This window comes from Lepisosteus oculatus, chromosome 25 (assembly GCF_040954835.1).
Source record: "Lepisosteus oculatus isolate fLepOcu1 chromosome 25, fLepOcu1.hap2, whole genome shotgun sequence".
NCBI lineage: Eukaryota > Metazoa > Chordata > Actinopteri > Semionotiformes > Lepisosteidae > Lepisosteus > Lepisosteus oculatus.
This window is the reverse complement of record NC_090720.1, coordinates 617,864-820,993: the sequence shown is the minus strand read 5'-3', so window position 1 is coordinate 820,993 and position 203,130 is coordinate 617,864. Positions and strand designations below refer to the sequence as shown.

Below are 203,130 nucleotides of genomic sequence, written 5' to 3'. Positions count from 1 at the left end.
CACTACCATTGAGTGTGACAGACTGGGAAAGGTAGTCAAAATAAGTCATCAATTATTTGGGGCGAGTCAGATCGCCTTTAGATACTTAATATTCTCTACAAACAGAGGGTGGCAAACAGAGCAGGGTGTATTATGGACTGCGTCTCTCAGCCCCTCCACAGCAAGTTCACACTTCGCCCGTGTGGGAGACGCCACTGTGTCCCCAGGTGTGATAGTAACAGACACAGGAAATCTTTCATCCCCTCTGCAATATCCCTTCCAAACAGTGCATCCTTCCCCTCCTCCTGCTGCAACACTGTTGCCCGGGCGTCTTGGTTGGCAAAAAGCCGCCTGTGCCGGTGTCGGTAACGTTGGGAATGCGCTGTAAAGCGAATTTCCCCAAACGGGCCGGAAAAACCGAAACTGAACGGCGAGCCCGGGGCGGACCTGACGGGCCGCCGTAGAGAGAGACGCGTCCGTGCGCCGCGCCCTGTGGGCTCATCCCGCCCGGGACGGGGAGACCCGGTGGGACGGGGTTCGGCTCAGAAAGGGCGGGCAGACCAGCTGCTCTGGGAGTCAGGACTGTTTCTGGACCCCTCCAGTCCCGATCCCTGAATGCCGGACCCCCCAAGAGAACGTGACCTTCGGCCCTGAAACGTCCAGTTCACCTCTGTTCAAGACCCCCCCCGGCCCGAGCACGTCGTGTGGGTCCGACACAACACCACCCGCAGTCGGGACACTGCGGAGGAGCCGGGTGCGGGCGGAGACCGGCGCGCAGGTGAGAACCCTCGTCAGTATGCGCTCCCGATCCTGGAGGTAGAGGCTACACCGCCTTTTACAGGCAGCCGGCAGCCCCCAGCGACAGACGTCCTGGGCACCGCCGGCCACCGGCCGATCAGCGAACTGAGTCAGGGCCAGTCCGGCCTGGTTGGAGCCAAAACCCGGTGCACACAACACCTGGATCCAATCCGCTTCGACACCCTGAACCTTGATTCGGACGCGGCTCACACAGAGCAACGGCCAATGTTCTGAATGCGAGTCGAGGAAGAAACAAAAGGAAGAGCTGAATTAAAGTACTTCCTACTAATGCGCCTCTGCAGAAGCGGCCCCCAGTACCGCAGCCACCCGTGCGTGTCCGGGTTTCTAGCCACGGGATTGAAATTCCAGATTTAGTCCGATGTTGGTTTGTTGTTGTTTTTTCTCATTACGCCCCGGCAGATGATTATGACCGCAGTGTGCTGGAGTGGAGAGGCTCGGGCGGCCGGGGGGTCGCTGTGTGTTTAAGAGCGCTGTGCGCCGGGAGCCGGGGGCGTGGTCTGGTCAGCGCCGGGGCTCCGGCAGGACTGCGCCGCCTCACTCGGGGGTCCGGCGGTCCTGGAGAGAAGCCCCTCTTGCGGTCGGACTCGGACAGCCTGCGGAGACCGGTCATGACTTCTCGCAGGTGAGGCGAAAGGCTGCTGCTGCCGCCGGTGCCACGGGGGTGCGGGGAGTTCGGTGTCGGGACCGGGCGGGATACATTTGTGGGCTCCGGGACTCCGAGCCGCCCGTGTCGCCTCGGCTCGGGCTTGATCTCGCGTCCGACACCGCGGCGTCGCGGACACGGGCTCCGGTGCCGTTCCAGATACGGGTGTCCCGCCGGGCCGGGCCGGGCCGGGCCGGACCGGACCGTCGGCGGAAACCGAAATGCTGAGCCCCCCACCTGCGCTCAGGGGGCCGTGATTGAGGTCCCATCTCCCGCAGGGTCGTGGGATTGAGACAGGAAGTCCGGCTTCCCTGCGGCGGCTCTCTCGGTGACAGGCGTGTGTGGAAGGGGACGGGTGCTGCGTTGTTTCTGCGGTTTGTTTTGGTGTCGGCTCTGGGGCTTTGCGCTGATATGTTCTCTGCTCCCTCCGGCCGGCTGCACCGCGACGATGGCCGCTGCTCCTGTGTCGCTGCGATGGGACGACTTGGAGATGATAAATAATCTTGCGAGCTGTGGTTCCACGTCCGTGTGAGGGACCGAGAGAGTTGGGTCTCATCAGCGCTGTATGTAGCAAGAAATAGGACGGACGCAGGGGCACAGCGCGACCTGGCCGGGTACCGGATCACAGTATGAGGCGGCCGTTCCCCTCTTCAGCCGGGGCACCCCGGGATGTCTGGAGTTGATCCTTTATTCCGAGTGACGTCAGTTTGTCCGAAGTGTACTGTAGGGGTTCGGTGTGTTTGCAGACTCAAAGGAAGTGTCCCTCTAACGTGGGCTTCCCGTGTCCAAGGCAGTGCCGGGTCAGTGCGAGGCCGATTTACTCTGAAGATTGAGAGGTTGACAGCTCTTCTGTGCCCAGATAATGGCGCAGTTTTGTCTTACTTCGTACCTAAACCCTTTTAAGGCCAACCAAACCACGAGAACAACGGGCGCGTTGGAGTGAGGAGAGGTGTTGCTGTAAACCACTCGAGTGTGTTTCTCACCCTGGAGTTAAAACCGGATTATGATTCCTTCGTTTTCCGGTTTTAAAGAGAAACTCCTTAGCTCGAGAAACATCGCTTCCTAGCCAGTTTAATGGGGTGCTTTAGGTGCTCCCTTTTGTGTTCTGCACAGCTGTCATCGTGTCGGAGCAGGCTGGCGTGGCGTGACGGTGTTGTGGATAGTCTGTCTTTCCTGCGCCAGGGTTGCGTGTCCTGCGTCACTGGCGCAACTTTCTCCTGAAACTTTGTGGCCCTGGGGATGCGGCAACATGAGTGATATCATTTATTCTCTCCTGGGGGACTTTACTGGATAATTCTTGTATTTTATTAACTGGCAACCAAGCGTATTCGGCAGAGATTAAAGGATTAGCCCTTCTGTGGAGAATATTAGGGCTGGGCGTCTCAGCGATTTTCATTTCGCGGGGCTTTGAGTGGTCTGTGCGCGTCAGACATTTTATTTATAGGAGCTACCGGGAAGTGTTTGGGCACGACTAGGATTAAGAACTGATTCTGGGGTTCGGTACGAAGACGAATGCGTCTGTAAGTGCCTTCCTATCGGTCAGTGCGCACTGTCTACCTGGGACCCTGGACAAAGGCCCGATGCCCAGTCAGTGGCCCTCTCGCATCCCAATTTCCCATTTGCCACATGGTGGTCTCATACAGGCTGTCCAGGTCACTGGAGGGGAGAGTCTCTGCCTGCCTGCTGCAGCACCCGGAGGAGCCTCTGCTCTCCCACCAGGTGTGTGACAGAGCTGAGGGCCTCTGCTGTCCCACCAGGTGTGTGACAGAGCTGAGGGCCTCTGGTGTCCCACCAGGTGTGTGACAGAGCTGAGAGCCTCTGCTGTCCCACCAGGTGTGTGACAGAGCTGAGAGCCTCTGCTGTCCCACCAGGTGTGTGACAGAGCTGAGAGCCTCTGCTGTCCCACCAGGTGTGTGCCAGAGCTGAGGGCCTCTGCTGTCCCACCAGGTGTGTGACAGAGCTGAGGGCCTCTGCTGTCCTTTCAGGTGTGTGACAGAGCTGAGAGCCTCTGCTGTCCTTTCAGGTGTGTGACAGAGCTGAGGGCCTCTGCTGTCCTTTCAGGTGTGTGACAGAGCTGAGGGCCTCTGCTGTCCTTTCAGGTGTGTGACAGAGCTGAGAGCCTCTGGTGTCCCACCAGGTGTGTGACAGAGCTGAGGGCCTCTGCTGTCCTTTCAGGTGTGTGACAGAGCTGAGAGCCTCTGGTGTCCCACCAGGTGTGTGACAGAGCTGAGGGCCTCTGGTGTCCCACTAGGTGTGTGACAGAGCTGAGAGCCTCTGGTGTCCCACTAGGTGTGTGACAGAGCTGAGGGCCTCTGCTGTCCTTTCAGGTGTGTGACAGAGCTGAGAGCCTCTTCATTGCCTTCCTGTGTCTAAAGAGTATTTACAAGTTCTCCCAAAAATGTGTATCTCCTTCTTAGCTTCCCGGGACTTCCCTGTGTGGCACCAAAACAGGAACCTGGAATAACGGGGGTTTTCCATCTAGGGGAATTATCATGGCCGGTCGCCCACAAGCCAGCGTTTCGTTCCCAGAGCCAGGAAAAGTCCAGGAAGTGTGGGGCTGGGGGGGTCTCGGAATGTTGGAATGTTGGCTGGAGAAATCCCCGGTGTTCGAGAGCAGAGAGCGGTCTTCCATGTGCCCTCTGGGTCGTCATTGCCAGGGTTCGAGGATCTTGTACCTTCGCATTTTAAAACATGGAAGGCTCAAACATCTAGGCTCATGTGATCCACTGTGATCACGCCTGGTGCTCTTGTCCCAGTGATCCACTGTGATCACGCCTGCTGCTCTTGTCCCAGTGATCCACTGTGATCACGCCTGCTGCTCTTGTCCCAGTGATCCACTGTGATCACGCCTGCTGCTCTTGTCCCAGTGATCCACTGTGATCACGCCTGCTGCTCTTGTCCCAGTGATCCACTGTGATCACGCCTGCTGCTCTTGTCCCAGTGATCCACTGTGATCACGCCTGCTGCTCTTGTTCGAGCAGAGCCTGTGTCAGTCTGAAAGAGCCGATTTTTTTAGCACACACTGGAGGATGTAGGATTACCGTGTTTTTATTCCCGACGGCAGCAGTAGATTTTTTTTTATTGTTCGGCTTATCCTGTAATCCCCTTGAATAGTAATTTTGTGGTATGTGTGGCTGTAATCTTGTGCACATTTTGTAACTCCTTTTTGTTTCCTTGTTAATACTGCATTTCTGTGAAATTAATAAGACCTGCGTCCTGGACAGAGAGAAGTAGTGGGCAGCCCTGGTTTGTTGGTGTGGGTCTGTGTTGGGGTGGAGAGTTGTGCTTCCTGTGGGGTCAGTGGGGCGACAGAGACACTCGGGGATGTACCCAGTGTGCTCAGGCACTTTCCCTCAAAAATCCCCAGAAACAGGCCCTTTCTGACCTTGAGCTGAGCTTCACCTCTTCATGCCTGACCTGCGTCTCACCTGCGTTCAGTCTGGACCGGTTTTTTTTTAAGTTTGGAAACACAGCAAGGATGAAACTTTTTTTTAAAAATTGCTAGCATCTATTTTTTTTTTTATCTGAAGCACATTCTGTACTCCGCAGCGAGACGTTTGTGTTGGAGAGAGCCCAGCTGGAGGAGCTCTGGGCAGCCAGAATCCGAGTCACACAGTAACAAAAACAAGTCTGTTACTTAGGAACCCCCCCACCCCCTGGGGTGGACTGGTCACCTGCCACAGTGGGCGGGGTGCCCAGGGCAGGAGCTGCTGCGGCCCAGGCTGGCCCAGGGCAGGAGCTGCTGCGGCCCAGGCTGGCCCAGGGCAGGAGCTGCTGCGGCCCAGGCTGGCCCAGGGCAGGAGCTGCTGCGGCCCAGGTTGGCCCGGGTTCCTGACAAGCCTCTTGTGTGAGGGGGAAGGGGGACTGGGTTTTCCTTTCCTCACACTGGAGCACATTTATCCTCCCCACTAAATTTTCCTTGCTGTGCTGTGTTGTGGGCACGGCGGCGGACAGTGAGCCAGCGCTCTGCAGTGGAGTGCGTGTTGTGGGCATGGCGGGCAGTGGGCTGGACAGTGAGCCAGCGCTCTGCAGTGGAGTGTGTGTTGTGGGCATGGCGGGCAGCGGGCTGGACAGTGAGCCAGCGCTCTGCAGTGGAGTGCGTGTTGTGGGCATGGCGAGCAGCGGCCTGGACAGTGAGCCAGCGCTCTGCAGTGGAGTGCGTGTTGTGGGCATGGCGAGCAGCGGCCTGGACAGTGAGCCAGCGCTCTGCAGTGGAGTGCGTGTTGTGGGCATGGCGGGCAGCGGCCTGGACAGTGAGCCAGCGCTCTGCAGTGGAGTGCGTGTTGTGGGCATGGCGGGCAGCGGGCTGGACAGTGAGCCAGCGCTCTGCAGTGGAGTGCGTGTTGTGGGCATGGCGGGCAGCGGGCTGGACAGTGAGCCAGCGCTCTGCAGTGGAGTGCGTGTTGTGGGCATGGCGAGCAGCGGCCTGGACAGTGAGCCAGCGCTCTGCAGTGGAGTGCGTGTTGTGGGCATGGCGGGCAGCGGCCTGGACAGTGAGCCAGCGCTCTGCAGTGGAGTGCGTGTTGTGGGCATGGCGGGCAGCGGCCTGGACAGTGAGCCAGCGCTCTGCAGTGGAGTGCGTGTTGTGGGCATGGCGGGCAGCGGCCTGGACAGTGAGCCAGCGCTCTGCAGTGGAGTGCGTGTTGTGGGCATGGCGGGCAGCGGCCTGGACAGTGAGCCAGCGCTCTGCAGTGGAGTGCGTGTTGTGGGCATGGCGGGCAGCGGCCTGGACAGTGAGCCAGCGCTCTGCAGTGGAGTGCGTGTTGTGGGCATGGCGGGCAGCGGCCTGGACAGTGAGCCAGCGCTCTGCAGTGGAGTGCGTGTTGTGGGCATGGCGGGCAGCGGCCTGGACAGTGAGCCAGCGCTCTGCAGTGGAGTGCGTGTTGTGGGCATGGCGGGCAGCGGCCTGGACAGTGAGCCAGCGCTCTGCAGTGGAGTGCGTGTTGTGGGCACGGCGGCGGACAGTGAGCCAGCGCTCTGCAGTGGAGTGCGTGTTGTGGGCATGGCGAGCAGCGGCCTGGACAGTGAGCCAGCGCTCTGCAGTGGAGTGCGTGTTGTGGGCATGGCGAGCAGCGGCCTGGACAGTGAGCCAGCGCTCTGCAGTGGAGTGCGTGTTGTGGGCATGGCGAGCAGCGGGCTGGACAGTGAGCCAGCGCTCTGCAGTGGAGTGCGTGTTGTGGGCATGGCGGGCAGCGGGCTGGACAGTGAGCCAGCGCTCTGCAGTGGAGTGCGTGTTGTGGGCATGGCGGGCAGCGGGCTGGACAGTGAGCCAGCGCTCTGCAGTGGAGTGCGTGTTGTGGGCATGGCGGGCAGCGGCCTGGACAGTGAGCCAGCGCTCTGCAGTGGAGTGCGTGTTGTGGGCATGGCGGGCAGCGGGCTGGACAGTGAGCCAGCGCTCTGCAGTGGAGTGCGTGTTGTGGGCATGGCGGGCAGCGGGCTGGACAGTGAGCCAGCGCTCTGCAGTGGAGTGCGTGTTGTGGGCATGGCGGGCAGCGGGCTGGACAGTGAGCCAGCGCTCTGCAGTGGAGTGCGTGTTGTGGGCATGGCGGGCAGCGGCCTGGACAGTGAGCCAGCGCTCTGCAGTGGAGTGCGTGTTGTGGTCATGGCGGGCAGCGGCCTGGACAGTGAGCCAGCGCTCTGCAGTGGAGTGCGTGTTGTGGGCATGGCGGGCAGCGGCCTGGACAGTGAGCCAGCGCTCTGCAGTGGAGTGCGTGTTGTGGGCATGGCGGGCAGCGGCCTGGACAGTGAGCCAGCGCTCTGCAGTGGAGTGCGTGTTGTGGGCATGGCGGGCAGCGGGCTGGACAGTGAGCCAGCGCTCTGCAGTGGAGTGCGTGTTGTGGGCATGGCGGGCAGCGGCCTGGACAGTGAGCCAGCGCTCTGCAGTGGAGTGCGTGTTGTGGGCATGGCGGGCAGCGGCCTGGACAGTGAGCCAGCGCTCTGCAGTGGAGTGCGTGTTGTGGGCATGGCGGGCAGCGGGCTGGACAGTGAGCCAGCGCTCTGCAGTGGAGTGCGTGTTGTGGGCATGGCGGGCAGCGGGCTGGACAGTGAGCCAGCGCTCTGCAGTGGAGTGCGTGTTGTGGGCATGGCGAGCAGCGGCCTGGACAGTGAGCCAGCGCTCTGCAGTGGAGTGCGTGTTGTGGGCATGGCGGGCAGCGGGCTGGACAGTGAGCCAGCGCTCTGCAGTGGAGTGCGTGTTGTGGGCATGGCGAGCAGCGGGCTGGACAGTGAGCCAGCGCTCTGCAGTGGAGTGTGTGTTGTGGGCATGGCGAGCAGCGGCCTGGACAGTGAGCCAGCGCTCTGCAGTGGAGTGTGTGTTTTGCAGACAATGCAGGTGTTGAGATTGTTGGAGGGAAGGACTGGGGTGGTACACTGGTACGGGGGCTTCTTTTCTAGCAGCTCAGTCAGGGATGCCTCTGAAACTTTTGACTCCCCCTCTCTGAAGAGTCTGAGGTTCTTCACATGACTGTGGACGAGACAGCAAACAAGCAGCAAGGGGTCTCTGACCTCGGGGGTCCTGGCTCCTCCACTGTAGTTGGTCTTATAAGGACGCATAAATCACCTGTTTCTAATGAACTGGTAGGTTCATCAATTTAGCAGGTGATTTGTTTGTTAAGGGCTGGTCCTTGAGGCTGATGGGCTTTGTCACGATCCCTGCAGGGCGCACACTCCGCAATCTGCTCGTTCCTGGTCAGGGCCCTGGGAGCCGGGAGCGCAGCAGGCACCTGGCCAGCCTGGCGCCAGGAAGGCGATGGACACCAAGGCACCTGGCCTCGCCCACACGAACTAAGGGAGAACGCGCACACTCCACACAGAAGGCCCTCAAGCCCAGGACCTAAGAGCAGAAGCACCACAAACCACCATGCTGCTCGGTTATTTCCCATGTGCTCCAGTGTTCTTGTATTTCTTACCCTGGGAGTGGGGTGCCCTCAGCTCTCAGAGTGGGGGGCGGCTTTGGGAAGGTGTGAGCAGAACAAGCGGGTAAGACCCAGCTGTTTCAATCTTCTAAAAATACTGAGGGCATCTCTGAAATGTGTCCGACACAGCCTGGCTGTGGCAAATATAGGACTGGCAGGCCTTCAAAGCAGGCGAGCAGATTATCCTTTGTCACTGCGCCCAGATTTTTAAATAGCCCAGCGCTAATGAATGGGGCATTACGTAAGAACGAGAGACTGCTTGGTCTGGAGAGGAGGCCCATCTGCCCTCTCCATGGCAGACATGGAAACAACAGAGTGCGCTCGCCTGGGGCACTTCCTGTCTGCCCCCGGCGCTCACCTGGGGCACTTCCTGTCTGCCCCCGGCGCTCACCTGGGGCTCTTCCTGTCTGCCCCCGGCGCTCACCTGGGGCTCTTCCTGTCTGCCCCCCCCCGGCACTCACCTGGGGCCCTTCCTGTCTGCCCCCGGCGCTCACCTGGGGCCCTTCCTGTCTGCCCCCGGCGCTCACCTGGGGCCCTTCCTGTCTGCCCCCGGCGCTCACCTGGGGCCCTTCCTGTCTGCCCCCGGCGCTCACCTGGGGCCCTTCCTGTCTGCCCCCGGCGCTCACCTGGGGCACTTCCTGTCTGCCCCCCCCGGCGCTCACCTGGGGCTCTTCCTGTCTGCCCCCCCCCGGCACTCACCTGGGGCTCTTCCTGTCTGCCCCCGGCGCTCACCTGGGGCTCTTCCTGTCTGCCCCCGGCGCTCACCTGGGGCACTTCCTGTCTGCCCCCGGCGCTCACCTGGGGCCCTTCCTGTCTTCCTCACCTTCATCTACTGAGCTCCTGAAAAGACCCGCAGCCGAAACGTTTTTTAGCTTTTGGCGTGAAATTAACCCCTGCTTGGAGGAGGAGGTCACATAGGAGAAGCAGAGATGGAGAATAGATCTGCTGTCGATACTGCGGAGCTGCACGAGACGGAGGCAGAGCTCCAGGACGGTTCTCGTGCGAGTCGAGTTTTTCGGGTTTGGCGGGCGTGAAAAAAACACGCAGACGCACAGAGCTCCGTGTTTCACCGCCACCGGCTGCTGGCGGGATAAGGCAGCTGTGTGGCCCCGGGCCAAGGGTGGGAAGAGTTTTGCTTCTAATGTTAATAAGGAGGCTCGAGTGGGGAGCCGCGTCAGCAGGCGCAGGTGAAGCTTTATTCCTGCTGAAGGGAAGGAGACGCCACGTTTCAAGCGTGTGGATATCAGTAATCTCTTGGTCATTTTAATAATAACTGGATCGGGCCGACGGCGTGTGCGAGTGAGTGAGAGAGAGGAGGAGGAATCCGTTCAAATATTGTATATATTAAATGTCAACGGTCAGTGTGCCGTGAGAGGCAAGAGGCGGCATGATGTCGTTTTCGAGGCCAGAGACGTTGACGCCGCGCCGGGTCTCGTCACCGCAGCCTGCGGGACCCAGGCGCCCGCCTGCCGTGCTGGGGTGGACACGCGTGCTCGCGGGCGGGTGGGGGGTGGCGTCGCGCGTGTCGCGTTGGCAGGCCCGCAGGTGTGGGGCCGAGCCCGGTGCGCTCTTCCCGTCGTTCCGCCGGCCCGTGTCCGGGTGTGCGCTCTGGAGCGGCCGGGACTCCTGGTCTGGCGAGGGCGTGTTCCTGCAGCAGCTCCGTGAGCGAGGGTTTCGTGGGGGTGGACTGGGACACCTGGGAGGTGCCAACTCTCGTGGGCTCTGCGTGTCGTGGGGGTTAACAGGGAAGGCTTTTGAGAAAGCTAACTGCTGCTGTTTTAGCCAAGCCAATCCCGATGGCAGGAAATTGCACTTTCTTTTGAAACGAGTCAGGAAGGAAGTGACTGGTGTGTTTTGTGAAATCTAATACCAAGAAGGGAAAAGAAAGAGAGCAGGTGTCTAGCTCTTTGTAACAATTGTATTGTTTTGGGGGCAGCATGGTGGCGCAGTTCACATTGTTGCCCCACAGCACTGGGGACCCTGGGGTCAATTCCAGCCCTGGGGTGCTGTCTGTGTGGAGTCTGCATGTTCTCCCTGTGTGTGTGTGTGTGGGTTTCCTCCGGGTGCTCCGGTGTCTTCCCACAATCCAAAGACATGCTGGTAGGTTTACTGGTTTATTGGGAACTTGCTCCTGGTTTGAGCGTGTGTGTGTCTGTGTGTGTCCTGTGATGGACAGGCCCTGGTGTGAGTGTGTGTGTGTCTGTGCGTGTCCTGTGATGGACTGGCGTCCCGTCCAGGGTGTATCCTGCCCTGAGAGAGCCTCTGTTTCCCCTGTGACCCTGAAGCGGTCAGAAGATGGGTGGGTGGGTGGAATACTGTTTTGAAAGGACGAGCATTCCTCTCTGGTAATCATGAACCCATCACCCAGGCCCTCTTTCATCTGGGTCTTTTGGGAGTGACCTGTGGAAAATGCCAGAGAGTACGTTCCAGCATTCCTAGTGAGCTTACTGCTCCAGCGGGCGAGGACTGGTGTCTGTCGGCTGGTGGAACGACAGCAGGGGGAAAGGTTTACACGCTGAGTGCCAGGACGGGTGTTCCTCTGGGACAGCGCCTGGCTGTCCGGAAGACCCTGCGAGCGCGATTTACCGTGTCTCCCCCAAGCGCCTGCGGCAGCCAGGTCAGTCCTGCTAAGACAGGCTCGCTGTGCAGCTGGACAGCCTCCCTCGGCCATTTCGAACGGGCTGTGCCGTCTGCGGGCCACAGAGCCAGGGAGCGATCTGCGGCACCTTGCGGATGATTCTCTTGTTTTATTTTTAAATGAAATCGGCTGGTGGCTTGAGCCAGCCGAGCTGACTTCCTCTTCCGACGAGATGAGCGGCGTTTTGCAGCCAGCTGTCACTCCTCCTCCTCCTCCATTTATAGACCAAAAAGAGTAGAAAAAACCCAGCAGTGAGGCGATGTGTGTGTGCGCGCCTCTCTCTCTCTCTCTGACGCTTCGTCACGTTCGCCTCGCAGAATCCACAGTTGTTAGAGGGCTGATTGCACACTCTCCGCTATCGGGCAGCTCACACTCGTCCAAATCCCAGATTAAATAACCCCCCCCACCCCCGTCTGCGGTCCGCCCCCCTCCCTCCTTCTCCCCCTCCCTCCCACCGTCTTCCCTCTTTAACTGTCCTGTATTTTCCTGGATTACTGGTGTGGCTGTGAGGCAGCTGGGGAGCGACTGTCTGTGATCAGCATGGTGAGGTAAGGAAAGGGTTTCTCACTCTCATCCGCCTGCCTGCCTGGTCTCTCTTCCCCGTGCGCGCGCTCGCCTGCTCTCTGCTGTCCGGAGGTGCGCCGGCTCCCTCTCGGATGCGTTTCAGGGCGCCAGGCGGGCACTTGTCCTGGCGCTGCCCCTGCGTGGCCATGGGGACGCGGACCTGCCCCAGGTGGGCTGCGCGGGTCGGGGAGGGAGCCCCTGGCCGGTTCTGCAGGGCGATGGGACAGACCAGTTCGAGCTCGGCTGCTTGGCTGCTGGCTCCTGCCTCCTCAGATATTTGATCAGCTGTGTTAGGACTGTTTGGTGCTCGTTTATGTGAATCAGGGTGTTTTTCGAGCACTCCTTGGTGGTCTAGGAAATGCTGTTTCGGTCGCTCCTGTGTTAAAAGGTGTGCGTCTTTTCTCGCTGCCTGAAGCGCTCGGTACAGGACAGTCCTGCCTGCTCGGTCTGCACAGGCCTGGATCGCTGCACAGCTGTCTTGCTGCTGTTGTTTTTAAATGACTGTTGTGTGCGAAAAAGAATGAATCAGGTCTGTTTTAAAAAAATGACCAAAAACATCTTGTCATTTCTTGACCAATAATAATATTCTTGATCAATAATAATTGCAGTGAAATTCCTTGTACTGTAATGTACAAACTGGAAAATCGCAGCTTAGCTTGCACAAGTCCTCATTTTAATATTACTATACCCTGGAGTCTAATGTAATAAGGGAGAATGTGTCCAGTTAATGTCTCTTGAAAACCTCAATGTAAGTAAATTCAGGGGTTGAATTTCACTGAAATGTGTTTTTTCTCAGATCCCCGTGGATGGGAGTTGAATTTAAAAAGAAAGTGAGAGCAAGCAGTGGCTGGGAGGTTTATCAGGACAGGAGAGAGACAGCACTGCACGTTGTGCATCATTTCTGATACAAAAATAAATGCATTTCCATGACTCACTGTTGCTCGAGCTGCTGGGGAAACGGGCGCCCGGAGTGTGTGATCACACGCCGAGAGAGAGAGGCTTCGGGCCGGGCCCAGCGCCTGGGCCGCCCGCTGCCACAGATGGGCTTTTCGGCTGTGAGTGGGCAGGGCTCGTCCCAGAGGTGTCCTCCCTGTAGGGGTCACGTCCTCACGGGGTTTAATGACCGTGAAGACTTCATCCTGGTGCACCGCTGTCCAGGTGAGAGGCAGGCTCCTTCTGGCTCATTTTTGCGTTAACATGAAGAATAACGCAGAGGAGCTGCGAGTGAGCGAGTGAGAGAGGGAGACGGGTCACTGAAGTGTCAGTTCTCCACCAGCGTGCGCCTGCAGATTCCTGACCCTGGCTGTTGGGAATGTGTCAATGAAATGTGTTGTTTTCCTGGGACCTCACTGTTGGTGGCCAGCGTCCGGTGACAGACAGGCTCGATGGATTTAGACGGGCTCGCTCCCAACCCGTCCGAACCCAGAGCCCTGTCTAATCCCCTCTGTCAGCCACACAGAGGCGGACCCCTCTGCCTGGACGGACCAGGGGCTGTATCATGGCATCGCCTCCTGTTTCAGACGGGGGGTGAAATTTCAATAACTGAACTGGGGGAAGAGGGCAAAAGAGGAAAAAGGGATGTGGAAGTACAGCCGAAGTGTGCCGAACAGCCGTACCGCGCCACGTTTACTGTGGGCAAGAGTTGCCAACCCAGCGGCTGTAGATTCTTTGGTTTTCCTGCGTGGGCTGTTCCTTTTCAGAATCTTCTCTTGACTTCTTCGGCGGGATTTAAAGCTCGTCGTGCTCGTGGGCCGACCTCCAAGCGCGAGAGTGCAAGAATGGCCTCTCAGTTGCACCCTTCCGGTGCGCGTGTCTCGTTCGGTAGTCCGGGTCGAAGTGAATCCCATCCAAGGATCACGTCCATCCTGTTCTTGAAAGCAGCCAGGATACGAGCCCCGTATTCAACCACAGCCAGCTGCTGTCTTATGAACCCCGCGGGTCTTGGGGTGGCCAGTCAGATGGAGGGCCCTGTCTCTGGGTCCTGCCCGGCCCAGGTCTCGGTGGAGGAGCTGTATCGCACAGGCGCAGCCCGGCTCATGTGGTGGCCCTTGGGATTCTGACCTCCCTTGTGGTCCGCCTGGAGTGTTCTGGGATGTGTGTGGCACAAAGCTGTGTGGCGGAAGTGTTCAGGTGCTTCTCCTGCGTGTGTACCTCCCTGGAACACCACAGCTGCGGAATCCTGTTGAGCTGGGAGTTTTATTTCCCTACCCAAAGTTACGATTTCCTTAAAAAGCTTGAATTGATCTGGGGAAAGAAGTGTTTTATTGGGGCGCGGGCTGTGTTTTTCTTAACCACTGAAAGTGTTTTGGAAATTTAGGCTCTGCTCGTCTTTTTTCTCACATCGTTAGGCTTTTGCGCTCGTGGAGTAACGAGGGTGAGAGGGTTTGAAGTTGTCAGAGTACCCAGCACTCGCTTGAGCTTCAGAGAGAACAGAAGACAGTGAAAGGTCAAACGTGCAGAGGCACGCTGCAGAGCTGGTACAACTGATGTTAAAATTTCTCAGGAAGGTTGTGGAGAGACGTTGACGGCGTGAGACCAGCACTGCGCCAGCGCCACTTTCCGAAAGGATCTCACCCGATTTCTGCAGTTCTGAGTGGTTCTGAAGTACAGCGAAGGGTGTTCGGACTCTGGCGCGGGTTGTGATCCAGGTTTCAGCTCTTTGCTGTGTGCGCGGGATTCCTGGGGCTCAGGCGCCTGTCTCCCCAGGTGGTGAACCGTGGTCCACACGAGCTCGGCGCGGCCCATAAAAACCGAAACCCTTTTCACACCACAGCGTGGATTCGAGTCCGCAGCCGCCTGGCTGTAGGAATAGGCCTGCGTTCGGAGGGGTTGAATGAGGTGTCTTTTAAAGACCCCCCCCCCCCGCCCCAGCTTCATGTTCCCGTGTCTAATTGCTCTTCTATAAGCTCGTGGTAAGATGCGCCAGAACCCGTCCCCTGAACGCTGACGCTCTGGAGAGCGAGGCAGCTTTGATCTGCGCTCTGGTTGGACCCCGGTGTGAACAGAGAGGCGCAGCCTGGCCGCGTTGCAGGCGATTGCATCACCTGGGCCAGTTCTGAGCGAATTCACTGGAGCGTCCTCCCTGTTCGTCTCGAACGGTTTTGTCATCTTGTCAGCTGGCTGATAACGCTTCTCTGCTGCTGAAGTGTTCAGAATGCGGCGCTAGTTGCGAGGGCGATCTGCTGTTTCCCAGAAACGTACCTTACTTTTTTAAAAAGGGCAACACGACTCGAGAGTGTGCTAAGCTGTTGTGGTGTTGGGGCGCTGTGTTCAGCAGAGTGTTCCCGGCTCTATATAATGTAATGTGCTTCCGATAAGCAGATAACAGGTAGTGAATATTACCACAGGTAGAGGGGGTGTAAAAAAATGTTAGGAGAAAGAACTGCACGTTGTTAGTGGCTGAATTTGGTTTATTCTGGATTTAACTTCTGTGGGCATGATGTGTAGGCATTCTGCTCCAACTCCCCTTCACCTCCCAGTAATAATACAGGGATTGTTGGTATGAAGAATTGCTGGCTGTCGTAATACTGTCACTGCTTGCGTCTTCAAATCCGAATGATTAGCGACTGGAATAATCTGCCTCGGAGTCCGTGTTCGTAAATTATCCTCTGGATTTAATCTCTTGGGGGGGAATTAGAAACGGCTCTACAGTGGGTCAGGTGCAATCCGTGTTGAGGCCTATACCCTGCCCAGATGTTCAAAATTCATGTCTGGTTCTGTTGTTACATTTCCGACTGCATTTGTATATAGTGTTTTATTTAGTTTGTTGTAATACCGATTTTTCATACCGCAGTATTAGTCTTCACTCCAGCATGGGTAAGTGGTTTGGGCTCTGAAATCCATCAGCAAGCCCTGCTGTAGAAATGGCAGCCAAATCTTGTGTATAATCAATACTAGATGTAATTGTTAGCTCTGTAAATTGTCAGTCAGTCTGTGATTGTCAGTGACTTTTATTAATAATGATGCATGAAGGATTTTTTAATTCAAGGCTGTGGATCTGATGTGTGATGGAGACGGTAGTTAAACTGATTTTAGTTTTTTTATTTTCTTGCATCTAGCAACCGACTTCTCCAACTGGTGTCTTAGCCGCCAGTCTGCATCTAAGATGTGTAGAATCAGATTACTCCACAGTGGTTTTTTATGAGGGGCGCAGGATGCTGTCTTGTACCTCCTTGCAGGTTTCAATCTGCAGACGCAGCAAAACCACCTGTAGCCCCATGACTCCTGATGTATGAGCAGATGCCTCTAGCTCGCCCACTTCAACTCTCATGAGCCCGGTGTGACTTCAGTACTTGTCTGTTAAGATCAGATGCATTCATGGAACTTGATTTGCAGTGTATTTGCCTAATTGTTTCAGACCCTGCAGAGGAAGTCTTGCGAGTTATTGTAATTAAACAACAAAGCTTTAATGATGGAGTTTTCGAAATGCCCGGTGTTTCGAGTTTTGCTCGTTCTGAAATGTGAACGCAGGCCTTGCTTGTCCCGAATCTTGGTTTCCAGTGGGTCACGCGCCCAGGTGCTGCTCTGTCGAGGGTCTCCTTGCTATGTGCCGATGATGCCAGGCCTGTGAGGGGCCCTGCTGAGCACCTGCTCGGCGTTCAGGGTGTGTGTTGCTGCTGCTAACATCCAGAGAAGGGCATGTGAGCAGGGCATGACTCACAGCTCCTTTTTCACTCTCATGTTCTGCTCTATTCTTCCCCTTTGGATGAATCATCCACACTAACAAGAATTCTGCTCTGTTACCAGAACTGTCTGCGTAACCTCAGTTTCTGCCCAGTATCGGGGGACACGGCTGGCCATCACCAAATCGTGTTTTGTAGAAGAGTGCTAAACGTTTCGATGTAAAGAACAAAGCAGAAGCCGACACCGTGCGTCAGTCTGTTCTGTTTCAAGATCAGTCTTGCATCGTTTTCCTCGTGTCTTTGGCTGAGCTTGGATGTCTGCCGTTCAGGGTGCTTACAGGATCGCTGCAAGCGTGTCGACAGCACCAGGAGCTGTGGCTGCCTGCACTTCGCTGTCCTGCGTCTGTTCTGAAGCACGGTGATGCACATACCCTGTGAGACAGCCACGGAAAGAGCTCTCTGTGCTTGCAGGTCTTCCTTAGTACAGTGACACCTGACCGAGAGCCCCTTTCAAATCCCTTAAAAGCCCATGTCCCTGGGTTCTTCCCTTCCCCGACGAGCAGCAGGGCAGCAGGCGCTTACTGCTGGCGTTTAGTACTGGTGCTCTTTATGGTGAATCTTTCTTCATAAGCGTCATCAAACTGGAACAAACCAGATCGTTGAGAGCCAGTCTAGCAAAAAGCAGACATGGACTGGACCAGACGTTACAGACTGCACTGATGGTGTGTAAATGGAAGTGTGTTTAAAACCGCAAACAGGAGCCAGTTCTTTACACAGAGGGTGGTGGGGGTCTACAACAGGCTTCCCAGCTACATCATTGAAGCCGATTCCCTGGGTTCTTTCAGGAAATGGATGGATGAGATCCGTGGGTTAATGATTAATGATCTGCTCACCACCAAGACAGGACGAAGGCGCAGCTGACCGGCAGGCTTGGAGTGGTTTGTCCTCGCTTGGCGCGGGTGCGAGGGAGCGAGGAGTGGAACGAGAGGGCGGCAGGAGCTCCGCTCCACGGCTCCCTCCTCGCCCTTTCTCCTCATTTGCATGTTGGCCTCGGTTCAGCGCTTGTTTGTCTTGCCTTCCTCAGCAGGGGAAACCTTTTTTTTAAAGAATATCTTTATTTTCACTTCTGTGTGTGTGTCACATTTTCCACTGCCTGAATCATCCTTACTGGAATAGCGGTTCAGAGTAGTGCTGTCTCTCGCGGGTTTTTTAGAGCTCCTTCTGCCTGCTGATCCGGAGATGAGCTCGAGGCCCCCGCTCCTGGGGCGCCCCGACAGAGAGCCCCCCCGTCCCACTGCCCGCACGGGGCTCCGTTCACTACCGAACAAGGAACCACTATTGCTGGTCATCAGGGTTTTGCTTGAACAGAGGTTCTTCCACTGAATGAGGTTGCAGGTGTGAATGCAGATTTTAATGTGCTGATCATTGGAAATGCTGCCTGCTGGAGCCACCTTCCTGTGCGACAAACGTCTGCACTTCTAGCGTGTACAACATTCAGCCTCTGAGCATCCCAGGGAAACATCCTTCAAGGCAGGACCGGGAAGTGGGAGCATGCCGAGCTCAGCGGTAACGGAGACCGAGCGAGGCACAGGCCAGCCTGACGTCGTGAGACGTGTCTGAGGGTTTGTGTCTGACTGGGCCGTGCCATCGGCGCGCAGAGGGATTCACGCACAGCTGGCCCAGCGGCGGCGATGTTCGGCCAGCCCAGCTGGCGCTGTGAGGCCCGGCTGTTGTTTCCCCGCGCGGACGGGCAAGGAATGGAGAAGCGCCTGGCATTCCCAGAGCCGGCGGTCACGGGATCGAGAGCCCCCTGCTCTCCCGCCGGCGCTAGCGCTCAGAGCCACGGGCGCGATTGTTCCTGGTGAATGGGTCTCGCTCACGCTGACATTTTGTTTTCACTTCCAACTTGTTTTACTTTGAACTTTTTTTTTTTTTTAGCACTAAGACTAAGTTCATCACCAGTCTGAATTGCTTCCCTGCCGTCTGCTCCCATGTAGATCCTCCGAAAGGATCTGTTTGAAGGACAGGCCGTTTAGAGGCCGGCTGGCGAGGGGAAGGTGTGCGTGAGCGTGCGGGCGAGCGTGTGTGTCAGTGTGAACCAGCCTCCCCCCACACACACTCCCACACACCCCTGGCAGCACACCGCGGCCACGCTCTGTTCTCATCGCGGAGCCAAAAGCGAAGAACAGTACAAATAGGCTGAAAAACCTGCAGATAAATATACATCAGCGTGTTCTTTAGCAGCGCGTGGGATGCGGGTTCGAACAGGTCGTTCAAACGTTTGATCAACTGTGGAAAGGGAGGCACATGAAGTCAGTAAAGAGCTTTTCTTGAGGCTGATCAGCCTTTACTATGTCATGATACAATTGTTTGGTTCATTGTTGTCAAAGGGTGTGTGGTTTTCGAAGGGGAAATGTGAAAACGCAGTAATTCACACGTGTTGCAGATTATTCATTATCTGTGAAATTCCTCGCCTGAACCTTGTGTTTGTGCACCTTGGCGCTTTCTCTGTGCCTCCTGGAGCCCCAGTGGCTCCTCTCTCTGCTCGTCTGCTTCTGCTCCAGCTGGACGCGGAGGAGAGTGTGACCCGGCAGCAGTGGGGGTGGCTGGAATTAATAAACCGGGCATCAGCACCTCGAACCGCAGTTCGCGCTGTGAAATGAAACCGCCAGAGTGGTCACACGAGGCTTGCAGAAATTCTTCATTTATGAAACATGTCTTAAATAAATCATCATCATTACGGTAAAACAAAGAGCAGTAAAGTAAAACAATCAGATACGGGTGGAAGTTGTTTTATCTTCAACACGTAGTTTATCTAGTTTCCACAGGTTTTCTGTATCAGTGCAGTAAAACCCCAGGTTTATAAGATCCCTCTGATTTGTTTCGCACAATTGAACTGATGAATTTTAGTGTAGAAACTGTTTCTGTCAGTAACATTTCTTCGTACCGTTTTCTGCAGTTGTTAGTCTCTCTTCCTTTTAATTGCGGTGCCTTTCTGTAAGCAGGCTTGCCTCTTGCTAACAGAATTGCACTAATTGGTTTACAATATGAATGAGTCACTCTTTTCACTGCCTGTCTCTGCTGTTTCTTACTCACTGAACTCTTTATGCTGGAAATTCTTTTCTTCACAGTGAGACTTGAATACAGAGTGCTCTCTGTGACCGGTCTTGATCAATTCAATAGCTGTCAGTATGTGATCACCGCTGGCCGGTGTTGGTGGGCTGTCCTGGACCTGGACCTTCGCTGGGCTGGTGGTCAGGGGGCGCTGGACCACAGGAAGCCTGGCAGGAGCTGTGGGTTCGGGTTCGAGCGAGTTGAGTCCCGGGGAGATGAAAAGCGCAGGCAGCCGGCCACCCGCGTCACCCTGGAGTGAGCTGTGTTAAAAATGTGCAAAGGGAAAATGAACTTAAACATGCACACCCTTTCAGTTTTATTTATTGCTTGATCTAAAACTCAGCCCATGGAGAAAAGCGCATGGAGGGGGCTGTAAGAGGGCTTCGGCGGGGTGGCAGGCGGGTCGTGGTCAGAGAGTAGTGCTGCTGTCGCGGGCCCTGGCAGTCCAGAGGTGTGGAAAGGGACGGGCGTGCCCACAGCGCAGCTTGAGGCAGCAGAGCGCCGCTCCTGAGCTCCTGGGCTCCTGAGCTCCTGAGCTCCTGAGCGAATCCCAGCCCTCCCTTCCGGCCGCTCCTGATCTCTCTGTCTCTGTTCCCTGTCTTTCCAGGTGGTTCCACCCCAACATCACTGGGATCGAGGCGGAGCAGCTGCTCTTAACCAGAGGGGTCCATGGCAGCTTCCTCGCCCGCCCCAGCAAAAGCAACCCTGGGGACTTCACCCTGTCCGTCAGGTACTGCCCCGCGCCTCGCTGCCGCCCGGCCCGCCGGTACCCTCTGCCTGCGCCGGGCTGGACAGCAGCCCCTCCCTCCTGCCCATGAGTTATGGCGCTGTTCTTGTTCATGAAGTCACTCGCGCCAACCCTGCACTCCTGAGCAGCTCAAGCGTTAGGGGCCTCCAACCAAACTGGGGGTGTGTGGTCACGGGGCCCGAGCGTGTGTAGTGGGGCCCTGGGCTCGGGTGCGGGTGTCCACAGGATGGCCGACCAGTGCTTCCAGCCCAGCATGGAGGGTCAGCTGCCCCGAGGCCAGCAGCGGGTCCAGCTGGGAGGGGCTGCTCAGCTCAGCTCCAGCCAGGGACTGGGGGGTAAGACAGGAGGGGGGGTTAGTCCAGTCGGGCTGTTGCCCTGCGTGGTGCTGTCTAGACTCAGCTGTGCTGTCGGGCCGGGCTGACAGCGCTCAACGAGCCTCACCCTGCCTGCCAGGAGTCTTATCTCCCTGGCCCAGTGCTTCATCTCCATTCCTAGCAGTGAAGTCTGGGGGTTGGGCATGGGGGTGAGGAATGGCCTGACGAGGCCGTTACTGTACAGAGTAGAGGCCACCGTCGGCAGACTAGGGCAGGCTAGGGCAGTCTGCACAGGCTCTTCACGCACAAACAGGAATCCTGGATATATCAGGTTACATTTGTTAAAATGTAACTGCAGTCATCACCATCAACCTCTGGGTTTTTTACTCTTTCACTTGATTTTAGCAGCGTTGTGCTGTCCGAGCTCTGCCGCCTCTGTGTAGTTACACAGTGAACAGTGTACTAGTCTGGTTGTATGAAGGTGTTTTCTCCTGTGGCAGTGGCTGCCGGTAACTTGCAGGCCAGTCTGTGCAGGATGAGTAAATGACCTGAATCATGTGTCTTCTTCAAACGCCAGAGACAGGACAGCTCACTGTGAGATCATCTAGCGAAACCGAGCTGTGCCGGAAATGGTCGGTTATGTGGCAGCTAGCTCCGATGAGTTTTTGCTCTTTTTGAAGAGGGAGCGCGTACGTGATTCGCTGGTCTGTGCGGTTTCGGGGCAGAGGCGTATCGCGGTGGCGGGCAGGACACTTCCCCCTGTCATTTTCCATTCGGAAACCTGCCTGAGACAGACTCCGGGCCGGATCTGCAGAGCTCAGACGGGCCCACCTGTGCTGGAGTGCAGTCAGATGTGGCCGGAATGAGAGCTTGCTCTCTGTAGAGTTTCCGTTCTGGAAATTTTGTGGGGTTCGCTCCCAGTTGATCGGATTGACACACTTTTTGTTCTCGGCTGCACGTTTGTGTGGGAAAGAGCTTTGCTTCATTGAAGTGTAGAAATGTTAGAGGCTGGTGCAGTTTGTACGTGAAACATTATCCTGGGAACGGCCCCTATTCTCCGGCAGCCCCTAGCAACATGTTTCCAGCGTGTCACAGAACGAGGCTGCATGTCTGCGTGGGCAGACCTGTGTTAGGATCCCATTGCGCAGCAGTCTGATCCACTCCTGGCTTTAAGAGCTGCAGGCTCTTGTGTATGAGATTTGCCGAGCGCTGTTATCTGGAGTACAGAAGCACGAACAGAGGTTTAGCAGAGCGAATTGTTCAGCAGTCCTCAGCTTGTGGAACATGGAGCTGCTTCCTTGTTCCCGGAAGTTCGCACACACTCTGAACGGTGGCATCTTTGCCGTTTCGACTGGAGTGGACGTGCTCTCAGCTCGTGCCCCCCCAGAGACCGCAAACCTGTCACAGCTTCCTCGCGGGGTCCAGAAGCCCCAAGAATAGCGCTCCGGGCTGTCACACAGGAAGCGCTGCGAACACAAGAGAGAGACTCGGAGCAGCGGAAGAGTCCGTCACGCAGTATTCCGTCTCCGCGGAGCGCCCGGCGAGCTCGCAGGAGGAGATTCCGCTGGTTGGGGTTCAGGTTTCCAGACATTTAGAAACACACAGAAGTTGCGGGACACGTTCTTCTGCTGCAGGGGCTGTTCATTTGTGCAGTTTGAGCTGTTTCCACAGGGAGGGGGGTAATACCAGACTAATTGTCCTATAATTAATAAATATTCAATAATTATTTTAATTGTTTTTCTGCTGTAATTCAGGGTGTTCCTCTAAAAGGGGCCGTTGAGCTGCTGATTTTTCAGTAGCTGTGACCTATGATGCGTCTGTCTGTCTCTCGTGTACTCCTGAGAGAGCCAGGGCCAGCGTCCCCGATCGGTTAGCAATCGCTGCGGTGCGCGCGCCGAACTCGGAACGGTCGAAGAAAAGGGAAACGGAGGGGGGGCTCGGCTTCCGCCAGGTCGCGGGGAGCCACTCGCAGTAGGAGTGTGTTGGGGAGGGGCTCTCGGCATGCTGGGAGACGGGGGGGCGGGATGATGTGAGCAGCTCGTGCTGTCTGAGAATGAGTGGAACTCGGCAGATTTAGTAGCTTATCATGCCTCAATATTGGCTTTCAGGCAGGCCGCGACAGGGCCGCGCAGGGCGGGCGGCGAGCTGTAACCCCACACCCCGACAGCGCCGCGGGGGTCCGGAGGGGGCGCGCAGGCGGTTCGGGCGCTGCTGATCCAGTGGAACTCGTGACATCGCCGGGCTGGCGCGGAGGGAAGGGGCTGGCAGCTATGCCAGAGGTTTCAGGAATGCTGGGAGGAGGGCGGGCGGATCGGGTTTCGTTCTGCTCTTGTTGCCCCCGGGTGAAGCCGCGCGGGCCCATGACAGCTGGGCCCTGCAGCGGGCCTGACGGACCGCCGCTCGAAACGCACTGGGAATTTCGCTTTTGCTTTTTCACGGCAGCCACCCCCCCAGCTTGCCTCTGGAGCATTTCCAGAGATTTTTGTTTCCGGAAGCTGTGGTGGCGTTCACACTGAAGGTTGGCTGCCAGAGACACAGGTGTGAGGAATGTCTGATCCTCCACTGGCTAAAAAGGACAGGTCACCTTGCCTGATCCTTACACCACAGTATTACTTGTGCACACCTGCATACCTGGGACTAAATTAGAAGTCCGTGAAACTTCCCAACGACTTTGGACATAGATGAGTCCCACTCATCTCCTGTGTGACAGAGCAGCCCCACTGCACGAAGGTCCGAGGGAGGAGAGATTTATCGCCTCTCTAGTTGAATTCAATGAGAACGTTAGGGAGTCGCATCATTCAAGCCCACAATAGAACTTGGCTGGGGCAGGAGGGTTAACACCCCTGATCTTGTGAGCAGTGCCATGGCGTGTTCAGTGTCCGGGCAATCGGGTGTTTAGGGTCTTACCCAGAGGGCAGCACCTCCTGCATTACAGTGTCTCCAGTCACGCTACTGGGGAACTGGGTTGGAAATTCTGCTGTGAAGGGAAGACCGCCCCCTGCTGGTCTGCGAACACTATTCACAGTCACCATCGGCTAGTCCTTAGTGAGCCCCCGTCCGGCCGTGCTTGGATTCTGATGTGCGACCAGACACGGCCAGGAGCTGGTCTCCAGAGCGTCGCTGAGCGCGAGGAGTGGGAAGGCTACAGGGAGAGAGGACTGTCAGTGGTCACTGGAGGTGGCGGCTGCCTGGCGGTGTGTCTGCGATGTGCCTTGTGCAGGAAGGAAGCCCTGGATGGTCGCGCGCCACGCATTGTTCTGTGTGACCCCTGTTTCAGCCCCGTTTTCCGCAGATCCACACAGATCCTTCCTCCTGCTCGCCTGTCAGCCCGCAGCGCAGCGAGCTGGGGCGTCTCGGACTCCCCGTCTGTCTCTCCCGCGGCCGGAGGGAGCACTGGGCAGCTCCAGGGGAGCTCAGGATTTGTGCCTCTGTCCCTGTGGCCTGGGACTGGCCAGACTGGACCCAGCCTGCAGCCTTAGTCGTGGTTGTGAGAGTTGTTGTGAATAAAAAGTGGTAAAAAAGGCAAGTTTCTTTTTGGACGTCGTGACGGTAACGGTACCAGTAGAAAAACCCATCTCCAGCTCCCCCCAGTCCCGGGATATGACCTGCCTCCGTTACCCAGAGAGAGAGCCCGAAATTCAGATCAGACAGCTCCGTCCGTCTTCGTTTTTCTTGCTGTTTTCGTCTCGTCCGTGAGATCTGGTATTTTTAGCAGTGGCAGCCTGGTGATGATTGATTATTCCCTACCGTGACGAAGCCATTCCCCTGTCTAAGATGGAAGGGGGGGAGCTGGGGGTGGAGGAGATCAGGCTGTGGCTGGGCTGGGGGGGTCTTCATCGGCCTCGTGCAGCTTTCTTTGAGCTCAGCAGGTAGAATAACCCCTCAACCACCCCGGTGCCCCCTCTCCAAGGTGCCCCCCCCCCGGATAGCTCAGGGCAGCTGTCTGAGTCACCAGCGGGCAGTGCCGGTCCCTCTCTATAAGGAAGCCTGCACTGGGAGAAGTCCGCTCCGACTCCATCTGGCGATGACAGGAAGGGGATATCTGTATTTTAAAAAGATGGTGTAGCTTTTCAGGAAATGTGTTTCCAAGAACAGTGGCCCTGCTGCGTTATCGGAGAACTCAAAGCCCATTAGACATTAAATCATGTTGACAGCTTCAGCACAGCAGTGGTGAGAATTTGCAAGCACACAACCCCCCCCCGCCAGCACCACCCCCACACCCAGCAGGCAGGATGTGGGGTTCTGCGCGTCCGTCACTGGCTGCATTTAACATTGCCCACCTATCCGCACAAGCGCTGTCAATCAGCTTTTTAAAAGCCTCTGAAAGCAGCGAAGATTCCTCCGCGCCGTGTAATGGCAGCAAAATAGCAGGGCTGTGATTCAGTTCTTCCTGTTTTTGTCCTACCTTCTTTTCAAATCGAAAACTACAGCCAGTGCTTTTAAACTGTAGCAGAGTCCGCGCCCTGTGTTCCAGTCACTCAATGCCAGGGATGCCCACAGAGGGATTGGTACTGATTTTTCCCTGAAGGCTGCTTCGTTTTGGGGAGGGTGGCCTGGGCTGGGAGACGGCGCCCCCTGTGGGCTCCCAGGCTCCTGCAGGCATGCGGAGCTCCCAGGCTGTGACGCGCCTCTCCCCCAGCTGGTGCTGAACCTGCTGGTACAGCGCTGCGCCGCCTGTTCCGCTTCCCAAAACGGCACAACTGGAATTTGTGTAATGGGCTGGAAAGCTCTACCAGTTAAAATCTCTGGGGTGGGTGGTCACCGAGGGCAGGGGGGGCTGTGGGAGTGAGCGAGCAGGGAGGGGTGGGGACATGAGGACTGGCTCGGGCGGACGAGACCACGCAGCTCTGCGGCTCGCGAGAAAGCGGCGGGGTTTTTTTTTGCCCCCTTGTGTAATTTTATCCAGACCTCGAAAACCAGCCCGCAGAAATGATGTCCACGCGCCTGGGATGGACCACAGGAATGCAGGAAACCGCTCGTGAGGCCCGAGGCCGCAGGAGTGCAGCAGGCTGAGCCCGAGGGAAGGTCTGCTTCCTGGTGGCGATGCCGCGCACAAGAAAGTGGTTTGGCAGATCTCACCCAGCCGGGATCCTGGCTCTGCCAGCGCTGCGGTCAAGGGAGGCCATGAGCGCTGGTCAGCTGGTACAGGCTGTACAGCGTAGCGAGCTGCCAGGCGGCCGCCAGTGAGGGTCCTGGTGGGTTTTCCTCCGGGCTGCTGTCTCGCCCCTCACGCCGTCGTGCAACCTACAGAATCTCCCCGTCCCCTCTGGGTTTCCTGGCGCACGGCCGTCAACGCGCCCACAGCGGGCGGCGCGCGGGTAGAGGAGACGAGCCGCTGCGCGCTTCAATGTCTGTATCTCGCCAGCAATCCCTGCATCAAGCAGAAAGCTGCGGGCCAGCTCTCTCGGCGCTCGTGGTTTGTGGCCGGCTGCTGTTGGCCGTGTTTTTTGGGAGGGGTCTCTTCCTCCCCCGCTGTGTGTGTGTCAGCGGTCAGGGTCAGCAGCGAGGGGGCAGCCACACTGACCTGCCCGTCCGGCGTCAGGGCCCGCGGAGTGCTGATGGAAGCCAGGAGGAGCACACTTAGGGCTGAGAGTAGGAGGATCTTCATAGAAAGAGCAGTGGGAGTACGGAACAGGTCACCCAGACATGTTGTTTAGGTGCCCTGGCTTCTTTCTAGAGATCCTGGAATCAATTGGCTGCAAACTACAAGGTCTGAATGGGCTCTTCGCTGACCGGAGACTCTCGTAGGGGAAACAGAGCTTGGACTAGCAGTAGCAATTATGAAGCCATTAGAGAGTGGTGCTTCTCCCCCGGGTCATCAGATAAAGCTGCATTTTCTCATCTATTGGAACCGTGCTCCGGTCTAATAGACGTACCAGGGCTCCATCATTGCCTCTCTCCCTCTCTCGCTTTCACAGGCAGAGCGCCAGGCCAGAATTACAGAAACGTTTCTTTGCTTCTAATGAGCCATTACACAACAGATAAACCCTAGGAGCCGAAAAAGAAAAAAAAACCCACAGCCGCTCTGTTCTGAGGAAGCACATTATATTCTGCCAGGCTTGACAGCAGTAGAAGCTCTCACTGAGAAGAGAGCAGGGCAGATAATTTCTCTTTCCTTTCTTTAGGGAACTACAGCCTGGGACTGGAGGTATTAGCCGTTGTGATAAGGAGTCTGAAGTGTCAGATTAACCTGGTTTTATTTCAGCCCAGAAAAGGGCAGCCTTTCTTCTTTATTGTCATGCTTCTCTCCCTTTGTACTCCTTTCACCGTTTAAAGCGTGCATTATCAGGCCCGCTGTCAGGCAGTGGTCATTTTCAGGCTCTAATGAGACTCCGTGTGTTGCTCCGCACAAATGCAACACGTAGCAGAAACTCCGAGGGCAAGCCAGGGGAGCGAGGGAAATGCGGACAGGAGGCTGTGTCGTCGGAACAGCGAGCACAGGGCGCGGCTCTCCCCACCACAGGCGGGTCCAGAGGGATCGGAGCAGGGGCGGTCCGGGAATGAGGGGACGAAGCCTTTTCTTTACCCTAAATGCGTGCTCGATGGGTGTCATCACGTGGCCGGCCCTGCTGGGGGCGCACGTCAGGACCTGGGCTCTTCCCTTACTAATGCCGACGTCGGAGACACTCCGGGACAGTGGCTGCCTGCTGGAAAGCCGCTGTGCAGAATGGTTTCAATGACGTGATTGTGTAGGCCTCTGCCCCCCCTCCCCTGTTCCTTCTGAAAGAGCATCGCTTTGGCAGTGACATTCGTAATGAACTAATGCTCTGTAGATCAAATTAGCAAGCGGGGCTCATCAGGTCGAGCAGTGCTGGCGGGCAGCACGGCTGTAACCTCAGACCCCCATTGTGTTCACACAGAGGCGCGAGTATGGTGCTGGTGTGATCACACTGCCGGACAATGCTGAGCAGGAAGGGTTCCCTCTCTGGGCCTTCAGCCTCTGCAACAGAAGCCCCGGGCTCAGACTCGGCCGAGGGGGCACGGAGGGAGTCTCTGGAGCAGCAGGAGGGTGCTCGGGCCAGTCCAGTGCAGAGCTGAGGAGGGGGGGGTGGTGGCGGCGGCTCCGCCCCGGCTGGGCTCGTACCGGTGATGTCACCCGGCCAGCAGCAGGGCAGGGATGAAGCAGTGGCTGTAGGCTGTGCGCCGGGAAGGCATCACAGAGTTGCGCGCCCTTTACAGGACAGCCAAGGGCATGAGAGCAAGCCGTTCTGTTCAGCACTGTACACAGGGATGCGATGTCGGTGCACTCCGTCTTTCTTGAGGTGCTGTCAGCTCCCTCGTCGCCATGTTCAAAGCCAGTTTGTGACTCCCGAGCGGATTGGACAAGGAGAGTAGCACCGCTGCTACCAGCGGTCATTTAGGAATGATTATCCGAATGATTGTTAGACTTGACTTCAGTCTTGCCTTTCTCCAAGACGGTTGACATACCTTACAGATTCCAGTCTCTGTGTTCAGGAGCGATGAGGTGTGTGAGGCCTTCAGGGCCCGCGGTTCTGGTCTGCTCAGACTTCAGCAGGTCCCTGGTGTCCGATACGCCTTGCAGGCCCCGGAGCCCCGACATTCCCAAGTCTGCTGTTCTCTGCCCAGTCCCGAAAGTGTTGTTTTGTCGAGACGTAAGCAGTTTCCGCTACAGTGGCAATGCATTCAGTCACCTGTGGATTGTACCGGGTAAAGTGATTTCAAGAGCAGTAGAGGGCTGTTCTCCTGAAACAGTATACAGTGGTGATGTTAGATAAGGTTTTCTAGCAAGTTAAGTATCTCGGCAGACAGCACGTCAGTTCCTCTGGCTTAGGTTGCAGAATATTGAATGTCCATGCAATATACATTTTCGGACTATTCTAATATTTACAGGACGTGACCTAGCTGTTAGAAACTAACAGAACAAGTTTAGCCATGGGAAGGTTTACACCTCAGTGGAAAACTTTCTGCCGTTTTGTTTGTGTGTTGAAGTTTGACGGTTGACGGCTGCCGAGGCGCTCCTGCTGCAGATCTCTATCTGTCTCGCTGGCGGGGGAACCGCGGCCTTGTGGAGGCCGAGAGGCTGAACGCTGGGGTGGATGAACATGGTTTCTCAGTGAAGGCGTTCAGAAATCTGACACCCCCCCACTCCCCTCTCCCACCTCGCCCCCCCGCCTCCGAAAGCTCCTTGTGTGAGGCGTGTACTGAGAGCGCAACCACCCGGGTAGCCGATCAGAGATCTTGTTCGCTTTCAGCGCGGCTGGAATCGCTTCAGCAATTTGCCTGCGGTGTGAAGGATTGACTTCTCTTCTGAGCCTTTGTCTCGAAGGTGCGAATTTGACTCATTTATAGAAGCAGAGCCTTTTATACTTGTATGACGTTCAGGCCCCCAGCCCCTTCAGTCTGTATAATGCAGACCTCAGACGGACGGCAGCTGTGCTTTGCTGGGTTTAAAAACAAGTGCAGCAGACGAGGTGTTTTTCAACAAAGCCCTCTGAGATCAGTAGCGTAACTGCTCCAGCGTTATTCCACTAATGCAGTGAGCTACAGGGTGTGTTGTGTGACCTGTGGTTCTGTCCCTGTGAAAGTTCCTTTTCTGAGACGCAAACTTTGACTTTTTTCCCCACTGAATGAAATTGGTCAAAAACGCCAGTGTCCGCATGGTCCTTCGGTTCCGCTCGAGAAACGGCCCTGATTGTTTTCCCCTCTCAGAAGGGATTGGCTCGGCACATCCGGGAGCTCTGTTGTTGCGGCTGTGCCCGGCGCCCGGCCCTCGTCAGAAGCAGTTCTTCTGTGAAACCAGTGCCGCTCTCCAGCCGTGTCTCAGTGATGACAGCACAGTCGTGCTGGGGCCTGGGGTTTAATGGGTGCTGTCTGTGTGTCCTCCCTTATTCACCTGGGTTTGCTCTGAGCGCTCCGGCTTCCTCCACGGCCTACAGGCATGCTCACAGGTGGACGGGCTTCTGGGAAAAGTGGCCCAGGTGTGAGTGTGCGTGTGTCCGTCTCTGGCGTCCCGGGATTGGCTGGGGGTCCCACGCGACCCTGTATGGGCTGGAGCAGCTGGAACGTGGCCGGATGGTTATTTCTGGGACCGACAGGCTGTCAGCTCTGCGTCCAACACGCTGCTCTTGTCCCCCTTTGTTCTAGGCGGAACGATGAGGTCACCCACATCAAGATCCAGAACTCGGGGGACTACTACGACCTGTACGGGGGCGAGAAGTTCGCCACGCTGGCCGAGCTGGTGCAGTACTACACCGAGCAGCACGACCTGCTGCGCGAGAAGAGTGGCGACATCATCGAGCTCAAGTACCCCCTGAACTGCAAGGACCCCACGTCCGAGAGGTACGGGCCTGCCGAGTGGCTGGTTTTGACATTCCTTTTGACAGCTTCTGATGGGGCTCCTGCTGACCTCCTGATTCCAGCTGACCGTCCTGAAAGCCGAGGGGGCTGAGCTCTGGCACATCAGTGCGAGTGTGACTCACAACTGCGGCCCACGGAGCCAGAGGAGGAGGAGGAGAGAAAGAGTCGTGGCTCGTTTGATAACGCCTCTCCTACGTCGCGCCGCCCACCCTGTTCGGAGGGATCGGCGGAGGAAAGGGGTGTGGGGGAGCTTATGATGAAAGGTCCAGTCGGAGGTGTTTTTCAATCTTGGTTCGAATAGACAATAGCACTTTTCCACAAGGACCAGTGGGTTTTGCCTGTAATATATTTTATATCAGAGTGCTGTGCAGAGATGTAGCCACGCACACTCTTTACTAGAATGTTTTACCAGCTGCGAGTTGTGTCGATTCCTCCTGACCGGATATTTGTCATCTCTTCTGTTCTAAATTCACGATAAGGGTTTTGCAGGTGTAAAGAGCCTAACAAGAAATTAAACGTTCAAGAAGTTTATTTCTGTCCGCTGGGTTCGAGGAGTTAGAATTTTGCCATGGTTTTGTTCCAGAGAAGATGAGCAAATATAATGGAGCTTAAAGATTTGGTCGCTGCTGTAGACGCCCTAAAAAAATGAGCCCCTCGATATTGCGTGTAGGTGCAGTCGCATGCTGTATGGTATGTGGGTGACAGTGTGGGCTCATTTGTCCACTGTGTGATAATTGCACAGCCAGTTCCAGGACGAGAGGCCTGGGGTTGCTTTGCTTGAACGCTTGGACTGTAGATCACAGTATCCCTGCAGGAAAACAGAGCCAAGTCTGGTAAAACTGTCAGATGAAGGTAGGGGCACACAAAAGTGCTGTAAATGGCAGTGAAATCAGGCTCGTGTAGCTCAACTTGTCACATCACTAGTGGCCGGCAGAAGCCAGTTCGGCACCCTCACCAGTTTAGCGCCCGCGGGTGAGCCCTGAGGTGATATGTCACCTGTTTCTGGAGCACGACAGCCGCCCTGGTCTCTGTGTTTGCTTGGCCGTCTCTCCAAATGGTAATAATTACCCTCTGACGCAGAGCGGTGTATTTAAGAGGTGATCAGTTTCGTTAGGAGCGCCTGTGGCCGTTCTTCTCCGTCAGAACAGTTTGGTAAAGTCGTTTCCTTGGTAACTCGCCTTCAGTTGCCAGTTAATGACAGTGAGACCCTCCTGGACTCATTATTTATAGGGCCCAGCGCAGCTTCCTTGCCACGCAGCTACCTCAGATCGATATATATAGACACGAGCAGCGATAGGGCGCCAACGGCTCAAAGTGAATTCAGCTCTCAGGTCTAATTTCTAACTAAGGGGATGCTGATGTCAGCTTATCCACGACTCTGTGGTTTTTTGGTAGAATTTGAACCCGTTTTGAAAAAATTCTCCCACCACCCACATGCACTCGCACGCCCGCACAGACACATCGGCTCGGTTTCCTAAAACAAATCACGTGCAAAAAAAAAAAACAACCTGCTGCTTGTCAGCGCTGCGCTTCATGTTCTTGGGCACCGAGCAGATGTCATCTCCAGCGGAGCAATTATTTGCTCAAAGAAACGGTAACGAAGTAAGTGTTCTTGTAAGAAACAGTGTCTCCCTGGTCTGGGCTGTGCAGATTGGCCCCTGTTGGAGCGCTGTGCTGCGCCAGTGTGCCCTCAGGGCCGGGGCTCCAGTGTGCTCCCCAGCCTCTTCAGTCCGCTGTGCTCAGAAACAGCAGCAAGCGCTTTTGCCCCTGTCGTGTGGAGCTAAGAGCCCGCCTGTACCAGGCACAGGGCTTTGATGTCAGTGCCTCTCTCTCTCTCCTGCCGGTCTCTGACACAGGCCGTGGGTTTTCGGCAGTTGGTTGACGGAGCAGTTCTGAAAGCGCTGGTTTCCAGAGAGCAGTTTCACAGCTATGAGGTTTTCTTGAGTGACTTACAGTGTCTGTCAGTAATGAACCACACACCTCAATCTGCCAGGAGACTTTTATTCTGCGCTTCGTGCTGCCGGTTTTCTCTGCGGTCCGGAAGTCTTCGGGAGTCCAGGCGGGGACGGAAGAGACACGGGACGCCCTCTGGGTCTGATAAAGAGCATCAGGTACCAAGAGGGCGTCTCTGTCACTTCCTCACCTCACCAGCATTGAGACACGGCCAAACAACTTCAGAGAATTCACAGCCTGTAAAGCCTGTGTTAACTGACATGGGGAAACACCCCCTTTTTAACTGGCAGCTCCCGCCCAGCGTTCCCTCTGATTTGGGGGAAATGGGTACTGGCGTCTAAAGAAGCCAAGCATGTTGTCTAACGCTGTAAAGCCTGGAACAGCTCAGGCTGCTGTGTCTGAAACCCCACTGATGCGCCCACTGTGTACCTTCCTCTTCCTGTGCCTCAGGTGGTACCACGGGCACCTGTCGGGGAGAGATGCGGAGAAGCTGCTGACCGAGAAGGGCAAGCCGGGCAGCTTCCTGGTGAGGGAGAGCCAGAGCAAGCCGGGCGACTTCGTCCTGTCCGTCCTGACCCACGAGGAGAAGCACGAGTACGTGGAGCGCAAGACCAAGGTCACCCACGTCATGATCCGCTGCCAGGTGGGTGGGGGCGGCACCCCGGGTCGCTCTGCGCCCGCCGCGGGTTCTGTCCGGAACAGGGGCACGAGGGGGAGAGCTCGCACCTTGCACACGCCTTGCGTTTCCGGGTCGCGCCGAGGGGCAGAGGCCGAGGGGGGTCTTGCGGCGCTTGACGCTAAGCCCTTCCGCCTGCCAGTGGAGGTTATCTCTTCCCCAGCGGCAGCGGCCCTTTCCTGTTCCCCTGGGGGCGCCGGGGGGCGGGTTGGCAGCTCGCCTTCCTGCTGGAGACTCCCGTGTTTCTGCTCCCGCTCGCCCTCCGGCTCTGTCGGAGCAGCTCTCCCTGGCGGACGCCACGCGCTGAATCACTTTCATTTCCTTTCAAGTCACCGTTTGCCAGGGTTCTTGCAAAAAAGCACTCCCACGACCTCACGAGTCTCTTTCTCTGACTGAGATACTGGACGTCTCTCTTTAGACGCGTGTCCAGTCTGTTTAGCTGACATGGTGTTAGTGTGGTTTGGCAGCAGCTCGATGTCTGACCGAAAGGCGTTACAGGGGGTTATCAGGAAGCCCAGTCCATTCCTGGAGTACAGCTCCCCTGTACTGTGGACATTTCTACAACTCGCTGTCTTCCCACAGGCTGTCAGATTACTGAATTCCACTTCTACCACTGTCTCACGCTGAGGGGTTCCCTTTTGCACACAGCTTGTGCTGACTTTTATTTCAGTTGAGTGTTATTTAACTTGATTGTTGTTGCTGCTCCTGTTCTGTGTTTAAGTCTGGTGTTTTCTTGATGTCTTTATATTTGAGCATACATGCAAATGAGCATTTCATTGCACTTGTGCATGTGGCGAAGAAGCTGAACGGACACTTTCACCCACAGTCCCCTCGCAGAGCGAGCCCAGTGACCTGGCTCAGGCCCTGTGTTGCTGATAAACTCTCAGAAGCCCGGCAGAAAGCTGCTCGGGATTAATCCATCAGCAGGGGAAAACCGCGCCTCCCGTCAGGCACGTTTAGAGTGGCTGATCTCGGGGGCTTCTGCTGTCTGTTGGGAGGCGGTGCTCGGAGAGCGGCGGCACAGAGCCGGTCTGCTGGGGCTCCAGCTCCCTCCCTGTGTCCGGTGGGAACGGAGCAGCCGGCTCCATCTGGGATCATCGCGCTGCTTCCTGCCGGCCCCGCCCTGCCAGGCTGCGCCTGAGAGCCTCTCTCTCTGGGGTCTCACTGGCTGCTCTCCTCTGTGCGCCGCAGGCTGGGAAGTACGACGTGGGGGGCGGGGAGCGCTTCGACACCCTCGCCGACCTGGTGGAGCACTACAAGAAGAACCCGATGGTGGAGAAGAACGGCATCGTGGTCCACCTCAAACAGGCAAGTTCTCCGGTGCAGCGGACTGCTGGAGCGCCACCTTCTGGACCCCGTGGCTCGGCTCCTCACTGTCAGCACCCCGGCCAGGCGTGACAGGTCCAGGACTAATTCTCCGGAGGTTTCGCATACATTCTATTTGAAATATCTCCTACAAGACATCTGGCTTCCAAACACGTAAGCTGTAAGGGGATCCAGGTCTCTGCTGGAGTCTGATTTTCGGTTTCCCCCCCCCTCCCTCTTGCAGCCCTTCAACGCCACGAGGATAAACGCAGCCAACATCGAAAACCGCGTGAGGGAGCTGAACAAGGTGGCAGACAACTCGGAGAAACCCAAGCAGGGGTTCTGGGAGGAGTTTGAGGTACAGTGCGCCCCCACGGGCTGAACAGAACCGGCTGGGGTCAGGTGTGTCGGAGTGTGTAACTCCGCGACCGTTTCCTCCCTCCGGACGCCCCCAAGTTCCCCGGGTAGGACTTAATCTGGGGGTTCAGGCTGGGACGCAGGGGAGGTTCTGGAGTCCGGAGTCAGTCCCTGTCAGTTTGTCTGTGCCTGCCCTGGATCAGGCGACAGCATCGTTCTCAGGAGAGCTGCTCGCTGCTCGCAGGCCTGCGAGTGGGCCAGTGTTTGTTCGGACCAATTAGGCGATTTCCTCTCTGCGCTGGCAGGGGTACCGCAGGAAGCCAGACCACATGTGGGTTTTGATTGACCCTTCCATTAGGGGTGCCCTGTCAGACAGCTTGTGTCCCCGCAACCATAAGGCACCGAGCATGTGAGGGGCGCACAGCAGGGAGCTGGCGCTGAGGAAGGCGGAGGAGACGAACCAGGCCAGCCAGCTCGTTATGGATGCCTCATTAACGCTTGCTCATCTGCAGCCAGCAGGAGGGCGCAGCGCTGAGACCTGGGGTTGGGAGTTTATACAGCCTCACGCCAGGCTGAGATCTGTGCTCTCCGCTGCTGTGGATCGACGCTCACTGTGTGTTTACTCATCTTTCTCTCCTTGAAGACAAGAGTGTCGCTGTTTAAAGCAGTGTCAGTTCCCAGAGTCTCCTCTGTGTTTGTAAGTCACGTAGGAGAGGCGCTGGGTAAATCTGGGTTTCCTCCGTCTGCAGTTTCCTAGTGACGTCAATCCAAGAGGATTAGAAAGAGGGCAGCTAGGCTCAGCCCTTAAAGGAACACAGTCCAGGTCCTGTGGCACCGGTGGTGCTGGTACTAGGGCTGGGGGAGTTACAGTCAGACCTGCCTGACGGTGTAGCCCTGCCAGAGACACTCGGACCTCACTGGATTTTGTGCCCGGCTGTGACCCTTTTGACGTACCGGGCGGCCGTGAGGTCAGAGTGTCTCTGGCGGGGCTGTCCTGAGACAGACGCTCGGTTCAGAGACCGGCGCAGCTCGGGGGGAGGCACCACAGCCCTTATCCCACCTGTGCGACCTGAATGGTTCGAGCCGGAGTTATGAGCAAGTAGCTCTTGCAGATTGTCAGGGGGCCTGGTAAAAAAAAGAGTCACCGACTCCAGACTGTGGAAGAGAAATTGATCTTGATGAGTGAGAAGGAGGGTGTCGAGGAATCGGGGTGCGGGGTGCTCGGCCAGTCTGTGCGCGGTCTACACCTGTGTCTGTCGCCCGTCCAGATGCTGCAGCAGCAGGAGTGCAAGCTGCTGTACCCCCGGAAAGAGGGGCAAAGGCCAGCGAACAAGAGCAAGAACAGATACAAGAACATCCTGCCGTGTAAGTGAGCGTCGCGCCGTGCTTCAGGTTTGCATTGCTGCGTGGCAGAAAGTGAGGGTCCCAGAGAGCGCACGTTTGTGTGTGTGTGTGTGCGCGCACGTATCTGCACGTGCACGGGAATGAGTGTGGGCATGTATGTGTGAATGTGTGTGTGCACATGCGGATGAGCATGTGAGTTAGTGTGTGTGAATGAGTGTGGGATTGCGGACCCTGCGGTGGACTGGCACACAGTTGAGGTGCGCTCCCACCTCGTGCCCTGTGCTTCTGGGATAGGCTGTGGTTTCAGCTTCTCCACGGCGAGGGACTGTGGGCCCTGTACAGGGACTAAAGCAGAAATCCCTGTTCCCTGAGCTCCTGCGGAGGACTGGACGGCCGCAGGCTCGGAGCAGGGACAGAGCAAGGGGCTGGGCTTGGAGGAACTCTGTCATGCTGCAAGTCCAGCCCCAGCATCCTCTTGCTCGGGTTGATAATGGACAATCACCTGATTAAGAAAGCCTTTAATTGATCTAAATCTGTTAGAGTGTGTACTTAGAGTTTGAGACATTTTTTGTGAAATAGTTTATTAAAATTTATTTTGATAGAAAAAAAATAGGCTCTGTTTTCCCGGGATGCTCCCAGGAGTTACTCGCCAGAAGTGGTTCCTTCAATCCCGTCTAATCAAAGCCATCCTTTTGATCTCCTAGTTGATACTACCCGTGTGATTCTGAAGGAGGTAGATCCAGAAGTCCCTGGCTCCGACTACATCAACGCCAACTACATCCAGGTCAGAACCCAGCCCAGCTTTCCTTCTCTCATTCTCTCATTCTGTCTGTCCTCTCCCAGCCCCTGCCTCTTCGCCTCCTGCCTCTGCCTGTCCTGCCCCTGCCCCTCCTGCCTGTCCTGACCCTGCCTGTCTTGCCCCTGCCCCTCTCTGGCCTCACCCTGCCCCTGCCCCTGCCCCTGCCTCAGCCTGTCCTGCCCCTGCCCCTCCCTGCCCTCACCCTGTACCTGCCCCTGCCCCTCCTGCCTGTCCTGACCCTGCCTGTCTTGCCCCTGCCCCTCTCTGGCCTCACCCTTCCCCTGCCTGTCCTGCCTCTGCCTGTCTTGTCTCTGCCCTTCCTGCCCTCTGCCCGTCCTGGCCCTGCCTGTCTTGCCCCTGCCCCTCTCTGGCCTCACCCTGCCCCTGCCCCTGCCCCTGCCTGTCCTGCCTCTGCCTGTCTTGTCTCTGCCCTTCCTGCCCTCTGCCTGCCCCTGCCCCTGTCTGTCCTGGCCCTGCCCGTCAGGCTGTGCCCCTGACTGTCCGTCCTGCCCACAGAGCGTGCAGGACGATGGCCGGCTGGTGGGTGTGAGTAAGATGTACATCGCCACGCAGGGCTGCCTGCAGAACACCGTCGAGGACTTCTGGAAGATGGTGTACCAGGAGAACACCCATGTGATCGTCATGACAACCAAGGAACTGGAGAGAGGCCGGGTAGGCTAACTGGTCGCTGACGGGTGGTGGTGGTGGTGTTTTTAAAACGAGAAAAATGCGCTCCAGAGCTTCTGCGTTGGTCCGCCACCCGTGAGGAATGCGGAGGAACCTGGGTGGGTGTAGAAACTCTGTCCTGGGAGACTCCAGCTCTCTGAACAAAAAACCGGCAATGGCGTCTAGCTCCTGACCGGAAGGTCCCGGGTTCAGGCCCAGGCAGGGGCAGACGCTGTCGCTCTCATTCCTTCCAGCTGGCCCCCAGGTCCACTCAGCCTGCTTTCCAGGTGAGTACCGGGGGTTAATCCTTCCGGGGGTAACAGGCTGGCCGGAGCTACCTGTAGACGCACACTCACACAGGTCCAAAGACTGAAAGGAAACACAGAAAATATTAAAATGGCACCACAGACCGGTTTCACTACCCTGGTCCGGACGGGCAAGACTTGCCCCAGGCGCGGGTACTGTTAGTCAGGGTGGTGAAATGGCACTGCTGCAGATTCATTCAGGTTTTTCATTGAGGCATAAAAAGTGGTTTCAGGTGATTCCTTTAATGCCCCTGTGGATGCAATTATTCGTCCTGCGACCCTGGAGCGCGCTGCGGCGCTGCGGCGCTGACAAGTCTCCGGGCTGGGCAGACTCACGGGGCTCCTCTCTCCCCGCCCCTGCAGAACAAGTGCGTGCGGTACTGGCCGGACTGCGACTGCTCCCAGGACTTCGGCCGGGTGTGCGTGCGGAACGTGGAGGAGCGGCCGGCGCAGGACTACATCCTGCGGATCCTGAACGTCACGCATCTGGACCGGGTGAGCTGGGGGGGGCCAGAGCATTAGGGTCTCCCGCGCCGTCGGGCAGCGGGAGCAGTTTGTACAAGGCGTGCCGGGGCTCTGGATTGCACGCGGCCTGATCCCGTCCTGTGCTGATCCCGGCAGGTCAGCTCTGGACAGGGGAGGTGGCCCCAGTCGGTCTCCCGTACCTCAGGCCTGGCCCTGAGAGAGTGGGCCGGCTCGGGTTCGTTTGGCAGGAGCTCAGATTTGCCCCAGCTTAGTTAAAAACACAACAGTTACGGACAAGTGGAGGCCCCATCTGGTCCAGCTGGGTTTTCGACAGGAGTTGGTGTTTCTTGGGAGAAGCCGGGGTTATCTACTTCAGCAACATGGATTGGTAGGGTGTTCCAGAATCCCACAGATGTGCCTCCTGCTTCACTTTTAAATGCACTTCTGCGTAAACAATAAGGTGCAGGATTGAAGAGGCCAAAGGATGGCCAGTGTGTCGCTCTCTGGACGTGGGGAGTGTCCCAGGACGTCCCAGCATCCTGCCTGCAAGGATGGGGTCAAGCCGACATCTGTTTCAGCTGATTCAGCTGTGTTTCCTGTTGTCAGCCTGCGGTGGGGCATTGGCTCCCTATCCTGGCCTGCCCCTTTCCTGGGGTAGCCAGCTCGGTGCGCTCTGTGTCCGGCCTGTCCAGTAACACACAGGCCTGTGCCTCGCGCTCGGGCACACTGTGTGATTCTGTTTGTAGTCTAGTATACAGCAGGCTATGCCTCTACTGGTGTAGTCACTCCTGTTGTTATGTTTTATTGCCCATCAAAGATGGCTCACCAGGGTAAGTTGTCATTTCAGTACACAAGCAAAGCCTTCCTAAATACAAAACAGGATGTTCTAAAGCCCAGGACGCTTTTGTTTCTCTTGCAGAATGAACCACCCAGGTACATCTGGCACTACCAGTACCTGAGCTGGCCCGACCATGGGGTACCTAACGAGCCGGGTGGGGTTCTGAGCTTCCTGGACCAGGTCAACCGAGCCCAGAACAGCGTTCAAGACACTGGGCCCATCGTGGTGCACTGCAGGTAAGAGAGACAGCAGCCCGGTCTGTCTTCATTCGGGTAACCCAGCAAAGAGCTCGGTGGCAAACTGCTGTGAAGAGCACTGTAGCAGAGACCAGACTGATTGAGACAGAAAATAAACCTCCCCCACAGCCAGTCTCGGCCGGTGAGAGCACAGACCTGGTCTCGGGTTCGAGGCCTTGTCCGTGCAGCTTTTGAGTCTGGGTGGCACTGGTGATATAAAACTGTCTGTGCGCTCATGATTTATAATTGGCTGTGCTTCTCATGCTAAGGAGAAGAAAAATGTGATAGAGAGAGCAAATAGCTTTCAGTTGTAATTCAGTTTGGCTCAGACAAAATCGATACAGGGCAGTAAAGTAAACCGGTCAGGAATGTAGAACAGAATTCAGTTTCCCATTCTGCCCACGAAAATGAAAAGTAATGCTATTTGTTTTCGACTTGAGTGTGCAGCAGTCAGTGTGCTGCTAACCATTCCCTGCAAGTTTGGCAAGACTGAAGTTTAAATGTCACACACTGAATATAGACTTTATTTTTCTCTTTCAGTGCAGGAATAGGCAGAACAGGAACAATAATTGTCATCGACATTCTCATCGACATCATTAACAGACAAGGTAAGAGGCTGCTGTGTTATCAGCTGCAGGGCATCAGTGTGGTTGATGAGGCCCTCTTGTGGGCACTGTTGAAAGTACACGTTCCTGAACTAAACACTGGGGTGCCGATAAGCCAGAGTAAGGAGCAGGGTTGCCTGTCCAGAATGGACGTTCTTATTGTTGAGCTGGAGTTGTGGAGGTCTGCAGAAACCCAGCTGTTCTCACAAAGAGTTGTTTCTTACCAAAGTGCTGATTGACCCGGAAGTGTTTTGTGCTGCCATGTGTTTCCTGTTTCCCGTGCCTTGCCGCAGGGCTGGACTGCGACATAGACATCCCCAAAACCATCCAGATGGTGCGGTGCCAACGATCGGGGATGGTCCAGACTGAAGCGCAGTACAAGTTCATTTACATGGCTGTGCAGCAGTACATAGACACCGTTCAGAAGAGACTGGAGGAGGAACAGGTGAGGTCACCCCACTGCACGCTGCTGCTTCCAGAGGTTTTATCGGAAGTTTAACGGTTTAAACGGCAGCTGCCACCGGGAATTGAGAGAATTGATATATTGAATTTATTTGAGACCTTTGGTTTTAGTCTTTGAGAAAATGGCAGATGTGGAAGTAGGAACAGTATAGTCTGCTGTGACTGTGACCTTGTAACCTTTGACCTTTCTGACTTGTGTCCTCGGGGATTGGTCAGTAGAGTGACCTCTAGAGAGGTCAGTGCTGGCCGAACACCTGAATAGGATCAGTCGGTGTCGCTTGTGTTTTGGGGGAAGGAGGGGGACAGTTTGAGGACTCATGGACTGGTCACTCTCCTTTTCGCAGAGGAATAAGACGAAGGAGAGGGAGTATTCCAACATCCGCTACCCGCCCACGGAGAACGCCAAGCAGAAGCCCGGCGTGCCCGCCTCCCAGACGCCCCCAATGTGAGTGGGGCCGCTGCCCGCCCGCCCTGCTCTCGAACCTGCAGCTTCACACCCCGGAGCTTGATATGAAAGGAACAACGCTTATCATACAGCACAAACACAAGCCGACGACACCGTGTCTTCCTAATTCGGGGTTTGTGAAGTAGCGTACAGGTAGAAAGACTGGAGAAGTGTCCGACTGGCGTTGATCTGCCAGCTGGGCGCGAGCTACTGTTGGCGTCCGTCACAATGACGCTGGGCTGCGTCTCCGTGCTTGCTGGATCGCGTGCTGTGCTTTTTAGACTCTACGCAGAGGTGGATGAGCTCTGCCAGCAGTGTGACTGCTAGATCAGACCTGGCAGGGACCTGTTTTTACCCAGTCGATAAGGCTTCCCACTGGTCTATTCTTTACTGCTGCTGGGCGGTTTTCTTGTGATGGATAATATAGGAGGGCTGAGAATGCCCCAAGATTTCACACATGTGACTCACGTGTATAAAATGTAAGGTTATACGCTGTGCTGAAAAAAAGATGGGCTCTGACCCATCTCATCCATAGCTCAGGACAGTGGCTCCCCCTGTTGGAAGTCAAGGGGAAAGCCACCTCTGAGGCTCTGCTACTTCCCCTGCTCTGAAAGGAGAAGAGTCTGTGTTCAGCCTGCCTGTTCAGAGCCTGTGGTTATACGCAGAGATGTGATCAGATGCGTTTCCGAGCTTGTCTTTCTGCTGAATGTTTCTCCTGGTGAGAATCTCACTGTGGTCCTTTGTCTTGTTTCCAGGGTTTATGATGATTCAGCAAGCGTGTATGAGAATTTAAACATTAAAAAACCCAAGGCTTCAGGGATCAGCAACGCCAGGAGATAAAGCAGGGTGCTTGTGAGTATGCCACACCTGTGTCTGTGCAGCCGTTGGCTCAGAAAGGCCTTCTGCAGGCTTGGATTAGTGTGTGCGTGTCGTCTTTCACTTCTGAAGGCCGTTAAGACACATTTTCCGGATGCGTTAATGTCCTTCTTGATGCCTTGCCAGATTTTATGTTTTATAAAAAACATGTTTTATGATTTTATGTTGTGCTTGAGCACCCTCTCTTATTCTTACACGCAGGCGTCAAGCGATTTGTCAGCAGGACGCTGCCCTTGTCTCTGCAGGAGATACCATAAAGAGCCACAAGGTTCTAGCACAAGCCCGGGTTGTTCTTACCAGAGCCTGCGATTCTGTTTTTTTCGACAAAAGATTTATAGTTTATCCGCTTGATGTGACACCCATTCGTACGGCTGGGGGTGCTGAAGTCACATGGATACAGCCCGTTTCTCACCTGGGGTTCGAACCCCCACACCAGGGGGTCCGCGCCTCTCCTCCACGCTGCCACCCGGCTGACATCACTGGCTCTCCAGCTCTTGTTCAGAGCTAGCTGTTCTTGAAGCCGGCGTAGTTTGTGCTTCCTTTGTGCTTTGGCTTGTCCTTGTGCAGAGTCATTTTTCTGCGCTCTGTGCAGCTGACCTCTCGCTTTTGCTGCAGGTGCCCAGTGTGCTTTTAGCCCTTTTTTTTTTGCCCCATAAAGTCCACACACCTTGTCCTTTTTTTCCCTCAGGACATGTGGAGTTCCTAAACACAACGATGGGTTTTAAGCCGAGCTGATCGGGTGGACCCCTCAGACAGGCAGCAAGGCGAAGTTGAAGCCCCTGAGGTGGAAGCCGCGAAGCCTGGCTTCAGTCACCTGCTATGAGGATGGAAAGACTTTGGCTAATCAGCGTGACTTTTGTCCCCTCCTCCCCTCCTCCTCCTCGTCTCGTTCCTCTTCTGTTCCTGAAATAAGTGCCTCCTCTGCAGGATTGCTCTTGAATGCACCCCAACCCGTCCTCCTTCTCAGCCCCCAAACAGCGAACTATGGGAACAAAACTGTGTTTGGGATCTGCATTCATCGGGGAGATGGGTCGACATGTTCAGGCTCCGAGAGATGGGAAAAGAGCTCGGATAATCTTTCTCCTACTGATTGTTCTGAAATTTTCATTGTTTTTAAATAATATATACACAGATCTATAAATATATTTTAAAGTATTTAAAGTGTACAATATATACGGGAAGTAAAAGGTGAAGCAGCTTTTCTTCTCCTGGATCTGTTGTGCAAACTGGATGTGTCGGAGGACACTGGGCGGCCCTGTGAGCTGGAGAGACGGGGGGACCTCGGCCTTGTCGCTGCGCCACTGCAGGCTGCCCAGAGCGAGTTAGTGCACCCCCCCGTTCCCCGTCCTTCAGGGGCAGCAGCTGACCGCGGTCCTGGCGCCGGGTGCTCGTCTCCCCTCCCCCCTGTGTCTTGAAGTGTGCTTTGGCTTGTTGTTGTTAGCTACTTTATCTACTGTAACCAAAGACCACTGACGTGATCAGGCTCAAAGAACTTTCTCTGGAGTGTTTGGAGTCGAGCAGAAATTGCACTCTTTTAAAAGTGGAAAAAGAACGGTAAAAATAAAAGGATTCTTCCGTCTTTGAAACTCACGACAGTTGTGTCAACGAGATGTGTCCCAGAACCTTACCTCTTCTGTACCCAGAGCAACACAAAGGGCTGTGCTGTGGGACTCTTCCTACAGTCTCCCCAAGCACACCCTGTTTTCAAGATGCACATTTGCTGGCTTAGGGAGTTGTTAACTGGATGTGAAGCACTCTGTTCAGTGAGCCCTCCCTCGTTCCCGCGAGCTGCAGTCCTGGGGTTGTGCAAACACAATGTCCAGTGGTGCTCTGTGGTCTCACTTACTAGTTACTCCTTGTGAAACCAGCAGCTCCCACATCTCCGCTAGCGTTTGACACAATTCGGGAGTCTGCGCCCTTCCCTTTCCGTATTGGTTGGACGTAGATCACTCTCAGCACAGCGCTTTACTGTCTCGAGCTAGTTGCACAGGAGCCCAACGTTCCCGTGAATCGAAGTACAATTGTTTTTTTAATATATAAAATGGACCTGTGTCCAGCAGTCTTCGACATGCCCTTTGCAGTATTTTGTGAAGGATTCTAATGGAAAGTGGGGGCTGATACTTAAGTAAATAAGACAAACACACTTGGGGTGGGGGGTGTTGAGTTTTGAAGCATATTGAGTCTTAGCTGTGGTGTGGTGATGGTCACTTTAAAGACCACTAGAATAAGAGCCGAACGTGGTGACCGGCAGTAAGGAATGAAGGTGATTGAAGGAGTGAGTATGTGTGTAATTCTGTGCTGCTGTAAGGAGAGTTGGGACTTGCTGGCATGCCGCCTGCAAACACCCCTGTTGTCATGATTCTGCGTTTGGCCGAGTGTGTGAACTCCTGGTGCTCCCCTTGGGGCTCTGTCTCCACGGGTCTTTCTCGGTCTTTAAAAGATCAGCCCCGGAAGACCGGAAACTGAAATTGGCCTAATTATGCGATGAGTCAGCTTGGCCAGGTCACCAACAGCAGCTGCGGAGCCCTGGGCCTGGTCCAGAGGCACGGAGTGAGGTACAGGGGCGTCAGTGCCCACCTCAGGCAGCATCTGAGCTGAACAGAGCCTGCGGCTGAACCATATAGTGCTCTCAGAAGTGCTGAGTTCCTGTTCCTTCGGAGACCTTTGGGTTCAGTCAGTTGCATGTGAGCTGACCAGACAGTTCCCAGCTCAGTGAAATTGACAGGGTGTGTTGATTTACTGACTGCATCTAGTGCACTTTATTATTCCTCATGAGCGTGTTTCAGATATGATGTAATACATTGTGGCCACAGCAAACAACCGCAGTGCTCAGCCACATATGTACAGGGGCAGCTGTGTTACAAACTCCCGCACTGTCTGTTGGGTGGCTGATAACCTGCTCTGTTGTCGGAGAAAGTGTGTGCAGACATTAACCATCCGCAGACCTTGGACCTGTAGTGTTTAAGAGCACAACGCTGTCCGTCGCAGAGATTTCTGAGTTACCTGCAGAGCTGCTGGGGTGCGTGGAGGTGCTGTAGCCAGTCTGTCCGTTCCAGGTGAGCAGCAGAGCTGAACTGGTCTAATCCCAGGACACAGCGAGGATGCCATGTGCCCTGGTGATCCCCCTTATACCAAGGCAGGTATGTGAAAAACTTGTAGACCCCCACCTGGCTGGCCGCTGGCCCCACTGTGGGCGTACAGGTGCGCTAGAAACATCTCCCTCCCTCTCGCTGCTCTGGCAACTGGAGAAGCTACTTGCTTGTCAGCTCATTCCGAGCTGCGTGGGGCAGGAAGGGCAGAGTCCGGCTGGGACAGGAACAGTGCTGCTCTGGAGGAAGCCCAGTTGGTCGTCTCGCTCAGGAAGTAGCTGGAATGTTGCACTGTTTCGAAAACCTCTTCGAGGTTTCAAAACATCTTCCCGTGTCAAAGCTCGGGCATCTCGTGCAACAAGCGACTTACCGACCTGGACTTGTGCCCCATTACTTCCGGAACAGTCCAGATGTATTTCTGGTGCTGCTGCCTTTGAAGGGTGAATTAGAACTAGAGAGTCAGGTTCGAGGTACACTTGGTCACTCTGTGTACACTTGGTCACTCTGATTGTCATGTCAGAGGCCACATCATTTATTTTTTTGATGGGGTGATTTGTCAAACAAAGTGTTTCCACCTGTGTATGGATTTACATGGACTGCGTGCACACAGGACGTGTTGGTGCGTTTACACTGTAGGCCAGGATACTCAGTCTGCGGCCCTTCCGGTCTACCGCAGTGCTGGCTTTCTCTGGAGCCAGCTTCTCCTGCTTGTTCCCCTGACGGCTGGCCCTGAAGGGGCTGGCTGTATTGAAACATGGCAGTGGAGTGGAGGGTTTCCCCCGTACCTGAGTGGAGAAGCGATGATGGTCGATGTGCTGGGAGAGTCTCCCTGCCCAGGTGCTCTGTCAGGGGCGGCGCCTCTGTGTGACTGACAGTGCACTGTGAGCACTGCCGGGCTGTATCCCAGCTGAGTTGAGGCTCTAAGAATGTTTTTCCGTGTCTCTGCACCCAAGCGGTTGGTGGGAAACTTCTGTCCCACTTCCGATACTCGAAAGGTGATTGTGGAGTGTGCAGCCAATGCGCTGAGCTTTGAATTCTGGGAGGGACCTCCAGGCCACAAGCAGTACTCTGGGTATCGAGCTGTAGGCTGTTCATGTAAATGTAAGTGTATTTTCGTAGGATGTGTTTTTTCTCAATATGTGTGTGTAAGCTGTTTATTGTATGTCGTACAGTGTAATGACTTCTGTATTCTGAAGGATGGTTTTGACCACAATCTTATTATTATTATAATCCTGAAACCGTTATTATGAGGAGAATTTCAAAAGCAAGTGTTTCTTAATCTGATTTTTTTTTGTTACTTGAATTTTTCAACCTTTTCTCAGATGGGGCGCACTACGCACCTCGTGTTGCGTTTCTGTGAAGTCGTGGTTCCAGGCGTGAGGGGCACTGTCTGCCCCAACCCCCTCCCCCCCCCCCTCAATAAAAAGAATGGAAAGCAAAGCCCGTCGCTGTGTTTGTATCAGTCGGAGGAGCTCTCCGGCTCTTTCCCTGCTCTGCGGGCGGAGGTCACACTGGAACAGCAGGCATCACGGCCGGCTGGACTGGCACAGTGGGGTGCCCGGCGCCGGTTACATCGTCATGGTGATCGATTGGGTTGAAACGGCAATCTGCTCATTTTGTATTGGATAATGCAGCAAACCAGAATAACGAGGGCGAGATTGTGCCACAACTCTTGGGCACTGGTGTGCTTGTCTGGCTGGGGATGGTCAGTGTGCATTACTTGCCTTCACCTCCCAGAGGTTATGTAATCTGCAGGTCTGTATAAATACAGGAGTGGGAAAGCAGGTCTGCACTGTAGGCCCTTTCGAACAGGTCAGAAACCCTCCTGGCCTGGCTGAATCAGGCTGCAAGGGGCTGACTTGGCACACTTCCGAAATGCTTAGATGTGAATAACAGGGTCCCTGTGTATTTCAGTTTTTTATCTCAAGACCGGCTTTAAGTAGTTTAAACTTACCTTTTGGAAAGCAATTGTAAAACTTAAAAGTGTTGCAGACATCTCGGTTTAGACTTTGAAGAGGATTCCTTGTGCTTTCCCGATGGTCTGAGCAACGCTGCAGGGAGTGATGGTCTGGGTTTGTCTTTCTGTAGGGGGTCCTCATGTAAATACTCGTTATAAAGCTGTTTTCAATCAGTATGTGCTCATGAAGATGCCATGGGTCTACAGAGTTTGTAGCTGCCATGTAACTGCTGAAATGCACATTAAAAGGAGGTCTGTCAGCAGGTGTTGATACATGTGTATGAAATCCATTTAATTTGATTTTGCATTTTAATTTCCATTTGCACCCAACAATAATGGGGCGAAAATGTTCTCCTGTTTGTCTGGCTCCAGTTTTCCTTTTTCTAAGAGAGTACCAGGCGCCTGAATGAAGGTCTTGTTGGGCTGTTCCCCAGGAATGGGGGGTGACAGCTGGGTTTGTGCTGTAGTTTGGTGTCCTGCTTATGGGCCTAACTCTCTCTCATGGGGAAACCAGTAAACTCAGACCTCGGTCCTCTGACAGCCGGACAGCTGTCTCTTCCCTCTACGGTGGACAGCTCCTTGTCTCTGTCTCTCCACAGCCGCGGTGGCTGGGCTGGATGCTGGGAAGGTGTAAATCAGGCCGCCCGGCCTCTTCTTTCGGAAACGGCGACCGGGACGCCCCGTGATAATCTGGCTCGATCCAGTTGGCAGTGTTCCGAGAACTACAGGTGTGGCTTAAGGGATTCCAGGAGTTTGAAGGTCACAAACGAGGCCTGCTGACCCCTTCTCACTTGTGACTCGTCTTCACTACCACCCTGGGAGAAATTCCGGGCTCCCTCCTGCACCCGGATTCCGGACTTCTCCGGTAACCTCACCTGCGCAGCTCAGGCGAAGAAGAGGTTTCGAAATACAAACCTCATTTGGTATTTGTTTGGATTGTTGTCTCCCTGAAAGATCCTTTTTACCTGGTTGCCGTAATCTTTCTGCTCTGAGACCTGCTCGGTTTGCTTGCGGAAGAGGATCGCGGCGGAGAGCTTGTCGTTTTGGTGTTCATCACTGGAGTAGAAAGTCGGGCCGTGGTGACTGACTTGTAAAACACTAACCGAGAGCCGCCCTCTCTGTGGGCACTGTAGTGGGCACTAACTGCCCGGTCAGAACACCTCCTGGGAAGATGACGCTCAGAGTGTTAGTTACAGATTGACCCGGCTTCCGCTCCGACTCCCAGAAGAACGCTGCCCTTTCGCGCTTCTTGGAATCGCTCTGGAATTTCCCATCAGCCCTTCCTTCTTTTTCTGCTCCCTGGTGTTTCCTCACCTCTGCCGTCGTGTCCCCGTCTTTGTCTTTGTCTTCCTTCCTGCTCTGGCCCGGGGCCCTGGTGTTTCTCGGAGTGAATAGCGGTCAGCTCCTCTGTGGTCTGGCGCGGGACAGTGAGCAGGGCAAGCACAGGACCCCACGGCTGGGGTCTAGAACGGGCCGTGTGGGGTCTCGAGTCCCAGAACAGCGTTCCTCGTCTGTTCCACGGGGAGCCGTTTGTCTGTGGAACCCCGTCTCCCCCAGGAAACTCCTACACCCAGGTCACTGGAACAGCGCAGGAATGGTGGAAATCCAAAGGAAATCCAGTCGGACCCAGGGCAGCCCGGGTCCCATTCTCGCCAGTGATCATCTCCCCGATCTCCCCAGAAGCCCTTGGTGGAGCTGTTGCCAATGTCCGCTCTGGGCAGACCGGCACAGAAATGAACTTGGTTTGTTTTATCAAATGGTCAGATTTAAATTAGTTTCCCGGTTATCTCAAATCGGACTATAAACCACAGAGAGGCGCATTATTTTCTCGGCTCTTGCTGACCTGTCCCAGCCTGCTGTGTGATGGCCGGCCCTGCGCACGCAGCAGGAGCTGGTGCTCCGGGAACAAAGGGCGATTCTCTCGATCACCTGGGGCTCTGCTCTTGTAGATCACGGCGGCGAGTCGGAGCGAGTCAGGACTTGTCTGCGCCAGCTGCCTGTAACCAGAGCTCGTTTTTTATCAGGTGCCGTTTCACGCCAGTTAGTTGTGCAACCGGGCCAACCAGCCCATCCAGTTCCTGAGCCACTATTCTCTGACCTGTCTCGCGTACACAAGCCACAGCAGGAGTGAGAAGAGGGCTTCAGGCCACTGTGTCCTCTTCCTCTGCGCCCCTCCCACCCTTCAGTGTCAGAAACACCACCGACCTCCCCGCGGCCGTGCGGCCAGCTGACGGGTCAGCGAGGAAGGAAGGTGCCCCAACGGAGGCCCAGGGACCTCTGGCCTGACGCCTCCCCTGACCACCTTGTCAAACAACAGCACTTGAAACGCGTCACCAACGTCAAAACTTCACCTTTTTAAATTTTATTGCACTTTTGTGTGTACAAAAAAAGAAGCATGATAAAAAATGCAGTAACAGAAATTGACAGTCTACAAAATATCCAGGTTGTCCTTGAGCAGCTCCCCTGTTCTGCTGCTCGCCGCGCACAGTCCCGGGGTGTCTGGGGGCATCAGTGAGGAGAGGTTTCCCCGCAGCAGCCCTCTGGCGTGAGACGGAGCTGCCCAGGTGTGCACAGCTGCGCTGGGTTTCGGACTGCAGCTGCTACATGCTCACAAGGACATTCTGCTAACACTGAGGTCCTAAGAAGAAACGGCGAGTCCAAAAATGAGATTTACCTCCACCTTGAATTGGAAAGAATACAATCGACAGCATTGGGTTAAGGATACTGTAACTCCACGCATCCGTCAGTCAGGGTCTCCCGGGAAGCACAGGGCGCCAGGCCGGACCAGAACCAGAGCCAGGATCAGACTCGGGACCGGGATCAGACCCGGGACCAGGACGCCAGACCATTGCAGGGTGTGCACATTTTCCCACATTTTCCCACATTTTCCCCGGGACCAGGACCGTTCAGACACACCAGCTACCCGGGCCAGCTCGACTCCAGGAGGCAGGAGGAAACTGGAGCACCAGAGGAAGGAGAGCCCGCAAACTCCACACGGAAGGTGGCTGCGGCCCCGGACCCTGGAGCAGCTGGAAACACTCAGAAGGGGGCGGCGCTCCGGCGTCGTCCCCCCGTGTTGTGGTGTTCGTGACGTCCGGCCAGGGCACAGGGGAGTGGCGTATTTCAGCTGTTGCCTGCCGAAGATTCCCCGAACGAAATGCCTCGCGCTTTCCCTGTGCCCGGCGCGGGTGCAGCCCGTGGGGCTCCTGGCGGGCGCTCAGCGCGGGGCGGTGGCGTTGGCCCAGGGCGCGGCCGGGGCGGAGGGGGCGGAGGGGGCCGTGGAGTTGGCGGCCCCCGAGGGCGGCGGCGGCGCCTCCCTGTGGAAGCAGCGCAAGGTGCCCGTGGTGAAGACGCACTGCAGGGGCCACAGCACGATGCACGCCAGCATGATGACGAGGAGGAGGAAGAGCAGCAGCCGCTTCCAGTCCGCCAGCGGGCGCAGGCGGCCCCAGCGGCCCCGGGGCCGGGCCAGGAGCACGGCCGGCGCCGCCTCCGGCTTGGACACGCCGATGTCGATGCAGACGCAGAAGTCGGAGAGGCCGGAGTCCGGCAGGCGCTTGTAGCACAGTTTCTCCCCCTCCATCCACACGGGCTCCTCGCGCTGCTGGTGCGCCGGCAGCTGGCACAGCACCTCGCGGCTGGTGGCGAGGGCGGGGGGCCCCCTCTCCGGGACCGCGGTGGTCTGGCGGCACAGCGGGCAGGGGATCTGCCCGGCCTCCTGCTCCGCGGACACGGCGGCCATCAGCCGGGACAGGCACTCCAGGCAGAAGGTGTGGGCGCACTCCAGCACCTTGGGCGTCTTGAAGACGTTGTCGTACGTGTTGAAGCAGATGGAGCACTCCGGCCGGCCCTCCCCGTTCTCGGGGTCCTCGTCGGGGGGGGGGTCCTCGATGCTCCACACGCGGGGTTCCTCCGCCATCCTGCTCTGGGGGCTGCGGCTCGTCCTGCCCCACCTGAGGGAAGAGGAGAGAGGCTGGAGTGGGTTCACGCGCAGTGAGAACAGGCCCTGCCTCTGCCTCCCACCACCGCTCCTAGATCAGGCGTGTTCAGCCCAGACCGCGCTCCTGAGCTCAGCACTGCTGACAGATCTTCCACTCGCTCCCTGTGGAATAAGGATCAGCTGCCCCCTGCAAGGCCACACTTCGCACTTCCAGTTGCCGGCGAGGGACAGGCCGCGGAGCACCGTGGACAGCCTGCTGTGGACGGTCTTGTCCTAAACCTTTACTGGAGAGACCTCGTGCCAACATGCTGGGCAGGTATTGTCCTTTCAACAGCTCCCAGCTCTTACAGTGTGAAACCGTGGCTGAAAGAGGGCAGGACTGGATGTGTTTCGTGTGCCGTCCCTGCCTGTGTGCAAGGAGTGCTGCTGAGCCAGAGAGCCCTGTCCTGAGGGGTGGCCTGGCCCTGCGTTTCGTTAACGGTGTGTAGGGCGTGCACACAGAGCTGCTCTGAAGGCTACATTAACAGCTCACAGAGATTCTAGTATCGTTTCCTCGGTACTGTCTGCTTATTTTGAGTGCTGAAATATTTGGGACAACCTGACACCCTGCCCTGGAGCCTCTCTCCTAGATGGGCACACCGACTGCAGGTGTGTACAAGCTTTTCCCCATTTACCCTGAGTGTCTAAGACTTCCTCCTGACTCAGGCGCAGCCTCAGTCCTGGGGGCCGGAGCCCTGAAGGTCTTACAGGCAGTGTCGCTGGAGACCTGCAGCAGGTGATCTGACCGGAAGCACCGTGTCCTGAAGTAAGATCGCACCCTGTCTCTGCTCTCGCCGGCCCTGGGTCTGACAGGGGGAAGACCTCCGGGACTTCTTCTCTCCCTGTTGTCTGGGCCCGTGCTCCAGTGAGCCGAGCTCAGCTGCTGGCCGGCCTTCCCCGGGGCTCGAGCCTCAGGCTCAGCTGGAGGGCGCCTGGGCCTGGTGGGGGACGGGAACGACCGCTCTCTCGGTTTGTCCACATCAAGCTGCTGCTTCTCCCAGCCCCTGGCTGTTCCCCTCCGCCTGTGCGAGAGGGGAGTGAAATGTGCTGGCCCGCGCCCCTGTGCTCCAGCAGGGAGATACTGTTACAGAACCGCAGCTCCAGACACTGGCGGCTCTGTTCGCCTCCGCGACCCTGACATTTACACCGGGGCTCTCAGCCCGGGGCGCCCCCAGAGGCCGCAGTCACGCCACCACGCTCCTGAGCTCCTGCTGGCCCCAGCTCGCCGGTCAGCAGCGACGAGCACGCAGGGGCAGGACAGCGGGGGGCTCCCCCCGTGTGTGACCAGGCCGGGGGCTCACAGCACACAGGGAGACGAAAGCTGCCCTCTGAGGGGGGGGCGTGTCTGTGTGGGGGCTTGTGTTGCTCCTCTTGCCCTGCGGACGCCAGCCAGGTTCCCAGCCAGAGGAGCGATGTTTTCAGAAGGTAGATAAACATTAACAGTGTATCGGTTTCATGGCGCCTAGCAACACTCAGCACGAAGGTCACTCTCTGTCCTCCTCACATGCTGCACAGTCTCAAGCTCAGACCGGGGCCTGGGCTGACCGCAGGCTGACAGAATAACTGCCCTACATGTGCCCCTCACTGTCCGATAGTTTCTCCCTCGTTTCGTGGAAAAAATCTCCATGAACTTCTTCTGGACCAGAAGTCGTGAGGCTGAGCTGCAGGCGTGTCGTGGAGCGTCTCTGCACACGCCTGCTGACCGCTCTCCTGTCCTGGGCGATCCTGGAGTGGCAGGCCTCCCCCATGGCAACAGCTGCCCCCCGGGCGGCCCTGTCCAGGAGTCGCAGGAGCCCGGACGAGACCTGGACGGCAGGAGCCGTGCTCAGGGCGGGAGTGGAGTGTGCTGCAGGGACCGGCACGCGTGACCTTCCAGAGGGGCCGAGCCAGGAGGCACTGGTTCCGCTCAGCTGGCCCAGCCTTCCGGACAAGGGGATCGGCTCTGGCTCCGTGGCCCAGAGAGAGCCGAGGCGCCCTCTTCCTGCGCCGCAGCTGTGGAGACGGCACTGGGCTGGCTGTGACACTCCGGGAACTTCAGCATACCTGTACCAGGTGAGTTCACTGGCCGGGCTCAGATACTGAGCTGTGTACAGCACACGGGTACTGTACATGATCCACGGGATATTCTTAGATATTTCTTTGTTGTTTTGAAAGAGGATTATGAAGTTTAAGCCTGTCAGATGCTGTGGGGTTAGCAGTTTTAAAGGTGTGCTTGTTTGCCCTAACCAGAGCAAGAAAGCTTTAACAAAGAATATTCCATCAAATGCAGAGCTATCAGATTTCTGTACAGTTCTCCCTAATACACGTACTGTATAGTCCAGTCACTGCCTTAATTTCTTTAATTCACTTTTCAGCTGGAATCTTGTTGAAAGCAATAGATTATTTAAAAAGTAAATCACTGTTTTTTTTGGGGGCAGATGTACAGGATTTAAATGTGGGTCCTTTGTTACAAAAACTCAATCCCATTCTGCTCAATGCTTATAGAAATGAGGAATGATAGTTCAGACCTGTATCGCAGCTTTCACCCACGACGGTTGTGTGGCCTGTGTCACTGTGTGTAGCGCACGGCGTACACAATGAGTGTGCAGAGAAATCCATACCTGTGGAAGAGGGTTACAGCTCAGCTCCTCAGTCCCCTTGTTTCCATGCTGCTTGCTGTCCTGCTGGGGCGTCGGGCTGGCCGGTCTGTGTGTGTGTGTCTGCTGGATGTCTGCTGGATGTGTGCTGCAGGGCAGCTCCGGGCTGTGGCAGGATCAGACACACCTGCAGCTGCTCAGCTCCGCTGCTGTAGTCTGGACTCCCCTGGCAGGCTCTGCCCCTGCCTTTTCAAGCGGTATGTAAATGAGCCGGAGCGAACAATAACAGCAGAAAGGAAGAAGTAGGAAAAAACTGAGCATGAGGCAGGTCACTGCCTACACACCCCTCACACAGTCTGTGTGACTTTGCGCTTGATAAGACCAGCGTTACTCAGGAAGTGATGCTACTGAGCAGGCTATTCTTCCACCAGGGGGTTGTGTGTTACTCACCTTTATTACATTTGAAACTCAGTTTCTCTCAATCTCAGGGATTGGGCACAAAAGAGAGAGTGAGTACAACACACCTTCAACAGCAGGACAGGTGTGAAACTCAGCCCGGTCTGATTAACACGGCTGAGGGACACTGAGTCGAGTCTGGCTGCAGGTTTTGGAGGTGAGGTAGGGGAGAGAGTTGGCCATCACAGTAAACAGTATGAAACCTTCCCCAGCAGTGTGGGAGCCTGATTTCAGGAAAATGTCAGATTTCCCCTCTCTGCTTTCTGCTACATCACGAGCCATTCAAACAAGAATGAGATGTGTGCATAAAGACTCCTGCCATTCTCCTGCTGGCTGACCTAGAAAAGGAACTGGAATGCTCATTCTGTGTCTCAGTTCAGGAGTGAAACGTGTCACAACGTCCAGCATTTTCAGGCCTGCTCTGTAAACAGGACAGTACAGGGAACACGGTTGGTTTTAAAGGTGTTATAGAGCATTTGTTTGGCTTGCTTGGTTATGATGGCCTCCAGCTGGTAGTGCTCGTCACAAGGGAAGAGTCCAGACCTGCCTCACCTCGTACTCAGCATGAATCAGCCCGGCTCATCTGTTGATGACCAGGCTGGACATTCCCTGGCACTGAGCAGATAAAGCCGTGCAGAGTCATGCAAACCAGGAAGTGTGCTGGGAAGAGCCTGCAGCACACCTGTGTGCCCTGCACACACGGCGTGAGTCAGCATGCCAGCAGAGCCCTCGGCCACACGAATCGGGGCAAGACGCAGAGCTGAGCCTCGAGCGCAGGTCCGACCCTTGAGCTCGACTGTCTCTCCTTCCAGTAACTACAGTCTGTAGATTTTATTGTTCTCCCGAACGAGCTTGTCATGAGCTTTTACAAGAAACTGCTCCTTCCCAGGAACTTGGCAGTGAGAGGAAGCAGCACTTTTCACTTTTCACTGTCTCAGGGCCGTCTGGTGCTGGAGGGGGTTGTCAGTCTCCCTCTTCCTCTCCTGGCTTCACTCTCTGGTTTTCTGCGGGTTTAGGAGCTGAATAATAGTTTCGTGGTGTTTTTCTGCGTAACCGACCCCACTCATATTGTGTTTCGGCTGTGGCGTGGCTGATCTGATTTTGCTCAAAGTGACTAAAAGGACGTCACACTGAATCGGGTTTCAGCCAGACACAGTGAAGCCTTTCTTCTCCAAAGTGTTCAGCCACCCCCCTCCTTCCCTTCTCCACACATGCCCAGTCTCGCACTCTCAAACACACTCACATCCTCAAACACACACTCACACTCTCCCCCTTGCACTCTCAAACACACACACACACACACTCTCCCCCTCGTACTCTCAAACACACTCACATCCTCAAACACACACTCACACTCTCCCCCTTGCACTCTCAAACACACACACACTCACACTCTCAAACACACACACACACACTCTCCCCCTTGCACTCTCAAACACACACACACACACACACACTCTCCCCCTCGTACTCTCAAACACACACATTCACACACTCATCCTTAAACATACACTCACTCACAGTCTCTCACACACAATCACACTCTCAAATACACATTCACACACACACACACCCTGAAACACACATACACATTAACACTCTCGCAATCACTCATACGCAAGCTAACACCCTCAAACACACGCACTCACTCACACCTTCACACACACACGCACTCATTCAAACTCACACTCGGTCTCTCACAGACACTCCTGCTGTGTCCAGGTGGGGGCGGCGGTGGGAAAGAGGAGGTGCAGACACAGCCCCCCTCCGGACACCCAGCAGGCTCTCCTGCCCCCCCGCCTGCGGCCACAGCTGCGAAGGCCCAACTCACTCCTCCCCCAGCCGAGCAGCGGAGGCTGTCTGCCGAGGTATTTAAAGGAGCCAGGGATGGGAACGGGATCCATATTCCGACGGTGGCACACCCCTGGGGAAAAAACACCAGTGACTGACTTCACTGATGCACCTGAAAATCGAATCACATCTTTAACATCTGTCCGTGTGCCTGTGAACTCTAACTAACCAGACTGAGGCAGTATTGGGTACTATTGAACTATTAGGTAACTGTAAAAAAACACCCAGTGCTTCTTCAGGGCTTAGAGAGAGGAGTCCTGCAGCTCCTCCAAGCCAGGATGACTCAGCAGTGCTGTGCAATAGGAGTCCTGTCTGGCCAGCAGCTCCAGCGCTGGTCACTGCTCTTACAGGCCTGGGTCTGACCGGACTGTCCTCCTCTACAGGGGAAGGACTCTTGTTCGTACCCGGACACCTGCCCTGGAGGGGCCTGGGAGAGCACCACCTGCTGTGCGAGCCTGTGTTCCCTCTGAAGACGCCAGAACACAGGCCCTCAGGGGCTCTGCGCTCCAGGCTGGGTTTCAGAACCTCACTGCACCTCTGCCTCCTGTAGCTGTGACAGAAAACAGGTGAGAAAGCGTTTCTGGGTGACACAGCTGCAGGTCTGCTTTCCAGTGCAGCTGTCGCCTCCTCTCCGAGCGCAGTCTTTATCCCAGGTGGAGACACTGGGTGCTGGCGGAGAACGGGTGGAGAAGGCGATGGCCCTCGGGCTGTAAGTGCTGTTTCAGGAGTACTGTGTGGGCAGCCTGTAATTGTCCTACCGCTGATACATTTATTTTATCGGTCCATTAGCAAAGCATATACTGATTGGCACCGTCTCTGAGCCTGATAAAAACCAGTTGTTACCTCTTTGTTGAAAAAGGCATGAAGAAAATCAACAAGCAAACTGCAAAATCAAATTATTATTCTTACATTATCTCCTGATGGGGCGTTGTGAGCCCTCATACTTGGTGCAATCAGTGCACCTGTGGAATAAGTAGGCCTGACAGTCACCTGCCAGGTGACACAGTGTCGCTTCTGGCCAGCAGAGTCGGCAGATACCACCTGCCGAGCTGCAGCGTGGATCAGCCAGATGTAGACTGCGCTGAGCTCCGTCCCGGCTCCCAGACCGGGCACGTGCCGTCTGTAGGTGAAACGCACACGGGTCCACCAAGCGGACACGCCTGCACCGCTTCACGCATGCGGCCCGTTCTTCTGTTGCTGGACTCTGAGGTGCTGGCTCCAGGCCCGGTGGGCCTGCGTGTGGCTGAACGAATAGTGTGGTCGCGGACTCCTGGGTCCTGGGAATGCGTGTCCTGCTGAGAGAGCCGGGCCTGTGGGCACAGTCGGCCCCCAAGGCCAGGTGCTACAGCAGACAGGGCGTGACTGCGTTTCAAGCAATTCAATGTCTGACCTCATTCACCGAAGCCCAACGAGGCAGAGCAGCTCTTCACCCGTCCTGTGCGGTGGGAAGGCAAAGGCTGCAGCCCTGCACGCAGGCACCATGCAGAGCTCCAGGGGCTCCTCTCCTGCTGTGAGAGGGGGTGTCTGCCCTGTAGATTGATACACCTGGCCACAGCACCGGCGTCTGTAATGACTGCAGCAGCTCGGTTAATTGGCTTCGTTAGTTTGAGCCGCCAGGATGTCCTGGTCTGCCTGACTCTGTGAGATCCAAAGATATCTTGCAGCCACACCTGGTGGCCCAAGACTGCTGCACCTATCCTAAAACCGCCAGTGCAGCCAGCTGATATGGTGCACTTTTATCTGGGGTGAGGCAACAGGGAAACGCTGCACCTTTACTGGATATCAGTGTATGGGGAAAGGCTGGCTCTCCCAGATAAGGTTTATGACTGCGATAAAGTCATGGAAAAGGGAGCCGTTCTTCCGTGAGGCCGCGGGGCGGGTGTGTCGCACACAGCAGCAGCCATGGGGGTGGCAACGGAGTGGGCTGGATCACAAGCCAGACTCAGAGCCAAGTGGATACGTGGGGTTGATGTTGCAGTGTGCCTGAACCAAAGAACTCTCCAGTTCGACAGAATGGGAGAGGCTATAAAATCTAGAAACACTGCAGTACAGAGCAGCCTGAGGACCGGCTACTGTAGCACCCAGCCCTGCAGAATCAGTGCAGGTGTAGGTGGGGGAGTGGAACCTCAGCAACCTCTGAAAGTCTGGGAGTTTGCGCTGCCGGAGCAGAGGGGACAGCGTCTCACGGCAGGGTGTAGCGGCAAACGGCACCCTTCTGTCTTGAGCGAGAAAGTTGTTGTGTTGCAGTGGACAGTGGAAATGTGTGCTCTGAGCCCGTCGGAGCAGGACAGTGCTGAAAAGGCGGGGCTGGAGGGAGTCGCGAGCGAGAGCGAGAGAGAGGCCTCTCTGACAGCTGGGCCCCTGCAGGGTGAGGCAGGCCGGGGTGAAGGACCCCAGCGTGCACACAGGGCCCAGCCTGGGGCTGACTGGCTCCCCGTGCTCTGTGTCCTGACTGGGGCCCAGTGGCTCTGTGAGTGAAGGCTGCCAGCTGACAGGCTGCGGTTCAGCGGTTCCAGCTGTTTCTATTGCTCTACAGCGCTGGGGGGGGCTTGAGCCCAGGTACGAGCAGCAGGGGGACTTCAGCATTAGCAGCCCCCTGTGTGGGAGGAGGTGGGGATCATGAAGGGCTGGATTATTGACCACATAGTCAAGAAAGACAGCTGCACCCCTCTTTTGTGCTTGTGTAAGGCTGGGCTGAGGGGGAGGGAGGGTGAAGTAAGGTCCTTGTTTCCCCACTTTCCCAGCCCAGCTTTGTGCTTCAGGTGCAGACAGGAGCAAGGTGTTAGTGTTTACACCAGGAGTAGTAGGAGCGTGCAATCAGCTGCCCTCCACACTTATGCGTGAGGAAGCCCCCATGGAGCTGAAGTGACCGTGGAAACGGTCCGTGTCCCTGCCCCTGCCCAGCCCGGCCCGGCCCGCGAGTTCTGTGCGCAGGAGGACCGGCGGTGGAGACAGATCCGAGCGGAAGCTATGATCCTCCGCACGGGAGTACCCAGCTGTCCGCACGGCCGGCTCCCGCGCCGCGGTTTTGGAAGGGTTTGACTCGTTTTCACTCCTCCCTGCGAGGGATGGAGGGCTTTAACTGCGCACACCCGGGGAAGGATGTTCCGGCGCCCCCTGCTCCCTCTCCGCTCGTCGTCTCCTTCAACGGGCGCCGCCGCCACTGCGCCCGCCCGCCCCTCCGGGCGCTCGGACCGGCGGCAGGGAACCAGGGGAGGCCGAGGCCCGAGCCGGCCGGAGGGGAGTCCCTCTCTCTTCCTCCTGTTGTGCCGAGAGCAGCCGCCGCTGCAGCTGGGACAAGGTAACTTTTTAAAAAGAAAGCGCCACAGCGGTTTGGGGGTAACTTTTACTTTTTAATAGGAAGATGCCTACCGGTTTTTCACCCGTTACTTGTCGTGCTGCACAGTGGCTGTTGTCCGTCTTTTCTTGCACAATCGCAAGAAACTCTACTTACCGTCCGAGAGCGGGCTAAACCGCATTTCTTGTACCGTCCACCCGTGTCGGACTTGAACAGTGGTGCCGCAGGCCGGCAGGGTCCGGTGTTTAAGCGGGACGAATCGAGGCCCAGGGACGAATGCGAGTTTTCTTGAAAATGTATTTTACTCCCGTCTGTTGCGTGTCCAGCTGTAGCTTCTGGAGAGGCTGGCGGGGGGAACAGCAGGTTTCCGGGGAGGCGGGTCCCGCAGGGTCATCCGGAGGGCTCGGGGAGAGGGTGAGTATCCGCACTGTGAACTCTCCTGGGCCATTCGAGGTGCTTTATTGGCATGAAAGCAATACATACATTTAACCTCCAGATATTTACAATAAAGACAGTTTATTGTATTTGCTTACATATAAACAGATGGAGTATTGGAGAGACTCCCAGCAGGAGGGGGAGTTGTGGTGACTCTGGTAGGTGTGGGAAATCTGCGATTCGTAAATTTAGGGAAATATCCGAGTGCGGTCCGCGACTTACCTGGAGGGCGAGCAAACTGAGCAGGTCCGGGGGCAGCACGTTTAGCGAGCCGGAAGGGCGAGGGTGTAGCCCTCTGGTGGCGGAGGAGGGGGCAGCTGGAGGTGTCGTGTTTGTAGGGCTCCGGGCGCTGGAGTCAGGTGGGGCTAATTGGCAATTAGCGGGTGAGTGAGCAGAGACGCGTGGGCACGCGTGTCAGCAGGTGGGGGCGGGGGGTATTAGTATGTCCGGTGTGGGCGGGAGAAGCGGGTTGTGGTGGTGCCGGTTCTCACTGTGCTTTTTTTTTTTGCAGGTTTTTCTCCCTCCAGGGCTGCGGCGAGACGCGCCTCCGGGCTGGATGTCTCTCTCGGTGGCTGAGCAGGAGAGCGGGCCGGGTCGGGTCTGGGGAGCCCGTGTGACTCTTCCCCGGTAGGTGTGGAGGGTTTGGGCTCGAAGCTCTTGTGCCGAGTCTTGTTCTTGTTTGTTCCAGGGCCCGGGCCGGAGGCGCAGCGCGAGGAGACGGGCGGCAGGGCGGTCCCGCTGCTCAGGTGAGCGTGCGGGGGTTTAAACCGGCTCCTTCCCGGCAGGAGTTCCTCGTTTCGCGCTGCGTGTGCGCGGAAGAGTGTGGAACTTGATCGTGAGCAAACCTGGAGCGGCGGTTAGTCCGCGTGTGTGTAACCCCACCTCCCCCCAGGATGTCGTGCGAAGACGGAGCAGCGGCGTGGGGCCGTGACTGGAGAGGCCGGAGGATCCCTCAACCCCGAAGATTTTTTTTGGGGGGGGGGGCGCGGAAGTCGAAGGCTTGAGGAGTCTGGTCACGCGAGGGCGATGCCGTGGCGGGATTTTGCGTGGGGGTGCGCGTCTCCGCGACGGCCGTGGGTTTCGCGTTTCGGGGCAGGCGGGCGCTGGTGTTGTGGAACGTGCGTGGTGGTGGGTGTTGTCAGCGTTGTGGTCTAACTTTTTTCTTTTTGTCTTGCAGGTGTCCTGGGTGTGTGCGTGGCCTGGCAGCGGTGGTCTCCCCCCTGTGGACAAACTGTCCATGTGCCCTTTTTTTTTGCATGGGCATTTTGCCCATAGGGGGGAGGCCCTCCTGTGCATTGGCATGGGGGGGTTAATGGCTTTGTTGGGGCCAGTCTTTGAAGAACTGTTAAGTGGCTGAGTAAAATAAAAAATTGAACTTTTGACTGACTTGCATTGAGTTGTTTTATGGGAGGTGGGTGGTGAGGTCTGGGCTCAATGGTGGGAGCCTTTTAAAAGTTTTGCCAAGTTGAACATTCACCATTATCACTAATACTGGAGTGCAGAGGAGTAAGCACCCCCATCCCCTAAATACAAAAGGAACTTGGGGGTTTAAAATTCCTGGACAGGGCTGTATACACACATCCCACCTTGAGCTGGCTAAGAGTGCCAACCAGCAGAGGACACCATAAAATGGCTCCACTCACAGAAAGCAGGCTGGAGTGTTAAAATTGTTAGGTACAATGGGAGAGGAGATGATGACAACAACCAACCCCAGCTAGAAACCATCATTATTACACACCACTCTCTGAGGTAGAGAGCCAGCCTTTATGATTCACCCTCTAAAATGTTGGTAAAGTGCTTTTATTTCATTTTTACAGCATGATCAATACAGACATCCAGAAAAAAAATTGGCAACAATTGTTAATGAACATCAGCCAACTACATTTTATTTCTCTTCCTCCCAATTAAAAAAAGTGGTCTTAAACAATGCTTTCAAAACTGGAGGAGGGAATGTAAGTTTTTTCAGATTGGCACATACTGACAGGTCTATATTCAAGGCACTGGACAGTCACCATCAGGGAACAGTAGCAAAAACTGCTTCTGCCTGTTCCATGTGCAATCTACATGAATACTGTCGTCGTCACCACCACCCCCCAGGAAACAGAGCAATCCTGGTCACAGCATCTCAGGCTCCAAGACTCACTACATTCATTTGTATTTGGCAAACAGTTGCCCTCCCAGCACAAAGGGCCAGGAGTGTTGGTAATTTGGATTTTTCTCTTCCTCCCCCCATCTGCCCTGAAATCACTTCACAGGAACTCTGGTTAAAAAAGAAACCAATACCAAAGGCCAAGTGGTCAGGACCCACCTGTGACACTGGGTTGGAAGGAAGTGCTTCCACAGACAGTCCTCCTCCCCCCCCCCCCCAGCTCCCAAATCACAGAGCTCCTTCCTGTTCCCTTCGACAGACCTACCTGGCAAGGAGGACACAGAGGCTGATCCTGCTTAGCTTCACCAGTAGCCCGGTCACTCACTGAGACACCCCAGGCCAGAGTGCAGCAGCTGGACAGTTCCTCCTCAGAAAAGCAGCTCTTCCCCAGTGGTCTTTTTAAGTCCAATGTTTGCCCTCACACTCAGACTCCAAGTGCTCAGTCCTGCCACCACAGGCTCTTCCAGGGGAATTCTCCAGACTCCATATTGATCTCGAGCTGCAGATAATCCACAGAGGCCATGAAGATCCAACTGCAAGCAATTAGCATGATGAAGTTTTTAGTCCATTTCAGATAACTGCCCTCAGAGGAGCCTGGACTGGGAACACAAGCTCTCACAGAAGTCCAAGTCTTTTGGCCCTTTTTAAACCCCTAAACTGCTCTCCCCAAACTGTCCACACACAAACAGCCCACCCATGTTTAGTAAACACAGCAGAAAGATCAAGACAGGGGAAAGGAAAGCTGCCAGCAGTCTCCCCCAGTACAGTGACCCCTGCCTTCCCATACAGATGCAGGACAGCTTCTGCTGGCACGCCCTCACACATTGCTCACACGGGTGACCGCCGCCGTGGAGATCGTGGCTGCAGTGACCGTGGGCCTCTCTCGCCGGACATAGCGTGGCCGGCGGACTGCGGACACAAGGAGAAAAACACCCCCATCAGCCTTGCACCGCACTCTGATTAAAAATGAAGCCAGACACCCACTCTATAAACACTCACCCAAAGACCTCGAATCCAAACACGCTTATCCACTCTCAAATGTTTCTGATAAAGCTGAAGTTCAAGTTCAAACACTTTATTGCCATAACAACAAGCTGCAATGAATTGGGTTTGTGAGCTCAAACAACTTACGACAAACATTACAAAAAAGGAACAAAGCCAACAACAGACAGCATCTACTCGACACACTCACACCATCCTGCACAGACACCAGTACCGAGAGAACTAACAGCCTGACACATGAACAAGGAGCACACAACCCCACTCCCCTGCTTTAATGTTCACAGACAAGAGTGATGTGAAAGAGGCTCTCAGGTCAGTGGTCAGTCCAGAGCAGGCTTGACAGATCAGCGACATGAAAAGAGGAAGATCAGGAGAGGCCCAGCCCAGCTGCTGTAGGAGCAAGTGGGCAAGGTGCCAGAGGCTGGGGAGCAGCAGCAGGCCTGTTCCTCTGAGAGGTCAGGAGCCCTACTGCCATCTCTCACCACAGCCTCAGCTGTCAGTCCAAAGGGCTCCTCAGGCCCCACTCTGCCCTGGCCAGGGCAAGAAGCAGGCTGCCTGCTGCCACAGCTCCAGCACATGTGAACACACCCAGCCCCTCAGAACCACCAGACACAGATACAAGGCCAGAGGTCTCATCCTCTTACATTACCAAGCTTTACAGTTACAATCAGAGCACAAGGCCACTGAGGCCCAAATGTAATCTAGCATCTTACCTGACGATGTCGGCGTAGGAATCATGTCAGCCTGCAGAGAAGAACAACTCAGATCAGCATCACAGCTCTTTTTTACAAAACAGACAGACATTTGACACATTTCTCTGTTTTCAAAAATCTATGGAGTTTTCATACTACTGTGATCTGTTTATTTATGCACTTTGAGGTGAAGCTAGTATAATTGTGTAAAGGTCTACGCAACAGGAGTCACAAGCATGCACAAGACCCCAAACCTGACTGATTAATACAGAGTAACTTACCGTTTCACTGGGCTGCAATATTGATGCTGGAAAACAAAGATAAAAACATTCAATCTCAGACAACTGGGTCAGTCCAGCTAACTTGATCACTTGACTGCAGAAAGGAATGAGTGCAAGACTAGCTGGCACAGTCAATGCTCACAGTGTTTGGAGAAAGAGACCTGGCTGAAATCAGAGCTTCAACAACCTGAGCAAACAGCCCCTGGAGCAGAAAGGGCTGCCATCTGCTGGAGAGCACGAGAGCAGCCAGGACCCAGGTACCTTTGTTTCTCCTGTAGAAGATGCTGGGCAGCTTGTTGGTCCGTTTGAGGTAGAAGGAGGCAGCCACAGTGAGGATGAGGAAGAGGCTGATGAAGAGTGTTCCCAGCAGGAGGGAGGCAGCAACTCCTGGACCGCCTGTGACAGAACCACAAGAGCACAGTCACCGCTGCAGCCCCAAAACACGGATTATTCCCAGATTGTCAGAAGCTCCCCCAAAAGCAGGGGACGTTTTATTCTTAAGAGATCTGGTCTGATGAGCCCTACAGAACACACAGCCTGTGGATTTGGGGTTTCTGGTCGTTTCATGTGCATGGCCCTATACAGAGTCAGGACAACTGCAAGGAGAATCTTTGCTCTGTCCAGCTGTGTGTCTGCAGAGCCCTGAACACTCCTATTTCTTCATGACATGGATTTTCAAGAATGGCTTTGGGATTGCTAAAATTGAAGTGTTCAGAGCATGGCCTCTCTCTCAGGAACACAGCCCCATCAGGAAGGGAGCCACTCGATCACTTCCCAGCTCCTTGTGCTCCTGTACTTGGCTGTTTTTTCCCCTCTCAACAGGCCTTTTAATGGTGCCCAGCAAGTAACCAGTGATTTCCTTCCACTCATAACCACCCCTTGGAATTTGAAATAGACAGCAGCCAGTGCCAAATGAGCACAGATTCTATACAATGAGACTGCACTGAAAGTGCAGACAGCTACAAAACACTTATTCCGAATACATATCCCCTATCTTGTGCTCTCACAATACAACAGGAATGCCGCAACACTCCTTGATTAATATTTAAAGGACATTACCTGTGCAGATGAACAGCAGACTTTTAAGGGGGTGTCCTTACCAATTTTGGGCCGTACAGGAGCTACGGTGCTTGTATTTGTCAACCACACAGTGGCATTGGGATCATCTGAGGGAAAAGAAAAGGACATCTTTATTGAAATAAGGCTCCATCTGAAAGTGCTATAACCCACTGCAGTGATCACCTGGAGCACCCACAGCTTATCAGCACAATCCCAGCACAGGAAATCAAACATCCATCCATCCATTTTCTAACCACTTCTTGCATTCAGGATCACAGGAGAGTCAGAGCCGAGGCCAGCAAGCCTTGGCCATGAGGCAGGGTACACCCTGGACGGGACACCAGTCCATTGCAGGGCACAGACACAAACATGCACACACTCACCCCAGAGCTAGTTTTCCTAGAATCCCTATAACCCACCAGCATGTTTTTGGACTGTAAGAAGAAGTGAACACAGGTAGAACATGCAAACTCCACACAGACAACTTCGAGGGCCCAGAGCTGAGAGGCGGCAATGCTAAACACTGTGCCACCCATCTTGCATGTACACGCGAGAGGAACAGACTCTGCAGAATAAACAAGGGGGACTCACAGCTTTCCTTCACACAAGCCTGCTGGAAACTGAGGGAAGTCTCAGCCTCCGCGAGACACGAAGAAGAGTCCTTCCAGATACACTGGATCTGCACTCCATGTCACACACTGAGCACCGCGAGACTGGACCAGGCTGGAGAGCAGAGAAACGTGTAGCACTCACCACTACTGCACTCCGTGAGATTATACTGTGTCCTGTTCACCATCGTCCACGGGACACACACATATGTGGAGTTCTCCATGGTAAGCAGACAGCAACCTGGGGAGAACACAGTCAGGTCATTACTGTCAGGGGCTCCAGAGTGCTACTCGTGAACACAATTACTGTTGACTACATGTGTAGCACAGAGCCGTAAAACACAAGCAGTGTCTGTGCCGAGCGATTATACAGAGCTCCACTAGAGCATTAGTCCACCACTAGCAGCAGATACAGTGCTAACACACTCCAGCAGCGATTCCACTAAATGTCTACAGAGATATAGGACCACTCAGTCAAGAGCAGCTGCCACAGCCATTTAGAAACTTCCTGATGTGGGTTTTAATCTGCCAGCCAGTGCCTTTTAACCCTTGAGACTGTTTGAACTGACACACTATCCAGGTCTGCTGTTGCCTTAAGCATTGCACCTGAGGCAAACACACCCGAACTCACACCTCTTGCAAGGTCACCAAAATCACCCCACCTTCACAGTGCAGTCGGGGTGAGGCCTGGTCTGCTACTACTTGCATATGCTGTTATGTTACCACTGCATTGAATGAGACGGGCAGCTCCTACACAATCAGGTGTGAAGCACGGGCTTCAGAGCAACAGACAAATATTAATTTCATGCTGTAAAGAAAAGCCTTCTTCAGAGCTGCCTTCTCCTTCACACCTGAAGAAGGCAACTCTGCCAAAACATCGCATTTCCTTACCTCTCGGCATGGAATGAAGCTTTCACATTGTGTTGCAATGCATTCTTTTGAGTAAGGTGCAAGACAATGAAGCTTATTCAAGTTGAAGCATACCTGGATCACAATGCGCGTTAATTAAGCACGTCCCATTCATTTCCAGTGCATCTCTGCAGCAGTCACTCTGCCCTGGCAGGACACTCTGAAACAGCAGCACACAAACCAGAAAAAATAAGACCTTTTGACAAAAAGGAAAATAAGTTACTCCCATCAACTTTTTTTAAATGGTACTCCTATAAAGCACTGGTTTCACAAAACCCAACCATCACTCATCTTGGACTAATCAAGGTTAATTTCAGAAAATTCTGACATGGGTCTGTGAAACCAGTCCTGAAAGTGCTACAATACTCAAAGAGCTTTCTGGATCAAGCACAGAGGAGCTCATTCCTAAGCACATCAGTCTCTCATGGATCAAAACAAAAACGTGCTCAACAAACAAACAACTTTCCAAAGACAGCAGACGAATGGAATGTCAGGAAATGCCACAGTCGAAGGCAGACTGTGCTGATGCAACTCAGGGGAAAAAACACACAAATAACTTCAAACAATCAGGTAACAACCCCACCAGCTGTGCTGCAGGACTCCTTAGTGCAGAAGAAACCCATCCCTCTGCAGAGAAGAGCACTCGATTTACATAAACACCCAGATCAAATATTCTACAGGCCTGCACTAGGAAACTTAAGAGCTGCAAATTTTTTTGTTTTGGAAAGCAAAACCTTGATTTAGAGACACATTTACCGTGTGTTTATTTGAACGAGTCCATCTATCAGCAGAAAACCACTACTTCCAGGTCAACACCACGCCAACCCGAGCCAGTCCCAGAACCCCAGGGCGCAGAGCAGGACAGAATCCCTGCCCTGGGCGCACAATTGCAGTTACTTTTCTGGCCCAGGCGCTCGTCTAGGGGGACTGCCATTCGCACCCGTTTCCACAGCTGGGGGTCCCACTGGAGCAGTTCAGGGGAAGAGCCGCGCTCAGGGGTACGACAGCAGCATCACAGCTGGGATTCGAACCCACAGCCTTCGGGATAGGGGCCCATCGAGTGTGTCCCTGTGTTCCCGTGGCGCAGGCCTGGCCAGAGCCGCCCCTCTCGGGTGAGCAGCCGGAGGTGTGTCACGTGGGGGAAAACGACTGCGATTTCGAACCGCTGACTGCCGCAGGGCCGGCACCGAACACCGCTGACCTTATCCGACTCCGCTCGGGATCCAGAATCTCAACTCTGAGCCACAGGCTCCACCAGAAAACCGTTACCCTGCTTCTCGTGACTGCAACCCCCTGAAACCACACGAGACAAGCCGGGCTCCCACAAGCCCAAGCAACAAACAGGACATGCTGAAGCCATCAAGAAAGGACTTGCAGTCAAACATGTCATTAAAAACAATCATAATTATGGTCAGGCCTCTGGACAGCACACTTATACCAAAATATAAACTACTTCATTTCCCAGGCAGAGTTTAGCCTGCTGCTCGGGGGAGATATTAAGAGATTAACCACAATGATTGCAGCTATTATTAATAATACTGCAATTTTAAAAAAGAACATAGTTCTCACTCCTAACACTCCATGATTAGACACCGTTGATAAGGACACGAAGACCAGAGAAAGACATGAGTTTATTCAGTGAAGTGCAAGGCCCTGCTCAGTGTCTGGGACCCCAAGAGAAGAACTCGCTTGCGACAGTGCTGCTGTCTGCAGGGCCATGGGCTTGACCAGCACAGCAGGGAACCTCCAGAGCTCCAGGCGGGCTCTATTTATAAAGGTGCTCCCCTCAGGGGCAGGGGAATCCACAGGGATTAACTGCGTCACCACAGGACATCTGAAACCTGCCAGTGTGCTGCCCCGAGGAGCACAGTGAGCAGTTTGATCATGCAAGACAGCAAGTCCTCAAACTGGGCCTGACCGCTGCTCCCAGGACACCGACCAGGCACAACCAAACCCAGCTTCACACAGAGGAAACACCGTACACCTGTGAGGTGTACCCGGCGGCACACGGACCCTAACGCAGTACTGCCAAGGCACAGTAACCAGGTGCGACAGTCATAGAGCACCCTCTGCTGACACTGCGAAGTAACTGCAGGTAAATCAGTGCAACCACTGACTCCCATGTGGGTCACACCCACCAACCAGTAGGAGAGGCTGCCAACAGGAGGCCGTCAGTTCAGCTGGCTCTCCTGCACACTTTCATCCCAGAGTCTCATCCAGCCACATCAGGGGTGGAGAGAGGGCCCTGTGGCTGGAAGGCTGCTGGTTCAAATCCTACTCCACTGGGCCCCTGAGCAAGGCCCTTCACCCCAACTGCTCCAGGGGCGCTGTACATGGCTGACCCTGCGCTCTGACCCCCAGCTGCTCTCTCTACCTGTCTGTGTGTCTCATGGAGAGCAAGCTGGGGTCTGCAAAAAGACAGATTCCTAATGCAAGAAATTGTTTATGGCCGATAAAGTGATCCCTTATCTGATAGAAACCAGGCTACTAGCTGCAGCTTCAGGGCTAAGTAACTTGTTCCACACTCCCACCACCCTCTGTGTAAAGAGGCGCTTGCCCGTGGTTTCTCCGTGTCCAACATGTTCCAGCTACCTCGCAGGCCTGCGCTGCGTGGGCCGATCTGCCGGGCGCGGACACGCAGGGAGCGGCACCTGACCGGGGAAAGAGGCGCCGAGGTGTCGCGAAAACAGAAAACAGAAAGAAGTCGAAAGCCGGAGTCTGGGAACACCGCCGCAGACACCGCGGGGACCCGTACCGGGAATTCACTCCGGCAACCCGCTGCCTCAACAAAGACACAGCAGCGCCAGCGTCCCGCACGACGATTCCCACGGGCAGGGATCGGCACAGCTCGTCACCCTCCCGGGTTTCACGGGCGGGCCGGGCTCTTACCGGGGCTCCGGGACCGGGACCGCCGAGCAGCAGCGCGGCTCCGGCGAGGACAGCGGCGCACAGCAGAGACATCGCCCTGGAGAGCAAGCACACACAAGCCGAGGAGTCAGGCTCGCCGCACGCGGGACAGGCGCCACGCGTGGTCGTGTGCGAGACGCCACGGCGGCTTGTTTGTTTGTAGTGTTACAGTCCCGCCATCACACACCGCACGGCTCGACTTTCCTCCTCAGTCTGCACAGACGGGACCTGCGCGACACGCTAACCGCTGCAGGAAATCACAAACACGGAGGCGCTGGCGACGCCAGCATCTGTCCGCCTGTTCTTCCCCGACTAAACCCCGAGTGCTCACCGCTGCCGTGCGAGGGGTCCCCTCGGATTAAGCGCACAAAACAATCAGATGACACTCATTTCCTGGCTCTGTGCTGAAGACGCTCAGCCCGGCGCGGGGAGCGCTTGCAGCTGCTCGGCGGGCGGGCCGGCGCGCACGGGCGAGCGGCCGCCAGCAGGCGCGGCCCCGCGCAGCCGCGGCTCCTCACCTGAGCCGGAGGACGCGCCGCCCAGGCACGGAGCGCTCGCTCCCGCGGCTCGCGCAGAAAATGGCAGTTCCTGCTCGGTCGCTAGGATACGTCGAGCCGCGCGTGAGGCCGGAGCGGCCCCGCCCCCTTCCTCCGTTTGCAAGAACTCCTCGCCTTTGCGCCGCGCTGCTCATCACAGAGTTATTCCTGCTGACAGGAGAAGAAAAGAAACACGTTTCGGCCGTGGAGCCTTCTTCGGGTGTGACACCCTCCTTTGACACCCGAGGAGGGCCCCACAGACGAAACCTTGCGTGTCTTTTCTTCTCGCCAGCAGGAATAAACCTTTCCTTGTTCCTTTGTAGCCTACACATGCTGACGCAGCTCCCTGCTCGAACGAGTGGGTCTCACATTGTGTGTTTCAGGCACATTCTTGCACCCACTGCCCCAGTACACAGCAGAGGAGGTGGAGAAGTAATAGCTTGCACTTATATAGCTATTTTCTGCACTCCACTCAAAGCGCTTTACAGGTAATGGGGATCCCCTCCGCCACCCCCAGTGTGCAGCCCCACCTGGATGATGCACCAGTAGTGGTTTTCACAGTGAACAAAGAGGTGAAGACTTACACTTGTGGAAGCCGTGCTTGAAAACACCCCATTCCAGCTACACAGTATTCCAGGTACACAGTATTCCAGCTACACAGTATTCCAGGTACCATGCTGGCTCACTGCTCTGACCGTGCAGGCAAATAATCCTCTTTCTGTTCACAGAGATTAAAACTGCTACCCAACACTGCTGATCTAAAGTTAATTACAGAACAGAGAAATGAGTGCCACTCAGGAGCTATAGACATAAACACACCCTACACTGTAATTACAACACATCACTGCAATAATGAGCAACATGCACACATTATTTTGATGTAATGAATGTATAAAACTGAAAAGGCTTCTCCCTCTGTGTTAGACATCTACGTGCCAGATTCTGGTTTGACTGCAAGTGGGAAATAAGGGACACCACTCTGTTTGGAAAAGCCGAGCTCTGGCCGCGGAGTGGGCGTCACCAGCCTGCAGGAAGTGGGGAGGAACGGCCTCGCTGGTGTTGAGCCCGCGGTTGCTAGGAGACCGCCACGCCCCACCCAGGCCCCAAATGGCAGGACGTCCCGCATGAGGCAGGTGAGCCGGCAGGAGAAGGGGAACATTCCAAGAGCTCAGCGCAGGCAGGAGACAGGTAAGGGCTCACAGGCCTGGGGTACAGGGCAGACACTAGCGCCCCCTGCAGGCTGAAACCCGAGGCTCACAGTAGCTGCGGGGCGCGTCTCCCCCATCCGGGCTGTGGCGTGGAATCAGGGTCCGCACTGGGTCGCTCACGGGGGCCACTCTTCTGTGTTCAGGGAGAGGAGACACATCCACCCCGGTCGGAGCCATGGAGAGGTTTGCCTCTCTCCCTGTGACGCTCCCTGGGGAGACGGGCAGCTGCCGGGAGCAGGAGAGCCTCCAGGAGTCCTTCCAGAGGTTCCGGCTGCGACAGCAGGTACTCCCGCCGCCGGAACAGGGGAGCCTGGACTGGTCTCGGAGGCATTGCGGGCAGAAGAAACCAGTCCAAATCAGAGCTTCAGCAGCACGCACACCCACCGGTCTCCGGTCGAAATCCTTTCACATTCCAAGACGCAGAACGTGTTTCCACACAACAGTAATCGCATCACACGGGAGAGTGAGAGTCTGAGTGTCTCTGATCTCGGCACGTTACAGTTAGTCATCCGAATGGTTTGCGTGCTGCTTCTAGGGTAGTCTGGCAACTCTTCGCTGAAGTGTGTTCCAATCCAAATTACTAGGTTTCCGTCCGTTCAAGAATTTGCAGTCTTTGCTGTTTGCTGTTTTAAAAATCTGTTATGTATGCCATGAGTTGCCGGCTGTTTCCATGAAGAGTAATAAACTGCTGCAGTAACGAAGTCGCTGCACCAGAGATTCCGAGAGTCAAGGCTGAGACATTCTGTCCAGAAGCACGAGGCCAGGGGAACGACTGAACGCCACAGCTGCACTCTGAGGGAGGGAGGGAGGCCGGGAAGCACAGCTCAGGCTTGACACAACCCAGACTGCTCACCGCTCTGCTTCACAACGCACGCTTATGCACAGAGACAACACAGCCGCAGAGGTATAAAGATCTGTTGGTGGCACGTTCATAGGTGCACATGTTTGTGAGGTGGTTCTACACTTGCAGAAAGCGTGTTTGGCAGACTGGGCATTCCTGCTCTGTATCAGAATGTGAAACATGGCAGTGCTCTTTAACCTCCTAAACCCAGCAGCATATGTACAAATGTGTCACGACCGACTCGGACTTGATTTCGCTGAGAATGCTAAACAAGTCCCGAGACAGCTCTTACAGCCTGCAGCGCTCTTAAAGATGAGGTGCAGCTCTGTCTGGTTCTCCCTGGGGGGGCTGCTGGTGTGAATTTGTTCTACCCTTCCCAGCTCTTTGGTGCTTCTTGAGCATTTCCAATGGTCAACAAGCTGTTGAGCTGAAAACAGCACCAGAACACTGCCTCCTGCACAAGTGCTGTGTACTGAGAGCGGACAGCCAGCGAGTTTGTCTTCCTCCCTCAGGCTGTTACAACGTCACGCTCAATATGGTGGATTCTGACTTCACATGTAATTTTCAAAACAGACCAACCATGGCAACATAGCCGGCAGGTGTGTTTCATTGGTTTACTCTGACACCTAGTGGTCACCCCGATGATCTGCAGTCTGCATGCCACAGCCATGCCAGTGCACAGGTGAAATACAGAAATGCACAATTCCATGGAAAAGTACTGGGTGTCATGTCTGCCACCTCATCACAAAGAAAAGTGTTCTGCTTCAGCAAGTTGTGACTTATGTTGTTGCTGCAATGTAGCTCGGCGCTGGAATTATTCCATTCATTTCTCTCTGGTGTTTGTTAGTCAGAGCACAGCAGTGGCCTGACATTTTAATGTTAGTCCTGTTTGTAATCTTGTTTTCACAGCAGGGTTGCATTTTAATCACTGGTGTACTGACGCCCTCCCTGGAATGCAGTGTATCTAGTCTTGTCTGTCAGCTGCGTTTAGTAATATTATCCTTCTGCATGCACAATGAAGAGAAAATCTCAAATGACTGGTAGTTTACAATAATCATCATTTCCGTCATCATTTAATATAAATGCATGAGGCCATCTGTACAGCTTCTTAGGGATTTTCTTAAGCAAGGGAAATGAAGACGTTAGAAATGACTTACTCTGGATCAACATGTAGTTCCTGTCTGCAGTCTGAAGCTGTCTTCTGCTCTTCTGATCCCGAGTCCTGGCCTTCTTCAGAAGAGTTTCAGACAGCAGCGCACATGCACTTGCTTGTCCTCAAGGGGGAGCTGTTGTGTCTCTTTCCAGCACGGACAGGTGTAAGAGCTGATACCGGTCTGTAACAGGCTCTGTTTTTTAGACACTTCATCATTACATCATCCTACATCTGGTCTGCCTTTCTGTCCATCGGCATCAGTTTATTCATTCTCTCTCTCATCTTTTAAGGAAACGTCACTGGGGTAAATTCACACAGTGAACCGAAGCTTTTGTCCAAGACTCGCATCTAAAATTGTGGTACACATATAAGCTAATGCAGGGTTTTCCATTGTTCAGAGATGCTGTGGAATAATCTTCTTAATGAAATAAGGAGTCCTAAAAATTTTCAAATCTTACCTCAAAGCCAACTCGCTAAAACCTCTGAACACATTCCTTTAATTTTCCGAATCTGCCTGATGCTTTTCCCCAAAGCTTCTGTCACTTGGACTCTTTCGCGGAGCCTGGCAGTTTCCTCGATCAATCTGACCGCAGTTCCCTGTTAAGGGGACAACAGCTGTGCCCCCTGGGATTTGAACCCACGGCCTTTACTGTTATGAACCCAGAACCCCGACCGCTCCTCCACACCAGTGCCTTATATGCGCCACTCTTAAACATCGTATTATTGTGTTTAAATTCAAGATTTATATCCTCAGTTTTACTGTACAGCATTTTGAGATATTATGTACTATTAAATAAAAATGAGGCTCAAATTTAAATTAAAAGGCTATTTAATGAAATTGCTTTCCTTCCTGTGGCCTGAGTTTGCCCTGCTTTTCTGCAGTGACCCCTGAAGCTTAAAGAGAGTGTCCTGCTCTCCAGTGAGCTCTTCAGGCAGACACACCTAGAACACAGCAAGGAGACAAACTGCGTTTACAGTGTGTTGTTAGGGACATGCTTGTTCACAGGCAAGGTTGTTAAATATTTTTTTGAGGTACAAGTGGAGGCCAGGTTTCACAAATGATCCCATACCCAGACCCAGACGAACAGGACCTGTGCATGACTGCGAATGAGAGAGGGCCGCTGGACCCCCCTGGCTTGTCCGGGCCAGTGAACCGGGCCAGTGATGGCTGCCTGGACCCAGCAAGAGCAGAAGAACCGCCCTGCTGCTTGGCCACTGCAGCCAGGGTGCAAGAGGTGTAGCTGGCAGCTGAGGCTGTACTATTACTGTATCTGAATCCTTGCATAGAAAGGACGCCCCTGAGATGAATGTTTCTTATTCAGGCGATGCCTGATTTCCCTGTCATTCCCCTGTGCCGAAGGTGAGAGCAGAGCTGCGCTGTCCTCTCTCTCCCCTCCTTGGGTTCTGCTCTGCTGGCTGCACCCCGGTCCGGCTGCAGTGCTGTTAGTGGGGAGCCCAAACTGTGTGGAGTTAACTCCCCCCACCAATAGTGGCGCATCAGCAAGGACACAAGGCGTGCCACTGTGGCCGCCAAGGACTGCAGATCAACAGGTTTCTTCCACTCTCCTCAGACGCTTAACTAAGCCCATCATTAGATCAGCAGAACAATACCCTGCCACTCTCCTAGATCCTCAGAGCACCAAAGCCTGCAATGCGACAATGCTGCTACACAACACAAACAGTGGAAAGCAATTAAAATACCGTAATCAATATAAAATAGTTTCAACGTGAAAACTGAAACGATTCTGGAAATTTCTGGTACTCATTTGCACTGGAGAGTGAGTCCATCTTTCTGCGCCAAGCCTGTAGTTCCTTACAAAAAGAAAAGCTGTATGTACCCAGCAGTGAAGGACTGCTGGGAGAGCGCCCCCTGCTGGGTCAGGTCAGTAAGGCACTCCAGCTGGTGCAGGGGATGGGTAGGAGCTGTGGGTGTCCTCATTAACCCTGCCAGGGCCTGTTACTGCTCAAGCACCAGCCCCCCTTCCGAGCGCAGAGCCAGGACTGCGTGAACAGCTCTTGTTTTTCTCCTTCCTCCCTGCTCCCACGGGTGCAGCCAGCGCTCTGTTTCCAAGGAAAAGCCTCCCGTCTGATGCAATTTCTCAGCAGAGTGTCTCCCCAGGGGCCCGACCCTCCGCTCCGGGAGCAGGAGCCTTTAGAGCCGCACCCGCTGCACAGCAAAGCACAGGTCAGGTGAAAACACTGCAAGGCGTAATTGTGCTGCTTCAGCTTAATGGCTTCTTGGGTTGATTTTATTTAAAAAAACTGGAATTTAATTCTTTAACGAACTGGTGCATGAACAGACTTCTGGGAATCCCGTGTGTGGGGAGAGATGCAGGACTATATGTTTGGCTGCTTTAGGTTTTATCTGGTCTGCCATCTCCTGCGTGAGTGAACACAGGTGGGAATTTGCATGTTTGCCATCAGATTTGGCGAATGCCTTTTGATCACTGCGTATCTTCAGAAAGATATGGGTGAAAACAAAGCCCAGCGTGTTCACCTGTCTATACGTACAGTCCCACTGCCAGAACCCCCAGGTATGACATCCCCTTGAAAGGGAAAGGCATAACTTGCAAACTAAAGCCCAATAAAAAAGGCGCCATCCTTCGGATGAGACGTAAGAGTAGGGGTGTTACCCCAGTGTCCTAACCAAAGTTCCCATTGGCCCTTACCAATCATGGCTTCCTAGTAACCCCCATTTCTGAACTGGCTTCATCGCTCTGCTCTCCTTCCCACTGGGAGCTGGAGTGTGGGGAGCGGACAGGTGCATCATCCAGGTGGGGCTGCACACTGGTGGTGGTGGAGGGGATCCCCATTACCTGTAAAGTGCATTGAGTGGAGTGTCCAGAAGAGCGCTATATAAGCACAAGGCTTATTACTTTAAAGCCCCTAAGACAGGACTCCCAGGCTGGAATGAAACCCAGGCCCCAGGCACCGAGAGGCAGCAGAGATCACCTCTATGTTCCTGAGCTGCACTACAGTGAGAAACAGGGACACTAAAGCACGAATCAGAACTCAGAGTGATCCCAGCACAGACGCAAACACATCACAGAAAACCTATTTGCTATAGTGGATGCCTTGGTCCAAGGTACGCTGTACAGGTTGCAAACCTACAGAGTTCCTTCTCTGTACACCTCCTGTATAAGATGATTAGAGATCAGCAGCTTTGCAACAGACCCGACAGAATGAAATGAACTAATGGCAGAGCCCGACTCCCACACACGCGTCTCAGTGAAACGTAGCGCAGGGCAGTGAAACCAAGGTGGCCAAATGCAGAGCTACAGGAAAGTGCGCTGGAGCCTGCGAGAATTCACAAAGGCAAGCGGATCCACGCGGGGAGCTCTGGAAAACCATGGGGAGACAGCAAACCGACCTCAGCCGACCTCCACAACAAGGATCTGCTCATCAGACACTTGACAAGCGACACTGGGCGACGTTTTCCCCACCTCCTGATGCGCAAACTCCACACATTGCTCCAGGGGCAGGGAAACGGCCTGGAATACTGCGGTTCGCTAGACTCGAGCACCGAGCTCTGTGGCAGTGGGAAGGGCACCGGCACGGCCGCGGAGGACAGGACACCTGAGGCCGGAGTGGTGGCCGGTGCCGACATCCTGGAGTGCTAATCTGCCCCAGCGCCACAGTGTAGGCCCGGCTGCTTCTGCTCCTCCTTTGTTCCCCTGAGCCATCTGTCAGGATGCCCTCCACAGATGGGCCTAATTAGTGGGTGCGCCTACAAATTAACTCCTTGTTTGGCCATAGCAATTAGGAGGGGGTGGGTGGCAAAGGGTGACAGACTGTTAATAGGGGCCATTCTAACTGGGGCTCTCCCACTGAGGCCACGGGCTGGGGAAGAACTTTACAAACACCTGCCACATCCTCACACCTTCCCTCTCCTGTTCCTTGAAGTGCCATCGCACGTTTCACAAAGACAGACCGTCTGCGGCTGTGCTGGATGTGTGTAGCACGTGAACTCTGATGGGGAAATGCATCCCTCGCAAGAATGTGCTGGGTTTCCTGGAGCCCAGGAGGAAAGCAGGAAGTGTAAACTATGTAAATGCAGCAGCTCTGTGAATCAGGTGTTTCTTCTGCTGAAATGATTTCTGTGAAAACACTGAAAGTATCTGTTAATCCTCTGATGTGTGTAATGATTGTTGTTGTATCTGGGTACTGTTTTCCACACAACTGAGAGATACATCAAAGGCAGGGAATGCACATGCACACAAAACACAGAGAAACCTGAAGCACAGTATTACCACTGTTAACACTAAACATGGGGTCAGGGGTCAGGGCCCTCTACAGCAGTGGGGGATTAAGAAAAGCCGCTTGTCCGGTTCTGTTTAGCTTTAATAACTCAATTTCACTCAGTCCCACTGATAAAACCTGATATTCCTTCTACTCCTCACACACAGCAACAGGCAGCTGCCCAAACCATAAACTGAAGACATCAGTTCAGCAGCAACGAGAACAGCTTTGCATGCTTATTTGCTTTTATAAACAGGGCCAGGAGGGCACAAGCTCTCGGCCAGCGGACCACAGTCTCCAGGCAGAAATCCCTCTCTGCTTTTCCCATGCAAATCGATTTGAATAGGAAAATGAGAACGCGGCCTTTGGCACATGCCAACTCCTCCCCAGGTCCCCGGTTTTAAGCCTCCACTTACTTGTCTTGACCTCAGACAGGGGTGTAAACTCTGCCGAGAGGCGGGGACAGATTGCCGAGATTTGAGACTCGCGTGCGCTCAGGTAATGGAGATCAGCAGGTAGGAAGTCCAGGCATGTGTGTGCTAGTGTGCACTTTGAACTGAGCTTTGACTGACGCAACATTATTGTCTGGATGAAATATAATTCACTTTTTATTAGGAAAAGAGGACTTCCCTTCCCCCATATTTTCCTCTCTGCAGCCAACCATGTAACTGCTGTTGAAGGTCACACCTGGTGAGCTATTGTTGAGTTATGATCCATATAAAAATTACTCGTAACAAGGTGCTGTAATGCAAAAGTAAACAACAAAAGTGAAATCTTTTCTACCCTCTCCACACCTGCTGTGGGGATGTCTTTACGCTCCAGGGAGAGTACAGCAAGGGAGGAGAAGGAAGAATGACTGACTCTAGCGGTTCATTCTCTTGCATATACTGTACATATACCTCATCTCTTACAGTTCTTTAATTACCTAATATTTAATCGAAGTTTTGAAACTTCAGATTTAGAAAAACCTACGTCACTAAGATATTCATACAGATTTGGGTTGTTGTGAATTCTGAAGTTTACTTTAGCAATTAAAACTGCAATTTTCCCCTCCTTCTGCACTGTGTGTGCAAGACTGTGACGTGAATAAACTCTGACAGAAGAACAGAAGAACGGTCATAAAGATGTGCCTCCCCTTATTTTCCACCTGTGCTCTGGCACATGCTTCAGCGCGCGCTCCGAAGAAGTTCACCGGGAATACCTTTCTGCTCGAGTCTAAAATGACTCCAGTAATTACATCACACCAATCCGAGCATTTACACCTTATCTGAACTGTCTCATTTCCCTTTTATTAACCAGTTCTTGAATGCCCAGTCATTGCCATTGGAGAACTAATCTTTTCTGAGAAATGTTTATCAAAAGGCTTCTATAGTATATTGTATATTCACTTTGCATCCATTGCTGCTGCTTTTACACTTCAGCGAGACCTGTCTTTTCTAAATCCAGGCTGACTAAGCGCTAGAGTCCTGTTGCCATACAGGTGGTCCTCTAGTTTAGTTCTAATTATCGTTTCCATAAACGCACACGTAACAGAAGCAAGACGTACTGGTCTGTAATTACTGGTGGGATTGTGTCGCCCCTGCCATGTCTCCCAGGCAGCCTGGCCCAGAGACACATCAGCAGACAGATTAAAACAGTGCCGGGAGTAAAGACATGTAATCTTCACAGGCATCCAGCTTTGATCTCGGACAGGTGAGACTGTTTACAGTACACGGGCGCCCACAAGCCTTCCACGGGGTGTAGAGGAGCACCGACTTCCTCATCTGAAATACTGGACCAGCTCGGGTTCAACAGCGCATGTGGCACCGGCCTTTATTACAACAGCTACAGATTTATACAGCGGTCGGACGGCTTTCTGAACTTCACAGGAACAGCATCATTGTGTTTGAGCAAAAGTCTCATTTCCTTTTAACACGCGAGATAACGCTGTGATCACAACAGCTCCTTTCTGGGAGCCACCCCGATAGATGCTAAAGTAAACCTCTGCTTTTGTCATCTATCATGTTTTAATTAAGAATTAACCATGATAAGATGGATATACTAGAGAGTACTGATTTTTCAATGGCACCTTTCCTTGAGAATTGCTCTGGAGTGATTAAAGGAAAGCCTCTGCCTGAGACATGAGTTTTTTCACAATAAGAAGATCTTATATAATGGAAGCTGCGTGAATATGCGTAAAAATAATTTAATTACAGTTATTAATTAAATTTGCGCCTGTCTGTGTGGAGATTGCATGTTCTCCATGATATCTGGAGCTGGAGCTCATGTTCCTCTCATGCTCCTCAAACACACAGGTTGGGTCTGACTGGCTGCACTGAACCCCTGCCTTCCACGAGGACTGGGCTGGGCTCCCTGTCCTCATCACATCACTGCAGGGTGACCAGCTGTGCCTGTGCCTGCCTCCATATAGCGTGATGTACCGTATGCTGGTCGAGGGTGTCACACACTTCAAGAACATGATACTTCTTTACCAAGCGGACTTAGCCTTTGATTAAAGGCACCCAGCAAACTTAAAGGACTGGAGGCTGGAGAGGTTGGAGAACAATGAGCCCTGAGTGATCAGCATCCTGGCCTCAGTCATTCAGGATCTGCATCCCGGCTCTGGGAAAGGGAGTCTCCATCTGCAGTCGCTTTCCAGCAGACAGTGAAAGCACACAGGAATGCTCCCTCCTTCCCGAAGGCTATCAGTAGTATTTCCATGCCATGCAAATCCCAACTGAAGCATGAGGAAGTGATCCTCTGCCGGCAGAGCTACAGGCTAGACCAGGGAGGCTGCATTTGCAATGGATGAAAAGTAAACGTGCTTTAAAAGTAAAATAAATCTTGCAAATATTTATGCAATCCATTTACATGTTTTAGGATGGGGAAAAAGGAAATTAAAAACTTATAAACATCCATCTTTATGCCTGTTTCTGAACAATATGTGTTTCAGGCTATCAACTCGAAATACCAAATCAAACGCTATACACTTCAGTAATGTAAGAGTGGGAGTGATGGCCTTCTCCAGTCCAGAGAGCTAAGTGGATCCCTGGATTCATGACCAAGTGAGGCTGCGAGGCTGCAACACCACAGGATAACAAAGGAACCTGGCAAAGGAACCGGGGGGGATGGGGGGGGAGATACGATCACCAAGGTGCTCCTGTTCACCTGTCCTAAAACCGTCCGCACATCCAGCCCACAACAAACACCAGCTACGAGGGGCCCGATCGATACAGTTCAACAGGGCCCCGAGAAGGAACCTCCACACAGACGACGGGTCTAGATTCACCACAGGCCCTTCAGGACTCACAGACCGTCGCACAACCCCTGCCGGAGCCCAGAAATGGGCAGCCTCTGGCAGTACCGACCATCCAGGGAGACAGAGCGGCCATGGATGTGGCACAAAGGTCTCCAGCAGCAAAGAAGCAAAGGAGAGAGGACAGTTGGTGGGAAAGACCTTCCCCTTATCATGTGCAAGACACTCCAGTGGAATACCCAGCTGTTGGCCCTAGTGGGGACTGATGCAGTTGCTTTGGTTAAATGCACCAGCTCAAAGAATTCAACTTGGTCCATAGGCAAAACAATGGCTTTTGATACTTCTACTCATGTGTGCTGGGATGCTGACCACATGCCCCTAACCTGCCGAGAAGCATGGTGTCCTGCTACAGCCAGACACACCCTCTCACTGCCCCTACCCCGTACACCCAGGCTTCCTGGACACTCCTGCACCCAGCCCAAAGACAGAAGCTGGCACTACAGATCATCCCGCCTGCTATGGACGTTTTCACCACTGCAGGACGATGGTCTACATGTGAGACAGGATCGGCGCACCAGGGATGTGGAACAAAGATCTCCTGGAGGACAGCGTCCTCTCCAGCGGACCTCACCTCATCGTGAAACTCGGCCTGTGTTGAGGATGTTGCTTTATTGACACAGGAAGTGAAGATCACATGACTTCAGACATGCCTGTGCTGGATGAATAGTTCCTCAAATGCAGAATGGGACCAAGTCCCTGATCTTGAAGTTCTGCCTGAAAAACCCTTTCTGGATCTACTACCAGAAATAAGCTTTTTAATTATTTCTAAGTTATTTCTAAGTGGAAACGTTCAATTCTCTCTTCTGCAAATCTGGAGAAGGATGGTTGCTAGTCATGTTCAGTCTGTTTACACTTGATTGAGCTGCAACAGGCAGATATCGATGTCCGCTAGCAACACGCCTGCCTCTGAGGTCATCAGGTCTAATAAGTTGTAAGGTGATTCCATTTAAAACTCGAAGCTAATTCCTGGTAGATCTCCCAGAGACACCGTGACAGTGTGAGCGCTCTCAGACAGCAGCTCCAGGTGTAAGGGAGTCAAGGACGCCAACAGCAGGTACTTAAAGATCTGTCCTTTGAACTCCACCGACAGATCCTCGCTTTCTGTCTTCACAACAGAAAGGCTGCCTGACGTCTGGCTTGGAAGATGAAGCATTTGCCCTGGATCCCCAGCCAGGTGCTGTCTTTGAGAAGGCTGTGCTGATCTAATTTAGTCTGTGCGTGTGATTACACCCGACCTCACACACACACAGGGAGAACATACAAACTCCACGCAGACAGCACCCCAGGAATTGAACCCAGGACCCCAGAGCTGTGAGGCAGCAATGCTGACCTCTGCGCCACTGTGCCGCCCCCCCAGATAACCAGTCACTCAATACGGTACACCTATTTTCCAGTCAAAACACACCGTCTCAGAACTTAATACAGGCACCGGATTAACCCTCTGTGATACGCAGTGGCCTTTCATTGTATGCTCTCCCTAAGTGAAGCATCCCCGTTAACGTGGCCTCTGGGAAGGATCCATGGGTCGGCCCACACACAGCTGTCCAGGTGTGGAAACTGATGTAGGGTGTGTGGGGGATGGAAGAAGACACAGCTTGTTTTCACATAATAAAACCAGCCAATATCAAAGACACCGAGTGCGGAGGGGGGAGATCTATCCTCAGAACGGGGATCTGCAGTGATCTGGGAAGACGGAGCCTATGCACCAGAGCAATACCAGTGTTCACAATTTGCAGATGACATCATTTTAATTCCGTTCTTTACCTTGTTTCTCTGAAGGCAGCCGGAGCTGTAGCAGTGTTTGGAAGCATGTAAAATGGAAATGAGTGTGACTATAGCTTTAAGAGGGATATCCTACTCTCTTTATGTATGTTATCTGTTTATATTACAAAAAACATGAGATTAAAACTAAAAATAGTATATTGTCCTTACAGAAAAAAGTGAACATTTCAGATAAAACGGGAGATACATTCTACTTGTATGACGAATCCTGACTGTCAGTGAAATTCCCTCCTTTCTGAGCAATTAGGAATTAAATAAAACGGAATTCCTTTGCTGTGTAAGAGGCTCAATACTGTACCAGGCAAAGGTTTCCACCAAACAATTCTTGCATAACTGGGAGAGATAACAGGGAGCAGACTCTCCACCAGCCACTATGGGAAACTCTAAGAGCGCCTTCACGTCTTCTGGGCTTTCACAGGTAGGGAAAACATAATCTCCTCAACGCCAGGGTCCTTTTAAAATGTGTGTATTTGAGCTGAGTCGTTGGGGTTGAGTGTAGCCGGAGAACAGTGCACAGAAGCCGGGCCGTGGGGAGAGGGAGCAGGGCTGGGAGAGGCGTCTGGGGGCTGCTCCGCGCTGTGGGGAGCCGCTGAGCTCCGTGATGGATAGCAGGGGTCAGTCCGGCAGAGCGTCAGGCTCACGTTACCTCTGCAGCGGGGGAGGAAGTGAGCCAGGTAGGCTACCTTTCCCTAAAAGCTGCTTTCTTAAAGTTCGAAATCGAAACACGGAGCTGTTTTTTTCTGCCATTTCAGGGGGGAAGGCTGTAAGCCTGTCTTGCTGTCTCAGTGATTAAATGATGTTATTAAAAGGCAGGCTGTGCGAATGTGTGTGACTGTGAGAACAAAGGAATTATGTTTCTAAGTGCAGAAATAATCACATGCCCAGGGTAGGTCTCAAATTTATGACTTGGCTACTTCGATATTTCTTTGTAGGCTTTTATGAACTTTATCTAGAACCTTCAGATAAGGTAAGCAATACATATTGCATTGGGAACTTTGACATCGTTCTGTGACTTATTACAAAACTAAAGAAGTACCGTAACTTGAATACTGAAAAGATTTTAAAGTGCCATATACTGTCCGCAAATACCAACCATTCCTGCAAGGAGAGCAGAGTCAAAGTATCCGTTTGCAGCTCTGAACTCTGGGACAGTGCCGTGACGAATGCGATCAGAGGAGTGGCGCAGGCCCTGCTGCCTCCATGATTCCGCTGTAACGGCCACAAGCAGAGGCGGCAGGTGGCTGCAGCCTGCAGATAAAGCTCCTAACGAGCCCACACCTTTTCTGACTCACTGTGCTTTACGACCCGGCTGCTCCAGCCCCTCCTCTCACCTGGGGCAGGTTAAGGCGGGGGGAGGGGTGATCTGGGGAGCAGTCTGGCACATCTGGCCAGGGGCTGAGACTGTCCAGGCCAAGTGGACTTATCTGTTAGCTTTCTGCTGCACTGGCTGCTTTTCAAAAGTTGAAGAGCCTGCTTCATTGGAGTGCCTTTCATTCACAAAATCATCCCATGTCCAATGAAATCATCTTCTGTGAAAGCTTTAAACGTGGTTATAACTTCCTCAATCATTCACTATCTTGGCATTTTGAAGGCAGGCTGCAGGCGAATTTCTCCCTGCAGGGTTGTTACGTCATGCGTCTGTTTAGGTCAAAATGCTACGTTAACCTTTGTAGAGGAGTTCTGCCAGTGGGAAAGAAAGCCTGCAGGTTGCAGTTTAACACAAACCATAGACACACACTGCATGTGAGCTGTCAGATCTCATCAACTGGATTACACATAAACATACAGACACCCCGAAACAATTAACAGAAAAATTAAAAACCCGTTACACCATTTGTACGTCTTTAGGATCAAAAACTGCCAATTGCCTCAACTCTCTTAAATGAACTCCTAATTAAACTAATACTTTTCTACATAGAGTTTACAAATTGTTCTTGCCTCTGAAACATTATCAGGTAATTTGGAATCGACACCTTTCCAGGGCTGAAGACAACATTAAATTTGAAGAGAGGCTAATTAACAAGGGTTAAGTTCACTAACAGGATGGGGAGGCTGGGGCTAGAGGAACAGGCTGGGCCAGGAGCTCAGGGGTGGCAGACAGAGACAGACTATCCTCCTGTCCAGGGTGCCAGCGAGCATCATCGCCCTGCACTACCCCACGGGTCCCCAGGTCCCCAGTCGGCAGCACTCGGAGCTCGGGCCTGGGCAGTGTCCTATGGCAGCACGAGGGCACACGTTCACAGTGTACACAGAGATGAGGGCGGAGTGGTTAGCTTGTTTCAAGGGCAGTACACCCAACCATTCTCCAGATACACAGCGGCACCCCACAACCCCCTAGTGTGTACAACCTGTAGTGCTGTACACTCTGCTACTCCTCAGTATGAACAGTACTGACCCAGGTTTACCAGTACATATACCACATATCCCACTATACAGCACAGTATATGCCAGTATCCCAGAGTATATACAGTGCAGTATACTCACGTATGTGGATTTATAATTGTATGTAAATCCCACATTTGCCATTTTTTTTCAGAATATATGAGTATATACTGTGTACTCAGTATTCCCTACAGCATAATCCCAGTATATGCTGTACAGTGTATCCCATTATTCCACAGTAAAATAGTACACTATACAGCATTATTGTCCAGTGTAAATATATTAAAGACTCAATGTAGACCTACCTTGCTCAACATTTTAATGGAAAATGGTAAATATCTGTACTATACAAAGTTTTTAACTGTCTATTTACCTGCACTAAACACTGGAAGCTTTTCAATAACAATTCATACAGCTCTGCAAGTGTTTATAGAAACATTGTTTCCTTCAGTCCTGTATAAAGGCAATGTTCTTTGTGAGTGTCTTACATCAGACTAATTGTGTTTTACAGCAGAAGACAGTGTAGTTAAAATGACTATTCACAGAGGAACCTAAACAAATTCATTCAAATAACGGAATTTGACTGCAAAGCAGCGCCAACTGTGATTGATGCTACACGTCTCCCCAGAAAGCACACTGCCTATAAACACTCAAAATGAAAATGACCTGAACGGGTGACCAACATCTGAGCAAACACTTCATTAACATTATCATCAGTAGTAGCAGTGTCGTCTGACATGACAGAACAATGTGATATATTCCATCACTCATTCAGTTCAGTTTCCTTTTTCCATGTGTTATCGCTGCTTTGGCCAGTCACACTTATACTTGCTTTGGTTTGTCCAGCCTGTCTCCCCCGATCCTGTTCCCTCATCCCTCAGTCTCCCCAGCTCCCAGGCTGCCACCCTGTCCAGGCCCTTTCCTGTAGCTGAAGCAGGACTGATCAATAGCCTTATTTTCGGACTGTCCCGCTCTGGAGCTCACCACACCATAAATACAGTGGAGCAGAAGGGGCTGCCAGCTCATTCCCAAGGGCCTGGGGTGGAGAGGTGAGGGAATTCACCCCAGAGCTGCTTCCTGTTCTGCAGTTAGACTGGGCTCCTCTGTTCGTCTCGTCCCCCCGAACCCCAAAACTGTCTGCTGCTGCCCAGGCAGCGGGCTGCCCAGGCGACGAGCACGGGCCCTGATTCAAACCCAGCACTCTCCCTGCGGGAGAGACAGGGAGGTGATGCAGTGGACAACATGCTGCCCCCCACTCCCACCCCTCCATCCCATCACGGGAGAGAGACAGAGGTCTCTCTGTCTGCAGCCTCCGGTCCGGGGGAAGAGGCCAGCAGCCCGAATTACCCTGGCTGCCGCGGGCGACTTGGGCAGGTCGAGCCAGAAGGAGGAGAATCTGCACGGCGTCACCCAGGACACGTTCACACAGGCGCCGCCATGCTGAGGGGAGTCTCTCTCAGATCTGGTGTGAACCTTGCAGCCGGCTGCCCACTGCTGGGAGCATCCTGGGGAAACAGCCCCCTCTGCCCCGGCTGTGCTTATCACTGTTCCCAGTCAATCATTTTTAATTGGAGTGGCAAAAGATGCAAAGTACCCGAGTCATGTAACGGAAAAACTGCGGGGAAGGCTTGATAAATAATGAGCTGCACCACAAATACTTCACCCAAGAATGTGAGAGCTACTCCCCCGTTTCTTCTATACCAAACCAATGACATCACTTTCCAAACACAGGAAAGTCAGAGGAGTCCTGTCATGGCTTCTGTAACACTTGATTTTGAGCTTCTGATATGGGCTGTGATTCATTTGCCTTGCTATTCTTTTTTAACCTTAGTTATAAAGAATAGAAAATGTAGCTTCTTACATATTCAGTACATTGTAACTGCACATACCCGATGAAGCCCCCTGCTCTCAGCTTCATAAGAAACTTATAGTAAGAATATTAGTGAGGAAGTGTGCTAGGAAGGAAACATACTAGATGGGCACAGATACGAGTGGACACAGGTGTGTATACGCACAGTGTGCTGGACACAGATACGAGTGGACACAGGTGTGTATACGCACAGTGTGCTGGACACAGATACGAGTGGACACAGGTGTGTATACGCACAGTGTGCTGGACACAGATACAAGTGGACACAGGTGTGTATACGCACAGTGTGCTGGACACAGATACTAGTGGATACAAGTGTGTAAACGCACAGTGTGCTGGGCACAGATACTAGTGGACACAGGTGTGTAAATTCAAAGTGTGCTGGACACAGTTGTGTGTATATATGCACAGTGAGCTGGGCACAGATACGAGAGGACACAGGTGTGTAAACGCACAGTAAGCTCGGCACAGATACTAGTGGACACAGGTGTGTTACGCACAGTGTGATGGACTATATACTAGTGGACACAGTGTGTTATGCACAGTGAGCTGGGCACAGATACTAGTGGACACAGTGTGTTACACACAGTGTGCTGGGCACAGATACTAGTGGACACAGTGTGTTATGCACAGTGTGCTGAGGGCATGTACAGAGTGTGACAGTGCACAGAGATCTCTCCCTGAGGATCGAAGGGAGCTCTCTCACTTTCTCTGCTACCTCACCCATGAGGCAGGCAGGTGGCAGCTGGCCTGTCCCAGCATGTCCTTGCGTGTGTGTGGGTGTGGGCACGGGCACGTGTTATTATCAAAACAGGGACAACGTCTGAGACAATGTCCCTACAAACTGTAACTCCTGGCAAACAGACAAGGTGGAGACGTCCTCACAACAAGCATGACTTTTCACAAACCAGACTGCATTAGTTGTACATCTAAAAGTACCAATTAAAAATAGTCAATTTTCACCACTGCATTTCATACAGAGCAATAAATAAAAACTTTACAAAGAGAGGAACACGTGGTCACTAACAAGGCGAGGAGCTGTTCAAGGACACCAGCTTTACTATAACACTGATACTCTGACGCTACACAAGGATCCTGTATCTTCAATATATACAGATCACCAAACTGGATACTGAGATCTTGCTCAGAATAATAAAGATAACAGCAGAGAAAAAGCACAGGCTGACAGAATCAGTGGCCTATGTATTTGTAAAGTTCCCTTACACCATTGTTTTGTAATAAGAGTAATAATATAAATGGTTAAATTCCACATACAAAAGAAAAATATTTGACTGTAGCTCCGTCCTGAAACAACCTATTCAGAACATGACAATAAACCAATTCCTTGAAAATGATTGAGAACACATGTACTTCCATACGGGCACTCTGATCGAAAATGCTTGGTACGGTGAGATGAGCGCCAGGAGCCTGGCTTCAGTCAGTGCACGGTGTTTACAGAGACTGGGGCCCTTGTCCTGATGAAGAAATGAAACATCTGTCTGGAGAGCAGGCAGATTTGGCATAATAACACGTCTGTCCTGTGTTAAATTGGGAGGAGCTCCCGGCAGGCATGGGGAGGCAGGAGAGACCTCACCAGCACCTGTAGGAGCCAGGCAAGTGACCTCAGCCGGACAGCCTGCCAGCTCTTAAAATGAAGACAGTGCTGATTATCAAAACCCCTGCTACCCCTGTAATGCCAAACCCATTCCGATGCTGTCGCTGAAAATATGAGTTCAATCAAGCAGTGTAAGTGTCCTTGCTCACGGTGGCAGAGTTTAGGTGCAGCCAAACCACAGCAAGCAGACAGAAAACAAGTAGCTTAACACTAGCTCCTTTGTGCCAAAGGGAGAAAATCAGAGGCGAAGAGTGTCTGTGTTCTACTCAGGAAAGATACATCTTTTAGCTTCTCAATACTGTGCTACTTTTCTTCTGTTCAACCGCAGAGCAAGGTGACCCAGGCTGAAGGACAGGGCAGGGCATTACATTTTTATCACAGCATTTCTGGAGAAGTGGGTAGCAGGGTGGCAGAGGTAGATGTCAGCACTTGCACGGCGCTATGCAAAACGTCAGATCGCTGGCTCACAGATTGCTGATCCTTATCTGACACAGCGGGGCCATGCTCCCATTAGAGCTAGCTGATTGCATATGACAGTGTACGACTTCAGTGCACCCACAGTGTCCCACAGATCAGGGGTCATGGGTCGGGGGATTTAGTGGAGGAGCAGACGTGCTTTCTCGTCTGAAAGTTTACCACGGTACCCCTGCAGTTTTGCTCTGCTTGGTTGTACCAAGCCTGTGTTCTGCTTTGCCATACTTCCCTTCCGATCAGGTCCTGCCTTACCACCCAGTCCAGGCTGAAGGTGTCCAGGCCCGTTGAGCAGCGGCTGCTCAGCTGTCTCAGGTCACCTCTGTGAAGAGAGGCCTGTCTGCAGCCTCACACAGCAGACTGGACTGAGACTGCCAGCCCTATAGGGAGATTAGCTGTCCCGTCCCCCTCATGTGTTAATGTGGGCTTTCTGTCTTTGCCTCCTAGGGAGCAGGGAACTCCCGATCTCAGCCACAATGAGGACGAAATAGTTGTACTGTTCTCCAGGGCAACGCTTGGTCTTTTATATGGACTTACTTAGATCTCTGTTCTGTGATTTATTTTTCCAAGACCACCAGCATCACCATTTAAATAAAATGCAGTAAATGAGCACACAATTTGTGTCAATATGCAGAATTAATTATATTAATATGCTTCTTTTTCACACACATAAAGAGTGTAGTACATAATTCATTTGCATTCAGTATTTTTTCACCCATTCCCATTGACCAGCAGTAAAATTAAAAGCTATTTAGCCACATTATTAAAGCAATGCAGTGCCAGAGGTGACAAGCAGACAGATAACTGATATCAAGCTCAGAATTCTGACCGCTCCAGACTGTGAGACAGCTGTGGAAACGGAACAGTGTTTTGTCAGGAGGGACCCACAGCTCTGGGGCTGAAGCGACTCAAAGAAAGCTGATGAAAGAGTTTGCAGGAGTGAGGCTTGTTGGAACAGACACAGCCCCGCAGTGCCGTGTGTCCGCTGAGCCACGGCTGCACTCAGAGCAACGCAGCCTCCCGTGTGCGGAGGCACAGTCACTGGTGACACCGCGCGAACTGAGGGGTTGCATCATGATATAACTGTTTACGTGCTTTTTTCTGCTTAAAATCCGATTCATTAGCTCTAAATAATGAGTATATGACACGAATATTGCCAGTATGCTGCCCAGTCACTCACTGCCTGTGCAGATAGAATATTATTACGAGTACAGAGCCTCTTTGCTGTCTGTATAGATAGAATATTGCCAGTATCTATTCGCTCACTGCCTGTGTTGATGGATTATTTCCAGTACAGTACCTCTGCACTCACTGCCTGTGTATATTATTGTCAGGACAGAGCCTGCTTACTGCCTGTGCAGAAGTAAATTTAGCGATACAGTGCCTGTATTATAAATAACCACTCTTTTGTCTTTTTTGTGTTTTTGAAATATCACAAAACAAGCCCAGCTGTGTTAAATTAGCCCTGTACAATAGCTGCTTCAGAATACATTTGTACAAAAGGAAAACAGCTAAATTAAATGACAAATAACAGAAGAATGCATTAATGCAGCAATGTCATTTAGGAGAGGTACAATACAGACCTAGAGGTCAACTTTCATCTCCATTCCCTAAACAAACTACAGTCACAGTGTTTTTCACAAACGCACAGCCCCACACAAAACAGGCACAGGTGTGTGCTCGATGGTGTCCGGGCCGTGGGGGGAGGGTGTGTGTGTGTGTGCACACGCCTCAGTGCTCGCCGTCTCACAAGGAGGTGGCATATTGGCAGAGGACATGTCAAGTTGGCAGAGAAGTCAAAGAAAACCATGTAAAAGCTCACATCGGAGGCCGTCGTTAGCACAGGCTCCCACGAGAAACCACCAGGCTACCCAGTGGCTTCAACTCTCTGCAGCTGCGGCTTTGGTTCCATTCAACTACACAGATCCCTCGCAGTGCTGGACTGACAGGCCACGCCGGGCACTCTGCACTGCTGTCAGGGGCCTTGGTCGAACGTGCCAGGACCTGGCCAAGGAGCTGCCAAAAGCAAGGAAAACCAGATTTCCCAAGGCAGACATTCCCACACTTCCCAAAACATCCTTACTCTCGCCATGCTGACCTGCCGTGAACGTCTCAGAGCTCGGAGAGTTTCGAGATTTTCCTGAACAATTTTAAGGCAGCAGGGACGATGGTTCAGACAGCGGCTGTGTCAGTTTGGTCGCTCCTGGTCTGGCAGGGTTTGGGCGAGAAGATGGGGTCTGTAACTGGGAGCCCTGGTGGGATTCTGCCGAGTGGCTGTACGGGAGGGCAGCAGGCCCTCAGGTGAGGGGCTCCTGTGAGCCCAGGGACCCCGGCCTCCCACCCTCCTTCCTTCAGAGCCCAATTATCTCCGGCAGGCCCGGCGCAGTGGCGCTGTTGCTAGGAGAGGCAATTAAAGAACCTCAGTCCCAGCGATTCCCAAGATACCGTATTCAGTAGGTGGAAAAGTGCACCACTTCCCCCACTTCGCCTCTCAATCTGCTTGCTGTATCTACCCACTCCTGTGTTTCTTATCTTCACCCTTCATACCCCAGTATAGGCTCAACTGCTAATTTCTTTTGGCTTTTTCTTCACTTGCTGTTTGCTGATCAATGTTGATAGAAAAGAGCACAGTGAGGAAACACTTTTTAATGCTCATGATTTATAGGTAGTGTTCCCAGCCCTGTGCAGCAATAATAGCAGTTTTTTCCAAAGTCATTTTTATTGGCTTACTGTATTTGTGGCATATTGGTGAAAAGGCTGGAATATACACAACCCCAGCGCTACATATGTTTACTGGAGATTATGAACAGGCAGAGATAATTCCACACTGAAAATTATTAGCCAGTGTCCTGGCCTCTTCCTCTCTGCCTCACATTCCTGAACAGAATAGAACGTTCTGTTTTATTCACCTCTACCTGCTCTCCTGCAGCTCGCGTCCTTAACACTGCAACCTATGCTGCTTCACTGGTGCCTCAGTTTCCTTGCCTACACATACTGTATTACCAAGCTCCTCGTCTCACTGCATTTGTGAGTCTGTGTTTGAACTGGTTTCACCTCTTAAGTCCCTCAATCAGAGCCCATTCCATTGTCACACCTACTGCAGTCCTGAAACTACCTACTCCAACGTGCCGAGAACAACAAAGACAACTAATTACATGGGTCACAGGGAGAAAAAGAGTAAGAGGAAGACGATGAAGGAGGAGGAGGAAGCAACAATTACACCACACACTACAGCACATGAAACAATGGAAAGAGTAGCTCTCTGTGACTAAGAGGGAAGCAGCCCAGGTTAAGAACTGGTTTAGTCAGTAACCGACCTCATCTGACTGTTTCACGTAATCAGCCCGTTTGCTGTGCGGGGGGCATCATTACCAGCAATCTGCTTCCATCAAACAGGGCTTGGCTGCCCGCTGGTGCTTTTAGAGTAAAATCACTGTTTCTCTTTGAGGGGCGTGGGTGTGGCGGTGGGGCAGACCTGCACGTCTGACCCCCTGGCTGGCGGCCAGCGAGCTCTCTCCTCCGAGTGCACGTCTCACACACGTTGATCGCCAGGGCTTGCTGCACAGCCCAGCGCCACTCCAAGATCACAACGGCAGGCAAAGTCAGGCATGTCTCTCCAATTACAAGGACGCCAGCTGCTGAGCTGTGCTGCGCATGAACTGCCCCTTCACCCCATTACAACACAGCCCCTTAAGAAGCACCCCCATCTGACACTACGACATCAGTGTGAAAAACAAGATGTAATAGTCAAGACGTCAAGATGTAATAAACTAGCAGACTTATTTATATACTTGTTGGTTTTAAGAATATACATCTGGATTGAGAAAATCTTACCTATCTATATGTATTTTCTATTTATATATATATGCTTTAATTTTACACTGAATTCAATATTTACAATTAATTTTGTCAGTTATAAACAATTTATCAGAAAGTGAAAACTGACATCAGGGCATTTTATTGTTCAGCACTATATGGATTTAATTTGCCATCTGTTTAAAACTGAAGTGTTATTATTGTAAGTAAAAGTAGTACTTTGCATTAATAAATGGCGAACATTTGCATCCATCTCTGTAAAGTACAGCACAGCGTGTTCAACACAGAGCACCAGCTACAGCAGCAGTTAGTAACGACAGTGCAGCGTGTTCAACACAGAGCACCAGCTACAGCAGCAGTTAGTAACGACACTGCAGCGTGTTCAACACAGAGCACCAGCTACAGCAGCAGTTAGTAACGACACTGCAGCGTGTTCAACACAGAGCACCAGCTACAGCAGCAGTTAGTAACGACAGTGCAGCGTGTTCAGCACAGAGCACCAGCTACAGCAGCAGTTAGTAACGACAGTGCAGCGTGTTCAGCACAGAGCACCAGCTACAGCAGCAGTTAGTAACGACAGTGCAGCGTGTTCAGCACAGAGCACCAACTACAGCAGCAGTTACGACAGTGCAGCGTGTTCAGCACAGAGCACCAGCTACAGCAGCAGTTAGTAACGACAGTGCAGCGTGTTCAGCACAGAGCACCAGCTACAGCAGCAGTTAGTAACGACAGTGCAGCGTGTTCAGCACAGAGCACCAGCTACAGCAGCAGTTAGTAACGACAGTGCAGCGTGTTCAGCACAGAGCACCAGCTACAGCAGCAGTTAGTAACGACAGTGCAGCGTGTTCAGCACAGAGCACCAGCTACAGCAGCAGTTACGACAGTGCAGTGTGGGGTGTAGTTACAGACACGGGCGCAGGCAGGGCAAGCTAGTGTCCGTCTCCTCACAGGCCGTTGCGTGACAGCCCCCCAGAGATACTCATCTGTACACAAATGAGCTGGTGCTCGCTGCAGACTCGGTGCTCTGCCTCATTTGGAAGGCAAATGACAACACCAAACAAAGCACAGCTTTTACAGAGTTAGATTTCTACTCCTCGCGTTACTCCTCACAGCTGCACTGACCCAGAGGATGAAGAGTTTGAGTGTGCAAGTACAGCTTCATCTCAACACTAAATGGATCAAAAAGACACGCTGTGCAATGTGTCACTGTTTTTTTACTGGTCTTACTCACACCTTCCTAACATACCGGTATGAGATGAGACAGTATTGTCAACCTAAGTGTACAGGCAAGAACAGGAAAAAAGCAAACTGGAATAACACAGACTTCCCTGTATCCTATTTACACAGGTTTTAAATGCACAAAACAAACATTTGTATGCAGGATCAAATACAACATTACCTCCCCCACCCTAATACACATTATTACAGCTTTCCCCTGCGTACACAAAGGAGTATTTACGGCTTCTATTTAATTAATCTTGCCTGCATAATGACTGCAGCGAAGCTTAAGAAGACACCTTGGAAAGAGTCATCAGAGCTGTGCAGCCTGTTATCGTGGCCGTGCTGGTGCAGTTTCCCACCTGGCGAGGGGCAATGCCCTCGTGCTCGGTGCCCGGAGCCGCCGCAGGCCTGCCAGCCCAGTGCCTGCCTGCCTGCCATCAAGCCCGCACACCTTCCAGTAGGATGCTTCTCCTCGCTCAGAGGCCCGGGCCAAAGAAAGAGCACCAGGAGGGCCGTGGCGGTCCCCCACAGTGCAGGCAGGGGCCAGCACCAGCCCAGCGTATGCAGGCACGAGGCATGATGCCAGGCCAGCACGTGGTCACATTCAGACAAGCACGCCACAAAACGGCACGAACCAGTGGCACTGCACTCACAGCAGGGCACCGCCAGACTGCAGGCCGTCGGCTCCCCAAACCCCAACCGCCTTCTACACAACTTTCGGGACTGTGAAACTGTCATCACTGGGGATAATTAAGCCGGCCCTTAAGACAACCCAGGAGCTGTGAAAGATCCCTATGCAAATCTCATAAGCTTCTCAGCAGCTGCTTAATACCTCCTGATGACTGCAGCAAGGCAGCCTGGCCTGCAGCTTTCCCAGTCCTGCTCCTTCTTTCCACCGTGAGTGGCCCTCACGCACAAGTACAGCGAGACAGAGTAAGGAAGTGAAAACTTTTAAACACTAAAAGTACATTTTCCCTTCCTGGGTCCAGGGGACATTTTACACTTGGGAAATGAATGTTCAAGCCGACTGTGCCCGTGTATTTAACGTGGAGAGGCGTGTGCTGTGCCCCGGGCTCAGGGCTCAGCGTTACCATTTCTGTTGTATTTTAATTAAAATGGTTCTGCTGCCAGGGTGGCTTATGCTTTGAATCCAGATTTGTTACCCAAAGCAAGGCCTCAGATGACTTGCTAGGAAGTGCACGTGAGTGAAATAGGAAAATTATTTCAGAACAAGTTTTGATAAACTTGAGTCCAGGGGGATTGGCACACCTTTGAGCCAAGATTCAACAAAATGCATTAAGAATTGTCACACGCGTCATGCAAAACTATACAAGCTTAACCTAATATTCAAAATACAGTAGAGAAAGACTGACATTTTATATAACAGGGTGTATCCAGCATACTGTAATATGAGATTGCCTGACCGTTCCTGCTTTTATCCTTTGCTGGAAAATCTCTTCAACTCAACTTTACTTTAAAACTATTTAACACAATATTTGGCCATTCATTAAACAAAAAAGCAAAAGCGACTATTAGAAAAAAGGAACTAAGGGGCAGTGATGTGAGTGGAAGGCAATATATTTGCCCTTTCAGATCTGGCAAAAAAAAAAAGTGTTCATTTGTACTTCACAAGAAAAAGGCTTGCCAGGAATATTACCCATCATCCTGCTGTCTTCCCTTGCTGCTCTTGCTGTCTGAACGCAAGGCTTCTGGGGGAGAAAGCCTCCATAACAATTCTGCCACAGTTGGCCACAGACAGACAGGGTGCAAGGGCCAGTCGGGGCCCCAGGGCAGATGACCACAGACAGACAGGGTGCACGGGCCAGTCGGGGCCCCAGGGCAGATGACCACAGACAGACAGGGTGCACGGGGCGGTCGGGGCCACAGGGCAGATGACCACAGACAGACAGGGTGCATGGGACAGTCGGGGCCACAGGGCAGATGACCACAGACAGACAGGGTGCACGGGCCAGTCGGGGCCACAGGGCAGATGACCACAGACAGACAGGGTGCAAGGGCCAGTCGGGGCCACAGGGCAGATGACCACAGACAGACAGGGTGCACGGGGCAGTTGTGGCTCCTCTGCAGAACAGAGCTCCCCTGGCCAGCCTGGGGAGTGGTCCACAAGCCCTGCGTGACACTGGCACTGCTGCTCTGGCGTCGCTCAGTGGCGAGCGTGAGACCGGGCAACATTCCTCTGTTCACCAGTGCCAGTCCGGTCACAATCCTGGTGACGATCGATGTGATCAATACCTCTCGGACTTGCACACGCACGCACGGTGATTTCAAGCGTCCAGAAATATGATAAATTAAACAAACTATACAAAGGCTGCGCAGAACATGTCTCAGGTGATCTCACTACTGTTTCAGGTTGATTTGTTTCTGTAATGTAAGGAAGAATAGATGTTATCAAGCTGCTCAGTGAAGTGAAAATAGTTGTAATTTCCTTTCATTTTAAAGTAGAGCCTGAAGTAGTCAGGGGTTCCACTACACTATTCACATTACTCAGATTGCCTGAATCGAAGTCCTGGTGTTTGTACACACTCTAAAGAGCGGCCAGAGGCAGGCCTGGGGTGCGAGTGGGCACCGAGGGCACGAGTGCTTTCAACAGTTCCAGCTACATTCAGCGCGGTCCACTCGCGGTCCTCTTTCAGGGAAGATGTTTGCTTCCTAAGCTTCATTAGATGCGTGTTTCAGCCACTTTAGCAACACTGAATTGCTTTGTAAATAAATCCTGGATTAAAACCTTTATATTGAGACAGCTATAATCAGGAGAGGTATTATTTTTATGTTGTTGATTTTCTGTCACATATTTTGGCAAACGTTTTCTGAGCCAAGACTGAATGGATACTTGTTATAGACAAGTAAGACTGGCGATGGCATCAAAACTTTGCGTTCACAAAATAGGTTGAGCTCATAATGTTCATTCAAACAAACTGAAGTGTTTTTAGGCCAGAGAAATAAACAATAAAAGGGTCGCTGTAGTCTTTTTTTGCTCCGGAGACAGTCTGCAGATGTTCACAATGCGATAAATGTGTTGTCTAGTATTACACTAGAGGGGTACACAAATCCTGTCTTTTTTGTGGTCCCTGAAGAATGAAGCTAATCCCTTTTTTCTTTAAATGTGTGCTCAGTGGATGAGGCTGCAGCGTGGGCTGTGAAGCCCTTTACTAGAAGGAATTCTGCAGATTACCGCGAGCGCTAGGCACACCACCCCCCCACACACCTGTCCCCCCCAGGCTGCAGCTCGAGGGGTTTTCGGAGCGGAAGATGGAAGCAGTGGTGGAGCACCCTTTGTGTGCTTTGGGAGAGAAAAGAAGCAGAGCCCTGGATTTAGCCCCCACCCCCCTGCACAACGCACCGGGATCAAACAGCGTCCACATTGTTGGAGCCCCTGTGAATAGGAGCCTGTGAATGGGCTCCGCCATGCCCTGCTTGGCAAACAACCACAGGCCTAGTTCTGTCGAGATGGAGTCTCAGTCAAAAACCCTCTGGTGTTCTCAGCATCTATAATTTACACACCGAAGCTAACAGGGAAATTAAACAGGATTTTTAACCTCGCAGTGACATTGGTTGAATTATTCACCCAAAATTCAGAGAACGCACACAGAGGCACAATGAAATAAAATTCGTCTTGAGCATGCAGGTGTTGGGCTATCGCTGTAACACTGGTCTTCTTCCTTTTTTAAACAAAGGCGAGACCTGACTGATTTTTTAGCTCTTCTGCTCTCGGGCATCTGTGCTTGGCAACAGCTGCTTTTCTGCTACTGCCACTTGAGAACGGCAGTGCTGAACAGCGCATTGTGCCGCCTGTTATTCTGGTGTCCATCACTGTGTCGATTTGCGCTGTATTGGATTGCGTATGCTTGCATTGTCCCCTGCTCTCTCCTGTATTATTGTCTTGCATCAGGTCTCTCCTCGCGCAGAGGAACAGGCTGGGAAAGTCTGACCTTGCGCGGCCTGCAGTAACAGGAGACATCTCTGTGAAAAATACTCAAACCCACCCCCCACCAAAGAAACTTGTTTTTTAACTGTAATTATTGAAAATACCTCAACAGGAAAAACATTAACCTGCGTAGCCTGCAGGCTTGTACAATTAGCCTGTATTAGCCAGAGCTTAGCCATTGACAGACACCGCGCTCCATTCCAAACCACAGCACAGGGCCTAACCGGCAGGTTGTTTGCCTGAGGTAGTAACCACTGCCATAAAACCCATAGCTTGTAACATCCTCCTAGTTTAAGGAGCCTAAGTGCGTAAACACAAACAGGGCAATCTTAAGAATAAGGGCAAAATGACTATTGATCAGATAAGGAGTTCCCATGTGACCTTCTTACAGCTTGAGAGTGTGCTCGGCTGAGCCTAGAGCACCGCATTTTTCACCTGCAGTCCTTTACTTATGGATCTCATTTTCCGTGTAACCTGTAATACAGGAGGAAAGACAAGTATGACTACGATTGAAAGGCAGGCGGGGGGAGGGGGTGAGGGGTCGGGGAGTGGAAGTTATTCTCACGGAAGGCAAGCCTGACATCACACTCACAAGAGGGAAAAAAACCTCAGACGTCCTGGCTCGTCTGGCCTATCCCTGTCTTCGGGGACACACCTGCGTGTGCCAGAAGCGCAGGGATTGGCTGACCTGCGAACTGTACACCTGCGCGGGGAGGGGCGCGGGGTGACATGTAAACCAAGCCCTTTACAAATTCCGTCTCTTCCCATTAAGAGCTTAACCAGGTATCGTCGCAGCATGCAGGCGCTCCTGAGGAAAGACGGAGACAGTCCCGTCTTTTTGAGTTGTTTTTTTCTCCCGGTGGCGCGCGCTGTCTTCTGTTCTTTTTCGGCGACCTCTCCCCCAGCTCCTTCGACCTTCCCGACTCTCCACCTCTTCCCAGAGGCTAAGGGTGCCGGAGAGGGAGGCGCAGGCGAGCGAGAAGTTATTTGTCCTTCAACAAGTGTGGAGAAGAGGAAGACGAGCTCCTCGCCGTGCGAGCGCACACAATGGTGTCTCTTTCCCTCCGTCGACGGCTCCGGCTCCCGGAACGGCTGGGTAACACGCTATCAGAAAGTAAACCTTTTCATTTCTCCTGCTTTCTTCTCTTTTTTAAAAAACCATCCGGTTCATTTTAGCTGTAAGGTTAACGTCATGCTCGCACGTACTGTAAGAAGGTTCAGTAAATATAATATTTGTAATCTCAACATCTGAAGATGCTCGATGACGGGGCAGAAATTTTCCACTTTGTGTTTGGGGTTTTAGGGAAGTTGGGAATTTCATGGCAAGAAAATCATTGGCATCAGATTCCTATCTTCTGAAAAAAAGGAGAGGGGCGGACAACGGATCTGAACGCTCATTCTTTTACAGGATAAACCAGTTGGGGCAGGTACAGGCAGACAGCCAGGCTTGCCTAAGGTATAAAAAAAGAGTAGCCCTCTTTTCACGGTTAACACTAAAATTTAACCAAACAAGAGGCATTCGGTACTCTTCGTAATGGGTAACTCTTTTCTTTTATTTCCGTTTTTAACGCTGGTAGGAATTTTCTCAGGCTCTTAGATCTCTTTTGCTTTCCAAGGGCTCATCGAAACTACATCTAGTTTCGACAAAAGCCCGAGCTGTACAGCGTGTTGCGTTTCAGACAGCGAATGTGCTGCTGTACCATCAGCGGAGGCAAGGAGAGGACAGCAGTTTAGCTTCGGCCACAAAACGCTTCAGAAACACCGGTCAAAATACTTTTTTACTGTAAGAGATAGAAATGCTTTTAACTAAATTGACTTCTTTAAAAAAATACTGTTTATAGATGTTATATTTTAACAATGTGTTCTACCTCTGTGAAAGAAAAATGACAGGGGCTCGTTCTCAGTTGCTTCTTCTGGTACAGCTGGATAGACTTTAGACAAAAAGAACCTTCTTTCCCTCCCTCTCTCCTGTACGAGAACCTTCTCTGCCTGCAGTGGTCCTGTCAGCTAGCTGGTAGGTGAACGGGGTTTCGCCCTGTGCTGTGTTGTGGCCATCGAAAGGCTTCTGAAAGCTCTGGTGCTGTCTGCTGCTAAGGGCTGCAAGAGACAGGCGGACAGTAGGGCTTGTGGGCCTAGCCGGTTGGTAGAGGGGACTTGGTGTTGTTTGCTCAGGCAGCAGCGAGACAGAGCAGTGTCATCAGTCTTCAGGAGAGGAACAGTGAGGTGGAGGGCTTGGATTGGTCAGGAGACGTTGGGTATAAATGTGCTCCTTCTCTTGTTCTCCAAAGGTTTTCTTTCTGCTTTATTGCCCTTAAGAACCACGCTCGAGAGCACACAATTCGTTCTATCTCTTACGCCAGATACTATTACGGTGTAACAGACTTCTTGATCCCTTTTATCGTAAAACGACGCCTTAGGATTTTAACAAAAGTCTGGGGTAGACGCTTTGGAAATGCGCTCTTTTCTATGGATAGCGTTGACCGTGTGTTTTCAAAATGTCCGGCAGCTGGTTTATCGGCCGCCTGGGAACTGCCCCGAGCAGCTCGAGTCAGGGCAGCGTCTGTGAGCTGAAATGGCTTCAGGAGTGTGAGTGTGTGTGCGCGCAGGAGCACGAGTCTTGTCTCGGTGAATTCTCCGCAGGTGCGCCTGCTGTGTGTCTCCTGGCCAGTGTGGCGAGGCCGGTGTGCTTGGGCAGGTCGCTGTGTCCTAGTGTGTGCTCGGTAAAAACGCGCGGGTTCAGGTCAGGCCAGCTGACGCCCCCGGTATCGGCAGGTCCAACAGGAGGACAGCCATTTTGTAATTATGACTAAGCAGCTTGCTCTTTTGTTTCCTGCGAAGGAAAGCCAGGTCTCCGAAAGCTACTGCCGTCCCCTTGTTTAACAGCTCATTTATGTGATGCTGTGAAAAAAAAACCCACGTTTGTGGCCATTAGCAGATAAAGTGCTAAAACACCTCTGTGAGAAAATCCTGCCTGTGAGCTCCAAATGAGCAATCTCACACACAGACACGCAAAGCCCACTGAGGCTCTAGTCTCCGCTGGCAAGCTGCGATCCTGTCTGTGAACAAAATCAGAGAGATACCTATATAACTGTAGAGGATTTTAAAAACACAGGGACCCCCCTTGTTAAGGTGATCAATTTAAATAAAACACTTGTTTAAAAAAAAAACGAAAAACTAATGTTTAAAAAAGTTTAAAATTAAGATCAATAAAAACTCTCTCATTTCCACTGAAAAAATATTATTTTCAGGAAAATTATTTTGAATAAATTACTCAAAATACCCTGACACCAGACCTGTGAGGTGACAAGGACATGAGTGAGAAAAGGGCCCGTTCTACTGCGGATCCACACCAGAGGGCAGGTCTGGCAAACGTCACGTCACACAAGGGAGTATTAATTGACTTTTAGTTAAAAAAGGCATATTCAAATTTCTCTCCCATGCAAATGAGGAACGCTTTGGAAAGATATTCAAACCAGAAAGAGAAAGGAGAGAACGGAGAAGTCAAGACAAAGAAGCAGTAAAGAAAGAGCACAGTAGCCGAGAACAGGCAGGCAGAGTCTCGTTTTTTTTAACTTGAAAACAAGGCCCCGTTTTGTCTCTCAGGGCTCCAGGTACCTGTGATAAGATCCAGCTTTAGATAAGGTTTTGGGTTTCTCCCTCATTGTTCTGTACCTCGTCAGTAACTATTGATTAAGCTGCAGTGTGGCTTAACCAACAGGTCTTGCCGATTTCCCAGTGGAGTCACATTCCATTTGTGAAGGCAGGGCTACCTGAGTAGACTCCTGAGCAAGGCACAGCCAGCTAAAGCTCTCAGGGATTAAGTCTTACCTGGAAGGGTTCTCTTTTTTTAAAGAAAGAAAACTTTGCTGAGGCACTGCCTTAAAAGAAAAAAGGCTGAGACAGGAGGAGCACAGAGTTCAGGTAATAGCAGTAGCTCTTTACTAGCCTTGCACAAAGGGAGGAGCCCGGGGTCAGTTCCTTGTTTTTTTTCCATGCCTTCCTTCATATTCATTCTCCCTCTTTTTTTCTTTCTCTCTTTCCTCCTGAAGGCCTGAAGCATTTGGTAATAACGCTGATGATTAACTAAATGAGAGCTGTAGTCTGGGCAACCAGCGGTCGTGTTTCTGTTTCATGGGTTCTGATTGACCAGAAGAGCCAGAGCATTCAGGACTTGGGAAACTGAGATTTTTGGGGGTTCTCCACTTGCATTCTTCGCTTGGGCCTTTTCACCACGGTAAGGTTACAGGTGCTCTCTGCTCTCCCTTCTCAATCCTGCCCGCTCCCTCCCTCTCCCCGTGACTGCACACTCGCACGTCTTTCAAAGCTCCACGTTTCCCCCTCTCTGCTTCTTCTAACTTGCTGTGCTCAGCAAAGGCCTGCTACTCTACTCTGTTCTCGCTGTCTCGCGGTGAATACGATTTGTGCTTCTACTTGTGAGCTCGGGGGTTTTAAGGCACGAGAGACAAGTTTTCGTAAATTTGTAATTTTCATGCTGTGTGCAGATGGAGGTAGGGAGCAGAAATGTTAAATAACACGTCAACTGCTGGTCAAGAATTACTGATAGTATAGTGGGCAGATCTCAATTACGACTGTTTTTAAGAAGAACATTAATATCAATTTTAGTAAATAGTACAGAACCATAATCTCAATGCTCTTTGATTTTACAACTGTTACAGAAAGCTGTTAAGGAGCACTGAAAATTACAGAGTAGGGACATGCAGAGCTCTGAAGGTGATATAAGTGAAACTTATATTTTCTCAGCTGAAAATGTTTTTGGTGCTGTGCATTTAAGAGACTGTGATGCTGTGGTTTTATAGTCTGCTGGGACAACGTATTAAAAAAGCACAAATTTAAGAGTTGTGCATTTTAAACCATGCCTGCACTATTAAAAGCAGAGTGTGAATTTCTGCCCTATGTAACTAAACCAAAAAAGGGTTTTCTTGTTACTCAGTAAGCTATGTGTCATTGAATGACCTTCTAGGTGCTGAATTTGGTCACAGGTTAGTCCAGTTCAACATTCTTACTAGAATTTATCTCACAGAGCAAACAGGAGTGGCTGGGGCGCGGGACAGAAATCACCCTGTCTCTTAAATTAGCTTTGAAAAAACGTAGTTAAATCCAGAAAGCAGGTGCTTCACCATGGTTTACACCAGCATTAAGTTGTTCTTGCCAGCTGATGGATTGTTAAAAAAAGCCGTTTGAGCCGTTTACAATACGATGAATATTTTCAGGAACCTCGCAGCCTAGAATAAAATCAATGGTGACAAACGTGTTCTGTCGCTCAGCGAGCACCTGCGCGCAGGGATGGGGGGCTGCTGTGTGCGGCAGTGATGGCCGAGCTCCTCGGGGTTCCCCTGCCCCCCGGGCGCTTCAGAGAGCGCCACGGCCGGCTCCGCCGTGCCCGCTGCCCACCGGCTTCTTATCATTGCGGGCTGTCGCAACAGTAGCCGCCATTCTGGTCTGGCCGTTTTTTCTGTTGTAAAAATAGACCAGTCAGAACAGGTTTCGGCAATTATTAACAAAGGCGGTGGAGGAACCTGCTCGACAGTCTGCTGTGCGTGGGTATACCGCACTTTCAGGCAAAGGCCACTGGGTTTACAGCAGAGAGGAGCGCGCTGCAGCACACAAAGCACACCTCATCCCTGTCCTGAACCGCACCGGGTCCTGGAAACAGACACATTCTTACACCTTTTAATCAGAGTTACAGTGTAATTCTACTAATCGCAATGTGATTGTACTCACTTTTGCACATTCTTAATTATGACGAAGAATTATTCTTAGAACGCAGTAGCCCGGTAACCCCTTCGGTTGCGAGCAGAATTATGCGGTTTGCAGCAGTACAGCAGCACAGCAATGCCTAGAACAGTAAAGGTCGTCTATGCTGGTGGACACTGCAAGGAAAGTGTGATACAACCTGTGTGGCTACTGGAGGCAACACTCTGGCCCCACGGAAGCAAAGCAGTTTCACTTTCAGTCCCGAGAATCTGGTGTTTAGATTAAAGAACGCTCATATTTTTGTTTAGTCTCAAAAGTGTGTGCTGTGAGCGGGGGTGTTTGTGTGGGGGGTGGGGGTCTCTGGATTAGCCGAGTGTGAGGCCTCACGTTTCAGTTAAGGGGGGCCATTTTGCTCAATGATGCAGACTCGAAACAAAATGGTGGCATCAGTGTGGTGAGTCCACAGTGTCCGGGCTCTGGGGGACGCTGCCTGCCCTGATTAGGAGAAGCAGGATCTCCTGCAAGTCTACAGAGGAATGCAGCTTTACCTGAGGCCTCCTCCTCCGTCAGTATTGTGTTTCAACAGGCATTTTCTCCTTATTTACATACCTACACAGCTGGTCTGGGCATCACAGTGGCCCTTTTTGTCCCACATTGTTTCGACAAACATAAAGTACTGAAAATGATCAATTTGATCATGTTTCAGTATTTAGAGCTGCAGCAACTTAGCCTGTTTGTGTTCTAATTTTAAAAAAATCTGCCCTGGCATTTGGATATAGGACTTGAAGGTAGTGAGGCATGAGTGAAGAAAATCTTACCAAGACTAATAATTCCTGTTTACTTTCCATTAGCCTGTAATTATTCTTCCACAGCTGTAATTTCAGATCCGTTCATACCGGCCAGATTGTTCCCACAACCGTTGTTTTTACTTGCTGAAGCGGATGGATGAAAAACTTTTTTTTTTTGGATCAGTCTGGATCAATTCACATTTATATTGTGCTTTTAGCTGACGTTAAGGCTTAAAAAAACAGGATGAAATGAATTTCAGCAGTGAATTCACTATTTTTAGAACATTAGGGACACGGGCAGTAGCACTGTGTGCTCGGTTGAGATGAGGCCTAGACAAGTGCCGAGACCCCCTCTCCGCTACGCCCCCCCAAGAGCGCCCCCATCGGCTCTGCAGTGGCTGCGAGTTTCTAGACGGCAGCTGTTGTGCTTTAACGTGCGTTTGATGAAGACCAACGCTTCCAGCTCGGTTGGATGGCCATTGACATCTTACTAGGCAGCATTGGATGTGATCTCCCTTTCTAATACTGCCTGGTAATGATGATGATGGCTCTCTGCTTTCATCGGAGGACAGCTCAGCTACGCGGGACAAGAAACGGCGGCGGACAAGCGGTCAGGCGCGTGGCCCCGAAGACCACACCACTGTCGCACTTCCCACTTCCCTTCCCGTTCCCCACTTAGCTCCGGCTCGGAAACGGGCTCAGCCGCACGTCTTCCCACCTTCCCACCTCCCTGCACCTCCGCACAGCCTGTCCTGTGCCAGCCTTTCACACGTTTCAGAGAATTGAAAAGCCCTCACAAACCTGAAATACCACTCATAGGCTTGATTTGGTGCAGCCCTGTGCTGTAAGAATAAAATCATTAATGCTCACAGGATAGTGAATTTAAAACGCCTAGCATATTATCCTTTTTCTTTTTTAACTATGCTGTACATGTCTATTCATATGAACATGGTTCATATAAAATTTCTCCCTTAATGCTCAGGACATGAGATAATATAAAAAACGCATGTCATTCAGGAAAAGAGATGGGGTCTGATTAAACAATCCCACACTGAGATCCTAGGATTTTTTCTGCACTCCTAAGTGAACTCCTGCTTCCTGGCGAGGATAGACATGGCTCTCGATGGACATCTTACTAGACAGTGCTGGATTGTACACCTGGGTTCTAACACTGTCTGGTAACGATGTTTACAGGGTGACCCAAGGGCTGCCGCACTCCCGCCCCTCACCGGCCCTGCCATCACGACTCCCGGGCCCGGGCTGCCCGGCAGCTGCGCTTCGGCGCCGTTTCAAACACAGGGATCGCAGCTGGGGTGGATGGCATGTGGACAGGGTTCTCATCTTTGCCTTGTTAAAAGAGGGTAAAGCACGCGGTTTGTCTTGCCATTTTTCGCTGTGTCTTCCTCTTTTTAACGGCACTGCCTTTCGAATCTTTTGGCTGCTGCAAGTGAGTGTGTGCAGGTGTGTCAGTAGTAGGGCTGAAGCACAGAATTATTAAAACAGTCCTTTTACCCATACGCAGGTTTACCCTGGTGCAGTTTTACCATGCCGTTACTATGCTCTGAGTACACTTTACCAAGCCCCGTTATACTCTTCTGTTCCAAAGTGCTTTCCAACACTTACTTCACACTTCTGAGGCCATGGGCTTTTCTGATCAGCAAATTCCCTGACCTCTTTGAGCCCGGCCTTTGCGCCTGATGTAGAGCAATAGCAGAACGCTCTCCACACCCCTGAGGAACAGAGGTGGAGGGGAGAGCTTGTTACTCTAGAGCAGGACTGACCAGCTCTGTCTGTGGTCATGCTGACCATGGCGGCTGGAAGGTGGTGGACCTGGGGTGGATGAGGAGGTTTAGCAACACTAAAAACAGATACTGTGTACTGAAATCTTTTTTAAGAATTAAAAGATCAGTGGGAGACACCGGTAATATAGCAGGAGAATCATAATAATTGTGTTTTAAAAAATTTACAATTACAGTGTATGTGAAAGAATTAATGTGGAAGTGCTTTCAAAAGCTAAAACTGGAGGCACTTCTTTACACAGCGAGTTGTGGGGGGTTGGAACAAGCTACGCAGCCATGCTGCTGAGACTGATACCCTCATTTCTCACAAGAAAGATCTGAATGAGATCCTTCTATCAATTAACTCATCACTACCGAATGGCCTCCTGTCCTTTGTAACCTTTCTATCGTTATTAAAACATACTTACGATTTTCTTTATATGCTTACATTCAAAAAACACAAATGAAAGCCACAGTCCCTGTATCTCATATGGAGAGGAACAATAATGCTGGAAATTAAAATTTCAGAAAAGAAACCATTTCAGTCCAGTTAAAGCACTTCTACGGATGCCATAACAAACAGGCCTGCAGATGGGAAAACTCCCTTCAGAAACTATGATGATTTTTTAGAAGTTACCTATTTGGAAATTTATTCTTATCAATAGGTACCGTTGAGTTATCCATCATTCAGATTGTAAGCAGTCTCGCAGTGCAGTTGTATTGCAGTGGTCATGGCTGTGGCTGTGAGCAGAGCACTGCAGGACCTGTGGTGGGGCTACAGGCTCATGCTGCTGTGACTGGCCAGTCAAGAGAGGCAGCAGAGTGCAGCCCAGGACCAGCGCAGAGAGGACAGGCAGACTTCAGCGGCAGGGGAGGTCTTTGTGTTCCAGCAAATATCCGTCTGCTAATGCTCTTCATAGGAACCTGAACTCAGCACTGGGTGAGAGAGCCCTCAAAAAAAAGAATAATTCCCCTTGCTGACACAACATTGCTGTGTTCATGCATTATTACTTTTGTCATTTGTTATTTTTTAATCTTCCAGCCCAAAACAAATGCACAGGTAACTGTTTTTTAATTACTGGCAGTTTCATGCAGCTGAAGCCTCGTTCGTAGAGCTTGCACTCTTACGTTCACATGCAGATCTGCGTTCACAGCCCCGCCAGCCCCTCTGCGGGGTGGGATGTGGACAGAACATGTTGCTTAAGCTGCAGCAGGGTGTGGGCCCTCCTTTGTCCTGGAGGTTTATTTGCTATCCTGGCCCGTTAATAGGGCCTGCCACACCCAGCCCTAGTTAAAGAATAGCTGCTATTGACAGGGGCTGCTGCACCAAAGCAGGACAGACAGGAAGTACCCCACCCCCGAGCACCCTCTCCTCCCTGGGCACTGCCAGCCCTGCCCGGCGCTTCTCTCCTCGCCAGTGCATCACAAGATGGTGCCCTACTCTGAGCAGGAGCTGGCCTTGCACAGACACAGGCGCCTCTGATACCTGCGCTTTTTACAGTGTAAACTGCTTTCACTCTGTTCCTCACATGGTGGCCTGTTCAGAGACAGGAAACATGCATGTGTATTCAGGGCACAAATGCAGAAAAAAACTTTTTTAACTAATGCTTTATTTTTTGCTGTCTCCTGTTGTTTATACTTCATGTATCCTTCCGATCTGAGTTTTATCCTTTTGCTGCTTTTCAGAAGAACTGAGGGCAATATTAATGGGGGTGGGGGGTTAAACTTTTAAAAGGGTTCTGTGGTACAGTAGGTGGCTGACGGTCTAGCAGTGTTTGCTAAGGGACGCAGCTCAGTGTGAAAAGGGTTTTAATCTCTGTTGAACATTAAACTAACCTGCAAATATTGAATTACACCTTTATTTACCCAGTGCAGAGCAGAGTGTTCATGAAATATGTCACAGAGGAACTAAATGGTATGATGTCACTTTTTTCTTCTCTTCCTCCTTTGTGTTCTGGTTACCTAATTAAGCGACGTCATTGACCTTTGACTTACAGTACGTGTACACACCCAGGGCTGTTGCACTGTTCCCTGAGCTTTTCTTCTCCTATTTTTTGTGTGAATCAAAAAGCATGACCTGTTTAGGGACCCTGTCATTCAGTCCAATGAACAAAGAGAACAAAGAAACCGTGGAGCATCTGTACTGTATGTATATATAGCTATTAACTAAACTATTGTGCTGGGTAGTCTTTTCAACGGCTGCGTCATTGTTGTTATCCTCGGGATCAGCACACATACATTTGATATTCATTGAGAAGTTTCAGGTAACAGGAACCAATGTAATTGTCTAATGACATTTTTAAGTATGTAACTCAAGATTGATGCGTTTTCTCTCAGATACACCAGTTTTATTAACTTTTTTAAAAGTTTTGTTTTGAGTCTTTAAATGTTACTGTTTATTCCTCAAAAACACGTTTCATGTATTAAACGTAAGTTAATACTGTTAAATGAATTAGATTTTAAATTCGAATTTTAAATTCCCATTTAACAGTTAACACCAAGGCAGTGACTGAAAGGTACTTCCTAACGTTTATTAGAATAAAAAATCTTATTGTAATATGTTGTACAAGGTGTAGGCTACAGTACATGTTTTGACAGTTTGATGAGCTGACTTCTGTCTCTACAATTCATGCAATCTATTCAATACTGCCTTTCAGGTTTTTAAAAACAGTCTGTGATGTAATAGTGTACCTAATCCAGCCCAGTGTGATTACAAGGCAAGGCCATCTGGGATTTGGGTGCATCAATAATGCTGCCTCATTGAGATAAGAGGGCCACACTGTAACTGTAGAAAAAGGTCTGTTTTTATAAAAAGTCTTTTGATTGAAGGCTTGTGAAAAAAGTCCACATATTATCTCCCAATCTCCTTAAACCAGGCTCTCAAAAGATCATTCCTGAGAACATGTTTCTGATTCTACATTTTTTGTCTTGCAATAATCTGGCCATGCCTGCTCACGAAGAGGCTACCGGCAAGATTAATCCTTTACCCAGAAGAATCTGTCTCCATGAGCTGGTTTTAGAGAGAGAGAGCCACTTCTCTGCAGCTTCGCTCTCCCCTAACGGCCTCCCGTTTCACCTTTTCCTTCCCAGAATCCTGTCTTCTCCAGGTGTAGCTCAGAGGTCACGGAGGCCAAAGCATGACCTGCCTGTTGATAGACGTCTTACCAGACAAGGTTAGATCTAGCTATTCCTGTCTAATACTGTCTGGTAATGCCGTTCATTACGTGGCACAATCCCTGCGCTTCGCTTTCTCGGCCAATGGCAGACAGACCAGCGCGTCCAGTCTTTTAACGGGCAAAGATGATGATGACGATGATGATGGTGGCTAAATGAACTATGAACCTTGCACTGGAAGACTAACACGCTTTACAGAGCTCTTCCAAGTGCATTGAGTCAGAGTTTGCACTGACAGCCTCGAGCCCGCTGGATCTTCTGCAATGCGCTGTCTTTGCACACCTGCAGTACGGCCGATGCTGGGTAACCTTGTCACAGATCCCACTGCTTTTTCTGTTTTCTCTGCTTTGCCTTCTGAGCACAAGGAAATAGAACAGTGAAACAGACCAGGGTGCTGCAGGGGTGGCTGTGTCTCTGGGAGTCCTGCTGGCTGAGATCAGCCCTTCCCTGCTGGCTAGCGAGTAGTGACAGGACCCAGACTCGAGCCTACCTGGATCACAGAGTAGGAGGGGTGCAGGAGATGGAAGCTTAATTCTAGAATTACTGCTCCAAAAACACGGTATGAAGCATTTTATTATGTTTTGTAGAATTTTCCTCCTACTCATCATTAAAACGAGTAATCCTGTCCCTGCTGTTGCACCTGTGATTCAGTGTGCTCAACAACAAGCCCTCTGCTGCTCAGCTGGGATCGATGGCTGCTTCCACCGTTGTGCTCACTTTGTGTGCTTTTCAACTTGTGGTTTCCAGGTCTCCGCTCTCACTCATCGGCTACATTCTCCTCGCGCCCTGATATTTGTATTCAGATTTTTCCACTCCTCTCTCAGCGTCAGTATAAAGCAGGACTTGGTGTGTGCACCCTGCTGTGAATTCAGGGCTAGTGAAGCCAGGCTTGAAAGGAAGCCTTGGTATTTGGAGAAAAATAGCAGAATGTCTATCTTGCAAATTGGTCTTATTCTCACATTTTTTAATGTGTGGTCACGCTCAACTGCATACAGATGGCTGAGATTTCATGGTATCTGAAGAGCGTGTGAGGTAGAAAACTGCCAAGTGTAATTTTGGAATTAATTTTTGATGTGCAATTTGGAGGCTAAAGAAAATGTATATCTTAAATACACTCATTATTTATCCCTGCCTCAAAAAAAAATTTAGTCCTGGAAACGAGACCTTTTAGTAGTCATGGTTACCAAATTCCGAGCTAGAATGACTCAGCCGAGCAGGCTGTCCGAATAGCTTCGCTCTCTGGCACTGCAGAAGTGCAGTTCTGTGGTATGCTGTCTGGCAGATCTCCAAGCCTCCTAATCAAATGCTTAGGTTTTATTTTGGCATTAATTTCCAACCTGATGGAAGTGCACACTCATCAGGTACATTTGTATGTCTCTTGTAATACAAATAATAAAATGTGAAAAATATATTTTGATTGAATTGCTGTTTCTTTTTTACAAGTAAAAAGTATGGATGCCACTGTGCATGTTATCCTAACGGTCAGGTGTTTTGAAAATGAATACCTCTCAATTCCAATACTCAACCATTCACTCATCACATTCAGTCCCACAAGTGCAGCCAGCAAAAAAAAATCAATACTCCATGTTTGTGAACAAGCAATACAAGTCGTTTACAACAGCAACTGCAATGCAAACAAACTAGCTATGTTTTAATAAGCGACCAATCCAAACACAAATTCAGTCTGATCCAAGATATTGCTAAATACAGCTGTGACCAAGCCGAAAAAAGTAAGCTATGAAATTGTTGCAAATTTTACAGAGCCTACTTATTCTGCAGATCCAGTTCAGCTGTACACAACAGTCAGCTAGTGGAAACACAGCAATGTCCTTTCTTTAAGGAGCCAAAACCGAAAGACAAACTCTTGAGCAGGAGAAAGAGTCACGGGAGGGTTTGGAATCAAATCAGGGCCTGAACCACCCAACCTCCAATCCAGCCCCGATGGCGGTTTCCATAGGATACAAGGAGGAAACCCTGGGAACAGGAAGATGTAATCAAGCCACAGGCTTGTGAGGCGCTGAGATTACAATGCAAACACCGCAGATAAGCAAAACACTCAAAACAAAGCCCAGTGCATTATTGTATCATGGAAATGGCCATTAGGAGAATTATGAAATAAAAAAACAACTCCACAACGCAGGCTGCTGTTCTTTATTAGTTTGTCTTTGTTGCAAGCTCCTTTCTTTACATTTTCACTGGGCATCACACTAACACATTGATCCAGGAGGCGCCTGCTTCAAGAATAAAACATTCCAAACTAGGGTCTACTCTCTAGATCGATTTGTACTCCCCAATCGGCACCATATGGAGCAGTTTTTTTTGGAGTAACTGAAAGGTCTAGAACCACACTTCAAAATTTATACATCTACACATACAGTATATGATCTGTATTCACACAACAGTTACTGGTTTCTGCAGTTCTGTGAGTATATGACCTCTGCAACTTCTTTCGCTGGCATAATTAACAACGACATGTATGTGTAAAGGCAGTAAAGTCAGCATTCTTTTCTGGAAGGCCTTTGAGAAAACACCTGCCGCCATCTCTGCTCTGCGCCAGTGTGCAGTGTCCCTGGGCAGGCAGAACGCTCTGACTCTGCAGTGAGCGATCAGGTTACTGCTAACAGTGCTCCCTTTAAATACCTCTCTCTCCTGCCAAGACCACATTGTTACCCACAACAAAGAAGACCAAAAAAAACAGACTCACGATGTCAGCCAATGAACTACAGATTTATTTCACAGTGAAGAGGGGCCCGCGCCAGTGGGCTCTCTCTTACCTCTCCATATTCAAACTCAAGGGTGCTTTAATTCAGATTTGTCTGGTGTACTGTTGTTTGCCCACTGGCTGCCTGAAACAAACGCAGCATCCATTATCTGAATGTAATCTTGCAGTGAGGCAGCTCGCCCATCTCTTCCAGGGGGAAAACTGCATCTAGCTCCTCCACGACACAGACCTCCCTCTTTCATGGACTCTGGCCCTCTTTCTGTGCTAAAGTTTTCCACACACGAGCCAGCAGCACAATGTAATTAAAATAAATGTCACTGTTCTTAAACTGGCAGAAGACAAAACCATAATCACACTGCCTAGCGAAAAAATAATAGTACACAATCCTGAAATAATCAGGACAAAATCAACAACTAATACTAAGGTCAGATTTAAGCCTACTTGTACACACAAATAGTGTAATTGACCAGCGATTCTGGTTGTGTAGTATAAAATGAACTGTGATGTGCTGATTAAGTCTTGTGATTTTTTCTGCTGACTTTTTTACCAGTGTGTGCCATATGCAACACGTTTACATAGGCAGAATTTCCAATATTTCCCAAAATGAACTCACAATTTTCAAACCAAGTTTAGACGGTCAGCTGTGATCACACCATATGCTTTTTCTCTTCCCACACAGACACTTCAGTTAGTTCTTCTGTCACTTCCACAAGCTCCCCCCTTAACATCATGAAGTGTTGACTGTCTTTGCCTTCCTGTCATATTATTTTCAATCCCACAAGCTGTTTCAGTACCACAGAGAGCTTCTCTGACAGTTCCATTAAGTCTCATTTGCACACTGACATCTATTGCTTTGACACAAGTCTGTAATTTTCTGTCACTTCCTGCTCGTGTTCTTGACTGGGGCTTTAGAAACAAGGTCAGAAAACTGTTATGGTTTTATAACAAGGCAGCACGGACATACCATCTGTTTTTGTGAATAAACCTCAAACTCTTTATGTTGAGACCGAGGCAGAGTAACTCGGTGAATACTCCCTCTTCAAAGAGTACAGACATCAATATGCTTTCCTCATCTGACATTCTGTTTTGCAGTGAGAGATGCATGGCTGAGGGAACTTCAGAGCCTGTTATTCCACAAAGAAAATAAACACAGTTTGACAAAGCTGACACAGTTCTTAAAGTAGAAAGCGCAGACAAAAATAAACAACGACAACAAGTTGTGCTTTGTACAGTACATTGAAAAACAGAGTGTTTCTGTCCAGATGAAGCTGCAGTGAGTAGAGGGAAGAGGCCAGGCCTCAGTCACTAGCCTTGAGAGCATGCAGACTGACAGATAACTCTAACCTGACACCTAGCATTATCAGAAGTCTGACCTGTTGTGGCTCTGGGCAAGTGCAGTCTAGTTCTGGAGATGCCAGTGGGAGCTTCCGTAAGCTGCAGTTCTTTACCCCTGGAGAGGGTATCCCCAGCTCTGAGGCTGCAAAAGTAAATTTTAAATGGCAGAGCCCCTGTGACACTAATTCCTGAAATGTTTAGACAACATTCTGTGCTCACTTGGACACAGCTTGGTAAATATCCATTCTGCTGATCCTGTGTCCTGTCCCTGTCACGCTCTGCACTCTGAGACCTCTCTGACAGACACAAACGATCGTCCACAGGCAGGAGACCAGCCCTGAAGCCTCTCCACACGCAGACGACACAAGATGATCTGTACGCTAAATCACCAACAGGAGGGTTATTACCCTTTCATCCCATTCACTGGGTTTCCATCGAGTTCTGTAAAATATCATATTCAGCTTGAAACACTCCAAATACCATTTTACTGTTTAGCAGTAGTGCAAAGTGGAATTTATTTCAAAATAAAACATATCTTTCTCCAGTAGATAAAGTAGATATTAGAAGATATCGTGTGGCCCCATTCCAATTCTGCACTTTAACAGGACTGGTGCCATATCTGCTATATTGATATTTCCAATTGTCTAAAGAGCAGTTAAGGAACAGCCATCAGCCATCAGCAGTCTCTGCAGACTGGAGGGGTATCTTGGTATATAGTCCTGATACGCATGAAAAGCTGCAGATAGATCATTTTTGTCCAAAAATGAGCACATTTCCATGTCTTCTGAACACCTTCCACAGGCAAAGTACGCCTCTATGTAATCAAACATGATTATGACAAAGGAGAGATTCAACTGTCAGTTCAGGCCCAGGTAGCAGAGTGTGACCTGCACTGCTGCCAGGTGGGCTGCCAGGCTCCGCCCCCCCATCTGTCACTGACCCCTGGGCTCGCCTCACAGTTCGAGTGAGGGCAGTGCAGAGTGCAGGGCAGAGACAGTGAAGCCAGGGGGCGGGGTTAGGGGTCAGGGGTCAGGAGTCACAGAGGAACTCCAAAAGGGCGGACTGGAAGACGGTGCAACGTGCACAGACACGCCGCAGCCGGCCAGACCGGATTCTCGCGTGCAGTCGGCGAGGGCTAAGCCACAGGGATTGTCAAGGCAGAGCGCTGTGACGAAGAATGCGTGGGCCATCTGCAAGCAGCTTTGCGTGTTGGTGGTTTGTGTAGTTAGGAACTGTGCCACAAATTAAGGCAGGGAATTGCGTGGAACCAGAAGAGGTTACAGGTTTGAGTTCTGAAGAGCAGGTCTCTAAAAAAGGCTTTTTGACAAGAGTAGTTATCATTAACAGTTGGTGATTAATTCTTTGCAACACACCTAAACAATAGAGAACTGAATAACAACCAAGATACAAAATAATATGCAAAATGTATAGTTATTTTAAATAACTGTGCACTGTAGATTTATCTTTTAAATATGCTGTGAATTAAACCTTCATTTCCACTTTCTATGTTTCTTTGAAAATGAAGGATTTCTGGTCTTTTATCATTTCTTTTTATCCTGAGATAAAAAGGATACATTAGCTTTCAAGTTACTCCTTAATTTAGTCTCCAGAGGTCAGGGCAGATGAGACAGTACAGACGAGTTTGCTCATCTGCTTGCTTTTTTCTTCTGTAGTTGCCGTTGCATTTTAATGGTTTGACAAAGCAAAACGTGGAACTCTCCTTAAAGAAATATTCCCCCTTTACCCAATATCAAATAACAGGCTTAGGAGAAGCACCAGGGAGGGCCCTTGTCTGTGATAATGGAAAGCAGTCAATTTCCAGCAGAGAGGAACAGTCGCAATATTCTGAGCTCTGTGCCAGCTCTCACTCCCCCTCCCTAGTCTGGCCCTGGCTGCCCTCCTTCAAACAAAGAGTGACACGTTCCTTATATTAATAATTGCATGAAACCTAATTTCACTTTCACTTAGTCGTCCCTGATCTGTGAGATGTGGTTTCAACCCTCCCAGCATGAGGTGACACGCACTATTGACAAGAATCCAGCACCGCCAGAATCTGAATATCAGCCACACCACGACTGCACCCAGGACATCTTCACAGAAAATGATTCATGTTTTTCAAGCAAGATTACACTCGTGCGTTGACCCCACCTGTAGAAAGCATCAAAATCACTTCCGTAATTGTGGACTGACTGGAACAAAGTGCTGACAACTCCTGGTATACAGGAACACCTAGAGTGCACACGTTATGATGCAGATCGGCTGTATTGGTTGTGCCACCTGTGCGGCTGAGCTGGGGAACCTCCTGGTGCCTTGTCATGCAGGTGAGACACCAGCCTGAGGACCTGCTGTCAGAGGCTCTGTTCCCACTACTGATTCAGAGACGCTGCCAGTCTTTGTAATACACTCTGGATTAAAGCATCTGTGAAATGACTAACTGGCAGCACTATAGCATCTTATTTTGTCTAGAGTTTGTGTTATTTTTAACTGTGCTGTCAGGTGTTAGGAGCAGGGAGACACTGGACATCCGTAGTACAACGACCTGATATGACTCACAGCACAGAAGGAACGAACTGGGCTCGACATTTTTTTGTAAGCAGCTCTGAAACAGAGCAACTAGACACAGCAGATCAAAGATCACTCCTTCCTACACCACCAATCATTCACTGGAAACAGAGAAGTAGACTACTAGTCACTGTTTACACTGCCCTGTGCAGCCCACCTCACTGGGTGGGACTGCATGTCCAGGGGAGGAGGGCGGGAGAGGAGCTGGAGTAAGACAGATATTTCAGTTAACGGAATCAGTTTTCTGGCACCTATTGTAGACTGCAGCTGTTTCTCAATCTGATTCAACACACGAAACAATAGAATGAAGGGATTTCTACCACTTAAGCCTAAATCCTGCTAATGCACTGTGCACTAATCTTTCTGTCTAGCTTTCTATTTATATATCTATATAAATCTGGGGAGCACAAAAAGCTTTTAATAAATGCAAATATCTTAATATTTATATATAAAGATTACATTACTTATAAAGTAATAAAACTTTTCAGCCATTTGCCACTATAAACCTGAATCCAAACAGCTTTCTAAGGTAGTAAGATAAAGTAACATGGGAATGAGGAATAATCGCAATCTTGAGAAATAAAGAGCTGAGGGTTTGAGATCCTGACCAAGCAGAAGGCTCATCAGCGCTGGGTCCAGAGGGGCAGGTTCCTCCTCGGGCCGGGGGCTGCCGTGGCCTGGATTCCAGAATCGCTGGCCCTGCCGCTGACGTCAGGGGAGACGACGGTGCTCCCGGATGCTGCGAGTGTCTGAACGCTGCTCGGGTGTGGCCGACTGCTAGGCTAGAGGATTAACACTTATTATTTGCTCATAAGGCTTTACAACCCTGACAGTAAGAGGCTCTGAAACTGAGTAACTAGTCACAGCAGCTGTGCATGCCTGATGCACAGAATAGGATCAATTTCCTCCTTAACATACAGACACATGAACAGTAATGTCGATGTCCTGCTAAAGCTACTACAACTTCAACTGTAATGAATAATTCCTGAAATTAGAATTGCATCGCGACATGTGACAACACAAACAGTCCTTGTGGTCGTGAAGCACGATCCCCAAGATGCCCGAAGAAACATCTGAAACAAGTCCAATTAGCGGCTAGCAGCCAAATCAGTTAGATGGATCTAATGACTTCCTCTCGTTAAAAACCTTAATTAGCTCATAATGACGCATATATACATATACCCCATGGGTAAATTGGCGTTAATTGGCATGTTTGCATTTTTCGGGATGCACGCAAACACCTCCACTGTCCACTCAGGTCTGTGTCAGGACTAACTAACACGGAGCCCAGTGTCTCTTCCCCAGCAACAGTGAGGCAGAGCTCGAAGAGCCAAGGGGCATGTCCTGTTACTGGCCTGCTGGCACTGAGAGCAAACAAGCGAACCACCTGCTGAGACCTCCTCCTCTGGCACGGGGCTCTCCAAGGGTCAGCTCTGCATTCACTGCTCTTATCTGGCAATGAACTACGTGAAGCAGCACAGCTCAATTCACATAAATACACTGGCTCTGCCTACTTTTGCTTAATATTGTAAACAAGATTGATAGAGCATGGATTTGAAAGAGTATGTCCATCTGTCTGCCCATATAAGAATATTAATTCAGTGTTACTCAGCAGAATCTTAGCACACTTTAAATTCTGTTTTGTTGATTGACTTGTTTTCCAGTTCATGAAGCAGAACTAAAATTATTTTGAGATAGTTCTGTTTTTAGTCAGACCTAATTGAAATGTAAAATAGTTTTAGAAGATGTGGAACACAGAACATCTGAGAACAAGAGACCCTACTTCACACAAAGTGTAATGGGACATTGGAAGAAGTTATCCAGCTGTTGAAGCTGATACACCCTGGCTTCCTCCAGGAAGAGACTGGATAAGATTCTAGGATCAACTAACTACTAGCAACCAAATGGGCTAGTTATTTCCTCCAACCTTTCTTATGTTTTTGCATTCTGTAGCAGCAGAACTCTTTAAATGGCCAATTGTGGACCTCTGTGCCGTCAAGTTATTCTGCAACAGCAATGAAAGAAACATAAATTTACTTTACTTTTCTTTTTTCCTAAAATTTGCAACAACTGTAAAGGGATTTTTCACAAATAACCAAGTGCCTTATTAAAACCGCACTTTCCAAATGCAAAGACCCGCGCTGGTGTTGGAAGCGAATTCCTCAGGAGCCTCTTTCAGGTGGCTTCTCCCAGATCAACAAAGGAGTGCAGCCATAATTACTGCTCTCTATACAGGCAGGGCTGCCTGCAGCTCAGAAACCAGACGGACTAGTTTGTTTCTAACAGAGAAAAAGGGTTTTGCCTTTCGGTCTATTTATAGTTGGAGGCACAGAAAAGTGTATTTCTCAATACCATATCCTAGTAAAGAAATCACCCAGAATTCTGTGACTCATCTAGCCTTTTCTCAAGCTACTGAGTCCCTCCACTGGGTCACTACAGAAAAACAAACTCAAAGATTTTATCCTGGTTAAGCATTGTTTGCTAAACTTTTCGGACTGTAATTTGAGAGTAAATGTTATCCTTTGCATTATATAAAGCCCATTCACAATATCAATCCACTGTTCAAATGTTTCTTGTGATTGCCCGTTGACTAGCAGCTAGGAGAATTCCTAGTTATGTCTATCTTTTGGATCAATGTGATCAAAGGGAACATTTCCCAGATATAATACAGAGAATTCAAAATGCGTGACTAAATTTCCTGTCTCATTAAGATCTACTTTAGCTGTATGAATTGCCATTACTGCTGTATCTCCGGGCAGGACCAGAACATGTGTGAGAAGCTACCTGCTCTCCACATGACCCCCAACATCGTGACGTGGTTCCTTCAGACTGTTCTATGCACATGACTGTGACTGACTGTAGGCAACTTTCCCTTGAGCACTCAGAGTTGCCCTTGATAAGCATGTCAGCGCAACCAATAATAAAAGAAAGGCATTAACAAAAAGAGAAGCAGAGGTGATGCCATCAACATTTTATATGACATTATTTTGAATATGTTCAGGTGGGTAGCTGCGTCAGCATGCGTAGGCTGCAAAGGAACAATAGGTTTATTCCATGCTGAAAAAAAGGAAGAAAGAAAACACAACGTTTCGGCCGTGGAGCCTTCTTCAGGTCTCAATTTTGAATATGTGTAATACTGGACAACTGTGCTCTGTTTACAATTCAGTATCTCAACTTAAATCTTATTGATTTAATCATCAAACTTTCATATCGCCATGCTGTAAGAAGAGATTGTAAACTGAAGGTTTTCTTAAATCAACTGATTTTAAAATGGTGATTCTTCAAATACTGCGTAAAAAGCTGACACTTGGAAAATGAGTGACATCCCTAGCTGCTAGATTTATACACACATAAAAGGAAGGCTGGTAGAGTCACAGCTACCACTTAGCAGTGACACATCAGGATGATCAAGTCTTTGCTTTCATAATTTACACAAGACTAATTATATCTAATGAGAAATAATTCCAGGAAGGAAAGACTGACTAAATGGTCTGACTTGAGACAGCAGGTCCTCAAAATCCTAACGAATCCCCACGGACCGTCAGAGGAACAACTCCAGAATGTCCCACAGATCGGCTTCCCGCCCTCCCCCGCCCTTCAAACTCGCATCACTAACCGCTGGTGCAGCACAACCGGCTCACCTGCTGCGCTCGAGCTCATCAGGAATTACTGTTCTTCCTGCTCAGGAGAACCTGAAGAGGCTGAGACGGATGAGGGAGAATGCGCGTGGCCGCCTGAGGGACCCGGAGGAGAGGTGGAGACTGCGGATGAAGTTTCTGACGCAGGCGAAGAGTTACATCGGAACTCCGTACAGCAGGAAGTACCAGGAGCCTGGGAGTAAGCTCCAGGGAGCAGATGTTCCACACCCCTCTTCTAGTAGTCCTCCCACAGTTTACTAAGTTTACTATACAGACCCCATGAATTTGCTTTGTCAGGGTGTGTCACAGCCTGTACTACGTTTTCCCCTGAATCTTTACTGCTTTTACATGGCTTTTACCATGATTGCTTCACTGCAGCCGTGGAGTACGAGTCCCCCCTGTTCCTGGACTGCTGTGGGCTGGTGCGAAAGGCGGTGCGAGATCTGAGTGAGGATTTTGGCTTCGTCATCGGGCCAGGAAACCAGGCCTACCAGTACGACACGCTGCCACTCACCCTGGAGAAGCACGAGGACATGAAGCCAGGAGATCTGGTGTTCATCTCGGGGACCTACTTCAGCCCTCACAGTAACAGCCCTCACACTCCTAGATGACCTCAGCCCTCACAGTAACAGCCCTCACACTCCTACATGACCTCAGCCTTCACAGTAACAGGTCCTCACATGACTTCAGCCCTCATGCACTCCTGGAATTAAAGCCAGAGCAGTCTAGGTCCTGTCCAGGTTTGGCACCAAGCTCAAAGGCACTCCACAGCGGTTTTTAGGGTGTGGCCAGCACCAGGCGTGTAATAGTTGGAACATTCCTTATGAATTCAGTATCCAAAAGCAACCTGGGCTTCACCCAAAGGGCAGGGGAAAGAGCACAACACTGCAGGAGGGTGCATCAGAATCATCAGTCCAGCAGCATGAACTGGGGTGACTCTATATCTAAACAAAATGGGCTTGGTGCCCTAAAGCACCCCCAAAGTGCTGGGCCAGGTCCAGGTTAAATAACAGCCAACAGCTCAATAACCATGAGCTTCTCTTCACTGTCAAGCAAACCCTGCCAACCTCCCGCAGGAGTCCAGGGGAGTGAAGGGAGAGCGGTAAAGGGTACAGAGTCTGATAAAACAGAAGCTGTTTTCAATCAAACTCTCATGACACATCAAAAACCCTGTTCTGCTTTCTAAAACCTTCATTCATCACATACGGATCCCAAAACCATGGCTACTCGTTTCGGATTGTTCATGTACCGTAAATCTCAGACACAAATGCCAGAGAAATGTGTTCCTAAAATGGAAAACAAAATATCTTAAAAGTTTTCCTATGTACAGTATTTAATGTTTCAAATTAAACAAATTATAAAACAATTTGAAATACACTTATATCACAAAGACTGACAGCAGAGGTATCTACTAAATGTTCATCTATCTCATACAGTGATAAATAAGCACTGGCAGAAACTAACAAAAAATTTAGACAAGCTGCAGTTTATTGTGTTAGATTTTTGCTGACAGACAACATAACTGGCACCCTGTCTTTCAAACATATTAATTTTAGGTGTTACTGGCTGGGATGGATAAGTGTTCCATCAGCTTAGAAGAGGTGTCACTGACAAATATGATCAGTTTAACAAACTGTATTTCCATTAATCCACCCATTAGCAGACAGAACATACTGAAGGAGACTCCATACAGCAGGTACCCTAAGCCAGAATCAAACCGACAATCCAAGAGCTGTAAGGCAGCAGAACTAACTCCAATACCATCATATACCAATATGTATTATATACCAATAATGCTGTATTAATTATGTGTGATAAAATTATTTCTGATGAAGGAGGCCAACTTTCTACAAATGCAGGTACTTAATGTTAGCACCCACAGCCTGGTTTGGAAGATCATTTTGATTGAGGGCGCTCTGTGCTGCTCGTGTCACGCCTGTGGTCTGTGGCGCTGTGTTCCAGTGAAGAGGCAGATCCATGACATCGTGCACGTGGAGATCTGGCTGGGAGACGGGGAGGGCACACTGGGGGCGCGCTGGCGCAGGGGCACAGTGCAGGTCTTCGACTCCTACAAGTTCACCTCCTCCTCCTACGGGCATGTGAAGTACCACTTCAAGTCCATTGAAACCTGGCTGTCCGGCAGCTGCATCAGGTCAGTATTTGGTCCTTCAGGGCGCATACATACATGAGACAGGGTGGCTTCCAGTCTCTAATTAACCTCTACACCGCGACCAGCCGCACTTCTACAGCTCATCAGCACTTCTGTTGTGAGGCCCGAGTGTGTACTGATATTCACTTTTGCACATAAAAGAACTGTTTCAGAATGATGTCCTCCAGCTGCTGGTCACCCCCGCTGAATTTAAAATAGTACAGCAGCCACTCTGCTCCAGTAGCCTCACTACAAAGCGCTGTGTGGCTGCTCCAGCCTCATGAAATCACCTGATGCTGCTTTTGAAGTGTGTGAGTGAAAGCCATCTTTCTGTGTGAGGTGCTTGTTGCTTGTCTAGGTGCCTCAAAGGGTCAGCCGTTGAAAAGTACAGGAAGCAGGCAGGCACATGTGCCTTTCTGCACCAGCACAACAGCACAGGGAACAGCAGAGATTGCAGAAGAGCACTGATGTCTGCTCTCTGCCCAGAACTCTAGCATCACAGGCTGTTTTCAGTGAAGAGGCTGTGTTATTGCAGCAACTGCTGTTTGGCATATACATTGAAGTGAGCAGGTTATGCGTGTGTTTACTAAATGCTGAAGAGTGATTTGAATTAAGACACATCTTTCGATAATTGAGGACCTGCCAAAGTACTTCAACTGCTTGGAAGATCAGAAACAGGTGCTTAGCACTCACGAAGAGAAGACACACAATAATACATAAGAATGTGTGGATGGTTGTTTTTCACCCACAATTCAGAATTATTCTTGTCAGAATGGATTTTCATGGTACCTAAAGCACCTGAAGCTTCTCTACTGGACACAATCTAATCAGCTATACACATGGTATAGGTCAATGTACTGTTTTTTTACAAATAACAGGAGCTATAGAGCACTGCTATACTCAGTACTCCAGCGCTTCAGTGCTAGGACAGAGGCTTCGTGATATTTAATAATGAATGGCTGCAAGCCCAGTGAAGAGTGACCGTGTGCAGTGTGCACTTCCTTGAGGAAGTTGTCCTACAAATAGTTCTCAGAATCCATCTACAATTAGTAACTGTTGCCACGGCAGCTGTATCCTAGGCGACCAGAAGTTGTTTATGGTTCCCCAGCGCTTGCTGAACACTGTCCTGCATCTCCTGTACTTGTTAAAGAACTAACGCATGCCAAATAGTTAATCTTTCTCCGGGAACCTGTCGGCATTCTTCAGGATCGATGAGGAGTTAATTTGATGTCACCATTTACAAAAGTGCTGTGAGAGCGCAAGAGCTGTAGCTGGGCTACAACAGTTGCAAGCTGAATCGAAGCCGATAGCTGCCAGTCTTGCAGGCAAGTTTAAAAAGTTTCATTTGAATTTTAGAGGGGTCTAAGGTTACTTTTGCTTTTATTTCCATATAACGTTTTTAGACTTTCTACTTTAAAACTAGAAATTTTAATTCAAGGTGGAACTAATTTTGTAATTTACCTGTTAAATTGGTAGGGTGCTGTTTAATTACCTAAAAAAAGCTAATTTACAATGCATAGTGAGTTCGTCTAAACTGCTTTCTCTTCACCATATCCACTCATAACTGAAGAAGAGGCACAAACACAGAAAAGCTGTCTGATGTTAAGTCAGTAATCAAATGCATCTAAACACTGCAGCAGATACAGTAAGAAGAATGCAAGGGAAATTATCTGGAATAGTCTGGAACAATGACCACATTGGACTTAACTGAATTCAGCTCCATTTTTAACACTTAATACACTCCAGTTAAAACCTTAAACAGACCATTTTTATCCCCAAACAATACAACCAGCATGTTGTATCCAGCACGTATTTAGATCATCCTTTTATTGTAGTCACCGTGGTACTGAACTGCCATGGTCTGTGTCACAGGTGACATTTCTCCACCTCCACGGTGCCTAAGTCTAACATTTCTCACTCAACGCTTGTTCTCACCCGAGTCACAGATCCGTGACTCTCTTCTTGACCACAGCCATTCTTTTCACGCCTCAGTGGAGCATTCCTTCCTATTCCTCCTTGATTTGCTTAATAAAAAACCTTTGATTGCATGCCTACAGAAATACCTGCAGGCTCTTCTGCATAAGGTTCCAAGTATGGCATGTGCGTTTATACAAAGCTTTTAAGAATTATATCTCACTATTACAATGGAAACTATCCACGCACAATGATGCCCAACACTAGCGCACATGTTTTATTCCAACTACTGTACATTTCCTTCTGCAGTCACTGCAAAGACCACAAGTGGGGGTTCCCCAGGGAGATGCCATGTGGGAAATCGATCTTCTACTGTGAGGACATGGCCAAGCAGGAGGGGGCCCCCCAGGGGCCGCTCAGTGAACAGGGTCACACGGAACCCCAGCCCGTGACTGCGAGCGGAGGGGACCGGCAGCACACAGCTGGAGAACAGGAGTGCACTGGGACTGCCGGGCCTCCCGTGCCACCGGGCACTGGCTCTGAGCTCCCCGGCGGGCCGTCGACACCAGAGACAGGAGAGCTGCCCTCCGGACGTCAGTGGAGCCCCAGGGCACACCCCCCGGCCCGGAGCAGGCCTGGTGCCAGACCCAGCAGGGAGGTGAAGAGGGACGTGCAGCTGCCGCAGCAGCAGGAGGAGAAGCAGGACGGGCACAGGGCCTCCCGGGAGAGGCCAGCAGTGAAGGAGGAAGGTGGGCCAGGTGTGCCAGGTGGGCCAGGTGTGCCAGCTGCAGGGCCTGCACATGCTCTGTGAGCCGCCCTGCTGGCGGCTTGCTGACGTGGCTCTGTGATCTGCACTGTGTAAAGCACTTTGACAGAAGCACAGAGAGACGGCCTGTTCCAATTTCAAAGTCATGAAAAGAGAACAATTCAAGCAGCTGTCTATCCACAGCACTGTGGAAAACTAGATTAGATTACAAAACAAATTCCAGTGTTTATGATTTTTATTATTACTACAAGTAAGACTGGCTGCTGGCGATGCATATTAGCAGTGCATGTACTATTTAAAATGATTGAAATCGGGCATACATATTCATTAAACTTGAGAAAAAAAAACTTACAACTGCTCTCAGATAACCCCACTCTTCCAGATTAATTATCAGTGATTTTAAATCTAGCAAAATTACTCTCACAAAGATCCTACATTACATAATAAAAAATACCAATGTTTTCTGTGACTCCTTCACAGATCTCTCTGTTAGAAATTTCAGGTGACACTCACAGCCTAATACGCACAGTTAAACTGCAGCACTCTTGGTTTTGCTTAAGCAGGAAAGAATAATCTACCAGAAAAGACAAATCCAGCAAAAACAGAATTATAGTATGTTCCAAAACACTGTAAAAGTGCTTTTATCCTGACTGGCCTATTTCCTTTCTATAATGAAAACAATACCATTCCTCACTTGAACGCATCACAGAAATGATCAAGTGCACATTTCTGCTCAGTAAACTGGAAGCATTAAAAGACTAGAACAATGATGTGAACAAGAAAATCATTACTTCTGGCTGTTAGGTAGAGAATTACAGACCTCGGTCTAAGCAAATGAAATGCTTTCTATTAGTTTCTCAGCAGCTGGGTAAATAGGATCTAGAGTTTCCTTGTATTTGCCTAATGACTAGCTTGACAAAGACTAGAGCCCTCTGTACCAGAATAAAAGGATAATTGCACTCGCTAGGGCTCTTGGGTTTGTAAATACAATAATTCACTAACCAAGAGCAACCTGTGCTTCACCCAAAGATCAGACAAACGTGCAGAACACAACAGGAGGGTGCATCAGAGTCAGCAGTCCAGCAGCATGAAAATTCAATTTCTATGCTCAAGCGTTTGCAGAACTAGTTGTAATAAAGAGAGCCATGGACTGGAAATATGGGGATATGAAAAAATCCCATGCAGTTCTGCCAGGGAGGTCACACACTATGAAATTCTGATCCTGCACCGCAGCACACAGTGCCCCAATCACAGGGCCACTGAGCGTCGCAGTGAAAGCCACCTTTGTGCTTCTCTGTTGAAAAAATAAAGAAATTCATTTTAACAAAAACAAAGCATGAAAGCGGCCACGCCACGCCTTCAGGATTGCATTTCACCCGTCTGAAGCCGGTGTGACATGGTGCCGCTTTGCCAGCCCCCACCTCCAGGTGTTGTAAAAAGGAAACAAAGGGAAAAAATGCGCTTGTGCTTCCCAGAAGCCCGTGTGAAGCAGGAAACAGAATTCCTGTCAGAGTGAGGCCCCTGCTCCGGGCCAGCCCCGTCAGTTCCAGGCACACTCCCGGGAAAGAGAGCCAGCTCTGCGTCCCACTGTCAGTCTAGCCTCGTGAGCAATACTCGATAGGCACCTGCTGCTTTTAGGTTTGAAGTGAAAGGGACTACGCCCCCCTTTCTCCCGCCCACATCAGCGCCCACGCTCAGAGCAGGCTGGGTTTCTCCCCTGTCGTCCTTCAGGGCAGGACAGGGAGTTTAGGTGGTGCTCAAGTGATAACCGGACTTTCCTGTTCGCATTAGAGAATTATCACAGGGCTGATAAAACCAAAGTAATCCTGCGATGAGGCAGAGTAACTACTGACAGCATTCAGCCTGATGGATCAGCTCTCCAAACTGGCTCTGGGTGGATAACAGGTTATCAGCCCAGCACAGCCAGAATCTACATCATCCTGGGACGCAGTGAAGTTCAAAACATAATGCTAGTAGGTTAAAATAAGCTCAGACAACCTGCTTTCCCACAGCTTGGCTCATCCACTTAATTTTTAAGATAATATTGTAGATTCCAGCAAAGGTGTTCCTGTAAATATCCCACTGCTGCATAGCATCTGGTTATATCCCTATAAAAACCTGTCAAACGTGTTTGCAGCAAATCAAGCTTAGCTTTCTGAATTGACCTTAAAAAGTCTGACAAACCAAGTGATATTATAGAGCTCCAAACTCACTATCATTGAGACAGGGTTAAACTCCAGTGCACATCGATCTTCTAAAAGCTGGTTCATTCTCTTTAAACTGTCAAATAATTCTGGCAAGACTGGGGGTGTGTTGAATTAATGGGAAGCTTACATTTATACAGCGCACATTAGGACAAAGCAAATAGGTATGAGACTGCATTAAAAAGCTATATGCTAGCTGGCCATTGTACACAAAACAGAAAAGATGGAGCTAACCTCTGCCTCTGACAGAACCTTCTCAGTATCATTACAGTTCCTGTTTCCATAAATTACCAACAGAGGTCTTGTGAGCATCAGCTATAAAGCCTGACTAATGCCAAGCAAACAGCAAACAGTTGGCTCTGCTTAGCAATGTACCACAACAGTGGCAAATGAGTCTGTTAGCAGTTAAATTCCTTCTGCAGTCTGCCCTCCCCCTGTCCTGGCAGCTGCCATGTTTGGGGGGAGAGTGTGAAGCTATAATCTGTGGTCACAGCATCTCTGGCGGGAATGCAGATGGGGGTGTGATCACAGGAGTCTGCAGGAGTGCACAGGAGATCACCTCTGATGATCCCCACACTTCAACATTAAGGGGGAGCTGCAGACCCAGTAATTAAATCTTGGTAACAAAATTAATTAATATAAAAAAAATACAAATTTTGAATTAAGCACAAAATCGAGAACTTTGTGAAAGTACTGTAAGTCGCCATGTTGTCGCAAACCCCTGGTCTTACCACAGGCGAGAGTGAGGGTTCCCACACATTGTGTTGGGGCCCTTCCTGCTCGCTAGTCACTGTAGTAACTAACATGTTACGATGGACTTGCGAATAAGTACAAATTGATACTTCAGCAGATACTTCACTGCAGAAAGTTTCCAACTTGATTTGCATAAAGAGTTAACAAGTCAGTTCCATTTATCAGCAAAACAGTCTCAACGTTCAGGGCGATATTTATTTTGGATTAAAAGAGATGTAATTACAAGTCTGCTTGTTTACAATATCACAGGGCCACAAGATATCAACAGAAGTTTTGTTGCCACGTTCTGAATTACAGAACATGGTGCTCAGCATACCTGGAGATTCGTGATGTAAAAGGGAGTTTTGACAAGTTACTGTGCACATTTGACTTTTATTGTGGTTTGAAATGCCCTCATCAGTGCTGATTCTTTCTAACCCCGAAATGTAAAAAAAGCTCTGCAGTTCCCCTTTAACAGCACAGCAGTTCCGGCATCTCCCCTGGGTAAACTTTCAGGGCAAGAAAAGCCTTTTAAGCAAAGAGAACGTCATTAAAGTTTGAAATTAGTCTCTAGCTTGTGCAAGTAATTGTAATTATTTCAGATCTGAAAACTCACACATTCAAATGCCTCTTGTTCAAAGACAAAGAATCTCATACTTGACTTGAGATGTTAATGATGCAGTGTGCAAAGTATGTCCGCTAACAAAATACTAAAGAAAACGATTTAAGGCACCAACAACACTTTCACTGTCCTTCCACACAAACCAAGCAGGCGGTACCTGATGCGAGCTCCTTGCAACAGATAAGCAGTGAAACACTAACATGTGGGTCTCTCTGTGTGTTGCCAGTTAGCTGTCGGGACAGTGAGGGTTTGGACCGAGGAGAACAGGGCAGCAGCACAGCTTCCATTCCCAAACCCTGCCACTGCGACGCCTCCCACCAGCACTCCGACACGGAGCAGAGACTGGGGGATCCCAGAGGAACAGGGCCTTTCTACTACATCGGAGGAGGCAACGGGGTGGCAATGTGAGTACACTGCTGCTCCTCCTGCTGCTGACTTACTCTCGCACGGGTCTGCCACCCCACCTGCTGTAGCTCCCCATCAAAACCTCCAGCCTGGTTTCTCCGTCTCGAAGTCTGTGAACTCTAAACTCAAGAGCACCACAGAGGGAGAAGAATTAAATCTCAGTCTAGAGTCAGCCCTGACACGGACATGGACGACAACACACTGATCCTCTGCTGTTTCAAAGCACACATCTTCATACACACTGCTGGCAGAGTAAGAACAGCAGGCAAGTTTAAAGGAAGTAGCCTGGAATAAAGGGAAACAGTGCCCCCTGCGGGCTCCCAACACAACCTGCAGCCAGGTCTATTGAGTAACAGCAGGGCTCCCTGTCAGACCTGACTGCTCTGAGACAGGCAGGAGGTAGCGGCAGCCGTTTCTTTGATGAGATTGCTGCTATACCTCAGACAAGGCACAACACCTCAGGTAAATAAAGTGCCACACACATTGTATTCCGTATTCGTCCATTCATTTCCATTCTATTTTTATTGACGAACTCCACCAAAATGACACTGCACACAGTGAAAACAGACTGTTCTTAACAGTTTTAGGTTTAAAAGATGCTATTGGGTGAATAATGCACATCACTGTCACTGTGGGGGTCTCCCCACATTGTCTGTTTGCCAAGAGGTACCTTCTCAATTTGACTCCTGTAACAAAGGTTAACATCGCTCCTGACCTGCAATGTTTAAGCAGACTTTTATTGCTGTGTAGTTCATACAAAAAAAAAAGCTGTAATGACTGAGGATTTTTAAAGCCTTAAAAAAAATTAAGCTATGGATAATTTCATCAGCCAAACCAAATGTATCCATCTAGTCATTTTTTTCAAGTTAACATCACAACCTCTGTCTGTACATGAGGAAAGATGGCCTGTACACCTGCCTGAGCTTGGCGCCAGAGGTCACATGCTCACAGGTGAGCGTGGTCTTGTCTCGATGCAGAGTGAGGGCGTACTGCGAGGGCAGAGGCTGGCAGCGCGTCTGCGACAAGACCAGGGAGGATTACACACTGAGGTGGTGCGAGACCAAGTCGCACTCTGCCTACTGCAGATTCAGGGAAGGTACGGTGGGCCGCTGTCATTTCATCCTGTGCCTCTCGTTAACTAACAACACTCTGACAACAGCCCTTCCTCCGGCCAGCACGACGGCTGATTTTTAGCTTTTTGAAAGCTGGCTGGATACCACAATCACACTTGAAATTGCAGTGCACCTTTTCTTGAGAACGAAAGGAAAAATCAGAGCTGTAAAAGACTTTTGTGGCATTAAGCACAGTGAGCCAGCTCAGTGATGCACTAGGACTCTCAATGGGCTACACCTCCCAGAGCGATGGGAGCAGCCCTCCCGGCTGCGTGCGCACGACCCCCCAGTGCCTCCTCTCTCCCGCACAGGGGAGCAGCTGCTCTATCAGGTCCCCAACAACAAGGTGCTGACCACCAAGATCGGGCTCCTGAGCAGCTTGCGGGAGTACGAGAGGGTCGCCAGCAAGGTCAAGCCAGGCCGGGGTCACAGGTCAGTGTGGGGGAACCGTCACCCCAATCACAGCGAAGGTCGGCTGGAATTACAGCTACAGTCCCAGCAGCAGCAGTGATAGTTAAAAAGGCAATCGCGCCAAGCTAGATTTTGTTTAATTATAATTGCAGTTCCAATTACATGAAATTATTGACTTACACTAAAAAGTCATCCGTCCTTTGATGTAGATTAGTATGAACCCCACAGAGCTGCTAATGGAAGTATTGGCCTCCTGTCTCTTAAATAGGTTTATACATTAGAATATCTGATCTCCCACTTGCTTGGAGGAAATATCCCAAAATGCAGCAGACATATCAGTAAAAAATCTGTCGTATCATTTCAGTGTTCCTACTCAACTGGGTAAATGTTTTTGACACAAGGTGCCAAATGCAGCACTCCAGTAGTTAATTGTATATTTAATTACCTCCCCTATAAATCACAGCATGGAAGTGCATTACATCGACTGTGCTAATTCCCATCTCTCCTAGTACAGTAGCATTAACATGGGAATGGGGTTGAGTCTCTGTCTCGCGCTGCAGGAGATTAAAAATGGAGGAGTTTTTCCCGGACACATTCCGCATGGACGTGAGGGAGGAAAAGGAGGCCTTTTTCACACAGCAAGAAGGTAAAACCCTGACACACTGAAACTTTCGTCACTGGTAGCTCTGGCTAACTCTCCCTCCTGCAATGGGCAATCCTGGCTCACTTTCCGACTCTTTATTAGTTAAGCAGCTGTAAAATAAAAAATAAAAATGGCAATGGGCTTCTTTAAAGCTCTCTGATAAAGACTGTCAGTAAGATTAACAACCTTCGTGCGAGACTCCCAAAATCCATCAAAAATTCAAAATAATACTCACAGTAAGAACAATAACATCCTACTGCTTCTGTTCCTAATCTGGAAGAAAAATGATAAGGTTTCTGTAAAATAGATGAGAAAAAGGTTCACGCTGGGAGCTGACCTTGAACCATGCATGAATGACATCATTCACACCACACGTCTCATCAGGAAAGTTCCTCCTTGTTTTCTGTTTCAACAAAAGCCTTTTGAAAATAAAACAGAAATATTTATGCAAACCTAAAAACCTACCACGTGTCACCACCTCACCCATAAAATCACTGGCTGGACATCACTGTGGGCAGCAATGCCAGAGCAGGACACTGATCATCAGACAGTTATCAGATGGCTTACAAATGCACACCAATTCCTCAGGCCATCTGGAGATCTCTATTAGCTAAACAACAAAAATGTACATATAGTGGGCAAATATTGGAAAACAATCCGTCCTTGTAATGTTAGTTCATGCTATCGTTATAATTAATATTGTTTTTGTTGTTGTGCCAATTTTTTCCGTTACACTTAACATTATAACACAGTATGCTGGTAACAGCCTGTTCGACTCTGCAGTCCACCAAGCAAAGCGTAAGCTCCAACAGCCTCGCTCTTCCACCTGCAGCGGCACAGCCAGGCTGCCACCAGAGGCTGTTAACGTCAGGCCCCCACCCCACTCTCTCGTCTGGCAGCACAGTCTGGTGGAGATTTAGAGGAGTTTTCAGGCAGCAACGCTACGGTCTGAGCCCTCCTCACTGCCCATTAGACAAACTACTCTGAGCTCATTAGCAGGGTGGGGACCCTGAAATCAAGACTCGCAGGTCAGCAGAGGACTGGCTCCAATTACCACTGGTGCACGCAGGCTCTGCTCTGGTCAAGCGGACAGAGGGGAGAGAGAGGCTGGGGGGTAAACAACAGAAGAAGCAGGGCTTATTTTCTCCATCTTCCTGTTGGAGACTCGAAACAATCAGACTTAAGCCTCAAGAACACATTCAGACTTATCTCTAAATCCTTCAGTTCAGGCGTGCTGCAAATGATAGTTATCTGATTTTGTCAGTCTTCTTCCAAACCCCAGTACAAGGGCTGCCCAACTTTCACATCTTGATCCCACTTCAGCTCATTGCTATTCCCATTGACAGATCAATACAGATTTTACATAGGTGAGGAGCTGGAATTAACACAAGGAAGAATCACAATCCTGCACCACTGTGCAGCTGTCATTGGACTTTATACAGGACCTCATGTTCAACATAAGCTCTGAATGCTTTTATACAAATTGCATGAAAACATTTTTCTAAAAACCTAGGTGTCAAGGAGAACTCATGTCCTGTTGGGTTTCTAGGGCACTAAAACTAAATATCCTCAGAGAAGCTGAAGACCTGGACAGAGAGAAACAAAGGCAGCACTCAGCGTTGAAGCCTGTAGAGGACCAAAACGAAAGTAGCTGACGAGAGGTGTTCTGTAGTGACGGCCTGCGCAGTGTCAGCGATAGTGGTCTCAGGCGAGTGCAGAGCTAACAGCCTCCTGTTTCTGGCCCAGCGGGACAGGCGTGGATCTGCAAGCCCACAGGCCTGAATCAGGGCCGAGGGATCTTCCTGCTGCGGACACAAGAGGAGATCAACGCCTTCCAGGCCAAACTGCAGAGCATTGAAGACAGCCAGCAGCACAGGGCCACGCCCTTCCGTTGTCCACAGGCCAGGATCGTACAACGGTAAGCACTGGGAGCACACGGGCAGACACGCTAACCTGTTGACGTGACATGATTTAGCTAATTTCCCCTCTATTCATGGAGGAAAATCAGGTCCTGTACTTTGAAAAAGCTATGTACCCCACAAAACACTGAACTCCACCCCACTCCTCATCTACGACCACCTTTCAGGCCCAGTCCTGCTGCAGAGATCCCATATTAACACCGACGCTGATGCTCAAGCAGGGGGCTGATATCTAGCAGGAATGTGAAAACACGGGACCAATTCCACTCTGCCTATGGGTGTCTAGTTTTGCCCAGCAGGCCTGATGCTCTAAGTATATTACAAAGCAAAGCAGACTCCTTCAGGCTCCTGATGTGGCTATATCGGAGTCCCCTAAGAAAAGCATCATAGGATCAGTAGATTTACACTTCAAGCAAAATAACTGATGATGTGACGAAAGACACAAATAGAACATAGACGTTTCCCAAGAAAGGTGGTAATAGAAAGAAATTCATGGCCTCTGGTAGTTTCTTTTTGATTCCAATCTGATTAATGAGATCAGCGCTCTACCAGACAGATAGCTTTGAAGACACTCTCAATCATTTCTCAGATCTATCAGCTGCCCAGCTTGGATTCATTCTGCCAGAGGTACAGTAGTCAGAGGTAAAGGCTCAGTTGAATTCAACATGGAAATATTCATAAAAAACATCAGTATACCAGCAAATTCTGCTACCTTCCTCTTTCCTGACATTCTAACAATAAGTAAACATGAATGCGCTGTTCTTATCTTTGAAATCATCTCCCTCTCTTTCAGAAATGAATTTACATGAGTCTTTCATTCCACACTCACGTCCTGCTCCTGTGCTGTTTCACCGTGCGTGTACAGCTCGTGAGAGGCTCTGTTGTCCTCAGAGCTTCAGTTCTTTTTGTCAAGAAAAACAAAATTAGGAAAGTCCTGAAACTCCTTACCAAAAGTAGTTGAGCATCTGTTAAGTTATTTGAGGTTTTATAACTATATGGTATGTAGTACATACAAGAACACTGAAACTTAATGTAGTTTATACATGAACCTGCCCTACTTGTACATCACAGTACATTAACACTGCATGCCCAAAACTCAAAAGGAATTCCCACAGAGCTTACAGTGGGTATTTTTGGGTATCGTTTTTTTTGTAATCACAGCGTGGAAAAAAAAAACTCTCAGCAATTTCAAGTCTGTCAAAGTACAAGTGTGCCCGAATGTGCAAGTGAGCCCACAGCCAGGAGCAGAGTGAGGCGGTCTCAGGCTCCTGACACAGTGGGCTCACACCCAGCTGGGCAGGAACGGACAGGCCATCGCATCAAGAGCTACAGTGTAAACTCAGGGCAAGCAGAGAAGTGTATTACAAGGGTGGGTCTATGGCAACACAGTCAAAAATGGAGAGAGGGAGAGAAAGAGGTAGGAGAGGGAGATGCCCAGGTGTTGTGCACCTGTCGTTGCTCAGTTCCCAGCTCTGGCGGGGCCCAGTCCTCCCCTGCCACACTGCTGCTGTCTAACACAGCCCAGAGCAGTGATGTGCCTGGATTCCCCTGCAGGCTAGTGAGCGGGGCCTCAGGTTTAGGAGCACCACAGGAAATAAAACAAGAAAAGGGTATTTTTGATGTTCGAACTCACTGATTTCTGCACACCTCTGCCTGGTGATGCTGTTTTTATGTAAAGAGCAGGCAGGAACCTGCTGTGATAACTGGAGCAGCTTGCTGAGTGCTGGAAAGGTTGTATGAACAGTGGGTGACCCTTCCCAGAAGCCTTGCGCCTATCCTCTCCCTTCCAGCAAGCTTACGGTGGCATGGCATGGCCGGTGCACAGCAAAGTGCAGATAAGCAGGACGAAATCATGGTACAGCCAACATACAGTGGGATCATCACGTCGCAGTAAAACGGAAAGATTGCCACACCAGTACACAGCTATGAGCTGTCATAACGGCCGTGGTTATCAGGACAGGCTCACCTGCCTCTCCCTAACATGGCTTCAAACCACTGCAGTGATAAAGATTTATGACATATGGCAGTACACTAGGTCTGCCAGCTACAAGACTCTCAGCTCAATTAGCAGAATGATAAAGCTAGAATCACCCTGAAACCTGCAGCCAGACACTGAGCTTTATTTGCGGCTGTTTAATGTTCCGTTCAGAATAAACACGAGGCGTCGTTTATATTGTAATTACCTGTGAGTTGACCGTATTGCCCAGGACAAGACTGAAGTGACAAGGGTATATACAGTATGACCTTTAGATTGCAGAGATGTTCTGTGGTAAAAAGCAATTACACTCCCTTTATTTTTACACAGTCCTTGATTCTGAAAAGCCTTAAAATGCTTGTATTGGCTTAGCCCACAATTTTAAAATTATGAATCCATGTTTTGTACAAAATACTGTACTTCAATGGATCCCCTCAGACATCTACTGTACCACGGCACCTTTTGCAGGCTTGTTAGGTTTCCACATAGTTTGCTTTGCAACAGTTTCGCTCAGCTTTTACCCTGATAAACCACAAATAACCTTTGAGGAGATCTCTTATCACAACACAATCAATCTGGTGTTGCAAATGCAACCCAAGCCAAGCAAAATAGATACAGCTGGATATCAACAATAACAGTAGCGAACAGAAATGAGTTTGTTGAGTTCATTTTGTCTGCTAGGAGCTTACTGATTCAGGAGCCTCTAGTTCATAGAGGACTGTATTGAATCGGAATCTAGACCTTGATCTGGCATTGTGCTCTGTACCAGTGAAGACTAAATAAAAGATTGTGCCCATCTGCAGGGAAAAGCAGAGCATTGTGCAGGGTGTTTCATATCTCAGGAGCCTTGAGACAAAGGTTTTCCTGCAGCCTGTCCCCAAGAACAGAAGCTGCGTTGTTTTAAAATAATGCGTCTGTCATGACATTATATTATCCAACTAACAATTTATAGATCAGATACAGTGTTCAGACAACACTGGCGACAGATTGTTACCACTGTTAATATCTTGCTGACTGATCTGGTCAGATCGCAGAAGCTAACCACAGCAGAGCCTGGGTCAATACCAAGATGGGAGACCTCCAAGGAAAGGCAGTTTGATGCTCTAAGAGGTGTTGGTGGACCAGTAAGTGGAGCTCTTCACTCTAGAACAGAACATCTAAACCAATATCCCAAAATAAAGCCTAGAGACACCCTGATAGAGGAGCACCACTGTTGGCACAAATTCTACCGGTGAGACATTAAACCAAATTCCTGACTCCTTGGTCATTACAGTACCCATGGCACTTTTTACAACAGTAGGGATGTTAACCCCAGTGTTCTGGCTCAATTCTACCCTTGACTTGTACAATCTGGTACCCCTGAAGTACCCCCTTAATTCAATATGGCACCCCCTCAAATTCAACTGGCCAAGAAATTTCTCTGTCCTCCCACTGATCTGTTCTGTATAGAAGCTGCTGTGTGACATGTTGGACCTGCTTTTCATTCATTTCATTCATTTTGGACTGAAGATAAAATACATTTGTTTTAAACTAATTCAGTTCGGTTAAAGAATATTAGGGAGAAATCTCTCACTCTCTGTACGTCACTCAGGTGGGAAGATGTCTCTCAGGGGTGGGTGAGGTGGGCTCTACCTTTTATACATAACACACTTCAGGATCACGTGCAATGAAAAGTGCTACATAAATGTAAGTAATTATTAAAAACATGTTGAAACAAGTAATTATGAAAGATTCACCATTATAATTGATGGGAATTGCAAAATGTGTATATTTGTCTGTGTTCTATGACTCTGCAACAACTAACCTCCCTCACATGCTATCCTGAGGAAAAGGCCTCTCCCACACAGTAATGCCTTCCCATAATCTCCTCTGAGCTTCCGAACACTTAAATTGCTCTGGAGGTTATCGGGGAAGGCAAGCCTATAAGAGAGATACAGGTACTAACTGTGGAATACTGGAAAACACAATTTAAGCCTTTCAGATCCACAGAGGCACACCAATCCTCTTAGTGGGGACCATTCTTATAAACCAGAATACACAACTGAAGAGCAGTGGCCAACAGCAGGATTAGAAGAGAGTCAGGTAACCCACGATTCTCAAGACCAACCCTGCACAGCAGAATTATTTACTATGTATGCAAAGAGAGTGCCATTAATAGCTCTCCTCTTCAGGAAAGTGCAGAGGATTTCTAACACAATCAAGAGAGCAGGGTGGGTCAGCTCTCCAGCCCAGAAGGATTAGCTCAGCAGGCTGTTCTACCTCCTGTACTGGAGATAAAAAACTCTGCAGACAATATCCACTGCTATCCAGATAATGTCTGCAAAATTGACTGTGATTTAAGAAGCTTCGCTGTATTAAGTATTGTTTCTTGGTTCACACTGCCCCCTAAAGGATATTACAGCCTACTGAACTTTTAGACTATTTTCTGGTTTAGCTAACTTTAGATTCCTGCTCCAGACGTATTCCTAAAAACAGCACATACCAAAACTCACAGCATCCTGCTTTGATACACTGCATCTTCTGTATGGTGCACCATCACAGGAGCTGAAGTCCTGAATGTGAATGTTAACAAGGTGCTATTCCTTACTCAGGTACATTCAGAGTCCTTTGCTATTAGAAGGCAGGAAATTTGACGTCCGTTCCTACTTCCTCATCGCCTGCCTGACCCCGTACATGGTGTTCTTTCGCCATGGTTACGTCAGGCTCACCTGTGACCCTTATGACCCCAGCTCAGATGACCTGTCAGCTCACTTGACCAATCAGGTAGGCTCTCCGTATTTTTAGATTCACAACTGTATTAACTGCCGAATACATTTCTTTTAAATTTAACATTCTTCCAAACAAGCGGTTGGTTTCTAGTTTAAGTTTTCTGGTCAATAAAAGCAGCACGTGTGAATAAGGACAGGTGGAATCTAAGAAGGGGTGCAATCAGGACTTAAAACAAGAGGCACTTCTTGACACAAAGGGCTGTGAAAGCCCGGAGCAAACTGTCCAGTCATGCTGTGGATCTGAGTCCCTGGGATCAGTACAGAAATGGTGGGAGAAGGGCCGAACATCAGTTAGCTACTCGTTGCCAAGCAAACCTTGGGGGCTGAACAACCCCCACCTATCTGCAAACCTGCAAACGGGAAGATGGAAAGTACATAGTTCCTCACCAGGGCGGACATGCAGTCTAGGAAGCATCTCTAGTAGTGCAACGAAGACTGGAAGGAGTGTGCAGAGAGGAGCAGTGCGTGTCTCCAGGTGTGTCGCTTGCGTTCCTGTTGTTGTTGGGCTCTGGCTGGCGCTCAGTGACCCTGAGACACTGAGACACAGGCTGGACCACACGGGGGGGGGGGGGGGGCGGAGGGGGACAGGTGCTCATTAGCACATTGTAAATTACCCACCAGCTCGGTGGAGGAACGATGAGAACGACTGTGCGTTAAAAACACCTGAGCAGCTGCAGAGGGGGGGGTGTGTGTCACTGGGGAAGGAGGGGGGGGCTGTTTTTATTCTCTGGCAACTGCACGCCATGCAGCAAAGCCTTTAATTCACTCACTCATTCATACATATTCTTATACACTCATGGGAGAGGGAGAAAGATAAGCAGGGAGAAATCTGAGTTTTCTACAGCCTGGATCCATTTGAGATTTTGTGATGGTATAAACCATTAGAGATGTACTTATTTTACCTAATATCCTAATATAACAAACTGTGTTTTTGGTGTTTTTTTTAGCAGAGGTATAAGGAAAGGCTAATGTAAAAGTATGTAGTTCTAAACCTGTTCATTTCTAACGACGTGAGTGCAGGAACAGTCTCTTCACTGGTGTAGTCATGATGTCAGCTGATCCGAAGGGTCGAATGTGAGAAGGGGAGAGGGGTGAAACTTGTGCTCCAGGACTCCCCAGCCTCCCCAGGTTCTCTGGGGGCACAGATTCCAGCTAGCTGATGTCAGGAATTTAAAGCAAAGGAAAATGAAAAAAGCTAAGCTTTCTTTTTTTTTTGCTAAGCTGTCCCATAAGCCTCTAGACACATCTATTAACAGGCACCGAAGAGCTGGCCCTTTGCCCTCAAATGCCTCTCTCCACGTATCTGTGGTGGCTGATCTGCCCCTGGCCTGGGAATGAAGACAATCTCCGTCTACAACATCCTATTGGCTTCAATATCATCTAGGTCTCCTTCTTAACCAGCCCCTACATCTGCCCCTGTAATTGCCAATTCTGACAGAACTGGGTCGCACATTATATCTATATCTATATATCTGTTGTTTACTGCAAGCCAATTTTCTGTTCCATTGATCAAGGAGGTACAGTATATTCTCATTCATCAGCTACAACTACAAAATAGACTTTCACAACTGCGTCACCTCTCATCATTCAGCTTATTACAAAAATGCCCTGATTTACCCTCAACTTCTGATCTGTTGAAGTTACAAAATACAAATAATTCGAAATAAGTCAGTTTCTTTAAGGAATATTAAGGAGTTATCTGTAGTTAAAGTTTCATGCAATAAAACTTTAAAAATAGAAATACACTCGGTAACAACTTAAATGTTTTCTCTAAACTAACAGTGAGGTCCAGGCCTGACTGGATACAAATTGCATACAGAGACAATAGGTCAGTGGATGATGCTGCTAATATTTGCCTCCACTATTTCCTGCAACATCTGGAATCTGCAGGAACATATGTGAGACTCCGTCTTGTTGATCTCAGCTCTGCACTCAACACAATCATCCCAGAAGTCATTTGCAATAAACAGTCTCATTTGAATGTTCCCCTGCCCACCTGCAAGTGGATCATCAACTTCCTGACAAACAGAAGGGAATATGTGTGGATCGGCTCTTATTTGTCAGACTGCTTATCTGTGACACAGATTTACATAGTGCTTTTCATTCCAATACACTTGTGCAATAAATCTGCAGTGTTTTAATCTCTGGGAGGTTTGCTTACAGTATTGGCTGTGGGACTACAGACAACCAAACGTGCTGATGGGCGAATGGCCTCCTCTGTGTCCTTTGAAAATGCAACTGCATGTATAAAACAATACTAAAAATACTGTGGCACTGCAAAAGGTGTTTAGGGCAAGATGTCAAATCTCTCCAGCATCCCTACGGTCGGATTTATTTCAATGAAAAAGCACCACCAAACAGTTTGGGGGTTTTGCATAGTTAATGTCAGAAATCTTTTGTAGGAGTCTGATTGTTTTTTAACAGCGAATGTACAATCGCGAAAGCACTGCTCTGTGAAACGCAGTGCCTTTCCCCTGCCTTAGTGGCACTCAGGGACGGCTCACTCACGCCCTGCCTGTCCCCTGCTGCCTCCGCAGTACATGCAGAAGAAGAACCCTCTCTATAATGAGGTGAAGGAGGAGACGGTGTGGTCCATGGAGCGCTTCAACGACTACGTTAATGAGAAGTTTCGGGCTGTCAGGGCTCTCCCCCAGGACTGGGTCCTCAGTGTTTTCACAGTGAGTTGCGTGCGAGAGCAAAGGTGGCTGGGCTTAATTAGCATGATGGGGTTTCCATTGGAAACCAGGTGTCCCAGAGAGGGGGGGTGAGGGGAGTAAGACACAGCAGCATCACAAGGGAGGTGACGCGCTCCCCTGTTGCCACAGTAACCGGCTTCACTACAGGAGCCGTATTTTCGAGATTAAAATGTTTACTAATAAACAAGAAGGCATTAAAAATGACTACTTGTCATAGGGGGTGAGAAGGTTGTGCTGACTGGTATCTTTGTGAATAGTTGTTCTTTTTGTGCTATGAAGCCAGATCTAAAAGTGCTATCGGACTTGCGTGTAAAAAACAGGGCTGTGTGCTGCTTATCTGCTGTTTTTATCCACCAGGCTGCATGCAAGCCTTAGTCTCTGTGAGAGGCTGCATATCTTTCCTGCAGCACAGAAACACAAGTTACAAACACACGATTCTCAAAAGGCTTTAGAAGAAAGTCTGGAGCCACTAGAACTTTAAGCAATAACTTTGAACCAATAGATACACTCATCTGCCATAAATTACAGATTGCAGGTCTTGGATTCTCTATATCTCAAGAATCCTCATCCTGTAATTTCTTGTCGTCCCAAATTAGAAGCGAATGCAGCAGATCATGACACAGTGCTTCCTCGCAGTCAGACCCAAGCTGGAGCGGAAACTGGGGTACTTTGATCTCATCGGCTGTGACTTCATGATTGATGAGGACTTCAAGGTGAGGCCCATCGTGTTGGGACCCCCTAGCTCCTGCCTCCCTCACCTCTCAGTTTAGCGGAGGAGGCAGGGAGTCAGGGAAAGGCAGACGGTGTGGGATTAGCACAGGTCTGGCCAGGGAGATCAGCAAGCGAGACAGGCAGACTCGCAAATTACTGCTTCCTTTATCTTTAGAAACTGGGGCAGATACAGGCCCTGAACCCAGACAATCTTCCCAATATTCTGCTAAATACGGAAATGCATGTACACAGGACAACAGTTATACTATTTCGATTTCAACTCATGCAAACGTGAAAAAAAAAGATAAGTAAATTATATTGTTACGTTGTGAACCTGACCATAAATGCTTATATAAATGAATATGAACTGTCTGAGCAGATCTAATTCTGCTGTTTGCATACATCATGTTTAAGACAGCGAACACAAATCACTGTCTGGTTCATTAGACCGACAGTGTAAGTCTGACCAGTGACATGGGCACAAAGTCGTCTTAAAAGGAATGCACTGATCACATGAACTAGCGATTGCATGTTCTTGTACAAACATATTTGCAGGAAAAGTCATGCCAAAAAGCTGTATGTTAACTCATAATCTCAGCTCCCTCTCTCTAAGAAGGGTCTGAATATGCTGGTCACCTTCACCAGAGAACATGGATGCTTTGAGCAGCGCGCTGTCAGTTTGGCTCGATTACAGCCAGGACTTTCCTCGAGACAGGTCTGGCCTCCTGCAGGGCAGTGTGCTGACTAATCCTCACACACCTCCGAGAGCTCCTTATGGGCCAGGCTTTGCTCAGAGGAGCCTCCTCATCACTCAGCTCAGCGCAATCGATCGCTTAGAATTGCATCACTCCCAAGATCAATTTTTATTACTGTTATTCCTTAAATTGAGAAACACCCAAAGGAAAAAAATAACACCCTTTTCTCAGTCAGTAAACAAAACACAGTAAAGACTTACTAATCTCAAAATCACTGACTGAGTCACCTAGGACTCATTGCGGTATGCCAGTTAGTCAGGTTTCGTTCCACAACAGGCTACACTGGTAAAAGCCTAAGGGGGGTGTCCGTTTATGTAGCATCAGTTGGTTGTCCGCCCTAATCCTGTTAATCCGTATTCTGTAACAGAGCTGCAGGAGACCAGTACAAAGATCGCCCTCTGTTTGCGCAGAACAAGCTCTACAGCCTCAGACCTCAGGTCTGGCAAACAACAAACACTCCGCCTTGGTAACAATCGGCATTACGCCCTGGAAAAAACTGTTGCTTAGCGATGTTAAAAAGCCCAAAGGTAAACACTGCATGGCATGCACCTCCGCAGTACCAGCCCTGGGACATAACCACATCCATATATTTAAATTCGCTTGAACACAACAACAACTGCCCACTGTCACGAGGGGCAGAGACACAACGAAAGCGGAAAGTTCCAGGAGAGGAGCTCCTATGGCAATAAAAGTGGGGTCTGAGTGACAACGTCAGTGACTTCTGCATATACAGTACTGTATGTCTCCTACAGCACCATCTTCAATCACAGTCTGGACCCCAAATCACTTCCTAGAGCAACAACAGCCCAACCCTGTTTGCCTTTTCCGGAGCCCATCCTGCCCCAGAACTGCAGAGTTTCTTCTGCGGAAGTGTCCCAAAGCCTTTGTGCTGCATCCTTCATGCAAGACATCAAACCGAGGTCCTGCTGTCAGTGACTCAGCAGCTGCGGTTGATCGTACAACTCTGCACTTCTGTTCTGTGTTCCTCTGGATAAAACCATCAGCTGTGTAACTTCTTTTTGCTTCTTAATCCAATAACTAGCATCAATACCTCCAGTAGGAAAGGAGGCGATGGAGAAGCGTGATCTTGCCTGCAGAGGGGTGAACTTTGTATTTCACAGACCTGGCAGGTTAGAGATAGCCATGACTGAATGCCAGTCCAGCGTACAGCTTGGATCAGGGAGGCAAAACCCTGGAATGGGACACTGATTTGGGGGGGGCTCTAATCTGTTGGAGTGAAGCACTGTTCTGATCTCTGTGCCTACAGGGCAAACTGCCAGGCTGGCAGGTTTAAAATAAGGCAAGCCCAGACTCATCCCCACTCAGGTGAAGCAGGCCTTGTGGGAAGAGAGGCCCTGGTTGGGCTGCCATCAGCCCACTGCAATATTCAAGAAAAGTTCTCTAATGAAACAAAGTAAACATTACTAATGGCTGTGCACAGCCTGTCTCAGTCCTCAACACTTGTACAGACAGAATCAAGTACCAGACTATGTTCACAGAGGGTCCCTCTCATCTGCACTTCTACAAAACTGCAGTTTGGTCTCTGGCATGTTGCTAACAGGGATGTTAATGAAGAGAAAAACTCATTATCTGCAGCTCTCTCTTATGCACAACAGGCACTAGAAATCAGATATCTGGTACATGTGTGCTGCACCAGAATAGAGTACCAGAATAATAAAAAGCCACCACTGCAGTTAAATCTTTAACTATTAAGCTGATCTCTGGAGGATCACTGACATCCGTGTCTAATTAAAATAATAAACCTTCCTGTAAAACACAACAGCAGCACAGGCCTTCTCTTCCGCGTGCATAACAAGCTCGGTTTCCCCCACTCCCCACCCTCCCTCGTTTGCCATGGCAGCACACTGTACACAGCAATCCAGCACGTCTTCAGGCCAGGGAGCTATTCGGACCACTGTGAGAGCTGCTGGTGGCGAAACACAACTGAAAAGGGCTGCAAACAGCAGCTCAAATTCGCCTCCCAAGTGTGACCAGCTCCACTGAGGCCTTCAACACTTAGGAACCCAGCCAGGGGAAGACGCCTGCCTGAGAGGCTGCTGTAATGTTACCCTGCTAGCAGTGAAAGCTGGACCTGTGAGGACTGCGGCACGCTGCCGGTAATTCTGGAGAGTGTAACGGTAACTGTGGAGCATGACTCCCTCTGTTTGCAAACAAGCAATCAGCACACAGACCACTTGCGAATGTCCTCTTGACTTTGCCTGAACACTTAAAAACTAGTATGTTCTGTGATGAGTAGATCACAGCAATTACAGATGAATGATGCAAGACAACATGGGAAACAGCACCCAGGGGCAGGAAGCTGGGTCAGCGATGATGGGCAAACCTGTTACAATTATTACGAACACTCCCAATTCAGTTGAAGCACAGTCAGAGCTCTGTAGCGCCTGACTAACAGTTTGTACAAGGACAAACAAGCTTTGCACTAGTCACAGAAGGGCTTGCGAATTGCTCTCTTAGGACCTTCTCCACTCAGGCAGATCTCCGTCTTCCTGCCCTAGTGACGGAACTTCCTTTTTCTGACCTTCTCTCACTCAATTAACGGTAATGTTAAGCTAAAGATTTTTTTGTTCTAAAAAGGACAAGCTGTCATCACCAAAGCCCTACCACCTGCTGTCCAGGCCCTCGCTGTTCACTCACACACAGCTGGCACTGCCACCTCTGCAGCCCTGTGTGCAGGAGGCTGCTCCACTGAGCCATAATTAAAGGAGGGAAAGCAGCATGAAGGTTTTGATGGGATGACGGGAGAAACTGGGCCACTGCCTACTAACAACTAATAAAGACCTGCTCAACTACAAACACCACCAGTACCAAACTGAGGCGTAGGCTCTGTATACAAGACGTACCAGTCTGCCCTGCTATCACAAAGACGTACCAGTCTGCCCTGCTATCACACCTTTGAAAGAATCTGTTATCACCAGTGTCCTACTTTTATTCTGTAAATCTGCGCTATGATGTCCTCACACCAGGGAGAGAGGCTGGGTGACTGTGTTAACCACTACACTGTACACCCTCTCTGTATTCTCCAGAACACCAGTTCATTTACACATTCACACTGCATGACCATGGATGTTATATACACTTCTGACACCAGTACACTTCATTAATATGAACACGCTACAAGCTATTGAAACCACCATATTGCATGAAAATCAAAATGAGTAATTTCAAGTGTTTCTCTTAATGAAGCAAAAATAATTTTGTACAATAGACAATTTTAACAAGGCAAAACATACCTGGTTGCAGATCTGGGTCTGGCCGGGTTTCTGCAGAGATTTCACAAGGGGCTGACACTGCCCTCAGAGCTGAAGTAAGAGCTCCCCCCAGTGAGCACTGTGAATTCAGAAGAACAGACTTCCATCACACATCTTGTCAGATTTAATTAGGCTGAGATATTTGAGAAGGTCAGTCCAGACACACATTTCACAGTGCTAGCGAATTAAAATGTAATTCCTTCAATATCCTTTAATGTTTCAAAATGGAAAACCATGAGAAAAGTGGCAGAAGTATGGTCATTTCCACCCTTGAAATGACAGATGATTGGTCTTATTAATGTCCTCTCCATAGTCCTTTCACTTGAGATTCTGAACTTTTAAACAAACACTGCCACAACATTTTAAATGCAGCAAAAGCAGAACTAGAAGAAAATCTGTTAATAAGGTGATTATTTTTGCAGGTGAAATATTTTATGCACTTAAAAGGTGTTAAATCGTTCCAGTATCTGTGCCTCTGAGCACAAGACTCCCTCCCCTGCAGGGGGCGATACCCCCCAATGCATATGGAACAAAAAGGACAGGCAAGCCTGCTGAGTGAATAAATACCCACGGGACTGCAATGTCTAGCTCTCAAGAAAGACACCGCTGGTATAACCTGACAAAAGCAAAGTGCCCAGAGCAGAGAGAATTCCCATCGAGGAGTGGTGTATCATGGCGCCCGCGCCGAAGGGAGGCGAATGCGTGGCGGAATCGTGGAGGGAAAGCTCTGAGCTGACGCACTGTGGGGACATGGTCTAACGGGGCTCCTGCCCACCCCCTCTCCCTGCCCTAGGTGTGGCTCCTGGAGATGAACTGTAACCCGGCGCTGCACACCAACTGTCAGGTGCTCAAGGAGGTGGTGCCCAGTGTGGTCAATGAGACGCTGGGTAACTATTCAGATTCACTTCTTACAATCAAATCTGTTTTTCACACTCGCATCCAGGTGTTTTTACTGAACACGGGTTGATGTTGCTGCATCACTGTGTTTTCTGAATTGTCATCGTGACCTGATTAGGGAATCAGGGCATAGGGAATGTCTGACAAAAGCACTGTTTAAATCAATAATGTGATAAGTCTAGCATTATATACATTTACTGTCGGACACACCATAATAAATTATGAGCTAAGTATAGTAATACAATAAGGGAAGTAAAATATCACCATTGGAAAACTGCAAATACCACTTACTGTACATGTAGTGTAAGGCTGATGTTAGTATTTTACTTTGTACGCTGTACTGACAGCAGTCATATGGGTCGTGTCATCAATCCCTGCAGACTGCTATGCACCAGCAGTCTGATCAGCGTCATTACAAATCCTGGCGTGAATTGCACTGCTACACACTAGCAGCATGAGAAAACTGCAAAACGTGGAGCTGATCTCTCAGTTACGCAATTGGCCCTAAACCGAGCAAATTATAGGATTAGTTTGAACTGTGCTTGCAGCACTTCAGCATGTTGGAGGTTGCCTTTTACTACGGCGCTTCACAAATAACTATCTTCAGTTGCGTGGTAAAGAAACAGCCAAGGTTCCAGTCAAGCAACTCATCAGTTCAATTATGGGATGAAGCAGAGTGCTCACATGAAACACCAACCAGCAGGTGAGCCAGTCCCCAGGATCAGGACAGGGCGATGTGGAGCCTGGAAAGGATCAGGCTGCTGTGTAACGGTACTACACTTTCATCACTCCGACACCCACAGCATGAACAACATCACTCAAGATCACCTTTTATAGGCGTCCACAGTTCCGCTGTGTTTGAGCATAGTCCGCTTCCGGTATATTACACATAAAAATAATAGTTTTGTGCACTGCTATACCGGTTCTAAGCATGAAGTAGTTCAAGTAGGGAGCAGCGTCAGCATGCATAGGCTGCAAAGGAACAAGTACAGGTTTATCCCTGCTGAAAAGAGAAGAAGACTCCACAGCCGAAACTGTGGGTTTCTTTTCTTCTCTTTTCAGCAGGAATAAACCTGTGCTTGTTCCTTTGGTGTTCTAAGCATGACATACTGGCACCTCGCTTCTATTTCTTCTCTTTCCTTCAGGGTTTCGGAATACCACAAGCAATTATTTGTTTGCTTTGTGTTTTTGGTAAAACTGCTGATGAAATGTTACAGAGGAAATCTTTTCTTCCCCAGACCTGACCATCGAGATCTTTAACAAGTGTCGCAAGAAACAAAGTCTGGCCCCGCTGGAAACTCTGAGAAACTTCGTCCTGCTGTACAACGGCGAGGACCACGATCTGCAGGCCAAGCCGCAACGCAGCAAGACAGCCGTGGCAGCTCTCCCCGCCGCTGGCAGAACGCCTCGGCCCCAGGCCAAGGCCCCAGCGGCACTGCCGCTGCCCAGAGCCCCTGCTGAGAAGAGACAAAAGGAGGTGGCGGGGGGCAGGTCCCCCGAGAGGACGGGCAGCAGGGTGGCCTCGGTCAGCCAGACTCCCCAGAAGGCGCCGCAGGGGAGAGCTCCTGACAACGGTCAGGTATCGTCGCCCGCGAAGACAGGCAACAGGGTGGAGCTGAAGCTGAACAAGTGCGGCTGGCCCAGTCAGTCTCCTGAGCCCGAGCCCCGCCGCAGCTTCTGGAAGATGAAGAGCACCATCGCCTCCCTGTCCACGCCCACCCTGTCCGAAAAGGCATACAGCCCAACGCGGTCCACAAGACACCTGGGGCTCATATCGCACCCAGTTACCAAGCACAGCCTGTCCACGCAGTGCCCTGGGCCGGGCCCCATCAGAGCCGCTGGGCTGCAGCCGCGGGCCCCAGCAGTGAAACTGTTCCACGCGGACGAAGCGATAGGGCTGGCGCCTCACAGGTCAGAGGTCAGGCTGTCGAAGGTCAAGGGAAAAGGCACGGCCTCTGCCGAACAGGGGAGAGACGAACCAGAAATGGTCACAACAAACCGAGGAGCCTGACCAGCTGTGTGCATTTATTAGCTACCTGTACAATGGAAACTGTTTACTGCACTTCCTTTTGCTGAAAGATAACCGTGACTTTATTACATCATCATACAGGATACAGCTGTTTACATTTCTTTAATTTTAAAACTCCTTGAATAAATGATAAGCATATGTATTTATATATCCAGTATGAAATGAAGTATTTTTATACATTAAATACATGTTTTGAACAACCCAGTCAAGGTCCGATTTTCTTCCTGTATTTCCTGCAACAGTGCACAGTGTTCACTGAGAAAGACCACACAGTCTACAAGCCAAGAATTCACAGCTCTGCTGGTGTCCCAAGAAAAACAGGTGACCTCTGTTTCTGCATTTGTTTCTGCTTTAATTGCTGTATATATTAATGCCCAGATTTCTGCCAGCTGACTACCAGAATGCAGGCGGAGCTCAACAACCCAGACACCACAGGTTCGAGCCCAGGCGACAGCCAGGATTGGCAGAGCACTCTCCAGGAAAAGGTGAGGATTAATCAACCAGGTCCTCTTAGCAAAACAAAGACGTCTACAACTTGTCGGCAGACTTCACACTTTAAAGAGCAATGCCCTCTCCCCTTGTGACAGGCAGGTGTGTCCGCAAATCATATCCACAGGTCCTCATTCCCCCTGTGCAATACAGGGGTCACAGCTGGAGCCTTAAACAAGTGGCTATTCAGCAGGTACACAATAGAACAACTACTCCAAATTTATAAATATATAGCTTATTACCTCACTCCAGATTTCACTCCGAGTTCTCGTTTACTTAATTGAAGCTGTTATCTAATGACACCTTTTCGAATTGTCTTCTACTGCAGATCTGTTAAAAGAGCTGTTAAGACACAACATGGAATCTACACCTTTCAGTATCTAAAATCATTTCAAAGGTTCGATCATCAGACAAATTAAGGGGTTCAGCAAATGCTGTAGTTCAATACAACAGTACAATACCTCTTCATGTGAAAGAGAACTGTAAGACTGTACAAAGCAGAAGACCAGGATTACTCCATCCCCACTGTATTTCATCACTTCTGCCCTCTCAATACTGTGCCTGCAGTTACACAACAGCCCTCTGTGTATTGTAGCTTTGTGGCACTCAGCCTGCGATGCCATGACGACAGTCTCTTGCATACTTGTGTGCAAGCTGCAAACTCAGCTTGTGGGTTCTCTTCATGTGAAAGTGACACAAAACCAACGAGTCACGGCGCTTCCCCAGCTCTCAAAGAGGCAGGGGGAATGCCTTACTACCAATATCTGATGCCAGGGGCAGAGGTGTGTGGAGAAAAACCGAAACGGTGGTTCACAAATATCAGTAAGCCCTGATGGCCCTGAGAAAAATGTACAAAACATAGATTTATTAAGCACAATGTCCAAGCATCACAAACGTCTCCTCATACACAAGTAAATGAAGAAGGAAGAGCGAGGCTGGGAAACAGACTTGGTTGAGAAGGCTGGTCTGGACAGTAAGGATAATCAGCTGTTGCGTTAATTGCTAGACAATGGCATAACTACAGTGCTGTGGCTGCCGGGCTCCACGGGTTTATTCTCGCTGCTACTGTTTCCACACACTTCCGTGTGCCTCTCGACACTGCCCCCCGATTAACCACACACACCTACACTGCACGCGGGGGACGCGCAGGGCCAGGAGGCAGCCCGGGCAGGGAAGCTCTCGCACCCGGAAGGCAGCTCTGCCATCTCTTCTTGACATCACAGGCTGCCGGCACAGCGTCAGGGCACTGGGCTCTGGGCACCTTGCCCTGCAGGTACCCTTCTCTTGATATTCTTCATCTTGCTGAAACTGTACCTGTTCCTTTTGTAACAGGATGGTGGTCTGTTGTGTCCAGAAAAGTAGAATGAAACTATTTATACTTAGTTTGTGCTACAAAATTACACAAGACAGAATAAAAATGGTACTTAATTTTTGTCTGTAACTCTACAGCTCTGTATCATGATCTCTGAAGGTGTTACTCAGTTTTGACACAGGATACTTGCATTAATAGTCCTACTATAAAGTAAAATGTTTTTAGCCAGTATCTTTAGTATAGTATTATCCACCTAGAAAATGACTTTATCATCCAATCAATTTCAAACAAATCGTTCAATTCCATGGTGCAACTGTGCCTTTACTTCCTCAGACAGATGAAAAAATAGTTTCAACTATTCGTACCACATTCTACAGGTGCGCTATAGAAAGTGTGCTTGACACAGTGCATGTGGTGATACAGTGTGGTTTGGCAGCAGCTCGATGTCTGACCGAAAGGCGTTACAGGGGGTTATCAGGAAGCCCAGTCCATTCCTGGAGTACAGCTCCCCTGTACTGTGGACATTTCTACAACTCGCTGTCTCAGGAAGGCTGGGAGTATTACAAAGGTTAACAGCCATCCTTGTTTCTCACTTTTCTCTCCCCTGCCCTCTGATAAGCATCACAGGAGCATAAAGGCACATACTGTACCTCCCGATTCAGAGACAGCCTCTTCCCACAGGCTGTCAGATTACTGAATTCCACTTCTACCACTGTCTCACGCTGAGGGGTTCTCTTTTGCACACGGCTTGTGCTGACTTTTATTTCAGTTGAGTGTTATTTAACTTGATTGTTGTTGCTGCTCCTGTTCTGTGTTTAAGTCTGGTGTTTTCATTATGTCTTTATATTTGAGCATACATGCACATGAGCATTTCATTGCATTTGTTCATGTAGACAAAAACTTAACTAAAACCTAAATCCAAGGAAATAAAACAATATTGCTCATTGCTGTCAGTGTAGGTAGCAGGTCTCAAAAGATACCTCTCTTAACACCTTGTGTGCCAACAGTAACAGGTAGCCTTTAGGAACAGGACACAAGTCACAGGTCCACTAGAGAAAAGGACTATACTTCAAACACACTGGTAACTTTGGCAAGTGATTTACCACATCTGAGGGGGCAGAATGCCAAAATAAGGAAAGAAAAAACTATTTCCGAGGTAGCAGAGCTTGCTTAGGCAGCGTCAGTCGCAGAGGAAGTCGGTTTGTGTCACAAGCCGACGTTTGCTCAAACAGGAAAGAAACTCACTTCAGATCTTCAGCGCGGCGCGTGCACACCGCTCATCGCACCAGACTCGCTGATCTCCCACACCGTCTAGAACAGAAAACCCTCCTGGCCCACGGAACTGAAGGGACCCTTTCTCGACACCGCTCGTCTGCTCCACGGCATTATTGGTGATTTTCACTTGAGCTTGGCTCTGGCCGATCTCAAAGCTGAGACGACGACCAGCCGGGCCGCTGGCAGCCAGGGAGCAGATGCAGGGGGCCAGGCCTGCTGGAAATCCCGTGCGATGAGGGCGGAGGCAGACGGTCCTGAGCTTGAAGACAGAGCGAGCACACAACAGGGGCTCTCGGGGGCTGAAGGTGGACAGGGACAGCGATGGGCTGCTGCAGCTTCACCGCGCGCCACACTGGGACGGACACCGTAGGACCTGACGAAATCGAGCTGCTGGAACCTGGGTAGGTGCTCTTCCACAGGGGGCATCAAGCCACAGTGCAAGGTTAAGGCTCAACTACTATGCTTCTGTGTGGCAGCTACATTCAGCTTGTTTGAGTCAGAAAGCAGCAGTCTGTGAGGTTCGACTGTTTCTCCTTTGAGAGCTATAGCAGGAAAAGACCACGTATGATGGTCTCTTATTAAGCAGCTACGAGTGTTACTGTGAATGTAAGAGGGTGCTGCAGTAGTTTAAGCTATTTTCATGCCTTTGTGTGGTTGTTTTTTGCTTTAATATTTTCTAAGCTGAACAAATTTAACTTTCTCTATGTTCTGAAAATGATGACAGACTGGTTAATTACATAACTAAGCTCCGGCCTTTGAAAAAGAAGAGTTAAAATGTTTAATACTTCCACTGAAATCCAGAACCTACAACAATACTGAACTATGCTCCAACTACTAGTATTAAACAATTTTATAAATGATCTAAAAATGCGACTACGGTGCTTTTTTATATTGGCACTTAGCAGTAACTTTTGTTTTAAAGCCACTTTTCCGTATACTGAAAAATTAATGTAAATGTTGAACTGAAAGTCTTTAAACAGCACAAGAGCAATTTAGAAAGTGCGAAAGCTACGAGCTTGTTCTGTGTTACAATCTTCTGGCAACACAGAGAATCACATTATGACTTCCTCATACAAAGATCTGTAAAAGCGCAAAAAACACCCTGAACGATAAAGCTCAGCAAAAAAAAAAATCACGCAAATTAAGCTAGTCCCTCATTAGAAAGAAAATTCCCAGTAATGCCATTTTTAGGTTTGTTTATGGAGAAAAGGCTTTTCAACCAATTTTCCTCCACCCTTTGTGTGCAGGCTGATCCCCTTAAGGAACCATAACAGACTAATCCCATTATTAAAACAAAGAGGGTTTAATGAGGGCGGCAGCAAGACTGCATGGGGTTCAAACACGGCGTCAGACAGAGGGGCTCAGCCCAGTCAGGGCATTCGCCCTCAGCGCAGGCGGACAGGCAGATCCCGAAAGCTGAGAGACAGGACAACAGGAAGTGTGAAGAAACCAGACTTCCTCAGATGCTCATCTCCACTCTCGTGCGGCACTGCCATCTGTGCCAGAGCAGAGGCAGAGTGCACCCCGTGTCAGACAGGACAGACAGCCGTGTCTGAGGAAGGGTCGGCTCAACCCCCGATTCCCACATTCCAATTATCAGATTAGAGAGGCGAGACGGCCCCTTCCCCAGTGCTGGTCTTTAAGAGATGGGTCTGGGTCTGGAAAACAGACAGCTATCAGGGACCAAATGCAGATTACTTTGATCATGTTAATCACTTCGGTTTGCTGTATTTCATGCTCCTTATTATTATAATTCTGAAAAGACATTTGCTAAATTATACGGGGTATTAATAATTAAAAAGGAATTATCAAAGTATTAATGAGAAAAAATACTGACTTGAAGCCAAAATGGGTGGAATACTCTGGAACACGATCTGTACTAAAGTAGAACTCTTTATCGACATCACATTAAAGGGCCTGTAAATGCAGTACAATGCAATTCTGCCCTCCGTGATCTACAGTACAACACCAAGGCCATTCAGTCTGTTGTGTTAGTTTACTTGCTGCTTAATCTTGTTAACTAATAAGTATACAATCATATTACTATGATGTAAATTCTCCACACTAGCACAGGATAATGACAAGAGCCTTTCATCAGTAAGCTCTTTTTATTTAGTGCCATGTATGACTTTGCACTTGTCTAGTTCATATTAAGCCTGCTAGGTGTCTGGCAAGCTTGAATAGTGTCTGTGCTGGTGTGTAATGGCTCCTTTGCTACAGTGCCAACCCCTCGTCAGAGTACAGGTGCAGCATACCCTAATGCTAACCTCACAACTGCGCTGAACCATGAAACCAACCAGAAACCTGTTAAAGCCAGACAGGCCGAGAGTTCAAATGTGGCACATTTCTATAAATGAAATATACTGTATGACTCTCTCGCAGTAATGTCATAGTAAGAGATGCAACAAAGAATTAGAAACTTATTTAACTGTTATTTTGATTTTCTATATGCTCCCCCTTCTCTCTTTTTCCATTATTTTGTTTTTTTTTTATGTGTGTGAAAAAAGGCATATTGTAAGCCTTAACAACACTACAATAAATTAAAAAAAAACAACTGGGTTGAAAACAATGTAAGAGTGCCAAACATAACATACAAACTGTACGTAAACATTTATTGCATACCCTTTATACTCCGCTTCTCAGTTTGAGTGTAACACAGACTCCTCTTCTTTCCAGAGTGTGGAGTCTGGCGGAGACCAGAGAGCCCATCTCAGAGAGTGTGCGTGCAGAGCCCCACTGCTGCCCACCGGTACGTCACGCTGAAGAGAGGCATGCTGGGACTGCAGCTCCCACTGCTCCCTAAGCCTTCTGCTATAGTCAGTGCCTGCGTGTGGAATGGGACCTCGCAATGGGCCCTGAGCCCTATTCAGCACTCTGGCACTGTGGCACACTGAGGTCCCTCCTGCACCCTCTCCAAGGGTTCACAGAGACAAGACATCCTGCTCTATCAAAGGATACGTTGGTGTACCAGCAGGTCTCAGCTCTCTCAAGAGGGTCACAACGTCAAGACAACTCTGCTGCACCCAGGAAATTAAATCTGGTTTAAACTGGCTGTTTGAGGCTTTTGAAACTATCAAGAGCAGGAGAGAGGCCACTTAATGGTCTGACACCATGGTCTTATACCACTTCCTGACCTTGGAGTCCCCACACCCTGCTGAACCACCTGCTGGTGCAGTTGATTCAGAAGACAAAAAATGTTCATCTGCATGAACAAGCGATCCCAAAGCCCAAAGGCACAAACCCTGGTCTGTTATCAGACAGGTCCTGGCACACACGTGCACTCAGAAGGCTGAGATTTGTGCCAGTGGAGGGAAGTGCTCCCTCCGCAACAGGGGCTCCTCCTCCAGACCAGGAGGGCTTGGCAGCTTCTTTGCTGCTAACCAACTAATCAATTAAACAGTGCACCTCATGATCGTCTTGATTAGACATCTATAGGAGCTTTCTTCAGGATTTTTTTACAGTTTATTACATAACTATTCACTTTAATAATCGTACATCCACCTATAAAACACCTCAGAGCCTGGTTAAAAACACTACGATTGCAGTCATTGGAGAAAAGTTACAAATCGCAGGTAGGCAACCTGTAGGAACCAACTCCATACGGCAGAGATGGCCAGCCAAGGTCCAGGAGGTTGAGATCTCCCAGTTTAGCAGTTCCAGCAGGATACCCATAGATCAGCAATCCTAAAATAAAATGTCAAAATTTTGTTTTGATCACTACAGCAGGTGATTTGTTCAGTTAAGTATATCAGATACTTTATCATTTAATATGAAAATATCAAAACTGTAGCTCATGTGAATTGCAGCTTTCCACTCCTGACTTAAGTGACAGTCGTTTAATACATTAAACCACACAGGCCTTTACTAACTAGTGGCTGAAGGGTAGCCTGTAAAGACCTGCTGCATTCTGAGACTCTGAGACTTGCTCCCTGGTCCCTAGTTTACAGCAAGCAAGATGCAGTTTGAATAATACTGCTCCTACATAAAGTAAACTACCACACATGCTATACTACTATGAGCAGAATATCTGTTAATTTTACTTCTAATACCAGTACTAATACAAGTGCTGCTATCACTAATAGTACGCCTCCTAAAGTAGCACTGCTGTTACTCCTCCTGGAGTCCAGTAGCTGTTTTCAGTCTGGCTCCAGCCTGGGCCAGACAGGGCATTAGACATCGCCCTTAAATCAGGACTTAAACTGATAACAGGCGCGGGCAAACACTTTCATTCCTTAGCTGGCAAAGCTTCTACCTCACAAACGACAGGAACACTCCTCACCATTGAACCCTGCCCTGTCATTACTCACACGAGTGACACACACCTGTTATCAAGTCATCTGTACGCAGAAAGAAACAGAGCAACAACTGACAGACCTGACTGCATCTTCACGTTAAAGTGGCCCTGCTTAATTAAAGCAGACAAGGAAAAAAGAACGTGCTGGAAAAATAAGCTCCTCACAGGTGTTCACTGAGTGAGAACATGAGGCTACACTAAGTCATTGTGGAACAGCAGTGCTTGCTCTCCAAAAAACACTGTTCTCACAAAGGCACTGGGATGGAACAGATGTCCACACTGTGCTAAACACATGAAAGAAGATGGGAACTGAGACAAATTCAATAATTTGAAGTAAAAGAACAAATTCAGTAATTTCAGTAAAGGACAAATTCAGGCATTTGAGCTAAAAGAACCAAGGGCAGAAAAAGAATTGGGAGACCTACGGCTCTTCCATAATGGGCATGAAAGTACTCTATTTTACCCACCGAACAAAGGGACTGAAGCAGGGGGTCAACAAAAGAGCTGCTTTTGTCCATCCAGGTCTTGCTCTGGGGCCGCACCAGGGAGGACCTGCACTGCAAGATCTACACTGAGCCCATTGTCGCCTGGGAAGGTCCGGCTGTCCACTCTTACGGAGAGATCGCCTGGTCCTCCAGGGTGCAGCTCTTCAACCACTACACGCAGGTACCATCGCCTGCCAGTGCCCCCCTGCGCCAGCTCGCACCTTCTCTCTCTCAGGAAAATGCCAAAGATCTCCAGTGCCATTTTCTCATCAGTGGCACAGAGGTCTTGCAGGGATCTCGCCCCTCAGGCATGACTTGTGCTCAACTCATCCTTCCCACAGACCACCTTGCTCTCCTCTGACCTCTGCAGCAGCCCTCACAGGCCCAGCAGGAGCTGAGCTTGCAGGCAGTGGCTTCAGCAGAGACGATGCAGCCCCCGCTGAAGAGCTGACATGTCTACAAGCATGCTCTTAGACCACAACTTTAATTCAACCCTGTTCCTGTACGGCAGGGATGTCAAACACCAAGACTTCCCCTCTGAAAGATTTTGCACTAAAGGCTCCTGGAGCAGGCAGGGAGGCCTGGTATTTCTCTGTCTTACAATATAACGAGGTTTGCTGCAATCTACAGGTAGCTGTAATGAAATACCTGCACATGCCCTAATGAAAGCATGGTTAAGAGTTTTAAGGGTTTTTACAAGCTGTACTGACCCCACCTCCCCTGTCTCCCTTGTCTCTCAGCAGGAGAGGGATGAGAGATACCTTGTGCTGTTTTCTTTCCATTTGCTGATACTGCAACTGGACCACCCCAAGCAGGCGTTCATCTACCAGGTCAGTTCCCAGCTCTTTGGGTCTCTTTTGTTAACATAGTGGGGAGCAGGTCAGTGTGGCTCTAAACTTTAACACAGTCATTAAGAACATCGGGGCTCTTGGATGTTGCCCACTCAGCAGAGGCGCCTGCTGAAAGCACGGGACGTGGGCCAAGAGTCCCCAGGCAGTGGCGTGCAGCTGGCAGAGCTTTTCTCAGCTGTCAGCAAAGTGATAACTCCTGCCGCTTGGCATCTGAGGAACTCTCCGGGCAGACTGGCCCATAATTACAGAGCACAGATCGCAAGGACAGCAGGTTAAGTCTAAAATAATGGGAGATCCCACTATCCACTTGGTGGATATACAATAAAAATTGTATTTACCTATTCCAAATACAAAAACCAAGCCAACATTTCTACTGTAAAACTACTAAAATTGTAGCACTGAAACAAATCTCTACAAATGTACCTAATCAACCAAACTGTGGTTGATAGCTTCACCTCAAGTTTTAGGAGTGGCAGGCTCTTGTATTATTTTGTCATACTAATGTAAAAGAGACACACTTTAATACTTTAACAACAGACTTCTGTCAATGTGCATTATATTTTCTAACAATAAGTACAGTATAGAGAGTACAGAGCTTTCAAATCTCCAGCCTCTTGAGTTGTTTTCTGTGCAAAAGAGCTGCTGCTGCTAATGGCTGCAGTGGGTTGGGCCGGCAAAGAGAGGAGTTTTCATCTGATTTTCTCCGCACATTTTAGAAACTGCAGCTCAGCCGGCTCCCGTTTGTGCTTGATTACAGGGAGTCCTCCCTCTCTCTGGAATGTCCGTACGGGAGATCAGACAGGACAACGATGTCTCCAACATGTTTGAAATTCATGGTGAGTCTGCCATGAGGTATTAAGAGTCTGCAAACTGTCTCAGTTAAAGTTATCTAGTAACCCTTGACACACTCACTGCCAGAGCATGTCATGCACCGCTGGGCTAAGAAGTCTGAAGATGACCAAAATAACATTTCGCTGCACACTCTTATCACTGATGATGCCACAAGGCTTCCTACTAAAACCCACCTTGTTACACTTAAAACTTTAACGTCCTTGCACACTGTACCACAACACTTCTCTGCCACTTTAAGTGCCGTACTGGCTCAGCTCTTCCATTGTCACTGATCATCGCCTGATTAACTAAAATACATTAGTGATTGTTTACATTGTTGTTTTGCTCTTAAATCTTTGCTGATGCTGAAACACCTTGCAAAGGTTACAGGTACAAACAGGAATATGGGGACATTTTTCCACCTCCCCTAGCTTCAGTCTCCTAGAGAACAGCGCAGCACCCAGCTTAACAGATTTCTGTATCTCCAGGGCCAATGGTGGATTCAAAGATAGTCATCTGTGCCAACCACACAGAGCTGAAAAACTGGATCGAGCACATTGAAGAGAGCATGCAGAAGGTCCTCAACCAGCAGCTGAGTCCCTTCCAGAGTGTGCTCTCCTGCCTGGTACGACACTTGCCTTGCGGTGAAAATCAAACTCCTGGTGCAGAGCAGTTGGTTCCACTTCAGGTTTTACCTGCCTCACTGTCTTGTACAAGCAGAAATGCTGAAAGTGAGATAACACAAGTATACATTGTTCTATTATAGCACTTTGGAAATGTTCTTCTGAGAAAGATTTTAAAAAAAAAGATTAGTCTTGTCGCTTACATGTTGATTGTAAGAGGAAGATTCACATTACTGCCGACTGTACGTGCGGTGCTGCCCTACCTATCCTATATCAAGGGGGCTACAGGGAAGTGGTTAGGTCTCTGGACTCTGAACTGGGACACTGCTGCAGATGCTGCTGTTGTACTCTGGAGCAAAGTGCTCCACCCTATCTGGCAACGGTGATCTGTTTGAAATATGGAAAACGATAAGCACAGCTATGGAACTAGACAGGCCCAGCTGTGCCAGATCGTTTGGAGCGACACCTATACAGTAGCAGCAATCGGTGCATGAGGCAATATCTTACTAACAAGAAGCTCTTCAAATCAGTCTTACCTCACGGAAAAAAGAGGCTTTAGAGAGAAATGCACTCTACCAGAGCAGAACTGAATGTTTCAATACATCAAATATTTCTCATACCACAAAGATATTTTTGTGGTTGTTTTCTGCTGAGCTTTTAGAGCACAGAGGTTTCAGATATTTTTTTTTCTCACGGAAATCTCCCTCTGATCTGCCTTGTCTCGTCAGTCAAGACAAAGGTATGCAAATCCTCCTTAACCTACAAAATCAAAACAGGTACGCAGCCCAGAACCCTTTGTGCACTTCCGCTCAACACAACAAGGAAATAACGGCGTTCTTATCCTGCAGTCCCTTTCACTAGAGAGGAGTGAAGACGTAAGAAAACTTGCAGCAACTGAAGCAACGGCCTAGTCTGCCACTAGCAGACACATCCATTAGTCCTGCGGTTCAAAGACCCAATTAATCGATAAACAGGATGCATTGATGTGCTAATGAATTTCAAACTTCTAAATTCAGGAACACAGTGAATCACAACAATCACAAAATCAGCCTGTTTTTTGTTTTAAAGGTGAGAAACAAGCCTTTTTTCACTTTCACTCCAGAGTTGAAAAATATTCTATTACACATTATTGCTTTGAAACCAGTACTGAATCGTGCCATTTCCAGTTTAGCCGTTTAGCAAATAAACCCAAAAGAATACATCTGCAGTAAAACTGACATCAAGACCCAGCAATAGTAAACTACTGGATGGCGACCCTTTTGAGATAATATTTCCAATAAGTTCAGGGCAAACACTTAAGAACCATGCTCTCTGTTTAACAAACAAGGTGCCATGTGACGAGAAGTGGAAGAGGGAGGAACTGAAGAGGTACCTGTTGCGAGCTCCCATCTGGCAGTGGGAGGGCACGCCCATACAGCACCTGGGACAAATTGGCTACCTGTCTGTGGTCTACGTCACCAATGCCCAGAGAGAGGTGGGCACGGGGGGAAACAGAGGGGTGGGGGTGAGGGTCATTAAAGGATTATAGTAATTACAACTGTAATTATTTCTGTGTCAATAATTATACCCAAGCCCTTAACACAAAGCTGAACAACGCTTGTGACTGTGGAAGGACCAAATACTGAGTGTTTTCTAAATTCAAAGCTGGAATGAAAGGGCCTCCTGAGGGTATTAAGCAGTAAGCGCCCTCATCTGGGTGCAGGTCGCACTCTGTGACCCAGGTATCCCAGGTTCGAACCCTGAACACGTCACTAGCTGACTGTGACTGGGATTGACCAAGAGGCAGGGGGTCAGATCGTGTGATTCAATCCAGAAAGCTGGCTGTGCGCGGGGAGCCCTGGGCTGATCCGGCACAGGGGATCCACACTGAGGCCCGCTGAACTAGTCCTGCAGATGCCGAATGTGAAGGGCCAGAGCTGACTGACCGACTCTCCCTGCTGGTTCCTGTGCAGGGCTCTCAGGAGCGCATCCTGGTGCTGTTCCCTCAGGACCTCCTGCTGCTCTCCATCGACAGCCAGAGAGTCCACGTCAAGTATGAGGTAGGGTTTCACAGCTCCAGTGGAAGGAATGGGTTAATCAGGGGATGACAAGGTAACCTGGGGGTGGGGGTGACCTATCCAGGGCCAGCGAGGCTGACCACTGCAGGCCAGCGGGGACCAGGAGCCCAGTGCTGCCAAGCCTGTCCCGAAGGGCTGGAGCCCCTGGTCTCCCAGGAAACTGAAACCTCCCAGCTGGACTGGGACCAAAACACGGAAACATGACCCAGGGGGCAAAAGCGAAAATGACTGGGAAATGCATTTAAAACTGAGAGCAGGCACTTCTCTACACATAGGGTGGCAGGAGTCTGGAACAGGCAGCCCAGCCCTGTTGTTGATGCCAATTTCCTGGTTTCTTTCAAGACACGGATGGATGAGATCCTGGGATCAATCAGCTACAAAGTGCCAAACGGCCTCCTCTCATTCGTAACGTTTCTTATGATCTTGTTTTCTAACTCACTGGGCAGCAAAGCAGCAGAAGGGCAACACAGTGAAAGCACTGTAACCTCTAGATGTTCTTGTAAACTCGTTTTTAAAACTATAAAAGCTGCCAGGCACCAACCTGGTATTCAACAAATATCTAGACTCAGCAATTATCTTCATTCAGACCCGACCCTGTTCACAGTCCCCTGCACTGCGCAGGGAGAATAAGGAGTGGCTGACGGGCCCATTCGAACCCTTGGCTTGACCCACTGCAAGCTCCCCTGCGATCCAGACGGTCAGCACTGACCTCCCCCGCTGATGAAACTGAGAGCGCTGATCCAAGCAGAGCGCCAATGTAGTCTAGTTTTATTCTTAAAAATCTTGTTCTCTACCTTAATTGGAAATCTGCATGAACATGATAATTTATGCTTAACGAGCACAGATCCGTTTTACAGCGAATACAACTGAGGGCGTTAAACTGAGACCATATGAAACCGCAGAGGCCGAAGCCGCAAAGCACTATTGAGCAAAGCACCGGGCTCCAGCAACACGTGCTACCCGAGTGTGCCCACAAGGGGGCGCCAAAGCATTTTGCTTCTCTTTTTGTCGTTTCTGTCTGTATTAAATGCCATCAACGACCGCAAGAGTCACTTCGAAAGGAATCACGAAATGTACAATGCCATCTTAGATGATAAAATAAAGAGCGCACAGACAATGGCATGATGCGAGTCATTACAAAGACATCAGGGGATTAGATTAGTGATTACGGGAATGATTTACACCTTGATTTAACTTTAGTTTTAAATGTTACAAATTAAATGACTGTCTGACGCTAGAAGGTACTGTATTGCAGAAGCCTGATGCCTTACACTTGTATCTGCAAAAAGTTAAGTGACAGAACTAGGCTGTTTTTCCTCTCCTATAATAACCAACTCAATGACTTATCTTGCAGACTCATCATGCAGTCTCTGAGTTACCAACCTTAACGTTTCAAGATCTTTTTGTTTATCATTTCTAAGGTGGCCAGCTCGCACCGTTCAAGAGATCAGACCTGCATCTTTTACACACCTTCGAGTGTAGCCTACTTGCCAAAAAAATAGAGATGAATAAAGTAATTTCTCTGGTTGACCAAAGCTTTGGAACATTCACAGCTGACATTAACTTTCAAACGGAACCTGAACGCCGCTACCGAAATGTCAGACCGCTCCGATCGTCACTCAGACGTCAGCGGCAGAAAATTGCGTCCTGCTCAAAACTAAGCACCTTTTCGAAATAGCTATTAATAATCGCATTTATTAGTTTCCTGGAAAGAACCAGAAATAACCATAACCGCACGGTACGGTAATATGTCACGTTTTAACTCGAATATCTGGAGTTTCGGTTCTCAGACGTATGGTACTGTATTTGGGCTGCAAAAAAACTGAAGAAAAAAACAGCTTCGACGATAACCGTTCCTCAATTTCGAACTCGGCACCGGGGGACAAAAGCTTAAAGGCAGCTTTTATAAACCTGTCCGATAAAAACTCACTGATATTTCGCAAACGTTTGAAGAGGAACGTACCTTCAGACGTCGCCGGGTTTGAAAAACCGCGTCGGCGCAGGCGCGCGCGCTGCTGCACGTGGCGCGGCCCCTCGCGCTCGGCGGCGGAGTCTGATCCGGTCAGCAGAAGCGCTGGATGCGCAAAGCACACAACACACACAACACACAACCTGTGTGCTTTAACACATAGGTGACACATGCTCAGGGATACACAGTGATGTTTTTAATTGCTGCTACTGCCATTGCTTAATTATTTGGATGTCTGTGTAACTAACAGCCATTTTACAATCAAGTAGTTGGAGTAGGGAACTGTGTCAGGAGGCGTAGGCTGCAAAGGAACCAGTGAAGGTTTATTCCCGCTGACAAGAGAACAAACGCAACCTTTCAGCTGTGGGAGCCTTCATCGGGTGTGACAGTTCGGGTGCCTTCACGAAGAAGGCTCTGCAGCCGAAACGTTGTGTTTCTTTTCTTCTCTTTTCAGCGCGGAATAAACCTGGACTAGGTCATTTATTATTTATTCGTTCTACAGGGCGGAGGGGAGTTCTTGCTGACAGGGCCTTACTCTCTTGGCAGCTTGGTTTCAGGAATGAGGAGCATGTTACTCAGATGGGGCTGAAAGAAATGAGGGCTGTCAAGTCACTAAGTATGTCAATTTTGCGAGTGAGGTTCCGATCTCCTGCTGAGCCGCTGCCTGGCCTTGAGCTCCGGTCACCTTCCTGGAGTTTGGCCTCTCCTCCCTCTCGGAGACCCCCCGGGAAACGGGGAAGGCACGCCAGCACCTCCGGCCACAGCAGTGGGATCTGGCACGGGCCTGTGGAAGCCCGCGAGCCGGGGGCGCTTCTCATGGGAACAGAGCTCCGTGCAGTGGAGCGGTGTGGACAGGAGGCTCACGTCAAGGCCTGCTCCTCCTCCGCGAGTCGACGTTCCCCGCTTTTCTCCACGCAGTGTCCTCCGCCTGCGTACAAACCCAGCACTGCCAGGAAAGATGTGGAGCAGGCCTGCCTCTGCCTCTGCCTCTGCCTCTGCCGACTACTGGGGAACTAGGAGATAAGAGAAGCTCCCAGGCGAGAGCTGCTCCTCTCAGCCTGTCATCCGATGTTATTAACACAGCTGTCCAGGAATCTCACCCTGCTGCTTCCCAGAGGCCTCCAGGAGAAACACCAGTGGGCAGCCTAGACACCCGCTCCTGCTGTGTAAACAAGGCCACCCTCCTGTTTCTGAGGCACTCTCTGCAGCAGACTGGGCAGCCTGAGGAGTCCTGACCAGCCCGAGAAGCACCTGATTTGAACAAGAGATGCAGTGCTGTGTGAGATTCGGCGTTCCTCCCATACGAAAATATTTACGCTTTCGTTGGGTCTTTTAATCAGCACATGTATGCAAAAGCAAACAAAACATATTGTATATCACTGTCATCTTTAACAAGCAAAAGAAAATCCTTATCAGCTCTGCGGAATTTCAGTTTACTCTAAACGCCTGAGCTCTGTTTCGGCGTCTGTGGTCGTTGCTATTCACTGTGGTCCCGTCCAGCCGCCTGAGGAAGAGGAAAAACACACCAGCAGCGAGAGCCCGTGTACAGTAGTCCTGCCCCTCACAGGCTAGTCAGAGCGAAAGCACAGCAGCCCTCCACAGACAGACAGGGCGCAAAAGTGAAACTCTTGCCTGGGAAAGGCCCTCAACTCTTGGACTGTCTTCTGTCATTAATTCATTAATCACAGGCGCAGAGCTCAGCTGCCAGAAGCAGCTAATTTCTCTCTCTCTCTGCGCAGACGGAAGAGTGTTGCTCGCGCGCACTGGGGGCTTTGTTGGAGCTGTCGGGTCGGGACGGGCGGCGTGCCCTGGAGACCCTTCTCTTGTGTAGCCGACTGGGGCCAGAACGAGCACCTGATGCAGCAGTCTCTAATTCCTGCGGTGATTTTTACATCAGTTTGTACACAGACTGTAATCTTCTGCTCACTTAAGCAGTTGATACATGTGTTCATGTAATCAAAAACGTATAAGAGATCATTTCATATTGAAATCTCAACACCCCATAGCTCTCAATTGGCTGTTCCTTAGTTAAGTTCGTTAGTTCTTGAATTCATAGTTTAACGGTTTGGTATTTAGGCTGGCAGGTCCGAGGGCGAGGAGAGAAAGAGAGAAACTGTCTCAGGAAGCTAGCCCCCTCTGGTTACCAACCACAGTCTAAAACAAGCAGTACTGATACTGATCACCCCATTTCCTCAGCAGATCTGTGCCCTGTGCTGTTCAGCGTGTTGCAGAGCTCAGCCTTTTCAGAAATATAAAAATGAAGCAGAACATTCAGCTTGCTTGTCGCTGTGTGAATGAGTCACGCAGTCCTTCCCCAGCACTTTCAAGCACCCAGAAACAGCCTTCTCTCTCCTGCACACTAACAGACACCTCCTCCAAACTAATGAGCACTTCCTTTTACATTCTTGGAGAGCACGAACTCTCCACCTGTGTATAACACAATAATCATTTCTAGTATAATATTATTTTTTTCTCTGTGCATTTCCAAACTAAAAGAGCCGTTCCTCTAGTATCACATCAATTATGCACATATGTAAAAAATGCGTACGGAACTGTAATTCTTTACACAAGAACCAGCTGTAGCTGATCGTCGATATTTAAGCTCAGTAGCTCCTGATTCATGTCTTGAGCAGAACTGGAGCGAATGGCCCTGCTGGTCAGTGTGAACTCCCCACGCGTGTGGCGAGTCACTGTGCTCAGCCAGCGCGGGGCTCAGGGTCCGGCGGGGCTGTCTCGCGGTTTCCTCAGCGCTCGCGCCCCCACTCCCAGCACGCTACCAGACCGGTTCCCCTTCCCCACTTCCTGTGGATATGAACGCGCTTGAATTGCACGTGGCTGCGGGTCGTGTCAGACCTCCCCCTGGGCCCGGTGTGTTCCTCCATGACCTCGCTCTGACGATGGTGCCGATGAAGCGCCTGCAGGTGACAGCCAGGCCAGTCCCGCGACCCGCCGTGGGTCTGGGCAGCGCTGTGCCCTCACCGCTGCCCGCTGTGACCTCTCTCCATAGGGCCGGCTCCCGCTCAAGAGCATCAGGGCCCTGGAGAAGTCCGCGCTGCTGGGGAGGCTGGAGTTCGAGATCAGCGGCAAGTGAACACAGACACACCCAGCTGGGATTGAGGCAGCTGACTGGACTGTACCTGCCTGAACTGTAGCTGACTGGACTGTACCTGACTGGACTCCACTGTACCTGTCTGGACTGTACCTGAGTGGACTGTACCTGACTGGACTGAAGCTGACTCGACTGTACCTGACTGGACTCCACTGTACCTGCCTGGACTATACCTGACTGGACTGAAGCTGACTCGACTGTACCTGACTGGACTGCAGCTGAGTGGACTGTACGTGCCTGGAATGTACCTGACTACACAGCACTTCAGAATGCTTTATAACTGTACCTGACTGGACTATACTGCCTGGACTGTACCTGACTGGATCGCAGCTGACTGGACTGCAGCTGACTGGACTGTACCTGCCTGGACTGCAGCTGAGTGGACTGTACCTCCCTGGACTGTACCTGACTACACAGCACTTCAGTATGCTTTATAACTGTACCTGACTGGACTGTCCGGATGCTTACTGATGCTCTCTCTCTTCCCTGGCAGGAGACATGATGGAGCCCCTGTTAGTGTCTTGCTCGTCTCCTGAGGACTATCAGAACTGGATCTTTCGGCTGCAGCAGGTCAGTGTCATGCAGTTTTGCGCTGATGTTGTGTTGGAGCGAATTGTATCTTGCAGTGAGTATTTGCAGATTATTATTGATTTAGTTCCCTCCTTTGTTCCCGACACTTTGACTCTCAAAACGCATTTACACTCTGAAGAAGGATGTGAACAGTGCGTAATACAGTGTTTAACAACAATACAACACACCTCAACAGCTCATACTTTGACAATAATGCTAAGCAGTGGAACAACATACACATCAAGCATCGCAGAGCAGTGACGCTGTGATGCATGTGGCTGACACAAGGTCGCTGCTATTGGAAAAGTTGGAGGCTGAGCATGAAACCAGATTTCCATCCCAAGCCACTTTCTCTGGGGCGATGCTCTGTGGGTCAGGAGTCATCCTGTCTGACTAGACAGCAGCGCTCAGCTCAGACGCAGCCTGCGACCCTCGCCCCAGGAAGCAGAAGGGCTTCACTTCCTGTGTTGCTGGGGATTTCTTGCAGGTAGCGTCTCGCAAAAGACCCTGACTTTAAAGGTCTGCACTGTTAAGGCGATAATGTATCATTTTGGCCCAGGGTTTGACACAGGTGCTCTAAAGCTGCCCTTCAGGAAGAAGAGCATGTTAGTGCTGATTCTAGACCGGGACGAGCCCAGGTGTGAGACAGCTTGAGGTCACACTCTCTGAACACCACCGCAGTGAGAGACGATCACCGCACTGTCCCATAAAACACAGCAGCCAGGGACACTGAAGAGGACACTGAGACACAAGGCTCCAGCGGCTCACAGCGTGTCTCCTCTGCCCCTCACAGCCTGAGACGATAGTCAGCACCATCTCCAAGCAGCCGCCGCCCCTCATCCCCAAGAAGAGACGGAGCTGAGGAGGAGCTGGGGCCTCAGGCTCTGGAGCTGAGTGGAGCTGGAGCCCGCGGACCCCGTCTGCATCTTCCAACGGACTCCAGAACCGAACCCCCCACGCCCCCACACCCGGGACTGTTCCACGCTCCTTCCTGAGGAGGGCGATAGCGTGGTTCCAGCCAGTAGCAGCCTCCCTGATTGGCTGCCTCAGTGCTCAGCTCTGGTCCCGGGAGAGCAGAGCCATGCTCCCTGAGCTGCCTGGCCCTGCGGCGGACTGCACGGATCGGTACTGTTGCGTACCAGAGTAATATATTTTTACCCTTCCTTTCACTTCAGGCCAGGCCTGACACGGGTGTCTGTGGTGAAAGGTGGCCGTTATTGCTTCAGAGCTGGGGGTCAGGGTTGGGGGGCAGTCAGAGGATCCCACCGGAGAGTCTTCAGATGGCTGGGACAGGAATCTTGGGTCCTCGTTGCCTGAGGCGTGTGGTTTCATTCACTGCTCGTGCTTTTCAAAGCTCTATGGCTGCTGGAGAGTCATACACACGTCACAGTTTGATTTCCAGCCAAGCCATTGCAATCTTCACTTCCTGTAGGTTAAGGTAGATGTTGGTGTGTTTTTTCACAGCGGGGTTTCATTTTGCCTCAGTGTGTTAAGGGTGTTTGTATGAGTCGGGAACACAGCTCTTGGGCTCCAGAGCTGGCCAGAAGTGGAGCCCAGTTCCTCGGGGTCACTGCTAGTTAATGGGGCTCACGGTGCTGTTTGGCTCAGAAAGCAGGTGCAACTCCAAATACCAGGCGTCTCTGGGCTGCCAATAGCCCACTAGTAATCGTATGTGCAGCAGGAGTTCTAGTGTCAGTGACGCACACAGGTGTTTTAAGAAACCTGCCTGATATGCAGAGCAATGATGCTGAAGGGTTTCCAAGCTGCCCTTCTGTTTTGTGTGGGTAAAAACAGCACATGGAACCGGCTCCTGTCCGAAGCCAGACTGAGCCGTGTGCACACACACTGGGCTGAGGAGCAGGCTGAGAGTCACCTGGCGGTACGGCCCCCACCCTCCGCAGGTCACGCGGCGGCGATTTTCCACACAGGCTGGACACGTGTGCCGCACCGGCAGCACACAGTGAATCCCCTTGCGGGGCCAGCGCTGTGAGGGCAGAGGTGTGAAGTCTTGATGACACGTGTGTGACTTTCAGTTTGCACAACACCGAGCTCTGATGCTTCCACTGCTGAAAGGGGAATGCCTACAAGAGGTGTGAAGATTTTTTCTACACCTGTTTTTTTCTATTTAAGTGGAAGTCGGACACCACTTCCTGCAAATACTGCGCAGATAACTTGTGTTGTTCCAGCACGCCGCTGTCCTCGGGAGCCTTGGTCCAGTTTGTCTTGTAGCTCATCCTGAATCACTTGTTTTTAAGCAAGCAGCCTGTTCCTGTCCCTGGGCCTCCGTGATGGAAGGGCCTTCAGAATTTGTTTCCCAATAATTGCCAAATTGGTTAATTAAGAAGCTGCTGCAGAAACTGCCCCAGATCTTTAGAGTTTGCAGATGTAAACGCAGATGGGTGCCTATAAAAACCTGCTGGACAAGTGCTCTCCGGGACCAGGGCTGCAGACCCTACAGAGGGCCGGCCAGTGAGTGACGGAGCCCTGGGCTGTGTCCCGGGTTCGAGCCTCAGCAGATGCTGTGTTCATCCTGTACCCCTGTGCTTCCTCTCTCTCTGGGTGTGAGCTGCATAGCAATAAACGTATAGCAGTAGTACCACTGGCTCGCTGTAGAATACACTCTGTCTGACTGTCGAAACACCATGCCCAGAGCTCTGTCTGTTCAAACGCGCCTTTCTCCGCTCTCCCTCCTCGTACCTGCGTCTCCTCTTTGTTTCTCTCCCCCTGTATGCCTGCGGCCCTCTCTCTGGGCAGCTCTCCAGTCACAGGCCCAGAGCTCGCCTTCGGAGTTTATATTCGGAACGGCACCGGCAGCTGACAGCATTTTTTTAATGGTCTGTTCAGCGGGTGACCCCTTAATTTCTGTTGTCATTTGCGCAAAATAATTAAAAAAAAAAAACATGTGAGGGAGAAGACGAAAGCTTAAAAAGCAGAGAGAGCAGCGTCACGTCTGAAGAGCGCTGAAGCGAAGCTCCAATAGAACGAGGAGCTGGGCCCAGGCCTGAGTGACTGGAGGGGCTCTGGGATTTCCCATGAGCCACTCTCCTGCTGCACACTCGCACGGGCAGGCCGTGACCTTTAAAACCTCCAGCCAGCCACACCACAGGCCAGCAGGAGCTGCCCCGGTGCGGGGCTGTTTTCAGTCTGAGTGCCTGTGAGTGCCCCAGAGACAACACGCCAGTGAGGCTTACTGGAACTGCCCGTCCACAGCCAGAGAGAAGCAAGGCAGCACTGAGTCACTGCAAAATTCCCTGCCTTCATGCCATCTCCCTACATCTCCCTCTCTCTGCTTGGCCTTTTTTCATTTATGAGTGTAAAAAAAAAACTATAAACTCTGGAGCTAGAACCTCGGTGTCTCTGCTACTGTTCTCGATCACCTTGTCAATATGACGTCCCGCCCTGTGACTGAGCATGTTCACAGCTGTCCCTCACATCCACATCACGGTTCACTAAGACACTGACTCTGGACCTCAGTGGTGGTCAAACCCAACACCTGGTCCTGGGTCGGACCAGGAGGCTGGTCCCTAGTTCTCTGTTCTCTAGCTCGTCTCACAGAGCAGGTGGAGAAGCTGTGGTTTAGGCCAGCTACCTTTTACAACCGGAATCTCCGCCAGCCCAGTTCCTCAGGGTCACAGCTAGTGAGTGGAGCTCACAGCTACAAAACAGGCAGAGCACCAAGGACCAGGTGCGGAGTATTTGTGAGCTTCTCTCCAAAGACCATGTGGCATCTGCCCCCAGTGGTTTAATTACAATGTTATTACACAGGCTTGTGTTATAATCCGATAATTACACAACCAGTTTAGAATCTCTATTACAACTGACGCAGAGCGAGCACAGTTCTTGCAGTGTCACAGAGCACGAGCAGGCTGTGCTGTGAAAGCTGTGAAATAACCATTGTAAAAGACCAGCTCTATAGCGATACTGGTTTCCTCTGAAAAGATGTTTTGCTCAGCTTTTTTGAAGTTCAAAACCAGGAGTGAAACATCTTTGCTCCTGATCTCAAAGATGGTCAAAGGCGATAACATTTCAGGAGCTTCACGGCCAGCACAGAGATTGATGTGGCTGTTTAAAGGCTTTTTCTACATCTACACAAGTTCCTGAAAGGGACCACAGTGCAGGTCTTGAACTTGGAGTTAGAGGAGTGCTGAGATTCTATTGCATACAAGTGTAAATATTTCAATCACGGAGTGAGTATCCTCAGCTCTGCAGTTAACAATCACTACTGTTGATTAAATACCACCTATATTTCAGTAGAATAAACCAAATAGAAATGTCGTTTACATTTATATTCATTTCAGAGATGCTAAGCATCCGTAATTGACTATGTTTTATGTGTAATAATTAATAGTTACATTCGCAGGTACATTTTTAATTGACATTACCACCTGGTCTCTGTATTAATTAAGGTTTTTTCTCAGTTCTCCAATGTTCAATGCTGCTTGTCACCCTGTCACCAGCATCCCTACAATCAGGCAGCATCTTGCTGTGGGGAGGCTTCTCCCCAGCAGGGACTGGAAAGCCTGTCAGGACTGAATGGATGAAGCACAGTAGAGGCCAACACTAGAGGGGAGCCTATAGTTTCATTCTGCTGAAGTCTTCAAACTGGGGTGAAAATTCACCGCCCAGCAGGACAAGGCCAAAGCTGCAGTGCAGGGGCTGGAAAGCAAGAAAGTGAATGTTTTGGAGCGGACCACTCAAAGCCCATCTGACTTGATTCCTACTGAGGATCTGTGGAAAGACAGAAGGACTGCTGACCCTAAGCAGCCCAAGAGAGCTGCAGCAAATCTGCCACAGAGAAAGGAAACAATTGCACCACGTCTGTGTAAAAAACTCTTTAAAAAATCTTTACCAGAAAATGTAAAGTTGTAATTGCTGCCAAAGGTACTTCCACCACATATTGAGCTCACAGGTTTGTATACTTATGCAAACAATACATTTCAGTATTTTCTCTTTAGTTATTCTTCAAGGATTTCCATTTGAGCATCCAAGTTTTGAAGAAAATATTGCATACGTATACGTATAATACGCCTATTGAACAGTTTTCGAGGCCCTGTATATATTTTAAAGCATCACTTCTCGCTCTGCTGTACAATGTGTTTAAGAGCATGCGGTCGCTACAGTATGAATGATGGGAAGGAGCCCGTAGTCTGAAGTGCTGCTGCTCGTGATTGAGAAGGGTGAGTTTCCGCTGTCTCGGCGGCCGTGGCTTCGACTGCATTGCTTGGGCCAGTAATCAGCACCAGCCCTGGGGCGGGAACAGGGCCTGAACCACGCCGATGTGTCCGGCTTGCACTGCGCTCTGCGCTCTCGACCCAAGACAGGGCTGCCAGGCCCGCGTCCTGCTCCTGCAGCTCACCGGACCCCTCCTCCCCTCGCCCAGTTTTTCACTCCTTCTCCTGTCTCGGAAGGCAACTGTGCCAGAACAACAAAGCGAGAAAGGCGCGATATTTCTGAGCCCGGGGCGGCCGCTCCCCGCGCAGGGCCCAGGCCGGCTTCACTCCAGCTCGGGCTTGCCCGGCAGGCTGGGCTTGGCGCTGTTCTCCTGAACGGGCCGGTCCCCGCGCTCCTCCTCTGACAGCGGACAGATGCTGGGCTCTTCCAGCAGTGTGCCCAGGCCCAGAGGGTGTGTCACTGCCGGGGAAAGACGCTCAGTAAGGATCGCACCTTCGCTGGCCGCGGCCTGCACCTCACTGCCTCCATCTCTACAGGCCTCCCCCTTGGAGTGGACCTGAGGCCTGGATACTTCCAGCTCCCACAGGGGGGGGTCAGGGAAGGGAGTGGCTCACCACAGACCATCGGAGACTCACCTCCACAAGGTCACCCAGGACAGTCCAGATCCAGCTCCAATGCCTGGACACTGCAGCCTCGTTTTCACACTAAGAGAACCATCTCATTCAGTTTCCTTTCTTTAACCTGTCAAGCAGGAAATGAAATGCACTCCCTTTGACTTGCCAGGGGTAGGGAGGGAGTCACTGGGGTGATCAGCTCTGTCTGTGAGCGCAGTTAGAACTTTCACTGTCGCCAGGACGACACACAGCTCTCTATTTCTGTCAGTGCTAATGTCAAGAGTTTTCCATCACAAGGTTTGAGTAACCTGACAACTGGTTTTATTTGATTCTGATCTAAGCTTTGAGTCACATATTAAAAAAATACTTAGCCCACTTAACTATTCTTAGAAACACTGCATTGTTAAAATTAGAGCATGTTCTAATTCATTGCCTTCTCAGCATCAGTCACAGAAGAAATGCTCTGATTGTAGCGGTCTGGGGCTACTTGGCCATATCTTTGTATCATCCAGGCTGGGCTTCCTGCCACCTGTTCTGTGGCTTTCTCTGCGTGCTCCATACACGTGCCCAGCCTACCATGTCACCCTCACCAGTTTCACCCCACAGCTCAGAGAGCCCCAGGAAAGCAAGAACTTGTAGGACTCACTGGATCTGATCAGGGAATTCTGCCTCCGGAATTTCGCTCTCCAGATGCAGACGTTGGTGAAGATGACCGTGAAAATCAAGCCGAACAGAGCAGAGACGATCACCAGGACAGTCAGCAGCTGAGGGAAACTGGCCACCACTGGAAAACACATATGGCGCAGAAATAACTTGGGGCTGATCCTAGACTGCCAGGGGCTGTGAAGATCACCCCTGAAGGCCGCACTTTGTGCTGATTACTAGGTGGAAGCAAGAAAAGGGACTGGATGGATTGGATGGATCTATCATGTGTGGCCACATGTGTCATGTGTGTATCACGCATGTTACCATCATGTGTAACGGTCTTTAAAACCCAAGATCACGTTCACCCCTAAGCTCTGCTCTTGGGTGTATCCATATCGTATCATGAAACAAGTGGATGTTCTGGTAATGATGCCTTTCTCGTTTCAGAAAGTTAACTGTCCGTGCGGGCAGGGCAAGGAGCTTTGCCAGATGGCTGCAGGAAGGCCTGTTTCTGGTCTTGAAAGTCATCAGAATGGCCTTCAGTGAGCGTGAGGCTGGCCGAACGGTGCTGCTCAGAGAGCAGGGGGAATTCTCGGCACCCCAAGTTTCTCTCCCTACATACTGCCGTGGGCTGAACAACATAGAAACCTTCTGGAACTTCTGGAGCAGGGGTCCCAAACTCTGGGGACTGGGGAACCCCTGCGTCTCACAGATTCTGTTCCAGCCATCTTCATCATTGGCTAATGCCTTCATCATTTCATCATTGGCTAATTTTCTACATGGGGCACACAGCTCTTAAGATTTGAGTGGGATCGGTCATTTGTCTCTTGAAATGTAACCAACTGGACCACAGCCGGAGGGAGAGAAGCTCACTGTGGCCGTGACACTCTCCTCTCTGTGTCTGTTCGTCGGCAACTGATCACCGGCAGAACTCCGGCAGAAATAAGTCAACAAGATGGGAAGAGCTTGAACACAGTTCTGAATGCCAAACTTCCCCGAAGTATCCTTGACGTGGTGTTTTTTTAATCTATGGACTGATTGCAAAAACAGATAAACAAAACTGTAAACAAGCAAGCAGATCACTTAGAGCCATCAATGAGGAAGGGACGCTTGCTGACAGAGTCCCCAGACCACAGCAGGCAAAACAGCTCTAAATCTGTGATGGGAAATTTGTGTCTGGGCAGACAATTGGAAAAACCCAATCAGCCAACGAGACAGTTATTCATATCTCATACTCGCTTAAAAAGTACATTCAGAAATAGCTCCCTAAAGATGTATGAACAGTTTGAGCTCACCTTGTGATGCACACTTTACGTTGTGGGTGTGGTTGCCGGGTGAAACTGGCTTCAGACCGATGCTGTGACACCTAACACACAGAGACACGCAATCCAACACCGTGTTAATGAGTCACAGAGACACAAACACATCCCCCTCACAAACAACGAGCCGAACTGACCCTTTAATCATTCCAATCCCAGATTACACAACTCATTTTTCACCTCTCGAGGAAAGGTCTGCAAACTGGTGTTCTGACTCACAAACAATCAGATATACGGATGGACTTGCTGGAATTGTTTGACAACAAGCACAGCTTCTACCAATTCTGCTTTGTGGATACTTTGTCGAGGCAAACAGGCACAAACGTGCTTATGCTTTGAATATTCTAGAAGGGTCGTAGGATATATCTGGCATATCTCCCATAATTTAGAGTGCATGGTCTGCCTGTCTGCCTTGGGACTGTGCTCACGCGCTGCCTGGTTTTCCTCAGTGCTGTCCCGGAAACAGATAGCGAACTGCGAGGCTTACTCACTCTGTCCAGGGCTTGCAGGGTCCTCCTTCAGTGTCAGAATAGGTGCCACGTGTGCAGTTTTCACATTCATATCGGAATTCGAAAGAGCCTGCAGCGAAGCCGTGAGGTTCCATCGGCCATCATATTGAACAAAAGCAATAACACTTCATTTAGACCAAGACAGAGGCACCGCTGTATGAATCCAGCAGCTATTGACGAAGTCAGCCCGCGGCTCAGCGGCGACGCCTGTACAGCTGTGGACGAGCGCAGCCGCGCTGGTGGTGATCTGTCGGGACCCAGGTGCAGGAGGCCGGCGAGGGAGAAGTGAAGGTGATTATGGGAATGAATCAGTGGCTGGCAGGGAGGAAGGTCGATCCTGCCCGAGGCCGGGTGAGAGGAAAGGCTGCTGAATACAACCCGTCAGAGAGGGGGCCTCGGCTACAGAGGGGCCCCCTTGAAAAGGACCTGAAGGGGCTTAGAAAGGCAGCCCTCAAAAAGACCAGGGGCGCAGATCGGCCAACTCGAGGCTCAAGGCGGCGAGCGGGGTAAAGAGAAGATTCAAGGTGAGGCTGGAGAGCGCGAGGGGGCGGGCTAGGAGCCGGGCCGCCGGGCCCCCGGGGGGAAAACCGGGAGTCTTGTGTAGAGGAGGAACCGAATTGCACGCTTCCTGGGAAAGGAGCCTCCGACACAGCTGTGCTGAGCGAGGGCCTGCTGTGTGCCCGGGCGACGGCGGATTGGAAGACACTGCGCGGAGCAAAAACAGGGAGGGAGGCTCGGGTACGGAGGCACCTTCAGGGGCTGCGACATACAGCAAGGGCAGTCCGGACTGAGCTCAGAGGAAGCCAACTTAGAGAGTGAGACAGAAGTACAAGTCAAGAGGCCAAAAATGACACTTTCTATGGTGTTCCTGTCTCCAGTGCAGTATAGCTCAGAAAAGGACAAGACCACAATAGAAATGGATCTCCAGGACCAAGGCTGGGGATCTGTAATTTAGGGTGACCTATAAGACTAATCTGTAAGACCAATAAAGCCTAGAGTCTGCCTCTCCACTGAGCCATTATGCAATAAGAGAGTTTCAGGTCTGCTGAAGAAGACAGCTGTTGGTTGGCTCAGATGTGCTCTTCCTAACAAGGTTCTTTGCAGCTGATTTCCAAAATAATGAAACAATACTAAGCAATGTTCTTCCTGGCAAACACGTCCTGAGCCTTTTGCGAGCAGTGGGCTCTGCCCTCGTCTCCTCCAGCGCCCGCCCGGCGGGAGAGGGACTCACCGTGTGTGCGCAGCTCCTGGCCCCGGCCGCACCTCTTGGTCCAGACACACTGCTCGCAGGTGTCCGATGTGCAGCTGTACCCCTCTCTACACCCGCACACCGCGTCCGTCGTGGAGCCGCACTGCCTGACCACCACTTCAACGGGAGAGACGAGCCAGACGTCAGCCGCGCGCTCGCTCGGGGAGGGGTGCTCCTTCCAGACCCCGGGGTGACCCCAGCCCTTGCCCAGGGGGACACTGTGGCTTGGGGTCACAGCCCGAGACATTCTGGAAGAAAAGTCCTTCCCCAGGAGCATGGAAAAACAGGAAACTAAGAGCAGCTGAGAAACTCCAGGACAAACACGTTTGTGTACATGAACATATATGTGCAATATCCCCTACATGTGCTTTATCCCATACATGCATTATCCTATTCATGTGCTTACCCCAGTACTACATACATAATACAAACATTTACCTTGACTGCACACTCGACAGGAAAGGCATTCTTTATTGATGTCCCATGTATAAGAGTATTTGCCTTGTTCACAGGGATTGCAAACAGTTCCCTCTGAGTTGCTGCACTCTTTCTTTAGGTAGTGACCTGCAACAGTTGAAAAAGTTGTAACATGAGTAGCAGTTCCTGCACCAGTTCTACTCTCCCACAGAGCCCCTTCCTTCCGCTGTGCTCCAGTCGGTGACATCCCAGCCACCTGAACGCTGAGCAGCTCTGAAGCCCAGAAACTGGTACAGAATATACTGGCCTGTTTTCCCTATATGCCCTAAAGAAAAAGCTGCCATCAATCCGCCTGTGATCTGGGAGCAGGGCTGTGGACAGACAGGTGACCAGTGGTGACCTGTGCAATGCAGCACCGTTTCCAGTGCTTTCGATCCCATAACAACAATGACGTCTCCGGCTCCCTAGGCTGGCAGTGAGGAGTGGGCAGTGAGAGGTCCTTACCTGGTGGGCACATGTCACAGCACCTGCCCTTGTGAGTGTACTGGCGCTCCAGGCTGCATCGGAGCTCCACTGCGAGGGGTAGCCGCACGGCCAGGAGGAGGAGGCAGGCTGCTGCTGACAGCTTCAAAGTCAGACCCATCTGCGCTGCGCTGAAACAGCCTCTGCTGCTGTGGCTTTCCTTAAATGTAGTTTCCACAGTGACGTCAGGCTTGGGGGTTTTTCTAATGAAGCTGTTGACTCTTGTCTTTTTTTTCTGAGCCTGCTCTGTTGCTCTGTTGTCCTGGGAGACAGGAAAGCAGGAGACCTCTGCCCGGACACACTGACCTCCGAGAATTTCCTCTCCCGGTGGGCAACAGGCTGGCCTCTCTGCCCCCAGCCACTTTCTACTGCAGCCCAGGACGCTCTGCTCAAGAGCAAACCTTCGACAGCCGGGAAACCCCTGCAGCTGTCCGGGCAGAAGGGCAGACGGGAGACAGACAGGTACAGGAGCAGGACACTCGCCTAGCTGCTCATGTTTCAGTCCCCACTCAGTCGTGTCACACTTCCTCTCCCCCTCGCCCACGTTCCACATTCTGGGGGTGGGGGGGAGTGAGACAATCTCTTCTGTGGGGCTTGGGGGGCAGTGTGTCACTCACCTCAGTCCCCACCCCCAGCGAGCAGCAGGCCCGCAGGCTCCCCTGGCACCACACACCCTCACATGAAGAACAGGCCCCTTCCTCCTCTGCAGCTCCTCTGTGGGCACACAGACGTCAGGTCGCGACTGGCACCGGCCTTCCCCACATCGGACCTGAGCCAATCAGGGCCCAGAGATCGTTTGCTAATTCATCTTAGCTGGAAAGGCAAGAACTGCCCTCCCTTCAGAAACAGCACAGCAGTGAAACCCAGCAGCCCAGCAGGTTTGCTACAGCTCCCTTTGGTGCTTTCGTCCCCGAGATACAGCGCCTTACTTCTCGTGGTGTGACGTCACGTGACTCCCCAACAAAAGAAGGCACTATATCTCACGCACGAAAGCGGCACAACCGCTACTTTCAACGGCTCAAATTCCAACTTCCAGCTTCGTGGAGCTCAGGAGTCGTGAGCGGAACCGGACTCTCAGACTCATGTGAGCTGTGCTTCAGCTGCGAGCACTCAAAGCCCGCAGCACCCTGTGTACAGCAGGCCCACGCTGTCCTGAGGCTCTGCTCGCTGTGTGGGCGCAGACGAGCGGGAGGAAACGACAGTAACGGCCACACAACGACGCACGTCACTTCTGACATCAGCCCGGGCCAACAGAAGCCAGCAGCAGGCAGTGGTTTCATGTAGGTGTGTCACAGACGAAAACAAAGAAATGTCAGCGCTGCCTTCAGACACAGGTCGAACCCCGGCCACTACTGCCACACCTCCTCGGACATCCTTTGGAAAAATCCAGTGTGGTACAAGCAAGGTAAAAGCAGAGTCAAGGTTCATATGGTGCAGTAAAATCAAGGCTAAAGCACTTCAGATCTGGTCAGAAGCGCAGAGGCCCGTCGGGCTGGGCTGGACCAGGCTCCGGCTCGTCCGGTGGACTGCAAGCCGGTCCCCCCCAGAATGCGGGGTGCCCCCTCGTCCTGTCCTAGCTGGGTGCTGCGAGCCTCCTGGTCAAGGACACGGGCGCAGTGCCCACGGGGGATTCCCACCCACACCAGCCCACCGCTGAGCAGGCCTGACTGCCCGGCACAAGCCTGGAAACCCGCCGGAAACGTGCCGAAGATTCCCGTGGCGCCCGGCCCTGCTGCTCGCTGGGGGGGCGGGGGAGGAGCGCGATGCGGTCCGGATCCGATCTCACTCAGACAGCCGGGTTGCTGCTGCAGGTGTTGCTGGTGGACCTGTAGGTGACACTTTGACTGTAAACATGCTGGCTGGGACTGGTGCGTCCCGGGAGCTGGCTGTCTGTAAGAATCTCGGCTCACCTCCGCCCTGGTTTGCACACTTCTTCTCTCTACAGCCCCCCCTCACGTCACCCTCCCTCCTGCCCCCGGCCTGCGTGCCCACCCTCAGTGGGTCCGGCTCCTGCACACAGAGCACTCTGGCATGAAACAGCTGTGGAAACGCAATAAATTCTTCTTCTTGTTATTAAAAGCTTCCAGGTTCCAAAAGACCCTCCACAATACAAACACTCTGCCTCCATAGGACATGACTGACAGAATAAACAGAAAACCAACATATCTGAAAGGCCAAAAAGTCAGCTTCACTAAGAGATAAGATGAGATCCCTTTATTGGCCATATACAATTTCTTGACAGACAGGGAGAGAAGCTGGGGGTCAGAGCCCAGGGTCAGCCATTTATACAGCACCCCTGGAGCAGTCAGGGTGAAGGGCCTTGCTCAGGGGCCCAGTGGAGTAGGATTCCTCTGCCAGCCACGGGTGAGTGCAGACTAAGAGGTGCCAGCAGGGGGCACTATTACAGATTAATCTGGATGCTGATTAAATTCGAAGCTCCTGTTTATACAGTCAGGTATTTTACTGCAGTGGGTCAGATGAAGGACATTGCTCAAGGGGATAACAGCAGTGTCTGACTTGGCATTCGAACCCACAGCCTTGTGGTTGTGAGCTCACAGCCCTGCCCAGTGCTTCACACTGCCATCCAGACCCAGGGCGGCTCTGGGACTCTTCAGCAGACTGAGTCTGTCTCCTCTGTGGCTCCTACGCTGCTGTGCTCTTCGCTGTGCCGGTAAGTCGGGTTAAATGTCAGCTGATGATTCCAGACAGGGATAAAGGGGGATAAGCAAATCTTAATTTTAATTTTCAGCTTTTCCTCATTTAAGAACCGGGTAGAAGGCACGAGCAATCACACGAACAGTAACCACCTTGCAAGAGACAAAAGTGCAGGCCAGATTTTCTACACCAGACTCGAAGAGAGAAGACTGTGGTTGGGCAATCCTACACCAAGGACAGACAGACGACCCAGGGGAATTCGCCACACAGGGGGCTCAGGTGAGATCGTCTCGCATCCTCGTCCTTCCTTGTGTCCCGAGAGCGTCAGCCCTGCAGGGCTGATACCAAGAGCGAAGCAGCCAGTCAGCAGAACTCGAGACATGCATGTGCAGGGCCTTCGCTGTGAAGGCTTGCTGAGTCTCATCTGTAACCACCAAACACCACAACGAGAACTTTCCTGCGCTTTCAGGTAAGTCACTGAGAGATGGCAGGAAAGGCTGATCAGCTCTGAGTTTCTAGAAACTGGCCTTCAGGGTTTCCCCCAGTCCAGGGCTGACGGCGCTCAGAGAGGCAGCTCTCACCACCACCAAGAGTTCTGCGAAAAGGGAGCCCTTTCCACCGTGATGATTTTATGAAGAAAAAGGTTTATCAAAGTTTAAAAGGGCACCAAAAACAGAAAAGAAAACATAGAAGTGTTGTGCACAGTTCGGAGGTTTCGCTATGAAGTCAAAGATGATCAGAGACCAGCCGGCGAATGAGCGGGATGGAGCCCACTGCACTGGGGTCAGACACGCAGGAGCAGGAGTACAGCAGCAGTGAAGCCCAGTGAATTCACAGTCAAGCCCCATCAGGGCTAGAGGAAGGGTTGAGGCCTAGTGACAAAGCAGCCACGCAGGACAGAGCCACCCCCTGAGACAAAGGACACCACATAGGAACACATGTTGGACACGTACAAGACTCTGCATCATGTACCGGACACGTACAAGACTCTACATCATGTACTGAACACGTACAAGACTCTGCATCATGTACCGAACACGTACAAGACTCTACATCATGTACCAGACACGTACAATACACTGCATCACGTACCGGACATGTACAAGACTATATCATGTACCGGACATGTACAAAACTCTGTCAAGCCTTTCAGGCTGATTTGCATGAGCAGCTGAAGAAAATGTCCCCCGTCTTCTAGAGCAGACGTGTGAATCCACCCACATGACAGAGTTTGACCAGCACTGTGGCTTTCTTATTGATAACATATTGCCTGCAGAGTGTAGGCTGACGTGTGGTTTTCACTGTAGAGATGCTAGCTTATTGGAAATCATGCTCTGTGCTTTTTCTGCTCATCTACAAGAGTACCTGTGAAGAGTGCTTTCCAGGCAGAGGGTTTCCGAAGAGTGGAGATGATAGCAGCCACAGGCAGGGGGCGCTGGAGAGCTGCATCAGCAAACAGGGCAGTTGTGCCGTTGTCTCCAAGAGACACAGGTCAGCCTCAGTCTCCTGGCAGTGGGCAGTCGGCAGTATAGATTTTCCACTTCCACCAGCACGGGCCAGACTTGGGATTTTGTGAAGGAACAAGAGGATCAGGGCAACAGCAGGGTTAATCGACACCTGAGCCTGTCTGCAGGGAGCCTGCGATCTCTCCTTCTGTCGAGAGGTAGAGCCCAGAGCTCAGCCATGTCATCAGAATCATATCTGTCCCAGGATCACGCTGCATCACCAGCTACTGGCGTGGCTGAGTCACGTCCCTGCCGTCACTGCGGCCTCACTTGTCACGTTAGAGGAGCCACAGGGAGCGTCACCCCCAGACAGTCCTGCCTATCAGGAAGCAGCCATGCTGGCCACTCCTCGGAACTGACGTCGAGGTTTCACAGGTGGTACTGCCACTAGCGATATACGCTGATTACCCGAAAGCAGAGGAGATTTCTCAGCCAGATTGCGTCCGTTTCCTAGACTGCCTGCGAACACCTGCACCTCTTCTTTTTTAATGTCAGGGGGTGCTTCGCAGATTCTGACAAAGAAGAATTGCAAATGCAGGTCCGCTGGATCCGCTCACACAGCAAGAGAAGATCCACAGGATCCACTGACACTGCAGGAGCAGATCCACAGGATCCGCTCACACTGCAAGAGCAGGTCCACAGGATCCACTGACACTGCAAGAGCAGATCCACAGGATCCGCTCACACTGCAAGAGCAGGTCCACAGGATCCACTGACACTGCAGGAGCAGATCCACAGGATCCGCTCACACTGCAAGCACAGGGCCACTGGATCCACTGACACTGCAGGAGCAGATCCACAGGACCCACTCACACTGCAAGCACAGGGCCACTGGATCCACTGCTTCCCTAGATGAAGATACAAACAAGTCAGGAGAAGTCTTGGAGCTGGTAACAGCAGCGCACATGTGCTGAATGGCTCAGTACTGTATTTCATTATGTTTTCAAAATATCTCTGAATCAGCAGAGAGTACCCAAAATGTGGGAGCAGGCAACAATCATAACAGTTGCAAAACACAAATCCGATTAGACACCAAATGATTTCAGACCAGTGACATTGAGCTCTTTTGTTAGGTAGTGATTTGAGAAAACCGTGAAAAGGTTGAGCATGTACTGGATCTCCTGCAACAGCTTCAGCTTTCAGATGTGTACATCACACAGATAGTGTGGAAGGCCAGTAGGATCACTGACAGTCATGACCAAACCTTGCACAGCAAATCTGAGCTCCTTCATCTGGGTGTCAATTTAGACTATCCAGATTCAAGCTATCTTCTGCTATTAACCCGCTTAATTTGGACAATTGATCGTATATTTAACCTTATTTATCTGTGTATTTTTATCTTTCTCAATGTACGTCTCTTATTTGTTAATACATTCTTATTGTGTTAAATATATTGAGTATTGTGTTATGTCTTTTACCTGCTTGCAAAGCAAATTTCCCATCGGGGACAATAAAAGGAAGTAAATAAGATATGAAATACATTGTATAATTAAAAAGTCATACATCGGGCATGTAGAGCAGTATTTTCATGTTTTGTCCCCCCCTTGTGGTAACAGACAGACTTGCAAGCAGGTCTAGCTCTGATCACGTGTCCTGTTATGGGCCGCAGGAGCTCCACTGCAGATCTGCATTGTCAGGGAGACGGCAGGGCCAGCTGGAGAGTCTGGACGAGAGCAGTGGAAAGACACGCATGTAAGGAGCTGAGCTGGATTGTCAGAGGAGCGACAACGCCTATAAACAAGTCCTTTGATGTCAAACACACTCACTCACGTCCGTTCCAATTTCCCAAAGGCCAGCTAAGCTCCCAGCATGTCTTTGGACTGTGGGAGGAAACAGGAGCACCTGGAGGAAACTGGCATGAACATAGAAATGGCCTGCAGACAGCACCCCAGGAGATAGAGAGCAACTGAAGAAAACCAGGGACATGAAAGAGAGCCGTTCACTCCCAGCTCCTAGCAGACCTGCGAGGGACAGTCCACACAGAAAGCTGCTGGACACACACACACCCACCGGGATCCTCCCATCCTCCTCTGCAGAGGAAGAAGCCCGCTCTCCGCGCGCGGGACAGAGGGCTCCAAGCAGCCCGTGGCCTGGTTCCGATCGCGGACCGACGAAGGAGAGGAGAGTGCAGTCCCTCCCCTCAGAACACACCTGCAGATTTCACCATTTAAAATCAAACATCTTTAAGTTCTCTGCTTAACAAACGATTCTTTTGTGTGTTTGCATGGGTATTGCTGGTGTGGGGGTTGTCTTTATATTGTCTGCTCCTGTAAAGCAGATTGCCCCTGGGGGATGATAAAGCCTCTCCTTGCTCCAAAGAAAGCCGCATTTCCATTCCCAGCCACAAGAGGACACCAGAGTACCACAGACAGATACCCAGGGCTGACGGAGGGATTCTTTCAGATTCAAACGCCTTCATTGTCATGATCAGAAAACGGCTTGGTAGGCCGTATTGCATATACAGGAACAGATAAAGGTTTATTCCTGCTGAAAGGAAAAAGTAGAGAGACTCAACGTTTGGGCTGTGGAGCCTTCTTCAGGTCGAGAGAGTTGATCAAGCAGGTGAGAACACGAGAGAGGGCTGCTGAGAGGAGGTGGGGAGCTGGCGGGAAGGAGTATCGACACTCATTAAGAACTGGAAGAGAGGTGTGAACTCACCGTCTACAAATGAACAGAGAGGATGAGAAGGAGACAAGTCAGTCGTTGAGTGAAGGAGGCAGGTGTGATCCTAGTTTCAGGATAATTTTGGTTCCGAAACCCCTATGTGTTTGTCCCATTTAGTGTAATCCTAGTCTGCAAGTGGACCCCACACTTCACTGCCATATAGGGCAATGGGTTGGATGACACTTTCAAATAGTCACAGCCAGATTGTTTTGAGTTGGGGGCTGATGTTGTAGAGCCTCCTTCTAATGGCTTAGAAAGCCCTGAGGGCCTTCACTGCCAGGTCAAAACACCTAGGTCAGAGTATGAGTATGGTATGAGTAGTTCCATGTGTTTCAATATGTTATTGTTTAGTGTAAAGTGAAGTTTTGGTCCTGTTTCCCTGAGGTCTAACTCCTTCTGGAAAACCATAACTCTGGTCTTGTCTAGATGGGCTGTCAGTGCCCAGGTCTGACGGTCCTGCTCCAGCAGTGCCGGGCTCTGCTGCTGACCCTGTTCTGTCGATGACAGCAGGACCAGGTCATCAGTGTAGAGCAGGAACTTGAGTAAGAACTCTACCTAGTAAGAATTTGGCTTGCATTTAAAATGTAGCTATTTTAGCATTTACGTCTTGGTTTCAATATCACAAAATCTACAACTGTCATCATTGGTGTTTCCCTGATGTTATTAATCTCTGACCTACATGACTCCTCCTCTTACAAGATGTGTTTATTATAATGTTATAGAGCATTTACTACAATGTAATGTCAGCTATTTTCATCCAACTCGGCAGACTGTTTCCAAGACTATTGGAGCTATTTGGAATGAAAGGGATCTTGCACTCAATTCTGAAATTCATGTGGGACTTCAGACTGAACACAAGGCCTGCTGCAGACGATACAGAGCACAAAGAAACAACGTTTGAAATCCTTTCTCGATCAACGTTCAGTTTCACATGTTGGTGGCTCATGTGGGGGATGTTTCCTGACTCAAACAGAGCCTGGAGTGTCACGGAATTTCAGTCCCTCTCTCTCCTGATCTTAACAGTCTCTGTCATCAGCAGACGGGCTGACATCACCGGATGAGTCAGGTTTGCGCAGGAGGTTTTAGAGAAACCATCGGAAGAGCTTGGTGGATCTCCGTGTTTCCAGTCCTCCTGAAGGGCTGCGTGCAAAAACAGTGCAAACTTCCGAGGATGGACAAGGAGTCATGCAGAGTGGGAAATGGATGAGAAATATTGAATCACGTCGGAGAGGAGGGCAGTGAAGAGGCACATCATTACACTGAGCTTGACTTTTAGGCCTACGTCCTGCCCGTCAAAGTGGGTGACAGAAGACAGAACAAGACACAAGGAGCTGGGGGAACTCGCAGATCCTACAGCCGCATGTTTGTAATGGAGTTCATGAATGAAAAGATTTGATCAGTGACCCAGGAGTGTGCGTTCAGCAGTGAGGAGAGCTGGTGGGACTTTAAAGACCACAGAGGTGACAACATCGTCTTTCCCCATGAGTCACGGCAAGCATGGTGTGACGCAGGCAGGGGCCGGGCAAACCGTGACTGCCCCAGAGGGCAGGAGTGTCCACAGGCGTGGTGACAGGAGGACAGCTTCCTGCTGGACAAGTGCACTCAATCACCTCTGACCTCACGGGTCACTGCCGCCTAGTGTCTCTCTCGCAATGTACACACACATCCCATTTCAAACACCAGACCAAACTGCAGTACAAGCAATGGATTACAGATCATACTGGGACTGAGAATGAGACTGGAACTGAGACTGGGAATGAGACTAGGATGGGGAGTGTAACTGAGACTGGGACGGGAATTGGGACTGCAACAGAGACTGGGACTGGGAAAGAGACTGGGACTGAGATCAGAGCTGGGGCTGGAAAGGTGGAGGTGTAGTTGAGGCTGCCTCTCCCCTGCTGCAGCTCATCGGTCCTCACCCCAGCGAGCTGCCTGCCTCTGCCGAAGGCGCCGTGATCTATCCCTCTCCTGGGTTGGGCCGAGCGAGCGTGTCGGGCGCGGGGTACTGCCGGGAGTCACGATCTCGGGGCCTCGTCTCTTCTCTTCAGCTGAGCCAGAGCCCCAGCAGGGGAATTTTCTGACTGGTGTCGGTGCTCAGAATAACAATGCAAATAAAGCTAAAAATAGCCCTGACAGCCGCTCTCCCGGCCTCCATGAGCTTTGTGGTGGGGCTGGTTTCCGTTCCTGAGATGAGTCGGCTATTATTCTTTAAAATGAAAAACTACAAAGGTAACTAGAAACCCTGGGGAAATTCCTGTGCTCGCTGGGTGCTGTTTTTCTCCAGTTACCCTGTGGCAGCTACACAAAACCTCTGTCCCCCATGAAACACCAGGTCTCAGCCTTGGCTTTATTGCAGCAGGCTTTATTTCCTACAGGCGTACATCATCACAGAAAGAGCACAGTGCAGCAGAGCTCGAGAGCCAGGGCACTGCCTCGGATCTGCGCACTGTGGAAGACACAGCATGGCACAGGCTGACACAGCTGCCAGGGCCAAAGAACTCCACTCGAACAGAGAGGTACAGCAGCATGTAAGGACACCAAGAACAAGACAAGTCACATAAAACCAAACATTCTGGGAACATCAGAACAGCCCAGTGGCTGATGCGCCACTAGCACAGAGACAGGTAGAGGGGTGACCCCAAGGTCACCAAACTCCCCTCCACCACAGTGCACAAGCCCAGCCAGTGCCAGGACCACCACCACACTGATGGTCAATTAAATACTTCTAGAGCCGGCTAGAGCAAAATTCTGCAGCAGAGCAGACCAGAGAGGCTACAGGCTAAGCATCTGTGCCGCACTGCAGAGCGGTGAAGTTCACTCCTGGGGTTAGCCCGGACCTTCCGGACATGATCTGAATCAGCTGTTGACTTAGACGGCTTGTGTCCCACTCTGTCCAGACCGTTACTCATTAAGGACTGGACCAGGAATGAATACCACAGTTCTCCCAGAACTGGCACAGATTCAGTCCAGGGTTTTCATTCTAGAGCTCTTGAATACAACATTGAACAAATTCCTTGGTTAATTGAAGTTCCTGATGATTTTCAGTGGCCTACAGAACAAGCTGGGCTGTAGCCCCTCTGGGCTGGAGCTGTTCCAGCACTGTGCAACTAGAACGATATTAATTCATTCCAACCTTTCATTTCCACCATTTAAATTGAAGTGAGACACATGGTGCATGATGGGGAGTAGAACTCGACCCCGCTAAATACAATTCAAAAAGCTGCACAGAAATACCGATAACTTAAATCTCAGACTGACACTAGTGTACAGAACAGGTTAACACTACCCCTGTACAGAACAGGTGAACACAACCCAGGTACAGAACAGGAGAACACAACCCCGGTATACAACAGGTGAAAACAACCCCTGTACAGAACAGGTGAACACAACCCAGGTACAGAACAGGAGAACACAACCCCGGTATACAACAGGTGAAAACAACCCCTGTACAGAACAGGTGAACACAACCCCGGTACACAACAGGTGAACACAACCCAGGTACACAACAGATGAACACAACCCCGGTACACAGCAGGTGAACACAACCCCTGTACAGAACAGGTGAACACAACAGGTGAACACAACCCCTGTACACAACAGGTGAACACAACCCAGGTACAGAGGTTTATGTAGCAGCTTGCTCACAAGATACAGTGCTATAGGCTGCTCCCAGTTTGTGTGCCAGTTCAGCCTTACGTCTCCTGGATGAAGTATTTCTGGATGTCACTGGGTCAGATTCCTGGTACTTCTGTGTCTCCTGGCGCAGAGTGGATTCCTGTACGGCTGGGAAAGCCCCAGGCTACTGCCGAGGCCACGTCCCCTGACACCTCCCAAACCGTTTCATATCCATAAAAACCCACAGCAGACCCACACAGAAGACTGGGCGAGAACCCACCAACATGCACACAAAACAGAGCCGGGCGGAACGTCATACACTGTATGAGTAAATCTTCCGGCACTGGCCCTGTCTGCCGAGAGGACACGTCTTCCCAGAGCTTCCCTGGCACAACTCCAGGGCTCCGGAGCCACAGTCCTGCAGGGTTCCAGGTCTCTGCCTCTTTGACAGCGTCAAACCAATGAAGTCCAATTAAGGCAACGCCCAGCTCAATTAGGTCACTCAGAGCAGAGGAGGGGAGAAACCTGCAGGTTATGGTGTTTCCCCCGAGGGCCTAGAGTTGTGCACCAGTGATCTAGTGGAAGGAGTGAGTGTACAACACACCCAGAAGAAGGATCACAAACCGACGATCACAGTTTACCCAACAACACTGACCAAACTTTAAAATAGTGAGTCAATAAACATGCTTCAGATACAGGACGCTAAATTGATTCCTGCGAATGCACAAAAGACTTTGGTGGTATTACTGTACCTCTGCTTTAGTCCTATAGGTTGTTTAATCTGACTCCTTAAGTTACAGAAATAGCTAATGTTCTGCATTGCAGAAGTGCTGAAGAATGAAAATTCATACCGTTCGTGTTAGTTTGTCTTCTGAAACGACAGAAATAAGGCGGTAATTGTTCTGCTCAGTGAAAATTTGTCATTTCTCCTGCAGGAAAGGAAACACCCGATTCCCTTCGGCCAAAACAACCTGTGCGAAGTAGCCCAGAAACAGCGAGTCCCTGCTCTGAGAGGACAGGCAGGACAGAGCCCCATCGTGCAAACACCAGCACTGCCAGTCCGTGTCACTTCCCCACAGCCAGCCGACTGTGAAACAGTGCCCCCTGTGGCTGCCCCTTGAGCCTGCAGTGTTACCAGCAAGAGCTGCCTCTGTGTGTCCTTCCTCCTACACCAGCGCCCACACCAGCGCTCGGGGCACTCTCTTTGGCGCTAGCATGGGCCTGTGTTGGTTCTCTGTAGTGCCGGTCCAAGACCAAGAGGGCACTGTTCAGGAAGGGCACGTGAACGGGCACACAAGCAAATTACTGCTGATTCTGAACCTTAACATGGGCCTGCAGAGCACAGACCACAGAAGACACTGTCTCTGGGACCTGACAGAGGACAGAGGACAGGTCCAAGACCTCTACCTGAGACATTTCATATGATGAAAACTCACATATACGTATCTTTCTCATGTATCCTTTTTTTTGCATTGCAAAAAGCACAGACACATACTTTAAACACTATTGCCAAACAGGTCTCTGTTTTGCTACAGAATAAGACATCTTTAAAATAAAAAAAATTCAGTAACCACATGAAGAGATTATAAATATCTTTTAACTTCAGTTCACATTTGTTGGTTTGCAGAAGTGCATGAAGGTCCCATTCCACACGTGGACACCCCGGACTTCAGGAGTGGCTTCTGGAATCGAAAGTGTCAGGAAGCAGGAGGAGGCCAGACAGCTTCACCTCCTGCAGCGAGTTAGGAGTGAGGATTCCTGTGGGATCGCTGCTGGTCAGACTCACCTGCGCGAGCCGGGCCGATCCCAGCGGTGGTGCGTGGGGGTGGGCGAGAGGACGAGAAGAGGGGGCAGGACATGGCCTGTCACGGTTTGCCCTGGTTCGACTTGACCAGGGACGACCGGCTGCTGTCCCCACTTTCCTCCACCGGCCTGCGGCAGCTGCCGTCTGGGGAGACGCGGGAGGGAAGAGTCAGGAGGCAGGGCGGGCGCCAGGAGCTACTGCTGCTTCCTCTCCTCTCCAGGCCCCGCCCCCAGCGAGCGCGGTACTCCTGCCTGCCCCTTCATACCAACATACTCACCCCAGCTGGCTCCAGCGCTCTGACAGACACCTCCAGCCCCGCGCGTGAATTCCCTGCACCCAGTGGGGCTCTTTACAGGAGTCAGAGACTGCACTCCCAGACTCATTTCACTCCAATAATCTGCTTCCCTTTGAATTACTATTCTTTTTCTGTGACAACTTATAGGATTTTCTCATATAAATGAACAAAGGGCATAGACATCTACACAAATCTGTGTGCTCAGGTGCTACATTATTTTCTTACAGCTCGAGTGCTACACTATACTATTCCCTTATAGCTCATACGCTACCTTGCGCTCACACAGCTCGTCTGCTGTAATGGTCTCCCACCTGGGTTTATGAAGAGCTTCTTCTTCTTCTTGATGCACGGCCAGATGACGAGTTTGCAGGAGGTGGTGATGACGATGACCAGAAGGACCAGCGAGCTGATGAAGAAGGCCAGCATCAGGCCTGCGGTGGGAGGGGGAGAGACGGCGGAGGTCAGAGTGGGGGGTCGCAGGTCCGGCGCAGCGGCGGGGGGCAGGAAGGGAGAGGACTTGCCCAGTTTGAAGTCGCTCGCGGCTCCTGCCCTTGGCGTCGTGGCGCTCCTGCCGGGCGCGCTGCTGGCGCCCACGGTGGAGATGTCCGTGCTGTGGCTTTGTCCAGAGAGGCCTGGGACTGGGGTGCCAGGGGACGACTTGGGCGCACTGGGATCGTCGCCGCAGACCACATCCGCCTCCCTCGAGCCTTCCACCCTCACCTGCTTCGTTCCACACCTGGAGCAGGGCATGGACAGGGGGGTCACTCTCACAGAGCTGTCCGCGGGCGCGGGGAACGTCTGTCTGCCCTGTCCTTCAGTCCAAACTGCGGCAGCCTCCCAGCGGTCTGTCCCCTGAGGGCCAGGCCTGCGGTCACGGAGGGCTAGCTCTTTGCAGACACAAAGAAGTGGGGATTTTGCAGTTCTAAATGTCTGTCCTTTTCAGTCTTGAACAGAGGAAACTATGAGGGAGAAGGAGGAGAATCCTCAAAGGCAACCCAGCAGACTGAAATATTAACTAGAGGGCACCTGCAGTAACTTGAGGCAAGTGCAGTTAAAACCGAGGGTGGTGGGAGTGTGGAACAAGCTACTCAGCCATGTAGGTAAAGCCGATACCCTGGCTTCCTTCAAGGAATGGCAGGATCATATCCTGGGATCACTGAGCTACTAATGACAAAACGGGATCCACTGGGCCAAATGGCCGCCTGCCATTTTTTAACCTTTCTTATAATCTTCTGTGGAGACACACAGCTCAGACTGTGGGAGGCTGAGGCACTGCCGAGCTAATGGTTTCAGCTAGCTGAGCCCAAGGGGGTACAGCAGTGTCACTGCAGACGGCCCAGCAGGCCAGTCCAAGCTCCAGCCTGCAGACGAGCTGGAGAGTGACCGACTGCTGGCCCTAGACATCATCTAGGACAGCAGAGCTGCCTGCGGGATTCCAGAGGCGGGAGTTCTAGATCAGAAATTCAAGGCATTTGCAAGCAAAGCTGGAATTTGATACATACTCTGTCCATTTAATGCACTTCTCTCCATCAGTAGAATAAAATCCGTCTTTACATGGAACACAACTTTTTTCTGGAACACAAGAAAAAAACAAACAGTTCTGTTAAAGCACATGGCTGCAGAGGAGTGGATGTTCTGGAGGTACTGGAGTAGTGAAGCACTCTGCAGCCTCAGCTTCTCCTGATCCGCGTTCTCCTGTCCCGAGCAGTACCATAACAGTGTGGCACGCAGAGGGGAGAACAGTCTGCGGCCAGGGTGCTTGGGATCCTGAATGATGGATTGGGCTGTATCGCGGCAGCGGATGGATTGATGGTAAAGCGCATCTTATGATCCTCTGTGCCGTTGCCACAGCCCTTGTAGTGCATCTCTGCCCTGCATGGTAGTACTGCTGTACCACACAGTGAGGAAACTAGTGAGGACACTTTCTATGGTGCCACAGTAAAAGTTCATGAGGAGCTGCTTCCCCAAACTGCATTTCTTTAAGCACCGCAGAAAGTGCAGGCGCTGTTGTGTCTTTTTCAGACTGGCTACTGTGATGTGAGTCCAGTCCAGGTCGGTGGAGATCTGCAGGCCGAGGAACCTGAAGCAGCTGACAGTTTGCACTGCTGTGCCCTCTGAAGGCCGAGCTGGAATCAATAAACAGCATCCTAACATAGGTACCCCACCCGTCTTCTAGAGCAGGGTGAAGTGCTAGAGATATGGGCGGTAAGCAAACTGAAGTGGGTCAAGGGAGTCTGGGATAGAGCAATTTGTATAGGACAATACTTGTCTTTCCAGGCACTTCCAGACCACTGGGTGGTAATCGTTCAAGCAAGTTACCTTGGTCTTCTTGGGTAGTGGCACAACTGTGGTTTCTTAAAGCACTCTGGTACAACTGACATGGACAGAGAGGGGTTAAAAATGTCTGTCTAGGCAGGAGAAAGCTGGATAGCTGACCTGCACAGGTTTTAAGGACATGAGGGGAGACACCATCTGGGCTGGCTGCTTTTCGGGTTCTCACTCTCTTAAAGGCTCTAAGCACCTGATGGTTAGAGAGCTGTAACACAAAGTCTCCTGGTTCACTGGGAGCCTTGATAGCAGCCCAGTGTTCTGAGCCTCAAAACGGGAGGAGAAGGTGTTCAGCTCATCTGGTAGAGATGCTTCAGTGGAGGAAATACCGCTGGTGTTGCCTTTGTAGTTCGTGCAAAAAAAAGGCAAAGTCGAAAATGTGGAAAAGCTGATTTTAGGGAGTCTTGATTAGCTGCTAATAGAAGAGTACGTGTGAACTCCAGGTCCTCCGGGCCCTGGGCTTCTGTCACAGGGGTGGAAATTATTTTGCACTCACATGCATCATACAGACCTCCCCTCCCTGCAATGCTGAGGCAGCTGTTGAGTTCCCCAGGGTGTGCAGAGCTGGGACACCGACAGAAGGCAGTGATGCTGGAGCAGCTGTGTCTGCAGGTGTGTCAGTAGTAGGTGTGTCTGCAGGTGTATCGGTAGGTGGTGTGTCTCCAGGTGTGTCAGTATGGGTTGTGTCTCCAGGTGTGTCAGTAGGAGGTGTGTCTGAAGGTGTGTCAGTAGGAGGTGTGTCATCAGATGTGTCAGTAGGAGGTGTGTCTCCAGGTGTGTCGGTAGGAGGTGTGTCCGAGGGTGTGACTGGAAGTGTTTCTGCAGGTATGTAGTGAGCCCTTACCTTTGGCATCCATTTCATATCCTTTCTGACAGGTGCAGGTCTCATTGTTAGAGTCTCGAGAAGCAAACCCAGGCAGACACTTACAGATGGCATTTCTCGTGCGCGTGCAGGGAGAAACTTCTTCGCTGCCTTTATCTGCAGGAAAAGAACCTCTGTGTTAGACAGACAAGCAGACGTTTTTCCTGGAACAGGTGGAGAGCATTTGGAGTTCGAAGCCTGCACCAGCCGGGACTGTGGGAACTGATGTGGTCGGGCCCATGCAGACCCAGGGCGCTGGTTCTGATCCAGACCAGCTCTTTGGACAGAACCATGGCAGCCCGGGGGCGAGCCTGAACTGAGCCTGTTAGCCGTGTGTCTCTGGACCAGTGAGTCCGAGCGGAAGAGACAGGCGACCTCTGGGATGGACAGGCACACTGTCCCGGACCGAGGAAGAAGAAGAGGATTTGCTCTTACTCTTATTGCACACTGAGCACTTCAGACAGGTCTTGCTGTGATTGGGCTTTGGCTGATAGCGGTCATCTTGGCAGGGCACACAGCCATCTTGCTCATAAGATCTCTTCTCACCTGGAAGGACACAAGAAAGTCAACACATCACTTCCCACTGCCAGGCGCACTCAGAGGACCAGAGCACCTGCTGGGATAGGGACGGAGGAGGACACTGACCACAAAACATGATACATGATACAGCCAATTGCTCAAACTCCTCACAGGCAGAGACAGTCAACCCAGCAGACCTCTTAACAGGACACAAGAGGAAATTACATGCAGGTACATACAGATGAGAAAAGGAGGCACTTTACACAAGGGGTTGCAGGGGTCTGTAACAAGCTGATACCTTGGCTTCCCTGGAGAAACAGCTGGGGGAGATCCTGGGATCATCTAGTTTCTAGCTGCCCACCGGGCCTGTTTGTCACCTTGCACATGTTTCTAATGGACAGTGTCTCAGATTGGCAGGACAGACTGAAAATCCAAGATACTTAACTTAAATAACAGCTAACGCATCCCCAAAGCAATGAGCAGCTGTGTAATAATAAACTTTAAAAGAAAACTGGATCTGGAACCTGCTTGTGTAGCAGGCAGGGATATGTTCACAAACATCTTGATTGACACTGGGATCTGTTTGTTCAGCACAGATAAAAGATTTCCTTTGAAAGAACATTCTGCAGGAGATAAGAATCTGACCCACATTTCATAGTAACAAAGATTGAATCAGACGTGATTAACACCATGCAGCTCGTCACAAACCTTTCGAAAGCTGAGCGCTAGACGCACGGTACAGCGAAGACGGAGCAGAACGCACACTCTGGAGCAGACACTGAAACAGCCTTGCACACCTCCAGTCAAGAAGACTCGCTCTCCGCCTGGTCTTCCCAGCAACACGGAGAGAGACTCCCCGGGACAGGCTGAGCCCTGAGATCCCAGTTGGACCACTGTAATGCTGTTCCCCTCGGTCTTTACAGGCCTCCCAGGTTCCAGGCCACAGGAGGTGTGAGGTGCCCTAATATTAACAGTGTGGGGGTGTCGTGTCTGAGGGGCGCTGGAGGAGGGAGAGGTGTGTGACCATCGATCGGCTGCACCAGTGCTCCCAGCCTCCTCTTTTTTCTTCTCTAAAGTAATTTCTCCAGATGCGCAAAGGAAATGTAAAAAAGAATCTTCTGCACACCTACATCATGTCTTGCAAGATTTGCAGGCTTCAACAGGAAGGGAGAGCAGAAGATGCTGCAGAAATTCCACAGCAGCCTCAGCATGTGGGCAGGTCAAGAGCTCGGCCCCCCCGCCGGCAAAACCGACTGCTTCTCCACACACTGCCTGCGCAGCCGGCTTCATTAAATGCTGTATGACTGTAAATTGAATAATAATGCTCACCTGACACAGCCAGGCGGTGTTTTAAGATAAAAAATTGACAATCCCAGCCCTTCCCAGAACAAACCTGTGGCATCTCTGCTTCCTTAACTCCATACTCGTCTGCTTATTAATGTGCTCCACGGACGCTCTTAGCCAAATGGTGAAAAATTACATTGAGTGTAAATATAAGCATGAGTTACAATAATAAACTTAATAAAGTTAAGTTAATAAACTTAATAAAGGACATCGATGCTGACTGCACTAATGCAAACTGGAAGAGCAAGTACAGTACTGAGACAGAGTCCAGTGTAGGCAATGAGCAGCGCTGGGGACAGTCTCCAGTGTGGACACAGAGCGCCACTGGGGACAGTGTCCAGTGTGGACACAGAGCGCCACTGGGGACAGTGTCCAGTGTGGACACAGAGCGCCACTGGGGACAGTCTCCAGTGTGGACACAGAGCGCCACTGGGGACGGTGTCCAGTGTGGACACAGAGCGCCACTGGGGACAGCAGTGCTGGGAACTACCTGTTGGTGTGTTTTCCACTGTTACTTTTAGTGGACTCAGCAAGTTACATTACCAGCTTGAAAATTAAAGTTGATGTGAAAATAATTAATATCAAGATCATTTAATGGCAGCTGCAAGGCAACTGTAACCAGATCCTGTGCAGGGATGGAGTGCAGGAATTATATTGTACCTCTGTATAACACAGAGGAAGGACTACAGCCACTACAGTACATCCCACTGAGGTCCGGGTCAACACACAGCAATATTCAGTAACGCCCAGTGAAATCAGAGTAAAAACATAGCAAAATGTCGTAAAGCTCTGTGTGCACAGTATGGTGCAGTAAAGCCCAGTGTGAGTGTGGCAACAGTGCAGTAAAGCGCAGTGAAGGCAGCAGTTTACAGAGGCAGGCTGGTCCGTGCTCAGAGCATCCTGTGATGTAAGGCGTGAGAAGGGTGTGAAACTCCCCTCCGGAGTTCCAGCCCTCATGAGAGGAGACCCCTGCTACACCGAGATCAGTCAGAGAGGCGCCGAGCTGAGCCCCGGGTCCGAGCAGCAGCGAGGAGCATCCCCGTGTTGAGACTTGAGGCAATCAGAGTCGCGGGTTCGAGCTCGGAGCTCGGGCTGTGGGACAGAGCCTGGCGATGCCCACTGGCATGAGGGCGAACACCTCAGGCTCTGCCTCACTCAGCCCCCTCCACACAGAGCCTGGCCCTGAGTCTACGCTGCCAGCGGGGTCTGCTGACCAGACCACCCTCTCCGCCTCTCCGGGGGGCCCACCTGGGAATTATCCCAGTGTCAGCTTCTACACTAACTGGTGTCATTATGGTCTGCGCTGCTCCTACTCGTTTGGCCAGATGCCGGTGCCTTCAGTCAAAGGGCCCATGAGCAGTTTAATTCAGCCAGCACTCAGAGCACTCAGGTACTGTGTGCTCACCGGGCCAGTGCTGCTCTGTGTCGGACAGGGACCGGACAGCCCAGACGATGACCAAAGGCCCGTCCGGACGAATCAGAGAAGAGCCTACCTGGCTGGCACAGCGGCGTGCCCGCGGTCCGCTGCAGGTGCCCCAGCAGGAGGAAGAGCCCGGCGAGCTGCAGTATCCCAGAGCGCAGGGGAGCCATGCTGTTCGCACGTTGTCACACTGCACTTCCTCTGCTCTGCCAGCGGGACAGCCGCCCGTTTTGTCTGCCAGGTGACATCACGCAAACCACAGATCTTTTTTTAAGCAGCTCTTACGTAATGGAAGGATGACATCAGATCACAGCAGCGACAGAAAACGCAGTAAGAGGTCGATACTGAAAGGGCCTGTGAGATCAAGAGAAATAAGCCACCAGCTTTCATCAGTTGTTTTTCTCACACAGAGAAAGATTACAATGAGGGACTATAAATTCACAGATGTATTAAAGAAGCAAACATGATCGAGAACATAATTAAGACATGCAGCCTAAGAAACCCAGAGAAGTGCCTGATGGGAGGTCCTTGTGCTTGTGATTGCGGGTGTAGGAGCTGTGTTGTCTACTCTCCTGCTCTGGGGCTGTGGAGCACGTACCGCTGACCCCACTGCCCGTCCACTGCTGTCCAGTCAGCCCCTGTTCCACTGGCTGAGCAGACCAAACACCTCTGAGTTTAGAAAGCAGTGCCCCTCCCAGCAGCACCCCCAGAGCAGTGCTGGGGGTGCAGCAGGCTGGGAGGAGACAGCACCGAGAAGGGGGGACCCGTGCCCCAGAACCCTGCGCCAACAGGCCCTCTGCTCAGCCCTCTCAGTCAGCAGACCGAAGAGAGCTACCTCACTGCCACTGCACGACCAGATCACAGATCACGTCAATACCCCCTCCTACAAAAGCAGCCTGTCCCAGACAAACACTGAACATGTTTTAAAAGAGCTTGAAAGCAAATGTCATGCAAAAGCCAAAAATAGAAGGCAGATAGACCTGATGACGGTGAGCCTGAAACCCCCGGCCGCTACTTTCCAGAACCGCTGCTGTTCCACTGCCGCACCTTCGGGGGCAGCGTGGCGCGGAGCCTTGCGGTGAGGCGAAAGGTCATGGAGGTGCCTGCAAGGACACCCCAGCACAGCTGCGCCCACATGGCAGGGACAGAGGACCTGGGTTTTGACGCTGAGACAGCTGCGTGTCTTTCATCTTGCGCCAGGCTTGAAACCGCGGGCTGAGAACACCAACTCAAGTGCAAAGGCCAAGCTGGGGTGAGTGGCATGAGCACTGCTCCTGCGTGCACCCTGATGCCCCAGACCCCTCTCTCCTCTGCCCTGCGCCCCGCCAGCCGGCCGTTTCTGTTCACTGGGGAACCTCCTCCTTGCAATACACTGGTCAACTGCCCTCAGATTACAGCAGCTGGAAGCAGCCCTGCCAAGCTGTGAAAACGGAGACTTTGGCTTCCTCCAGCAAATGGCTGGATGAGATTCTGAGATCAGTCTGTTACTAATGACCAAACGGAACAGATAGGACTTGTTTGCAACAGGCTAATGTTGTTTTTCCTCTGGCGTTGCCTTTAAATAACAGTTTACACTATATATACTGTATACTTACAGACGTCTGGGAGCAGAACTTTAACTCTTTAACTCTTCTTGAGTGGCTGAAGGAAAGTGGCTTTGTTCCCCCGTAACAAAACTCCACATTAGCAGCCCACACACTCGTACCGTATGTTCATCTCCCTGTCAGTCTGGTGGGTCACCTGGGACCTTGCGGGGACAAAGGAGGAGCAGCTGAGTGTCCAAAAACTCTTTCCAAAATCCAGAACTCTCGCTGAGTCTCTCTCCCTGCTGGTCCGTCTCCAGGAGCTGCTGCCTGCCTGCAGAGTCTCTTCTCTCCCTGCTGGTCCATCTCCAGGAGCTACTGCCTGCCTGTAGGGTCTCTTCTCTCCCTGCTGGTCCATCTCCGGGAGCTGCTGCCTGCCTGCAGGGTCTCTTCTCTCCCTGCTGGTCCGTCTCCACGAGCTGCTGCCTGCAAAGAAGACTCCTCTCTGCTTGACTCAGCTGGTTCAGCCGGAGAGTCAAGCCCCTCATGACACAGCGCTCTGGAGACCAGGCGAGTCACCGCCTTGCTCCAGCTTCAGGAAATTACGTAACACAGCCTTTCCTTCTTCGCCTGGGAAACAGCAGCCTTTATAAAAAGTCTCCAATTTTTATAGGGCAGGGCTTGTGTGAGTCTCTCTGACGATTGCTGACGTCACTGGGCTCAGTTCTCTCTGCTTTAGGAAGGAGCCGCAGTCAGTGTGGTGTGTCTCTGTCCTCTGAAGCATAGCAGCAGGAGGGAGCCCAGCTGGGCGAATAGTTCACTTCACCCGCAGAGGACCGACGAACTCAAGGCGCCGATCCCTTCCTGTTCCCACGCCTTCCCCGAGACCTGCACCTCTGACATCACAGGTGATTGCACTTCCTGTCAAAAGCCAGTAACCTTTGGCTCGTGGCATTGATGTCCTACTGCTCGGGCATCTGTGCTAGTGATTCAGGATGACCCAGCGTGTAGAGATACAGGGAATCCCACTGGAGGCAGGACATGTGTTGACCAGCAGACCTGGGCAAGGTTGGGGTGATACAAAGCAGGGTGACTGGACTGCAAGTATTATTGTTTAAAAAGGCTTTAGAATGAGAACAGAGCACGATTTCGGTCTTCCTGAACCCGAAGTGAACACCCATCAGTAGAGGCAGTGCCCACGCATGCAGAATCACTTTCTCAGAACTGGCCAGTTATGGTTAGCCACGGTTGATTGCTGTGGTTAGTCTGCAGTGCAGTGTTTTGTATCTAAACTGTGTGAAGGGGAGCTGAGGCCTGCGAAGAGGCATGAGTCACTGAGGGACAGTCCTACAGTGCACTCCTGGTCTGAAAAAACAGACTTCATGAATCACCTCTTTCTCAAAGAGCTGAGACCTTCACGTGACGGTGTCTGCATCGAGACAGAAAAGTTGACTAAAGGAAAGTTGTCTCGTCCGAAGCACAGTCATAAGGCACTGAAACAACCGACACAGAACTCCTACACTCGTTCTCAGCACAGGCCTGGTCCAGCCGAAGTCCTGCTACATTCACTGGGCCTGCCAGGACACAGCTGGGGCTCCTGGTCTCCATTTCCGGGAAGTTCCAGGATGAGATTTCCTTGCAAAGAGATTCAAAACTCAATATCTGGCTCCTCCGTGATACGAGTACCCATGGTCATGCTGCGCCCCTGTACCTACTGCAGGTCCTGCATGATGGCCGCTCTGGTTTATCTGGGACTACAGCCTCCGTGCCCGTGTGAATCTGGGGCAGCTGCAGCTGGGCACAGTGGGCCGTCCTGTACCTGCTCCCGGGTTCGAGCTACCCTGTGCTGAGGAAGTGAACAGGCAAGGAGCCGCAGAACCAGCATCCTTGCTACTGCTGAAACGCACAAAACACAGTTGACTCTTCAACTGCAGCACATCTGACTGCTGTTCAGTTACCACTCTGGAGTGCAGAGTTGCCCTCAAAAGAAAATGGGAAAAAAAGTCTCTGCATTCTCCCCGTCTCTGCTGCCTGGGGACGTGTGTGCTTTTGCCACGATGGGGGGGGTCGCGGGGAGAGCCAGTGTGCCGCTGCGCCCCGAAACTCAGCAAACCGTGCTTTGCTGCCATAAGAGTACTGCAGAAATTCAGCTTGGCTTCAGCCTCATGGCACGCCAATGTTTCCCGTCCAGAGATCCTGTCCTGGTGCCGCGCGTGGCGGGGCAGACAGCGTACGTGCAGACCTGCGGGAGGCTGGGCCCTGCGCTCGCCGGCCTCTCTGAGTCAGCAGGGTTTATGGTAATCTAACAACAGCAGCGCCGCAGGGGGTGAAACCTCTAACAAACGCACTAACAGGAAGAGAAGAGATGCTAACAAAGCAACACTGAGAAACCACAGGGCCCCTTGTTTACGGGCTCTTACCGTAACAAACCCTCACCTGATCACTGGTAGCTTCTTGGCAGCTGGGTAGGTGTGATAGCGACAGCGACAGCCCGCTCTTTTTCCAGGCATGGAAACCACGGCTGTGGCCGAGGACGCCAAGCCGGTTATCGATCACAGCGCCGACCCGAGCAGGCCGGCGCCGGCCCCGCTGACACCAACTGACAAACAGCAGGACGGAAAACGTCACGCTCGACTTTCCTCTCCCGGCCCGAGCCGGAGAGAACTGGGTGTGAGAACCTCTGACGCGCGTTGACGCAAACCGCAGAACGCGGAGCAGGCCGAGCCGGCCAACGAGTGGTCTTCCTCTCGAGAGGTCGAGAAGCCCCCTGGGAGAGAGTGTAACTTGGGACGAGCTTTCTAACACCTCAGTGTGCAGAAGCCTGGAGAGCAGGTACATCTCCCTCTGTACTCACAAGAGCCCCAGGCGAGCACGAGAGAAGCACGAGAAGAGCATTGTACCTCATTGTAATTTATTTATTGTACGTCTCCAGTCATTGTTTACATGTCTGTATTGTTTACATTCAAACTGCCTGCATGTTTACTTGCACATTGTCTATTGTTTGCACATTGTCTTGATGCACTGTTTGCACTTTGTTTTGTCTTTACACTTGTTTTACAATCGAGAGACTTTCTGTAAGTAAGAATTCCATTGTACCAGTACCGGTTACATATGGCAATAAAGTTCAAGTTCAAGTTCAAGAGAGCACGAGACGAGCACGAGAGGAGCACGAGAGGAGCAGGAGGAGAGCACGAGCAGATCCCGAGAGGAGCACGAGGAGAGCCCAATGCACATTCAGGCAAAATCCCGGCCACTTGCAATTCTCCTAAACTACTCAAGGCGCTCGATTTCTGTTGATGGCTGCATATGTTCTGATTTTACCTTCCGGGGAATCCCACATGTGCCTCCACATTTTTTCCGAATCGACAACCTAGATCAACTTTTTATTTTTGGAGACGGTTGTGAGTGTGACTGCAAGGCAGCTGCCAGTGTCTGGGTCTTTCCGGCAGCTCAGCGAGCAGCTCGAGCCTCACCGGGACACGCAGATACAGCCTTCTTACACAAAACTGTGGAAAGAAAACTCAGCAACATGTGAGTTTCATCAATAACATGAGACTGCAGGCTGGGGCACAAGAGGAATTAACCAGAGAGGACAAGAAGCTACCCTGGTTCAAGCCAACACCAGCAAGGAAAATCACAATCAGAGAAAAACAGAAACAGAAAAGTTCAGACCTTAGTAAATAAACACAGTCCAAAACCCCCCTCCTCCTCCTCACTCCTGTAACGAGTGTGTCAGACTGAGCCCTCCGCTCTGCAGACCCTGCTCCATTCACAAAAACAGCAGCTTGCCCACACCCCCATGGGCTGGGGTTTTTTCTGAGCAAAGCAAAGTGCTATTGAGATGACTGCAAGCACAACACCAGCTTTAAAACGCTGACAGAGACTGCAGGATAAACTAGGGCCCTTCTGTCAGACTCTGCGAGTCGAGTCAGCTCCGAGTTCTGATGCTGGATCCAGAGCTTAAGAAGGAGGAAGAATCCGAACCTGGGACAGGTCTGCTCTACTATCGCTCCTCGGACACAGGGGAAGAGCTGGCCCACTCTCTCTCCTCAGACCCGGGGCAGAGCTGGCCCACTCTCTCTCCTCTTGTCTGCAGACTGTCTGGGCTCGTGAGTCTCATCTGAGTCCTGTCACTGAGCTTCAGATAATACCAGCTGAGAAACTGCTCTTTTTCCACTACACACATGCCTGAGAAGTCTTCTCAGCCGCGCTCCTCGAACTCTAGCATTTTGTCTGGGTTTCACAGTCAAACAGATATCAGATTTATGGTGGCAACAATTTATTTTGCTATTTTCCTGCTTATCTTTCGTTCAGTCTCTTTGTTCGAATCTGCTTATTCAGGGCAGGTCTTTTCTGAAAATGCTTGCTGTGAATCACCTCCCACAGGACACTCCAGGTGAACAGAGACACAAAAAAAGTGAAAACAGGTCGCGGAACAGAATGAGCAGATTAAAGGCTTTTATCTGTAAGAATCTGTGTGTCACAGCTTCTCCACCTTCAGCACCGATTCTGAGCCCTCGGCACTGTTTCCAGTGAAGTTCCAGTATTTTGCTGCAGCTGTGCAGAGATTGCAGAGCAAAGTGCACCCTGACAGTTTCCTACAAGAGGGGTGAACCTGTTATTTTTGAAAAAGGTGAATTCCAGACCTTTTCTCTGAGCGCAGAAGAGTGAGAGAACACCGTTTCTGTCACCGGGCAACTTAAAGGGCAGCATCCTCGTCTCGCAGTGACCTGCTGGAAAAAGCTGAGCAAAATAGGTAGTTGAGTAATGGATTACCGAATTTACACAAGATCCACATAAAAACATCTCCTCCGCACTCCACTGTTCAATGTCAGGTATTTAAAGGTCCAGAAGCGAGAAAGCCGAAATGTCTCTGCCTTTGCTTGCGGCGGAGGGGGGCTCGTGTTCTGGGCACACTACAGAGGCCTCGCACTCAGGCCCCTTCCACTCTGGGGCTCAGAGTGTCTGGGGTACACTCTGGGGGCGCCAATGAACCTTCAGAGGTATGTTCGGCAATCTACCTGGTCAGAATGAATAAGAACTCAAAAAATAGAAAAAGCTTCTTTGTTGAATAAGCACAGCTCTCTTAGTACAATGCAGTTCACTGAAGAAGTGAATCAATAGCCTAGTTTCATCTCGAGAGTGCCATCCCTTATGTCTCCATATTTCTGCACAGTTCTTGCAGTCCTACTGTATATCCAAAAAGATGGGGAAGGAGTACACATGCTTGGACAGACTTGGACTGCTGTAATATTTGCGCAAGAGACAACTTACCTTTGTGTTTTCAAGACCCGGGATGTGTTTGTCTGTCTGCAATTAATCAAGGCGTTAACTAACAACATCAGTGACAGGGTGGGGGAGATCAAGGACATCACCTGCTTGCCTTGACATTCTTTGTTAAAAAGACGTTCCTCAGCATGGAGAAGGTCGAGCACGATTGTGTCCCACGCAGCGCTGGGAGAGAAGCGGCCCTCTTGCCCAGCGATGCTGAGCTGCAGCACCCTGGCTGTGCTAGCGTCCTCGCTCCGCCCTGTGCCCGCTGGGCTTTTTACTCAGAACCAGATGCCATCTGCGGTGCAAAGGGAGGTCTGAAATGTATAATCACCTTTTATATTTTTAATCAGTGTTCTTTTGCATTTTTATCTATCTTGATCATGGTGCGCAAGCAGTTTCCTTTCAAATGATACCCTTTCTCATAGTGTGTTTTGTTTGACTAAAGAAAATGGAGCACAAGCAGTTCACAAATTGAACTGGGGGAGAGATTACATCACTCTGGGTTTAGAGATGCACAATCAAGATGCAGGAGCCTGCCATCGAGGGGAAGGGTGTGGCTGCACTTGTTCAGGGGGCTAGCAGTCAGAACAACCCTGGGGTCAAAAGGGCAAATGTGACATTGATTTGTCACCATGTGTGTGATGGACTGAACCTATTCCTCTCTAAAGGTATCTGAGGAATCTTAAGGTGGCAGAGGATGATCTAACTTACTGGGTGGTTCCAAACACCATTCCTAATCTTCAGCTTGGATGCCATTTGTGCTGTCCCACGTCTCTTCTTAAGATCAAAACTTAACAAATCTTGACACATTTTGTTCACACTGGAGTTGCTTGTTAAAAACACATCTTCACACATTAAGAAGTGTTAAGTGGTTGTGTACAGGTGAGGATTTCTGAAATGCTGAGGATACATTTCCAGACAGCACCCTGTCCCACTCCCTCATCTGCCCTGCTTGTCTCCTAGAGAGCATTGCTGGGGTGGAATACAGTATGAGGCACGGTGCCAAAGCTCTGTGCACCTGTGCTAGAATATCTCCTTGAGTACAGAAGGCACTTTCTCGTCAAGACCCCCCCTTCACACTCTTGACAGGAAGGAAGTGAAACTGCAGCTGCTAACCACAGGAAGCCTAGTTAGTAATAAAGCTGGACTGAGACCGACTTTCTTTAAAGACTTCTAGCAAGCCCAGGGTTTCTTTTATTAATGAATACTCATAAAAACAAAACAATCTAGTTCCCTCCCCAACCCAAACAACACCTTTTAAAGTGAAACAAAGGACCTGCGCTTTGATCAAAGGAGTACACTACACAAGCACAAGAGACATTTCAGCTCACATATCTGGCATGAGTGACACAGCTGAGGTCCGTTTGAATGCACCTGGGTGCAGACACAGTGGCAGGCGGTCCCATGCTCTTTATAGACTGTCCACAACTGGTTCGTATAACAACATCAACCCTGGCTGTAGGGCAGAGGTCTAGTCTACAGCTGGTCTGAATATCTGAATACGATACAGGACAGCAACATTCAGTCCGAGCGAGCCATCTGTGGAGCCGAGAGGAGGAGGGGGCAACTGAGAGGATGAGGATGGGAGGAAGAGGCAGGAAGAAAGGCGAGAGGATCTGGGAATGTGTAGAGAATGTCTGCTACAGCGCCCTCCGCTGGTGAGCCTGGTCGTCCACATAAACAGACCTTTGAAGCTACAGGTACTACCCCATTTGATCTGTTTCAGCACAACCACGACAGATCCAAAAATGCTTCACCTCTGAGTCAGACCTGAAACTTGTTCATTTAAAAAAAAAAAGTGCTATGGAAAAGTCAGAAACAGAACTCTAGCAGAATTTCAGATTTCCTTGGCTTTCCTGCTTTTCAAGCTGTCTTTTCGAAGAAGACACAAAAGCCCCAGGAAGCCAGCGGCTGGCCGCGCGCGCGGGTGGAAACTGGCGGCTGCGGGCCTCTGCCAGTAAGGCGCAGGAAGTGATGCGGCGTGTGGTTGGAATTTACAAAGGCTCACCCAGCTCCTCCTCACCTCCACACTCAGTGTGACAGCGAGCCAGAGGAAACAGCTCGCCTAGCAACCCGCCACGCACACGCGCACACGCGCACGCACACACGCACGTATCCTGGAGCGAGAGGTGTCTCTGGGCCCGCTGCCAGCAGACCCTCAGGACGCTTGGCTTTAAACCAGAGCCAGCCTTCCTCCAACGCTCACAGCTTTGCCTGCGCCCTGGGCACTGAGGGGCAGCACTGCCCACAGCGTGCCCGGCCACAAACAGCACTCTCAAACATTTCAGTGCAGCGCCGCCTGATTCCGACCAAAACCAGGGAAGCAAAAAAGTCTCGGGATTACACACACCCCCGCCCCTCCAGAGTGTGTCACAGCCAGACCCGGCTTGTTTTAGTCTTGACTTCATGCAGAAGCAGAGAGCCTCTACCTACAGCATACAGCAGATCCGAGAGAGCCGAGAGAGAGTGCAATCGAAAAAGATCAACTCTTCAAAGGCCAAGGCCAGCGGGTGTCGCTGTGCAGGAGGAGTTCCGCCCTCCTCCCTCCTGCCGCTCAAGGTTCATATGAAAGATGCAGATTTCTGTCGGTGGCCGAGCTCAGTGTGCTCAGTGTGCTCAGTGTGCTCAGTGAGCTCAGTGAGCTCAGTGTGCGCCCGGCTGGGGCTCTAGAAAGTCCATCACCTCTCAGT

At 50.7% G+C, this 203,130-nt stretch overlaps 8 protein-coding genes and 1 long non-coding RNA gene across 27 annotated transcripts; 5 read left to right on the top strand and 4 right to left on the bottom strand.

The window, feature by feature from the left end:
* The first annotated feature begins 425 nt into the window (after nucleotides 1–425).
* On the top strand, nucleotides 426–42,595 carry ptpn11b (protein tyrosine phosphatase non-receptor type 11b). 3 transcript variants are annotated; one of them, XM_069183948.1, is made up of 17 exons: nucleotides 426–757; nucleotides 1,198–1,420; nucleotides 19,901–20,023; nucleotides 29,461–29,655; nucleotides 32,077–32,269; nucleotides 33,494–33,610; nucleotides 33,852–33,965; nucleotides 35,233–35,329; nucleotides 36,013–36,092; nucleotides 36,624–36,779; nucleotides 37,442–37,573; nucleotides 38,463–38,617; nucleotides 39,158–39,225; nucleotides 39,516–39,667; nucleotides 40,029–40,129; nucleotides 40,885–40,981; nucleotides 41,694–42,595. In XM_069183948.1, exons 2-16 carry the CDS (start codon nucleotides 1,407–1,409, stop codon nucleotides 40,967–40,969), a joined length of 1,782 nt encoding a protein of 593 aa, XP_069040049.1. In that variant the 5' UTR covers nucleotides 426–757; nucleotides 1,198–1,406; the 3' UTR covers nucleotides 40,970–40,981; nucleotides 41,694–42,595. The 3 variants fall into 3 exon arrangements, with proteins under 3 accessions (XP_069040049.1, XP_069040050.1, XP_069040048.1); XM_069183949.1 differs by lacking the exons at nucleotides 426–757; nucleotides 1,198–1,420 and adding an exon at nucleotides 11,386–11,541; XM_069183947.1 differs by lacking the exons at nucleotides 426–757; nucleotides 1,198–1,420 and adding an exon at nucleotides 19,271–19,548.
* Nucleotides 42,596–48,392: 5,797 nt separating this feature from the next.
* LOC138225093 (RING finger protein 223) lies at nucleotides 48,393–54,481 on the bottom strand. Its single transcript, XM_069183950.1, has 2 exons — nucleotides 52,631–54,481; nucleotides 48,393–50,004 (listed from the first exon to the last, which is right to left on the bottom strand). The coding sequence occupies exon 2, from the start codon at nucleotides 49,968–49,970 to the stop codon at nucleotides 49,269–49,271; it is 702 nt and encodes a 233-aa protein (XP_069040051.1). The 5' UTR covers nucleotides 49,971–50,004; nucleotides 52,631–54,481; the 3' UTR covers nucleotides 48,393–49,268.
* Nucleotides 54,482–57,805: 3,324 nt separating this feature from the next.
* On the top strand, nucleotides 57,806–60,032 carry LOC138225094 (uncharacterized). The gene is made up of 2 exons (XR_011183664.1): nucleotides 57,806–58,625; nucleotides 59,158–60,032. It is a non-coding gene; the product is annotated as an uncharacterized lncRNA (long non-coding RNA).
* A 1,213-nt stretch (nucleotides 60,033–61,245) lies between these two features.
* Nucleotides 61,246–160,584, bottom strand: c25h1orf159 (chromosome 25 C1orf159 homolog). Of its 5 annotated transcripts, XM_069183976.1 has the most exons (10): nucleotides 160,501–160,584; nucleotides 143,377–143,473; nucleotides 68,236–68,311; nucleotides 65,422–65,506; nucleotides 64,583–64,678; nucleotides 63,871–63,936; nucleotides 63,032–63,166; nucleotides 62,771–62,796; nucleotides 62,511–62,541; nucleotides 61,246–61,704 (listed from the first exon to the last, which is right to left on the bottom strand). In XM_069183976.1, the coding sequence occupies exons 3-10, from the start codon at nucleotides 68,305–68,307 to the stop codon at nucleotides 61,613–61,615; spliced, it is 603 nt and encodes a 200-aa protein (XP_069040077.1). In that variant the 5' UTR covers nucleotides 68,308–68,311; nucleotides 143,377–143,473; nucleotides 160,501–160,584; the 3' UTR covers nucleotides 61,246–61,612. The 5 variants fall into 5 exon arrangements, with proteins under 5 accessions (XP_069040077.1, XP_069040073.1, XP_069040076.1 ...); XM_069183972.1 differs by lacking the exons at nucleotides 143,377–143,473; nucleotides 160,501–160,584 and adding an exon at nucleotides 68,772–68,969; XM_069183975.1 differs by lacking the exons at nucleotides 143,377–143,473; nucleotides 160,501–160,584 and adding an exon at nucleotides 68,585–68,757.
* Nucleotides 69,835–118,951, top strand: LOC138225098 (uncharacterized). Of its 2 annotated transcripts, XM_069183979.1 has the most exons (4): nucleotides 69,835–69,977; nucleotides 70,141–70,280; nucleotides 118,389–118,539; nucleotides 118,719–118,951. In XM_069183979.1, the coding sequence occupies exons 1-4, from the start codon at nucleotides 69,914–69,916 to the stop codon at nucleotides 118,949–118,951; spliced, it is 588 nt and encodes a 195-aa protein (XP_069040080.1). In that variant the 5' UTR covers nucleotides 69,835–69,913. The 2 variants fall into 2 exon arrangements, with proteins under 2 accessions (XP_069040080.1, XP_069040079.1); XM_069183978.1 differs by lacking the exons at nucleotides 69,835–69,977; nucleotides 70,141–70,280 and adding an exon at nucleotides 97,340–97,742.
* ttll10 (tubulin tyrosine ligase-like family, member 10) lies at nucleotides 120,170–146,516 on the top strand. 5 transcript variants are annotated; one of them, XM_069183969.1, is made up of 12 exons: nucleotides 120,170–120,492; nucleotides 122,713–123,152; nucleotides 126,954–127,131; nucleotides 128,110–128,228; nucleotides 128,556–128,676; nucleotides 129,216–129,301; nucleotides 131,045–131,216; nucleotides 135,784–135,955; nucleotides 138,498–138,638; nucleotides 139,253–139,369; nucleotides 144,188–144,281; nucleotides 145,530–146,516. In XM_069183969.1, the coding sequence occupies exons 1-12, from the start codon at nucleotides 120,170–120,172 to the stop codon at nucleotides 146,300–146,302; spliced, it is 2,736 nt and encodes a 911-aa protein (XP_069040070.1). In that variant the 3' UTR covers nucleotides 146,303–146,516. The 5 variants fall into 5 exon arrangements, with proteins under 5 accessions (XP_069040070.1, XP_069040068.1, XP_069040067.1 ...); XM_069183967.1 differs by having other exon boundaries at nucleotides 122,713–123,161; XM_069183966.1 differs by having other exon boundaries at nucleotides 122,713–123,170.
* On the top strand, nucleotides 147,887–166,781 carry LOC107075572 (rho guanine nucleotide exchange factor 7). 5 transcript variants are annotated; one of them, XM_015337126.2, is made up of 12 exons: nucleotides 147,887–148,082; nucleotides 149,354–149,797; nucleotides 152,073–152,145; nucleotides 154,213–154,356; nucleotides 154,916–155,005; nucleotides 155,784–155,862; nucleotides 156,346–156,482; nucleotides 157,808–157,954; nucleotides 158,433–158,519; nucleotides 163,514–163,589; nucleotides 164,109–164,185; nucleotides 164,745–164,959. In XM_015337126.2, exons 2-12 carry the CDS (start codon nucleotides 149,718–149,720, stop codon nucleotides 164,763–164,765), a joined length of 1,011 nt encoding a protein of 336 aa, XP_015192612.1. In that variant the 5' UTR covers nucleotides 147,887–148,082; nucleotides 149,354–149,717; the 3' UTR covers nucleotides 164,766–164,959. The 5 variants fall into 5 exon arrangements, with proteins under 5 accessions (XP_015192612.1, XP_069040072.1, XP_015192609.1 ...); XM_015337123.2 differs by lacking the exon at nucleotides 164,745–164,959 and adding an exon at nucleotides 164,979–166,781 and having other exon boundaries at nucleotides 147,894–148,082; XM_015337125.2 differs by lacking the exon at nucleotides 164,745–164,959 and adding an exon at nucleotides 164,979–166,781 and having other exon boundaries at nucleotides 147,896–148,082; nucleotides 154,919–155,005.
* Nucleotides 166,782–169,004: 2,223 nt separating this feature from the next.
* LOC107075526 (tumor necrosis factor receptor superfamily member 5-like) lies at nucleotides 169,005–175,476 on the bottom strand. The gene is made up of 7 exons (XM_015336903.2): nucleotides 174,615–175,476; nucleotides 174,132–174,257; nucleotides 173,676–173,810; nucleotides 172,427–172,514; nucleotides 171,912–171,982; nucleotides 170,618–170,755; nucleotides 169,005–169,816 (listed from the first exon to the last, which is right to left on the bottom strand). The coding sequence occupies exons 1-7, from the start codon at nucleotides 175,183–175,185 to the stop codon at nucleotides 169,680–169,682; spliced, it is 1,266 nt and encodes a 421-aa protein (XP_015192389.2). The 5' UTR covers nucleotides 175,186–175,476; the 3' UTR covers nucleotides 169,005–169,679.
* Nucleotides 175,477–183,802: 8,326 nt separating this feature from the next.
* Nucleotides 183,803–195,852, bottom strand: LOC107075521 (tumor necrosis factor receptor superfamily member 4). 4 transcript variants are annotated; one of them, XM_015336889.2, is made up of 8 exons: nucleotides 195,239–195,852; nucleotides 193,717–193,997; nucleotides 190,796–190,906; nucleotides 190,343–190,477; nucleotides 188,673–188,742; nucleotides 187,692–187,906; nucleotides 187,442–187,601; nucleotides 183,803–187,019 (listed from the first exon to the last, which is right to left on the bottom strand). In XM_015336889.2, exons 2-8 carry the CDS (start codon nucleotides 193,811–193,813, stop codon nucleotides 186,854–186,856), a joined length of 954 nt encoding a protein of 317 aa, XP_015192375.1. In that variant the 5' UTR covers nucleotides 193,814–193,997; nucleotides 195,239–195,852; the 3' UTR covers nucleotides 183,803–186,853. The 4 variants fall into 4 exon arrangements, with proteins under 4 accessions (XP_015192375.1, XP_069039923.1, XP_015192376.1 ...); XM_069183822.1 differs by having other exon boundaries at nucleotides 193,717–193,877; XM_015336890.2 differs by having other exon boundaries at nucleotides 187,482–187,601; nucleotides 195,239–195,844.
* Between the last annotated feature and the right edge of the window lie 7,278 nt (nucleotides 195,853–203,130).

What these genes read in the sequence shown, in the direction of transcription:
- LOC107075521 (XM_015336889.2), bottom strand. Translation starts at nt 193,813, where the DNA reads ATGGCTCCCCTGCGCTCTGGGATACTGCAGCTCGCCGGGCTCTTCCTC. An exon ending in CACGCCGCTGTGCCAGCCAG is followed by an intron (nt 190,907 to 193,716) that starts GTAGGCTCTTCT and finishes GTGTCCTTCCAG; the next exon opens with GTGAGAAGAGATCTTATGAG. An exon ending in ACGAGCTGTGTGAGCGCAAG is followed by an intron (nt 187,020 to 187,441) that starts GTAGCGTATGAG and finishes GCGTCTCCCCAG; the next exon opens with ACGGCAGCTGCCGCAGGCCG.
- ptpn11b (XM_069183947.1), top strand. Translation starts at nt 19,286, where the DNA reads ATGCTGGAAATTCTTTTCTTCACAGTGAGACTTGAATACAGAGTGCTC. An exon ending in TCGTGGTCCACCTCAAACAG is followed by an intron (nt 33,611 to 33,851) that starts GCAAGTTCTCCG and finishes TCCCTCTTGCAG; the next exon opens with CCCTTCAACGCCACGAGGAT. An exon ending in TCAACGCCAACTACATCCAG is followed by an intron (nt 36,093 to 36,623) that starts GTCAGAACCCAG and finishes TCCTGCCCACAG; the next exon opens with AGCGTGCAGGACGATGGCCG.
- LOC107075526 (XM_015336903.2), bottom strand. Translation starts at nt 175,185, where the DNA reads ATGTGGAACGTGGGCGAGGGGGAGAGGAAGTGTGACACGACTGAGTGG. An exon ending in CTGTGACATGTGCCCACCAG is followed by an intron (nt 174,258 to 174,614) that starts GTAAGGACCTCT and finishes CAACTGTTGCAG; the next exon opens with GTCACTACCTAAAGAAAGAG. An exon ending in CCCTGCAAGCCCTGGACAGA is followed by an intron (nt 171,983 to 172,426) that starts GTGAGTAAGCCT and finishes TCTGTGTGTTAG; the next exon opens with GTGTCACAGCATCGGTCTGA.
- ttll10 (XM_069183965.1), top strand. Translation starts at nt 120,170, where the DNA reads ATGAAGGAGGCCAACTTTCTACAAATGCAGGTACTTAATGTTAGCACC. An exon ending in AGGTGTGCCAGGTGGGCCAG is followed by an intron (nt 123,180 to 126,953) that starts GTGTGCCAGCTG and finishes GTGTGTTGCCAG; the next exon opens with TTAGCTGTCGGGACAGTGAG. An exon ending in GGAGGCAACGGGGTGGCAAT is followed by an intron (nt 127,132 to 128,109) that starts GTGAGTACACTG and finishes GTCTCGATGCAG; the next exon opens with AGTGAGGGCGTACTGCGAGG.
- LOC138225093 (XM_069183950.1), bottom strand. Translation starts at nt 49,970, where the DNA reads ATGGCGGAGGAACCCCGCGTGTGGAGCATCGAGGACCCCCCCCCCGAC.
- LOC138225098 (XM_069183978.1), top strand. Translation starts at nt 97,425, where the DNA reads ATGCAGGCGCTCCTGAGGAAAGACGGAGACAGTCCCGTCTTTTTGAGT. An exon ending in GGGTAACACGCTATCAGAAA is followed by an intron (nt 97,743 to 118,388) that starts GTAAACCTTTTC and finishes CTTCCTGCTCAG; the next exon opens with GAGAACCTGAAGAGGCTGAG. An exon ending in GAAGTACCAGGAGCCTGGGA is followed by an intron (nt 118,540 to 118,718) that starts GTAAGCTCCAGG and finishes GCTTCACTGCAG; the next exon opens with CCGTGGAGTACGAGTCCCCC.
- LOC107075572 (XM_015337123.2), top strand. Translation starts at nt 149,718, where the DNA reads ATGGGCTGCTGCAGCTTCACCGCGCGCCACACTGGGACGGACACCGTA. An exon ending in AGCAGGCGTTCATCTACCAG is followed by an intron (nt 155,006 to 155,783) that starts GTCAGTTCCCAG and finishes GCTTGATTACAG; the next exon opens with GGAGTCCTCCCTCTCTCTGG. An exon ending in GCTGGAGTTCGAGATCAGCG is followed by an intron (nt 163,590 to 164,108) that starts GCAAGTGAACAC and finishes CTTCCCTGGCAG; the next exon opens with GAGACATGATGGAGCCCCTG.
- c25h1orf159 (XM_069183972.1), bottom strand. Translation starts at nt 68,944, where the DNA reads ATGAGCAGCGCGGCGCAAAGGCGAGGAGTTCTTGCAAACGGAGGAAGG. An exon ending in TAACGCGCATTGTGATCCAG is followed by an intron (nt 64,679 to 65,421) that starts GTATGCTTCAAC and finishes TGTTCTCCCCAG; the next exon opens with GTTGCTGTCTGCTTACCATG. An exon ending in CTTCTACAGGAGAAACAAAG is followed by an intron (nt 62,797 to 63,031) that starts GTACCTGGGTCC and finishes TTTGTTTTCCAG; the next exon opens with CATCAATATTGCAGCCCAGT.